General features: G+C 39.4%; 15 protein-coding genes and 1 long non-coding RNA gene across 29 annotated transcripts; 6 read left to right on the top strand and 10 right to left on the bottom strand.

The window, feature by feature from the left end:
- Positions 1-617: 617 nt before the first annotated feature.
- Positions 618-10,126, bottom strand: LOC134870251 (receptor-type tyrosine-protein phosphatase C-like). Of its 3 annotated transcripts, XM_063892355.1 has the most exons (15): positions 10,048-10,126; positions 9,301-9,398; positions 8,266-8,289; positions 5,376-5,408; positions 4,877-5,155; positions 4,545-4,781; positions 4,344-4,457; positions 3,898-4,029; positions 3,656-3,808; positions 3,245-3,397; positions 2,189-2,403; positions 2,023-2,083; positions 1,815-1,920; positions 1,499-1,542; positions 618-1,245 (listed from the first exon to the last, which is right to left on the bottom strand). In XM_063892355.1, the coding sequence occupies exons 2-15, from the start codon at positions 9,362-9,364 to the stop codon at positions 1,196-1,198; spliced, it is 1,665 nt and encodes a 554-aa protein (XP_063748425.1). In that variant the 5' UTR covers positions 9,365-9,398; positions 10,048-10,126; the 3' UTR covers positions 618-1,195. The 3 variants fall into 3 exon arrangements, with proteins under 3 accessions (XP_063748425.1, XP_063748426.1, XP_063748427.1); XM_063892356.1 differs by lacking the exon at positions 8,266-8,289 and having other exon boundaries at positions 1,499-1,557; positions 5,376-5,405; XM_063892357.1 differs by lacking the exons at positions 2,023-2,083; positions 2,189-2,403.
- Positions 10,127-30,364: 20,238 nt separating this feature from the next.
- ptprc (protein tyrosine phosphatase receptor type C) lies at positions 30,365-48,026 on the top strand. 4 transcript variants are annotated; one of them, XM_063890945.1, is made up of 31 exons: positions 30,365-30,678; positions 33,522-33,548; positions 34,596-34,811; positions 34,956-35,087; positions 35,253-35,282; positions 35,503-35,781; positions 35,877-36,113; positions 36,201-36,314; positions 36,630-36,761; positions 36,851-37,003; positions 37,262-37,414; positions 38,256-38,467; positions 38,573-38,633; positions 38,765-38,873; positions 39,134-39,171; positions 39,413-39,522; positions 39,674-39,764; positions 40,190-40,266; positions 40,402-40,438; positions 41,520-41,617; positions 41,859-41,984; positions 42,171-42,328; positions 42,922-43,057; positions 44,182-44,331; positions 44,556-44,646; positions 44,790-44,926; positions 45,389-45,514; positions 45,605-45,730; positions 45,824-45,984; positions 46,336-46,471; positions 47,134-48,026. In XM_063890945.1, the coding sequence occupies exons 1-31, from the start codon at positions 30,615-30,617 to the stop codon at positions 47,449-47,451; spliced, it is 4,035 nt and encodes a 1,344-aa protein (XP_063747015.1). In that variant the 5' UTR covers positions 30,365-30,614; the 3' UTR covers positions 47,452-48,026. The 4 variants fall into 4 exon arrangements, with proteins under 4 accessions (XP_063747015.1, XP_063747016.1, XP_063747017.1 ...); XM_063890946.1 differs by having other exon boundaries at positions 30,366-30,678; positions 45,608-45,730; XM_063890947.1 differs by lacking the exon at positions 34,596-34,811 and having other exon boundaries at positions 30,367-30,678.
- A 57-nt stretch (positions 48,027-48,083) lies between these two features.
- On the bottom strand, positions 48,084-56,624 carry abhd8b (abhydrolase domain containing 8b). Its single transcript, XM_063890950.1, has 5 exons — positions 56,434-56,624; positions 52,244-53,038; positions 51,484-51,654; positions 50,941-51,157; positions 48,084-50,854 (listed from the first exon to the last, which is right to left on the bottom strand). The coding sequence occupies exons 2-5, from the start codon at positions 53,026-53,028 to the stop codon at positions 50,570-50,572; spliced, it is 1,458 nt and encodes a 485-aa protein (XP_063747020.1). The 5' UTR covers positions 53,029-53,038; positions 56,434-56,624; the 3' UTR covers positions 48,084-50,569.
- A 1,221-nt stretch (positions 56,625-57,845) lies between these two features.
- dda1 (DET1 and DDB1 associated 1) lies at positions 57,846-61,438 on the top strand. Its single transcript, XM_063891374.1, has 5 exons — positions 57,846-58,209; positions 58,798-58,878; positions 59,086-59,137; positions 59,318-59,379; positions 59,582-61,438. The coding sequence occupies exons 1-5, from the start codon at positions 58,201-58,203 to the stop codon at positions 59,684-59,686; spliced, it is 309 nt and encodes a 102-aa protein (XP_063747444.1). The 5' UTR covers positions 57,846-58,200; the 3' UTR covers positions 59,687-61,438.
- A 139-nt stretch (positions 61,439-61,577) lies between these two features.
- ano8b (anoctamin 8b) lies at positions 61,578-99,039 on the bottom strand. 3 transcript variants are annotated; one of them, XM_063891371.1, is made up of 19 exons: positions 98,703-99,039; positions 79,703-79,813; positions 78,775-78,907; positions 73,274-73,433; positions 73,091-73,187; positions 72,746-72,862; positions 72,420-72,547; positions 72,176-72,337; positions 71,928-72,080; positions 71,586-71,712; positions 71,401-71,456; positions 71,207-71,281; positions 69,232-69,479; positions 68,694-68,853; positions 68,144-68,533; positions 67,211-67,402; positions 66,752-66,883; positions 65,874-65,984; positions 61,578-65,442 (listed from the first exon to the last, which is right to left on the bottom strand). In XM_063891371.1, the coding sequence occupies exons 1-19, from the start codon at positions 98,863-98,865 to the stop codon at positions 64,708-64,710; spliced, it is 3,450 nt and encodes a 1,149-aa protein (XP_063747441.1). In that variant the 5' UTR covers positions 98,866-99,039; the 3' UTR covers positions 61,578-64,707. The 3 variants fall into 3 exon arrangements, with proteins under 3 accessions (XP_063747441.1, XP_063747442.1, XP_063747443.1); XM_063891372.1 differs by having other exon boundaries at positions 73,274-73,412; XM_063891373.1 differs by lacking the exon at positions 98,703-99,039 and adding an exon at positions 82,847-82,987.
- Positions 99,040-101,446: 2,407 nt separating this feature from the next.
- Positions 101,447-120,647, top strand: gtpbp3 (GTP binding protein 3, mitochondrial). The gene is given in 11 exon segments (XM_063890990.1): positions 101,447-101,770; positions 102,353-102,624; positions 103,107-103,193; positions 103,994-104,076; positions 104,501-104,620; positions 108,616-108,688; positions 109,556-109,699; positions 111,048-111,213; positions 113,314-113,444; positions 115,638-115,824; positions 116,356-120,647. Coding segments are annotated over 11 exon segments (1,554 nt in total). The 5' UTR covers positions 101,447-101,711; the 3' UTR covers positions 116,588-120,647.
- On the bottom strand, positions 120,277-126,053 carry plvapb (plasmalemma vesicle associated protein b). Its single transcript, XM_063890991.1, has 8 exons — positions 125,577-126,053; positions 124,960-125,136; positions 124,429-124,522; positions 123,734-123,935; positions 123,427-123,646; positions 121,856-122,005; positions 121,588-121,716; positions 120,277-120,624 (listed from the first exon to the last, which is right to left on the bottom strand). The coding sequence occupies exons 1-8, from the start codon at positions 125,778-125,780 to the stop codon at positions 120,616-120,618; spliced, it is 1,185 nt and encodes a 394-aa protein (XP_063747061.1). The 5' UTR covers positions 125,781-126,053; the 3' UTR covers positions 120,277-120,615.
- Positions 126,054-127,625: 1,572 nt separating this feature from the next.
- On the bottom strand, positions 127,626-132,587 carry babam1 (BRISC and BRCA1 A complex member 1). 2 transcript variants are annotated; one of them, XM_063892323.1, is made up of 9 exons: positions 132,460-132,587; positions 131,063-131,520; positions 130,354-130,412; positions 130,147-130,267; positions 129,981-130,059; positions 129,835-129,859; positions 129,601-129,730; positions 129,352-129,438; positions 127,626-128,655 (listed from the first exon to the last, which is right to left on the bottom strand). In XM_063892323.1, exons 2-9 carry the CDS (start codon positions 131,504-131,506, stop codon positions 128,455-128,457), a joined length of 1,146 nt encoding a protein of 381 aa, XP_063748393.1. In that variant the 5' UTR covers positions 131,507-131,520; positions 132,460-132,587; the 3' UTR covers positions 127,626-128,454. The 2 variants fall into 2 exon arrangements, with proteins under 2 accessions (XP_063748393.1, XP_063748395.1); XM_063892325.1 differs by having other exon boundaries at positions 129,607-129,730.
- A 720-nt stretch (positions 132,588-133,307) lies between these two features.
- On the top strand, positions 133,308-140,369 carry ushbp1 (Usher syndrome 1C binding protein 1). The gene is made up of 14 exons (XM_063890597.1): positions 133,308-133,449; positions 134,351-134,574; positions 134,811-134,947; positions 135,202-135,365; positions 135,546-135,731; positions 135,877-136,124; positions 136,653-136,793; positions 136,943-137,031; positions 137,179-137,284; positions 137,490-137,724; positions 137,898-138,059; positions 138,855-138,952; positions 139,527-139,649; positions 140,011-140,369. The coding sequence occupies exons 1-14, from the start codon at positions 133,444-133,446 to the stop codon at positions 140,174-140,176; spliced, it is 2,085 nt and encodes a 694-aa protein (XP_063746667.1). The 5' UTR covers positions 133,308-133,443; the 3' UTR covers positions 140,177-140,369.
- A 9,172-nt stretch (positions 140,370-149,541) lies between these two features.
- On the top strand, positions 149,542-158,510 carry nr2f6b (nuclear receptor subfamily 2, group F, member 6b). 2 transcript variants are annotated; one of them, XM_063890654.1, is made up of 5 exons: positions 149,542-151,376; positions 152,462-152,556; positions 154,799-155,130; positions 156,131-156,377; positions 156,602-158,510. In XM_063890654.1, exons 1-5 carry the CDS (start codon positions 151,108-151,110, stop codon positions 156,874-156,876), a joined length of 1,218 nt encoding a protein of 405 aa, XP_063746724.1. In that variant the 5' UTR covers positions 149,542-151,107; the 3' UTR covers positions 156,877-158,510. The 2 variants fall into 2 exon arrangements, with proteins under 2 accessions (XP_063746724.1, XP_063746723.1); XM_063890653.1 differs by having other exon boundaries at positions 154,796-155,130.
- A 911-nt stretch (positions 158,511-159,421) lies between these two features.
- On the bottom strand, positions 159,422-176,351 carry si:ch73-61d6.3 (occludin). 2 transcript variants are annotated; one of them, XM_063890651.1, is made up of 9 exons: positions 176,108-176,351; positions 171,267-171,870; positions 170,225-170,416; positions 169,858-170,025; positions 165,616-165,779; positions 163,043-163,261; positions 161,885-162,056; positions 161,667-161,708; positions 159,422-160,791 (listed from the first exon to the last, which is right to left on the bottom strand). In XM_063890651.1, the coding sequence occupies exons 2-9, from the start codon at positions 171,849-171,851 to the stop codon at positions 160,693-160,695; spliced, it is 1,641 nt and encodes a 546-aa protein (XP_063746721.1). In that variant the 5' UTR covers positions 171,852-171,870; positions 176,108-176,351; the 3' UTR covers positions 159,422-160,692. The 2 variants fall into 2 exon arrangements, with proteins under 2 accessions (XP_063746721.1, XP_063746722.1); XM_063890652.1 differs by lacking the exon at positions 176,108-176,351 and having other exon boundaries at positions 171,267-171,995.
- A 971-nt stretch (positions 176,352-177,322) lies between these two features.
- On the bottom strand, positions 177,323-185,575 carry mfsd12b (major facilitator superfamily domain containing 12b). Of its 3 annotated transcripts, XM_063891094.1 has the most exons (9): positions 183,725-185,575; positions 182,648-182,864; positions 181,220-181,352; positions 180,951-181,136; positions 180,349-180,441; positions 180,173-180,265; positions 179,849-180,022; positions 178,764-178,858; positions 177,323-177,912 (listed from the first exon to the last, which is right to left on the bottom strand). In XM_063891094.1, exons 1-9 carry the CDS (start codon positions 183,987-183,989, stop codon positions 177,777-177,779), a joined length of 1,392 nt encoding a protein of 463 aa, XP_063747164.1. In that variant the 5' UTR covers positions 183,990-185,575; the 3' UTR covers positions 177,323-177,776. The 3 variants fall into 3 exon arrangements, with proteins under 3 accessions (XP_063747164.1, XP_063747163.1, XP_063747162.1); XM_063891093.1 differs by lacking the exons at positions 182,648-182,864; positions 183,725-185,575 and having other exon boundaries at positions 178,764-178,894; positions 180,951-181,069; positions 181,198-181,853; XM_063891092.1 differs by lacking the exons at positions 182,648-182,864; positions 183,725-185,575 and having other exon boundaries at positions 178,764-178,894; positions 181,220-181,853.
- A 236-nt stretch (positions 185,576-185,811) lies between these two features.
- On the bottom strand, positions 185,812-215,534 carry csnk1g2b (casein kinase 1, gamma 2b). Its single transcript, XM_063891091.1, is given in 13 exon segments — positions 185,812-186,954; positions 187,718-187,824; positions 188,958-189,059; positions 190,384-190,467; positions 191,097-191,245; positions 191,344-191,428; positions 192,747-192,832; positions 193,726-193,960; positions 194,285-194,433; positions 200,817-200,886; positions 211,810-211,851; positions 211,853-212,592; positions 215,401-215,534. Coding segments are annotated over 12 exon segments (1,350 nt in total). The 5' UTR covers positions 212,039-212,592; positions 215,401-215,534; the 3' UTR covers positions 185,812-186,899.
- On the top strand, positions 214,367-217,356 carry LOC134869457 (uncharacterized). Its single transcript, XR_010166421.1, has 3 exons — positions 214,367-214,660; positions 215,768-215,830; positions 216,624-217,356. It is a non-coding gene; the product is annotated as an uncharacterized LOC134869457 (long non-coding RNA).
- Positions 217,357-218,475: 1,119 nt separating this feature from the next.
- On the bottom strand, positions 218,476-221,601 carry zgc:101100 (uncharacterized protein LOC445169 homolog). 2 transcript variants are annotated; one of them, XM_063892306.1, is made up of 4 exons: positions 221,447-221,601; positions 220,699-220,877; positions 219,934-220,109; positions 218,476-219,228 (listed from the first exon to the last, which is right to left on the bottom strand). In XM_063892306.1, the coding sequence occupies exons 2-4, from the start codon at positions 220,868-220,870 to the stop codon at positions 218,725-218,727; spliced, it is 852 nt and encodes a 283-aa protein (XP_063748376.1). In that variant the 5' UTR covers positions 220,871-220,877; positions 221,447-221,601; the 3' UTR covers positions 218,476-218,724. The 2 variants fall into 2 exon arrangements, with proteins under 2 accessions (XP_063748376.1, XP_063748377.1); XM_063892307.1 differs by having other exon boundaries at positions 220,699-220,838; positions 221,447-221,574.
- A 6,653-nt stretch (positions 221,602-228,254) lies between these two features.
- Positions 228,255-239,541, bottom strand: rexo1 (REX1, RNA exonuclease 1 homolog). The gene is made up of 16 exons (XM_063892122.1): positions 239,223-239,541; positions 236,623-238,487; positions 236,417-236,512; positions 235,240-235,441; positions 234,988-235,133; positions 234,701-234,838; positions 234,368-234,494; positions 234,002-234,127; positions 233,449-233,589; positions 232,876-232,989; positions 232,638-232,711; positions 231,976-232,086; positions 231,591-231,706; positions 231,301-231,439; positions 230,521-230,641; positions 228,255-229,314 (listed from the first exon to the last, which is right to left on the bottom strand). The coding sequence occupies exons 1-16, from the start codon at positions 239,410-239,412 to the stop codon at positions 229,226-229,228; spliced, it is 3,795 nt and encodes a 1,264-aa protein (XP_063748192.1). The 5' UTR covers positions 239,413-239,541; the 3' UTR covers positions 228,255-229,225.
- Positions 239,542-242,999: the final 3,458 nt, after the last annotated feature.

Below are 242,999 nucleotides of genomic sequence, written 5' to 3'. Positions count from 1 at the left end.
ACCCCTGCCTCAGGTGAACAGGTAATTATAATTAATTCCTATGTGCGCCGCCCATATCCATGTGACCCAAACAAACCAACCCATTGCGATCTCACACACACACACACACACACACACACACACACACACACACACACACACACACACACACACAATTATATCTTATAATAATATAAACCATTAACCAAATACGAACTTGTACAAACCTCATTTGTATTAAAACAAAATACATCAACAGTGTACGTTTCATGGCTCCTACAGAGTTTTTGGATACCAATGGCTACATGGAATAAGCTCGGCATCCCTTCAGATTTGGGCAAACTTGGTTGGAATAAGAAAAGCCTTAACAGCCACCTGTGTCCTGGTTTTCTTTTTTACCTTGTATGTCCTGTTTTTTTTTATAGATGTATAGATCATTTTGAACTCTACTCATTGAATTGTGAAGCACCTTGAGATGACGTTATTTTTTAAAGTGTGCTATGCTAAAATAAAATAAATGTTACTATTATGATATTGGAAGAATTTCCTTATTGTTACCAATACCAAAAATGTATACTGGTCTAATTATTGATTCTTAAATAATTATTATGTCTTAAAGAAAAAGAAAACACTGAATGTGATGTTGCATACAAGCGCACTGCTAATTTATTTTTTGGGCTTTTTTTTTGTATTATTATGAGTGGTTATTGCTCATACAAAGACAAGGAAAGACAATACATCAAATACATACATGTGAAAAACTATATCTGTAACAAAAGACTAAAAACACCAACAATGCCTCATCTGTACACATCAGCTTGAGCTGACATCTTCCTGACTGCGTCTGCAGAACTTAACAACTGTTGCTATTCATTTCCCCCTCTTTAGGTGGTGTCGTTTGGCAAGGGTGTAAATATAAAAGGACAATGTCACATCATATTAACAGAACAATAAAGCAGGTTATAATCTTATGAGATAAACATTTGAATACAAAAATAAAATGTTCCACTTGTTACAGTGCTCACATTAAAACATAACAACCAAAAATAACTACTTAAACACTTGAAGACACCAAGGCATAATTAATCCCTCCCGTCTTCTCTTTAACAGACCATTGCAGGTGAAAGCAGATTACAAATATTTCTGTTGGCTATATACAGCTACGTCATACGGGTTAGAGATGTTTTGGTTGGCAGCTCCATCAGGTCTTTCTTGATCAGGTTGTGTCTCTATAGCGGCATTCAGGTCCAGACACATTCTCATAAACTACAGCAGTGAAATAAACAGGAAATTGTACAACTTAACACATACACTTCACAAAGATATAGTCGAACTACTAGAAGATGGCCTATTAGTTGGAGAATATAGTCAAGTAAAATATGGCACAAATATGTGCTTTGTAATGGCAAATAAAAAGTAACTTAATAGTTTATATGTCTAATTTAATATAAAGTGTTTCAGGGATTGCTGCTACTTTTTTTTTAAAATAGTGAAGTAGAGGGAAAACTATGATACTCACTTTCCGTAAGTTCAATCGCTTCATTTTCATCCACATTTTCATCACTGAGAAGGAAAAAGCTAAAATTAGCTTTATGGGAAAACAGTTATATGGAATGTAATGATTATAATATTCAATGTTGTAATAAATAGTTAAATTTACATATTTAATGTGTAACCTCTGCCCAAAAAGACAAGATAAAACTTAAATATCATCACATCTGTAATACTGTAAATAATAATAATAATACCAAACTTAAACAACTGTAAAACAAACCAGTGACAATGTAAAAGTCACATTAATAGAGGTGGGGTAAGAAGTAAAAAGATATCTTTACTTCCTGGACTTTCTGAGCCTCAGAGTGTAGATCTTATAGAGCACTAAGGCGAAGGCCAGAGATGTCAAGATGAAGAAGACCAAGCGAACAATGAGAGCATTGTCAACTGTAACATAAGAGTTGAATGCAATGAATACAAAGAGATAGTATAAAAAATGTGTCAAAATCACGTGTAATAATTGTTGCCATTTATTAAAACACCCCTTACAGGAAATAGATGTAGATCCTTCGATGATATCGCTCTCGTCACCTCCATAAGAAGCAGTCACCTGGGAACACAGAAAATATCCTCATCAGGAAATATAGCATTTGAAGAAATATGACGAATAAAGTTGTAGTAGTGTTGGGAAACCAAAGGTTTGCCTCATACACACCTCCACACTGTAATTGGTTGAGTAGCTTAAATCTTTGAATTCAAACTTGCATTTGGTTTCATTCAGAGTGTACTTCAGGACACCACCAATATAAAGACGTGCGATATAACGTATTGACTCAACAGGTCCATTCAATGTATGTGGAGCTTTACAGGTTGCCTTAATCACGTTATGCTGTGTAAGATCCAACATCAGATCCTGGATTCTTCCTGGCACTGTAAAACAAAATCATACTTTAAGTGATATTTCAGTTTGTTCAAACAGCATGTTTAACAATGATTAGCATCATGAGTGTGGTGATGTAATGGTTGGATGGTTGTCAGTAGGGATAAAATACAAACTGTGCAAATAGAAGAACGTTGCATTGAAATCATTTATTATTAAACATTCAAAGTAAAAGGTTTTTTATTCTTTAATCGTTTATGTTTTTAAGGATGAATGAATGTTGTTATTTCATATATCTGACACAGCTGTTACAGTATGTGTTGGGGGAAGTCTGCAGGTTGGACTTCACATGCATCAAATTGTAATCATTAAAGGAAATACAAATCTGTTTTGAAATGACATATGATAGGCAGCCACATACAAAGTGACAAGTTAATGTAACATGTACATCCTGATAAAGTTTATTTGTTTGATTCATTATTTGGGTCAGAACAAACTCAAGACGGTAGAGTTATACACTATAAAACAAAGCTGTGCTTCACTAATGACTGTAAATACTGTGTGATGTTCATTATAATGGCCTGAAAAACAATTATGTATAATGATATGTTCTCTGATTCACAGCATTTAATATCATTTGTGAAAAAAGACCAACATGATGATGTATACGATGATGTTAAATAGAATTATTATAATTTAACATTCTAAAAATAATTAAATCATTTATTATATTAAATTGTGAACTGATGTTTCAAATTAAAGTAACATCTTAGTGACTTGATTACGAACCTTTCAACAACAAAGGAAATAAACAACTTAATAAATAAATATTAAATTCTTTATATTACCTTTGATCAAAAATATTATACAAGTTACATTTTAGACACTTACCTCCAATCTTTGTCCTAGTCGTTTTTTTATTAACTCCTGCAACGTTACTTTTATTGTATTTGGGCTGGACTGCACACTCATACTTGGTGTATGGTTCCAGTCTACTAATTGTACATGAGCCTCCTGTATTTCCTGCATTAATTGTTTGATTCACTATAGAGAAAGCAAAGACAGAAAATTGGGATTATACAACAGCACATTGTTTTAACTGTATATATTTGTACAATATTTCATGAACACATTCCTCAGGAAACATTGACTTGATGTCTCATCTCAGGATATTATTGTAACACCGACCTTCAGGCAGCATGCTAAAGAGTTAGCTTGGAGCACTGACTTCAATTTACAAAATGTTTTGCTTATTTTGTTAAATTGAATGATAAAACAGATCATCTAAATATGTTAACTTACTTCTGTATTCCTCAGATCTAGGCTGACAGCTGCACTCATAAGAAAGCTTCGGAAGATTAGAAAGGACATCTCCACATTTCTCACTGTGTGTGTTCCAGCTCAGATGAATGGAATTGTTGGTGACACTTAGCTCTAAGATGCTTATAGTAAGATCTGTAGGAACACATCAGACATTAGTAACTCTTATTTTCTACAGTTTTCTTTATTATCATTGCCCTGAGGTAAGGTCATTATTCACGTACCACAGTCAATCCTGAACTGGATAGCAGTTGTTTTGTTTATGATGACATTGTTGTGCATGATCTGACCGGTACAGTTGTAGTTTGTGTAGGGCTCCAGGTCGGTAAGATTCAATTCATTGGGTTTTCCATCTTCTAAAAACACAAGTTAGACAAAATGTCTTCAATTACAAGTACGTAAATCCCTGTGAGCTCTTACATGTTGGGTTTGGATAGAATGTGGACAGATGTTTACAGAAATCAATAAAAAAAAGATCATGTATTAAAAACTGATTCACAGAGTGCAAAATGCAACACTTTAACTTTGTGTTGAACCAGAAAAAAAGGAAGATTAGTTTGAGATAAAACTGCATGTGTTTCTACAGTGTGGTCATTTCATGTGAATATTTCCATGTAAATCCTGTCACATTGTCTGTGACAGACTCTTTACTTCTAGTCTTTCCACTTACCCAGACAGGTGTAAGTGATGTTGAGATGTTTGCAGTTTGGTGGCAAATTTGTTTTTATTTCTGCAGGAAGTTTAGTTGGGATTGTTTTACTTATTTCACTTGGATTTAAGAAATCTGTTGGAAAAAAGGAAACAGCAAATCCATGAAACATGATGAATGAAGTTTACACCACATGTATTTTAAAGACTCTATTGTACATACCAGCAGTGATGCTTGTGTGGAGGTTAATGTTTTTAGCACAGTTTCCTGAAGTGAACGTTGTAGTCAAATCGGTGCAAATGTCATTGTAACGAGGTTTAAAACAGATCTCCTTTTCGTCCCTTTTGCACGTCACAGCTGAAATATTATTTGGTGTTGATAGTGAAGAGCTGATGTCCCATTCACTATTGTAACAAACATATCCAGGCATGCATTTTTTACCTTTAATGTCACCTTGATCTGAAATACACAAGTACAATTAACACACACATCTGTCTGTGTCTCTTCTCAAATTTAAACAAGTAAGATGATCTTCAACAATTATGTTTACTCACTCATTCCTAATGTCCTGGTTGTATTTATTTGATTGGTGCAGTAACGGGGTGTTTCTTTGCCAGCACCATCAATAAATGCCACATTATGCTCATAGTCAGTGCAGGGCTTCAGGTGTTTGATTGCATGAGCTGAGTTACTCTCGGAGAACTGAATAGAATACTTGTGTCTGGTATCTGGTCGGCCCTTTTCATTAATGTTGATGGTGTAGTTGCCAGTCGTAAAGTTCTTCGTCATGTCTATCTGGAAGCCAAACTGGATGGGTTTGACCGTGTAGGAACCTGCACACAAAATAAAAACAAAACCTGGTGACATCTTTTAATCCCAGACACTTTGTTCATGTAGATGTTGAACGTGCTCCAGAGAATCCAAATTGTACTTTCTGCAATGGCATTCATTGCCAAGGATAACATTATGAAGTACCCAACATAATCACTGAACGTTTTTAGTAAGATGAGTGTGAAGGTGAGCTGCATTTTGAAAACAAAAACTGATACTCACACTTCAGAGGTTGAGGGGCTTGAGTGCTGTCTGGAGAACACATTCAAATCGGATCAGAAAAAGAAACAACAAAAGGTTAATATATGCTTGTGAAAGCTTTCAATACCCATGCAAAAAAATCTAGCAACTCTACAGCTTTCTTTTCCTGATACACCTTCACAATTTATTTCTGCAAAACAAGGATTGTCAAATAAGATACCATTTTTTCAATTTTTCAAAACAACATTTATGTTAAAAATATGTTTTGTTCTTGCTATTCCTATTTCTGTTTAGGAAGAAATTGACAAATAACTGGGAAGTAACAGTATAATATAGAAATGTGTATTGTTGTAACCCTTAGATGCACGAGTGACTGGACCCTACACCCTTCCATAAGTGGGTCAAAAATGACCCATATTAGAATCAATGTGATTTTATGCCATTTTTGTCAATTTGGTTAAGAATAATCACTTGTATAATATTTAGTATTATATTTAGGACCACACAAGAATGATTTCATGTTTGAAATATCTTTATTTTTCACTTTTTAACATTTTTGAAAAAGAAAATTACCCAGAACAGCAATAGAAAAATGTGAACATCCATTGTGTGTGTGTGTGTGTGTGTGTGTGTGTGTGTGTGTGTGTGTGTGTGTGTGTGTGTGTGTGTGTGTGTGTGTGTGTGTGTGTGTGTGTGTGTGTGTGTGTGTGTGTGTGTGTGTGTGTGTGTGTGTGTGTGTGTGTGTGTGTGTGTGTGTGTGTGTGTGTGTGTGTGTGTGTGTTTGTGTGTATGTATGTGTGTAACTGTCCAGTCATTGACAGTTCCTCTCTCTTTTCCCTGTTTTGCCTTCTTGTCTCATCACTGTATGCAGTTTGTTTCTGGCTGTGATCATTGCACACAGGTACATTGCATTTCCCACACCTATTGTTGACTTTGCGATCTTTGTTACTTGGGCAGATCTGACACCTCTTTCTCTTTGGTTGGCCCTGTCTGCTTCTTTCCTGTGGCTGGGTTGTGGCTTTTGTCACCCCACACCTTTCCATTGCTTCAATAATCGGGGTTTGCAGTTGGGGGCAGCCTTCCAGTCGACTCCTCATGTGGTATGTGACAAGCTCTTTTGACAGCTCTTTGAGGAAGAGCCGTCGTGCATTGGTGATGCCGCTCTTGAATTCTGGGTGCTGGTCCTCTTATCATCGAAGCGCAAGGTACGGCGAATGTCTTCAAATCTTCCAACAGCCATAGTGGCCTTGTACATGGGATTATGTAGAGGACTCCCAAACAGCTCACAGACTGATACATCCCAGTTCTTCTCACTTCCTGCAAGCAGGGTCAATCCAATGAAGGCCATGAATTCATCTTTGGTGACATTTTTCCATTCTTTTCCTCTAGCTGTTGCTACTCTCCGTCCTTCCAAGTTTGTGCACTTCATCACCTCTTGTATTATATCATCAGTGATAAAGAGCTCCCATGCATCTTTTGGTGAAACAGTGGTGGTAAGCCCCTGACAGACTTGAGGATATTGTGGCTCTGTGTTCTGCCCTGGGTGGGAGGTAACTCCCTCCAGTATAAGCCCTTCCGACTCATTCTGTTGGACATGATTTGGACACTTTCTTCTTCAGAAGACACAGAAGAGGAATCTTCTGAGTCAGATTGATCCTGTTCAGTTGGATTTCCAGGTGGACGACTGCCACTGCCACCTTGACAATAGTCTGGGTCCTCATTATCAGAAATTTCAGACTCGGAGTACAACCCTGTTACTGCCTCTCCATCATCCAGCATCTGTAGGACCATTTCAGCTGTGTATCTAGCAGCCATGACACCTTGGATGAGGAAACATAAGAGTAATGTTTTCAATAGATCAATATGTAGCTATATAAATGAATACACTCACACACACACACACACACACACACACACACACACACACACACACACACACACACACACACACACACACACACACACACACACACACACGCACACACAATACATATAGTAATGTTAGCTATCTTAGTTAGCTAGCTAGTGTTAGCTAGTTATAAAGTAGGCTAATTTGTTGATACATAATAATAACAACAGTCATGAAAGACACACACACAATATTATATGAAGATAATACTTACACGTATCAGCTCTTGCTGTGTAAAATAATCTTCCTGAGGGGTGACAATTCTGATATAGTCTGTGTGGTCCACAGTTAATGTATTCCTGACAGCCACAGTTGATAAGAATCAAAGGTTCCCATTGGATTCCATAGAAAATGCATGCGGGTCATTTTTGACCCACTTATGGAAGCTTGGGGTAGTAATACAAAAACTACAATTTCTTAAAATGTATAAAAGGTAAGTTAAAAATGTAAATGGCATTATATCAAAAACATGTTTTTTGAGGAATACCTGGAATATGAAATGATAACAATTTTTCATTACGAAGATATTTCAAGAAAACAACCTCACCGGGTCATTTTTGACCCACTTGTGCATCTAAGGGTTAAAATTAAACTCACTATGCAGGCCCTTCAGACAAGGAAGCAAAACATGAATACATGTTATTATGGACTCAAACACGTGATAGATACTGTGTGTAATTGTATAAATATATTATGCAACACTATGTGAATATGTTAGATGCTATGAGGTCAGTTATTGATAGTTTGTTTAAACTCGGCTAATTCAAGACTTAAAAGGTAAAATACCATCACACACAGTAAGACTGAATACTGAGAGTGAATTTAAGGAAACATTTGCACTCGACTTCATCATAAATGTGAATTGCTTTTGCAGATAAGTTGCACACAGTATGTACATATATGTTTCATACATCCTTTGAAAAGCAAAATGTTGTGAGTGAGCTAAAGAAAGAAAACTGTCTGATGTGAGCAATGTTAAATTTTAGATTAGCCCCTTAACTGTTTTATTTGGAGATGTCACTTGACCTGCAGAGAGGAAATAAATGTAAATCAGTGTGGCTTTTTGTCATTAAAAGAGGAAAAAACGAAAATGATGTTTGCGTCAACTTCATCAGACAGATAGAACCCTTCCGGCAGGGCCGAGACATTATCATGTGACCATGCTCATCAAGTTCTGCATGAGACAGCGCTGTGCAACCTGGTTGCCAAGACAATGCGGCAGCAAGCCACATTTGCTATTTCAGAAGGCAAACCGCTAATTCCTGCTTTGCGATGAAACCTACAACCTCCCCTACACACAAGGTTAGTTTCAGTAGACAGAAGACAGGCCAACATATAAGCACCAATGGACTTTCTGTATTCGTCTCCTTTCTTTAGAAAATAATAGTCATTCAAAATAACATTCATGCTTTTTGCTATGTGGACTGATGTCATCAAACATACTTAATATATCTAAAACTGATTTTAATTCATACCTTTCAAACCTTTGTATTCTAACAGTACATCAGTTTTACCAGGTCAATATCAGCACGTGTCATTTACATGTGTTTTACTTGAGATGGCTGTTTCCTCACTACATGCAGTAAGAATAAGTTTACCATTAACACATTTTAGCTGTTTGTCCATTTGCTGCTAATAGTAACAGCAGAGAGCAATGAGGGTGATGTGATGGGGGACAGATGAACAATGAGACTCAGGATGTGGTTTGGCGCACTTTTTTCTACATTGAGCAGAGAGATGCATGCTCTCTGCAATGACATTTACCACCTTTATACTTTGTGGTGAGATTTGCTATTTCAGAAGGCAAACCGCTAATTCCTGCTTTGCGATGAAAATAAATACATAAAAATCTTTGTGGCTTTTTGTCATTAAAAGATGAAAAAATGAAAATAATTGTAACAGCGCACAATTGACCCTGAGTCCATCTACTTGCCTGTAATTTGGTAAAGAAACTGAAACAGTGTCTGGATCTATCTCTTACTTATCAGTTTTCTTTATTGGTAGAGCGGCTTGTTTTTGGTGAAGAGGGTTACTTACACTTGGCCATAATGAGGATCCCAGTCCAGAGCAGCAGGATCTTAAGACCAGAGAGACCTGCCATATCCAGGGGTTAGAATTTTGTCGTATTGTATTTTCTGGATAGAGGATAATCAAAAAGGCCAATAGTAAAAAATCAAGGTTTTTTTTGTTTTTCACTTCTCTTTAATGCAGACAAAGGAATATCTAGTTTTAAAGATACATGCTTTTCAGCGTCTGACAAGTTCTCATAAGTTTTTATTTGATAGTCACTATGTGAATATGGAAATGATGTGTCTGACTTCTAGATCAGCTGTACTGATAGAGGCAAATAATAGACAGTACATCGAAAGTAATAGAGGGAACATACACTGAATCCACTGAACATTATAGACTTCATGCAAGTAGACTTTGTGGCATGTTGTATTAAACCACTTACATCTGACAGGTGTACCTTAAGAGGCAATGTATATATTTAATTAAAAATAGAGGCAGTGTATATATTTAATTATATATAATTACAACTTCTCATTTAAAGTTGTAAGTACGTTTTTATCATATTGTTCAGCCGTACACCTTTTTCCACATCCATTGATCCATTTATAAATCTACTGTAACAGATCAAAAAAATATTAAAATTGCACTAAATACGAACGCTTTGTACCATAGACACTACATTTTCCAAGAATAAGCTTTTATTGTATTACCTATATAGGCCAATCCTCAGCCATTATCATTTTATTTGTAATAATAAATACAGTTACTTACAGTTGGCCATATCGACGATATCAGGTCAGAGTCACAGTTTCTCAACCACTGGTTAGGTTGCATGTGCACTTTGAAGTCGGAACAAAGAGAAGGTCACACGCAGAGAAAAAGTTGTATTTCCTCTTTCTAATTAATAGAGGAGGTGGTAGTTAAAAGTGTAAAAAAACATCTATATATAAGAAACATAACTCAGACAAATACTTTGTGCAATGCTGGTTTAAACTTCAGCACCCTTTCCAAAAGTGTTTGGTGATTTCTTTTTAGACAGACTGAGCCAAATAGTGACCTCTATAAGTACATTGAGTGCAATGAGACACTCTTAACCTCTGCTGCCAGGCTTACAGGCATGCAGTTTTGAAGCCTGCTGATGCTGTCTCTTCTTTCCCAATCTTATTTCTCCCCTTTTTCTTCAACTACAAAAAGAGTGAACATTCTGCCATTTGCTCCCGGAGTGAATTTCTTAATTCGCACAGTTCCATTAATTTCTGCTGTGGTGTTAGTGTGTTTGTGTGTTTGTGGTCATTAGCTGAGTGTTTATGGTTTCTTTCCGTATTGCCTCCCTTGAGTCGCCCCCCTCACCCCATTCTGTAGGTTTCCTCCACTCCACCCACCCCCACTAACCGATCCTTCTGGGTACTCCAAATCCCTCTTGGCCAGGGAGCACTGGCTCTTTCCCTGTAATGAACTCCACAGGGACTGTTATTCAGTTTCATCACAGCAAAGATTGCTCCCATGGTGCCCTGAACACAGTGAAAACAAACAAAAGTAAATATCTGGAGTTAATACGCACGGTTTTTGGCGCTTCCCAGCATCTAGTGCCTTACTCCTCTGCTTCAGAGCAGGGGGAGATACTTATACACAGCTGGAAATTGACTCTGCATTTTGGGTGCAATGATGAAAAAATAAACACTTTTTTAAACCGATCATGCAGTTTTTTCCTGGGGTTTGCCATACATCCAAAACCATGCATCCCTAAGTCCATCTTGTGGTGAAAAGTCTTCATTGCAGTTTACTTTTACTCCTATATCCTATTAAAAAAATATAAAAGTGCTCTGGAGCTTTGTCTATACTCAATCTTATACTCAAATAATTTGGTCATGAGTGACCAAACTTGAAGCCATTTAGTTGAATTGAAACTGAACATTTTTTATATATATATATATATATATATATATACATCCCATTTCATGAGCTATCACCTACTTATAGGTAATAAGCATTCCTAAGTCTCAACCTAGTTTTTTGAGATTCATCCAACCTTATTTTTATTTGTATATTTGAGAACGTTAATTCAAAGAAAATGTGAAAATAACAGGGAACATGGTTTACATACATCAAAGAATTTCAAGTTTTGTACAGATGACAAAGTTAACCAAGTGAAAATGTGAAACCAAACTCTGTTACAGTAAGAGTCTCTCAGCCTCGTTTTCTGAATGTGTTGCTTCTGTAGAGCAAAATTAAAGAAAAAGGCCGGCACTCACTCTTTAAATAGAACATGACTTTAAGTATAAGCATGGTGTATGCGTGTTTGTGTCTAAGTTAAAGAAAGAGCATTGAAGAAGCAGCAGAATAATCATTTGTCCCAGGTGATCTCTGAGTGTTCTGAGGCAGAAAAATGGGGCCGTTCCAGAGGACATTGACTTGGATTTTTTTTGTTTTCGTTTGTTTGTTTTGTTTTTAGAAGCCTGGAATATCAATATTTTTTTGCACATTTGAAATAGCTTGTGGCGCAGGCTTGGCAATGGCAGCCTGAGCTTCAAACATATTAGTTTGCTGGGAGAGAAGAATCACCAGGGACAGTCTCCAAACACAAGCGGGAACAGCAGCACAGTCCTGTTCATCATTTGAAAGCTGCTATTGTTTGAACTTGAATAACTTTAAACAGGTTAAACTCATATTTAGAATGAAACAGTTGTCTTGTAGTCCTTCTCGGTTTTCAGGTTAGAATATTTGTCAGCAGCTGCTCCCCAGGGAAAATGATGTGAGGTTCAGGCAAAGAAAGATGGTCCCTGCAGTCATTTATCAGTTGGAAGCTACACCCAGCATGCAGCGACTGGCGTCACTCTCCAGCACTTTTCCTGAAAGACTAACATACTGTATGTGGAAGCAGGCAAACACACACACACACACACACACACACACACACACACACACACACACACACACACACACACACACACACACACACACACACACACACACACACACACAGTAAACACCACACATAATAAGCATGTGTACGCCGGTGTAATGAGTGTCCCTTGCTCTGCATGTCCTTAATCTGCAACCACCAGGCCAGCACATAGGGGGCACAGTAAAGTACAAGCAGCCTGCAGTGAGCTGAGCCAAAATAAAAAGCCAAGTGGCTCACTAAACCCGTCAGGGGCTCTTATAAGGCACGCACTGCTTCTCCCTAGTCTGTCCTGCAGCCCCACGGGAGGTTCATAAAACCCTGCCCTGCAAAACTAAACTCAGATGCATCGGTCCAGCCTTCCGGAACAGGCGTTTTCACAAACTGTAAACTAGTGGAAACAAATGCTGTCTTAAATGTGTTCAAAAGAAACCTGATCCTCAGAGACTCTTTACAGGTGGCCGGGGGTGTGTCAGATGTGGACCAACACACACGCACGCGCGCGCACGCACGTGCACGCATACACACACACACACACACACACACACACACACACACACAACTGGTTGCTTCCTATGTGAGACTTAAGTCCCCACCTCCTCTCCTATGTTGACCAGATCACTGCCAATAAAAAACGTGTGTGTGTGTGTGTGTGTGTGTGTGTGTGTGTGTGTGTGTGTGTGTGTACGTAGACATACATATTGGAAGAAGGAATATAATGGTCCTAAACAAAACAAGTTTGTTAACATCCAATACAATTGTTTTCTTCCTACACTTAACTGAATAAGTTTAAATATAGAAAAATCCAATAAAGCCATTTGCTACTTTAGATTAATTATTGCATTACTGCTGAGCATGCAAGTGAATCTGCATTATACAAATATGATCATATTAACATTAGAGGATAGTACACATCAAGTATTTGGAGACATGCTGTATTTAAAACAGAATATTTTTTTGGATGAAAACTGTTTGAGTTAAATGTTATCATCTTGTGTTTTGGGACAAAACTCCCTGAGATTTTCTCGGTGATAAACATCAGGCGGGTTTTATGTCCTCTTAAGTCTCTTATATTTCAACCGTATGCCAGACTTCCGAAAGGATTTCCGTCACTGTCACAAGCACATGTGCGCGGCTCCAGTAAAATAAGCACGCTGGCCATAAACTTGCCAATGAGCTGTCCCCAAATAACCACATCTGTCAGCTCAACTTAAACAGGCCCTAAAGAGTCACTTTTAAAGATGAAGAGATTTTGCCGGCTCCAGATAGACGGACAATTCTTACCTTTGGCATGAAATTTAACAAAATAAACAACATGAGAATCTCTCATATGCTCCTCAAGACACTGAAACTGATTCAACTAAGATACTGTAGTTCAGAGGAAATAAAACAATACTTTATTACCATTACCTGGTTATTTAACCAGATATTATTCCTGATAAAAGGTGCTTTCTAAATCAATGTCATATTTTAATTGTTAAACTGTACACTCATACAACATTATGTAATACTGCACATTCTCTCTAATTACGTAGTTCTGTCCTCGGCTTTTTATTACCAGCCAAGTTAAATTCAAGCCATCACAAACTTGCACACAACTTGAGCTCATAGCATCTCACCCCATAACAGTAAAGCCCGGGACAATAAACTGATTGCTGGTCTCAAATTTAGGCCGTGCAGTTTTCATCCCAGCAGAGAATTAAACACAGCTGGAGTGAGATGAGCTAAGAGCCTGTACGCAGGAGAGAAGAGATTTGTATGAGTGTGTGTATTGTGGAAGGAAACAGAACGGATTGTTGTACCTGGCCAAGCTGTGTTTCCTTGTTCCCACGGTCCTCTCTGTGCTGCACCCAACCTCTCCACCCCCTGAACCTACCTCCTCTGAAATTATGGAAACAAAATGTCCTCCTAAAACTAAGATTTAAAGGTTGCTGACAAGGGAGGGGGGGTGGGGGCTGGATGAAAGAGAACAAGGTAGGGGGGGTTGCTGTCAGCATATCCTGGATAAGTTTTGCACGTCAACTTTAACAAGAAGCTTAAACATTTTTAATTTAAGACGAGGCATTGTCTGTTAAAATGACGGGGTTGGTGTATTACTAGCTGCACCTGAAAGACAGGCGAGGAGCCAGACACACTTTTTCACGGTTCAAATAAAAATAAAAAATGAGGATAAAATAAAAACTTGGATCATCGTGAAATGCCGTCTGTTCTGGATATAATCAATAGCAAAAGAAGAATCCAGTTCAGGGTTGTCTCTCATATTTCAATCCCTGCTCTTCTGTGATCAATAAAAGTGAGCTGAAATCAAAGCGAGCCCTCTTTACTATTGTCTATTCAACGTTAGCAGACAAAGACTGAGGAGCCTTTGATCGCCCTGTCTGCAGGGCCCACAGCTAAACACAGACCCCATCCTCCCACACCCACCCACCACCTCCAGGTGAGCCGTGTGTGTGTGTGTGTGTGTGTGTGTGTGTGTGTGTGTGTGTGTGTGTGTGTGTGTGTGTGTGTGTGTGTGTGTGTGTGTGTGTGTGTGTGTTCGTGCGTGCGTGCGTGTATGTATGTGTGTATGGCTCACCAACATGTTTTTCATACACATGCACAAGCACACAAGCATTCCTTTTTATAGGAATCACAGAGAGGGAAGCTATGAGGTTGTGTTTTCAGCTGGCACGTCATAACACAAGTTGCTGATCACTGTTTAACAGTGTGTTGCTCTCTGTGGCATGTGGTTGTACTGTGAGGTTAATGGCTTTACAGTTGTTGTATTTCCTGTTTAAAGTTCTTCTAAACTGTATGTAGAGGACAGTTCTTCCTCCTTTTTGTCTAACGTCTAAGTTTTGTGCTTTTCTGTTTGTCCAGTATTATTTTGTTCCTTCTCAAACAATGGATTTGTTTTCTTTTGTCTTCTACAAATTTGTCGTCTCCTTTTACCCATTTCATCAAATTTGGGTTTGGTCACATCCCGTCCCATCCTCTGCTTTTTCTTCTGGCCTGTCCTGTTCTCTCTTAGTGTCGTCTTCTCTTTCAGGGTTAGGCCAAGAATTTAGAGTTTGTGAATCAAGGCTTTTCCATTTGCTGTTGAGGGGGTGTTAGCGGTGTTTGCGATCTGTTCTGTCTCGTTCCGATTTGTCACCTGTGCTTCATTTTCTTCTTTTGATTTTGTCTCCTTGTTTCTGTCATTCACCAATCTGTTTTGTTTTCTTTTGCCACTTCTTCTTTTAATTTTTCTCTTTGTCTCTTTCCTCCTTTCTTCACTGCCGTCAGCTGGCACAAAGCAGCAGGACCTTTTCGACTAAACGACATACAGCCTGCTGGGGCCTCCCGCGTCAGAGGAGAGGAGCGGAGGATCCGCTTGGGTTATACACAAACAGCTTAATATGAGCTTAATATACCAAGGTACGGCAGAACACGCAGGTGAAAATTAAAACTGATACTCTCTCGATGTAGCCTCATGAATGCAGCACCACAGAGTAAAGGCATGCTGTTGGTATTGATGTGAAGACTCCGAATGAAAGCCCACTTGCTGGGGTTATTTAGGCCGCAATCACACTGAGACGTTTGCCCCAGAAAAAAATATACTCTGTCAAATGTAGCAAGTTAAAAATACTGTATTTAGCTCTGAAATGTGTTGGAATATAAGTACGCTCAAATTTAAAATCCAATCCAATTGTAAAACATATGACATGCATTTACCCAGAACTCCCCTTCCTCTGTGACTGGAAAAGCAACTCTCACCAGCCTTTTCTCACCAGTGTGCCTGCTTGTCTGCTTGTTGCTCTGTATGTTTTTGTATAACCAAATGTGTCAATGTGCGTTTGATCTGTATGCTTGTTAAATGTGCACTCACTGAGGAATGGATAAGACGAATGGACAGGTAGCCAAATTAAAATTGTGTTTGTTTCCTCTCATAACCTGGCTTGGAAAAGGTGGAATTGTTTATCAAAGAAAGTCACAAATAGGAGTGTTTAGAAAGTCACGTCCACAAAGCGAGAGGGGACTGATTTTATTCAATATTCATGAAGTATGCCACCAATTTCTAATAAACACTGAAAATGTATTCAGATGCCTCAAAATTAATAGACGCGGTGAACTTTATTACATTCCTCGGTCACGTTGTTATGTAAGTCAGAATAAGAATCATATGCATTTATGCAAGTGAACAAACATGAGGCTGAAAGTGTGTTTGTGAATCTGTTTAAAGGCCAGTATTAGCATATAGCGACAGACAGGCATGAGTCCTGATTTCCATTCAATATCGCCGGTTCTCCAGTGACAGTCAATCAGTCCACACCTATGAAATTGAACGGCAGGGAGGAGCGAACCTTTCACATCTGGGTGAAAGGTCATGACCTTCAACCAGTAGCTCTTCCTGTATGCCTGTAGCAGAAGGGCCTTTGGTGAGCAACAATAGGAAATAAGAAGATAACAAAAGTTAAGAACTCAGAGGTAGAGCAAGTTTTCCTCTCTCTATATGCCTAACCTTTAAGCCCCCCCCCCCCCCCCCCTGCGACTCCTGGATTCCTGATTAGTTTACAGTATACTCCCAAATCAGCATAATAAAGCGTGTGATGAGGCTGATGAGATCTAACATTCTGCTCTTGTTTACCCCGCCACAGCACCATCTCCTTCTCTGCATGTGTGTGTGTCTGACCCCGAGGCACCGAGTCACTTGATGCGCCTTGCATCTCCCTCTAACAAACATTTACACTCACACACAAACACACACACCCACACAACCCCCCCACTGGTAGAAATCCTAGTTGTGCTGCCGGATCTCAGCGGAGGCCGGGAATCCACATCCCCTTTAGGCTAGTCCTGGGGTGCATTTACTCCGCACACACACACACACACACACACACACACACACACACACACACACACACACACACACACACACACACACACACACACACACACACACACACACACACACACACACACACACACACACATGCACGTCCATAAATACATTCATGTGCACACACCCAGACACACGCGCTATCTTAATGAGAGAAGAAGATGGTACTATGAAGGCGACAGCCGAATGAAACCTACTCACCAAGGACTGACCTGTGGTTCAGGGGCGGCAGCAGCTCGGCAGGGAGCTCCTCTCCCCGCGCTGATCAGAGGGCTGCACCGCCGAGGCTGCTCGCGCTGACGGCGCTGGAAAAACCAACTGATTAAACGCCGCTGTCGCCTCAGCTCAGCTGCTATATGGAAAGAAAGCTTCCTCTCTTTTATATATTTTTTCACTCTCTGTTTGTTTGTCAGTCTCCTTTGTTTTCTTTGTCCTCTGCCGAGACAGCGGTGCCGGTGGATTGGAGCTGTGAGCGTGAGGGATTTGTGCGTAATTAGCTGAAACGCTCACCCAAGCAAGCACAAAAAGTTACATTTTAAACTTTTTGAACTATGCTCCTTTTTTAACGTTATTTCTCTGACACTCAGCTTCACTTCCAAGATCAAAACCTCGCTTCATGGTAGAAATATATTTTATTTGAGTCTTTGGAGTAGATGGACAGCAAAACAGTGCTGCCAACTTACAAGTCCTATTAACAAGTTGTGCGAACTTGAAATTGTGCAAAGTGTGTGCAGGGGAAAAAAGCATGACTTTAAAAAAATATGAAAACATTGGTGAAATGTTAACAGAGTGACAGAGTAATTGGATCCGTTGATCAGTTTCAAAATCATGTTATTGTTCAAATTCTGTTCATTATGTGCAGCTACAGAGGCTTGTTTGACTGAGAAGCTCAGTGTCTCCACTGAAGCACCATATTAAAATGTTCTGTTTTTATGAAGGGTTTGGGCCACATGAAGGTTTTTGAAACATTCTTGCTTACTTTTGCAAAGCAATGCGTTAAAAGAAAAAGTGGATTTCTTCGAAAATATTGAAATTATTGGAACTTGTCCTCTGAACAATAAAAAAAAAACTGTTTACAATTAAATTGCTCTGATAAAAGAGTCACTTTTTAGTGAGGGATGAAAGTTGGGCTAAATGAGAATCAAAAGACAATAAAGCTTTGGGTCAGAGGTTGAGGGCGGCCCTCCCAATCAGCAGTCAATTCACAGTTCTGGACCTCAGAACAGGGATTGTCTGTCTGTGTTTCACCGAATAAGTAGTGGAATGTAACATTGTTGAATGTGGAGACATTCTGGCACAAATGAAGGGTTAGAAGACTCTGCCCATTATCTGTGCCCTGTGGTCGAGTTGGGCAAGTCATCCAAGTATGTGCAGCGACTCTGCCAGCCCGGGGCCAGACCTCGCTGACTGCCAGCCCCCACGTGCCACATGTATGGTGTCAGCAAGTCTTTGTTGGTTGGTTACAACAAAGCTTTGTGCAACCAGATACAAGTTTAAAAAAAACAAACATAACAAATGAAAGCAGTATTATCATGTGATTTGAAAAATTAAAATATTGTAGGAAATAGTAGGACTTAGGTACAATGGTTTGCTGAGTGTTCAGCTGCCCTCCACCTTATTGTACCTCTCGCCCTTGACTGCCACAGTTTGGCCGGGGGCTTCTCTGGCCACAGTTGACAGATCAGGGAAGGGCTCAGGGAGAAAAAGGACAAGGCCAAGCTCACTGCCATGCCCTTGAATGACACAGACGTGCACCAACAGACAGACAATGGTCACCTTGCATATCCAGCCAAGTCAACTTTTCATTCATCTTCCCTAGTTTTGTCTGCCTTTTTTTTTATAATTTGAAAGTTAGCCCCTCTCATTTCAAAGTCACTGTCCACCCTTTGCCCCTGCTGTGACAGCCTGGAAGGAAAGTGAAATATCTTGAGGCACGAGAGAAAGAGAGACCTAGCCTTATCTCATCTGGGCCCACAGGCAGCAGATGGAAGGAAAGGAAGAATAAGGGAGGAAAAGGGAAGGTGAAAAAAAAGGCCGGGCAGGGGCAGCTTCAGCAGGGGTAGGGAAGCAATGGCTGGCAGCACAAAGAATGGTTCTCCTTCTTTTTTTCAGCTCCATTAATATCTGAGCTCCAGCCTGCATATATCCTCATTCATTATTCATGAAGCGACCAGGAAAGAACGCAGGCGGGGAGGAAGGTGGGAAAGCAAAGGCCAGAGATAGTTCCAATCAGTCCTGGTTTAAATGACACTGAGTGGCAGAGCCTGGGGTTTTATGGCTCGCTGTTCAAATGAGACACTGCGCGGTGGTAAAAGGTCCACACTGGCCCACCGTTAATGACCAGCAGGACGTATTAGAGGCAGCACCGCTCGTAAAGCTAGCTGCCACACTTGGTAGCAAATTTGCCCAAACTTACTTATCATGGTTCTACACGGCAGCACACCACACACAACACCTACACTGAAGAGCATTTTGATGCATTTTGAAGGCATGCAAATAGTACCCATTAATGTATGTTGCAGTTTTTACTTATCAGATCATTTTGGCTATTCAACATGTGTTTGCATGCTGTTTTTAAATCTGTCAAAGCAAACTACTGGACATGACTCTCCACCGCACGCTGGATAGATTATTTTAATGATCAATAAATGAATCCATTCATCTTTTGGAGTATAAAAAAAGTTAATATGTATAACTCAAAGGTGATATCTTTGAATGCCTTGTATCATCAGTTTAAATCCCAAAGATATATTTTTTAGGATTTTCAGAATCAGAAAATCTTCTTTAACGAATGATTGTTGTATCATCAAACTAGTAATTTTTTTTCCTGTCACACAGCTAACCCATTAGTCAATTCTTAATGCATCACTAAAGCCACCAATGAATTGATGCCAATTACAAGTTTTATGCCTGATTTCGTCCTGCTTTAAAGAGCAGAATTGTTGTCTTAAAGCTGTTGAACCCATAAATGGGCCACACCGTTGCACTGGGGGATGAATTACAATTACAATTGATTACAGTGAATATGTTATTGCAAAAGATCTTCTGGAAGAACACATCTATCGTAGTGTTGGAATATACTGTAGGTAGGGATTTCTTAACATACTAACTGTTGAACCCATTTGTATGTTTTTGTTGTTGTTATTTGTGAGCACTAGATGGCGCAATGGAGCATTGGGTATTTAGGTGACCTCACTGGCACAGGTGCGGGTGATTGGAACTGGGAAGAGCAATGTTTTTTTGACCGTGTAGCTTTACACGCTGTTTTTCGTTGAAAATAAATGGTATCGAAAGCTAAAAGCTACACGCATCAAATTAGTTTGCACAGTTTAGCCAATCCCTGGTGATCTTGAGTGGCAATAGTCACCACACTAACATACTGGACAAACACATAAAAAAAACTATCAATTGTACAAAATGTAGTGGTTTATTCTTTGGCATGTGAAACATTATCATTTTCTACTGTTCTGTATTAAACAGTGTTACGTTCAGTTAATATTGATACACCTCCTTTTTGCCCTTGTGTGCTTAAACATTCTTGAATTGAACTGAATTTGATGCTCAGTCAGATCAGTGAAACCCCTGTCCCTCTGGCGCTGATGTCACTTTAAAAATGCTACACGCCTTCCAGGATCATTGTTCAGAGATTAGTGAACAAAAATGAAAACAAGCTCTCAATGAATATGTTAAAGTAAAAGGGAATTTTTAAGCAGAATGTACAGTAAGCATTTTGCAAAAGACTCAAAAATATTTTATCATCTCATGGGGCATCTGGTGAGTAGGCCTTCTGTGTGTGTGCCTGTGTGCGTCTCTCTGTGTGTGTGTGTGTGTGTGTGTGTGTGTGTGCTTTCCTGAAGTCTCAGAAATGGTAATGCCCTTAACCCCAATGCAGGGAAGACTTAACAGTTGGTATTGACTTTGTGAGCATTTACCATAGAGGATTCAGACTATTCAATTCTATTTCAACTGAGGGCTGCAGACGGATAGGGAGGAAGTCCCTAGGCTCTATGTTGCTCACACACACACACTCACACGCACGCACACGCGCACGCATGCACACACACCCACACACCCACACACACACACACACACACACACACACACACACACACACACACACACACACACACACACACACACACACACACACACACACACACACACACACACACACATGCGTGTTGAATGTGTTATTCTCCAGTGATATCGACTCAATCGGATTTTAACCCCTCTCTGCTGGAGCCGTACAGAGACAAATGCTCTCAACATAACAAAGGCTGTGTGTGTGTGTGTGTGTGTGTGTGTGTCTGTGTGTGTCTATGTGTGTGTGTCTGTGTGTGTGTGTGTGTGTGTGTGTGTGTGTGTGTGTGTGTGTGTGTGTGTGTGTGTGTGTGTGTGTGTGTGTGTGTGTGTGTGTGAGTGAGTGTGTGCCTTTTGGTGTACTGTTTCAGATGTGTAGTCCTTTGAATAGCCGCCACACAGGGGAGTACAAATGTGCCACTGCCGTCAACATAAATCAAAATAACCGTAAATTAAAATGTTTACAAATTAAATGTTTAACATTTTGGGAAATATGATTATTTGCTTGCTGGCAAAGTGTTTCTTGAAAATATTGATAATTCTTCCATATCTATCTGTTAGGTATATAGTTATAGCCAGCTGCCACCTAGCTTAGCTTGGCACAAAGACTAGAAAACAGAGGAGAGAGCAAGAAAGTCCTGACACAGGACTTTCACCCAGGTCCTTTTGACAGGCAGTGACACATTGGAAACTAAGAGTCAACTCTGTGTTAGTATAATTTCCGTAGTTAGTGAAATGTGACAGTAACGTTTTTTCCTACTCTTTTCCTAAACCTAATTAACCAAGTAGTTTTGTTGCCTAAACCTCATCAAACTGCAACAGTTTCACAACTTTAACCATGTGTTTAAAACTACAATTGTAAAGTTTAGGAATGAAGATGTGTTAAACTCCTTCCAACACTAATTAAGGAAACACCATAGTGTGTCAAAATATGGAGTAGGAACAAAGGACTTATGTGGCTATTTGGGTTGGAGGAATTTTTACATGTTTAATTCTACATTTTTCTCAGAGTACATTTCCTGATTTTCTGTCCTCATCCACTTTTCAGTCTCTGGCCTTTCTCCTAAACCCAACCCATGCTCTCTAAGGATTGATTCCACACAGCCACACATCGTACCAGGACGCCCCCCTTCAACCACCCACCCACCCACATCATTTATACATGTGAGCATTAGGACTTGTCACAGCCTCTCAGTCAGGCCCTTTATCAGTCCAGGCCATAGATTCTCATTAAACGGATGAATCCCATGTCCATGACACTTTGGCCATCACATGTCCACTCTGCCATCCCTCCACCACTGACCATTTGTCCGATCCAACTGGACAGATAGTAGTGCAGCGACTGTGCTATTGCTTGCCTCTCAGAGTGCTAGGGTGGCATTTCTACACTGCTATCATATCATACTGTCAAGCACGCACAAGCATACACAAAAAGAAAATACCTCAAATTCCGCGATTAGTTGAAAATCCCATCCAGAGCCAAAAAAGTGTATTGCATGGTCATCAGTGTATCTCTGCTTACTGTAACTTGACTGGACGATTGGGTAATCAGTTTAACCAGTGGTCAAACACGGTCAGGAGATAGCCAGCGCTGTGTGGTCACTAGATAAGAGGAGCTTCTCCTCGAAAGACGGGCTAGCTGCCTCGTTAGTGCTGGGTCAGTGAACTGCCGTGCAGATTTCTAAATGGCCACTCAAAGCCCAAAGCTGGATTTGTGTGAGTGTGTACGTGTGAGGCCCATGTTACTGCTATCTCTCTGGACTTTCTCACTGAAGGCTCACTGTTTAGCACGGTTAACCACATCCTCTCAGTGTGTCGTTGCAGTGGGGAAATGTTTAATAGGGAAGTTTGTATACCTCTGACTTGAGATATCAGGCGAGATACTGAGTTTTGTTTCCCCTTCTGCTGGGGATTCACACACACACACACACACATGCTCCTGAGGGGCTTTGGTGTAATATTGAAGTGAGTAAATATCAGCGGCATACAGTATTTAGCAGGCCTGAATAAAGGAGTCCTCACACTCTTCGAGCCCCCTGACCCTGTGTCTTTCTCTGTACACACACAAACACACACACGTATCTCTGGCCCCTGACCCCTGAAAACCGAGAGGCAATGAGGTCTATACTGAGCTGCTGCTGGACATGACTGGCAGTTTGTGTGTCTACAGAGATACAGAGTTGTGTGTGTGTGTGTGTGTGTGTGTGTGTGTGTGTGTGTGTGTGTGTGTGTGTGTGTGTGTGTGTGTGTGTGTGTGTGTGTGTGTGTGTGTGTGTGTGTGTGTGCCCGTGCGCACGCTGTTCGGGCCCAGTCTGGCAGCAGAAAGCACAATCTCCTGGGAGGGCCGGTTGTTGGGTCAGGAAGAGAGGAAAACAAGAGCGAAGGAAGAGAAGGGGGGTTGGAGAAAGCGATATACATGGAAGATGTGAATCTCTGAGTGTGTGTGTGTGTGTGTGTGTGTGTGTGTGTGTGTGTGTGTGTGTGTGTGTGTGTGTGTGTGTGTGTGTGTGTGTGTGTGTGTGTGTGTGTGTGTGTGAATTGTAAAAAATGGATGCATCCTCTACCTCCTGCTGCATCAGGTATTTGTTTGGCTTATGGGAATCTCACAGCCACAATCAAACATAAAGCATATGCATGTATGTGGGGTGAATCCATGGTAGATTTTGATTTACACATTCATCCTCATGCCTCGTGTGTGTGTGTATATATATATATATTTGATATTATACATCAACATTTAATGGCAGCAGGAGGGCGGGATCCACCACATTTTTCCACCTTGGTTTGAATGCACCAGATCTGTCACTACGCGGGGGGTGGAGAGAATGTCATGCAGGAGGTATGTCTTTCTTCATCGTATCCATCCACATAGTATTTTAATTGGGTTTTCGCTCCTCTGCAGAAAAAAAGAGAGGGGACAGAGGTGAGAGGTGGAATGAATCATGAAGGGGGTGGAGGGGGGAGAAAACATGCTGCTCTGGGTTTCCATCCTCACCTCCCCAGCTATGCCGTCTCACCATTGTGGCCCTCACAATGACTACACACGAACACACACATCTACGCATGTGCACTTCAGCTAGCCCTCGGTGGTGTTGCGTGGTGTTGTAACGTGTTTGTATTGAGCCTTATTGAACATTGATGCAGCTGACATTCCTTCTGTGTTGGATAAGGCTGCCTCATAGAAACATAATCACACTGCTAAACCTAAACTGTCTCCAAGTGACTGTCAAACACTCTCTGAGCAATGGACAAACTGATTGAGACTTGGAAATAAGACAGAATGTATTCAGATAAAGAGCATGTGCAGATGATGTGTGTGGGGGGGTATGAATATGGGCGTGAGCGTGCATGCGCATGAGGGTGTGCGTGCGTTGTATGTTGATGGTTGATGTACAGGCCTGGAGGGCAAACGCTCGGGGCTGCTCTCGTTAAGAACCTGTCAGTCATCGGCAGAGAGGAACCAAAAGCAGTCCAAATCGCAACACTGAGTGCATGTGTATGTGTGTGTACACGTGTTTGTGTGTGTATAAAATGCATTCAGCCACTTGGCTATTCCTAAAAACAAGTGAGGAGAAAAATGTTTGTGAAAATGGGAACAGCTCTGGTGCAACATGAAGCCACACTGCCCTCCAGTGGTTTTAAGTTGCTTCACGATTTCAGACCCGTTGTGAAACTGGAAGCTGACTTTGTTGATTTATTAACACAACATGATACATACTTGTTTACAGCAGAGATTTCCGATTAATAACAAATATAAACTATGCTCAGACAAAACTGAAGGCTATGGCTTCATGTAAACAGTACACAGTAGAGAGGATTCATACATAACGTTTGAATAATCATAAAGTGGTAGTGTGCAATGACACAGTGCACCAAAGAGTGCAGACAGGAAGGAAAAGGAGGAAGTGTAAAAGAGGTGGTTCAATCTCTAATCTTAAACGCTGTTCACTGCATACATAAAATGCAAAAGTTTTAGTATGTATTTAGTATTTAATTTTCATTTAGTTAAAATGACATTATAGTACAGTAAAGATCAAAGTGTTGTGTCTATGTAATACTGGAGGTTTTGGGTTATTGTGTAATTGACTTACAGTGAGAACTCATAATACAAATAAATTAAAAGCAGTATTTTAAAGACTGTGCTGGGGTGTTGCATCTTGTTCATTTTTAATAGTGATTGTTGAGGCTCAGTGGGAACAGCTGGATATTCAGTCACCCTCTCACCAGTAACCTCTAACATTTATCATCAGATGCTAGTCATATCCTACCAGATTTTTTATTCTGTATGAGATTCTTTATATGTCTTGGTGAATTTGTAAAAAGCATGTAGCACTTTAAAACAGATAAGTGTAATCTTTGTGACTTTTTTCATCTTTTCTCTCTTGTATATCCTCACCTTAGTTTAAGCACTACAGCACAACAATATTTGAGGTTTTTTAAACCTCTATTCAGCAAAAAACAGGCATATGTTGAAAAGGGTGAATCACAAAATGAAACTCTTAACCCACTTATAAAGTGTAGGTGCATTGTGGGAGGAAAGTTGCATGCATCTGGGTGTAGGGCATACAGTACATAGCTTTGCAATCCACTTTTATCACACCTCCCTGTGGTCACAGCTGTGACTACACAGAGGAACTGACTGCACAAACTCAAGTAGATATCCTGCCGCCCCCGCCCCCCCCCCCCCTGCTGTCCTCTCCGCCATTTGTGAGGAGCTATAGACACTTACCATGATTAGGAGAGGAGAGGAGAAGGACAAGAGGAGAGGAAATGGGAGGACAGAAAGGAGACAGTGGAGGAAGGTACTGTAGATTCATCTTTTGAACAACAAATGAAGACTATAAGAATTAAAGAAAGAAAAAAGAAGAAGTTGGGAAAGCTGTGACACATATTCAAACCGCACCCACCTCTTCAGACTGTACAAAAACATGCAGAGCTTAAAATAGAGGCCAGACATTTGCTGTTACGAACTGCTGTTAAGAACATGCCCTGAGTTTACATTTTATATTCACAATATTGAGGACATAGCCGTTATACCTTTAGGCTGGTTACATCTTTTATGACACTCTTGTGATAGCAATGGGAATGCACCTAAGCTAAGGTACAATCAGAAATTCCCCCTGAAATCTTATCAAACATAGAAGTTCTGTAATGTGGGAGGAAAGACCGTTTAGTTTCCCTTCACCTCTCAGGTTTCAATCTGATGGATGTAAAAAAAGAGCTCATCTGTGACTAGCCTGGTTTGATAAAGGTCAAATGGAAAACAGTATAAGGTATAAGCTGTGATTCTGTATGTATAGTCTTTGAGAAGTTTTCACTTCCCAAGAAATACTTACTGTATAATGGTTTTAGGAAATAGTTTATCATGGTGTCACCTTATCTGTGTCCCCCTGTTGCCACTCTTTATGACAATAACCTAACTTTCTCATCTAATTTTCAGCAAGTGTTTTTATTTATCTAAATGACAGACACAATACCAGTCTCTATAAATACATAAATAATATGAATAAACTCTTAGTAAGTAGCATTTTTAGACTACTGTGTATAAACGTACATAGGTTTAAAGTGTTAGCAAACAAAGCTGAAAACTAATCCAACCGAAACACGGAAACAGCAGCAACTTAAAATTATTCACCTGCACATTACTTGTAGCTTTATTAGGTGATTGAAGAAATTAAAAAAGTGGTCTTTCTCTGTCTAAATGAGTTGTAAATGTTAATCGTTTATTTCCCCCGGAAAGTCTGTCTGTGCTCATATTTAGTCTCAGTTTTAGGATTTAAAAAAAGGAGCGCACAGCACACAAAATACCTTTCTGCGCTAGACATGTCGTGTTATGAGTTGAACCTTGGAAATGAATTATATTCACACATTTTTCAATGAGGAAGAACACAAATGTTTTGAGAGCTAACTGGAAATGTTACATTTCTGGTGCAGAACTATATCAGGCACACATTTTGCTCCAGAGAAGAGCCTTTTTATGTGTTATAATTCATGTCTGCAGGGGAACTATAGATGAAAGATCGAGAACAGAGAAAACTGGCCACCAAAACTTGGCATAGTGTGTTCTAACCCAATTCATGAGAGGTGGTGGTCAATCAACCAAAAGGAAGCTAAAAATACCTTGTCATTGTTTTTATATGTTTGAAAATAAAAAAAAGATGATAACATAACCCCCAGCCAATTTCCATGATCGTGTAAAACAATAAAAATAACAAGAGTGACTAATGGTAGGAGACAGAATGTAACCCCATAACGTTAAAGTCAAATGCCTACTCAAGACGCCCTCGCACAACATCCAGCTCTGCTTCTCTAACTGAACATCAAATGGCATTGACATTTAACACAGCTATTGAATGTAATATATAGGAGGCCTGTGTGTTCAGTCAATAATAGCAGGGTTTTTTTCAAAGTTTGATGGTATTGATAAAATGTTAACATGAGGAGATAGGAGATAGAGGCAGATAGACCAATTACTTCCTGATTAAATAGATTCTGATGTTATGTTAGTTCTCTAGCCTATGCGGCATTACAGAAACGGCGGTGTCCACTAACATACTGACAACATGCAAGAGTTTTAGTCGATATTGGCAGATTGTGTCATTCTGTCTTCGGTGGCTCTTCTTTTGTTTTCTGCTTAATGACATACAACTTATGGTCTTTTGAAGCTATTTAAAAAAAACCAAATGATGATATTTTTAAAACATGACGGTGTTGCAGGGAGACACAGTGGTTAACTGACAGGGTCCGGTGACTGACTCACTTGATATGTGACTTCTGTTTTTTAATCTGTGGTTGGTTTGTGAAAGGACAGCGAGAAATTTAAATAGGCAGTTTGTCACAATTTAAACGTTGCATTGAATTGTGAACTTCAGCCCGGAAACTATTAAATTAACTGTGTCATTCTTCAGTTGCTGGGATGATTAGGACACATGTTGTGCCTTAGGTTCTTGGTTGTGTATAGTACTATTGTAGGACAGGCTTCAACATCTTAAAGCAACAACTTTATATAAGGTGGAGAAGAACAGACAAAAACAATTCATTGTGAGTAGTGTGTCATGGGCTGATGACCAGTTTCCCCGTTTGGCAGGGGCACATTAACTTTCAATTTCAGTTAACTTTTTGGGCCTTTTTGACTTTATTGTAGGAAACTCCAGTTGAGAATAATGGCCCATGAAAAAAATATTCACATTTTTCAGTTTATCAGTTGATTAATATAATCACCCAAAAAGATCTGTTATGGATAAAAAGTTTCCTGGGAGAAACACAGGCTAGTGATGGTTTGTATTTTTACCTCAGTGGCATGCAAACGGTTCAGTACTGCTCTCAGCAGCAGTCAGCCTCACATTTTTGTACATAAAATAAAAAAATACAAGACAATATAAGATAAGCCTTTATTCAATTTCCAAAGGGGAATCTAGGTGTTGCAGCAGCACAAAGTAATGATAATAATTTAAGGTTAGAAGTATTGATATTGTTTAACAGAATGTAAGGTTTTGTCAGCTCATAATGTCATAATAATAATCATTTAAAAAACTACAATTCTTAAGTGATGGCACAGTTAAGTGTTGTTAAAGATAAAGTCATTACACCTGTAAAATCATTCAAGTGTGAGAGTTGGAGAGTTTATTTTGGGAAGCATGACATTTAATTTTTATAACAAATCGGGATACATTTATATATTTGATCCATGTATATTTTGTATCTAATAAAAGTGAAAAGGTGGCTGGGTTTTTTTTCAAAGTTGTTCCAACTGCATTTTAAGGCCCTAGTCAAATAAAGGCATCAAGCAAAAGAGCAATCACGCTGCAATGTATCCTCGATTTTTAAATATACTGTCCATCTTTACAGTAAATGTAAATTTCTCTGTGCAATGTGTTTGATGCTCCACTGTCATATGTTTTTTGCAGAGGTAAGGCAAATTGTCTGTTATTTTTTAAACGAATGTCAGAACTGGCAACTGAATTTGAAGACAGCAATATGTTTGCGTGACTGACTTCAGATTAAATTGGTATGCGTTTACCTCATGCTGCTTGCTTAAGAGCTACTTCCTGATAACAAGAATGTATATTCTCAGAAGTGGAAATAACCAAATGGCATGTGTGGAGGAAATCTATATTTAGATTCTTATACAAAAAAAATGGTCAGAAATGCAATTTATTGTGATTCAGATATATATTATTTCTAGGGAAGGGAAGCAGCTATTATGTATACTATTTATTCCCATCAGAATAAACACAAATACACTTTTAAAGGTCTGATGTAATCTAATGTACTTTCTTGTTCTTCTTCTTTACTGTGTATTCTAAATACACCATTGAGATTCATAACACCTCGCCCTGCTATAGAGACTCTAACACCTCCGAATCTAACTGTCTCAATTCTAAAATAGGTTGCATGTATTATTTGCATTTAACTTCATGAACTAGCTGACTGTGTTTCATCCACATTCATATCAGCCCACCACCATGTGTGTGAGTCTCGATCCCCGGAGAGTTTCTCTACTCCTCTCCTTCCTGTTTTATCCCCTATTTTCTTGGGTATGTAAACAGAAGTAAAGCATTTAGAGCTCCAAGGCAGAGAATGATGATCAAACACTGTGCATGATCAATGACTTTGAAGAGATCTAACAGCCATTATACATGTATTTCACACAGAAGGAACAGCAGAAATGTACAAATTTACTTCGGGAGCCAATGGCCACTTGTTTTCTCTCTGAACACAAAAACAGAGAACAAAGTTTGAGAAAGAAAAGGCTGCATCTTTTTTGTCTTGCACAATGTAGTCCTCGCTCCTCGTGTGCTTTTGAATACATGACCGAATGACTGTAGGCCTGTAAGCTTAAGAGCAGGGAGGAGTCAGCAGCAAAGAAGAGGAGCTCTGAGAAGTTGTACTTGTGTATGTCAAATGTTTTAGATGTAAAATTGCTCATTCTGATTTTGAACAGTCAAAGGCCAACTAAACAGAGGACATTAACCTGGGAAGCATACATGTTCATTAACATTTCCATTGTCTTTCTCGCTCTGTCTATTAGTATGTAGTTGTCAAAGGTTGTGTGTTAAGCATGTATTTAAAAAACATCCTAGTCTTAAAGATTAAATTCACTCTTTTGTTTCACAAGTCAGATAGTTTTCACACTTAAACACAAACAAGTGAAGATTAGATGAGAGAACACTTCCTGTTCTCGTGGTTAAGCTGAAATTAAGCTTCCTGTAACTAAGTGTTAAGGTAAAGGCAGTCTCTTTTTTTGTGACATCACTCCCACTTGCTTGACTTGAAACCAGAGGCGAGGTTTAGGGTTTGGGGAACAAGTTCAGGAAGCTGCATCCACTGATAAGACAAAAAACATATGTTGTTTTAAATAACGTCTTTTGACTTATTTCTCTTTTAGAAGTGAGTTTAGAATAGGATAGAAGCTTCTGTTTGACGTGCGACTTCCTGTTGGTCCCTACCAGGACTTTGCTGCATGGTGTGTGTCTGAACACACCCTAACTCCTGGAAATGGCAGGTCGCTGTGGACTGACGACCCTGCTGCTCTGGGCTTGGATCATCGCTTTGGCTAACTGTAAGTACCCATATTCATTTGGTTTATGAAAAAAGTCAAATAAATGGTGTTTTAGAAAGTTGTCCCTTTGTGTGTGTCATCTGAAAGTTGTTCAGAAGGAAATGAATCTATATACGATGCAAAACACAAGTGATGGCCAACTGTTCCTGATGAGGTCTGTTATTCTTTATCCCTGACTTAGCTGTTTTTGAATCATATGGTTGATCAAGGTTATGAGAAAAGGAGAAACGATTTCCATTCCTCAGATAGACACATGAATCTGTCACCACAAATACGCTTGGTAACTTGTTTTTTTAACTGGAGAACATCACCACACAAAATAAAAGCATTTAAATTAAAGCTAAGGTGAAGAAGCTTCACGTTTCTTAAACTTTCCAAACACAAAAACACAAGACATAACCGCGCACACTTGATGTGAGAAGCAGATAAATGACAGGTTTGGGAGCCCCTTTGGCAAAAGAATAAACAAATATGTTCGATCAAAGAGTGCTGTTGATAAGAAAAGCCTTTAAAACACGTTCTTACATTGGTACAAAGCTGTGGGAATTTTTGCAATCATGTTTCTGTTCTGCTTTGATATTGTGTGTGTGTGTGTGTGTGTGTGTGTGTGTGTGTGTGTGTGTGTGTGTGTGTGTGTGTGTGTGTGTGTGTGTGTGTGTGTGTGTGTGTGTGTGTGTGTGTGTGTGTGTGTGTGTGTGTGTGTGTGTGTGTGTGTGTGTGTGTGTGTGTGTGTGTGTGTGTGTGTGTGTGTGTGTGTGTGTGTGTGTGTGTGTGTGTGTGTGTGTGTGTGTGTGTGTGTGTGTGTGTGTGTGTGTGTGTGTGTGTGTGTGTGTGTGTGTGTGTGTGTGTGTGTTAGAGATGACAGGATTTTTCTGGGTGTGTCCCTTCAAGTTCTTCACTTCAACCCTAGTGACTTCAAGTTTTGTATATGATACAAATCTGTGTGTGTGTGTGTGTGTCTGTGTGTGTGTGTGTGTGTTAGCGCGTTGTGAATATGTGCATGTGTTAAGTGAGACCCTCCTTACTGCCTCTTGCATCACTCAGAGTTCTGCTACTGTTACGCACATCAAATTATTTCTGCTATTTTCAGCTCAGATCTCTGTCCATGTGATCTGAAACAACCCCTTTAATCTATTTATCCTACTTAAGTAAAAGTGTACAAGTATTATCAGCTAAATATACTTAAAGCATCAAATCACATCATGCTGTTTCTGCAGAAATGTGGCCTGTGTAAGGCAAGATATTTATTCAAATGGTAAAAACTTTTCACATGCAACACATATTTGTATCACAAGTTTCCACATAATTTTAATTATAGATCACATTCACACCAAATGTATGTATTCAAACCAATTAGATGAAGGCAACAGTGCCCCATTAAGATGCAACGTGCTCACACTTTCTTTAGCTGCTGCGGGACAGAGTTGTGTGAGCAAGATGTTGACCACTTCCGTGTTCCATTCTGAGTCGCCTTCATTTCCTGGCAGAGCATAACAGAGCACAAAGCAGGCTGCAACAAAGCACAAGTAAATGAGTTGAGAACTCATGAAAAAAGGGGAAGTTCAGTGTGTAAAATGAAGAAGTGAGGTCAGAAAAGTTAGACACGATTAAAGCTGTTTCTTGGAGGAGGGGGAGCATTTCTGTAAATCCAAAATATGAAAAGAAAGTAGTAGCATTTTTAAACTATGATGGTGAACCCTTAAAGAAAACTGATAAGTAAGAGATAGATCCAGACCCTGTTTCAGTTTCTTTGCCAAATGACAGGCAAGTAAATGGACTCCGGGTCAAGTGTGTGCTGTTACATTTATTCTTCTGCTTCTTTTTCTCTCAAATGTGGACAAATACTTGTAACCTTGGACAGGGCGGACACTTTTCTTTCCCACTTAACTCTGTAGACGCTGAATAAAACGTAACCAAAGGGCCAAAAAGATTCTCTTAAAACTAGTCTTTAAAACAATTTTTTTTTTTTTAATCTTATGATAAAAATGTACGTTTTAATAAAGTTTTCTCATTTGCTTTTTGAATTACTCATAGAGCACAGTTGACATGTCTCAAACCTATTTCTGAAACTACTCATATCAGTCACCACAAAGTATAAAGGTGGTAAATGTCATTGCAGAGAGCATGCATCTCTCTGCTCAATGTAGAAAAAAGTGCGCCAAACCACATCCTGAGTCTCATTGTTCATCTGTCCCCCATCACATCACCCTCATTGCTCTCTGCTGTTACTATTAGCAGCAAATGGACAAACAGCTAAAATGTGTTAATGGTAAACTTATTCTTACTGCATGTAGTGAGGAAACAGCCATCTCAAGTAAAACACATTTAAATGACACGTGCTGATATTGACCTGGTAAAACTGATGTACTGTTAGAATACAAAGGTTTGAAAGGTATGAATTAAAATCAGTTTTAGATATATTAAGTATGTTTGATGACATCAGTCCACATAGCAAAAAGCATGAATGTTATTTTGAATGACTATTATTTTCTAAAGAAAGGAGACGAATACAGAAAGTCCATTGGTGCTTATATGTTGGCCTGTCTTCTGTCTAAACTGAAACTAACCTTGTGTGTAGGGGAGGTTGTAGGTTTCATTACAAAGCAGGAAGTAGCGGTTTGCCTTCTGAAATAGCAAATGTGGCTTGCTGCCGCATTGTCTTGGCAACCATGTTGCACAGCGCTGTCTCATGCAGAACTTGATGAGCATGGTCACATGATAATGTCTCGGCCCTGCCGGAAGGGTTCTATCTGTCTGATGAAGTTGACGCAAACATCATTTTCGTTTTTTCCTCTTTTAATGACAAAAAGCCACACTGATTTACATTTATTTCCTCTCTGCAGGTCAAGTGACATCTCCAAATAAAACAGGTAAGGGGCTAATCTAAAATTTAACATTGCTCACATCAGACAGTTTTCTTTCTTTAGCTCACTCACAACATTTTGCTTTTCAAAAGATGTATGAAACATATATGTACATACTGTGTGCAACTTATCTGCAAAAGCAATTCACATTTATGATGAAGTCGAGTGCAAATGTTTCCTTAAATTCACTCTCAGTATTCAGTCTTACTGTGTGTGATGGTATTTTACCTTTTAAGTCTTAAATTAGCTGAGTTCAAACATCATCATCACTATCAATAACTGACCTCATAGCATCTAACATATTCACATAGTGTTGCATAATATATTTATACAATTACACACAGTATCTATCACGTGTTTGAGTCCATAATAACATGTATTCATGTTTTGCTTCCTTGTCTGAAGGGCCTGCATAGTGAGTTTAATTTTAAAACAATACACATTTCTATATTATACTGTTACTTCCCAGTTATTTGTCAATTTCTTCCTAAACAGAAATAGGAATAGCAAGAACAAAACATATTTTTAACATAAATGTTGTTTTGAAAAATTGAAAAAATGGTATCTTATTTGACAATCCTTGTTTTGCAGAAATAAATTGTGAAGGTGTATCAGGAAAAGAAAGCTGTAGAAATGTGTCATCATAGTCGTGTTTTATCATCACCTAACTCTGGTTTGATAATAATTTGTTTTTGACCCTGTGAAGAAGCTATGTAACATCACTGTGCCTCTGTTTACACGAGCCTGTTGACGTTGGCTACCTTGCTAGGGTTTTGTCATCCTAAAACAGGGAGCATTTAATCTCACAGCATTTCCACTATTCTAGCTGAATTGTCCTAGTGAGATCTTCCAGCTGTATACAGCCTTTCCTCCTCTGAATATACATGTGGTCCTGCCCTGTGCTACTACTGTATGTGTGTTTCAACTTGTATCCTCTTATTAGGACACATTTATAATATAGCAGAGTGATTTTCTTTTCCTGTAGCACCTTTTGATGAACTAGCATTGTCATATTGTGTTTGGCCTGATTTTTGACATTTTCTTGGAATGCAGAAGTTGCAACCCCCTTACCTCCACGCACCAGCACAAATTCCCTTTCAACTTCAGCAATCAGTTTACCAGACAGCCGCTCAACTCCACGCACCATGGCAGCAACTACTGTCATGTCTCCAACTGCTCCCAAACCTCCACTCACCTCTCCAACACTCACCTCTCCAACACTCACCTCTAACTCACCAATGCCTGCAATAAATTCAACTGGTATTTCCGGTAATGTATTTTGCCTCAGTTTACACTTTTATTGGAAACAGCGTTGAATTCAGCCTGACATTGCTGACATGTGCATGACATCTGGTAGGACTATTGGCAAAAAAGGTTTTTAGGGTGACCTCTAGCATGCTCTCCATCTTACAGCCATTACTGCTCCTCCTACAACCACCACATCCTCACCCACCCTCACCACAGTCTTGCAGACAATCACCTCTCAAAACAAGACTCAACCTCCAAACACCACGTCCAACACATCAGTGACTCCCAACACCAAAGGTTGGAACTTTTTCTCCTAAATAAGCCCACCATTTGTTGTTCTATAAGACCCTGATGGTTTGCTTCAGTTGCTAGATTATTTTGCACAAGTATTGAAAGCTTTCACAAGCATATATTAACCTTTTGTTGTTTCCTTTTCTGATCTGATTTGAATGTGTTCTCCAGACAGCACTCAAGCCCCTCAACCTCTGAAGTGTGAGTATCAGTTTTTGTTTTCAAAATGCAGCTCACCTTCACACTCATCTTACTAAAAACGTTCAGTGATTATGTTGGGTACTTCATAATGTTATCCTTGGCAATGAATGCCATTGCAGAAAGTACAATTTGGATTCTCTGGAGCACGTTCAACATCTACATGAACAAAGTGTCTGGGATTAAAAGATGTCACCAGGTTTTGTTTTTATTTTGTGTGCAGGTTCCTACACAGTCAAACCCATCCAGTTTGGCATCCAGATAGACATGACGAAGAACTTTACGACTGGCAACTACACCATCAACATTAATGAAAAGGGCCGACCAGATACCAGACACAAGTATTCTATTCAGTTCTCCGAGAGTAACTCAGCTCATGCAATCAAACACCTGAAGCCCTGCACTGACTATGAGCATAATGTGGCATTTATTGATGGTGCTGGCAAAGAAACACCCCGTTACTGCACCAATCAAATAAATACAACCAGGACATTAGAAATGAGTGAGTAAACATAATTGTTGAAGATCATCTTACTTGTTTAAATTTGAGAAGAGACACAGACAGATGTGTGTGTTAATTGTACTTGTGTATTTCAGATCAAGGTGACATTAAAGATAAAAAATGCATGCCTGGATATGTTTGTTACAATAGTGAATGGGACATCAGCTCTTCACTATCAACACCAAATAATATTTCAGCTGTGACGTGCAAAAGGGACGAAAAGGAGATCTGTTTTAAACCTCGTTACAATGACATTTGCACCAATTTGACTACAACGTTCACTTCAGGAAACTGTGCTAAAAACATTAACCTCAACACAAGCATCACTGCTGGTATGTACAATAGAGTCTTTAAAATACATGTGGTGTAAACTTCATTCATCATGTTTCATGGATTTGCTGTTTCCTTTTTTCCAACAGATTTCTTAAATCCAAGTGAAATAAGTAAAACAATCCCAACTAAACTTCCTGCAGAAATAAAAACAAATTTGCCACCAAACTGCAAACATCTCAACATCACTTACACCTGTCTGGGTAAGTGGAAAGACTAGAAGTAAAGAGTCTGTCACAGACAATGTGACAGGATTTACATGGAAATATTCACATGAAATGACCACACTGTAGAAACACATGCAGTTTTATCTCAAACTAATCTTCCTTTTTTTCTGGTTCAACACAAAGTTAAAGTGTTGCATTTTGCACTCTGTGAATCAGTTTTTAATACATGATCTTTTTTTTATTGATTTCTGTAAAACATCTGTCCACATTCTATCCAAACCCAACATGTAAGTGCTCACAGGGATTTACGTACTTGTAATTGAAGACATTTTGTCTAACTTGTGTTTTTAGAAGATGGAAAACCCAATGAATTGAATCTTACCGACCTGGAGCCCTACACAAACTACAACTGTACCGGTCAGATCATGCACAACAATGTCATCATAAACAAAACAACTGCTATCCAGTTCAGGATTGACTGTGGTACGTGAATAATGACCTTACCTCAGGGCAATGATAATAAAGAAAACTGTAGAAAATAAGAGTTACTAATGTCTGATGTGTTCCTACAGATCTTATTATAAGCATCTTAGAGCCAAGTGTCACCAACAATTCCATTCATCTGAGCTGGAACACACACAGTGTGAAATGTCGAGATGTCCTTTCTAATCTTCCGAAGCTTTCTTATGAGTGCAGCTGTCAGCCTGGTTTTAAGAAATACATAAGTAAGTTAACATATTTAGATGATCTGTTTTATCATTCAATTTAACAAAATAAGCAAAACATTTTGTTAATTGAAGTCAGTGCTCCAAGCTAACTCTTTAGCATGCTGCCTGAAGGTCGGTGTTACAATAATATCCTGAGATGAGACATCAAGTCAATGTTTCCTGAGGAATGTGTTCATGAAATATTGTACAAATATATACAGTTAAAACAATGTGCTGTTGTATAATCCCAATTTTCTGTCTTTGCTTTCTCTATAGTGAATCAAACAACTAATGCAGGAAATACAGGAGGCTCATGTACAATTAGTAGACTGGAACCATACACCAAGTATGAGTGTGCAGTCCAGCCCAAATACAATATAAGTAACGTTGCAGGAGTTAATAAAAAAACGACTAGGACAAAGATTGGAGGTAAGTGTCTAAAATGTAACTTGTATAATATTTTTGATCAAAGGTAATATAAAGAATTTAATATTTATTTATTAAGTTGTTTATTTCCTTTTTTGTTGAAAGGTTCGTAATCAAGTCACTAAGATGTTACTTTAATTTGAAACATCAGTTCACAATTTAATATAATAAATGATTTAATTATTTTTAGAATGTTAAATTATAATAATTCTATTTAACATCATCGTATACATCATCATGTTGGTCTTTTTTCACAAATGATATTAAATGCTGTGAATCAGAGAACATATCATTATACATAATTGTTTTTCAGGCCATTATAATGAACATCACACAGTATTTACAGTCATTAGTGAAGCACAGCTTTGTTTTATAGTGTATAACTCTACCGTCTTGAGTTTGTTCTGACCCAAATAATGAATCAAACAAATAAACTTTATCAGGATGTACATGTTACATTAACTTGTCACTTTGTATGTGGCTGCCTATCATATGTCATTTCAAAACAGATTTGTATTTCCTTTAATGATTACAATTTGATGCATGTGAAGTCCAACCTGCAGACTTCCCCCAACACATACTGTAACAGCTGTGTCAGATATATGAAATAACAACATTCATTCATCCTTAAAAACATAAACGATTAAAGAATAAAAAACCTTTTACTTTGAATGTTTAATAATAAATGATTTCAATGCAACTTTCTTCTATTTGCACAGTTTGTATTTTATCCCTACTGACAACCATCCAACCATTACATCACCACACTCATGATGCTAATCATTGTTAAACATGCTGTTTGAACAAACTGAAATATCACTTAAAGTATGATTTTGTTTTACAGTGCCAGGAAGAATCCATAATCTGATGTTGGACACACAGCATAACGTGATTAAGGCAACCTGTAAAGCTCCACATACATTGAATGGACCTGTTGAGTCAATACGTTATATCGCACGTCTTTATATTGGTGGTGACCTGAAGTACACTCTGAATGAAACCAAATGCGAGTTTGAATTCAAAGATTTAAGCTACTCAACCAATTACAGTGTGGAGGTGTGTATGAGGCAAACCTTTGGTTTCCCAACACTATTACAACTTTATTCGTCATATTTCTTCAAATGCTATATTTCCTGATGAGGATATTTTCTGTGTTCCCAGGTGACTGCTTCTTATGGAGGTGACGAGAGCGATATCATCAAAGAATCTCAACTTACTTCCTGTATGGGGTGTTTTAATAAATACCATATTGTCTTGCATTGTTCTGTTAAATAAATAAATGTTCTGACCTACGTAACATGTGTCTTTAACATAAATGCCACTGCTTTGATACTATTTCCCATCATTCTACAGATAATGACAAAGCTGTCATTGGGTTTTTGGTCTTCCTCATCATCCTGACGTCTGTGGCCCTGCTTCTGGTCGTCTACAAGATTTATGTTCTGAAGCGCAGACAGTCCCAGTGAGTTTCATTCAGCGTCAGTTTTACCTTTGCGTTAATTCTGGTTGGATTCTGATGGTTTATTTCAGTGAATGCAACTGCAGGTTTTATACTGATGAATCCATTTTGTTGAATTTGCAGTAAATAAATAGGCATATTATTTCGATTGCATTATAGACATAACTAGCATTACTGGTATACAACTCTTCCTCTTTGCTTTCCATTCTGTAAACTGTAAAATAAAAAGTCTTTGAAGCCTATTTTAATTATTTATTTTGCAGTAACCTGGGTGAAAACATGATGCTCATTACTACAGCAAGTGAGTAGACATATTTCCAGTTTTATTTACTTAGTCTTTAATTACATGCTCAAAACAGTCTGTAAGTATGTAATAAATGACTCATAAATCGGCTACTTTTCTCAATGATACTTGATGTTTGAACATGTATTCCTTGTCATATGATGAAGAACATATTTTCATGACAAATGTATAAAGACATGGGAAAGAAACACGTCACGTTGTGTCTGTGTCTTATCTTCTGGCCTGTTTGCTGATGTAGATGACGAGGAGAATCTGCTGGCAGTCGAGCCGATTGCAGCAGAGTTCCTGCTGGAAGCCTACAAGAGGAAGCTGGCTGATGAGGGAAGACTCTTCCTGGCTGAGTTTCAGGTACATTTAAACCTTTTAGGAAATCATTTTTTATATTTATTTGGGGTTTTTTGCATGTCAAGCTAGTACAAGTTGAAGACTGAACCTACAAAGTTGGATTTGCATGATCAGGACAAAGACATAATTTCGGCAATTTTTTTTCTGCTGACAGAGCATGCCCAGAATCTTCACAAGGTACACCGTGAAAGACGCCAAAAAGGCCTGCAATGTCCCTAAGAATCGCTATGTGGACATCCTGCCATGTGAGTCTGTCCAACATCACAAGAAACCATCAGTTAGTTGTAACTGGCTTTGTCTCCACTCTTTTGCCAGAGTGTATAAACTGTGACAGATATTTATTTGTCTTTCAACTGTTATTTGATTCACAGGTTTTAGCTTCAGTTGTTTCGGGTTTTTTTTGGTTTAATAATATGTCCTAATTTAGAAATGCTTTTACTTATTATTACATTTGTTGTTTCTGATTTGTCTTTGTGTGGCTTGAATTGTTTTTAATATATGTTTCCATGTCAATATAAAGAGTACATGTATGAACACCAATGCGACATATGCATGATATATTTTCGTTAACATCACTATAAACTGCTTCTGAATTGAATTTCAAGAATACTGATTCATTAGCTGTTAAGTTGTCTTCTGTGATAATTATTTATTTTCTTTCCTGAACCAGATGATTATAACCGTGTTCAGATGACCACCGGAAATGGGGAGGCAGGCTGTGACTACATCAATGCCAGCTTCATCGATGTATGAACAATCTTATACTACAACAATATTTTTACTACTACTGCTGCTGCCATAAGAATGACCAAACATCACATTACACACTCATGATCTCTTTCTGACAATACACACCATAATGACATTCTTTTCCTGTGGCAGGGGTACAAGGAATCCAAAAAATACATTGCAGCACAAGGTAAAGCAATTCTTCACTCAAACAACTGTGCACTTGTTCATTTATATACATTTAAATATAGTTTCAAGTTTCAAGGTTTTATTGGTCATATGCACAGCATATACAACGTATATGTTGGCAATGAAAATCTTATATCCCATGCTCCTCCAACAACTCAACATACATGGTGCAAATAAGATAAATAAAATAGTGCAAAAAGAGAGAAGAATAATTACAATAACAACAATAAAAATGTGTTGTTATTGTAAATATATACATAAGTGGAATACATTGAGAGTATTTAAATACTTTACACTGTTAAATGAGGAGGTATGGACAGATGCATATGTATAACAGATGTATATGGCAGATATGTATAATATATAGATGTGTGTACTATAAACAGATATGTATGGCAGATTTGTATAATATATATATATATATATATATATATATATATATATATATATATATATGTGTATGTATGTACTATAAACAGATGTGAGTAGACATTCACAGAGCTCAGGAGTTCAGCAGTCTTATAGCCTGTGGTATAAAACTGTCTCTGAGTCTGGTGGTCTTGGTCCGGATGCTGCGGTACCGTCTGCCAGACGGCAGCAGACAGAACAGATTGTTGCTGGGGTGATGGGGGTCCTTTAATATCCTACCGGCCTTCTTCCTACACCGCTGGGTGTAGAGGTCCTCCATGGATGGCAGCTCCGTCCTGATGTGCTGAGCAGTTTTCACCACCCTCTGTAGAGTCTTACGGTTGAGGGCGGTGCAACTGCCATACCAGGCGGTGATGCAGCCAGTCAGGATACTCTCAATGGTGCACCTGTAGAAGTTGCAGAGTATCCTGGAGTCCATGTTGAACTTCCGCAGCCTGCGGAGGAAGAAAAGCCGCTGTCGTGCCGCCTTGGATATGACCCTGGTGTGATGTGTCCATGTCAGGTCCTCACTGATGCTTATAATTATATGTGTGTGTGTGTGTGTGTGTGTGTGTGTGTGTGTGTGTGTGTGTGTGTGTGTGTGTGTGTGTGTGTGTGTGTGTGTGTGTGTGTGTGTGTGTGTGTGTGTGTGTGTGTTTGTTTGTGTGTTGTAGGGCCGAAGGAGGAGACTGTCAGTGACTTTTGGAGGATGGTGTGGGAGCAGCAGTCCTCTATCATCGTTATGGTAACACGGTGTGAAGAAGGAAACCGGGTAAGACTTCATCACTGCATCTCCGCCATATCAACTTTATCAGATATAGTCATTCACACTCTTGCCCACATTATGGTTTTGTGTCTTGGAGAATGCTGCTGATATCTTCTTGTTTTATCTTCAGCAGTCTGCTCGTAAATGTATCAAATGCATATTTGGATAGAAAATGTGCCAATATGTGCTAATGTGTTACTGATATGCCAAATTCTCTCACTCTCTCCTGTCACATGATGTGTCGCAGGTCAAATGTGCGCAGTACTGGCCGTCTCGAGACCGTGAAGCAGAGATCTTTGAAGAGTTTATTGTGAAGCTGAACTCAGAGGACCACTGCCCAGATTACACCATCCGCCATCTCAGCATTACTAATGTGAGTCCACTGGATGAAATAGCACTGAAATGTTTATTGTTACTATTAGCCTATGTGTGTCTGTGTGTAAGTGAAAGCCAGTATATCTGTCAATCTTTATCTCAATAAATTTACATTATAAAATGTAATGGATCTGTGTTTATAAATGTCTTTGTGCATGTTTGCATTACCTCCCTGTGTCTGCAGAAGAGGGAGAAGAACTCAGAGAGGGAGGTGACTCACATCCAGTTCATGAGTTGGCCAGACCACGGCGTCCCCGGGGAGCCACATCTCCTCCTGAAACTGAGACGGCGCGTCAATGCGTTCAAGAACTTCTTCAGTGGCCCCATCGTTGTTCACTGCAGGTAAGAAGCCTACAAGCTTCAGCTAACAATTACTTCAGTTTGATGATTCATCTATGTATAGCTGTGATTGGATGTCATTGTTTCCATTTGTCTTTGAGGCATGATCAGGCCATATCTGATATCTTCTGTGCTTATTTCCCAAGATTGCATTGGGATGCATTACTGATATGCCATACCTGCAATCTTGTGTACTGTTCATGGTGTACATTGTTTTTGTTGTATATATATCACAGTCACATCCCTTACAGAATATCCAATTACCAATAGTGTTCAGTGCATGGGATGCTTAAGTTTGCCAAAGTAATCTTCAATTTCAAAAAGTCTAATGAAATCACATTTCTTTCTACTAATGACCAAAGACCTAATACAATCTAATGTGTACATTTTATAAAGAGAGTTCAGACAGACATGAACTTTCCTGCTTCAATGACTTATGAGTTGAGAAAAGAGGGATGACATTGTGGATCAGGGGGAATTATCCACCCATTTTCCCCCTTTAATTGTTTCTAAACTGATGCTCGACTCCACCTTTACTTGTCACAGATAGACATGTATAGATGTGTATCAGCCTAATGTTATTATCTCATGTGCAGCGCGGGAGTCGGCAGGACAGGAACATACATTGGCATTGATGCCATGATGGAGTGTCTGGAGGCAGAGGGCAGAGTCGACATCTACGGTTACGTAGTCAGACTCCGCAGACAGAGATGTCTAATGGTTCAAGTAGAGGTAAAATATCAACTAGGATCTTATTTTGTGTGTGCGTCGCTGTGTGTCTCATGAGAGTTTAGCTTATTGGTTTAATTTATTAACACATACAAAGAATGTGACTTCAGTTCTCATAACGAGTACTCACAGTGCAAGAACAAACTTACAGGAAGTGAAGTAACATGAACATACAGCTAAACAAAGATGATAAGAGCGACACACACAGGATACACACGCAATATAAAGACAAACACCTGAACATAGAGGTTTCTTTTACACAACAATATAATGGTCTGGTTGCAAAATGATAGCTTTTTATGAAATGTTAATATTGTCAAGGAGATTATGTAGAATATAACACACACACACACACACACACACACACACACACACACACACACACACACACACACACACACACACACACACACACACACACACACACACACACACACACACACACACACACACACACACACACACGCACACAGGTAATTGGTGACAAAGAATCTGATTCTGCCTTTATAAAATGAATATTTAATTTCAGTTTCTACATGTATTATTATTCATTGATTAATACATAATATTGAAAGTAAATAATTATTCAGCATAATTTAAAAAATGCATAATTTTAAAGCAACATTTAATAATTAAAACGTTTTCTCATATTCAATGTTTTTGATTGATTATAACAACAGACCTTGAAAGTCTATAATCATATTCAGCTCTTGGCTAGAATGTATCTTTTATTAATTTGCAGCTAATACATATTAATTGTTCACGACTGCGTTACACTATGATATTGTATAAATATACAATAACATTTTGTGACTTTTTAACTCAGAAGCTGAAATAACTTCCACACAGTATATGTTTGAGCATATGCAATACATTAACAATAATATTAATTTATTTCTATATATTGAGTGCCAATCACAGGGCAAGGAAGGTATACTATTTGATTAATGAACACAGGTAAAGATAAAACACTACTGAAGCAGAATTGTGTATATTAAATCTAAATCATTCACAGAGAAGGAGAAAGAGTTAACAGGTTCTGGATGATTGCTCTCTGTCTTGTGCATTATGGCTCTATCCCCAAACTGTATATTCTTGGTTTATTTAGTGATGTTGTCCTCACGCAGGCCCAGTACATCTTGATACACCAGGCGCTGCTGGAGCACAATCAGTTTGGAGACACTGAGACAACGGTGTCCGAGCTCCACAGCACACTGAGCACGCTCAAACAGAGAAACTCCAGCAATGAACCCACCTTACTGGAGGACGAGTTTGAGGTATGGCACTCCACAACGTTAGTGGTCCCCCCCCCACACAAACAAACACACACACACACACACACACACACACACACACACACACACACACACACACACACACACACACACACACACACACACACACACACACACACACACACACACCTTTTATTCGTTCATATGGAAGGGACTGTAGACCCTTTTTTAGCACTATGATGAAAAGTCTTTATCTTGCAATTCAGAGACTCCCCATCTATAAAAACTGGAGGACATTCAACAAGGGGCTCACAGAAGAGAACAAGAAGAAGAATCGTTTTACTTCTGTCGTCCCATGTGGGTATCAGCTCAACAAAGGGGCAGATTACATTTTACACAATAGAACCACATCTATAATTACATCTGAGTGTATGCAGAGTTGTTATGTATTGTACATGCAATCATTTACCAAAGTACCTTTTATTTCACTTCTGCTTCAGATGACTACAACAGAGTGTTGCTGAAAGTAGATGAAGGACGCAGTCGTGACAGTGTCCCCGATGAGGAAGAAGAGGAAGATTCATCCGATGAAGAGGAAGAGGAGTCAGCTATGTACATCAATGCCTCCCACTTAGATGTAAGATGTTTTACATACACTTTTGACTAATTTAATAACCTCTTTCGGCATACTTCCCTTCACACTTTATTGAAATGGATTTGTTGGACAAAACATTTTCTTTTCTTTTTTTTACTGAAACTTTGACTTTTTTCACTTTCCTGTGGTAGCAGGTTTTATCTCCTTAACTCCGAATGAAATCCAAGCGTTCAAGCAGCCTGGAATTTTTTTAATCTAATATAAATGTACCACATCATGCTTGTTTGAATTTCTTGCAACAATAGCTGTTTGAAATGTATTCAGAATCAGAATCAGAATCAGAAATACTTTATTCATCCCAAACTGGGACATTTTCTACTTACAGCAGCAAAATACAATATAATAAAAACAAGATATATACAGATAAAATAGTGCAATGAAATGGAATATTAAATCAAAATATAATATAAATGTACAATGTTAAGTAAATTTTTGCTCACGCAGGGGTACTGGGGCCCACACAACTTCATTGCAGCGCAGACTCCCCTGCCAGACACCGTGGCTGACTTTTGGATGATGGTTTACCAAAAGAAATCATCTGCAATCGTCTCGCTTTCTGAATCCAGTGAGGTATACACTTAATTATGTTCTGTATGTACCTTGCATAGAAAATAAACCACTTGGACTTTTACATATATGCTAAATAAACTTCGTTGTTAGCAGGAGTCTGACTCTCTCTACTGGGATAAAGATAAGAAAACGTTTGGGGATTTTGAGGTGGAAGTGACAAGCACAGACACCTCCCCGACTTTCATCACCCGGAACATGCTGCTCCGTTATGTCAAGGTAACTCGACAGATGCCTACTAACTAAAATCTGTTCTTTTCCGTTGTTTATCATCTATCATCTGTTAATCCCCCACACTGCTCCTGTCCACAGAGGAAAGAGAGTCGGTCGGTGAAACAGTTCCAGTTCCTGACCTGGTCAAGCAATGAGCTGCCGCAGAAAGCTCAGGATCTCACGGACATGATCAAGGATATCAAGCACAGCTGTGGAGGAGGCAAATCACAGAGGAACTCGCCCGTTGTTGTCCACTGCAAGTAAGAGAACCTTGCAAAAAATGTTCTCTGTAATATTAAAAGAGCAATATACATACACATTATCAGAACATATCAAATGTTCTCATAAGGAGCTTTTAAATATCAATTTTAGACCGTTAAACTATCTCTCGTCAAGCGTTTAAGTTTTCACAGTTAATCTAATTTATGAACAGAACAGAAAAGCCAATATATGTCATAGAGTGTTTAATCAAAAAACAATTCAAGGGGAATCTCAATCTAACTGTGTGTGTGTGTGTGTGTGTGTGTGTGTGTGTGTGTGTGTGTGTGTGTGTGTGTGTGTGTGTGTGTGTGTGTGTGTGTGTGTGTGTGTGTGTGTGTGTGTGTGTCCAGTGATGGCTCATCCCGGTCAGGGATTTTTTGTGCTCTGTGGAACTTGCTGGACAGCGCTGAGACTGAGAAGCTGGTGGATGTTTTCCAGGTGGTCAAAACCCTGCGCAAGGAGAGACAAGGCATGCTCTCTGACCTGGTAAGAAAGAGGAACCAAATATCTGTCAGCCCAAAGTTTCACAACTTAACTTCTAACAGCTTTGAGTGTGAAAAGTATTATATCACTTTGCTGTCAGTAATGGACCTATTTATTTGTAATCTACTGTGCTGGTTTTTAGAAATACAGACTTAAAGAAATATAGCTATAAAGCTTTGGTGTATTGTGAATATATTTCACTTGAACCAGTGCCACAGTTTAATGCTGTAAAGACTAAAAATGTCTCCTCTATGTTTCAGTTCCTTTGCTTGAATGTTCCTTAAAAAAATGAATTGAGAAGTGAGCTTTAGTGAGTACAACAGCAGGAAAGGCGGGTGTGATTGACTCAAAATATAACTACAGTGCCCATGTTCATCACAATAAAGGAACATGCCCAGCAGTGGGAGTGAGCGCCTCATTAATGTGTTTTTAATTGATTAAATTGAAAATCACCTGTAGTATTCCATGCTTTCTAGAAAGATCTATTTACTCTTTTGTTGACACAGTCCCAACTTGCTAAAAAACCTGTTGTCTGGTGTTCTTATTTGCATGCTGTTCAGTAAAATGTGTCAAAGGGTCACCTAAAAGTCCACAATCAAAGGTTATCCTCTACGTCACAGGACCATATCTTGATTTTTATACTCATTTGCCTGTGTTTCTTACAGGAACACTACCAGTTCTTGTACAGCGCCCTTGAGGGGGTCTTCCCTGTGCAGAATGGGGAAGTGAAAGCAGTTCAGGCCTCTGCAGTCGACTCAGTCCAGGTTGTCAATGAAACCAAAGCAGCAGAGCAGCCAGCAGAGGAAAAGCCTGCCAGCACTATCATCAACGACCAGCAGGGGGCAGTAGAGAGCTCTCCTCTTGTGGCTGATGCAGGGAAGGAAGACAAAAAAGAAGAGCCTGAAAAAGTTTCCGGTGTCCCCATAGACACAACCCCTCTGCAGGATACCAGCAATGGAGACACGGTTACTGTGGAGGTCTGAGGGGCTCGCAGGTGGATGATGTGTCTTTTACTTTTAGGAAATAAGCGCTTCAGCTGAATGCTTTCTTTTAATAACTATATGAATGTATAAACGTTGTAAAGCTTTTACAAAGTGATGTTTTTGTTAAGATTTGTTAAAGAATTTGATCAAATATTGTATTGTCAATTTGCAATAATGTGATTTAAATTAAGTTATAAATATTTTTCTTAGAAAAGCTGTAAGGATGCAAATAATATGTGATGGGAGCAAAGTTATAAGTCTACTGCGAATAGAAATGCTGTTGTCAAACTAGGGACTTTGGTAATAGAATAAATACTAGATACCTTATGTAAGTTGTTCCTTTATATCCCTCTTTAAAAGTGCAAGGTGCGTTTATAGTATAAAACTGCCATGCACTTTATTTCCCCTAAACAAAAACAAATGCTTGAATCTACATTTATATATATCTATATCTATATCTAGATATATATATATATATATATGGCGTGTTTGAATAATTGAGTTGTTAATTTCAAAATGTTTTATGTGACATTTCATTAAAGGAGACTTCAAAAAATATAGTATTTTTATCAGGACTTTTGTCAGACTCAAGCTCTTTCTTTTTCACACTTTATATACTACATCATGCTGGATTTACAAATGTGAATACCATTGAACACTTTCATTGGATTGATGTCAGTGGCTTACCAGACTGTCGGACAACTGGTAACCGGGTTTAGCAGTTTCTGAAATAGTGCCACCTCAGCAAACCCACTAAAAAAGACACCTAAAAAGGTTTGAAAAGGGCAGGGAAGCCAATGAAAATATGTAATAAATTTAAATATTATGAAATATGAAAGACAGAGGAAAAAACTGTTGTACTGTACAATAGTTTACTTTGATAAACTGATCAAGTATATGTAATCATTATCTAAGGCAAACAATCAACACGTTTAAGACACAACTCATTCAACAACATTCGGGGAAAATCATACTTTATAAACAAATCACCTTTAATTTAAAAAAAGGTTAGAACTTGATTTTATCAATGATAAACTGTTGTGAGCATGAGTCTCAAAGCAAATCTGATCAGAGCTGTCTCTTCAGTTGATTGCGTGAATTCCTTGCTACAATGTCTTTTCGAGCGCTAAACATTCATCACAATTAGAAAAAGAAAAGTATAAAAAGACAAATCTATGTATAAAAAACTAAAAATACTGTTGAGCCAAAGAAAAAACATCTCTACTCACAGCACTGAGAACATGAGACACTATTTTAAGTCCCATAGAGACTACCTTAATGTCTTGGTAAAAAAAATAATCACAGAGGATCTAATAGCTAAATGGATACATAAGTCAATGTACCGTACTGTACATTAGACTCACAAAATAATGAATCAAAATACTGTTTTCTACTACTAACCTATTGCAGTTTGACTTATCTTCTCGATGTGAAAAACATTGAATAGCATCGTTTTGGTAAGATATAAATGCCTTATATTTATTTATAAGAATTTGAAATCATTATAATTCATTATAAAACAGCTGCACACACAATGGATTACTGAAGGGGAGCGAAGGACAAGTGCTTTCTTGTACCATGTGGAAGTTGATAACACAGTACATAACATATTCTCAGTACCAATCAGTAGCCTGCACGGCAAAAATGATAGTTGAATATCTTGAAATGGGTTTCAACCATAGTTTGATGTAGCTTGTCTGATAAACTTTGGTTTTACGCTTCACTGAAGCATCTAAATACAAGCTGTCTTATTATTGATTAACATCCCATCATGTTCAAGTGATGGGTATAAAGAATTTGGCCTTTTTTCTCCATATAAAGTTATGATTCATTGCTGAGCCTCAACTACTGCTACATTAACAGTATTCACTCGACTGAACACACATTTTAAAGAATTATATTGGGGGCAGCAAATAAAATGTAACTTCTGTCTTTATCAGTACACTTTTCAATTGATAAACTTTCACAACTGAAACATTCACATCACCTTCATTATCTGTTAAGTCAAGAAGCAGCTACTGTAATCATCACTAAGGTGAGTAGTAGGTCAGGGTACTTATAATGCAAATGCAGGGTTAATATCCTGGTTCACCTCTTAAAGATGCAATGGCCAACATCAAAATGCCTTCCCATTTGTTTAATGTTCCATTTTGTGTTTCATAAAACCTTCTGTGCCCTCAGTGCCCTCACCTCTACAAAAGGTGATAGATTTAAATGTATCACTTTGCGGTATGGCATTTCAAGACTCAGACACCCAAAACTAGCTCAGCATGTTTGAAACAATTTGAAATTGAAACTGGGTAGGCAACTTTGGAGAAACCAGCAAGCAACGCCACCCCCATAACATTGTCAAAATTAATGTAAACAACAAACATGGCAGCAGACAACAAGGAAATGTTGTCTGCCTAATGTGTTTATATATTTTTCTATTGTCAGAGCATTGCTTTATTACTTGCTGTTGAGATGTAAAGAGAATATAAACAAAACATTGATAAAAATGCTTCTAAAACTAATTTCTTACCATAGCTTTCAACCTTAAGTAGACTAATACGTTTGGATATTCCATCTAGCTAGTTTCAATAAGGCTTATTGGCTTTGCTGCTGCTTTAGGTAGGGCAGCGTAAGAAGAAGTCAACCAGGAGAATGTTACATTAGATAACATTGCTTTTTCCTTTATTCTCTGAATAATGGCAAAGTCAGACCAGGCAATCAGGTGATATCCTTTCTAATAATATAACTTTCAGCAAGGCATGTGACAGTTTGTCGAATAAAATCAGAAATTATGTTTTTTGTTCATTTTCCCCCTCGCCCTAATCGCTTAATATTTTCCATCTCTTCAAGGCACAGCTATATCTTCTTGATATATGTTAAGGTCAGGGAGCGGTACACTGAAGTGTTGACCTCCGGTATCCATTATGGGGCTCCTTTTTTACTCTGTCCCTCAGCTCATCAGCTGACATAACTGATCAAACTTGAATCCTGGATTCTGTCAAATTTTCACATGTCCAACATTCAGTTGCAACAGCCTAAACTGTCCAAGATATTCAGGATTCACATAGTGCATGGCCAGCCATGACATTGTATAACAACCACTGGAAGCTTCAGCTTAACTTTTCAGTCATTTCTTGGTCTTGCTGTCAGGTTTCTCCACTGTGCCGCTGTTGGACGACGTCTGCCTTGCAGTTGCAGGTCGAACATTGGAAGGGTCAGATGAAGCCTTTGAGTTTTCAGTTCGGGCTTTGGCAGTTTCTGGACGTGTTTTAGAGTCTTTCTTTGGAGGTGGAAGTGTGGCCGGCTCCCACAGGATGAACTCGTGCAGGAGTGTGTTGACAGCCTGGGGACACTCCATCATGATCATGTGACTACCGTCCTCCAGGACTTTCAGGAAGGCCATTAGGAGGATCTGACAGCATAATAAGAAATTCAATTTTGTGATCATCAACAATGCACTGCCGCTTTATGATTGTTTGGTTGACGAGGCCCACTCACCTCCGCCATGCGCTGGTCTTCTTCGATAGGGACAAACTTATCGTGCAGGCCGTGAACCAGCAGGACAGGGACTGTGATTTCAGCATGGTAGACCTCGTCCCCCTCAGGCCAGTACTGTCCACTCATCATAGCGCGCAGCACAAAGGACGACACATTGAAGGCATTGTTGTCTTTCAGAAGCTGCTTCTCCCTGGCACCCTGCCGAGCAAAGCCAGCCCTGTAGGGGGCAGCACAGATTAACAAACATCCTAAAATAAAACAGGATTCTGTTAACATTAGGGAACACAATGCAGTCCCACAAGATGGCAGAACCAGCATAAATACTTCAGATATCTCAAAATGATTCTCCCCCATTATACTAAATGAATGTTAGTTCATTAGAGATTAACCTGCAGCAACTGTAGGCTACATTGTGATTCATTGTATTTCATAACACACTTCAAAAAACAGTTATACCAGCTTGACCTTTTTTTTACGTTTAAAAAATAGCATAAGAAACACACTGTTCATGGTAAAACTATTTATGTTGCTCTGCTGTCTTACTTGAGAAAGCTCCAGGCTAGTAGCGGGGAGAGGCAGTGAAGCACACAGGTGGGCAGGTTGAAGATGGAGCAGAGGCTGGGCTCCAGAGCCGTGGGACCACCTCCATTGATCATCACCATCTTGTGGATCTGGTCAGGATACTCGTGTGCCAGGAAGGTACAGAAGGACACACTAGGAGAGCAGAACAAAAGGCTGATAACACGACAGGCGAGAAGAATCAGGGTACCCATTCTGTTTGTATTGCGGAAGTGGGTGTTTAGTCTGCAATCAAGCATTTGGGGAATACCTGAATGTCATGCATTGAGCAATATGAATTCAACTTTTCATTCATAAAAAGGAAATTGTGTTATTTATCCTTTTACATCTTTAATAGTCTTACTTTAAGAGATACAGCTTGTACACAATTATATTAAACTGAAGAAGCAAATATATTAGATTAGATAGCATATTGCATTAAATGGTTACACATTTGTAAAGAACAAATTTGAACTCGACTAATCTGGCTATTGACTAATTTACTAAACACTTTATCAAGTCAATGTTAAGTTCACTGATACTGAACTCAATGTAGTTGCCTATATTTAAATGAGAAACATGATCACAATGCATGTCTGGGCTTCTAATTGTTGTTAATATTATAGGCACAAAATAGACATATAATCATAATTGCTTCTTGATTTTAATTATGATATGTATGAATTTGTATCTGTCTTTCAATTCAAATGTGTGTGTGTAATGAATGGTGGGATCTTAAATTTACCCATAAGAGTGTCCTATTAGAATATTCCTCTTGCGTGCATATCTCTTGAAGATAAGTCTCATGTCCTCCGCCAGGGCATAGAAAGTGTATGCAGCTGCTATCTTTGGTGCTGAGCTGGCCCCGTGACCTGCAAGGTCCGGGGTGACCACCTCATATCCCAGCTTAGAGAAGAATTCCAACTGGTTTCCCCAGATATCCAGTGAGCCTCCCACTCCATGGATAAAGAACAGAGCCACGTCTGCATGTGTCCCTTTACAGGCTGATATCTTCCTCTCACAGTCAATTATCACAGTTCGCTTGGGCTTCCATCTTCTCTTCCTGGGTTGCTGCAGTTGATCAGTCTGTCCAGCAGCCGGTGCTTTTTCTCTTGCTCCTGTTTCAGCTGTCCCCTCTTTTCCAGCTGTGGGAGACTCAGACTTGGCCTCAGGGAGGCTGACGGTAGGCGAGGAGTTACGACTGTCTCTCAGTTCAACCTCAACTGGGTTGTTTGGTTCTGTCTCTCCATCCTGGCAGTTCTTCTGCTCTTCACCCAAGTTTTCAATGAACAGCTGTCCATTTCGATATACTGTGATCTTCCGCTTGCAGCTGACAATCCCGCCCGTCCCAGTGGGTTCCTCCACCACCGGCCGGTCAGGGATAATATGTCGAACCCGGAGGACACGGCCTGGTTTTACCTCCACAAACTCATAGCCATCAGCTAGTTCTGAAGTTTCTACAGGAACAACCACATTGGTTGACTTTGATGACAGGCAGCAAAGAAGACCCTCTATAAAGCTGGTCAGCATGGCTGCCAGTCTGTAGGGAATACAATCATATAAAAACACACATAAATGAACACACACATGCAAACAGGAATGAAACAGACACAGAGAACCAAAGGAAAAAACATGTTAAAATGAACCATGTCAACAAGCCAGTTTTCCATATAACTTAGCTACAGTACATAAACTATAAGGTCAGTAAACACAGTTTAGTGGTTCAAGTGAAGCCTAGCTTTTCATATGAACTATTGAAATCAACTATAATTACTTTTTATTAAAAAAAACATCAAGAATTGATATACACCTTCAACCCATCAACATCATTCTGTGGTGAACTGTATTTACTGTTTATTGGAACCCGACCGTATACGTAAGGTCTGCTATTATTGGCCATTATTGGACATTTCAAAATGTGCCTATTTAAAAAGTGTGATGTCTGAGCACATTATATCGAAAGAAATCAGAAAACCAAGAGCAAAACATATAAAACAAACACAATACATAAAAACACATCAACAAGATGTTTCACAGTTATCTGAAATGAATGCAGTATAAGAATCTGTCCCAAATATTAGCACACTAGCTGAAGTCCTGCCATTTCTAAGATAACCTCTTCCTGTGTATCTTCAGCAATCTTACATCTTTACATTAAATGAGCATCTGGAAAAATCAAATGTACCATTCAAACAGGTCAGAAATGTATTGTGATTTTACAATATTGCGATTAAATACAACTCACACCCTTGCAACTTTCTCACAGACATAACCTAGCAGCATCTTCCTACAGCCTACAGCGCAGACTTCAGGGGTATAAATAGACAGGACCAGTTATAGCTCCCTGAGTTAAAGTGGCCTGTCATGTGATTACTGCATCATCGCACACTGCCATAGTGTCTGCAAAACTCAAAACAATCCACATGTTCAGTAATTAAAAGTAATATTTTCATATTTTTAGAGTATGGCCCAGTAAGTATGATTCCCAATTTATGAAATGTGGAAACATATTTAAATTTGCCAATTAAAAGTTAAGGATTTATTGCTTACTCCATATTGCAACCACCTAAAACAACTAACTCTTGAATCATCAGACGAGTAAACATTCAAAAAATGGATGAGAATCTGCATGGGTCTTACACACCATGGTACAGTTCATAGTTTGTGTTAGGTTGTCAGTTAATTATCAACCTTGGCAACAGAAAAGGTGACGAGCAGGGTCTGCAAGCCAGTTGCATTATCCAACCTTCCTGTTGCTCTCCTCCCTGCTAGAGAGGATTATACCCTCTCTCTCTGTCTAAGTCTACACAACACAATCTGTCAATCTCCTCTCTCCATGAAAACAGTGACACTGTAAGTCAGCCTTTTTCCCTCTGAGTGACTTGTTGGATCTTTTTTGCACTTGCGACCCATCAGCTGCTGCTTCCATAAGTGGATTACTGACACATTGTAATGTAGCATCCCTGCTTTGCTGGCTATTCTCATGGCCTTTCTGCTTACACTTGCAAATCCTTTACACAAACAGCAGTATTGTACACTGCTGTGGACCGTGCATGCCATTTCTGTTCAGTGACTTCTGTTCTGGTTCTTAGTGTCCATTTACATTAAACACTCATACTAACATAGACTTTCACCCCCTTTGGACATAAGAACTCCTATTCATCCATTGTGACTAACTTTGAAGTTGCAATATTCCACTCACACACTTAGAATAACATTAAAACAATCCATTTTCCTAGTGTTTTTTTTCATTGTAGTCTTCCTTTACTCTTCTAGTTCAGCCTATACTGTATATCAATTCATCAATTTATTATTAAAGGTTAGAGAATAGATGGTGTTGATTTCTTCGCATTAAAAGATGGGCTTGATTGACAACATCAGTGAATGACAAATACATGTGCATAGAATCAATGTGCAAATAAATCTGTCCAATATTCCCTGTGATTAAGGATGTGAGAAAAGCATTGTGCATAATGTAAATGCATTTCAATTCGCACTTTTCTAACATATCCTAACCTATTGAGTTTGTTGGACTTCACCATGTTTAAACATATATTAGATGGGAGATGGACTCGCTAAAAAGGAGGATACTGCTTTGGCTTTCTTTGAGTAAAGTTACAAAATTACATCTGGAAATTCATTCATTAAAGTATCACTGTAGTGGAGCAGTCAGGTGTTTACTGCTGCATTAAACGCCAAATCATAAGGAAAGGGCAAGGGCTACAATTTTACTTTTACACCCCAATTATCAAGCTGGTACAAAGATGAATCCAACCACTCTACTCATTGCTTTCAATGACATACATTGTCTAAGCAAAATGAAGATTTTCCCAGATCATCATACTAAGTAAACATTGCAGGTGTATGGTATGAATAGATCATTTAAATTGTTGTTTTATGTACATGAACACTTTCTTTAATATTAAGTTAGTGCTTCATTATACTATCAGTTTTCCTCCCTGTTCTTAAAGTCTTCCAAAATCGTCCACTGCAGTGGGTTTGATTCCTCTTGTGTTTACAACTGTACGGCCTCTGTTGACAGTGTCTGCAAGAGGCTGTTATGTAACGATTCATGCAGGTCAGACACAATCAATGTACACTGATGCCCAGAAAAGAGCAGACTATCATGGGGATTGAAAACAACTAGGCAGTTCAGTGATGATAGATTGCTAAATAATCTGCAGGAATCACTAATATTGATTCTTGAATTTGCACTTTTTTGATGTTGTATGCCACAATTTCATCAAAAATAATTCAGGTTTTTTTTATATTTCAAAGACTTCTGCAAGACAGTTTCATCATTCAGAAAACAACTGAATTATACTAGCCTACTGTGCATTGCGCACATTAAGATGTAGGCCTACTGTCACTGTCAGCAGTGGAAGAGAAATATCTCTAAAACACAACGATAAATATCCATAACAATGTTTAGTAAATCAGAATTTATTTTGAAATAAATATTTTGATTAATTTTTGCCAAATACAGTTGTTAAAATGAGTTATCGGTTCAGTAAACACTTCATGCTGGCATATTAATATAGGTAATTCATACCGATTTCAGCTAAAAATAAATATATTATCAATAGAAGCTCTTCATTGCATTCTAATGACTTTTAGTTTGGGCAATTTCGGGAGGCTTACTAGCCTATATGTTTATATGGGGAGATGGTCCCCGTTTATTCTCTAATTATAATGAAGCAAGTTGAATAGTGGCAGCCAGGCCATAACATAAAAAACTGTTTCCCTTTTTAAGTTTATTTATAAATGCACAATTGTACAACATTCAATAATAGCCTCGGTTAACTGCAACCCAACTTGATATCCACCGCTGGTATGTTGCCAGTAGGCTTATCTAAAGTATAAAGTAGCATACACCTTAACAAAAAAACAGACATTCTGAAAGGAAAATAGGAGGCCAGAAAGAAAAATGCTTACCTTGGTATTTCCAACAACTCTGCGTGAAATATTATCCGATTGATGTGGTTTTCTTATGAAGCATCGAGGACGTAGAAAGCTATAATCTGTTGCAGTCAATCCAATAATCTAATTTATCTGCTGTCCCCTCGGTAGCCTCCACCTGGCGGCCAGTGTTAGCCTACTGACAGCAGGTGTTCTCCATGTTTCAGCAGTGCACTTCAACGGCAGATCATTGGTGAAGGCGCTTGGATCCCGGAGAGGTTTTTTTTTTATTATTGTTATCAATCCGTCAACTTTCAGTGCGTCTGTACCATTGAAACCTCCCGGTTTACCGTGCGGATGTGAAGAGCTGCCCCCTGCTGCTATGAGAAGACAGACAACAGTACCTTAACTCTTTAAACCCCATGCTACTACGCTACATTCTTAAACAGTAGAGTTTGGTATGTTAATAATAATAATAATAATAATAATAATAATAATAATAATAATAATAATAATAATAATAATAATAATAATAATAATAACAATAATAATAATAATAATAATAATAATAATAATAATGTTGTTAATATAAATGTGTTTATTTAACAATCAGCCGACTTGAATTTTAAATATTGTTTTGTTATATTTCATGGACTAAAATGTTGCCCCATCAACACAATCTTTCTCTGTGTTCTCTGTGCTTCTCGTAGCTTTCTCTTTAAAGTTTTTCTTTAACATTTTATTTATGTAAAACCGAATACACTGCGATGGGGGCAGAGTTTGCGGGATGAAACGCTCACAAAAGATCTCCATTAGTCCAAAACCAGTTTATGAGTCACTTTCTCCCTTTAATTGTGGTTAGTTGTTAATTCTTGAGTCCGTCTAGAAGTGGCACAATAAACATTTGTTTTATGATGCTTGAAAGTTAAATTGAACTTGTAATTTAGTTTTGCAAGATTTGTTTTGGAGTGTTATGAGGTCAAAATAACAAATGAAGGAGTACATTATGATTTTTTAAATACTATTTTCAATGGTTGACGTCTGTTATAAATAAAACATTGAATACTTCCCCTCCATTTTATCCGCATCCAATTCTCAAGCATCATGGGAGTTATTGCCGAGGCCGTTGTATGAATACTTGAAATGTTTAAGGTAACTAATACTACAAGACATTGTTAGTGCAGTCAAAAGTAAGCTCGAGGATTTTACTGTTAAAAGTGGTGGAGTAAAAGTGTAAGTACAATGACATGGACATACTCCAGCAGACACCTCGATTTTGAGTGCAGCGCTGAAGTAATTGTTCTGGTTCTTGATTTTTTTTTTTTTAAGTAAGGTTAATCATGTGGGAAACCAAGTTTTCCCAGTCAGTGTTTTAGGGAGGGGCTAAAACCTGTTTTGTTCAATGATACGCTGTCAGGTCAAGCTCTTACCACGTGGGATCAAGGCTAGACCAATTGGCACTTTCAAGGCGTGACCAATGATGCATCGCTACCATCCAGCCATCATGCTAGCTGAAGAAGTCCTTTGCATCAAGCTTGGCTAACTCATGAAATGGTATACTGGGTTACTTTCTCTGTGTGTTGTTTGCGTTTTTCATGGACACTATGATTTAAGATGGAAACAACAACTGGTGTGTGAAGGTCGTTGTTTTCTTTGCCGAGAGGATCCGTTTTGGAGAGCTGTCTCGGATAACTAGCCTGTAAGCTAGCGCGGCTAATCGTAACACATTCACACTGCCTGCCATCAGACAGCCAGCCAAGACCAAAAGTCGGCGTTTCGACGTTGGGGATTTCTACCATCATCATGGAGAAGGTATTTTGTCCACATATGCCAGCCTTGTTAGATTATCTTAAGCGTATAGCTCTCAAAGGCCATATGGCAATACCGAGCTAGCTAACAGTAGGTAACAGATAGCTGCTAGCTACACCTGATTCTCATGTTGGCATTCATTCACCGAAAGCAGGCCGGCGTAGTTCTGTGCATTGAGCGGCTCAGCTCTGACTTTCTAATTTGAAACCACTTGCTGCACATACTATCTGATACCACCACCTGCAGTTGGGAGGCAGCTGGGCACAGCTAGAGCAGCAGGCCCGTCAGCGTGCATGGGTTCCACAGATGAGGGAACGCCCAACCCCGACTCACTTATAGTTATCCTCTGTCTACATTCATTTGCTCCTCATCTGTGTTTTTGACCGCCCTCCGTCTATCTTACACATGTATTAGCAGCTCTTGACGATAATGCCAACCTATCGTTTGGATTGTTGTTATGAATTGCCGCCTGATTTCTAATTGTAGAATATATTTGGCAAAACACCGAGGCATGCAGTCTTAAGGGTCAAATTAAATGCAAGATGAAGTAACACAGGGTATAATCATAATCACCTCACCCTCTTCCCACAGGCTGATTTCTTGAAAGGACTTCCTGTCTACAATAAGAGCAACTTCAGCAGGTTTCATGCAGACTCCGTTTGTAAAGCATCTGTAAGTAGCCTTTGATAAAATGTATGTCCTCAGTCAATATTAATCTTATGAATGTTTTCTACGAATAAACCGATAGGAATTGTCTAAAAGTGTGCCCATACACTAAACAGATCATTAAAAAACTGTCCAGAACTAAATAATCAACTAAAATTGATAATTTGATCCCACAACTGTACATCTTGAACCTTTTTCTGTTTTGTTCTACAGAATCGAAGGCCCTCTGTGTACCTCCCAACACGAGAATACCCTTCTGAACAGAGTAAGTACGAAACTCAAAGCTAACACTGCTACACTGTAGGGCTGTATATACAGCTTTTGTTTTATAGTAGTTGATCAGTGATGTGGTTTCATTTTATGCAACGTATTGTGGAAACTGCAATCTAAAATAATAATTCACATACATACTTTTTCGGTAACATGCTGACTGTTTGTTCTACAGTTATTGTAACAGAGAAAACCAACATTCTCTTGCGTTACCTCCATCAGCAGTGGGACAAAAAGGTGAGCATGTGTAGTTCGTTGGAGTTCATTTCATGAAATTAGCCTCACTTATTAACAGTCCCTTTTATGACTCAGTTTATCTAAAGCCTCATCATATTTGGTCTTTAGTCTAGTCAGGTAACTGTGTGACAGCTGAAATATCGTATATTTTAAATGGTGGGATTTTGTTATTGACTGCTGTGTATTCCTTTGTGTCACACAGAATGCAGCAAAGAAACGGGAACAGGAACAAGGTGAGGGTGACAGTCCGGCACCCCCAAGAAAAATCGCCAGGACAGATAGTCAAGAGATGAACGAAGACTCATAAGACTGTGTGTGTGCGAGTGTGTGTTTGTATACACAGAGTATAGCCAGTATAAACCCACCAAGACAAGGAGTGTTCCCAGTGAAATTAATTCTTCTGGTCGTTCTGTGTTAGGGACAGGATTTCTTTCCTTGCCTGAATTCAAATCTCCCATCTCTCAACACAACAAAGGAGCCGTTTATGGTGTAAAGATTGCATGTGTGAAAATGAATTAACCAGAGAAGATCAGAAGGCGCCTGTCAGTTGTAAACTTTATACTGGCATTTCTTTTATTTATGTTGGCTATTCTCTGTGTAGGTTATTAAATGTGTAAATGTTTGTATGCATGCTGAGCTGTGAGTGTGTACAGTATGTGTGAAGTGAATGAAAAGCATCTGAGTAGATTTAAGATCAGAGAGGGACTGGACAGATCAAGTCAGACACTACCCTTAACAGTCTCAAAACTGGTACATGACTTGTGTAGCCTTCTGTCACCTGAAGAGTCCTGATTTGTGCAAAGAAAACTTTTTGTTACCATTTTAATTTTGTTATACATATATTTGTTTATGTATGGCAATGAGCTTCCTGCCAGCCACAGTGCCCACCCTCTGTTTCACTGCCCACTCTGCAACCACATGGGGGCATTGCGAGGTTTCTCCACACCGTTTGATTCAACAGAACCAAGACTTCACTGTGAAGATCAGCACAAAGTAGAAGCAACTCTTCCAGAATCCCTGTAGATGTGTGTTAATTGTGAAACATGCATATCTTCAATCTATTCTGGGACATGCTGATAGATGAAAAGTTGTGTTGGTGAAATATTTTTACATCTAGCACCACCTTCTGGCTATTCGAGCTGGGTAGAAATAGGATTTTATGTGAGATTCAAGTTCTCTTTCATCAAAGGATTTAAAATAAAAACTAAATTCAATTCAATCGATCTAAAATATGGAGTTGTACAATTTTTTACGTTTGTTTTTCTTAGTTGCACAATGAGGTAACAGCTCAGACAGTGATAACTATGGAAAGCAATGTCTGGAAAAGAGAAAAAATGATGTGTGTAAATAATTGTCAGTACCAGAACTAGTTGACAGTATCCAATGGAATATGTATGTGTCTGCCTTTTTGTAAAATAAAACATGCATACACAATATTACCATGGGAAAGAGCCCCAGTGCCCAATGGATGTTACCTTGCCTTGCATGTTGATGTTTTCTCAGCTTGGTATTATACTTTTGGATCAGTAATAAAAGGGGCTGTTGTGTGATCTTGTGTGACTGTATAAGGTGTTAGCCTAGAGGCCTTACAACTTTTCAACATGGGATAGCTATACGTTGTCCTGTCTTTGTGACAGCCCTGGAGGTTTTTTGTCTGAGAGCTTGCTTAGATGAAACCGAGGGATGGATTATATTTTCAGCCATAGAATGCACAAAAAGCATGCACAGCAAAGTGCAGTCGCCATCCTGCCTTGTTCCCGAGCTTCAGTTTGTATTGGTGTCATATACTATACAACACTGAATAAAAACACATCACTGCCTGGCAGACTCGCATCAAAGCCTCTTGTCCTTCTATCAGTCAATGCTGCAGTGTTAGTTTAACAGTGTGGTCAGTCATCTTTCTACCTACAGTGTAAAAGCAGTCAGTTTCTGAAGCAAAAACCACATTGTGCTTGTGCTCAATTACTGTCCACAACAACCCTAACCCTGCGTCATTCTCATGTGTTAGATCAGATATGTTATTTTAAACCTTGCTGAAATAAAACTGGATTGAAACTGGGTTGTTCTTGTCATGTGGTACTTTAATAGATGATCAAACATCTTAAATGCTGGTTTTGGGAAGGTTTTGATTCCTAAAGTTGATCGAGTGAAGAATGTGCAGTTGGGATTCAAAAAGAAGTTGGTCACAACAAATTAAATGCATTTTAAATAGTTTTTATTAACTATTGTTCAGGTCTTACAAAAATATGACAAAATAAATTAAAAGAAATAAATAATCCCATTTCCCAGTATTTTTCTTTAAAAGATTTTTTTTGTACAGTGGTTCATTGGAAGAACAAACGGTGTTCAGTAAGTGAGGCTTTCATGAAGATGTTAGGGTCAGGTTTTAATGTTGTGAGAACCACATCCGTCCCCTAGCACAAGAAGTACAATGACTAAACTCAGTCTTTTCCTACTGGTTTCACATTAGACTGTCTACACAAACCCAAGTCCTACAAAAAAAAAAACCGCTGTTGCATTTAAAGTGAATTACAGACAGCTTATAAGTTTCACCTATTTGAGCTAGTGTCTTTATGTAAGGGAAGCATGTGCTTGGCCCAGTGCTGTTTCTTGTAAAGCTTTGAATGCTTATTTAAGAACCTCCATGTTAAAAATGTGCAGAAGTAGTTGCTGCTGTTGAGAATGCAATGAAAGAAGATATAAATGGATAGCGTTAACCAACCTGTATGAAGTATGTGTTGTATGAAGTTGAATTGTAAGATTTCCCTGAATAAGGAGGAACTACATACATCAAGGAAGGACTGAAACTGTTGCTCTTTTCTCCACTTTCTCATTTTAGTCACCTCTGCTTATAAATTGTCTTCTCATCTTCAATATAGACCTTCACAAACTTTGAAACAAGGATAAGTGGACTGTGCTGCATCATCAGCCCTAAAATCCAAGGATAAAGGTTTTGATGAGACTACTCTTACCATCCTATTCTCTATCACGCGTCCCTTTAACAATGACCTGCCTGTCTTTGATAGAAGATCACATAACTCTCAGCCTTGCCCCTCTCATGTTACATCTATAATGAGCAATGACTTCCAAATATAGAAAAGGGAACATGCTGAAGATTGACAACATTGATGCCCTTTCTATTTCCTTATTGCATTGAGAGTCACTAAGCTATGTGGAAGTACATTTTTGTGTTTTCTTTAGGCATTTAACGTAAAGGTTTACTACACTTTTCGTGAAATTACAGACGCATGAAAAGCAGCAACATAAAATATGCAAACTATGTTTGATGTTCAATCTAATTTTTACTCCTAGACTAGACAGATACTTTAACAATGGTTGAAATAATGCTTATTACCTCATTTTGAGTCATGGAGGATTTCTTATGAACTCTTAGAAAGAGCAAAATTGAGAGAGCTGACAGCGGACATTGAAGAGACACAATGAAACAATGCATAGAGTCTGGTAGGGGATAATGCTGTATGTAGGATAATTGCTGTAGGATACAGTATGTGCTTCAGGTGAGGAAGTCTAGACTTGGAGTACAAGTAAGTCTTTTTCAACTCAGTGTTATTGCCAAAATCCTTGCCAGAGGGGATGGTGTGGAAATGCATAGTTAATGTTTCGGTCTCAACCTACAGTCTGATGGTCTCTGAAACTCTTCTCAGTGTGTACCTAATCAAATGAAACCATGACACATTTTCCTTTCAAAGACTTCCCTAATCTGCAGCCTGATACCGTAATGTTGTTGATAGATGTATTCGGATGACTAGACACTGGTGTTAGGGGTCAATAGTACATTGGAAGCTGCCTAACTACAACATTTTTGCAATGAAAATAAACTCTGGCGCCACCTTCTGTTGACCCAGCAGAAATGAAATACCTGTAAATGGTAGATGATGGAACAGTGTTGAGTACATGTTTAACAGAACATACAGTACGCATACAGTTTGGGTTAACCGTATAGGCTGAAAAATACCGCCTTTGTTAAAAAAGAAAAAACTCCCATCATCAGCACTGCAATGCTGAAAGAATGCAGCAAATGGTGTGTATAAAAAGAGATATGTAGCTCTACATAAATAATACAAACAATTGTAGAAATAAATCCCATAGCTTAATGAGAACAGGGCCAGGTGATTAGATAACATGTGCTGTGTGAGAGGAGGAAATCAAAAAATATCCAGCTTTTGCATAATGTTATGAGGCAGGCTGGTGTCAGTCCTCTCTCCTGCAGAACGAGTTGTTTTAATGCAGGGCTTAAGGTTCAGTGCAAAAGTTACTTATTTAACTCTACGCTCGCTTTCCAAGTCTGGGGCTAGACTGACTGCAATGGAGCCCCATCTGTGTTGACAAAGCTCTCCATGGGCTTGGATGGAGAACAGCCCTCAACAGCCATTTTGAACTTTCTTTATTTTCTTTTTCTATTTTCCCAAAGCTCTCATGGTGAAAATACTGGTATCTGACAGCTCGACCAAGTTCCTTTGTTTTTGAAACAAATCTGTTCACTGTCACAGGATGGGAAGAAATGTTCAAAGCTCAGACATCACCTCTGCTTTGAAAATAAAGCTGGTGATGCGTCAGGGATGTAATTAATGGAGGGTTCTGTGATAATTGATGATAATATTTATAACTGACCAATATTGCTTTTCCTTTTCTTTTCACTTCAATATAAAAGTGAAGGGCCCAAAAATTCCTCACAGTTAAAAATTAGACAATAGCTAATGGTCAATTGTGTTGTGGCAGCTACAAACAATCTCAGAAGTAATTTGAAGTACAATCTGTAATCCTTTCGTACCACTGTTGATGTTTTCATATCTTTTTTCCTTCAGTAGGCTATTATGTCTTAGTGAGAGGCCAACAGGATGCTTACAATTCATGACTAGAAGAAATCAAGAAACACAGCTCCTCGCTTTAAAGGCTTAAAAATATTAGAAACGCAGCTCATGCATTTCTTAATGTATTGCAGACAAGGAAGGACTTGTATGTTTGTGTAAAGTATGTTTGTGTGTGTGTGTGTGTGTGTGTGTGTGTGTGTGTGTGTGTGTGTGTGTGTGTGTGTGTGTGTGTGTGTGTGTGTGTGTGTGTGTTTGTATTTAATCATGATAAGAGGGCTTATGTCGTTCTTATAAAGCCTGTCTTTTTTTCCTCAGCAAAAAAGAAAACCAAAACAAGTCACCTATCATCAGATCATTTTCTCATCTCTCTGTTTCAAGTACTTCTATACATAGTGTGTGATAGCATAGAAGGTAGGTCAGGCTTCTCCTCACAGTGAACGCATCACTTCTGCTGTGGAGATGTAACCATCAACCAGGTCTGTTCTCTATGGAGCTACTAGACTTTAGAGCTGGTTGGGTCCAAGTCTGTTGCATGCCCGTTCTCTGACCCTTCGCCTCTAGGCGAGGGGATCTCGTCCGGAACACCGTTCAAGTCAGACCTGGATGCTTGTCTGTCTGACGTCTGTGAGGATGATCCTTCCCCGGGTCTGGGCAGCACAGCTCCGTTTACACATGTCCCCCCCTCAGATTTCCCAAAGTTAAACAGTTTCCCAGGGTTGAAGGCTTTGCTGGGTGACTGAGAACGCTCCTGAGAGCTGCTACCTGATGATGAAGATGAAGATGATGCGGTAGCTGTGGCATTTGCCGCTGTGGTTGCAGCAGCAGAAGCAGCAGCAACTTCCTTTTTACTCTCAGGTGATTTGAGGAATTTGAAACTCAGGAACCCGGGCAGCTTCGGCTCAGTTCCAGTGGGTGACTGAGGTGAGCGGGCGCCACTCGAGGAGAACTTACTCTGCAGCGGGATGATCTGTTTCAGCTTCATCACGTTATTGTTGGCCAACAGAGAGCTGGGCCTCTTGGGTTTGTCCGAGCCGCTGCCCGCCCCTCCTCCAGTGCGTGATTTACTGCTGTGGCTTTTATCGTGGTGGTGATCCCCAGAGGAGTCGCCCTTGCTCTCGTCCCTCTCCCTTTCCCTGCGGGCCATATGTTCCGCCTGCCTTTGCCTCTCCTCCTCCTCCCTCTTCCTCCTCTGCAGCTGCTGGTAATGCTGCTGCGCCTGTCGCTCATGCTTCTGCAGAGGAAGGAAAACAGTCTTTATAATGTATTTACCAGATTCAGCACTAACCTAGCGACACATTACAATACTGCAGTGCTACCATTAGAACAAATCCTTTACTAAGAATCCTGCATTACTACTGTATAGCTCCACTGTATCCTAATCTCTTCTCATTGTTCTACACATAGCTAAAATATCATTATAAAGTAAAAAAAAACATATCCAAAAAGAAAGCTGCAGTGTTGCAGTACAGTAAGGGACGCAGCAGAAAGGTGGGCACCTCCGGTGGTTACTGCAATATATTTGATTAGTACTCTGCACATATTAAAGTAGACGTTGCACATTTGTTCCTACAGCCTTTATTATTACTGGACTCCTTCTATCTTTTGCAACTTTTTCATGAAAAAAAGGAACATTTCTTTTTCTATTGCTATCACATAATTTACCTTAAAGGCCTCCCTGCGCTGATAATCCAGTTTAGCCATCTCTTCTCGGACCCATGTAGGAATGTCAGGGATAGCCACATGGATGACATACTTCAGGAGGATGGCAAAGTGCTGCAGTTAAACAGACAGGTAGAAAGAGGAGGTTTGGAACAAAAAGAATAATCATTGAAAGCTCAATCACAAATCCAATGTAGGGCACAATGCTTTAGAAAAGCCTTCAAGGGTATGTTATTTGAACACATTTTTGCACATCATGAACTAGGCCGTGAAATCCTCTTCCTGATAGGCCTGACTTCTTTATCAGGACAAGACAGAGCTGCAGGCTGTTTACCTTTTTCCAAATATAGGCAGGCACAGAGTGCAGCGCTTACCGAACCAGTGTCTAAATATGTTACAAGTAAGAGGAGAAACATGAAGAGATCCTCAGGACATGTGTTCATGCTTTATATAAAGATTGGAAACCATATTATGCATTACTATTCATAAGTGTGAACATAATTAATGTGGTACTCTGTCAGTCCCTTGGATAGAAAAATAAATAGTTATTGCAAGACACCTTTTGGTTAATATTGAAGCTAAAACTTGACATTGAATTTGTATATGTCCTGGGTCACTAGATGATGACAATCTGTGTGTATTTATCAGAGAGAAACCTGTTTCTGTGAAAGAAAACATCTGTAGTTTCTAAAGAAGCCAGTAGAGTTTCTTAAGGTGGAAATATAAAAAGTAGTAAAACTTTGCACTTTTAATACCTGCAACATTTTGTTATAGCTATACATTTTGTGCTTGCTTACAAAATGCTTGCGCCTTCAAATAAAAGTTTGTAATAACACTGCTCTAAGCATTTCATTCAGACATTCAAGAACAAGCTACGGTACCTCGAGGATGACGATGGAGATTATGGCCATCTCGGGGCTGAGCCACGGAAATAGACGCTGTAGCTGACCACATTGACCAATCAAGTAACAGTTTACTATGATGGCAATCAAGCCCATGGCTTCCATCACAGTCTGTTAACGATAAAGAATAAGTTTAACGATTCGGTTTCCTAAAAGGGACAGTTAACCCCATCTCACTTTAGTTCTGTTCAGTTATTCCAGACCATTATTGACAATTATGGTAATGTTTGATTGCTACACAGTTACACATGTACATTAACATGATCATCAAGTGTTATGTAACTTCATTGTGTATTTCATTTCGGTTGTTAGTTACATAAGACGGCATTACTATAATGAATCGAACTGTCCGTTTGTTTTGGTAACAGTAAATTCATTCATTTAAAACCACAACATTAAAAAATGTGATTGTTAACTCTCAGAGAGTGAGTTTCTGACCTGCCACTGGCCAATGCTTTCCACTCTGAGTCCAAAGGGCCGCTGCAGACCCGTGCAGAGCTTAAAGGCATCACTGCGGATTTCAATGATGTTGTTGATAAGAGCGCACATGGCAGCCAGGGGGAAGGCTGAGGAGAAGAGCACCACATAGCCAAACTGGACAAACATCTCTTGGTAGTCCTGAAAGGTGTCCTGAGAGGGGCAGAGTAGACCATTAAATCACAGTGTACAAGGTTAGTATCATCTTAAAGCTACTGTTTAGCAGGAGGGAGACAAACTAAATCAATGTGCTATGGAAACAAATCATTTAAAAAAAACATTAGCTTTATTTAGCTGTAATATAGTCAGCTATGACCTTTTGGCATATAACCAAATGTTATTCACATCACACTCAAGACATGTGTGAGGAGTGATGTAACTGCTGGGTTCATGTTGCTGTGCTGGTTTACAACATGCTAGCAGTAATCATAAGGAGAATGACAGTGAAGTGTTGACCCAGCTGGGCTGACTTGTTTACTATTGCACAACATGTTGCAGTCTTCTTCAGTCTTTTCTAACAGAAAATAAACAAATTCAAACTGTTAATAATGATAGGTTAGTTTAATTGAGTTTCAAGTTAAACTTTTCAGAGAAATTAATGTAATTTTCATTTTTTATTTATTTTAATTATTGTTAATGTTAATAATACTCTAACGTAGATATTTTGGAAAGAATGATTCCTGCAAAGACGTGTGAGAGGTTTTGGTTAAATAGAATTTTGTTTGGAAGCTGTAGAAGCCTCCTAAAGCTGAACCCTAAGAATTTGTGCTCCCCAAATATCTACAGGAGAGGTGTTGCGTAAACCTCTATCTTGACCATAAGTTATAGTGAGAATAATAAAAACTACAACACCACATCCTTTAAAACTAAAGGTCAGTGTGAAGTCCTTCTTACAGCATAGGTCTGCATGCAGCTCTCCATCTCAGCCTGAGTAAGCGTGTTGCTCTCTCTGTTTTCAGGGGGGTCTATCCATGATTCCCTTTTTGTCTTAGGCTCAAGTCTCTCAGTGCTCCTGCCTCTTCTTCTATGTCGCACTGATGTGCTGCTCTCAGACCCAGAAGGCAGCGGGGCGGCGCTGGCTGCAGCAGCAGCATTATTTCTCTCAGCCACACCTGTAGCTCCGCCACCGGACTCCTTCACATCATGGATGCCATTATCATCGTCGTCGTCACACATCTCAAATACAGAGGAAGGGTCCATTCCTTTCTCCACCATAGTGGGGCTCCCCTCGTCCATGAAACTGTTGTCCATGGGGGGCCCACTGCAGACTGGCCTTCTGTCCACCTTGGCAACAACAACACAGGTTAGCTAACACCGAACATCACTATCATTACAATTAAAAACAGTCATGTACTATATTCTCTTTGCACATTTCTTAACAGATGGTCAAAGTGCCAGAGCATAAACACATCAACACACATTTATTTCATCACATATATTATACCTTCTCTATGAAGCTGACTTTCCTCAGCTTCAAACCGCAGTCGATCAGACTTTCTTCTTCCGTCTCTCCCTCACTGAACCTCCCGCTGTCGGCCTCGTCTTTCTCACCTCTCTCTTCCTCATCAGGCACCCCGCATCCTCCATTTAAACACTTCTTTTCCCTGAGAGAAATTTGAAGGGACACATCAGAAAAAATGTGTGTGTGTTTTAACCACTTACAGCGCTGTCTATGTCCTCAGTGTACAACTGGAGTGACTCATAACTGCAGGCAGCGTGCAGACAATGTCAAGTGCAGATAAAGTGGCAGAGCGGGTCTGTTTCATGGCTAATACTTTGAGTGTGAATCACAACTGTGAACTCTTAATTGTAATCATACTGATCTTATGAGAAAGTGTTCACCTTACTGCATGCTTCAAATTAAATAGTGATGGGTCTGCTTAACATTTTTTGACCCAATGTTAAAACTACATATGCATTTTATTGAAGTGTATGTTTATTGCATTTATTAATCTAATAACATATTAAATATTGTGTTTGACCTTCTATCTAGCTGCCCAAACCCAGGCCTGGTGCCCCTCAGTCCAGGTCCTGGCATGGCGTGATCGCTGGGAGAGGCCTGGGCTTTTCCAGCTGCGAGCCGGGCGTATTTCAGCAGCACTGAGATCAGCAGGTCCCACAGAGCTCGCAGTGTGAGCTCGCCCAGCTTGTGGCGTTCATACAGGTAAGGCTGCAGCACCTCCTTCACATTTTGGAGAAACTGCCGTATTATGAGCAGAGTGGCCAGCATCTGACAAAGACAGTGACATACACAAAATGAGTTGCCACGCTAAGAAAAGCAGCAGGATAAACCCTCATGGAAAAAAGCAAACAAATAAACCACAAAACGAATATGTATGCAGAGATTATCCACAAGCAAACATTTCAATGGCATATAGTGCTTTGAGGCCGATGACATGAACATGGACATTCGATACTTATAAATCCAAATCCCACACAACAGGATGTAAAACCAATCATAACTTGTAGGATAATTCAGGCTTATTACAACTTGAGTAGCTTCATTACTATGTGTATTAAACGTGTACTAATAAACGTGTTAATTAATGATCATATTGACATTACAAAAGAGAAGTCTCAACAAAAAGTAACTCTTCAGACCTTCATACAGGTTTTAAATAAATGTGCATTTTAATAACCCAAGCTCTTATTCCCACCACTTTGAGTGGGCTGAAATGTGACCTTCAAATATAATTAATTTATGTTAAACTGCTAATGTTTATAACCTGGGCCAGAAGCCATGTTGTTATAACCCGGAATTATGCTTTTCCACTCAACACTCAAAACCGAGCAGTGATTACATCTTCAGTCCTTGAATATACACCTAAAAACACAAATACTTAGAATTGCGCTCACTATCAGTTTTTCACTTAAAAAATGCAAAATGCAAACAAAAAACACAATGCTTCCAAAGAACAAAACATGAATACCAGATGTTTTTCCTTTCAGATATGTTAGGGGCTACACTGTGTTTTCCAACGTCTAAGCAAGTAATTTCTTACCATTTGGAAAGCCATAAGTTTCTATTGATTAAACTACAATATGAAATCCTGTTTATTAAAAGTAAATATACTTTGACAAATTGTAGAATTGAATTGGACTGTACTTGTTAATCAAACATGGAGGTTAGGAGATGTTTACAGAATAAGCTCAATGAGGTGACACTTTGAGGTCATATCTAAAACTGACACAAATTATGTTAGGATGAATGGTGTTGTATCTTAAAAACTGCTGTGGCTTATATATGCAGGTGAGGGGAGACAATTATTGACACTACTAGTAAAAAACAAAACGAATCATGGGAAGAAATCAGACACTATTTTCTGACAGATACATATTAAATTCTCCCCCTCATCAAACTGCTCATCCATCATCGTTCTGGCTGGTAAAAATGATTGTTTTATGACGGAAGACAAACACTAACATATTTGATGTGATGAATTTTTCTAATAATAAAACGTTTGGGGAATTTAGCAAGGTTCACAACACAGACACAATAATAAAACACACTTCATAACTCTATGAAAAGCAGTTTTGTAGTTCGAGTTCAAGTTCTGATCGACAAGGAGCATGCAAAGTGGGGGCAGAAATGGTCAGAGAGGGACCTTAGACCTCTAGCCAAGACAGAGGATGTATAGGGAGCATACTTTGGACTTGATAAAAGACTTGAAGAACCAGGGATCAGAAAGCATAAGCATCTGGATCTTGAAGAAGAGGTAAGGCAGCACATTGTAGTAGATCTGCCGCTGCAAACTCTTAATCAGAGACAACACCACCAGCATCTTCCAACGATGGAGAAAAGGGTAGGATATGTGGATGGAAGGTTATAGAAATAAATGAATGTAAGCAGAGAGAGCAAATAATTTAAGGATGGGAGAAGGACAGATGTTGAGGCCAAATGAATTCCCTGAAGCTAATGTGTGACAGAGGAACATTTGAGCTTTGGATGTTTCTTACCTCTTTCAGGCGCTCCATGTCTTTGAGGTAGAATCCAATGTAAAAAAGGCTGAGATAAGAATTTATAAACTGAAACTGTAAGAGAAAAAAATGCCAGTTATCACAAGATGAACGTTATGTGAAAAGGAATTTAAAAATAAAACAGGTTTCTAAATATCATTGGTAGTTTTAGATATGAGATAAAAGTTACTCACAAGAACCATTTTGATGATGAGATTTTTCTCATAGGCACTCTGGAGTCTATAGTTTTCTGGAAAAAAATTAAGTAAAATCAATGAATCTCAGATGAAAGCAATTGTATTGAGATGATTTTCTATAAGAAATTGGTCTGCTATGATGTTTATGTAGATCTGGAGGAATCTGAAAGCTTGTCTCTCACCCATGTCATTGAGCCAGCAGGCGATTTTCCTGTACACCTCATCACATGCAGTCACAGTGATAGCTAGCATGATTTTTGGGATAAAGCGAGCTAGCCGGGGCATTTCCTTGATCCCCATCACAAACTCCTGCAGAGACACAATTGCAGCTTTTTAAACCCGTCACATCCAAGAAAACAGACCTACAGGTGTTTAACATGCTTGCTGCGTCATTACATCAACCCATAAAAAAAACATACCAACGTTAAAAACAGGGACAGATGCAGGCTTAAGCTAAGACATGTATGCTATATTTTAACAAGCAGGACACGTAAAAAACAGATGCTGACAGCAGCATGACCGACCTGCAGCTCAAAGCAGATGAGCATGACCAGGAAGACAAAGCAGAGACAGAGGATACAGATGGGCAGGCTGACCAGCCACCTGAATACACGCCTCCGCCATGGAGGATAGTAGAACTCCTCACATCCTGTTACGGGACTGCAGCGCTTGACTCCCTGAGAGGAAGAGGGAGAGAAAGAATTTAGATTCGGCCTAAGAGCAAAGAGGATATGGAGATGGAAAAAGGAGTCAGAGGTTTTGTTTCTCTCACCCGGAACTGAGGCCGTGGTTCCTCCAGGGATTCGGACGGCGTATCCAGTGTTCCCCACTTGAATGCCAGCTCAGCCCCCCTCCTCTTCCACCGCTCCAGAAACAGAGTGGCCCACACCACGTTGAACAGTGCAAACACCACGCAGCAGATGTCACGGCTCGTCTGAAACAACACAGACACTCTGATGACCTTTTTTTGTTTGGGGATTTCAGTTGTTTTAGGCTATTATAGCTTCTCTTCTCACCTGATCAGACTCAGTGAGCATCCACAACACAAATCCAATCACAGCTGGATACAACATGGAAGTGGTGTAAAATCCCAGCCAGGCAAAATACATGGCAATCTTCACCCCAAAGTAGTCACAGATATCATCTGTAAACACAAATGAAAAATACATATTACAAAGGATGCTATGACACAGTTAAAAATGACTGCTGAAGGATAAAACAAGGAACAAGCAAAGAGAGGGATTCATAATGTGTCCAAAGTAGTTTGTCATGTGTTTTGGTTGTACTAAAGTGTTTTGTACTGTATATGTAAAAGCGTCTAAGTCTTATTTGTTCTCCTGACCTAAAGGCTGTTTCTCACAAACAGCCTGGACCCAGGACTTCATCAGCTGACTGAGGATCCTCTGCTCATGAAGAGGAAATACCTGCTGGATCACACCTCGCGCACTCAGCTCCGGGACTGCAGGGAATAATAAAGTGAGTTAAAATTAATTTTCTAGAGATAGATGCATTGACAGTAGATATGATTAAATATATAAAGATAAAGCTATCAGCTAAAATATATTATGAAATCAATCAAAATGATGCCTCAAACTAATTTTAAACCAAAATCAACTGAGGGACTTATAATCGATATTGATAATCAAAACACATATCACAGAGCTTTGCGATAAAGTAAGAAACTTACTGATTGGCTGACCCTCCAGGAAGTTGATATTATGAAGCACTTCCCCATGTTTGGCACGTAAATTGTCCAACCAGTATTTGATGATGCTCTGCCTCTCCTGCAGCAACCAAGACAAGGAGAGAGTAAAATGTCGGTTTGTATTTGTGTGTGGTGTGATTTGGGTGTGTGCGTGCTGAGACTTACTTGTGAGGTAAAGAAACACAGCTCAGTCTCGATGTTCTCGTAGATGTAGTCCTCCTCACAGGAAAAGTTTCGGCTTCCTCCTCCAAACTCGGGCTTCACAGCTTTCCTCAGTCCCATCTCCTCAGCACCTCGTAACAAACTGCAGGACAACAAGGAGAGACTGATTTACTAGGTTTCTTCTTTTACAGAAATATGTGTTCTGTAATTTTGCTTTGTGCACTGGGATTTGTTTTAACATTTGCAATTAATTTGTGAATTTGTCAAAAATCTGATTTATCAACAATGAAAACAGCTTCAGTCCAGTGGATAGCTGAACAGATTCTAGCTGCGTAGCAGACAGTTTACTGGAAATGACCACAGTGTACTGGGCCAGTATTTTAATGGGATTATCAAACCAACAGCAAACAATACCATTAGCAGAGATGGATTGTCCTTCATTGTGGAAAAGTCATTTGAACTCTCCTCTTAATGATTTAACCTCATCACTCTCTCTCATCATCTGATTTCCCATCAGCCCTTCCTCTATGTTTCTCATCTCTTCCTCCCTCCTCCTCTCTTATATAGCCGCTACTCTCCCCCTCTCTTTATCCTTTTATTTGTCAGAGTCCCGTCCTTTGTGTCCTTCTCCCCCTCCTCTTTCTTTATCCCATCAGCCCTTTCTCCTCTCCTTCTGTCCTTGCCACATGCTTTGTGCTGAAATTGCACTAATAATGCAGCACCACGCCCTCAGTTCCCACCAGGCAAACTGCTCACCTTTCTCTGTCACATGTATATATAGCTTATACAAACACATGCAGGAGCAAAGCCTAGGTGGGCCTGTAACATCCATCCATCATGCAGCTTCAGGCAGTACAGTGAAGTACGTCTAGCACCATGATTGATTATAGCAGAAATGTGAGGTGTAAGCTTTGTATCACTGCTGAATACTGCTTAGTGTGCAGCATCTCTACAAAGGTCCTTGTCTAAGGGGAGAAAAGGCTGTATCTATTTAAACCAACTGTTTAGTAATTTAAGCCAAAAACTGCAAGGCTTTTCAGAGGTGCGCAGCTCCTGCTGCTGCCAGGAATGAGTTATTTAGTTAAAAACTCCCTTATTACATTCTCTTTCCCCCAATACTAGGAGTCTTAACTTGGAGACACAGTCAAAGGGAATTTGTGGACAAAGCTAACCTTATAAAAGAGCAGAATACTGTTTAAGAAGAGCACTGCACGTAAGGTTATGCTAATACAGCAAATATCTCTCAGACATATTGTAGAACATCAGCAGAAACAGGATGCTGCCCAGTCAGAGCTGCAAAGGAGTAATGTATGATATGTCATCTAGGATAAAATGAGGAAGAGGTAGTTTAATACTTGCAATATGAAGTATGGTAATTGCTACAATTAACTTATATAATATACCTTTTACTATAATTGTTTTCAGAGCAATAGCACAGCTTATTTAACTATTACCCTGATTGTCTATACAGGTACACTCTTCCTTAGAAAAAAATAACACATAGGAGAAAATGTACATCATAGTTGGCAACATAACACAAAAAAAGCCAACAGTTAACAGCAAACAAAGCTGGAATCTTCACATTGGAGGGATTGAAATGAAAATTCTGACTTTAAAATTGCTATTCAAATGATTTTTGGAAGGATGAAATACTTTCTGGGTTATCTCTTCGATCAAATGAAATGTAGGTCAACTTTTCCAACAGGAGGTGTTTGTGTTTGCAAAAGAGGAGGCTGTGCTTTTTGTCACATAGCAATCACTTTACTTGAGGATTTCATCTAAAAACCCACTGGCACACTTTCAGAAAGCACTCTCCATCCTCCTACCACATTACCCTCCCTGTTGTTTTTCCCTTTGTCTTTCAGGTTTACTCTATTTGGCTTTCTTTCTTAATTTCTTCCAGCCATCTGTCTATTCCTTGTACAATCATTGGTAAAAGGTTTGTTTGAGGCATTCAGTTTTTTTCAAGAGGCCCATTGTTATATGCACAGTCAGCGAGGAATCTACATTCACCCTGATCCTCTGGATTGTATTTCTCAGTATTTATATATCAAAGTCAATGCTGAGATTAAAATCACCCTGGGCTCATCTCTGATCCTCTTGAGATATTTTCAAAACAAGAGGGAGAGTCTGGGCACTGTAATCAAATAAAATGCAATCCACACTGTTTAGCCTGACTAACCTTCTGCACAGTTTAAATAACCTGCAGCTATAAGCAGTGGTGCTTATACAGTAAAACCAGGCATCCCAGTTGGGGAGCCTTACTAATTATGCACTGTGTATGAGTTTTACAACTGTGCCTGCTATACGGTAGCTTAGCTGCAGACAAATACAATGCCAGAATGAATAAATTACCAATTTGATAAAGGCCTTAAAGCTTAAAAAAGTATCTTTACATATCTTATTTTTAAATTGTCGTAGAATTCTGTCCACTTAAATCAGTACCTGCTGCAACCATAAGGTAAACTCTCCACCAAATTTACAGTGGCAACAATTCATGAATCATGTGTTTTTCCCAGAACCGTTCATAATGACCAAAAACAAATTCTGGCTCTCACGACTGTAACTTCTTGTTTAAGAGCTCCTCTGCTTTCCACATCGTTACCTATTAATGGCACTTCTATGAACTCGTTCAGTATAAAAGACACGTCCACAACCTCACAGTCATACTCCAAACTCCACTGGCCAAGACCAAGCTGTCAAAGGACGACTAATTGTAGACTCACCAGCGAGGAAATGAACTGCATATGGTAACTTGTGTGATAGTATCACTGGGTGGAATATAGAAATGAAGCTTACAAGTACACTGTAATTCCTCGATTGGGGCTTCACGCAATCTCACCCCGTGGGTCAATTTCACCATAAACTGTGATGCAAAATCCAGACCACACGGGGATCCTAGTGATGACCTTCACAAGCTGGACTAGTTACAGTAGGCTACCATATCACACTACGCGCGGACTTAATCTGCAGTGTACCAGACGTGTAACCCTGCTTAAGCATAATTGTCAGCCCTTCTCCAAGTTTGCTAAGCATTTGGATGATCATAGACATTGAAGTCAGGTCAGATGAACAATAGAAGTTTTTGGGTAAACTCACTCGTCGTGCTTTGGAGAGAAAGAATAGCAGAGTTGCATCAAAGCAACATTACCTATGTGAAGCATAGGGTGTGAAACATCATGTTTGGGGCTGTTTTTATTGCAAAGGACTAACACTGATCGTGTAAGAAGAGTAATGGCAAGTATGTGAGATTTTGAGTGAAAACCCTTCCATCAGCAAGGGATGAAATGAAGTGGCTGATTTCCATGACAATGATCCCAAACACACTGCAGCAACGAAGAGTGGCTTCGTTAAGCATTTCAAGTCCTGTATGGCCTAGCCAGTCCAGATCTCAACCCATAGAAAATCTTTGAATGGTTAGAATTGTTTCTGTATTTATCTACTTTCTTGCTTAGATTAAGATGAGATGAACCAAAAAAAGGGAACAAAAACGCTAATTATTTTAATCTTGATTGTATGTACTCTTACAGTGGGGCAAAAAAGTATTTAGTCAGTCACCAATTGTGCAAGTTCTCCCATTTAAAAAGATGAGAGAGGCCTGTAATTTTCATCATAGGTACACTTCAACTATGAGAGACAGAATGGGGGAAACAATTCAGGAAATCACATTGTCTGATTTCTAATGAATTAATTGGTAAATTCCTCGGTAAAATAAGTATTTGGTCACCTACAAACAAGCAAGATTTCTGGCTCTCACAGACCTGTAACTTCTTGTTTAAGAGGCTCCTCTGTCCTCCACTCGTTACCTGTATTAATGGCACCTTTTTGAACTCGTTATCAGTATAAAAGACACCTGTCCACAACCTCAAACAGTCATACTCCAAACTCCACTATGGCCAAGACCAAAGAGCTGTCAAAGGAGACCAGAGACTAAATTGTAGACCTGCACCAGGCTGGGGAAACTGAATCTGCAATAGGTAAGCAGCTTGGTGTGAAGAAATCAACTGTGGGAGCAATTATTAGAAAATGGAAGACATACAAGACCACTGCTAATCTCCCTCGATCTGGGGCTCCACGCAAGATCTCACCCCGTGGGGTCAAAATGATCACAAGAACGGTGAGCAAAAATCCCAGAACCACACGGGGGGACCTAGTGAATGACCTGCAGAGAGCTGGGACCAAAGTAACAGAGGCTACCATCAGTAACACACTACGCCGCCAGGGACTTAAATCCTGCAGTGTTCCAGACGTGTCCCCTTGCTTAAGCCAGTACATGTCCAGGCCCGTCTGAAGTTTGCTAGAGGGCATTTGGATGATCCAGAAGAGGATTGGGAGAATGTCATATGGTCAGATGAAACCAAAATAGAACTTTTTGGTAAAAACTCAACTCGTCGTGTTTGGAGGAGAAAGAATGCAGAGTTGCATCCAAAGAACACCATACCTACTGTGAAGCATGGGGGTGGAAACATCATGCTTTGGGGCTGTTTTTCTGCAAAGGGACCAGGACGACTGATCCGTGTAAAGGAAAGAGTGAATGGGGCCATGTATCGTGAGATTTTGAGTGAAAACCTCCTTCCATCAGCAAGGGCACTGAAGATGAAGTGTGGCTGGGTCTTTCAGCATGACAATGATCCCAAACACACCGCCAGGGCAACGAAGGAGTGGCTTCGTAAGAAGCATTTCAAGGTCCTGGAGTGGCCTAGCCAGTCTCCAGATCTCAACCCCATAGAAAATCTTTGGAGGGAGTTGAAAGTCCGTGTTGCCCAGCGACAGCCCCAAAACATCACTGCTTTAGAGGAGATCTGCATGGAGGAATGGGCCAAAATACCAGCAACAGTGTGTGGAAACCTTGTGAAGACTTACAGAAAAGGTTTGACCTCTGTCATTGCCAACAAAGGGTATATAACAAAGTATTGAGATGAACTTTTGTTATTGACCAAATACTTATTTTCCACAATAATTTGGAAATTAATTCATCAAAAATGTGATTTTCTGGATTTTTTTTTCTCATTTTGTCTCTCATAGTTGAAGTGTACCTATGATTAAAATTACAGGCCTCTCTCATCGTTTTAAATGGGAGAACTTGCACAATTGGTGGCTGACTAAATACTTTTTGGCCCCACTGTATATAGTATACCTTTTTCAGAAGCTTGTTTTAGAATTTCCTATTAGATAGTTATACATTTTGTTTCAAATTAACATAGTTATTCTAATTGTAATCCAATCAAAAAAAGGTATGTACACGATGACCTCCCTTGGATGTCAAGTAGGTCAAATCATATATCAAATAATGAAATAATAATTAACTGGGAAGGATTTTCATCCGTCAATCGACTGACAAACAATACCTTTTTTTACCTTACTCATTCAAGTGAATGTTCTGCTTTTGTTTGTATTGCCATTGTTAATTTGATCAAATCAACATTATGCCATATGATATTCACCAAAAACAACCTTGACAAATGAATTGCTTACAATAGCCAACCTTTGAAGAGAGTGCTTACTTTTCATACGTAGCGGTGACGAAGAACGCGTAGACTTGTGTGTGCTTGTGATGTCGGATTTGGATGATGAGCTCTGGGATTCCCAGCCGGATGTGGTTCAGTAGCCATAGCAACGTGTGGTCATCTATAGTGTCTGTGGCAGGAAATCAAAATGATTATGCACAGGCTTCACTGTAAACACGAGCTGCAGGGAGTACTCCCACAGTCTTATACTATTTATTGCTGAGCAGCAGCTGGAGGTTAAGAGTCGTAATAACAAACACTACAGAATGACTTTTTCTCTGCTTTCTTAGCTGCTTCAGAGATTCAATCTGGCCATAAAAAGCTTCTTCGACCTTCATGCTACGGTGAAGGACATCAAATGAGGAAGTATGATCAATACTGTCATGATCTTATCTTTTTACAGTATAAAACGGTATTGATCCACTGTTCGGTGTTCCTTCAGGCTGTTCTTTAAGGGAAAAATAATAACTTGATATAAATTAAAATTCGAGTTTTAAACAAGTTTCCAGTAACCATTTTAAATTATTGCTTGAGGTTCTAAAAAATAATCTGAATATCCAAACATCTTCACATGAGTGATTTGAAAAATCTGCCTGGCTTGAAAGTAGAGCCCAACTTGTTTTAATACAGAAATGATCATGCAAGAAAGATCTGTAATGACCTTATGATTATTGTCTACCTTATTTAGGATTGTTTCATTATTCTTTTTCACTAAGAAAGATGTTTACTAAAAAAAGTTCTGGGATACAATAGATTGTCTGTTTCTCAACAACATTCAGGGTGAAATAATTCCACTAAGTCTTAAGCATATATTGATTAATATTGAGATAAGGATGTGAATCACAAAATTATTTCAGCCAGGGTTAACAGGATATGAAATTCTTACAAAGAAATACAAATTTGTGAAAATGTGTAAGTGCTTGACCTGCAAATGTCATGAGGACATCACAATTCTCCGTGGGCACAGTTTTCATCCAAGACTTATGAGACATGATGTGTCTCCCAGCATGCAACAGCCGCTTTCCAAACAACTTATCTGAGAGACAAAGGCAGAGAGACGGAAAGGAATATAGACAGAGCCAGAAAGAGACAAAGAGGGGGAAAGAAAAAGAGTCACCTTTTCAAAGTAAAACAGCATAAGAAGCAATGACATTTTTAACATTTTTCTGCAAGCCCCTCTCCAAAACTCTTACCCCTGCTGCTCAAACATACACAAAGAAAGACACACACAGACATACACAAAATCATCCTTCTCAGCGGGACAGATTTAAATGTCACGGTCCTTCGCCTCACAACATGAGACTGACACAGCTTATCCCGCCCTGCCAAGACCGGGGGCCAAACATTGTTCACAGTCTCTGAATTGTCACAAACGCTCTCAGCTCAATTAAATCAACACATCTAAATGCAGCTATTTGTCAGTGTGGCATATGCTAATATGTCAACATATGTATTGTAAAGGTTTTTCTATTCCAAATACAACTCACTATAACCTCATGCTCTTATGTAAAATGACCTCGGCTCTATTCCTGAAGTCAACAGCACACCAATAATAGCTTTAATGTAGCCACACAGTAATGTCACATTATAACAGTGGCAATCTTATTTGCAGCATTCTGAAAGAAAATAAAGCATGGTATATATTTATTCCAGGGTGGATATGATACTACATCATTGAAAGTGGTTGTACAGTATGCAGGCTAAAATTAACTTTCTCTTTGACACCTCATTTATCTGTCATTGACCTACTAGTTTCTTCTACTGATATGTTCTTCAGAAGGGCAGCAGAGCACAGTAAGTCTGTAACAGATTTAACCCCAGACTCAGCTCAGCTGTCAGAGGACAGTTTGTGAAAATAATTTCCCGGGTCCTGAATAATAATGACAGCAGCCTGGAGAGAATGCCCGTCCCACAAAAGCTCTGTGATCACTGAGGCATGGAGCGTCAGAGGAGGCGGAAAGTGGGGCACTTTCCAGAGATCACACACATAGGCACATTTAATATCACAGAATTCAAAGAGTATACAATATTTAAATACAGTCAAGAAAAAAAAGAGACCTTAAAATTAAGAGCAACATATTATCCTCCACATGAAGTGAATGTATATCATACAACTGGTTTATATTGCTTATGAAAGTGAGTGTACACACATGCATTTCAGGGAGAAGGTTCTGCAGCGGGTCAAGCACCACCCGACTGAAAAGCATCTTTTTCCACCAGGCTGTCAGGAGGCTGAACTCTCTCCCCTCCCTCCCACCTCTCCACCCTGCCCCCACTAGACCTGAACTTTAAAACTCCCCACACACACACACAGACACAGAAATCCAGCACCAGACACTTTTTTTTCTACGCTGCTATGCACAATCCTTTGCAACTATGTACATTTCTTAATATATCCGACCTCATACTTTTGAAGGAACTGTTTGTTTTTTGGGGGGTATTTTGTATATATATTGACTGTTCTTTTATTCATGCCCTTTCATGTGTCTATATATATGTAAGTATACATATTCTATATTTATATTGTATATTTTTACTTTTTTTTTTTAGATACCTCGGGACTGTGGGAAACAGTATTTCGAACTTTCTGTACACACTAATGGAAAGTTAGACAATGAAGTTGACTTTGACTTTGGCACACACAAAAAAGACCACGATCATTTCTCATGGCAGGGTTTAAATTCAACCAAAATCTCACCACTACTAGCATGATGCTATTAATCACACAGTATTTCTACGTGTTATGTGGATCCCATAAACACCTGTCACATAAAAACATCATTGTGGTGCTGCTAAGTGTGTCCCTCTACTTCCTGGAAGAAAGGGGCAACAGAGAGGCACACATACCAGCGCTTCCCAGAAATAAGCCAGATGGTCTTTCCAGATAATTTGTTTTCCATGTTTATAGTACTGTACATTATGTGTTTGCATAAGCACTGTGCCAACATGCAATAAAAAGCTGCTGAACAAACCAAGTCATTATGCCATTTTTCACAGCTTGGAGTATGTTAAATGTTTTTTCACTTGGACTCTTCAGAAAGTTGGTCTGTTTTCAGATTGCCTGTTTTTAAAGATGCACTAATTAATCATTTCTACACCATGAGGCATGCTACAAGGTGTCATTGAAAGGGGTTAGTAGTATAGAATATAAAAATAATCATGCAACACTGCAGTAACCTTCAGGTATACGAACACCTTTATTCTATTTTAAGCTATTTTGGGGTTTTCTTATCCCTAATCTCTACTTTCAGTGTACTAAAACCGTTACTTGGCCTGTGTTCGTCTCTGACTTGTGGCCCTTGCTGCATTTTCAATGCTGTACTACTTTACTTTACAAAAATTATCTTTAGAAAAAGCTCTGACAAACCAGCTGCATGCTGTTTGTGGACTTCTCTAAAGATGTGCCAATGTTCTGAAAGACAGTATGCTACCATTGATCACCAACCACAGACTGACAAAGTTAGCGACTAGCGGGTGAACACAGTGGAGCATAATACATTTGCAAAATATACTTATTTAAGTGATAATCAATGCTGGGTTCTACTGTCCTAAAAGTCATTGGTTGCATTTTAAAATCTTGCATCAAAATACTTTTCTATAGATTTGCGTAATTGTTTTTTATTGCTTAGATCTTATTTTTCTCCAGACATCATGAGCAATGAATATTTAATATTTTAGCATCTTCTTAAATGTTCTGTTTATTGGCCAAGTATTATGGTTGAAATTCCTGCTGTTTTAACGTTACTTACTCTCTTATGTTTCTGTATTTGTTTAGATCTTGTACATTTCATATTGTAACATTTTCTATGTCCGCATTCGGTCAACATTATTATTTCCTTTAACATTCTGTTCACTAAATATAATAAATAAAAAGAAAATAGAGGATTTATAGACACAAATGTTTAGTAAATCCAAGGTTGACCTTATCCTAAAATTAATCAAGACATATTTAGGAGATGAAAATCCTTGAAAAGATAAATCAAAACAGTGCAATTCCATTCTTTTAAACACAAACAGACCTTGACTTAGAGTAGCATTACTATTTAAAGGATCCTTCTCAAGTACTTACAAAGAGGTTCTGACAACTTAACGTGGTTCCACACCTCTCTTCCCCTCTGAAGAACATTTTCAAACATCGAAAAGGGCCTAACAGGAAACAGAGCGAGGTATTTTAGACTTTTTAATCTCGATTGGTACTCCGGGATAGTGAAATCTGACTAACCGCTCCACCGGGCTCTAGAAAAAATGCTGCAGGCACTGCTGCGACATGACAGCAATTCTAATGAGTCCTGTATTCATCGCTGAGGGCAACGCACACGCATACACACACACACACACACACTCCTGGACAGCTAGAAGATTGGTTTTACCATTCAACAATGCTTCAGTTCAAAAGCCCCAATACTGAGCATGTATTTCTGATGGTTTGCATGTATTTGTGTGCTAAATACTTGGTTAAACCAGGATTCATGCATACACACATCAAGGGTTCACTGCATGGACATGGCTAGTCTGAATGCGTAAGAGTGTGTTTTCGCACCACACAATCACAACCTCTCAGTGACGTAGCTCCTTCAAAACAGCACACCTGAGATCACAGCCAGCTGAGCAGAGCATTCGTCCATTTATCAACAGATCATCTTCAAAGAGTCACCATTAACTGTTCCTTCTTCAGCTGTGAAATGCGCCATTAGCTAGATTTTCTGTTTAAGAAATGATGCCTCCTATGACTGAAAATTATGCTTGTGAGATAATACTGAACCAAAACTGCAAGATGTGTGTCCAAAACCCCAAAACAATTAGTTAAAAAGGTTTAACAGCTCCATAGAGCTGAACTGCACAACAGACATTGAAATATATCACGGCACTCGCGTTTTTATTGTAGGTCACAGGCCATTATTTACAAGTTGTTGTTTTTTTACTCATTTGATTATTATACCCCTTCCCTGAGTGTATATGAAATCTATTACACATCTTTACGCTGAAAAAGAGATTTAATATTTTAAGTTTTAATGGTTAGGAAGCTTTAAAGGCGTAAATCACTTTTGGAATATCTCCCGTAAGAACAGCCCAGTTAGTTAATCTCTTTAAAATAAAATGTTTGCAATTACATAGAAAAGTCTTCCAAAATGTCATTTACACTGGCAAAATAAAACAGAGTTCGGAGTTTGAGAGACCCATTTGGCCCTGTGTCAGAAACCAGGGCACCATTGAGCAGGTTGGCCCAGGACAAGCAATGATACAGATAAAGCCTATATTACTCGCGGCCTTCACACTGAGACAACTGTTTCGGGGCTAACGCTTATCAGACAGCAGCCAGGCAGGCGCAACAAGCAGAGTTCTGTGATCTGAGTTGCTCTATGAAGCGTTTGTTCGGGGGGGGTGTGTGTGTGTGTGTGTGTGTGTGTGTGTGTGTGTGTGTGTGTGTGTGTGTGCACTCCTGAAATATAAAGTACCAATGTTAATAGGTTGTAAATCTGTTATGAAACTCAGGCTAAGCACTGAGATGAAGGTCACAGACACTAAAGAAAATATGATGCATATACTGCCTGGGCTGGAGGTCATCGTTTAAGACTTTACTCAGTCAAGTATGGGGTATTTGAAAAGGTGGCGTCAATGTTTAAGCAGCTGGAACAAAAAAGTTTGGATCAGAACAAAGGAATATATTATAGTTTGGATCGTTAATTTGAGAGATTTGCTAATCTGACTTGACCTATGGAAAACACCGGTTTCTGATCATTTATGAAATCATTGCAGTGAACATATATTATCCTGTTATGTAAACCAAAATAAAATGATGAACTGTAAATGGATTTTTAATTTGGGAATAGCAAGGCATCTATGGTTAAAGATCAGGTAGTTGAGCAACAATTTTGATAAAAAGGTTAAAGATTAAACGATTAATTTGACTCTCCCATAAAGCAGAAAAGTAGCAGTGGCCTTTCCTTTACATTAAAGATATAAACTTACCACTTCCTTTGTATAATACAGCTAGATTAGAAAATGTACTGCAAACATATGGTAAATGAAGTTAATTCATAAATTCAGTTCATAAATTCACTTCTAATTTCTGAAGAAATTGGTGGAAACACAGGTAGTAAAGTGCCTTACAGAGAGAACATGTGATCTGTCAGAAGAAGTTAAAGTAATAACCTGTAAGATGTTTGTTTTCTTCTGGGAACCACTAAGGCAATAACCTGTAATTGCTTTAAAGTTTTGCATATAGAGGCCCCTCATTTACACTCACTGTGACTTTTCTAATGTGCCTTATTCATTTAACAAGCAGCTGTTTTTCCTTCAGTAGATGTAAAACTTTTAAGAAAAGAGATTTCTCTGGAACAACAAATGGTATTAAATGATGTATTGTACTCTGGAATAACCCTTTTTTCATATTGTTCAACCAAGTATGCAATTGTGAGACTGCACCATGTTTGCTGAGTGACTGCCAATGGTCTATAATTAGAGGTGTGATCAGTAAATCAAAATGCTAAAATGCTTTTCTCAACAGTGGCACCTTAATGCCTTCAAACAGCTAGCATTATTTAGGAGACAAAATGTTTTCCATTCCTAACTTTCTGAGGCCCACAGTGCAGATTTACCACACGTGTTTGATGCTGAGGACTTGTACTTTCAAAAGCACCTCTAGAAAAAAAAAAAAAGTTTTTTAAATATGCCTGGCAACAGTGTGTATTTCCTAAGATGCCTGAGACATAAAGCAGGATTTATCTTCTGAGCGGCGAGTCTTTTTGAAGATCGACTCTTACTCAGTCAGTCTAAGAGAGGCAGATAGACAGACGTAAACACATAGACATAATGTAATAAAAAGGCACAGACACTAACATAACAACCAAGAGACAATGAGAGCAAGCAGCACAAAAATCTGACAAAAAGAAACATTTCAATTGTCACATTTACTGAGTTTGTGAAGGAAACAAATTATCCTATTAGAACGATTACTTAAGTAAGTGGGACAGAGAACCTAATCAGGTTCGAACACACAACCATTTCCATCCCCAACTCTGTATGTCCCTAACCCATACAGTCGAGTTTACACAGCCACACTAAGGAAACACTGACAGAGAGCGCCCTTTAAAACCTGTTCCTAACTCCCTAAACTCACAAACAGACACAAATCACCTCACAGACATGCAGAAAGAATTAACAGTCTCGTATCCCTGCAAATGTACATATAGAGAGGTGCACCAAGGGCATGCGTACTGAGTCATCACTGCTGAAATGTCTGAATTAAATACCAAATCAGACCGTTCCACCTGTGAAGATTATGGGAATCAAGCTGCGGATTCTGCAAATGCAGCCTACATGCCTTGAGGGGAAAAACAAACCATAACCCACCTCTCCTCTTATCTGTCTCTTTCTTTTCCTCCCACTTCTCCCTCCCTCCTTTATTCTTCTACTCTCAAACTCACTTTATTGGTTCTCGCAATGGCCGCCTCAGTGCACCCTCTCAGTGCAAGGTACACAGTCTGCATACATTCTGGCATCAAATCAACAAACACAAACAGTCCCAATTCCACATTGAATCTTTCTTTTCCACTGGCAGCTGCATACACAGATGTGTTTTGGATGATATGAAAGCCCCTTCTTGCAGCAGAGCACTCCACATTTCTCCTTTCACTTTCTTTCACCTTAGTCTATCACCTCAGTTTCTCTCACTCCTGTTTATATATTTTTGTTGCTACCATCCCTGGCGCTTTCTCTCATCCAAATCCTCTCTCTTAGCCCCCCCTGGGCAGAATCTCTCAGTCCTTCGTTCTCTCTGTGCTTTTTTTTTTTTTTAAATCTCTAGCTCTCTCAGCTCTCCTGCCTTCGCTCTCACTCATGCTGTCTCAAGAGGTATTTGTCATCATCGTGTACACAGAGCTCCAACAGATGATGCCTTCAAAGGAGGCAGAGGGAAAGAAGAGGGGCAATACTTAATAGTGATACAAATAAACCTGAATTAACAAAGTGCAGATGCTTAAGTGGCAAAACATCAGTGTTTTTGGAAAAGCTTTATTTCTGACATTGGCAGTAGTTTAACTAAAACCCATGTGTCATTACTGAGTTGAATGTATGTTAAAAAGCTCATTACATGTTTCCATACAAAGACAAGCACCAACCAGCTAGGCCAAAATTAGCAGTGTAATGCATTTTTAATTTGTTTCTCTGATTTGCTATTTGCCTGCAATAATGCCTGCTGCTATTTACCAAACATCTTTCTCCAGCCAGCCATTAATAAATAATGCTGACATAGTCTTAGATTCACCTTGGGCTTACAACAGACATCTGCAATGTAATATTCAGAATAAAACTAAACTATACTTTCAGTTTAGAAACACAATTTAAATTAACAATATTTAGCCGGTATGATGTTTACTACATTTACCATCATGTCATTCATCTTGCAGGGTAGCATGTAATATTTGCTGGTTAGCACAAATGTCGTATTGGTGCAATATTGACATAACAGGAAGAACAGGAAATCTTTCCATAAACTAATAAATATGATTGGCCCCACTACTAGCCTTGGTGACATACTAAATGAATATCCTAAATTACCTGTGAGATTGTTTATGTATTTGTAGTGTTTTGTTAACAAGTTTAACAAAATTCAACCCATAGATCTTCAGCTGAATTATCTGAACGCGGTAACGTCACCAGTGATTTGTCCACATTTTCGAAGTTCTTGTCGCCACAAAGGATATGTCGCAGATGTCGGAAATTTGATGTCTGGCATGAATGTTTTATGCCCTCAAATTCTCGTAATGTAAAATAAATGTCACTGAGTGATTAATAAAGTATGTATTCTTCTTCCTCTAATTCACAAGAGTGATAAAAGTATTGTATATGATGTTATTAAGATTTGCACCGTCTTTGTTCAGGAGGGAGATAAGAGGTGTCTGTTCCACCTTTGTGATACATGCGATGAAAATGTCAGTGCTGGTGGATGTCAGAACTCTCGTTTCCTCATTAACAGGCGCACAGAGGATAATAGGGACTTGTCCTTGGCCTCAAAATAACAATGATTACATGTGATACTGGAGCCGCCATTGGCTGTCTGCCAAGAGAAGGACAAGGAATGACCATGTAGGAAGAATAGAGTCACATTGCTCACAGCAGAATAGTTAGAAGTATCAGTTTTCCACCATCCAACCATATTTCTCTTCTTTACATCACTTTTTGTCTCTGCCTCTAACTTCATCAAGTCTCTCTTTCTGCCAAGTCGGCTAATCAGATGGTCATTATGGGTTACAGTAGCTGGGTAATTTGACTCAGCTAATGTACCTCAGTGGAAAAGCAAAGACCATTGTGCTGTAGGGTTAATGAGAAAATTGATGCAGGCTATTATTCAGTCAGGTAACAATCACGAACGGGAGCCACTGCTGAATTTTTTTCACCCAGACTACTCCTGCAGACAACCACAGACTGGATATCTAACTGGCAGAATTGAGCATTGTCAAGAGGGGGATTACGAATTATGAACAAGCGAGTGGTGATGATGAATATATTGGTGTGAATGGCAGCCTTTGTGGAGCAAACAGACATCCTTGTTGAGAAGTGGTGGGCAACTGCCAAAGTGGAGGAGTGGTTTCTGATAAACACACAGAAGAAAGACACACAGAATACACAGAGAATACACACAACGCAAACACACGCTTGTGGTCATTCCTGTGTTGCATGGTGCAAGTTAAGAGTCAAGGTAGCACTGTGGCATTTTGGATGATACCAGATTAGATACCCAAATAAAGCATGGCACAATACCTTGAGTAAAATGAAGATGGCTTTGATAATGTAAAAAAAAATATGCTTATGTCTTGCTTGCCTAGATCAAAAGACCATAATTGCTCTTGATATCTGTGAATTCAATATGAAGTTGGTTAGCTTAGCTTATTATAAAGACCTGAAACAAGACGGAGCCATGTTAGCATGTATAACTTTGTGTTGTTCTTTAGGCTAAAATAGGCTGTCTGTAGCTTCAATTTGAAAACATAATTAAGCATTGACTTCTTCATTTAATTTAAGTCAAGAAAACAAATAGACAAGTAGCACATTTTCAAAATCTGCTACTATCACTTTACCTGTACGCTATACGTTTACCTAGAAGGCAAAGAGCAAGCGAATCACTATGACTAAAACATTTTCTTTCAGAGCACACAGAGGGTCATATGGAGGACCTCACAACTCAGGCGTTCAAAGAAAACATACTCATACATTTAAAAAAAAAAAAGCTGTAACAGAGGGCATGAGTGTCTAATGTAGGCCAGTTACAGTACACCTGCCTAACTGCCAAACTCAAACCTAGCAACCTTTTTATTGAGAGTTTTTAGTGGAGTTAATTTGAATGGGAAGAATTCGAAATTGAGGGGATTCAGTTTCTGCAAGTATCTCAGGAGGTCAATCATAATTATAATCATTAGACAAAAGCACTCTAGTTAAGTGAGACTGTCCAATAGGTATGAGGCAAACAGGGTATTTCTATGTTTGGAACTGCCGAAATATAAGAACGAAGGGTAATAATAGAAGGAATAAAGAGAAAAGATACTATATACAGTGGTATGCAAAAGTTTGGGCACCCCTTAGGAAAACCACTGCATCAGTTTGTCACTTGCTGAGCTTTTGAAGCAGCAACTTCATTTTAACATATGTTATACCTTATGGTAACAGAAACATCTCAGTAGTGAAATAACTTTTATTGGTCAAACAGAAACATGTTTATGTGCATTCAAACAAAAATAGGCATGTGCATAAATTTGGGCACCCCTAAGAAATAATTCCATTAATATTTAGTATTGCCTCCTTTTGCTGCAATAACGGCCTGTAGACGCCTCCTGTAGCCACAGACAAGTCCCTTAAGCCTGGCAGGTGGTATTTTGGCCCATTCTTCCACACAAAACGTCTCCAGTTCAGTCAGGTTTCTTGGCCTCCGTGCATGGACAGCCTTCTTCAAATAAATCCATACATTTTCAATGATGTTAAGGTCTGGGGACTGGGATGGCCATTCCAGAACATTGTACCTGTGCTTCTGCATGAATTCCTTGGTGGATTTTGATCGGTGCTTAGGATCATTGTCCTGCTGAAAAATCCAACCCCGGCGTAGCTTCAACTTTGTGACTGACTCTAGAACATTCTTGTCAAGAATCTCCTGGTACTGTAAGGAATTCATGTGGCCCTCAACTTTAACAAGTTTTCCAGTACCTGTGCTAGCCACACAGCCCCATAACATGATAGATCCTCCACCAAATTTTACAGTGGGCAACAAGTTCTTTTCATTGAATGCAGTGTGTTTTTTTCGCCATGCATACCTGTTCATGTTATGACCAAATAACTCAATCTTGGTCTCATCTGACCACAGTATTTTGTTCCAAAATGCTTCTGGCTTGTCCAGATGTGCTTTTGCATACCTCATGCGACTCTTCTTGTGATTAACACTCAGGAAAGGCTTTTTGCACATCACCCTTCCAATGAGCTCTTCCTGGTGCAAAGTACGCTGGATTGTGGAACGGTGAACAACTACACCATCAGCAGCCAGATGTTGTTGTAGTTCTCTGGAGGTGGTCTGTGGCTTCTCTGTGACCATTTTCACCATCCTTCGCCTGTGCCTTTCCCCTATTTTTGTCGGCCTACCACATCTTTCCTTCACACGGACTGTTCCTGTGGCCTTCCATTTCACAACTACGTTTCTGACTGTGGAGACAGACAGTTTAAACCTGTCAGATAATTTTTTGTACCCTTCTCCTAATTTATAATGTTGGATTATCTTAGCTTTCAGGTCAGTGGAGAGTTGTTTTGAGGTCCCCATCTTGCCACTCCCTAAGAAAGAACCTAGGCCAGGCACAGCCAGCTATTACCTATGTTAAATAGCCTTTTTCATGATTGGTTCCACCTGTCTTTGTAATTGAAGGTCTAATGAGCTAATCAAAGCAATTTTGTGCAGCAACCTGTCAGCTATAAATCCGTACAGGTGTTGAAATGAATGCTATTTATAAGGGTGCCCAAACTTTTGCACATCCCATTTTTTGCATTTTATTTTATTATAATAAAACTATGTAATGCTACCCTAAGAATTTTGGTCTGGAAAACACTAAAACGTCTACATCTTTGTAGGAAAACAAATGTTGTTGCTGTGATCTTCTATTATAAAGGAAAAGCAAATTGTCATGAAATCTCAGAGGGGTGCCCAAACTTTTGCATACCACTGTATAAGGTAGTATAGTCAGCCTGATTAAGGGGGATTAACTGATCAGTATGATGGTACAATTATCTATTCCTGGACAGGAACGATGTGAAGGGGGCTCCGAGTATGATCAATACCCAGAGGAACCAGTGATTATTGTACATAACTACACCGATCCTCCCATTTCCTTTCTCACTCAATGACAAGCAGGAAGACATCTTTAATGACTTTGCAGGCTTTGATTTCCCGTGCCTTTTGAAAAAAGGAGCCTGAGGAAGATCAATGCAGGATTTCAGTTTTGACTTATCTAGCCATTTACACAAGTTGAACTGCAGAAGCAGCACTGTAGGAAGTAGGACATGGTTGATTCGTAAAAATGTATGACTGAATGGATTGAGCTAATTGAACTGATGGATTGGATTGGAGCACCTGATTTCATGGTTTTTCTTTCATTTGGTCAAGTTTTTAAAATAAATACTCTTTATGTGAATGAGGACAGTCAAGCTCGGACAAATTCACTAAAACAATGCTGTGGTCTCATATGCTTAATATGCAATGGTCAGGAAGAAGGAAAAAATGTATACGGCAGTAGCAATGTGATTTACTTTTCTTGACAGCTATTTTATACTAGCATTATGAGAAACACGGAAAAATCTCAGCCTCCAAAGGAAATGACAGGAGTAAAAGCTGCAGCAAGCAGAACACAAAAAGAATAACAAAAAGGTATGAACCCAACAATACAGGTATCTTTTTGCAGTTGGCACAGAGTGTTTGTTCTTTTATGCGTGATGTTGTTGACTGAATAGTAAACAATATATGCAAGGAGAACAGAAAAGGGTAAAAGGCAAAGAAAATAGATGAGAAAGAATCTGTTCTTTACTGTATACGGTTTTTCCCAGTCAACATCGTCAGTGTGCAAATAAATGAGCTGGAACAGCATGTTACCATCTTAGTTGTGGAAAGACCACATTCAGATTTTTATTAAAAGGCAGGGGCCAGAATGTGACGGGACTTTTCAGACAGGGACAAAAGATCCCAAACTAAACAAAAGGGGGAAGAGTGAAAACTAAGAGTTTTGTTCAACCCCACTGACCCTTCAGGGGACCGATCAGCACAAGCCCATCCCAAGCAGCAAAGCGTTGTTGGAACCAATACAACTTTATTATTATACTCTAACTGAGCTCCCAAAGCTCCTACATAATTATTGTTAACTGTGTATATAATAATATAAATATTTCATTAAGTGTGACTTTCAAGTGGACATCCTGAAAGCTACGTAATGTAAAAAAATCTAATCTTGTTTAAGGGACTTCTTTAATCTTTTAGCAAGTAGGTCAACTTACTAAAACATGTTATATGTAAAACATGTCAATAAGAACTACTTTATTATCCCCAACTGGGATTTTAAAAATAATTTCCCAGTTTGTGAAAGGGTCGGTCTGGTAGTGATGAATCTACAGATAATTATCCCTAAATCTGCAGCTCATTCGGATGTACTGAGCGATATAGCTTGTTTCAGCTCCTTGTTTAGCGTATGGCTGCAACTTTACCATTTGGTTGTCACTACATGCTCTAATTATCTAGTTCAGCTGCATCAGGGACAAAAAAAAACCTCATTGTACTTATAACATTTAGAACCTACTGCAAAAATAATTTGGCACTTAAAAGCTATCCATTCATTTCATCAGGAGCTGATCCAAAACAGCATTTAAAGAGGGTGAATATTAGAATTTGTATGGTATTTTATTCTAGGTTTTATTTGACATTGACGCTTGATGTAATAAATTAAGCTCAAACTAAAGGATACTTGGTCCTTGGCTCCACAGCCATTTTGAAGGTTAATGGCACTGGCATGATTACTGAAAGTTCAACAAGGGCTTACAAAAACAATGCACTGCCCTGATGACAGATGTTGCTTCTGGCTTCTGTTCATAAAAATGAATGTTGTAGGATCCTATACAACAACAAAGAAAATGGATTAAAAAGGAAATTTATCAAGGTGAAATCTCAGGGAAGAGCTCTGTGCCAAGATCTTATCTGTTATCTACAGCTGGGCATTGCTCTATGCTAATGCAAGAGTGTAAAGTGTTGCGTCTCCCTTTACAGAGCTGTGCATAAGTTACTCTCTCTCTCGCTGTACACTTCACTCTGAGATACTGGAAATGGTAAACACGAAGACAAAGTGGAGAATGAAGAGCACTGATTCTGTTAATCATACTATCAAGCTCCTTTCCTGTCTTACACAATTGACAAGCACAGAGCCACACAGGAAAAAGGATGGATATTAGGAATGGAAGAGTGGCTTTGAGTTACAGTGTCTCACCAGAGGAAACCAGTGTGTGCATTTATTTGGAGCAAACATTTCATAAGGGTGAGGTTAAGATGATGAAGATTGATTGCACATCTCCAACTAATGAGAGATTTTAAAAAATATACCCGCTAAATAGAGAAGTCACAGGAGGGACTTAAAAATAATAGAGAGGACAAAACCCTAGACTGACTTTGCCATTGACTGACTCTGGATAACATTTCTAGTTAATAACTGCCTTTCCCCCATGTGTTAGAGTTTATACTACCATACACCAGCTTTCCCTAGAGGCTGCAGGGTGGCTAATGTGCAGCAATTCCCCATGAATAAGGCTAAAAGCTTATTCAATATGGTCGTCATATTTCTACTGGCTTTGCTAACTACCTCAAAAAAGGAATAGAATTCAGACCTATCAGTACAGTCAATGAACATAAAGGACAGGGTGACCAATTCAATACTTTTCCCTTTAGGAATGTAATATCAGTTACAATCAGGAGCGTCTAGTTATTGACACTGCTTTGATCCCAGAGAAGGGAGCGTAAACTCACCGATAATGTCTCTGCGACATATCACTGCTTCCACACAAAACAGGAGAGATGCGACACCAGCAGCATTAAGCTCTGGAGTGTGCATTATCATTTTCCACTTACAGTTTGATATTCTTCATGGCTATGAATAGAAAAGTATAAATTTCCAGAAAGCATGAATGGGGATTTAGAAGTTGGTTGGCTGGAAGCAAAGATGCATTATGGGTGATATGATTAAGCCATTTAATACTTGAGAATCTAGGGCAAGCGAATCACCACTGGCAAGACAAATGATTTCTCACCACTGTGGGACAGAGACTTTCTCAAACACACCCGCATTGAAGGGCTCTGGATACAGGTGTATACATAGCAGTTACAAGGGGAAGCTGTAACCTGAAAGTGTGTAATAGTTGAGGTGGTGCATGTATACTATCATCACTAAATGAAAACCAATCAGGTAACAAAAGGATCACTGAGCTGTTGGTCAGAGGGTGCGGCCACACAGATCCGTTACTAGACGGATATAAAGTCAACAGAGAGTGATGCTCTCGGTTTGTTTAAGAATTTATTTGATGCAATAACCACTTTATTGTTTTAACACATGATGGCAACTGTGAAATATAGCAACCATCTCCAAAACTGGTAGTCCTTCAACATGGGCAAAAATCTGGCAAATAAGTTAGCATGATTGTCCCTTTGCAACAAACAGACCATTATCAGTGAGAAACAATAAAATAACGTAACAGATACTGAGTCTGATACTTTTAACCCGGGTATATGCAGTGTTACTATGCTGTCTTTAAAAAATAAAAATACAACAATGAATAAAAAAAAAAAAAACGTGGTACTCACGGGACTCTTAGTGTTACCTATCATGAAGGCCGAGATTTGTGTGACCCTATAAACTGAGTTAAATGCCCACCATGACGGATTATTTTAACTGATAGCAGTAACACTGAAGTTTTATATTGAAGAAGAAACTGTATTTAAGGTAGAATTATTACTTATCAATGAACTGCTGAATAATGTCAGTGTTGGATTGGTGCAGCGCCCTAATTATCCTGAGGTGCTGAATCTTGTGAGCCTGGAAATAGACAATAAAACAAGTAACAGCAGTACAAATCATCATCAATTGAAATAATAGAAGCACTAACTGCCATATTTGTCTTCTTTTAGCACCCTATCCTGTAATGATCTTAATTATAAGGCAACTGCTCATAATAAATATAATGTGTTATCACTAAAAGGAGCAAGCAAATTCATTTTTATAGTATGTCTGATGGTCTGCTTAATTCTTCATGAAATGTTTTCCTGCACAACAAGAGATGGTCTGCCAACGCAATCTTTTAGTTGTGTTATTGATTGATCAGGTAAATGATATAAAGCTCGAAATATAGTAGCAGCAAGGTCACCCAGCGTAGAGGCGATTTACCACACTGGATAATGCAGCTAATGTGCAGCTCAGTGTATTTTTTCGAAGAGGAGAGGAGAAGGAGGACAGGAAATATATCTCCGTGGAGCAATGAGTGATACAGAGATGGGCAGAGAGAGAGGCATTAGTTTCAGAGTCATTAGGCACAACACACTGCTGTCATTATATCATACTGCATTACATTCCTTGGCTTCTCCATTAATGAATCTGTGGGAGAGCATAAAACCAATGGCTCGGTCTGTCTGCGGTTATGGAAAGCAGTGCTTCTTTTGGGAAGTTCAGCATTAGGCTTTTTCCTCAACACTGCCCTGCCTTACATTGATGTATTTAAAGCAACCTGTGTGACACTGAACCTGACTAAATCTGTCTGAGGCAAAGCTGAAGTATTCTTCCCTCGGCAACGAGAGGGAGAGAGCAGAGTCCTGACTAAGAGTATAGATGAGTGCAGATCCATGCTTAATGAAAGTGTGCATATTAATGCCAAGCATCAAGGATGGTGTTAAAGGTTAACATGGAAGAAAATGGACCCTTCAGATCTCACCACTGCATCAGAGAAGACGCTATCATACCAGAGATGGGGGAAAAAATGGTTTTGAAACAATTTTACAACAACTTTATTTGCTGAACCTGCAAAATGTTTTTTTAAATTCATACAGTGAATTCTATTTTATATAGTGTAGCAGGACTTAGGAAATTAAAATAGATAAAATAAGTTATGGCTATCCTGTTATATTGTAACAATTCCTACGTATTTTTTAAAGTGCAATTAGGAGTGTCACAGCTGTTGTGAAGGATACCCATGCATGCGTCTTCAATTTATTAGGGTATTGTTGTCCTGATGAAAGAAACTACAAAAGTTATCATCTCCATACACTTATTGAATAAAAACAGCCCACAACAGAAAAGGTTAATGTGAATTTATAGTGCCATAAAGGGAGTTCAAATCAATCAGGTATTCAGAGATACATCATCCTTAAAAAATGTTTCCAAAGTGAGAATGAATGTCACTGTAAATCCTAACAAATATCCTTAATCCTGAACTACCGTGCTCACTGATTGGACGACCACAAATTACATGACCTGATTTCCATAACACAGAATCTTATCAACACTGGCCTCAGAGGGAACACAAACTAATTGGTGCGACTTTTACTTCGCATTTTCTAATGATGGTCGCTTAATTAATCCTTGAAATGCCGGCTTGTGAGTGTTTGAGCTACAAAGGGAGATGGCTGACAGGATCAAAGTCATTCCAGTCTACTGTGGAGGGATTAGGAAAATGTGGTGGAGGCATGGAGACAATCGAGCATCCAAGCCTCCAGTGAGGAAAATCCTTCCAGGCAGAAACCAAATCTCAACTGGAGAAATCAGCTCTACTTGCCGCTATGCTAGCTGACTGACACTGACACGTGTGAGGGCGGTTATGTGATATCATGGTAATCCCACTGCAGACCCCTAACCCATTCCATCAGCCTCATGACCCACGTGAGGAAATACAGGAAAGTGGGGGTAAGATGTTTTAAGACGGCAAGACAGTCAACATTTCTGATTCACATCCAACCTTTGATACTTAAACAGCAAACTGTCATTTATTGTGATCTATTGCTATTTATGTTTTCATTGTCAAGGATTCATGTCAGTATTGTTTATTTAACCCTCCGTAATTTATGATTTCACAGTCAGACAAACATTTCCCAAAAACTAAACAAAAACGATTGGAGGCTCTAGTTGCATTTGACAGTATTTAACACGAAGTAGCTGGTCCTACTTATGTGTTCCCAAAGTGTGTTACATAATTTAGTTAATCCTGAAATTATTATATATTAAAAATAAGTTCTAAATCTATTTGTATTCACAATGTTAGCTGTGAGCTATTAGCGCCTATTCATGGACTGATTACAGGGGTAATAAGGGAGCAGCAGGTAGCTGTGAAAATGTTCACATGAGTGTTTGAAGCGTGTGCATTACACTATTCGCTTGCTTGCTTGATTGTTAGAACCTGCATTCAAAGAGCAATGGTCTTTTTTGTAATAAGGCAGCCTCTATAACAGAGGTTGTTTCGACTGTTGTTCTTTAACACAGTACAAATGCCATTATTTTTCAGGGAAATTCCTTCTCTCTCTTTTGGACATATTAATCCCTTTCCTATTAGTGGGCTAAAGCACTGTCTCAGTAGGGTTTAATATCATTTCAAAGCAGGGGCTTTCTAGTATGATCAAACATTGAGACAAGATGACCAAAATGACAAGGCATCCAATGCCAGATTCAAGAACCAAAGTTAACCCCCATTTATTAAGGGTTTGGCACAAGTTAACTCTTACATGAGCAGATGTTTGCTTTTTGTCTTTACCTTATTTGTTAAGACTCCCAGTCAGCCTCTTTACATCGTATTCTGCTTCAATCTAATGAGGTAACTGTGAAATTGAACTAATCATCACTTTTCTGACCCTCCAATCCCCATACAACGCATTCAAGAACCAGTGGCACTGCTGGGTGCATCAGGCTGCTCCAGTCAGCAGCTCAGGTTACCTTGACCAAGTGTAGAAAGGAGCGCTCATCGGCTGACAGCCCACTGCTACACTGCATCACTCTGCAGCAGTACTCGCTGGGCGCACAGAGGAAGGCTCTGCACCCTGGCTGGGCAGTGAGGCTCTCTAGCCAGGCTAATGTTGTGTTTGGTTCCAAAAATAACATCACTTACAATTCTTGCAACCAGACATGATTTGTCCTTTAGATCAACTCTCAGTCATGGAAAGTAAACAGAAAGCTGTTTATTTTAAGCTTTCCTTGTTTTAAATGTACATGATACATATAAGACCTCATAAGAATAAAATTGGCTAATGAAGGGAGAGCACAAACCACACCAAACATATAATCGTACCAAATTGTGGGAATAGTATTATAGTAATGGTAGCCTGTATGGCTGAACCCTCATTAAAATGACAAAACATGCACCTGCCCCATCCAATAGCATGGAGACTGACACTGAGGCAATAACGTAGAAATAGACATTGGTTGTCTCAGGCTACTATAAATCCCTGGATGACATCATTAAGTTAATAAACCTTTGGTTACCTGGCAGATTATACAGAACTGAACAACAATCCAATAAATAGAAAACAACTAGCAGCAAATAATAGCCTAATAGCAGCCTATACAGATTCTGTTGGTAAATAACTTGAGCACAAGGCTTGACAGGAGGTAACCTAGAATAAGGTCATGTAGCCATTTTCCTCAAGAGAAGATACAATATAAATGGCTTATTTTAAAAGTCCCACCTAAAACAAGTTAAAGCCATTATTTATAGGCCTGCAGTACAACAAAGTAGTCATTTTGGGACGCCCTCACCGAGACAAAAGAACGGTGCCGCGAGGTGTTGGTGCGGTGCTCGTCTCGATTCCAAATATCACGTCCACCTGTCCTCTCTTCCTTTATGCGAATCCAAAACCGCATCATTCAAAGCAATACGCACACCCGACTCACCTAGTACTCCGGAGGTGCTTTGTGACGAGGCAGCACCCGGCTCCGGCCTCTCCGCTTCTCCCTGCTGCGCTCGGTGTCGGTGCCGGGAGCTCTCGGAGCCTTCGCCGGAGGCGGCTGCACCACTGGCGGCCGCCGCAGCAGCTGCCGTCCCCGTGTCGGGCATGCTCTCTATCAGCGAGGAGCGACGGAAGAGGAAGATATTCTCCGGGAAATTGTACAATGGTTTCGCATCTCAGGAGGAAGGCAAAGCATGGGTGTAGCGCGGTGGCCGGTTGGTGTCCGAATGAAGGGTTAAAGGAGTGTGAAAGTGAAGTGAAGGTTGTCGAATGTCGGTGCAGCGGCCGATCATCCCGGTGGTACTCTGGAGCAAGATGCGCGGATAGATGGAGAGCGCTTCTCCGACGACTAGAGGAGGGACAAAGAGCGGGGGGCGGGGGAGGGGGCTGGGTGACACACACCTTGAAACAATTTAGTGGACTCATTTATTTTGTCCCAGATTGTAGGAGCAATATTTTGAAAATAATTCCTTAATGAGAAATTAAAATGTGAATATTTATACATATTTTCTCTTTTTATTATATCTTATTTTATCATTTAAAATATTTAACTGGAGTGTAATGCTTGGACAACACAGCTGCTTTGACCAAATAAAAAAGTTAAGTATTTAGCTATAATTTCATCTTTCATGCACATCCTTATTTAAGGTTTTAAGATTTTACGGAAATATTTTGGGAGCATGATAGTTATTTGTTTTTGGTATATGTTCATGTACTCTTACCGTCTCAAAGGACAAATGTATATTTATTGCCTAGTGACCCCTGCCAGCATCCAGACTTTAATTTGGTACCAGAAATAGAATATGCTTGGCTTCAATAAGGCAAAATTCAGACAAACAAAATGCATGTCTGATACGGATAACATTTCTTATTTGATCACCAAATTACTGTTATGTTGTTATGCAAAAACATATCTTTATAGAATACATTTTAAGTGACACTCAGGTGTAGGGACAAGTAACATCTCTTCACTTCATTTTGAGCTGTATGTCATGTTTATTTTTATTGCATCAATTGCATCTTGATCTTCAGTCATTTTTTTGCCATTCACATCAAGGAAATTATAAGCATCACATCCTATTTCACAAAGCATGTCAGGTCTGCTTCCAGATGTCTTCTAAAATTGGAAATCAATAGTCAGCCTATGCCAGAGCAAGCCTACACCCAAACACATAAACAAAAACAAACACTGAGGGTATAATCAGTTGATCATCTGGCACTATCTTTCTTTCATCAATGGCATCAGTGTGCAGTTTTACGACCAGTGAAGGAGTTGTTAGACTGTCTGCATGTGTGTGTTTATGTTTAATGAAGGTGGAAGTAAATTGTGTTTTTATAAGATCCATGGTCTGATTAATGTTATTTTCTTGGTCAGAGATGTTTGTATAGTGATCCTGCAAAACAGCCATGGGGTGGCAGCTGTCATGCTTTGTGCACTAAATGAGCGGCATATAAATTATTGGGACCTCACTTCAAAGATGCTCCCCGGGCCTGAGATCATGACTTTTGAATGTGTGTACACATGTATCTCCTCAGCCAGCCCTCCTGGATGCTGTGTTATGAGCATGCAGGAAGATAGGCAGCCCTCCCCCTCATATGGCTCACAGCTCAGAAGCACCTCGTATACGAGCAGAAATTCTGCTTACTCACCACCCTCTGGAGCTGACAGCTGCAAGGAGCTGTAGTGGCACACACACACACACACACACACACACACACACACACACACATACACACACACACACACACACACACACACACACACACACACACACACACACACACACACACACACACACACACACACACACACAGCGCACATTCTGTGTTTATATTCTGTGATATACACAATTCATGAACACCAGCAATTTTAGTACATAACACAAAAAATAATTCTATCCAATACACAGCTAAACATATGTTTGATAATGAACTCTGAAAATGGCATATGATGAAAGAGAATATGAATTAAGACATGTGTTAGAGGCCTTTAGCAAAGCTAATGTAACCTATTACAACAGCATTGCAATGATTGATATTCCGTCCAAACATAAAGGTCAGAATGTTGAGCTGGAGGTTCTGGGTCTCTTATGGTCATTTCCGATACTGTTCTGTGTTGAATTTTCAGTAAACTGCGAAGTGTTTTCTATTAATCAATTCACCTTATCAATATGTTATGTTAAAAGTTAGAAACGCCAATGAGTCAAGGAGATAAGATAAGGTTAAAAAACAAGAACAACATGTAACAAAAAAATCATAAAATATAAACAATTTAAAGTCCATAAAAAAAAGAAGAGGGGACTTACCAAACAACTCTTCATAATACGTTAGGATGTATGGTCATCCAATTTATAGTCAAATTATTGTATATAAAGGTACTATACTGTAGGTTAAATTATACCAAGCACCTACTTAACTTAGAGGACATTTTTCAGTGTACTTGAACTTTGCAAATTACTGTGAAAGTTCGAGATAAACAAAAAACACCCTTTTCAACAGGCAGATAGACCTATGGATAGCAGCAGATAGCAGTAGGAATGTTACAATGAAGAGCAACTGCAGCTACACGGACCACATTTTATGACGCACAGTAGGCGGGGCTTATTGAAGATTGACGGGTGCTGAACAAATAGGACTCTAGAACGTTCTGATGTTGTGGAAAATGTCGACCAATCACAATCAACAGAGGGCGCAACAGACTCATCGTGGTAAATGTAAACGGTTTATAGGATAGAGGTTGTAAGTGAGCATTTCACAGCGAATGTTACGCTTGATGAATTGTTTTCGTTTACCAGCTAACGTTACATTTACAGGATTAAGCGACACTTTATGACAATAGCATAGGGTAAACACAATGATTTCGTCAAGGACAGAGCATGTTATACTATGTCAGATTCCTAAACCAACCTAATGAAACAGCACATGAAACGTTTAGTATTAGCATCTTAAAGTTATGCTGCCATCCATTTATCGTGGGATATGGGGAGCTGCTGTCCACACACTAAGGACAAGGTTTGTTACAACATGCACCTTACTTTTTTGTATTCTTGCCACTTTGACAGAAGTTGACACTCTGCATGTCTTTTCCTTAAATATTGATATTTAATTTGCTTTAAAAATATTTTATTTACCCTAGAGCCAAGTGAATATATAAAAACAAGAGTAAAAAAGATTGACAGATGAGTCATAAATGTAAGTGAAAACATCAATTAATACTCAAAGCACACATGAATATGAATGTATCCTTTACTTTAAATCCGTTGGTAAAAAAAAAGATAGTATATTCAACTCCTTACTTTTTCATATTTGTTGGTCATTCAATTCCGTCTTTTCCCCACGCAAGATCAAAGTACTTCATTCATTTTTACACTCCATTTAAAGTTTATATATATATGTATTTATGTATGTACAGTACATGTTATCTACCAACATTTTAAAAATGTTTTTGACTTGTCTGAAACCTTTTTTTTGTGCTATGTCATTATTTGCTTCAGAATATACACGTTTAAGGATGTCTGTCTACATAAAAAGCAGATTAAACCACACCATATAGTCTAAATGTACAGTGTATTTAAACCATTTACTTATCTACAGCAGAGGAACTCCACCTTGCAGATTCTTATCCACCTGCGATGAAGTCCCGGTTGGACTGGCAGATGCTGAGAGCATCTTTGCCTTATCATCAGGCCATGGCAGGTGTGGGGTGGCTGTCGTCAGAGCCAGTGGTCCAGCCTCAGCCACAGCTCTGAGATGTATGGTGGGGCTCTCACGCAGCCTTCCTCCTCCACGCACCGCTCTGTTACGCAGCATCAGAGACCCCCAATCAAAAGAAGTTCTGGACCGTGGACTTGTCTTTTGGTTCCCAGGTATGTTCTCCTCGAAATGTAGTCTATTTTACACACCATGGACTGCTTCCCCTCTACTGCCAAATGTTTTATCATCAAAGGACAATATAATACAGTACAATGTAAGATAATGCTAATGCAGAGTGGTATTTTCATAAATTTAACAGTAATGTAAGTAACCAATGATTAGTTACAAATGGGCTAAAATATGGACAAAATGAAAAAAACAGCACTGTGTGAGTGACTGGTCAATACGAATATTTGTGAGATCTTCTGTCCGTCTTGTCTTAAATTAAGTATCTTTTGGTGCAAAGTGATGCTAAACCAACTTGATTGTCAAGTCCGATCAGTTGTTATCACTTTAGAGCATAATTGAGTCTTGTTTATATCAGTATCACCACTTGTACTAGCCAAAGTTCAAATAAAGTGTTCATAACATTTTGTTGATCTTGTATTTCAAAAGGATTAAAGACTGTATTGTTTTCTACTTATTATGTCCTCAGGTCCTCACAGTTTTACAGGAGAGGATAGTGTGGAGTTCCACATCCATGGCGGCCCTGCTGTGATTACTGCTGTCTTACAGGCTCTAGGTAACCCTTATGAGGTTAAAATAATATTATTCAACTTCATATGATGCTTTACAACACATACAGTGCCATATGATGTACTGTTTCTTAGCAATGTGTAAACGATATGGTTGTCCTCATAGTCCTCACTTTCTAAGCAGTGAGTTTTATACGAAGTCTAAACCCAGTAACTGGTTGAGTCATGTGACTGCCCATCACTTTGACTTAAAAGGGAAAATTGAAACATCTTTCCTATTTCTGAGATACTTATAATATGTGTCTTGACAAGTGTGACAATCCCTCTGACTAAAAAGTAATACTTTACTGCAGTTCTCCAAATGGCCTTCAAGGGGGCAGTATTGTATAAATTTGAAATTGAAAAATAAATATTTCACCTTGCAAGATTTGTAGTTGTCAGGAATACCTTAGTGTTGTACATGACGTTGATACCATAACCATTTAAAAAAAAAGGTAGTGACGATGTTGGTCACGATGACCTTGATTCTGACAACTAATTTGTGTTGTACACAGTCTCCTCCTGATGAGATTTGAACAATGGTTGTAAAAACAATGAAAACATGACCTATTTAACCTGCACAGTTGTGCCTGTTTTCATTCCAAGTGAACCCTGAGTGACACATAGACCCTGCAGTTAATTCTCCCCTGTTTGGGCACGTGTGTGTGTGTGTGTGTGTGTGTGTGTGTGTGTGTGTGTGTGTGTGTGTGTGTGTGTGTGTGTGTGTGTGTGTGTGTGTGTGTGTGTGTGTGTGTGTGTGTGTGTGTGTGTGTGTGTGTGTGTGTGTGTGTGTGTGTGTGTTTCTCAGGAAGTGTGCCTGGCATGAGGCCTGCTGAAGCTGGTGAGTTCACTCGGAGGGCCTTTCAAGCAGGGAAACTGGATTTAACAGAGGTAAAAACATACTGACAGGTCTCTGCAGATCGCATACCAAGAGCCTTTCAGAGTGTTTTAAAAGATAAATGTCTAAGACAGAGGGTGAAAAATGAACAGGGATTTCAACTGTAAGCAATATCGACAATGAAACTATTCAGTTTTTCATATTAATTGTTTTTAATTGGGCTGTCTAATAATGGCTTCAGTAGATGGTAATGTTCTAGGCTCTAAGTATACGGCCATACTGTGAGCATTGATAGAGTGCTGTTCAGGACATTACGTTTACAGTTTAATACAGTTTATTAAATATCTGCTTCAATCTATATTTATTGACACTGGCCTTTCAACAATTTCTCTGTTCACTGTTTTCACAGTTAGTCAGAATAAAAACAGTTTTTCAAAAAATGTATAGCAGTTATAACTATTTTAATGCTCTTCGCAGGTGGAGGGGCTTGGAGATCTGATCCATGCTGAGACAGAGGCTCAGAGATGACAGGCTCTGAGGCAGATGTCAGGAGAGCTCGGGTACCTTTATCAGGACTGGACCCACAAACTGAAACGGGTAGGTTGTCCAATGGACAATGCTGGTGGGTTAGATAGCGGTTTCCCACATCCAACTGAGGCAGGGTGGTGTGCAAAATGTCGGGATCTCTGGGTTTAAGGGTGCAGGTGTAGCATTTGTGGCAGTAACTGCAGTTGCGGTTTGCTTTCAAATCAGACTTGAACTATTTTGTTAAACTTTGGATTCCTCTTATTCTCAAATGCTACAAGTAACACTTTGGATTATTCTTAGTTCTTCGTACTACATACTGTATAAAACAAAAATATAGATTTCATTGTTGTTCCGAGTGCTATATGAACTGAATTCATCTTTACTACAGAAACCTGTACATGTAATGACCCCCCAGTTCCCAAACAACGATCAGTTTGGTTGTTTGGAAAAGTCAAAATCTCTGTTTCTCAGACACAGTGCTTTTTTTGTATCTTGGTCTGAATTTTGACTTGATTGAATCCAACCCAACAGTACCTTGTTTTTAAATGACGGATGAACATAGCGTCTTTGGACATTCTGTTGTTGTATCTAATGCTGAGATGTTTTGGCAGCACAAACAAGTTGCCCTGCTTGAGTTCTCCCTTGAGATATTTTGTTCATGTTCATGTCTTACATTTCTTTGAAAACAGTGTCTAGGAAAGAACCTTTGTACCGTGCTGTAGGTCAGGTCGTCGTAGTTTCACACCCAAACAATACGATCTTTCCTTTTTTTTTGTTGCAACAGCTGCTGTTCCAACACACTGTTGATGGATTAATTCATTGGAATCTTGGTCTTCCTGTTTCCATGTTGCTGAACGACGTTATTGAAAACCAAAAGTACTATTTGCACGATGGCATGTATAAATGGATTTTTCATTAAAAACAGGATTGAAAACAAATAGGAAAAATATGTGAATTAAATTAAATAGGATGGATTGGGTGAAGGGTAACTGTACGGAGGGGAAAGCAACCCGTGGAGTTAAGATAACATATTGCTTAACAATTGAAATTGTTTATTTGTAAAACATTTACGAAACAGAAATTATAATAATATTAAATTATTATGTGTGAAGTGCATTAGAATTATGATTAGAAATCAGTTGAACTTGTAATAAAATGTCTAATTGATACTATAATATCCATCACCCTTCCTAGCAAACCTAAGAAAATTATATTTTGTTTTTCTAAGATCATAATATCTGATTCACATAATTACTTAGATCAATTTGTTAACATACTTCATATTCCGTTATTGTTATTCCTAATATATGATTACCAAAGGGTCTGAAGGGATCAGGTCTTCCGGTCTGTTTTGGCCCCAAAACTGAGTCAGATTTCATTACGTTGTTTTCTGTGGAAAGCCACTAATATGAGTCCATTCCAGGTATCTACTTTTTAATGTTGACTTTCTAAGAACAAAACCTCTTTTTTTTTCAAAGAACCCTTGTATATTGTGATATGCTGCAGATCCATCTTCAGTGCCACCTGTTTCCTGTAGTTTCCATCGCAGGAGAAGTGGTTTTGTTTTGGATGGATTAAAGATTAATTATTCCAAACACAGCAGCTCTGTGTCTTTGGATTTCTTATCAATGCAGTATGCTGATGTTTATACTGTGTAGATAAGGGTCAAGACGCCGAGTCAGTCTTGAAGTTAAGATAAATAACAGTAAGACAAGAGTGGAGTAATGAAGGCGGCTGTTAAAATTCACATTAGGGTTTAGTGACCTAGCCAAGGATGAATATTGCATACAGTTTGTGTCTAATGACTTAAATCAGATATGAAGACATGGTTAGTACATGTACAAATGAATGTAAACCATAATTATTTAAATGTACCTTGTTGTTGGTGAGTAGGTAAGTGATGTGTCAGTAAAGTGTTTTGTGAGTCCCGCTACTACACATGGTTGCTCTTCATTGATTTATATTTGAGCCAACAGTCCACAGTCCATATTCTGTGAGAGAATATAGCAACAGTTTTTCTTTCCCGTCGTCTAAAACCTTAGACCTCCTAACTTTTGATTGAATTTTCTTGAAAATAGTTGTTCTGAAACAAACTTGTATTGTAGTGTTTCTAAAAAACAGTCTGCTCCCCTGATAATGTGGCATATACTGTCACGGGAAAAAAATGAAAAGACCACTTCAGCATTATCAGTTTCTCTTGTTTTATAGGTTTGTCTTTTGAGTTAAATGATTTTTTATTGTATTCTATAAACTACTGCCATTTTCTCTCTGTGTTGGAATTCAACAGACACTGGAATGGCTGCCATACATGTAGAGATAAAGATTTAAGAAAAATTTAAGTAGTCTCTTAATTTTTTCCACAGCTGTTCTTATGTCTGTCTTGTTTACTTCTAATCAGAGTGTCAGTTTCCCATACGAGTCCTTCGAGGCAGTTCAGAGCAGCAGGTCACTGACTGCTGATGAACATTTCAAATTAGTGGATGCAGGCCAAACCCTTCTTATTATGTGAACTGTTTTGAAAAATCAGACCAGGGATCTTTTAAGTATTTGGCTCCAGATCTGTCTAACCGGTCCAGGTGGTCTCCCTTGAGAAACTCTGTTAAGTTCCTTATCTCAGGATGTTCCCTAAAAAGCTATTTGAACGTCCCTGTATTTTGGGCTCACATTTCTGAGAATCCTGGTAATGAGACTTATACCATCTGTAGGGTGCGGGGTCAAGCCCTCAATGATACCCAAACAATGCCGTTTTTTAAAAAACTGTTGGCTTCCCACTTTTGTGAATGTATTAAAGAGTGGGAATCTGATGCTTCCTGTTTTTGTGCAGCTATACTGCTATTGTGCTTATTTTCTGCTTGTCAATCAAGATAGTGATCCGTGCTGTGGGCTTAAAATGTTTGTTTACAGGTGCATCTCAATAAATTAGAATACCGTAGAAAAGTTCATTGATTTCATTAAGTCAATTAAGAAAATTAAACTCATATTATATGGAATCATTACACACAAAGTGAAATATTTCAAGCCTTTATTTGTCTTAATCTTGATGACTACGGCTTACAGCTAATAAAAACCCAAAAATCAGTACCTCAGAAAATTAGAATATTACATAAGACCAATAAAAGAACAGATTTTTAATAGAAAAAAGTCGGCCTTCGGAAAAGAATGTGCATATGTATGCACTCAGTACTTGGTTGGGCCTCCTTTTGCATGAATTACTGCATCAATGCGACGTGGCATGGAAGCGGTCAGTCTGTGGCGCTGCTGAGGTGTTATGGAAGCCCAGGTTGCTTTGATAGCGGCCTTCAGCTCGTCTGCATTTTTGGGTGTCGTCTCTCTCCTCTTCCTCTTGACAATACCCCATAGATTCTCTATAGGGTTCAGGTCAGGCGAGTTTGCTGGCCAATCAAGCACAGTAATTCCGTGGTCATTAAACCAGGTCTTAGTACTTTTGGCTGTGTGGGCAGGTGCCAAGTCCTGCTGGAAAAGGGATCAGAATCTCCATAAAGCTTGTCAGAAGAAGGAAGCATGAAGCATATGTTCTAAAACTTCCTGGTAGATGGCTGCATTGTCTGGATTCTGGGATATAAATGGTTGCCAGTTTTTACATTTTAATAATAATTAAACAATAATCTAAAAAATAGACAAAAGATCAATAATTATTTAACATAATTGTTATATGTAACGATTCTCTAATCAAAGTAGCTTTACTTCAACACTGTCCTGGTATCACAGGGGCCCCTCGGATAGATGGGAGCTGTGGCACCAGCAGGATTAATCAAATCAACTTTTCATTGTCATAAATGAATGCAGCACTCACAGTGAAATTTAGTGGCAGTGTGCAGCTCTACATTAAGTGCCTGAGTGGGAGTGTGGGAGCTGCTGCCTTCTGCTGATTAACCGTACTTTGGCTGCCTGTTACCTGTCAGTCACATTCTGGCTGCCCTCTGTTTAACATTTCACCATGCATTTAAAGTAATAATAGAATGATATCATTTTTTGAAGTTGTGTTCATTTATAATCTGATTTAAGCCTCTCCCTCTCTCTCGTCTGCTTTGTGTGTCCCCCAGTGTCTGGCTCATGTTGAGGCCTTCATAGACTTCAGTGAAGATGAATTAATTGAGGATGGGGTCTTAAACCAAGGTATGTGTACACTTAGTTTTTGGAAAACAAATAACAGAACAATCATTCCATAGCCTTTAGAGGGCTCTGTTTCTCTCTAAGGAGATTGGAGTTTGGCTGGCTTTCCTGTTTGGATCTTCAGCTGGCCATCATGTGTGTGTTTGATGCACTGTGGGGAGAAGCCATAGACATCAAACTGTTTAGAAGACGATTTCCTTTGAGGAAGTGTGGAGAGAAAGCCAGAGGGGACAGTAGAGGCATTAGTCTTGCCTTCAAAGCTAACCTGACATGTCACTCACAGGAGTAATGCAGACAGCAGCAACGTGCAGTCCAACTGTGCCCAGGTTTCCCATGCTTATAATGTAGGTGAGGCTGTGTGCGTGTGTATGCTCAAGGGATGTTCCCCTTGAGTCTGTCGCCCACAATAAAGCCTGGGAATGATTGTTTATTCTGGAGGCATGGAATGTGGGCTCACGCCTAAAAAAGTTGTCAATAATAATAATATACTTTTTCCCAAAAATAGAAAACCTAGACAACACTCTCATTGACATCCCAGCAAATGACACATATAATGTTATATCTGATGTTTTCTTATGTTTTATTTCAAGTGAGGCCAAGCTGGATGAGTCATTCTAGATACTCCAGTTTAAAAGCATCTGTTGTTGATAGATTGTTTTGTCAAAAGCATTTTTCCGCTTTAGTCACATGCGGAAAGGGATCGGTCCATGACCCATTTTTATCGTCCAGACGAACGGTGTCAGACACAGGACAGCCTTTCTTTCCTTCAAAAGACAGTTCTCACCTCAAGGCCATGAAAGTGAAATTGTTAAGAAACTTTCGTCACTGGCTGTTCCCTCATTTTTCTTTCTCTCCCTCTCAACCCCACAGTGGACCGATGGGTGTGTGATCTGCAGGCAGAGATGGAGCGCCACCTAAAAGACGAGAGGAGGGGCGAGCGGTTACGCAGCGGAGTCCAGGTGGTCATTGCAGGAGCCACCAATGCAGGGAAAAGTAGCCTTCTTAACACACTCTGTAAGAAAATCTGTACACACACACACACACACACACACACACACACACACACACACATAAACATAGAACTTATGATCGGATTACCATTATATATATATATATATATATATATATATATATATACATACTGTATATATATATATCTTACTATCTTAAAAAAACTGACCTCACTTAGGAATCATACTGCTGTCAGCCATGATTTCAGCCATGTCATACCATAAGCAGTGTGGACTTTCAAAAGGTTTTGAAAAGCTTTAAAATGCAAATACTGTGCTCCATGCACAGGAAGTAATGAAATGCATCAATATGTTATATTAATAAAAACCCCCCATTACCTAAATACCAATGAATGGTGTGGTGTGACAGCAAGGTCAAAGTCTGTCCAATTTGTGGTACATATTACAATATTGTGAATTGTGAACAGTAGACCTTGCTCTTTGCAGAAATGAATTACAGTATAACTTTTGGGAAAACGAATTCAATTGCTTCCGAATTAGATTCTGGCTTTGCATCATGCGTTACCAGAGAACGAGTCTGCTTTAAATGGCAACAGATTGTTTTGCAATGCTCATAATGAGATGTGTACATTAATATATAAGCAAACGTCATTAGTAGTATGCCAGTTTTCTCATTCTAAATCTGTTCTTGGGTTGTTTATCCTCATTTGGTGTCAACCTAATGAGCCCCTTGTTTGTATTCTAAGGTCATGTTAGTTTATGATATCGTATCCTTAAATCATTCAAAATCACTTTACATAAACTATCCAGAGAGGGGGCTTGGCAGGGTCTCCTCACAGCTTCCTATCAGAATAATAGACGTATTTATCAAACTTAAGATAAAATCCTGTCATCATTTCCTCTTCTTATTAGTCTTCCTGTGACCTAGACTTACACCAGTCAGCACAGACAAGTATTGATGAGCTGGCAGCGTTATTTGACGTAGGATACATAGGGCTGGTCAGCCATCTTCTTGAATGAAGAATAAAGAAAGGATTCTTGTTGGCACAGAGCAGAACTTGTGGATGGACTACATAGATTAAGAGATTTTTCACTTAGTCAAAAACCGAAAATGCCATCCAAAATGAACAAGACATGTGTCTTAATACCTACTATTGTCAGCATAGCCAAAGCTCAATAGTCATGGGTGTGGCAAAAAAATAACCACTTTATACTCCAGATGAAATAATGTTCACAAAAGGTGAAAGTGGTTTCAGGGAATTATTTATACTTTTTGAGTATCAACAAATTTACTTTAACCAAATTGTTATTTTCTATGTTCTCGTGGGATTTGTTGACAATTTGAAAATATACAAATTGCCAACCTTATCCTTAAATCTTCTTTTACCCAGGCCAGAGACCTGCAGCAATTGTGTCTCCCATTGCTGGCACCACCAGAGACATAGTAGAGACGGCACTGGACATCGGGGGATTCCCTGTCCTCTTGAGTGACACCGCCGGCCTCAGGGAGAGCCCAGACTTGGTGGAGAGAGAGGGGGTCCGCCGAGCTCGGGAGAGGTAGAGGAGAAAGCCTTTTTTATTTTAAATATCCCAAAAGGTAATTTAACTCAGGGTATGTTGGTTGTTATCTTACAGTAGATTGCTGCTTCAGCCAGTGTTCATGTGTGTATAGTACTCAATCCAAATTGGTCTGGGGTCCAATGGAATATGTCCTTGAAAACAAAGAGAGGAAGAAATAAGTCATTGCTTTTCCTCTGTACATCATGCTATATTTTTGTAATGTGTACCTTTTGTCTACATTTGTCACATCCATAGTTTATATTATTGCCGAGCCACAGATATAAATACATGGTATAAACACTCTCAGGAGGTTGCGTAATGAAGAGGCTCCTTTCGTTCTCGTCTAGGATTCAACATCAACAGGTTCTTTATGCATGGTGTAGGGAATGAACATATGTGGCGTTTTACTAACGGGCGCTTCCACTGTTTACACCAGGGAAGAATAGCAGTACTTACAACACTCGTCATCACTGCTTTATCATAAACTAACACGCAGACGAACGTGACACTTGCACATACAAATATTGTTAATCCAGCTTTTATTCACAAACAAGCTTTATAATAGGATTTTGGTGTCAAAGTGCAAGAAGAAAAAGGGTGGGCCTTCAAACAATCTCCCACATTATTTATCAATTGATTTATATTTAAAGTAAAATATAGAGTTTCTGTATAACCTACATTAGAAAAAGCCTTGCTTTAAATACTATTTTGTGTTTAACCTAAACAGATTTAAATATGAAGAACTACAGAAAGCAAATATTCAGAATACAATATGGCAATACCAAAAAAAAACAAATGTCAAATTGTTTCCCAATGTGCTTGTGTTCTTGGCAGGGGATGAGCTAAATATCAATTCAGTATGTTCCACATTTTAATGGGATTTGCCTCACCTTTTCACAATGAGAAAATGTTCTTAAACATACATTCCATCAAATAATGTATTTTCCAATCATGACTATCTAAAGATTGTTTGGGGACCCAAAGAAAATTCTGATGTTGATGTGACTGCAAAACTAACATTTTCAGGGCAAATATTCCGTTATCACTTTACTGTTTGTTTAAGTTATTTGGGCGAGCTAGTGGCTCGGTAGGAAGGGTGGGCAGTTTGTGTTCAACGGGGAACTTCTTGTGTAAGGAGCAGGTCAGAGGCTCGTGACCTGGGTCACTACAGGAAGGAAGGGGTAAGTACAGCATCCGCTGGTGCGGCTCACCTCACAGTGAGACCAAGGAGCAGGAGCGTCATCCAAATACGATTAAAAATGTTTGTGAATTCACAGTATTTGTGGGACATACTGTAATGTTCTCTTAATCAGAACAACAGAGAGGCAAGCCTCTGCTGGTCAGCAGTGTACAAACCTGAGCTGCAGCAGCTGCCTGGATAGGCTTATTAGTATATTATATAAAAGCTTTCCACAAACTCAAATTAGTTCTACTGAGTACTATGGTTGTGAGGCAGTGCAGCGTCTTCCCATCGAAAAGGTTTGATCACAGACACTGAAGACTTTTTACATTACATTACTTTTACCAAAGCGACTTACATACACTCAATACTGTGGGCAATTCCCACAGGAGCAATTTGGGGAGAAGTGTCTTGACAAGGGACACAACGGCATGCTGACTGAGGTGGGGATTGAACTAGTGCTCTCCTGATCCAAAGATCAGTGTACTAACCCACTAAGCCACATCCTCCTTATCCCTGAGAGACTCTAGATGGCATAGTCAATGGTGTGTTGGCTTCTTCGAGCAGCTCACACCTTGCATGATAGTCCCTTGCTCTTTATGAATGTGTGTTAATGGGTGAATGCTGTATGTTAAAGCGCTTTGAGGAGGCGTAAAGACTGGATAAAGTGCTATTAAAAATGTCAATTTAGTCAATATTAAATGTGTTCTACCCAGAAGAGTCAAACAAGTTTAGAAAACTGTTACTTATCATATATAAGAAAAGTTCATACATACAACAAATGTATGAACTTTTAGACAGAAATAAGAATTTAAGTTATTTGGTCCAATATATCTTGCACATTTCAGTCTCTGCAGAAGTGCAAATACTAGTTATGTTTCCAGGTCAAATGTTTAGGTTGCTTTCTTCTTCACTAGAGTGGAACAGGCAGATCTGACGCTGGTTGTTGCGGACTGTGCTCACCTCCCCTCTGATGCACAGCAGGCTGCAGCCTTCCTTCAGGAGCACCTCAGGAGTGTCCTGCCCACCCAGGAGCAGCCTGAGTCGGGTAAGATATCTGGCCAAATGATCTCCTGCGTGGCACATTTACCCCATCAAACATCATAAGGTGTTTGCTCTTCAACTCAAGAATTCAATTAAAATGTATTGATATAGCCCAATATCACTAATCACATTTGCCTCAGAGGGCTTCACAGATCAGCAAACAGAAATGACAATATAGTAAAGTGACAAGATAAGAATGAAAATACCAATGAATGGTTACATAACACAATGACACAGATACAGTTAGAATACAATTATTAAAATTCCTTAAAATGAAGGGTCCATGAGGATGTTTAAAAAGGAGTTTAAAACCAGTCTTACTGTACGCTGCACCAAAGAGGAAAGTCTTCAGCCTGCTCTTAAATGTGTTCACACTGGCCTCTCTAATCATTTACCTCACTACATCTGATGCGTGTAATATATGTGCAATTGTTATGTATAAGAATGCATTTCTCAATTTCTGAATGAAATCGTTATTAATTTGCCTATTGCAGACAGCCCCTCACTTTTATAAATGAAATAAAAAGAAATTTGAGAACTTAATTTAGCCTCCGTATTGTGTATGGTTGAATGAGGGCCGCGGAATTTTTTTAAATTCTTAAGTGGGCCCTGAGTCGAAAAAGTTTGGGAACCGCTGCCCTAGAGGGACAATAGGGGATTAAAAGATCCTGTAGGTAGGATGGTGCCTGACCATTGAGCACTTTGTATGTAAGTAAAAGTGTTTTAAAATCAACCCTGGACTTAACTGGGAGCCAGTGCAAAGCTGCTAAAACAGGAGTGATGTGTCCATTTTCTTTGTTCCTGTTAAAACCTGTGCTGCAGCATTTTGTATTAACTCTAGGGCCTTTAATGATGAGTTTGGACAGCATGATAAAAGGGAATTGCAATAATTGAGCCTGGAGCTGATAAAAGCATGGATGAGTGTTCCTGCATTGTTATGATCTAGAATGTGCCTGATTTTTGAAATATTCAGTAGATGGAAGTAGGCAGTCCTTGAAATTTGCTTTATGTTTGATTTAAAAGACAAATCTTCGTCAAACATAACACCAAGAGTCTTTACAGTGGTCATGGTAATACCATCCAAAGAAATTATATTGTCGGACAGTTTGTGTAGAGGATTCATTGTTGACAGATACAAACTGAGACCGTTTTGTTAGATATGACCTGAACCAGCTTAGTGCCATTCCCCTTATACCTATCAAAAGTTCTAATCTGTGTAGTAGTATTGTATGGTCAATAGTGTTGAAGGCAGCACTCAGATCCAATAGAACCAGGATAGAGGCAAGTCCATTATCAGATGCAGAAAGAAGGTCATTTGTTACTTTAACCAACGCTGTCTCAGTGCTATGATGTTTTCTAAAACCTGACTGGAATTTCTAAAATAAACAATTCTCATTTAAAAATTCACACAATTGTGATGCGGCTGCTTTCTTGAGGATTTTTGAGAGGAAGGGAATGATATTGGCCTGTAGTTGGCCATAACCTCAGGGTCAATGTTTTGTTTTTTAATACAAGGTTTAATTACAGCTACTTTAAATGACTGTGGAACATAGCCTGACAGTAAAGATATATTTATCATATTTAATACAGGTGTAGTACTTAGGGGTGAAATTTCCTGAACAGCTTCGATGGAATAGGGTCTAAGATACAGGTAGATGCTTCAGAGGATGAAATAATAGAATTTAGGTGGATTATGTCCATAGGAGAGAAGCCGTCTAAGTATATGTTCGGTGTTACGGGTGACTCAGTGCTGGCTAAGGGTGTCTTGTGGTTTATTTTGTCTCTGAGAGTTATAATTGTATCATTAAAGAAGTTCATAAAGTCATTAGTACTGATAGATGTGAGGGCTATTATAGAGCTGTTGCTCTCGGCCAGCCTGGCTACTGTACTGAAAAGAAACCTGGTATTGTTTTTATTTTCTTCTATTAGTGAGGAATAATATGCTGCTCTTGCATTGCATAGCACCTTCTTATATTTTTTGAGGCTTTCAAGCCAGAGTAACCGAAATTCTTCACTCTTGGCTAAATGATACTAGCGGTTGATTCAAGGACTGCCTACAGTAATCCAGAGAGTACTGGCTGGAAAGAGAGTTTTGTGTCATCAACAGTGATCATATATAAATCTCTGTGCCTAAACAATAATAGTTGAGTGAGTGATTATTGATCAACGTTTTTTGTTCCTTAATTTCTTGCCACAGTATTTCCTGCAGACAGGTATGTGCTGGTGCTGAACAAAATTGACCTGCTGCCTGAGGAGCAGAGGCAGAAGCTCGACAGGCAGCTAAGACGAGTCCCTGGATTCCCTCCTGTCTGTCTGATCTCCTGCCAAACTAATGAAGGACTGCATGACTTTCTCACAGTGCTGCACAACAGTGTGAAAGCTTTGTGAGTAGCTTCAATATATAATGTTTTGGCAGAGCAAAGACAGCATTTCTAATGTTAATGTTGTTTCATATTAAGTTATTTTGTGATGCATTTATGCATATCATAATGTACTGTTCCTCGGCATGCATTAATGCATGGACAGAACTTATACATGTTATTGATTTGGACAGTCTTCAAAAGTACCTTTTATTTAACCTGAAACTACTTGTGTCCAGTTGTGAAAAGGGTCGCATCTAACTCACATGTGTTTTGCACTGTTTGTATATTTTAAGCACTGATTGTTTTTAGTTTTAAAGGTGTAATATCAAACTATAACCAGTTTTGTGAAGAATATATAGGTGTATATGCTTCAGCTGCAATGTATTTGGAAACTACCACCAGGGTCACCAGAATCTTTTCAGACATTTATTTGAATCTCCTTTAAGTTAGAAAAAAATGAAACAAAAAATGCTGAGTATTTGTGCTGCAAATGGTTTACACCCTACAAAAAAAATTAGTGTCTGTCATTTGGATGTCTGACTTCCTCTCTAGGTGTGGCGACCCTCTGTCTGGTGCCCCCACCTTGACCCAGGCCCGCCACAGGGCCCACCTGCAGCAGTGTTTTGCGGCCCTGGCTCAGTACCAGCGGTACCGTGACCTCGACCTTGCTCTAGCAGCCGAAGGTGTTCGTTTGGCTCTCACCAGCCTGGGCCGGATCACTGGACGTGTCGGTGCAGAGGAGATCCTAGATATCATCTTCAAAGATTTCTGCATTGGAAAATGACCAAATGAGTGTCTGTGAAAACATGAAGTATGTGCCTGCTCAGAAAGGAAGGCTGCATTCTTGCTTATTCCCAGAGTGTCAGTAAAGAATACAAGACAAAAAGAGCAGCACCTCGGCACCTTGCCAGGCTTCGAGGCAAAGCAAAAGTGTTAAGAGTAAAATAAGCGCTCTTGACTGCAGGGTCATTTTGCTCCCAAGACACAGACATCTTTGTTTTCTGTTAATGCTCTGCAACAGACCGAAATAGTTTGAACTTGATGACAGGTGCCTCTGAGGCCCCGTGTGCTGGCCAAGTGTTTGGCAAGTCTTGAGTAATGTAAAATTAGTTATTGAAAGCCTTTGATAGGTGAACATTGGGCTCTTGGGCCGCAACATTACAGCCAAGATACCTACAGTAAGAACAAGCCAGCTGCAGACCTGTGAAGGACATGGTCTAAAAATGTGGATGTTTACTTAAACTGCAGGACAATGAATTTCCTTTTTTTGGGGGTTGGGGGGGACATTCTAATAATGTTAATGTACCATATGTTGTTTTATTTACTCAATTATCTTCTTTTCATTCTTGTATGGCCTTGATACAGGTTGCAAGTTACTAGAAGGTCAAGTTTATATAATTTACAAAGAAATAGGACATTTGTAAAGCTATTTAAAATTTGGACAGTAGTTATTCCATGCAACATGTCACATCAGGTCTTGATGTGTAGTAAGGGGATAATAACAAATAAAATGTTATGTCATGACTGAATCCAAAAAGAGAAACATAAAAAATCTTATAATCAATAAGTGGTGATCATCTTTAAACCTGCATTCATTTCAGAATTTTGACAAATGTAGTGCAACAACAGTTTGAATTGGTGAGGTCTAAATCCTACATTTCAATTCCAGCTTCAACAATAAAGCACATTATAATGTATACAACGTTTGGATCAGAGTGCTCCGCTCCCCTCTCTGCTCTGTGGGAAGGGGACGTTTTTGGAGGCAATGCTTTTTCGTGCCCTTTGTTCCCCTGTCAATCTGAGCCCGATCAAATATTTATGTTTCCTCGTTGAACTTCTCACCCTTCTTCCCCAGGCGGTTTCTTCTCTGACGACAGTTGCCCTGCTGTACTTCAGCACCGTCTCGCTATCTTTTTCTCTCTCTCCACTTTGTCTCTGCTACCTGACCTTTCCTCTTTCCGCACTGCCCTGTCAGCCTTTTGGTCCTCTTTCATGTCCCCCCTGATTAATCACCACACAGGGGGAGTTTGAAGCTAAAAGCAGGAATTGCTGTCGTACAATTAGTGGCAATAAATTTTGGAGCCTGGTTTGTCTTTGAAGTAGGGCCTGTGACATTTCTTTACCACAGATGTGAAAAGATGTGTTATATAATAATTTCCATTACAATACCTTGATTTTGTACTGTATTTCCATACCAAAACAATATTTATTTCGATAACTTATTTTCAGAAAGTTATTCTGATTGGTCTACAACTTTAAGTTTTGAAATGTTTTAACAATATTATATGGACTGCAAGGAAGTTTGTCAAGGTCCCCAGAGGATGTCTCTCAAATGTGTGTGTATAAGTTGAACGGTTACGGTTTGCCACCAATATTTAATACAGATGATGATATGCACTTCACAACCGTCCAGTTGTCCAATACTACAAACTCGCTTCAACTGTGCTTTCTGTTTCAAGCTTCTTAGAAAATGTCATTAAGGTAACATATAGATATTAAACATCAGCATGTAAGTATCATCCTTAGCAGCCATTTGGCTTGTCATATGTAAAAAGATGTTTAGGGAAGAAATAAAATAAACCTAAAGCAATATAAAAACACATAATTAAAGTAATTAAGATTATTAAAATGTTAACACACAATAGTAAGATTTAACAGCCAGTTTTATCTAAATTTCATCTAATACATGTTAAGGTTTTTTACTTGATTACTGGATGGCGCTACAGGAGAAATCATAGAATCACAAAAGCGATAAGGAATCATGCATGTAACAAATTTCACTTAAATCCACCAATACATGGCATTCCTTGTAATAGTTGTTTGCGATATTTCAATCTGGACCAATGGGGAATAGACAGAAAACAAGGCAAAAGTAAAATAATGACAGTGTAAATAGTTTAATTATAAAACGCAACTGAATGTGTACACTTATAAGTGAGTTAAATAAATGGACAACATTTAAAAGATATTGATGCTAATAACTCATTCCACTTTTTTCTTATTGTGGAAATGTTAGTCATGACTTGGTTCACAGCTCACTCAGTGGCGGTACTGTAAGCTTTCTGTCTGTCTGTTTCCTGTAGTTATGATTAATGGCTGTCCGGAGGAGTGAGGTTGACGTAGCCATGTCGAGTACAGTCAGTTCCACCCTGTACCCATTTGACTTAAAGTCGAGGTCTGTGTGGGTCACTGTGCCTGCGTGTGTGTTCAGGTCTATACACTTGGTGTTAAACAAAGGATTTCCTGAGAACAAGAGGCAGACTGACTTACCTGTAACACTCACATCCATCAGTGGAGTCATTCTCAATGCGCAATTAAAGCTTGCCAGAAAGAAAACAGTAAGGAATTATAAAATAAAACACGAGAATTGCTAATGAATCGCTTCATGAAAGTTTTAGATTTAGATTTGAAAAGAGGTATATAAATGAGTCATCACATTTCATAGTGAAATATTTGTTTAAAATAAAAAAAATGAAACTTTTCAATGGAAAAAAGATTACTTTTCAATTAAATATTCCTATTAAATAACAAAAACTCTGAAATTAAATGAAATTATGTGTGTCCTACTCATCCAGCTTTGGGATACAATGCTTCATCAATTTGGAGTCTTTATGTCACATGACTGAAGATTTTGAAAAGAAATGCAACTTTTTAGTTGGTGAAAAAAAATTATTTACTTTTCAACAAGAAAACAGCTGAATTTTCAAAGTTTATTCATATAATTTAGAAATTCAAAGAAAAATAACAATTCATAGATGGCTTCCCTACATGTCAAGTGTCCTTTCTACTTTGATTTGGAGGCACTGGGTCAAGTAGTCAAGACATTACAGATAATGCCATAAACAAGTCAGAACAAATAGAATGTGATGTGATAGGTTATAGTGTAGTAGTAAAATTCATTAAAAATGTAACTGTTACTCTGGGTTTCAGCATATGAAGCAAATTGTTCATAAGGGAGGATTGAAAGGGGGAAACAGATGCAGAAAAAGCATGGAGTCATGCGGCCCAGGGTCTCACAGCTCATCGTTCTCGGCTTATGAAAGGAAAAGGAAGTAGTAAAGCTTTAGAACAGTTCCTATAACAGCTACCGTAGTAGAGTGTTAAAATGCTGTGTAAAATGGCAATTATTCATTTATTACTCAAATGTACTTTACTTTACTAAGTAATTGAAAACTAACTACCTAAGATATGCTAAATATTTTCCTTCTGATTTCTGGCACCCAAATATTTACGACTGCTAGCGAGTCCAGGGATGTGATGATGTATTTATGACTTTGTCTCTGTATGTATTGTCATCCGGCCTGCGGAAGAAATTCAAACATTAAATTCTGTGTTAGTGGATGCTATTTTAAGAGTATTCTGTTTATAGCAGACAGTAAGCAGCTGCTGGCAGAAGTCCTGTCTGAGTGTTTGTTGAATTTTTAACGATGGAGAGACGAAACAAGACTGAGGGCAATACAGTTCAGGAGTGAGTCAGTTTGTGGTTCATTTTAATTCCAAATAAAAGATTTACAGTATTACAAAAATAACAAGAACAATATTTACACCAGTGTAATTGACATTTTTACATTTACCTTGGATGGTACCAAGGCTTTTCAACCAATGTTTAAACTTAAACACACGTAAATATTCTATTCCAAGCAGAGCTAAACAAAGCATGCGTAGTCCAACAACAGCATGTCATCTATATGGACTCTTTATTATGTACACATTAAAGTTTGTTGTATAAGGAATATATACATGTCTTTCTTTGATTTTTTAAGGGCAAAGTGTTGATCAATGTTTCTTCGGTTATCAGTCTGCAAGTTCATTTCATCTCACCTGTAAGACAAAACATTGATAATTGTAATTAAATATCAATAGCAGCAAAGCATTGTTGTCTTAACATGTTGAAGCAGAGATGTTTAGGCAGTCTACAGAAAGAAATACTTTATAAAACATACATAAACACATAATATAAGTTGCAAGCTATAAGAAATACATCTAACGTTTGTCTATTTGATGCTGTTTTCAGCAGAATTTGCCGCAGCAGCAGGGATCACAACTTCTGTTTGTCATCCAACACTTTGATCCAGACTGAATTATCCAAACAACTACTTGACAGATATTCTTGGCAGTTTATAGAAATGCTCGTAGCCCATAGAGGACGAAATCTACTGAATTTGAATATCCGTAAATGTTATTAAGGATTAATTGTATTCCCAATTCCTTTCACTTTTCATCTACTGCCACCCTCTCATCAAAATGATGCTGATGCTAGGTGCTCCAATAAAGGTCTGTGGGCTTTAAGCTTTGGGAACACCAGACAGAAAAACAAATGAAAATGAACTCAGCATAGTTTACCAATACACAGTTTTATATCTGTGTAGCTTTTACTTACTGTGTATGGACAAATACTTCTCATACTCATAGCTGTGGGCCATTTTGTGAACTTATGACTCCTTAAAAATGGTTTTCCTTTGTTATTTTGCCTCCTCATCCTTCCTGCCGCCCTTAGATTCTTCTTTTCTGCTGAGTTCTCACACATGACCTTAACTCTGCACTGCTGTCCAAATAATAGGTGTAGTGACTCTTATTAAAAAACACAGGGATGCATACGTTCGGAAAGCCAAATACAAATCAGCTTGAGTTTCTTTTGAGCCAGCGAAAGTTAATGCATTACATAATCACAACAAGCTGTGCTGACTGAATGTGGGTTTTAAATCATTGCCTCACAGCTGCCTCCCCCTTTCCTGTCATATGTTTGTACAGAGCAAAATGTCTTGTCCTCTGTATTTGTTTTACCTTGATATTTGGCCGAGCAGGGAGCATTTGCTGGAGGGTCTGAATCTCTCTGTCTCTCAGGGCCAAAGTGTCTTCCTGCAGCTTCTTCTGTTCCCTCAGCCGGTTCTGCTCAATCAGTAACTTCTCCACCTGAAAAAAACATGCAAACATAATTATCATGCATTAAGATGGCAGTCCCACTTTTATAACCAGATACCAAGTGAAACAGCTTGGGATGTTTTCCACTCACACATGCATGCACATATATCTAACCACAAATACAATGTACCTGGTCATCGTGAGTCTTCTGTTTGCGCTGTAGCCCACTGGCTGATTCCGCGGCCGCCTCTTTGCGAGTACGTTCACACTGCTGCAGTTCAGAAGTCGCATGCAAGTTTTGCACCTCCAGACGACTGGAAAGGGCTTGGATCTCAGCCACCTGGAAGAATAAAACAAGTGTACTTTTAATACAAACTATAATATGTTCATCTGATCTCTGATTTCCAGATGGTGCCTTTACATCATTTGTTTTCCATTTGTTTATTCCTATTTGTTTCTTCATGTATAATTTCATCAACGTCACAATGGAGTATGAACAAAATCTCCCCAAGAAACACAACACGTTAATAATGCTCTAAATCAGCCGTTGAGTTGACTGGGACTTTGAGGTATTCTGTATTTACCTTTGTGTTAAATAAAATAAAAAAGCTAATAAGGAATATTTAGGGTCTACAGTATTAAGTGATGGGCTCTGCTTGGGCTAGACATGAGATCAATCAATCATTGAAATACTTGAACTATTCCCAGGGGGAAAATAGGTTTGGTGAAAGTTGCAAGAGAATAAAATAAAATAAATATGAAGTAAAAATATGAAGTAAAAATGTGCAATGAACATCCTTGTAGCTAAATGCTGTGCTACTGTATGTGGCGCCTCTCATTGTAATATGCTCTCATCCCTATAAAAAAACAACCAAAACTGAATAAAATTAGATCAGGATTTTGTTAAAAAAGTAATAAAAATGTTCCAAAAACACAATTACCACCAGACTTCTGATAAAGATGGCGACAGCACATTAAGGAATGGCTGCCCTATAGAATGAAACAGGTATTTTTTTGAGGCTATGTTTTTGTTGTCCTGCACGGTGCTGCTGTATCAGCAGAGACACACTCTTCACCTCTGCTTTGACCCCGAGTTTGCCTCGGAGGACATCTGTCTCTTTAGCTGTAGATTTATCACGAATGACGCAGCGGATAGACTTCCTCCCCAGAGAAACTGGTTTCCTTTGCAATTTGTTGTTTGGAATATTCCATCACAGTTTAGGAAAAGTTTACAGAGAGGTTGGCAAGAAGTCAGAACAAACTCTCTAAACTAACGACTACAATTTTAAGGAACGTTTTTTGATCAGAATCATTTCATGATACTTTATACTTCTAAGTTTTACTCCAGCTCGTTTCCAGTTAATTTTTCAATCTTAACAGCCTACACAAAAAAAATAAGGATGAGTTTACATAAAAATGAATGTTAAGAATAGATCAGTGTCTTCCAACCATTGAAAGATTTACTGTAAACTTATCAGAAACTTTATTTAAATAACTTTGCCAGGACAGAAAAGCAGCAAAAACCGCAATTTGGGAAAGTCTCAAAAAGTAATAAGAGTTTGTGAAACAGGACTTTTTCTTCTCTTCTACCTCATCAATCAGTATGAGCCATCTAAGTTCCTTTGAATGCTTTAATCTCTGATTTACCTCTCATACCGAAGCTGTGAATTTGAACATACACCAAGAGGGGCACACCCTTCTGTCGCTAGAAATGAACATCAAACCATCACACCTTACAGAATTATAAAGTGTTGCACTCACCTTGTTGCCCACATTATCCAAATACAGCTGGAACTTATTCTCCACATCTCTGGACAGGTTTGTGCATTTGTTTCTGATCCTCTCCATCTGCTCCTGCTGGCTCTCGCAGGTTAGGTGAAAAGTCAACTGGTGGGGAAACAGGCTTTTGATCTTGTTCAGAAACTCATTGGTCACCATTTTGATCCCGTCCAAAGAGCTGGTAAAGTCCTCCTTGCACTTCCTGGTTAAAAAAAGAAACCAAGATCTTTAACATGTTTATTGTTCATTATTTTAGATACCCACAGAGCAGATGGGGGGTAGACAGTACCTGGTGTAGGTGGTGAGCTGCTCCTTCAGCATGGTGTTCTCCCTGCGCAGGGAGATGGCATCCTGGTGGTGTGTGTCTCTGTCTTTGAGGGCATTGTCTCTCTCCTGGTTCAGGTACCGGACTGTATAGGTGAAGTTCGACCCAATGAGGTCTATCATGGCTGTCTGCTGAGAGATCAGGGCCTGCAGGGTCTTCATTTCACCTGGAGAGTTCAGTGGAAAACAGTATTATCACAGGAAAGCTGAAAAAGACAGTGAAACTTTTAGCAACAATTTCCTTTATATCAGTTGTTAGAAATAATTAAGATAAACCTTTGGGTCTAAGAGTCTATTGTTTAATTTCTCACTTATAATAAACAACCAAGTCTACTGGTATAAATGTCAATAGGTAATATGGCAGTGAGATATTCCATAACCCTAGAAGCCAGAAGTTGTTTGTAGAAACCATTATTTAAGCCATTAAATACAATGTATGAGGAAGTGGTACCATTATTTGTTTATTTTATTTTTTAACCTATTTAACAACCCAAAAAACGTCCAACCTTTGTGTCTCATATTAACCACTTGAACTTTTATTGTATTGTATATACATATATTCAAAATACTTTTATTATTTTACACATTTTATGCAAATATGTGCCGTTTTATTAAGGAATTAGACAACATATTCAAGAAGTACAGTATATTGTTACATACCGCTGGTAGTGACCACAGGAGGGGGCTGGATCGGAGGGCTTGTACGCCGAGTCATCATGCTGATTGTTACTGCACTCCTTTTCTCACAGTTAGACTATACATAAAAATACATATGTTTATGTACAGCATAAATAATAATGTGTGGGTTTATAGGGGACATTTTTTGCATGTGTACTTTCCCTTTTTATATTTTGGGTACTATTTAATATTTAATATTTAAAGACTTTTACTCAAATGACATATTCAATGCACAATATTTACATAAAATGTAATATTTCTACAGATTAATAATAGTATTTTTTCCCAATGACAGGGTCTGAATACTTTCAGCACCACCACAAAAGGATAACTGGAAAAATGCATAAAGAAATGATTACGTTGTATAACTTGCACATTGTCACATCGTCTTTCTTTTAAGCTTAATCTGCTCTGAGATATTTTTGGAAAATGATTCAAATGTTAAAGCAACTTTACAGCTGCACAAAACAAACTGCTTCCCTTAGCATTACATCAATCAAGTCATGTACTTACTAATTTATTTTTTAGGATAAACTCTGTCACGTTGGTGTCAGTCTTCAGCTTTGCCAACTCTGTCTCCAGAGCAGCTTTCTCTGTGGTGCGAGTTCCCAGCTGAGCTCCCAGCTCACCTTTCTCCTTCCTCAGCTGGATGTTGTTCTCACTCAGCCTGTTGAAGTTTAACTCCAGGTCCTTCAGAATACCAGTCAGTTCACTCAGCATTATCATCATCATCATCATCATCATCATCATCATCATCATCATCATCATCATCATCATCATCACCGTATTTTACAGCCCTGAACATATTATATTGATGAACATAATACAGATTATAATCTCAGAAACATGGCAAGTGATGATTCAAGAAGCCTGCTTAAACTCTAACATTTTGATCAAAAGCTTCTACAAAAATGATTTAATCTCACTAGGTCTCTTTTAGTTATTCCCTCTGTTTTACTCATTGTTACTTAAATTGGAAATACATTTAAGAGTTGTCTGTTGAGATCAAACTCAAAATATTATTAAAATACAATAACTGTATTGTCTATTTTTTGGCTTAAAACACGTTTTAAATTAGATGCTTAATAGCTGACAAAATAAATTGAGGTGAATATGCAAGAATCACTGACCTCGACTCTCTTTTCCTCGGCCGACTTCTCTGGCTGTCCATAGATGAGGAAGAGCACCAGGCTGACGATGATGAGAGACTGGATCAGAGAGGAGAAGAAGAAGATAATTCTCATGTAGTAACCGCAGCTCTTTCCTTTGCGTTTGTGCAGGGACTCCCTTGCCTCCTGGCCAAACTTGGCTCGGGAGTAGTTGGAGCTGTACATGACTGCTGGAGGTGAAATGGTGGCAGCTGGTCTTGGAAGATGTAAATAGGAACTAGTTTTGCAAAAAAATCCACAAGGTTTCCGCTCAGATGTGATCCTTGCAGATCAGGTTCTGAAGCATCAAGTGGACACTATGGAGCAGAACTGGGAGGATGTGGGATGATGGTCCGTCTTCTACAGCTCTGTCACACTGCCAGGGAACAGAAACGTACATGCAGAAATGGCATGTATGGATGGATGTAAACAATGACCCCTAGGTGTGTAAAGGGGCCATGTTTATAAACGCTGCTGGAGACACACTTCCAGTCCATCCTGACCCAGCCCTCCCCTCTCTCTCCTCCCCTCCCCTCTCTCCCCTCCCCTCCCCTCCCCTTCGTCACAGTAGCAACCTCCAGCTGCACCACTGCCCAAATTATTGCACGCCCTGGGTCGTTGAGACAACAGGAGATTAAAGTGGCAGGAAGAATTAATAAAGTTTAAACATACCCTCTACACATGTGTCTAAATAATCTTTCCACTAAAAGTTTGATAAGTTTCTCAAATACATCTGGCTCTTTGAATATGCAAATATTTGTGTTCATTCCAAAGTTTAACAAATGGAAAAAGGATGTTCATTTTGCAGTGTGAGGACTAGCTTTTTAACTTGAAAGTTAGGAGGGGAAGTTGTCACCTTTAACCGTCAGCAAAATGTTCTTAAAGTATAAAAAGTGCTTGTTACGCATATTGACTTAGTAAACTGATTTAGGTAACCAAGATTATGTTGTCATAGTCAAAAAAGAGCTTATTTAACTTACTTATTACTGACTGATTAATTTTTTTTGATAATCAGGTTGTATTTGTAGAATCTTGACCTTAAATCTAAATGTAACATGAACGCACGGAGGTAAAAAGTACAATGTAACCCCCTGAACTGTAGTTAGTAACTTGAGTAAATGCAGTAATTTTCCAACCCATTATTGCCATTTTTAAATATAGCTACAGAATGCCCAATTATTTTCCACTAGTGGTGGATGAACAATGTAGCCATGTAAGGAGTAAAACCAGAATATACCAAACAAAAAAAATCCACCATATCCTGTTCCAAGCACGGAAAGGAGTCATAGCAGTGGAGGAGTGAAAGAATGAAAACAATAGGGACCTGTCATTCTTCAGGGATGAGGGAATAACAAATTCTCCCTGCAGTACAGACAAACTGGAACCCCCCTGCTCTGTTTTCAGCAGTGATGACGTGAGGAACAGTCAACTCTTCTGGGGAAGTGTGTGAAAGGGGAAAGGTCCTCTGAGCCCGGTGTTTTCCTGCTCCCCATTGTCTCCCTGACAACCTGTCCTCACCGGAAAATAACTAATTTATGAAGGTATGTTAGAGTGACAGAAAATGAGTGACTATCAGGAGTCAGGACAGGCCTCGGATCAACTTCTGAAGAAAAACAGGAAACCAACCGGTTGAAGACCGAGATGAAAACACCTCTTAAGATAACTGACCAGACACATTTGGGGTGACAGGAAAATATATATCTTCTATTGAAGGGATATCGGTGCCATAGGTTGGTAACAGATAAGGCTTTTTTTAACAGAATCTGCAAAAATTGCTTAATCATGAATTCATACAGGTCCAGGTTCCGAAATCAGACACAGAAGTAAGGACGTTATTCATACACAAATGAATCAAAAATGCTGGAAAAACACTGATTAAAGCAGGAAAAATATGTATCAAACTGTATCAAAAGTGGTTATACTGTATTCTCTACGCTCAAAAACTCAAGCAGCTTTTTGAAAGTCTTTGAATTTGTTCAGATTAATGAAGGGACTTTGCTGCCATCTCCTGACAAAAACAAAGAAAGCAAATGAAGATGAGACATGATTCAACATGCCATCTTTTAATATCCATAAAGGGCTTATCTGTACAATGTGTTTCACATGCAGCTGCTAGACATTATTGGGGGCCTTTTTTTTAATCAGTCCATCAATGCCAAAGAGATAACTGTCAGAAGAGGAGCTGCTTCAACATTCGCTAATTTTCTTTGTGACAAATCAACTTAAGATTAACAACAACCCTGTATAAAATAGAAAATACATAAAGACAAGCTTCAAACGTGGAAATTAACAAATAAAAAGGGAAGGCAATGTTACAGAAGTTGTGATCTGTGATACAGTACATCCTGTTACAGTTCGTCCAAAAAGTCCAGCTATGAAGAACTGGCACAGGCTCGCACTGATTTCACTCTTTAAGACTTACAGACATATCAGTGTGGTTTGACAAAAGAAAAATCTAATGGTAAAGGAGTTTAATAAAGCCAGATGATTAAACCATCTTCATTTTTATTTTCTTCTTCTACTTGGGGTCCTGCTCCTGGACTCTCTGACATTTTCTTCATCCTGTCATCTTCAGGAGACCTCCAGCAGTTCAAAAGCCACCAACCGAATCATTTTGATACTTCTCCAGCTTAAAACAATGAATAACTCATTGATTCTTATACGAACACACCACAATTGTGTTTATAGTATCCTGCTGCCACCCTTTTGTTTCTGTATAAATACACCTAGCTTCCCAAATATTCTTACAAATCATTGCTCCACAGCAGTGAAGGAAAAAAAACCTCAGTAAAGATACCCAATTCTTATGAACTACAGTGTGTGAATTTTACACAGAAACAGGGCGTTAGTGTGTTCAGTTTTAGACCGTTGCCTCAATGTCCTGGGGGTCTTCCCCCTCCAGCAGGCTGTAAGACGCGTGGCTCTGGAAAGGCCTTTGTAGAGGGTGAGCCAGAAGTTTGGCCATGCAGTTGTGCAGCTCGATGGCGGGTCCACTCAGGGAAACCTCGAAGCGATAGCACATTCCCTTTGAGTCCAGGTTGCAGAAGGAGGTGTAGTTGTCCTTGAGAGAAAAAAAATACCACTTATTTGAAATGCAGAACATATCCCAATAACATCATCATGTGAAAATCAGTTTTATTTAGGTTGGTTTTTGGTCCAATCGCTTCACACTGTTCGGACTGAGTAAGATGGACAAAAGTATCTAAATGAATTCATTTAAAAAACAGGACGGATCAGAGTCCTTGAATGGGTCTTGTGGGATTTATTTTATTTTAGATCTATTTTTAAGTTCCCTCACTATCGGTTTTTGTTCCCCAGTTCAGTAAGAAAAGTCCAGTTATAGCACACTGCCTTCAAAGGGATACATTCTGCAGATATTAGAAAAGAAGACAAGGTGTAGTAAGGAAGTAATCATTCTTCTATGATGAAAATGTTCATGGTGCTGTAGGTTTTTACAGTGTTTGCCGTCGCTGACTACTTTGCTTTGCCCTTTGCTGAATAATACAGTTTAGGTTGACAATACAGATTAGCCTTTCTCTATGAATCAGAGGGAATGCAAAATGCATTGTGGGTTAATGTTCAATATTGCACTTAAATTTAATCGTGAGATAATGTGAAAGAAAAAGAGTCCCACCCTTTTTGGATTTGTGATATTTGGCTGTAAAAATAAAAAGAACTTGACAAACGAACTGAACAAAACTATGACTTATGTTCTGGTAAAAAAATCTAAATGGATAATTGTCTCTTCATCACTCACCTTCCAGCTGGTCTCATCCCCCTGCTCGTCCACCCCGTTGTGGAGGTACACCACATCAAAGAAAAAATATGGAGACAGCAGCATTTTCTGTGGCAGGACACAAGAAAAAGCAAGTCTTTTACTTCAATTCTACTAAAATAACTGCAACCATCAAGAAAATAGGAGACAAAAGATATTGTCAATTTCACAAGCAAAAATATTACTCAATTACAGTCTGGATATTTCAGTGGGTGTCATACTTATACTTACACTTACAGCCTCCGATGGGTTAAACTGTAGCTGTCCTGCATGACGACTGTAGATGAGCACAGTCCGCACCACGTAAGGAGGAGGGACGGTCTGAACATTGTCCATCGATGGCAACTCGATCTTCTGACGTCTAGAAGGACAACGGAAGAAGAATTTAACCTCAGTTAACTGTTATATGGAGAACTGGGTGTGTTTTTAGAAAAACAAAAAGGTTTATAGTCAGAAAGAACTTACATTACATTAAGAAGATCTTCAAGGTCTACAGAGGACAGTTAAGGTTAAAATTAACAACTGGAATCTATTTAAATGCTATAGCGTTATAGTTTAACATTTATTGTAATTAGTAAAGAGTCTAAATCGAGTTTTGAATAAAAGGATACTGAAGGACTCGCACACATTGGTGTCAAGGTCGTACAGACAGCTGCACAGCTCTCTGGGGTCCGAGGTGAAGCCTGACAGCTGAGGCACATACACAAGTACATCAAATCAGAAAGTGTTCTAGAAAACTGGATGTTATATTTGGAGCACATTAAAACCAGTACTCACCCACAGAGCGTCATCATTCACCACTACCAGAGCAAACTCATGGCGTTTATCGATCTTGTGTTTAGTTCGGACAAACATCTCTATCATCTTCTGGGATATGTTCAGGGCATTTGTTTTAGACCTAAAGAGAAAGGCAGTCATAATAGGGGTTGGCGACAAATGAAATATAAGCACTGAAGAATAAATGTTTAAGTTGCTGTAGCTTACCCATTAAAAGACTCCAACTTTGGCAGAGACATCTCCTCCGAAAGGTCTAAGCAGATGATCTGTCATAAGGAAGACAACATCAGATAGTATAGGACTCAGGTGGATCATTTGCAGGTGTTCTTAAGTGTGATCGGAAGAGGTACTTTTCCATTTAAGTCTCCAAAAATAGGCCGACTGTTGAAATTGTTTTATTTTCATCCCTTTCACTTGCCGTCAGACAGCCACTCCTGACGGAGAACTGGAGCTGTTATCTTGCTGGTCTACATCTGGTAGTTGGCTTTTAAATGGTTATTATGTGTAAGAGCCTTTTTAATGATGTTAAAAGTGTTGCTGTCTGATTCCATACGGCACAGGTATTTAAGGTGTGTGTTGTCACAGGACTGGGTGTGTCGGACCCAGGAAGGGCAATCATTTTTGACCACAGTACCGCCAGTTGGATTCACTAAAGTCACGCGAGAAACATAAACAAGCTAGCCGAACGATGCAGTGGTAAATCATCAGACTGTATTCTGCAAAGTTAAATTATACATTTTGACAAAAAGAGTCTGGTGGCTTTGAAAAGTGCATATCACTATAGATATGCCAAATTCTTTACAAAAACAGCCAGTGGATCGAGGAGTACTTCGTAAAACCCTACTTTAAAATCTAAAACTCTACTGTTAAGGTGACACTTGAAAGTAAGGTTTTTTTTTTTAACTGTGATGCTTACCACTTTCTCTGGACAGTTGACACGGGGAACTTTGAGCTGGTACTCTGCTGGGGGAGGGATGGGGGTCGTCAATGTGGGCTGATGCAGTGTGGGCTTCGGCCTCTCTTTAGCAGTCACAGCAGCTGTGGACAGAGGCACTGTGGCACCAGCTGCAGCCACTGCTGCTGCTGCTACTGAAACTGCAACAGGAGCTGCAGTCTGAGCTATAGCAGCTGACACGGTCGTGGTGGTGGAACTGGGAGGACTGTCGCTTGTTGAAGCCTCGCCCTCGCCCTCAACTCGACTCCCCACAGCGGGCTGAGGTATGTTGGGGTTATTGTTTCCTCCCAGGCTGCCTGTGCTGCTGCGACGGTCCTCAGCACCTTCTGGGTTGGAGCGTGTCCGAGGTCGTAGCTCCACCACGTGCTCTTCTCCATCAGCTGGGCCCGGCTCTGGCGTCTCCATGGATACACAGGTTGCTACGGAATGCAAATGATGACTTGATTGATTGGCAAGTTTGATCAGTCATGACAAGGAAACTATTATTTCACCCAATATGCAAGGTCAAGTCACGCACACTAGAAGAACTCAACCACCCAGTTCAACACTGGACTGTGTTCTGTTCATATCTGTACACTGTCCCATTTTCATGTGTTTCTAGGTAGGAGTTTTATTGCTATGTCTGTTTGTTAAGTTGTAACAACAAGGACTGTATCAGTCAAGCGACATTAAAATGTTAATATATGTAAATAAACATGAAAAAAACATATATTTAAACAATAGCAAGATGTATTTTTTAAGCAGTAATAGTTCAAATATAGTCCAAAGAATGTGCAAAAATTCACAGTGCAATATTATCATAACATTCGCAATTATTTACCAAGATAATAATCCAAAATGTGCTTAAAGCAAATCTAACTAGGAATGAAATGCACGGTCCACATTATACGTGCTTCCCAAAGAAATACAACCAATATCGAAAGTCCAATCTATAAATGTCTATAAATGCTAAAGGATGAAACAAGAGCTTTATAAAGTTCAACACATGCCGTACACGGGGTAGAAGAAAGCTGGATGAAACTCAAGTGTTCCCCCCACTGTCAATAATAACTTTAAAGTCGTCTGTCTACTCTCACAATCACGCCGTTATTTGTGAGTCTGATGGTATCAACGAAAAGTGCAAGTGTGCAGCTAACCGGAATAATAAATATTGACGTTTCATCTGTAAGAGATGGATGGATTATTTATAAATGCATCAATGAATGCGTCCAGACAGAATGAGTCTATTCAGCTAACGCAGGAGTGTTTGGTGACAGAGCAATGTAAGCTTTTAGCATTAGCTTAAGGAGAAACGAAGGTAAATCTGACGAGTCGGGACAAATCAAATGTTACATGCTAAAATGTTCAGATAGACTTACGTGATAAGTAACTGTGAAAGTTTCAGGCTTCAGATAGAGTGACAGTCATTGAACATTTTACAATATTTCAACGCCTAGCTATCGTCTGTTTTGATCGGACTACTTCCTTACCGGAAATGATCAAATCCGGAACCGCGAAGTGGTAAAGAAATATGGGTAATGTAGTTTATTGTGGAAGGTTATAGTTTTCTGCCTCTTATATTCCTCTTTTCCTTTTTCTTTGAGATTAAAGTGGTAATTTAAGTCAAAAACAAATCATTTCAGCAGAACTGAATCAGTAAAAAAAATAGCAAAAAAATGATTAATGATAATCCATTGTGTAGAGTCAGAAATTATTAATTTACACTTATGTATTCTGTAGATTGCTTTTGTATTATATTTCACTGATTTGCATGATGCGCAATGACTCACCAGGAGGAAAACAATGGTGTGTGGTATCACTGGAATAAAAACTTCTCTACAATAATAGAAAAGTGATACTGAATATATGATATTGTTTCAATCATGTTCTGTTTTAGTTGTTCACTTTTGGCACAATCTGTCAAAAAACATTGAATCACACTAGAAACTGTCTTTCCTGCAGAGATAAAACATTTTTTTAAAAACACTATTTAACACCCACTTAAGTTTGTGTGATGGTCGAAATTTAAATAAAATATTTTTTTAATTGCACAACATCATAGTACATACTCCATTCTTCAGAACCGTTACAGCATTTATCCAGAATTTATTCACTGATGAATATAAAAGAAGCATTGAAGCTAAATGTGGACATAACAGGAAAGGACACAAAGTGACGGGGAATGGGTGGGGATGACTTTCCGAGTGTTTTCCACTTACTTCATTCATCACACTAAACGCTGTTAGGCAGACACACAGGGCAGCCTCCAGCAGTGACTGACTCACTACTGGAAAATAAACACACAGGCTTTGAACAAATTCATCAGGAACAAAATCCCTGCTGCAAACATCAGGCTTACCACAATGGAGGTAAGTTATGATGAAGTTTGTCTCAACTATAGGTCACTAATGATAAGAGGTTTTTGACTTTGAGTTTTGTATGTTAACTTGGTCAATTTAACAATAGGATGTAGAGAACCTTAAACCAGTCTTCTGTAAAATGGCCTGCTAAGATGGTGCACTTTGTCTTCAAACAAGATCTCCAAAACAGAATAATTACCGAGAATTGCAGGAGCTTACGTTGGCCCTCTACCATTGTGTTTCAGGAGCAGTATAGTATTTCTGAGTGGCATCAATTTATCATATACACATACATTATGAATATTAGCCTCTGAATTGCCAAAATTGTAAATGTGAGTGTTTCTCTGGACGCCTATCCCAAGTGCTTCTTTGCTGTTTGCCCAGTGCATGCATGGATATCCTTCCTGTGACTGTGAATAGGAAGAGGTGGGTAAAGGATGGATGGATGTATTACTGGCTGGATAAGGAATTTAAAGTATGTTGCCAACAACCACTTGCACAATATATATATCACACATTCAAAACAAGTGTTACAAAGCCTACCATGTTGACACATGTATAGGCATCACATATATTTAAAGCAGATTCATTTAGCCAACATTCTTTGTGCAAAACAAAATATGGTTTAGTCTTCAAATATTTGCTAGACAGGAAGTTTGATCTCAGGATGTTTTAGTTTCCTCCTTTTCCGCTGCTCGAAACAATAGTCGCTAAATAGCACAGCAACAATGTCTGGTTCAATAACATAACACATGATGATTTTCGACCTGCAGCAAGAACAAACACATGGTGTGTTTTATATTGGAACACATAGCTGTACAACTGCAGGGGAAAAGGAAGCCAAATGAATGCCTCGAATAAGGCAAGTTGTTTTATTTTACAATCGAAATACAACTTCATGTGTCTGCAGGATTCCTGCCTACGCCGATGTTACAGCCTGGATGCTGGGTCAGTGTGTGATAGGGAGGTGTTGAACCTAAACCAACATGTGACCTTTGACCCTGAGGGCACTGACCCTACAGCAAACCTGGAGCCTTCCCCAGCTGAACTGGCTCAGTGTGAGGTTGAAGTCGGCATGCTGCTCAGCATCATTGCTGATCTGAACAAGAAGATGGGGTCATTAAAGGCACCAAGGTCAGTGAAGAGAGTAATTACATATGCAATTTCTGAAAGCTTGTCACGTATGAGAGCCACAACATCGATCTTAGTAAATGGATTTGGTTTCACTCCCAATAAATGTTTTGTTGGAACCATGTTTTTTCTTTACATATTTTCCCATCAATAAATAATATATTGGTCTGCTCGATTGTCTCAAAATAAACACTAGGGTATTTATTAGTAGAAACGTTAATTCTGATGGTATTCTTCAGTGAACCAGGAGACCTGAGACCATCAGGACCCTCCAGGCCTCTGGTTCCAGACCTCCTGTCCCACAGGCTGTCCAGTGGCTTCTCAGAGAGGAACATCACCTCTGCTTCCACATCTAAACCTCCACTGACCGACCGAGGTAGCACCGACACAGCGAACATAACTTCGGGTTTATTCAGGCACAGATAACATTTGACTAAATGTGCAATTACATTTTTTGTTGAATTTGCATGATTACTTGATTACATTTTGGATTACATCTAGGATAGGGCAATTTTATATATTTTTATATTTTATATTTAATACTTAGATTTTTAACTATCAAAATAATACAGTTACCGCCTCTCACTTTTACTACCATTATTAATTGCACCTATTCTTTGAATTCACTAGGGGGAGGTGGTGTAGTGTGGACTAAACTGGAGGAGGTTTTAACATCAGTGGAGGACTCCATCAGCTGTAAAAGGTCCTGGGCTGCCCCCATCACAGCTGCTGACCAGAACAAACAAAGGGAGCATTTGAGAGCCGCCCAGGAGAGCTGGGTGAAGTCCACCCAGGTATATAACTGCAACAAACTCTCTGGGTTCTGCATTCAAATATCTGTTATTAAAGGTGCAAATGTAAGGTGACACTTTTACCAAAATGAACTTGTCATACATTTTATGGATTAATTCAGCAGAAAGATATGTCTTTGTTCAGACTACTATCAACCACTTAATTTGTCTCACTGCTTGCAGATGTTAGAGGAGATGGAACTAGAGTTTGGGATCTCATGCCCACCAGGTTTGCCTAACGAGCAGTATCAGGAGGACATCCTGGATCTGGAGAAGCGGGACACTGATCTGGGTTGCAGCATGCAGAGTCAGGAGGAGCTAAAGAGGGCACACAGCACCATCAGCCAGATGGAGGAGGAGAAGAACAAGGTAGGGTTTGACTGATAAAGAGGTTCAAGAGAAATATAAAATACCAAAAACATAAACCAATTAAGAAGTGTCAGTATTATACAAGCCTGGTTTTCAACACAATTTGGAATTTAAAAAATGAAGCACCTGTTCTCTTATCATTAAGCTGGTTGGTCTCCATAAGTCCTGGAGGTCAGGCTGCCACTCTCCTTCCTATCGGCCCACAGCTGGTACTCTCAGTCCAGACTGGAGCTCTCCTCCCTTCCCTGGTTCACCCTTACTCCAGAGACGGACATCCAGAGCTGTGACGCCTCTGTCTGTGGGCGGGGATGGTTCTCCAGGGGGCTCTATGAAGTCATGCAGTCCTTGTCCAAGCCCTATACGCCTGGAATCTGAGACAGAGCGACTGAACAGGTGATAATCAGTCAAAGTAACAAACATCAGCCACAGCACACTGTCAACGCTTATAACAACTGAATGAGGTGTTCCAAGAAACATATGGAAATGCTTAATGAATTTAAGTTAGGACAGGGTTTAACAACAGCGGAACTGTCAGATATCAAACATCTGTTTACAAGTTGGGTAATATAATTCACTTTATCCAGTTGTACTGTATACTCACATACACAACAGTTCTCACCCGAGGATTAACGTTTCTCGAAACCGTGAGACTATAAATAAGTATTTTAAATAGTAAGGTTCAGCGAACATGCAATATCCAATTTACTTCAATTCATCAACATTTTCACCAGTTTTCTGCTTTCAGTTTCAGTTTTATGAATTCAAAGTAATACGGTTTGAGTAATTGTTGCACAAATTGTCCTTTTGTAAAACACAGGTAAAAACAGTTAATTCCTCGATGGAGGTTTTATTTTCTGTTCAATAAAACTCTTTGTGTTTTTTTATTCGTTTTTAACCTCATCTTCTCCTTTATCATTACAGGTGCATTGAGAGGCTGAGGGCCAGAAATGAACGTTTGACTGCAGCTCTTGAGCGAAGGAAGGGAGAGTCAGATCAGATCAGTATTAAACTAAACAGACTGGAGGCGGACTGCTCTGCCCTGCAGATGGCTCTCAGATACTGGTACACACATAAAACACACCTGACTCACAAGTGCCAAGGACATTCAAGGACAGTCAAATATTAAATGTGCACAGGTCAGCAATCTGACCGTAAACTACATTCTTATGTGGTAAAGGTCGTATTTGTTTTTGTGGTTGTGTGATTGACAGTGAGGAGTGTGAGGATGCCTACAGCGAGCTCCTGTCACTTTATGACGCCAAGAAGCAGCAAAGCATTCCTCGGCAGACAGACTCAGCAGGTGATGAATACCGTGTTTTAATACTACTTACAACTCAAGGCACACATTCACTTATATACACAGTAGGTATGCGTGTCATTTACACGCACACGCAGACACACATACATGCACACACAGTTGTGCTCACAGTTTTTTTTATCTCATCAGAGGCGGTCAGTGACAGGCAGCAGCCCGACACTGAAGAGCTGTCCACCTCCTTCTCAACAGCAGGAGTCCCCGAGGAAACAGAAACACAGAGTCACACAGGGCAGAGGTGATGTCATAATGGGAAATTACAAAAAGAAAAAATATTGCATATAGCTTTATATTTCACCACTCAAGATGTATACTATTAACTAAATGATTCAGAAGCTACAGGTATCTGGTATGCCTAATGTGACACATTAATAAAGAGCTTTGTAATAAAAGGATTGACATATTTTAGATCACATTTTCACTGACTATATGTAACCCTACAGGACCCCTGATTTTGGGGTGCGAGAGGCTGTTCTCCGTCAGCAAATCGAGCGCCTGAAAACGGATCGGGCTGCCATTTGTCTACCTAAGCCAAGCCCAGGAGTTCAGAGCAAAATGAGCCATGAATCTGGTCACCCGGCTGGATCAAGAGGAGGACATGTGACTAAAGATGTGGCCAAACCTCCTGATACCAAGAAAGAGAAAGCTTCCCTTTTCTATGAACTCATCTCTGTCAGGGTAGGAGATGTGTGTCCTAATTTATGAAAGAACAAAAAAAATATTATAACCCTGAAAAGAAACCCTACCACAACAACCTCAGAAGGGGAGTGGATAAAATATGTACTTCTTGTGCGTCTGCCACTATTTCATCTGTGTTCAACTCTTTGTATACTATGGTTAAAATACTTCAGGAGGAGATGTCAGATTTGCGCGCTCTAATCCGCCTGAAGGAGAAAGAGCTAAGGTGTCTGGAGTGGGGTTTAATGGCCCAAAAGGCCCAGGATGCAGCTGGAGCTTTCATCCCAGAGAGCTTCAGAGAGGAGGCGGTGGAGGATCCTGAGACCAAACAACAGGTGTGACAGACTCCTACAGCAGCACCAGAGATTTTTTTGTGTTCAAATAATTCAAAGTCAAGGTGAAATGAGCAAGAGGGAGCAGGACGTTGGTCTACTGTGGCAGACCCGATTCAAATCTGGGTGTCCCACATGGGAAATCAAACATCTACCAAAGCAGAATCCCTCCAGGCCAGGAGAGATATTTTGGTTCCACAAGGTCTTCTACGGGCTGTCCTGGTGCTACAGCAAAGATTCATAACGTTTCTTATTGTTAGAGATGAGAAAAGCTACTCTAGATTTCTTCTTTCTGTCAATTACTGCAGACACAGAACATCAGAAACAACAGACAGTGCCTCGAAGGTTAACATAGCCTCCAAAACTGTTCCTTTTTTTCCTAAATATTTATTTTACGGCTTAAAATAACATGGCTTTTCTAGATGCACATTATCAGACTCAATAACCGATCTTATATCCTTGAAACTATTTTAACCGTAATAACAATGACTTCTGATTGCAGCATTGTACATATTATTCTGTTCTGCACTGTTCTGTTCAAACCAAGATATCCCCAAAAAGGTAAATAAATATTACGGGTTGCAAGGTGGATGGGATGTAAAACAAAAACATTTCTGCTCCCAAGCAGATCTTATCTTTATGCAACATATTGGACATAAACAGCTTCAAGCCTCTAAACCCCATTTTGTGAGGAGAAAAATGCTACTTGGAATTGATCACAGCTATATGGCCCTGCTTCATTAATACATAATTGATTTTGAGCTTTGAAAATAATAATATTTTAATGTTATGTTTCAGAGGCTCTGTGAAAATACAGCTCAACTAGGGAGTGATGTGGAAATTGCTGATCCTCGAACCAGACCCATTTTGAAAGAGCTGCAGGCCGTCCTGCAAAGGTGAGACATTTCTCTGCAGTCCAATGTTTAAAGCAATAACACTGTTAGTATGAAAAAACATACTTATGAGTAATAGCACATGTAAGATTTGTTTTATTCTCTGTGTATCAAAAGGAAACCTGGTAAATTATTAAATGTAATGTGTTGAATTCAGGGTATTCATCAAGTTATTTATGTTATCATAAGGAGATATATGTGAAGAGGGAAGTTTCTGTGGAAAATGAATCATTCAGACATTTGTTGCCTGGTTTCATCTGTTGCTTGGGAACACTATGAGCAGAAATACAGACTTTGATATAAAGGGCTCCTTGTTCTCTCCATCAGGTGCTTCAGAGAGCATCCTTTTCTCTTCTGACCTCGAATACTGAATACTTTTTAACAAAACTCCGCTGTTTGCATCGCACACTCGATCACATTCACTCTTGTGATTGAGTGAGTTTCGGACCCATAAAGACATTCATGATTCTTAACATGATTTTAAAATTGGTTTGTGTACAGTAAGGATCTTTAAGCTAAATGAACAGGCAGGCATTATGTTTTCCCTTCTTTGACCTGATCTTATTTTTGTTTCCAGGGAACAAGCCCTGAAGAAGAGATTGGCTTTAGTCCAAGACTCTCTAAACTCAGCTCTGTCAGACAGCACCTCGCACAGGAAAGACAATGGAGAGCAGACTGCTCGACTAACACAAGCTCACAGGTAAGTATCACAGGAAAAGTGTTTTATAGCCTGCATGTTTTCACGAAGAAGCTCAAGGGAATTTTAAAAAACAACATATTGAATGACTATAATATGGATGATCTGTGTGGGAAATCGGCAAAGTAGGACCCATTTTATACAATCAGTGAGTAAGACAGGAGGAGGTGGTTTTATTCTGATTCAATTGCTCTGTTTCAGTTTTCATAGCATCACTATCATTTCATTTTCTACATTGAGTTTTTTCTACAGTTATTATAAACAGGGCTGTGTGTTCAGGTTTGCTTCGCTACACTCATATTTTTGTATATGTTCAAACTATTATCTAAAATAAACAATTCTGCATGTGCAACTTCCATTCCAGTAAAGCGTTGAGTTCGTACCGGCAGATTCGCAGGAAGTACCGGGAGCAGGTGTGGAGGCTGGAGCAGAAAGTGGCAGCCATGACGGAGAGTCACCATCATCAGAGTGGAGCGCCAAAAGCGGCAGGGGAGGCCCTGGAGTCGAGAAGGGAAGAGACAGTTTTATGATTCCTCGGTATATAATGGACTACCCTGCTAATTTCAAGCTAATCATATGTATTTTTATAGTCTGTAAAGTAAGTCCCATTTGATGTAGATATATATGTTATATAGGGCAGTAGAACATGGAGCACATGGTCAGTTCTGCCATTTCAACGCTTGCAAGAGTCACCAATAAACTGAATTGGAATCCAAAGCTTAACTTGTCTAACAGGACTCACACATCACAAGACACATTCCTTATTTCAGAGAAACAGCTGTCATGCAGTCATGACTGTGTGAGGCTGATTCAAGGACTGAACCCTCTTAGGGCCTCGGGACTGACCTCGAGAGCACACATGTCCTTTTTCCCGTACAAGCCGACTGGATCAAGCAAGCCCCGGCTGGCCGTGCTGTCACAAAGCTCAGAGAAGGGGGATGGGGGGCTAGGACAATGGCTGATGTGCACACAAAATGTACGACCAGCCCATTTGTCTTCTTAGCACTTTCATAGTTCTGCCCATCTTGCTCTCTCTTTCACTATTTCCATTTTACTTAAACAGTCAAATTAATTACACTGAAAGCATATTTTCATACTTATTTATAGAAGCCATGCAAATACTTTAAAATTCTGCCAACACCAACATATTCTTGTTGGGGTGTTTCTTCATTGCAAATAACATGAGCACATTTTTGTGTCAATCCAATATATATTCTCGTGGTCAATAAATATCATCTAGAAATCAAAATGTGCTTTTATTTGAGTGCTTGAGTACCCAGCACTTTTAGAAAAAAGGAAAGCTGTATTAGGGAATTGTTTTTAAAGAGCTTGATGGTGCCATAACGTCATTCTCTGTTAACGTTAGCCATTAGGCAGGTTATTTAGCCTGCGTTAATGCGTTGTAAATAATAATGATGTTCAAACCAAAGTGAGTTCCTGCCTTATTCTTGCATCATTTTTGAGAGGACTTATATTATACTTGATACGTTTTTTGGCCCATATTTAGTTGTAATTGTGCTACTGCCACTGCTATTGTTTCAAGATTTGAATTTGTAAGGATTTAAAAAGTAGTTTTAAGACTTGGTTTGGCTTAGTGCATTTCATTAGAATTGTTTCCCAAATCAAACACAAATATTCTGCATATTTACAAGTTAAACAGGAAGGTCATTTGGGGAGAAAATGGACTTGCTATTATATTCTCTTCATAACCATCCTTTGCTCTTTACCTTTCACTCATATCTCCAGTAGTCTATTTTTTACCCTCCATTTCCTCTTCCTCCGTCTTCTCTCCTCACTTATTTCTCTATCATCTCCATCCCCTCTCCTCCCTCCCGCCAACCCCCCTGCCCTGACCTACCCGGGTCAGTCAGCTACAGCTGTGACCGGCGGTCAGGAGGTTAAGGCAAAGGTTGAGTGTCACACCCACAGGGTCACAGTGATGCCTGCCTGTTGTGTTAGCCTGTGAATGGAGGGTTCAGTGTGCCAGACGAGGTGGCGAGCCCCTGACGCTCTGACTCCTGCCTGAGCTTGCCCTCTCCCGGGCAGAGGTCACTGCAGAGGGCCTGTTCTCGACGCTCCCCCCAAACCTCCAGGTCACCATAGCTATTGTTGTAAAAGCTGCCATTACAGCAGATGATACAATTATCACTGCATCCTATGTCCGCTCTCCCTAAGATCTATGTTAAGCTTCTGAGATCATCAAAGGTATTTTATACGACATGAGTGTTGTAACCCCAAGGTGACAAAGACCCCACTTTATGCCCAAAAGTCCCCTGGTTAGTGATGCATTATAACATACTACAATATAGGATTTATTCATACTGGAGTTCATTTTGACCACTTTATATATTGCAAAATTATGCATTGTATTGATTAATTGTATGATGTTGTTTATATAGATTCATATTAAGCAAAATATAGATGTCAAATAAATGGAAGTCTTTGAAAGAGTAAATGAACAATACAAAGCATGTGAATAGAAAGAAAAAAAACTCACAATGTTACTGAAGTATTAGTGTGTGTGCTTCTGCATCTATCTCAGTGTAACTTTTTCTTGAAGTTGAAATATTTAAGTGAAGCACATCAAAATATTATACTCAAAACCCTTATTGAGTATATAATAGTCTCCCACTTGAACATATTAAACTGATGGAGGTTTTTACTTTTGATATAATGTTATTGAAACATACTTCAAACTGTTGAAACACTAAAACCTTGTTTTAACCTTGACCCAACATGAAAGGTCTAATCTTATCTTGACCACGATAAAAAAAAGATTGCTGGTGTACATGTCTGGTGTAATATGCATTGAAATAAAAAAAAATGAAAGTGCACTAAAGAACAACTGAGATAAGGAAGTCAAATAAGGAATATGAGAACCAACTGATTAAAACATATTTTCTCTAACCGAATAAAGCTTGTATCTCTGGACACATTTTTAAACCCCCACATAACAGCCAGCATTCAAGACTTTATGGGAGTTTTTTCAGTGCCTGGGAAAAATACTCGCACCATTATAAAACAACAACAGAGGCTGTCAATCAGTGTGGGGGGTTGACACACACATACACACATCTAGAAGAAAGGGAGGGGCAGTGACCTAGGGGTTTTAGGTCAACTCATTTACTTCGTGCATCCGTTCCTCATTTTAATAAGTTGTCCCGCTGTAAGCTGTATAAAGAGATCACCGCCTGTGCCCTCTCTTTCTGAAAGCCATTAGCTCACCTGTCACAACCACTTCATATCCCCTCTTATCCCCTCCTCCCCGTTTCATCTCTCTGTTTTCTGCTGTGTGCCACGCTGACCTGATGCCTCTCTCCTGAGCTTTCTGACACCCATCCGCCCGTGGGGAGGTCAGGAGGATGGAAGGCCCAATTGGCATCGAGGAGCGCGAAAGAGATTTGACCTCAATCAAATGGCCGATCACATCCGCTTTGTATTCTTAACACACATCACATCTTGTTGCCAGTGTAACTGAGTCCAATCATGGAGGATTTTCATGCTCGAGCTCCTGCTAAAGGATTACGAGCCTGCTTGTCTAGAGGTCAAGAAAGTTGTTTGTTCAATGTCTGAAATTCATCCTGGATCCTCGGGTCAATTTAATGAGCACCTGGCACACCTACTGGTAAACTAAAGAAGATAGTGTTTAAAAACAATTAAAAGACTGCCTTCTATTGGAATAAGCTCTATTACAAGTACAAACATGGAACAATGGATGAGGTTGTCCTTTAAAAAATCCAAGCTAACTCTTTTAAATAATGGACTCATAATGGACCTTTTTTATATAATTGTAAAACACAAAAGACATCTTTTCATTCAAACCTTTGGGTTAATATAAATAAGGAATACCTCAGTGGAGAAACTTATCAAAAAAAGATGCTTTCTTATCCAATGCAATGACTTTCGAAGTCACTAGATCTGAAGTATGAATTACTTTTTGTAAAGTTACTGTGAGTGAACTATCTACAACATGCAAAACATTGGTTTGCTGTACTGAACCTGATAGCCTGGCAGCTGAATGTAGCTTAGCACATTTCTGTGATGCACCTGACACGACAAGGGCATTGTATGGAGGTCCCAGTTGAGCAGAATATCACAGGCCAACAACAGTCCAGATGATCTAATGAGGTCAGTTTGTGAGCGGTAGATTACAGCTATAAGGTGTTTAGAGGGGAAAGAGGGCCCGGAGGAGTGGCCTCGCCCTAATCCTTTTAAAGCATTTGAGACGTCTTCAGTGAGCTGATTAGGGCTCATTTTCTGCCATCCTAAGCACCTTAGAGGACCTTTAGGCAGTGTCTGCCTTAAACAGAGCAGTGGGCACTAGCAGGGAGCAACAGATTGGACTCAGATTTTTAAGAGATTGAACTTGGTGATCGGGAACAGGACCAACTTGTTATGGCTGCGCAGAGCGTTAGGTTAATACCTGTCTGAAAATATCAGACTTCTTTGTAAATAGCAACAAAGTTTATCTTTTAAATGGGCAATCCGCTGACAACCTATTGATGGTCTGTCAATGGTAATCACTTTAGTCCTGAAGCAATACATTTAGCTAAATGATTGTTACTATTTGATACACATCAGGCTCTTCAACCACTTTCCGCCCATCATTACAAACTATTTGCTGCTCAATCATAGTTCAAGCCATCAGTTTTATTTCAAAATCAAGTTAAGATCCATCATATGTCATGTTGGATATCCATAAAGCTAAGATGGTCATCATGTGAGTAATTATTTTTCAATAAAAAAAAAAAAAGGAATGATGCTCCATTAAATTCCAGGAAAATCTGGAGGTTACAAGTGACCTCAAAGCCGCCCAAAACAAATCAATATTTGGAATATTTAGTATTCAAATTTGAAACAACATTATCAAAGTTGATAGAAGTTCAGTATTTGCAACTGGACTCTGTTGATCTTTCAGTGACACTAGCACACAGTAAACAAGAATGCACTGCCTACATTACTGGTAAAAAAAAAGATGCAGTAATTTATATAGAGAAACGGCACAGGTAGTGGTAAAGGTTCCTTGAAGAGAATGATCTTCCCCTCAGCTCTACTGAGTGTTTCAGCATCTATGAGTTCACTCTCATCCCTCATCAGCCTTGTTTCGTGCTACAGCAGCAAAACAGTATGTGAAGGCAAAACCAAAGCTTACAATCATCAGGTGGCAAGAACATGACTTTAGAAAGATGCTTATGTTGCTCTGTATCTGTTTGAGTAAAGTCTGTTTGCATATTTAAAGTAACACCGTGATACAGCGATGTTTCTCTGTTGCTTTGAAAGTTAACATCTTATAACAAGGTGTCTTCGTGGCAAAGAGCTTTGAGTGTGCCATTTAATTAAGATATTTCTGGTTTGATTTTGGATGTATATCGCATGATGGATAAGCATTCAGAAAGGAAGAAAAGGGGAAAAGGTTGATTATTGAAAAATCGAACAGAATTATTAACATCAGAGTTCAAGCGGATGAGCCAGAGTCCAAACCCATTCAACAATGTGTCTTATCTTTAAAGAAAAAATGTACAGAAAAAGCTCCACTGCCGTAAACATTTGTATTGATTCCTTTACAAGCAATGGGTGGATATCTTTTTGAGAGCAAACAAATGATAGCTGATTTGAATAACAACAACACACACCAAATGAGAAGTTTCCCACAATCCCCAGCAGGTCCTGGGAGGGTACAGGGGAGGGCAGGTATTGATTGGATGCCGTGTGTTGCTCTGGAGTCACCACAGCAGATGTTTTTCTTTGGCATGTTCCACTGCTGTGTGTATTTAAATTGCTCTGTCATTGGCTCGAGGTCAAAGGCCCAAAGATGGAGAGAGTGTTGGGAGTAGGGAGAGCGGGAGAAAGAAGGGGGAGAGGTTGATTTTTTTGTGGCCTCTGGGCCAAAGGGCAGCAGGGGCTAATTAGGAAGGAGTGTGCTCTTACTTGTTCACTCAGAGTTAAAGTTTAACCCCAGTTTTCAAATTCCTATGCACTTCAACTAATGGAGCTCACACTCTCCCAGACCAATAATAAAGCCACCATTTTCATACTCTAACTCATTTTAACGAACTATGGTCACACTAAGTATATGTAGAAAAAAAACGCACAAAATGTCAATGTCAGATTGTACTGTGTGCTTCTGGTATGTATTGGCATGTTCTCTAAAAAGAAGTACAGCAATAAGGGAGTCGTTGCAACAGTCTATTAAATAATGTGTGAACAACTTTTGATACACTGAAACAAGTGTCTTTTGTTCCTCAGGTGAGAAGACAAAAGTGAGTCTTTGTTTACGAGGTCACAGCTGGTTTAACCTGTATGTACATATCCTGTGTGTGTGTGTGTGTGTGTGTGTGTGTGTGTGTGTGTGTGTGTGTGTGTGTGTGTGTGTGTGTGTGTGCGTGTGCGTGTGCGTGTGCGTGCGTGTGCGCGTGTGTGTGTGTGTGTCAGAATAACTTTTATCATCCCGAAGCGGGGAAATTTTCATTTGTACAGCAGAAAGAGCCAAAGACAGCTTAATGTTACACCCAAGATACTAAAATATATATATATATATACAAGAATAACACAGATTACAAAATACACAAAAGTTAAAGTATAGCAGCCAGATATGTATTGCACAGTTGTTAACAGGGCGTGTTATAGCCAGTGTTGTTATATGTGTGGGGGTCTACCGGGGGCCATGATTTTATATGGTTATAGAGTCTGACCTCTGCAGGAAGGAAGGACTTGCGGTATCTCCCCGTGAGACACCGCGGGTGCAGCAGCCTGTCGCTGAAGGAGCTGCACAGGGCGGACAGGGTGTCCTGGAGGGGGTTGGACACATTGTCCAGCAGGGAGGACAGTGTATATATGTGTGTGTGTGTGTGTGTGTGTGTGTGTGTGTGTGTGTGTGTGTGTGTGTGTGTGTGTGTGTGTGTGTGTGTGTGTGTGTGTGTGTGTTAGTGTGTGTATTAGTGTGTTTAGGTGAGTGTGCTGAAGGTTTGGCTGCTTCACTCTGATGGCTCTGGACTCCTGACTGTGTTGAGAATGCACCTTCTGCGCCACAGTCGACTTCACACTGAGAGCCGCTGCATTCCTGACCTGCAGTTCAAAGAGCAAAGAATACACACCCACACACACACACACACACACACACACACACACACACACACACACACGCAAACATTTCAGCACACTTCTATAACTGCTACATCTCAAACATATATAACCGCATTGTTTGTGTACACAAACAGAGGCCTTGCAAACATGTTACACTTCAGTCACACATTTACGCTGCAGAGGATCCGGTGATGAAAGTGTGTGGGGTCAAAAATCTATTATTTATTATTTAGTTTCTTATTTGTTTTCCTTGTTATTGCTTGAATTTTGTTTGTTCGGCTATATTGTAAGTTTCAGATTTAAAATACTGGTTGAAATACTCACTAAATGAATGAAAATGCAAAGTGTTTCTTTAGTAAGTTTTCTTTGAATTACTATTAACCTTAAAATGTTTATATTCCTGTTCTCAGAGAGTTCTTTGTGATTCACTAAGTTGGACAGCACTTTATAAAAACAACAGACTGCAATTAGAATTAGGCTATTGTGAAGTTGTTCTCTTTGAATATGTTGTAGGAGCACATCTTATATTCAAATCTTCACTGCTTTATTAGTGAATATTATCCCCCAAGGTCCGAGCCTTTTCTAATAGACAAGCACAGAGGCTTAAAGGGAAAAACTAATTCAACTTACTGCAGCTTAGTTTGGCCCCGATAACCTCTTAACCAAACAAAAGAACTATCCATGCACAATGAGTCTCGCTGTGACGGATGTGGGTTAAAGTTAGCCTACCTTATGCTCACATTCAGAAAGGCTGAATTAACGTCACTGGCAGGAAATTGCATAAGATAAATCCCTCCCATTCCTGTCAGCCTTGATATAAATGTTTACCTTTCTGTTTTTCGGATATTCATACATCTTCTGAGAGACAAAATGTTTCTTTCAAGAACACTAAGACAAGGTGTCTTGTCACTCTGGGGGAATTTATGTGAAATCATGTGATGAGCAAACACTTTTGGGTGCATAGAAGTTCTTTTAACCAGGCATGCTTGGAAGTGAATACCTCCTCTGTTGTTGTTGTTTTTTCTCCTGCCTCCTGCGCTGTTATTGGAAACCTGCTTACAGGTTGTTTACTTTATCCTCCCTTCACATGTCAATTGAATGACAGACAAGCAAGCCAGAAATTCCACAGGAGCATTGCAAAGACAAAAGATGTTAGGTCTGTAAAACAGGAGCATCATGTGTATGTGACGGTGGCTTTGTTTGAGCCATCTTAAAGGGGTATTTCACCCTATTTTACATTTGCACATCAGTTTGCTCGTCATGACCAGAAAGATAATGTCTTTGAAAACAGCAACCCTGTGTCTTAAGTTAAATACCCAGGCCTATGTACTACTTGTGTGAAAGAACTAACTGTAGTGATGCCAAGATAAAGTGTTATCAACATATTGAAGAAACATCATTTTACATATCTAGCCAGGCCCAAAATATTCATATAAGTAAAATATTTACTGACAATGTATTTCATTAGGTTTCCCACAATATCCACTTGTGGCGACCTAAAGTTTTGGTTTCAAAGAAATCTTGATGTGATTCTGATAAAGCAGCTAGTGTTAGCAGGAGTTAGCTGTCGTTTAGGAAACTGTGAATCACAGATCCAGGCAGAGCAGCTGGAGTTGATCAGAGGAAAAAACAGAAAACATTTTCTCCCAAAATATGATCTAGTATCACTAAGACCAAGCGCTTTACACACTTCCCCAGAGAGCTTGAACTACCCGCTTAACGTTACATAATGAAAGAACAGGTGTTCAGGGCTGGACTGAGACACCATCCCCCTATTTGGAGCCCAGTGTAATACCAAAATGATTTTAAAACTGTTTTTTTAAGGTAACATTAATGTTCTAACAGATAACGCAGTTACAACAGATGATTATGGTTTGAACATCTATATGATTATGGTTTTTAGTTCTGAAAACACAATAATGAGTTGAGAGTCTGTGGTGGGTGGTGAACTCTGGTCTTATTCATGACGGTTGGGTGTGCTGCATGCTCATCCAGTACCCTGAACTCTGCAGCCACACCTCCCACCTCACTGAATAAGGTACACTACTGTACTTCCTGAGCTCCCTTTGAACATTGGCATTGGACATAAATTGTGAAATGCAAAATAGTCCAGAATGGTTGTAGATCCGAAAGTGACACTGAAATCCATGTCAGAATATTTCCTTTTCTGTCTCATCACACTTTCTGGAGATGATTTTCATTTTCTTTTAATATAAACATGATAACTCAACCAGGGCCATCCAGGATGCAGCCGTTCACCAGGATCTCTGGCATCCTTCACGCAGACCTGTGAGTGTGTGTAGCAGGTGTGAAAAGGAGCTGCTGGTGTATCAAATAACCTTTTGACAAGTTGCTCACCAACAACAGGCCTGCCCTCCCTGTTATTATTGGGTCAACAAAGTTGGAGGAATTCTTTGGGATTAGAGTGAAGTGGAGAACATGAGTTTGAGTGCCATGAGCTCGCTGTGTGTCGACCAGAGGCCCCCTCTTTGTTTTACGGCGGTGTTGGGGTTAACTCCCCCTTTGCTCCCAGGATGGCCCGGGGTCAGGGGGGAAACAGGCAGCCAGTGAGGCAGCCAGGCATTCTTTCTGTGTGTGTGTGTGTGTGTGTGTGTGTGTGTGTGTGTGTGTGTGTGTGTGTGTGTGTGTGTGTGTGTGTGTGTGTGTGTGTGTGTGTGTGTGTGTGTGTGTGTGTGTGTGTGTGGCTGCAGCCCACTCTGTGCTCTTTGACACCGCTGGCCTTATAAGGCATCCAGTGCCATGGCAACGGCAGGGCTTGAATAGCAGTGTCAAATCCCTCAGCACACAGACACACGTTCACTCTCCCTAAAGGAGGGAGCGAGGCAGAGACACAGAGAGGGGATTGAGAGGAGCAGGAGAGGAAGCTATCTCTGGACTGCTCTCCACTGCAGCGTCTGGCTTTCACTAAAAGGTCTATGACTGAGTTTTTCCTGCACTTGTTTGCCTAATTTATTCCTGCCGGGACCAGCAGAGAGAAGGCGGAACAGAAGAAAAAAGGGAAAAGGGACCGGCAGAACAGAACGGAGTGCAACAGTACACCCCAACTTGCTGACAGGGAAAGCAGAGAGGTCCTGGCCTCTGTTACTGCTGGATGGACAAGCACGAACAAAACGGGAGAAAACACTCAGCAGCTTTGAGAGGAGGAGATTTCTCAACTCTGCTTTGTTTTGGCTTTTTGTGTGACATTTGAGCCCCAGACACCGCAGACTCTGAAGAGTTGGATGAGCCACAGGAAAACATAATTTCACCACAGAAACAGAAGAGGACTTATTTGGTGCACTTATCCGCTGCAAAGATCACATATTCCAGGAGGGAAAGGGGTGTATTGTCACTTCCTAATGTTGAGGCAGTCTGAGTTGGATCTTTTAGGCTTTTTGTCGGACACACCAAACCAAAATACTTATTACATTTAAAAGCTGAACTGGCTCTGTGTTTATATCCTCTCTTAATACCAAAGAAAGAACCATTACCAATTCTAAAACTCCCCACAATTCATTTTTTTAGATATATGATTGAGCATTTCCAAAGAAAAACACTATCCTATTTTTCCTTTTCATCAGTAGGCTATCACCTCTGCCTCTATAACAGCCCTGACAAGTCAAGAGTGAGTCTGGACTAGAACTGCCTCAGATCAGCAGATAACACCTCTGCAAGGCAGGAACTGGTTGGACTCGTTTATAAGTTGGAGGAGAGGGCAGGGCAGTTCAACCCTGCCTGAAGGAAAGCTGTATTTTATTTTCCTCCCACTTGCTTGTCCTTCTGGGAGAAAGTCGAGCACTGAGAGGGGCAGAGCTTCTTTTTCACTTTGAGAGCGACTCTTGTTTTGTCCCTTGTCACTATGATTAGGAGGTGAGGTGTTTTTCTTTTTACTTCTTCCAGGGGGGGAGACGGAGAGAAAAAGTGGGAGGGAGGAAGAAAGAGAGAAGGAGTCAAAGTGTAATTTATTGTTTTCAGTGAAAAGAGCAAGGCTGCACCCTTTTCTCCTGCCTGAACTCTGAACCACTCAATGTGTGTCTGAAGTTTCTCAGAGTTCGGGAGCCATTGATCGGAGGTCAGGGCAGAGAACACAAGGGTGAAAGACAAGAACAGAGAGCAGAGGGATTAAAGAAGAGAGAGAGAGAAAACCGCACAGGGAAGGACTTCCAGGTCGTAACAACCAGACGGCAAAGGGGGGAAAGGTCAACACAAGAGCGGCCGGGACAATATTTTTATCCCTTTCCTCGATTTTCTTTGGTCAAAACATTCCTGGAGACCTTTTCCTCTGGAATCACTCTTTAGACTTTGAGGCGAGTTGGAAGCCGGGCGACAGGGTGGGTTTGTGTATGATCCACTCACAGGGCGGCGTGTCTCAGAGAATATGGCCATGGTGAGCGGGGGATGGGGCAACCCCAACGGGGACACTAATGGACTGGGGGAGAAGACTTACCTGAGGAGGGAGGAAGAGGAGGGCTCGCCCCAGGCCGGGAGCAGCGATGTGGACGTCGGGGACGAGGACAAGGCCTGCGTAGTGGACTGTGTGGTGTGTGGGGACAAGTCCAGCGGGAAGCATTACGGCGTGTTCACCTGTGAGGGCTGCAAGAGTTTCTTTAAGAGGAGCATCAGACGAAACCTCAACTACTCCTGCAGGTAAGGGCTGCTGAAACAGTTTACATTTAACTTTACATTGATACATGGTCTATAACACACTATAGGGTAGTAAGCAGATATTAATGTTAATGTATGAGTGGTAGTAATATAAAATATAATAAAGTAGTAATAATATAAAATGCGTTTTTATTGAAGGAGTTCTAATGGTTGACATTAGATATTGTACTAACAGGTAACTTATTTTAATATCTGCTTTGTCTTAATGTGTTGGAAATCATTTATTAAATATTTATTTGGAGCTTCTCAAAGGCTAAATGTGTTTTTGTCAAAAGACACAGCAGATTAGTCCATTTCTACTCCAGAGTGATATGCTCCAACCTTGGATATGTCTCACGAAGAGCCTCCGGAGAGAAAAAAATAATAGAAATGAAAGCCCTGAAGGTCAGTCATGTGAGGATGGATTGCCTCAGAAGGTTAACATTCTCATAATTCTCAACAACAGGAACACAATGTTGCAACTCAATTTTCTGCTCTCACTAAGACTACTCTCAGCCACATGTTCCTTCAACATAATATTGCACTAACCCTGAATGAACGGTGTGTTTTTGCCACGTTCAGGACTAAAAAGGTCTTTCTGTGAAATGTTGGCAGACCTCATTCCTGCTGTAAAAGGTAACACAAGGGCGTGTAAGGCCGATGATTTACAAAGGTCACAGCCTTGCTATCTTTTCAGCCAAGCCAGCTCACACTGCACTCACCGGTGGTCAGTGAGGGGGAGAAATGGGGAGATAATGATGTAAATGCAAATGTATTTCCCTTTTAGCTTTTTGAAGTATTTGTGGGAAAAAAACCCTGAACATATACTGCTCTGAAAAAAATTAAGAGACCACTCTCATAAACATGTATGGCAGCCATTCCAGTGTCTGTTGAATTTCAACACAGAGAAATGTTGTCAGTAGTTTATAGAATACAATAACAAATTAAATAAAAATGTAACTCAAAGACATGCCTATAAATAGTAAAACCGGAGACACTGATAATGGTGGTCTCTTAATTTTTTCCGGGTGTTTGTTTTGATCTACTCATTAAGGGTTTCATGTTTTGCTGTTGTTTCCTTTGTTCAGATCAAATCGAGAATGCCAAATTGACCAGCATCACCGCAACCAGTGCCAATACTGTCGTCTGAAGAAATGCTTCCGCGTGGGAATGCGCAAAGAAGGTATCAAAGCGTTGTTATACATGTTCACAGCATGGTGTTGTTGTTTTTTTAACAGACACATGAACTCGTTTTTTCACCCCTAGAGGAGAACATTTTAAGACTCATAGGGTCATTATCACATCTGTCAGCTCATGGTTTTGGTTTTACGGCCTACAAATGAACTGTTTTGGTTCGCTCCTATTAGCCATGTTTTCACAAGCACTGGCAGAAAGAGCAAAGAGAGGGATCTGGTAAACCCTCTATACAGCACCTGGAAAACAGCAGACAGAAACGGTTTGAGATAAGCTGGTGAACAGAGTGGAGCATTTAACAGCTAGGAGATAAATAGGAGTAGATGGAGACCCAAACAGAGCTAAACATTGTGAAGACTAGTTACACTAATGTTGTTTCATAACTGCTGGATGGGTAAATAAGCAACTGTTGCTAGGCCATTTACTATATCAATTCAAAGTTAATAACACTGTAGGTCATTTGATTTGTTAGCAGCTTGTTGTTCTGCCCCAAAGTGGCCCAAAAAGTTACATAAGTTCAAAAGTGCAAATATAAAGTAATTATTATTAAAATAAACTCTTTTTTTGTAGAATGGTCCATGGTCCAAAGTTATTATAATTAATCAATTTAATTTTGTAGTTGTGCAAGGTAGAACACATTTCATTTATTATTGCATGTTATGTGATTAGTTTTTTCTTTGACAATGTATTATATTTACTTTATTATTAATATATTATTATTAATATATAATATATTGATCTTCAAAGCAACTGCAGCTGTCAAGCAAATGTAGTGCAAAGCAAAAATAAAAGTATCAATTTTCCACTGAAATTAAAATATAAAGGTGCCTTAAATAGGAACACACAAGTGCTGTACAAGTATCTCAAATTATACCTGCTTTTAATACATTACTTTGATTAAATGTATGTCGTTACTTTCCAGCACTGAGGTTTAAACTATTCATATCCTGTCCTTTAAAACCAACAAACCTGATTAATGTAAAAACACCCCTCAGCGAAGCACGCATACATAAATATCAGAATGGGTCATCTGCAGAGAAAACGCTAACTTCAACAGAAACAGCATCTGACATTTACCAGCGATCCAAGCACAATATTTATACTGTCAACCGAAGCATGTTTTCACCCCAGAGCTCGACTCCCTGCAGCTGTTGAGCTTCAGTGAGGGGGAGGTAACCCTGTTTGATTTGCATAACAGAACAAACCATCAGTTAACACGTTCACACTGCTCCAGCCTCTGTGATGTCTGTGTGTGTCTTTATATTTATACACTCATTTAATTACAGAAATGATTTGCTTAATTTCTCTCAGTTGATTAGTTGTAATAAGAGATGATTCCCAGTTCCCTTGGAGTAATTATTTTCATTCCAGCAATCCTACCCTCATTATCACATCACAAACTATTTTAAAAGCATTTGTAATTGTATTCTACTCGCCTATAACCACACTTGTATTTCAATCAGCGTCAGAGGACACCACGAGACACTGTCCCATACATCCCTGCACTGAGGGTGACACTGTGCCAGGGGTTATATTGAGCCTGGTTATTAATGAACCGTGCTGACCGCGGCCGTGACGCAGGCTGCACTGTTTCCACATTACCTTGAAACGTCTGTTTTACCTTTAGCCCAGTAAAGGAAGCTCATGCTCATTGCTTTAAAGGCACAATGATAAATATTTTCTTTAACCATAATGTATATCCCTCTCAATCATCATTTATGACCCACTAGAAGTGCCTTTGTCTCTGCACTCACTCTGGTTTTTCTTATTTTGATGTGTTCATTTTCTGGGTGTCTATAAAAGCACCCAGGTGCCAGATGATTAACATGAATCTCAGATTAAGATTTTCAGAAAATTTGATATAGGTTTTTTTTTAATTGGTTGAGAATGCTAAATTGAGCTAAATTAATTACATAAAAACCTTGTTTGACTGCTGAATAGAGAGCTTTGACTGATGAATAAACCTTTTGGTTATGTTATTTTAGAAACATAAGTCAATTTGTTACAACCTTGAAACAACCATTGAAACATAAAACTGTAATTTACTGAGTGATTGAATCAAAAGAGAACCACAAAACACTTTAAAGATGGGGGCTTTTTGCTCAGAGAGCACACATACATCCACCAAAGCTGCACACTCCATTACATCTAATATTTATTTATAATAAAGGATTCAGAACCTGGAGCTAACCTTAATTGTGTTGCTTCTCCTCCCTCTCTTTTTGCAGCAGTCCAGAGGGGTCGAATCCCTCCATCTCACTCAGGTATCAGTCCCAACTCCCTGGCAGGTGGGGCTGGAGGAGCAGGGCCGGGTCACATTGGGGCGGACTATTTCAACGGACAGCAGGTGTCAGAGCTCATCTCCCAGCTCCTCCGGGCTGAGCCGTACCCCAGCAGTCGATACGTGACACCGTACGGTCAGCCACAGATGCAGGCATCTGCGAGCGGAGCCTCCGTCATGGGCATTGACAGCATCTGTGAGCTGGCCGCCCGGCTCCTCTTCAGCACCATCGAGTGGGCCAGAAACATCCCATACTTCCCAGAACTACCGGTCTCAGAGCAGGTGAGTCAGCAGCACATAAAGTACATAGGGACTTCCTCTTTTTCTTTATTTGCTTTGTTTTGTAAAACAGGTTTTAGTTTAAGTCAAGAGTAGGCCTACAGATTCAGGAGCAAATGTTAAAGCTTGAACATCAGAACCCAACATTTTAATATAAAACTAGCCAATCTTTTCAGCCTGACATTAAACCATAAAACTAGCCCAAAGTTCAAATGTCATACCCACCCATGTGATCTTTATAGACTTCTCTATTTTCCCTTATATGAAGTCAGAAGCCTTTTTCTTTTTTTACATAAATATTGTTTACTCACTTCTGTGGTCTAGTGTCTCAACTTTATACAAACTGCTGTCAATGGTTTGGTGCATTATTGTTATTTAACTCATAAGGGCGGAAAGCTTGACTAACTATCCAAACCGTTAGCTAGCTTTGTTTACATCACCAATGTAAATGCATACATTGATGCAAACCAGAGTTCAATGTATTTCACATGTAATATACACATATTACATATCTGTCAAGAAGGAAGATCAGTGAATCATTTCAAATCTCTCTCCAGCTGGTAAACGGCCAACCAGTTGTGGACTGTTAAGTGCCATATTTAGTGCATAAAATAGTGGCATTGTCTCCTCTTACTGCAGAATGTCAATTTGAAAACAGTACTGTAGGATACCACTCACAACAATGATTTCCCTGTATGTAAATACAAATGTTAACATATGGTTTTCTGGTTTGCGTCCCATAAATACTGCTTTCCAGTCAAAGTTTGAGGTTGGACCGTCCAAGATGTTCCTTTAAGTGCATACATCTCAGCAGTCTAATACAAGTATAATACTTTTTTGAATGAATTTGTCCTCATTTCATAAGTAGGAACCCTGGCTTTGAGCAGCCTTCCATTACCCTTTTTCAATTTAAAGTTCAAAAGTGTTTTGGTTTCTAGTTATCTTAAAGTTGTCCTATCTTGTCACCTTACTCACCATGACTGTATTTCAACCAACTCTGCAGGTGGCTCTGCTGAGGTTGAGCTGGAGCGAGCTCTTCATCCTGAACGCAGCTCAGTCTGCTCTGCCTCTACATATGGCTCCTCTACTGGCAGCTGCCGGGTTCCACTCCTCTCCCATGTCTGCTGAGCGCGTGGTGTCCTTCATGGATCAGGTCAGGGTTTTCCAGGACCAGGTGGATAAGCTGAACCGACTGCAAGTGGACTCCGCCGAGTACAGCTGCCTCAAAGCCATTGCACTCTTTTCACCTGGTAAGTCAATTTTTGTGACAAGGTTATCTGAGGGATGTTAGCTGATGTAACTGGATGTCTTTGCTGTAATCGGATCCCAGGTGTCTTTTTAAAAGGCCAAAACATATAACATATTTAAATGTACAGACAGGTAAATAAGCCATATGTCTACTTAATGTGAGAACAGAGCAAACAGACAATAGTGCTAATAAAAGTGTGCTAATCTTTCCTTCTCTGCCTCACAGACGCATGTGGGCTGACTGACCCAGCCCATGTGGAGTCCCTGCAGGAGAAGGCCCAGGTTGCCCTAACAGAGTACGAGAGGTTGCAGTACCCAAACCAGCCCCAGCGCTTTGGCCGATTACTGCTGCGCCTTCCAGCTCTGCGTGCCGTGCCTGCAAACCTCATCTCCCAGCTCTTCTTCATGCGGCTGGTGGGCAAGACCCCCATCGAGACGCTGATCCGAGACATGCAGCTATCAGGGAGCTCCATCAGCTGGCCCTACATACCGGGACAGTGAGCCCTTGTGACTCCAGAATGAGACAGACTGAGATGAGATTGGGAGGATTCAGAGTTCACAAAGATTACATACAAAGGACAAACTGAATGTTATGAATACAAACTTTTAAGGTCTTTGCTTGTGAATGTAAAGGTCAGCTTTTTCCACATTATCTCTGTAAAGTTTGGTGAAAGTCAAACCAAAAAGCTGCTTACAGAGAACAAAAAATGTGTAATTATCCTTTACCACATATTTTATATATCTATACATATATATATATATATGTTTGCAGCACTTGTCAGTTTTGATCTGGCCTCCGTCTGATCTCTCTGTTTTATTCTGGATAAAAACACAAGGCTTTTAGTGAAATGCAGACTCTAACATGAGGCCATGTGCCTGTACTACCTCATCCGATATCACCCCTAAGGAGAGACTCAGTTTGAATCCAGGCTCTGTTGGCCCTCTGCTCTGTTTAATAAAAGCCAAGATGAAACCATAGTGACTTTTACAGGCAGAGCTTCATATCTGAGACATGTCACACAGTTCAAGTTGTGTCAGGTTTTTTTTTTAAGTGGGCAGACTTTGTTACCAAATGTGTTTGTAAAAACCGCAGTTTCGACTTTCTACAGCATTAAAATAAAGAAGAGGCACGGGCATTGTTTTGTATATTTTACTATACTTTAAAATATTGTATATACTTAAAGAAATAGTTCAACATTTTGAGAAAATGATTTAATTTCTTGCAGAATTAGAGAGGATCGATTGCACTTACGTATCTCTATGATAAATATTATGCTACAGCCAGAAGCTAGATAGCTTATGATATATCTGGTACAGTTAGCCTGGCTCTGTTGGTAACAAATGAACCCCTCCAACCCCCTGAAGCTCTGTAATTAACATGTTAGAAAAATGATAATGAGAATTGGTGAGTTAAGTCATTATTCTTTGAGGAGATTCAACAAATGATCGTTAACTGAATTAGTGAGCTTACCATTTGTTGACTTTAGCTCCATGTTTACCTTTCTCTCTGCAAGAAAGTAAATAACCATGTTTTACCTAAATGTTGACCTATTCCTCTATTATAATTTATTATACCTTAATGTTGTATGTCGCCACAAGAAGTGGAGGTGAATGTATTCATACACACCCTGGCTCCTGACACAGTCACGTCTCTCTTTATTACATTACCTCATGTTTCATACAGCAAAGACAAATATTATATATTCATGTGCTAAAGATAAATAGAAAGGGATCAATGCATCTTCATCACAGAGATTATAAACACAAATAACCCCCTACTTGTCTGTCCTTCAGACTTGGCCAACATATATTTGAAAATGTTCTGAGATGTTATGCTTAACGTAAGAAGAAAGCCAGTTTTACAAAAGTCTTTTTCATTTCTTTCTAAGTTGTGGTCTACTTTGAAAGCAGTGTTTTTAAAGATGGCTAAAGTGGACAGAGGTTACTTCAGTTAATTATTATGCTTGTACAAGGTACTTGTTTCGTAAGTGTTGTAAAGGTTATGGTGTTTGTTGGTACTGATATAAAGGGTACTAAGTAGTCACATTCATGGGAGTTGTTGGCATGAAGTGCAGCTCAATGTGACAATTGTTTTGCCAAATTAATGACTGAAATAAAAGAGTTTTTGGTATGAATTTTTGTATTACACCTCGAAAAAAGGTATGAGGGGGTATGAGGGATCAGGATCCCTGATGCTGTCAAACCTCATTAACAGCTCCTCCTGCTGTCCTTGAAACACTTTGTGTTATTTACACCTTGTGTGGAAGACTCGAGTATCTGAGACACGAAAAAAACTGAACACATTGGTTAAAATCAGATACGATTTTTTAAAAAGTGATTATTTGATTTGTCTAATCGAGTATTAAAGCTAAATTTTGGCTCCAAACTTTCAATATGGGGAGCTTATGCTTTTCTGTTTTTTTTAATAATTAAAATAATTATCAATTAAAACTCAAAAACCAACAAAAGATTACATTTATTATTAGTTGAAGCTCCATTTTCTGATTTTACAAGGGAATTGTGATTTTAGAATCCAATATCACAAATCAAAAATGGTTTTAAGGGGCTTTCCAATCTGTACAGCACACCACACCCTCTGCCCTCCTACCCTCGATTGGGATAAGGACAGTGATACCAGCCTGCCAGGTGGATTAAAAAAAAAAGTGAACAGAGGAGCCAGCTGATCAAAATGTTAAGAAATTACAGATGAAAGTGAAACAGCTACAAAAAGTAAAAGGATATAAAGTCATAGAAGTCTTCCATTCCACTTTCTCTTGTGTATGTGAACAGTTAGCAGCATTCCATAGATAAGCACCATTTTTGTTTTACAAAGAAATAAGTAGAGTGAGGAAAGAATACAGCATTTGCTTGTTCTGAACAGCTCTGGTAGAAGTTTTTCTAAGTAGTCTACCAAAAGAGGGCAGCAGCAGCTCACCTTAAGCTATGTGTGATTGGATCATTGTTGTTTCCTGAAGTCTTCCTGCTCTCCCTGCTGGACGCGCGCTGCAGATGCACAAAGCTGCGGGGTCAGCAAAAAATGAATGAATTGTTGTAAAAATAAGGGACAAGTTTATTTAATTTCCAGAGAATTAGAAATGTTTATTATTGAGCGCAATCGTTTTAAGACATCATACCTTTTGGAAGTACACAGTTACAACAATTGGTCTTATGATAGCATCAAAGAAAACAAATTCATACAAAAATAAATGGTTTGCAAATGGTTTGTAAAATAACAACAATGTTCTTCGTAAAAATACACATGCATGACAAATCAAAAGTGTGTCTGAACAATTTTATAACGCACACAAGATCCAAACACTTTGCACATGAAGTGGATTAATACAAAAATGACCAACAAATGGAATCAGCAGATGAACATTTTTCATTTTGGTAAGTGTAGCTTATAAACAGAAACAGTGTTTTTCTAGTTTGTTGAGGAACATGATAAGGAATGTAATAAAAACAGTCTGGATTTTTTAACTCTTTTGCATAGCTTAAGCACAATTTGTTTGATTCAACAAAAAAAAAGCCACTATGGGTCTTCAGTATTTACAAATTACACATAACCTCATCACAAATGCTAGAATATCTCCTAGATCTAATATCTGTAAATTTGTTCTTGATATGTGGTATAAACATGATTAATTTTAAGTATATACAATACAACAAGTCTCACTGGCCAGTTGGTGCCCTTTTTGGTCTCAGTGCATCTATGATAATCAGTATAAAAATCGTAGTTTTAGAAAATACAGTGAAAACACAAGGTCCCGGCAGATAGCAAGTAACTTCACTGACGTTAAAATTAGTTACACTGACAAAGAAGATGAGAAAAAAGCACGATTTTAGTTCATTTTTGACGAAGATAACGCCATGCCAAGGGTGAAAGACACTTTTCGCAAAACAACCAAGCTGCCCGTCTCAGCCTTCATTACGTTCTCTAGAATACTTTTCCACAAGTTGGAGAGCAAACATAGCCTGAGCAAAGTGTTATCGCAGGTGTCTGAAGGTCAGCTGACTTTCATATGACCACACCCTCTGATCCTGAACACTGAAAGCATTGAGCTGTATCTTTGGAAAAGGCAGTGTTTGCTTTGGAAGTGGCAACAGTTAAGCACCCTGCTTCCATTTCTTCATTTTTTTAATACATAACTGATCATGATCATCACTATTTACACACAGTATGTTCCCTATGTGTATATGTCGGTTCTGTACAGGTAACTTTGGTCTCGGCATGTCTCAGGAGTCTTTCTTTTGGAGTGTATGTTGGCCCGTGTGTCTGTGGCTGTCAGAGCTGAGTGTCAGGACTCAGGGGCTTCATCAGTGGTTCTTGTCGTAGTCCTTCACCATGCCTTTGATGTGGAACAGCTTGTGTCTCAGGCTGCGACACGCTTTCTTCTTAGTCTGGTAATCTGTAGTCTACAGGGGAGGAAGGGCAGCAGAAAAGTCATAAATAATACAAAGCAAACAATACAAGTACAAGTATTTTAATAATACTAGGCAGTGAAAATGTAAGCTGTACTGCTCCCATTTTTTTTTGATATTAGTGCTGTGATAGACATTCTGGGAAAAAGGTAAGGAAATAAGTTTTATGTTAAAAGAATACTATAGAAACTAAATGAGATTTCATTTAGATTAAAGTTCATTAAACTAATCAAGTCAGATGATAGAAAAATAACCCAAAACTAGTTTGATTAACAATTTCCGGACTATTGAGCGCACCTGAATATAAACCGCACCAACTCAAAAACAAACGTTGTACATGAATAGGCCGCAACTGTCTATTAGCCGCAGGTTTCCAGGTGTTGTAACACGAGATATTTACACAGAAAGATTTTTAACATTTTTAATTACCGCTTTTTTCCAAACAGTGTCGGAATTGAACAGCCTCAGAATGGCTTCATCACACACTTTCTCAGTCTCTCTTTCGTTGTCTCGGTCTTGAGCTTTTTGCTAGAGCGCCCCCTGGTAGCCATTAGCCCGTAAAAATATATAGATTAGCCGCATCGCTGTTTAAGCCGCAGGGTTCAAAGCGTGTGAAAAAGTAGCGGTTTATAGTCCGGAAATTACGGTAATAGTAATTCTTCATGTAAAAATGTTGTTTTTAGAAGCTGATGATATTTAAAAACATCGCCTTGAGAAAACGGGATGGCTTTTTTGACTATTGTCTGACAAATTATAGATCACACCACAAAAAATAATCATCTAATTAAACGATGAAGAAAATAAAAATGAGCTGCAGCGCTATAATGGAGGTTAGTTTATATAATGTATCATCAGAGAACTCTCCCCACCTGCTTCAGATCCTTCAACTGATTATATTGCTCTGCTGCAACCTGTGGAAGAAATAGGAAAACCATTTGTTATGAGTCTGTATCTTTCAAAAACAATCTAAAGTTGAAAAACTAAATAAATCCTGTATTTCTGTGTATCATTTTGATGCTAACCGAGACTCAGTTTAGGCTCATACATGCCTGTCTCGTTTGGGAGGTGAGCACTGTGTGTATCTGACCTGGTATTTGGCAGAGGTCTCATCCAGCGTGTCCAGCTGCCGGCTGACTTTGTTCATCTGATCGTTGATGTCGTCCATCTCGGCACAGAGGCGCTTGTATTCCCTGAGGTCGGCGTCAAACTCTCTCTTATACTCATGACGCTGAGCATCAGAAGTTATCACTGGGTACGCGCTGGAGGAGAAGGAGGGGTGAGAGGGTAAAAAAGATGACGAAATAAGACCAGCATCAGAGATAGACCTGCATCGGTTACTACACAATGAAGGTGCTAACTAGAACCAATCTGGGTTCTACAGCTTGTCCCATATGAGAACCCATTTTGGTTCCTGATAGGATCTTATATATAGATCCCAGCTGGTTTTACTTAACCCACCAACATTAAAGGGATATACCGAAATCTTAGGTATAGCTTCTAAGGGTGCTAACAAATAAATAGAACCCTTTAATATTTCAAGGGCCTATTATAAGGCTACATAACCCTCTTTCCCTGATTAACCATATTGTATTCTGTATATAAGGCAAACAAATAGTTCAATTCCGTATATTGTATATTTAAACTAACTTCCAATGGATCAATTTAACCATTAGTCTCTGAAATAACAGTTTTCAGAAGCAAATCAGCCTTTCAGGAAGAACACTTTTTGAACCCTTATTTCTAAGAGTGTAGACAGACTTATAAACGTTGACTGCTGAAACACAGAAACGCAGTGTTCAGGTCAAGGAGAAATACATTGAGTGAATTGAACTGCAGCTAAACATAACAGCTTTCTCATAAACTAGATTGACTCCCATGTGTTGTACCTTTGGCCCAATTCTCTCATTACTCCTGAGTACAGCCCATGTGAACTGGCATGCCTCAGAGGATTAACTCTCCTGGACAGACTGCAGCCTTTTCCATGCTATGCTGTTCAAGCATCTGTTTATTTACTGTTCTGTTCTTCTATCCAAAAGATGTTCTTCTGCATGTTTCTGTTAATCATGTCACTATGTTTGTGAGCTTGATTTTCTAAGCTTACGGTAATTCATTTTAATCAACAATCTAGGTCTGGTCCTGCGGGAACAGCTGCAATCTACGTTGAGTGTTCTTAAATAAAGACATTTTCATCGTTAATCCGGACAAAGGATGAGCTGCTCAGAAACAAAAGTACAATCATTCTCACTTCTCCCACTCCTCTTCGTCCAGTTCATTGCCCGTTTCTCCTCCTGTGGTGTACTCTGTCTCATACTGGGACTCATCCACTTCGGGGTTACGCCTGTGTCTCTTGCCCCGGTTGGCAGAGGGTTTGCGGCCCCCGCTGGTCTCCTCTGAGGGGCTGGAGCTGACTCTTCCACCGTGGGAGTACGCTTCTGATGGTCTGCTGATGGTCCTCTCTGAGTACCTGCAGGAAAGCAACATACACATGGAAACTTTAGAATAAAAAATAATGAGAACGTGTTGTTAACGGGAAAGGAACAGGATTTTGTTGGAGAGACATGATTCAAAATAAAACCTTAAAAGGGTTAGCTTTGTGACTGAAAACAACGTGCTTTACTGTTCCCTGGTTTTGGGAGTCACCAGAGGCCCCACAATATCACATTTTCACAATCTTATCTCAATCTTTTACATTTTGGGAATATTGCAGTAACATATTGCAATATTTGGAGTTGGATTCCATCTTTCATTCTAATAATTATTCATTTAGTTATTTCTGAAATACAATATTGATTCTGTTTATCATGTAACAATGTAATATTGCCAAGCATATCTTCCCCCTGCAAACTGTTCCCCTTACCGTCTACTAGTATGTGTGTGTGTGTGTGTGTGGGGGGGGGGGGGGGGAGGTTGGGGAATATTTCCCCATCCCCAGTGGAAATGATGCCCTTGACCATATAAACCAATTCATGCTTAAAGAACATCATGACCCAAATAACAACTTAAAGGACGGTCTGATGTGAGACAGAGCCAGAGTAAACAAATATTAACTGATATGACAGACAGAAGGTAAACACTTTGAACCACTAATCATTATTGTTGCTCACACCCTACAATTTGACTCTGTGCCATGCAGAGGGCCCTCAGTGACCAGGAGGCAGGAACAGCTCTTTAATAATGTAAGGAGGAAACACGCTCAATTTTGAAGGTCTGAGGGGATTTGTAGAGGAATCCAAATCCAGCAGTGCAGATATTACAAGTTCTTACTGAAAAGGCTGCATAATTTCAACAACAGAGCACCCTGACATTCTTTTGCTTATGGAAACGCCAGCTAGGTTTACTCTTTAAGAAAAGGAAATGATTTAAAATAATATTCAGGAGGTTCTGATATGTTAGGAAACTATGAAGAGCTTTTTACTTTTCGTTACACACACTGCAGACTTTAGGACAATAATGCAAACAAAACACGGTGCTTGAGAAATCCTTTCTACCTTTGGAAAGTAGCAAATACATTTGTTCACAAACATCCTGCTTTCTCCCTTTCCTCAGAGATTTGAATGAACAGAAGAAAAAAAAACAGGGAAAGTTAATCCAACAAGGGCTCAAAGGTCACAAACAGAGCTCATTTTGTGGGCAGGGCAATGTTTTTCATGGGCTTTAAACCAGAGCAGTGATTAGATATTGCTTGTGTGAGTCACATGTTGGGAGGTTGGTTGTTTGTGTGGTATCTATACAGCATACTGAGTCAAATGTGCAGTTGCCTCCTTTTTACTATTGGACTGTCCACACATCTGTGCAATTGGAAAGAGATTTACAGCCTAAGTATCTCTTAAAGACACAGTAAAATAATACAATAACATGTCAAATCTCTGCATTTTTGGTTACACTATAAAATCGTATGCTTGTGAGCACTCGTCTTATTAAACCTCTATTTTGTCTTATTGTAAAACCTCAGGGGACTCATCTTAAACTCAGGGGCGTCTATGTATGTATATACTGTATATATATCCAATCAAGTGCGATTGGGGGCCACTCACTATCTTCACTTATCATATTGATCCATGCTTATTGGTCTTAGTAGCTAGCCGAGTGATAGCAAAGGTCAATCTGTCTCAGGAAAGTGTCTGAACTACAGGTCAGCCGGAGCCTGAATACAAAGTCCAATCAATTAGTATTGAGTCTGAGCTCAAGTATCTGCTGGTATCATCAAGGTCAAATGTACTCAATAAGCTGGTTAATGTCCGTAGCAAAATCTCTGGTCCTGCACAAGAACATTCTTAGGATATAAGAAAGCATCCTGTCTGAATGTTCCCTTCTAAAGTTTCAGTTTCTGCCACAAGAAATCCAACTCAAACACACACTAGTTAAAACCGATACATTTAAACACAGTTATATACACTCTGTCATCTCCCCGTTTAAATAGACCAAATATTTTGACCCTATTAATTCGTTTTTATTGGTGAATGTATTGCATTTATGTGCCCTGGATGTTATTAGTGCTAAAAATTGTTTGTATCCCTTTGCCACCATACCAAAAACCCAAATAGGGATAAACAAAGTTATTGACTGATGAACTTTTGAAAAAGAGCGTGTTTTTCCATCATTTGTTTCTTTTCTCTCTGATGGGTGGGAGCAGTGTAGCTGGAAGACACTCATTTCTCTCTACAGCTCGATATCATGGTGTGTTTGCACCATTTAACGATCCAACCAACAAATCTGATTTTAATTCCTATACGTCACAGTGCAGAAGATGAATGCAATCTAGCCTCTGTTTCACTGTGACTGAGCATTTGTCAATACTGAGAAAAAAGTTTCACCCACACGTTGTTGTCGAGGGTGTCCTCATTATAGGAGCTGCTGTCCACTTTGGCGGGGGTGTAGGAGATGACACTGTTTGCTGAGGCGTTGAGCAGCCCGGCCCCCTTCTCTGACACTAGCAGCGTTGGGGCGTCTTGAACACTGCGGCTTTCCTCCACATTGTTCACCTTCAGCAGGCAGGAAAAAGCAAAAGGAACAGAGTTAGCAAACAAAAACAAACAACTTAACCCCTCACAAAGATCAGGTCAGGCTTTAGCCTCCTTTTATGACTAACATCCTGTTAAATCTACTATTAATATTGTCCTCTTTTCCTTACTTCTTAACACGTAAAGAAAAGAAGAGGGTATTTATTGCTTAAAGTTTGAATGAGCCATCAGGCATGTAATTGCCTCAGCAGAATGGAAGTTATCTATTTGGTTCACTCAGCCTGAAAAGGTTGAGAGAAAGATTAAAAAGAATGAATTGCGGCTAATTAGGAAATAAAACCAATTATATAATACATTGTTTTCTCTATCATTTAAAAAATGGATAGATATAGAGTCTTTTTACAGTAACTTGTCTTAATATTTTAAGATTGTTATGATAGTCTTATAACCTTACAAGATAAGTCATTAGGATATCATTCATACACCGAAATATCTGACAATTATTCCAGCTTTTCTCGTATGTCATCGTGAACACCTGGACCGGATGTGCTCCTCCTTTCTTTCTTCTAACAAAAGTAAACTGCGTCTGTCATGTAAATAGGTTCGCCTTAATCTGTATTTTCAAGACCTTCCTGTGAGCTCAAACGTCCTGCATGAGGGAATTCCTCACAATGAGGGCCTCAGGGGTGGACACTGTTTCTCCCCCTACCACTGGGTCCAGTGAATGGATCAATCATTAGTCTCCTTTTACACAACCACTCTACAGATCAGTAAAGTCTAAACTGTAAACGGGTTTTTCTGCTACATGGAAGGCTAACTGGGAGTATTTAAGGAGAAAAACCCATGGGTTGTTTCTCAAATGTAGCACACGTTGTGAAAAGGATGTGAGGTCCCACAAGAAAATGCAAAGGATAAAACTAAGATTAGTAAAATGTAATAAGGCAGGTTTTAAATCAGGCACAACAGTTCTGCATTTGTACATAAAAGAACACTGAGCATTTTGGGGTGATGTTACTTTCAAATACTTCTGGAAAGATCTCAAACTCTGTGGCGCAACGTGCATCGGCACAAGAAGACACTCTATTTTAGCTTAGAGGTGAAAATTCCCTATTCCTGTTATCCTGTTATATATATATATATATATATATATATATATAAACCCTCCTGCTTACAGGGGTGGAACATTACTGAGCAGTCTCTTAAATTCCTCACAGTGTGGGAGCATTTGCCTAGCCCTGAAAAAACAATAATCATAATGGGTGGAGTCAGTGCCAGTGTGGGGGAAAGCTGCCCTCATTTCAACTGCAGGAGAAGCCTGAATAGATTTGAAGACTTTACTTCCTCTAAGAGTTTTAACGATGTCCTCTCAGTGTGCAACACAGCAGCGGCTGAGTGTGTAAGCAAAATAATACACTCTTAATTGCAGGAATGTGCTTCACCAAAGACGATACACTTGTGCTTTGAAAGCCTGGTGAGAATGTTTTGACAGCATGTTATCCTGAGCAGCAGTGCTTGACATTATCACCATTATTTAAAACAGAGAGAACATATATGCCAAAGAGACACATGCCGACTTGGACTGCAACATCTGTATTTACAACTCTAGCTGGCTAATTAAGTCAGCTGTAGATACGCAGGTTAACTACAGAGGTTTACCTTTAATTTGTCTTTTCACTTGATCACACTTAATGTAAAGCAAAGTAAAAACAGATCAACATTTCAATCGACTTAATATGGTATATATTGGTCAAACTGATCACAATAAGAGATTTCTACACCACTCCTCCCAGAAAGAGATCACAACTCGTCACAAACTATCCCAGGATGCTTTCACTCAGCATCTGTGCAGCACTTCAGTGTTTCCAGCATACAAGACTGCCCTGCAGAAACCGCTGTGATGACCTCATGCTGCAGACACAATGCCAACCCCCCCCCCCCGAGCTGAATGAGGCCAGTGTGTGAGGTCATCAGAGCATGCCAGGCCTGCCCGGGCTCAGCAGCAGAGATGGGTCCAGTCTCAGAGCAACCACAACCTTAGCCTGTCACTGGCCTTGTGTTTAAAGGGGCCAAACAAGCCTGATGACTCATTCTGTGGCACAGATACAGCTCGAGGTAGCAGAGGAGTACAATTTAAAAATGCATTGGAAATATGAAGGAAATAAGGACAGGGGGTTTATTGAGGCTTAATATAAAATATGGAAATAATATACAGAAAAGGCTCATGTTGTCTGACCTGTTTTGGAAAAAGTGGAGTCTATAGAGAGTCAAATTCTAATATTTTCCTACTTAAATACATTTATTTAACTTTAAATTAAAAATGATCTGTTATTATTGAAAGCCCTGAACTTTTCAAAGATGGATCTTCTTGGAAACGCTTTGCCTTTTCACTAACCTTTATATTGCAAACATCTCTTTATCACAGTTGTATTAAGTTTTTTTTACATTTACAAGAATACCATTTCTTTTTTGAAATGATGTGCATGTGTACACATCATTACTGTACCTACAATATGTCGGATGACATCAGTGAGCTCGGCTCTATTATCCAACACTTGAGTGAGTCATAGGATTCACTCCAGGCTGCCCTTGTCTGCTCTGCTTGTACACCTCTGGGTGCATGATGCCATGTTCTAGGCAATGACAAGCACTCAAAAACAAACAGCTCTATATAATCAAATATAACAGCATGTCTGTTTGGTGCTTCTTCTGCGATAAAGAGATCAAGTGAGACTCGACGCACGCTCTGCATCCTTCATTGAGTAAATGATTAGATTATAGAGCTAAGCTTGTACAAGTGATTCCTTTAAGTGTACTACTTATTAAAGCTAAATAAATTGTATCCCCCTTCAAATGTATGCAAGCTGTTGTGTCATGTGTTTCTTATGTCAGGGAATTTTGATTCTGTATTATTTATCTCCATACATTTCGCTTGTTTGTTTGCCATGTGTCTGCATGTATTGATTTGTCTTCTTTACACTCAGTGCCTTGCAGCATTTTTAAACAAACATTGAATGCGGACATAATGTGTTGGAGAGGATGCCAACAGTATGTAGAAAACAGAAAGGAAATATACATACAAATATACAGTGCACGGGTGTGTGAGGGTTTTAAACCTGGTTCACAGAAAGTCAAACACTGAAAAAGAGAGCCGTTTCCTGTAACTCATTGCCATTCACTGCATGGAACAGGCATCATTTGAAAAGTGGCAGGTCAAATCAATAATCAACCCATATCACAGGTGACAGTCTCACGTGACTAGCTATGTTGATTAGAAAACCATAAAAGGGAGGCTCTCTAGAAACCTCCTGCCCGCTTACTATCTTCTCCGGTGGTTAATAATTACTCAGAGTGAAACCAGGTAGTGCAGCATGAGCAAACAGTCACTGACTGCTATCAGCTATGACCCTGAACAAAGTGACTCAGTCGGAGGAAACACTGTGACGGTAATGTGACCGTCTCCCTGCTGGAACCTGTAAACTCATAAAGATCAGGTTAGGATGCTAATTTCTGGACATTCAACCATAAAGAAATTGAAACAATGAGAGTTTTGAGCTGGTAAACAACATCTGGTCACATTTAGTCCGAAACAGTAACAACTTTGGGAATGTGCCGTTTATCTTATCATCTAACCTATCTTTATAACTGATGAGGACCCAAGCAGGATCACTGTCTCACTGATGGCCTGACTTCTTTCCGACTTTGCAGTGAAACATTTATGTAAAATGGTTGGAAACACATTTCTGTCAGGTACAGATAGGGAAAAGCACATGTCAATTGGTTTTGGTGGTAAAACCTCTGATGCAGAAAAAACACAGATCTTTTGAGCAAATCCGTGGGAGAACATTGTATTACATCAACTTTTCTTAGGCTGGATTAAAACTCTATGTGACGCAGTTGATTTGACTGCACAAACTCAAGGTCAGTTAAGGTTTTTAATCCCATGTTAACCCAGGAAACTGGGACTTTGTTTTGTTCAGTCTCGTTTTGTCTATATTCCAGTTTCTGTCTACTCCTATGTATTGTACGTCACAGATTTTGTACCAATAAAAAAAAATATATATAAGTAAGTGATGCTACCACCATCCTGTTTTTCTCTTACCCATTCCTCTACGTCTCTGCCCTCTGAAGCTTTTCCGCCGACGAGAGGCTCTTCCCAGTAAATGTTTGGTTTCCCATATCGCCAGATCTTCCCTCTTGTTTTATGTGCAAAAAATGCTGCAACACCAAAGGCGATGACAACCAGAAATCCACACACCATGGCAACTCCCTAGAAAAGCAAGAACATAAAAATAAACGTAATGTGATTTACTCAAAGATTAGTGAACACAGGACTGATAATATAGGAGATATTATTTCATATTTCCCACGTGTGAAACAGCAACGTTTCTCCAAAAGTTGGTGTATGATACACAAGCTAACCCAAAGCATTTTGTAACATTCATTGTAGGGAATCTATATCTACACACCTCCTGGGGGTCCACAAAGCAGTAATGGTAGAGATACTGGTTGTACATGGGGAAGCCTCCCACTCCTCCCATCTGTGAGTAGCTGGTCTGGTAGAGGTTCTGGCACATCATCAGCATGGGATTGTACATCATGCTGGAGGTGCCCTGGGCCATAGGGTTCACCCCGACGATGTAGACAATGCTTATGATGCCCTGGAAAAAACATTGACAGTCACTGATATTAACAATGAGACAGTGTATCCTTCAGATTGACCTATAGTTGGGTACCTCACTCCCTGCCTCATCAAATATAAGCCAGGCAACACAGAAAGATCATCACAAAGCCTTCATTCAGCAACAATCATATCAGTGCAGTCATTTTCTGAACATCCTGTAAGTGATGAATGGTACGGTGCAACAAGTTTTGTTCAAAGACTATCTAGCATTTTTTTGTCTGTTTGTCTGTTTTATCAGCTAGACACTCTCAACTTTATTATAAAGCACCTTAGAGAATGAATTTGCCGAGCACAAAACAGGGTGTAACAAACAAAAGTATGTAAACTTAGCATAAATATAGTTTATTGTTTACTCAGCAAGTAGAGCACTGGGATCTGAATGGAGTGAAACTGTGCTCATAGAGTCTTATTTCATATCAGACTTCTGGTATTCAGGGTTTTTCAAAATCATGCACATAAAAACACAGTCATAACAGAAATAGGAGTTTCACAGTTTGCTGTTGCTCGGGATGATACATTTTGAGATGTTTCATCAGGAAAATGCTTGTGTAATTCACATATCACTTTAATGTACCTTGGCCTACAATAAAGAACTAGTTATAAGACGGCAGAATTTAAACAAACATATCTGTGTGCGCTGTAGGTGATTTCACAGTATTTCATGTTTGGTGTTTTTAGGCCTGTGTGGACTTGCCACTGGTGTGTATAATATGGATATAAACAAAACATGGTATGCATCCTCCAGAAAAAGTGATTGGACACCCTAAATAACAGAGAGGTGAAATGGCAACAACATGAGGAAACTATAGCATGTGGATGAGTCTCACCTGCAGGAAAGCCATGATGACGCTGGCTATCAGGAGGATCAGAAAGAACTTCCTAGTGCGGACCGTGTTGGATTTAGAGAAGCTGGTGATGAAGAAAGACAGTGCCCCTATAAAATTAATGGCTGCCATGGCAATCATGGCGGTTTTGGCTGAGTAAGGTTGGATGTAGGAGCCATAGCTACTGCCGTAGCCTCCTCCATAGCCACCTCCATAACCAGAGTATCCCGAGCCGTAGCTGCCCCCGCTGTATCCACTGCCGTACCCCATACCCATTCCCATTCCCATTCCCATTCCCATTCCATATTGCATGTCCCACATGAGCGTGGAGGCCACGCAGGCAAATATCGCCACACAGAGCACGATCACCGTAGCCAGCATGGCTTTGATGATCCCCGGAGGTGAAAGCCATTTGTAGAAGTGCTGCGGTCTGTCCTCAATGTAGTACGATCCTGGTGGCGGAGGGTATGCGTTGTAATCACTCTGAGGGCCTTGGAAGCTGCCTGGAGGGCCAAAGCCATTGTTGGATGGCGAACTGAAGGGAGGACTGTAGACAGGAGGACTCTCGTAGTGCTGCTTGTCAAACATTGCTCAAAGATGCCCAAAACTGAAAACCAAAAACAACAAAACAAAATAAGTTTGCGGGTAGTCGAGAGAGCAAAGTGTACTCCACAGAGCAGGAAAGAACTAAGCCGCTCAGTTTTTCAGCAGCACTGATATGAGCTATGCTACTTGGAGATATGGGAAAGTTAGGCGTGACAGTCTTCGGTAATGACATGTAGTAACAGAGCAGTGTAAATGTTTTACTAATTTCAAGCGAGTGTGATTTATGAGGGCGCGAGTTAGGCTTGTTTGTGCATATTTTTATTTCAGTCAGGTTGCGTAAATTACAAAGAACAGAATGGTTATCACTTATCATATCATAAACTAAATCAGACCTGCTCTCCTACATAAACATAACATAAAATAGAAATATTAGAGGAACGACAAAAGTAAAGAGGTCTCTGACCCAGCAAAGTCAGAGTGGAGATGTCGGCACCAGGACGGCGAGGGCAGCAAAACAACAATACATTCCTTTTTGCCTCTTCACAGGCAGCAGGAGTCCCTCTCAGCCCCCACCATGTCCAACCAGACTTTGAACATTTCACATCCCGCCTCTGGCTACTTTTTTGTTTTCTTTCTCACTACAAATCTTACTGAGAGATATCCAAGGACACAGTTTACACAACATAACAATGCCCATTCTTCTACATGGAGTCTTACAGCGAGGGGGCGGGGTGGTTGCTAGCATGTTTGAGTAAAAAGGCATGTAAACAGCAAAGCAAAGTTAAAGGAGAGGATAAACAATTAGATAAGGAACATTAATGCCTCTTTTTCTTTCTATGCCAACTGTAATCTCAACCTGATACAAACACAATGCCGAGTCCTTGTGGCAGACTGTGACATCTATCCTACTAAGTATTACTTTTGAAGCGAGCTATTTCTTTAAGCTGCAACAATTGTTTGTGCATAAATGGCAGAAAATGCAGTTTTTTGCCTCTCTAACCCCATCATTTCCTGATTTTCTCAGTTTTTTCCTATAATATAGTGAATATCTTTGGGGTTTAGTATGAAAAGGAATCATGTAAAGACATTTGAGGAACTGGGATGGACATTGTTTATTATTGTTACATTATATAGAGCTATTAATTAATTAATTAATCTACCAAAAATTAAAGGGTCAGAGTTTGATAGCTCAATCTCAAACGATGTTTAGATTTGTATTTAAAGCTATTATTTGCAGCACTTGGTTCATTTATCATCAAGAAATACATTTGCAGGTGCTCTATCTTTCTGACCCACAGCACAACAAAAAGAAACCTTCTTTCATTTTCATCTTGCTCCTGTTGAGCAACCCTGTTGGGATTTTGAGGGAGGTAAGGGCCATTCAGAGAGGAAGACATACAGATGGACGGACAGACACAGTCCTTGGCCACAGTCTCCAGTCTGTGGTGATAACTCTCCTCCCTTTAAGGGTCTCTGGCACTCACAGCAGAAGAGGTCTCGCCTCAGAGCCTCCATCCCAGACACCTTCCCATTATTCCTTCCCTCATTCCTCCTTATCCTTCATCCCCCTGTCCCACTACTCTCATTCCCCCCCCCCCTTTTTCTCTCTCCCTCCCTCTATAACTTCTTGCTTTTGTTTCGGGAGCAGGAGGGGCAAAAGTCAAGGCTGCTTGTCACGGGAACAGTGTTGCCATGGAGTTTGGTTTGAAAAAAAAAAGCTAAGAAAATTGGGGCACTGTCTGTGGAGGATCAAACAAGGGCTCCTCTGTGCTGCTGTGGAGAGGGGCAGGAGAGAGGAACCAAGAGAGGGGACGACAGGTGGATGCATACAGCGGTGTCTTGTGTCCTTTATTGTTGATCAACAGTCTGTCTCTAAAGCCAGGGGGTCTTAGTCTGATTTCTACTGCTAGTATTTGATTATACCAACAACTTGCTGGAAATAATGAGGCACAGGCTCTTTCTGAGAAACCAAAAAACAGCGAGGACCAAACAACTGTTAATTCTACCTCCCATGGCCTCACAACACCATTAGGCGAAGTCCCCTATCAATGGATTATGTTTGGAAAACCACAACTTTTGGAACCCCAACTGGATTTTGGCCAGTCTACTTTGTCAATGGAATAAAGTAGGAGTTTTTAAAGGTCGCGTTTAAGAGGGGTTCTATTCTTTAGGATGCAAAAATGACATGTACAGCTACTTTTACTCTGATAGAGCAGCAATGGCTAAACATGTTATGTTTTGTCAGGTTTTATTGTAATAGTTAGGGGAAAAGGATTTGGTTTTGAACTTTATGTCAGATAAAACAAAGCTTTTGGTGACAATAACCTGGGCACTATGGCAGTTCCCATCATATTTAGACATGTTATAGACCAAGTGATTACAACATCTTGTTCTGGAAATTAGCTTTGTTGTAAAGGCAAAGCTTAATGATTGTTTTACAGCAAATTCCCTACAAAAAGTGAAGTGTACTTAAAAGCAAAGCCATTTTTCTGAAGCAGCAGCATCGCAGCGATAGTAGGAGAAACAGTAGTAGTAGTACTAATGTGTTGTTTGTCTAAAACTGGATAACACATCTTATTTTCATGCTGGGCAGAAAGCAGAGTGTTTTGGACCAGAGTCGCAGGTCAGGTCACACACCCACCAGCCACAGCCTGAGCTCCTCTACAACACAGAGACTCTATCATCTGCTGCTGATAATGGAATTCCAGCCATACAGTCACATGTCTCACATCTGTCAAAAACAATTAGGCCCCTGCCTGATGTAGGTTGGGACCCACTGGCATACACACAGGAGTCAGCCAAGACTTCCTGCCCAAACACACCCCCCTGAAAAATCTCCTGGGCCGTAAAAAAAGTCAGTAAAAATTGTGGAAAATAACAAGCTGTGCAATCGGTTGCAAAAATTCAGAAAATGTTTTGTAGAGATGTTGATTCAACTTCATTGACATTTAAGAGACTGTGGTGTTGTCAGTATGCAATATGAAGTACTCAAGAGCGTTTTCTAATATGTTGTCAACCCAATAATATCAATGAAGGTAAATGATGTCAAATAAAAATGAACCTGAATAAAAAGTAAGTATTGGGTGGATGTATTTTTTTAACTTTGAACTGCGTTTTATGCTCAGTGATATCTTTTACAGGGCTATTTATAACTTTAGGCAAGCTGAAGACAATTTTCTTCTGCTATATTTATACGTATTCGATTCTGCTACTTCATATAGTATTTATTGCAGGGCTGCTGTAGTGGAACACCGTGTACCTAAACAAGACCTGAGCGTTATCACAAGACTCTCATTATTCGTCACTGTGCTATAAACTACAGTTTATACAGTCAATCGTGGAATTGTAGTTATGGAAAAAGCCTCTTAGGTGTTCAATTTGTCTTTACAAAGATATAAACACACTCATCTTCTTCAGAATCATCACAATAAAGGATTACTAGTTGTGAACCTGCAGTGATTATTGATTTTATTTACAACTGTTAGGTTACTTTGTGTTATTGATACGTATGGCTAGTAATAGAAACAAGGTACATTACCTCAAGTACTGTACTTAAATACAATTTTGAGAGACTTGTACTTTACTGGAGTATTTCAATTTTTTCTACTACAATTCAAAGGTAAATTGTGTACTTTTACTCCACTACATATATTTAATACCTTTAAACATTTGGATTATTGTGTGAAATACAAATGAATAAGACTTTGATTATACCAGGAGTCCCATACACAAGTCATTAAAACTAGCTGCACCTTTGTATTCAGAACATACAATATATTATTCTGCCATTTGCATTTTAGGTGTTTGATTTTTGGTTTAATTTGATGCTAATACTTTTGTACTTTTACTTGAGTAACATTTTGATTGCAGGACTTTTACTTGTAACAGAGTATTCCTGCACTGGTACTTCTCCCACCTCTGTACTTAGCTTAAATCAAAAAGCCATCAGATTTTCTATTAGCTACAGTAGACTATAGCGTTGCTGTTAAGGGACAGGTTTACTCGATAGGATGTCTTTGAATTGTTCCGGGAGATCGTTCGTTCTAACCGAGTTCCCTATCCCCAGTAACAACCTGTAGCTAACTGACTCGCTAACTCAATAACGGTGTTAGCTAACTGTCGTTTACTTAGAAACAAGAGGAGGGGTCCCACCTGTTCACCCTTACTTCTTTCACTCAGATACTCTTACGGCAAATACTTTAAATCGCTTGATAAAAACATATGAATGCTTGTTTATTCATGTGTAATAACTATAAAAAATGATTTTAAAATCACTTTGAAACTGTATGTTGTCTTACCTGAGAATCACTGAAGGGGAATAGCAGTCAGAGCGTTTCTTGGTCAAGGGTCTCCTTCTTCATAAAGTTTTCAACAGTTGAGAAAATAATAAAACTGTCGTCCGGAAATTAACGTGACTCAGGTGATATATTAACAATAAAGTGAGCCTATATAGTGTAACCTTAAAACCGCGACTTTAGGCTGCTGTCCCGGGCGGACGGAGAGACAACGGTTTCCTTCACAGCTTCTGAACAAGTGCTTTGTCCCGCCTGTCCGCGGTGATGAGGCCTGCCGTCCCACCGCAGCACCACTACACCGCCGAGGCTCATCCGCCAGAGGTCGGGCTATCTGCGGTTTACAGAGACTATAAAAGTACACCGAGACACTGGAGAAAAGTAACTTTCAATATTAGAGAAATGATTACCAAATATAAGTGTGTAGTATATATATCATCGTAGTCTACCGCCAGACCAAGTAGTTATTGAACAGCGGTGTTCCAAAGTAAGTGTACTTAAATACAAACCTGAGGTACTTGTACTTTAAAAAGTATTTTCTTATAAAACTCTACAGTTCAAAAAACAACTTGTTACTCAACAACAGCAAAACTAGCGTTATTAACTTTGCAGATATTGCTACAAATATAAATCAACTCATGAATTACTTATATTTTAGGTTAAGATACCCAGCACAGTAATTTAAAAGCTGCAACATTACAGGACAATTAGTCCGTCCGTAATTATAATAACTATAAGTATGATTCATTTCTGCAGATGAGTATTTTCGATTATGATATGTTACCTTTGTTCTGATTGTGAAACCTTAAACGTGTAACACAGTATTACTTTTTTACTGAATTTCACTTTCAATGAAAATTGGCTTTATTCAAAGTAAACAATTGAGGCAGAGATCTTATATACATACGTCTAATCACTTTTACTTTTCTTTAATTCCAACATTTATTCTAGACATCTAAATATATTTAAAGAATATTTTCTAGTCAAAAATGTACCCAGTGATGGAGAGCTTTCATAAAGTAGGTAATAGTCAGTTTGAAGAAAAGAATCCAAAACTTAATCAGGTCAAACATCCTTAAATATATCACCATATATATACCTGTTAATTGCCATGTTATGTTTAAATATGCAAATAAGGAGTTGTCTAACGTTTAGTGAGATTAGGAGACATCTATCAAACAAACAAACAAAGTTACAAAAATAGACATCAAGACATTGACGTGTATTTTGGATGTTTATTTTTTCACTAGTCTGAAAGAGATGCTGTGGGAACAATATAGCACGAAATCTCAAATTTGATCAGTGCATGAAAGACACTAGGTTTCAGCCTGTAGTATTTCTCCTTAAAAACCTACACGCCCCTCCAGGAAAAGCACTGTGGTTACAGATTCATACACTAGGTGGTAGCATAGTACTAGCCACCAAACCATTTAACCTGTGTAGCAACAAAGGCTCTATCCAAGCTTCAAAATAATTTGAAAAAAAATGATAAAGTACTGTAGCTACATGATAAAATATTGTAAGAGCTCTCAAATTGTAAGAACTTAAATACAATTGTACTCTGTATCCAGCTGAATAATACCGGATTTAAATGCTAAATCTGAAGAAAAATCTAGGATAAAACACACCGACCTCTACGATCATATTATAATAGGTTATGTGTAGATTTTGAGCCCTAACTTTTCCGTATCCTGATTGGCCAGAATACAACGGTGCACAGACACAGTGCTGCAGCCACGGCCACGCCCCCGGTTACTGACACCATGATGCCACGATAAAACCAAATGCAGTCTTGGCAGCAGTCCTCTGTGCTGTAAGAGAGAAAGAAGAACACAATGGGTAAAGCTTTTGTAAAACGGCTCAGAAGCTGCTTGAATCTTTTCGCATTTAAAAAAATATGGTATTGACTGAGCCAAGGAGGTTATGGAATATGTTTAGTGTTGATTCATTTCCATCTGGCCAGACGTTCATGAATCTTGGTGGAAGTATGAAAAACGGGTCAAGAAATAACCAATTACATATTGGAGTGGAGAGGATACTGTGATTGAAACATCATCATTCACAAGTAACAAACTGTTATTCCTTACTGAAATTTCACAGACAATGATATCAATGATGTCCCTAATTACTCAGCTGTGTTGTGGAGATACTGTTCTGTACTAGCTTAGGCCAGATAAGGACCAAGGAACTTTTTTTTCCTGACCCTGTAATATCAGTGACTGAGCTTGCTTGCGACTTTTCAAATTAACTTAAAAATCTGTGTTGACTTCTGCCTTAAAATACAGACATGTTTACCACAATACATACATTATGTTTCACTTGTGGAAACAGCCTTGAAAAGAAGTCTGCGCTCTCCAAGTGCCTTTTTTGGTTTGGTACTGTATGTTGCAAGGCTTAAGAAAAAAACAAAATTCCGCTACACAAAGGCATATTTATGAACTACAAGGAGTTATTGCTTCAACTTAAGTTGAGTAGTGAGAAAAAAAAAAGGTGAATAACTTAACTTAAAGAGGCTTTAAGGGACTGTGAGAACATATTTGGGAAGTAAAAACAGGCAGGTGAATTGTGGTTTATCAGTCTGTGGTAAATGCCCTTGTCCTTTACTGCAAACATGTTCATAGAATCAGTTGAAAGGACTTTTAAAGGCAGAGGAAAGACTCACCCGCATGGCCGTATGCTCTGGATGAGAATGATACTCTGACCATTAGCCACCTTTTCTGTGAAGCTCATTGATCCATAAACAAAGGCTGCACTTCCCTGCCAAACAAGACAGAAATGGAGACTATTATATATCTGTGAATGAAACATACATTACATTATTTTCAGAGAGTGGGTGAAAAAGGACAAGATGCAGTAAAAATCTCTCTGATGCAAACCAACCTCAAACCCACCCACAGCTTTCCAAAAGCTACCTAAAACAGGACTGTGATCCAGTGACACCAGAATGAACAGACTAGTTAAATATTCTTAGTATAACAACACATATTTATCACACTGAATATCTTCAGTTAACTCTCCTGTGACTGCATGGTGGGCTGATTATGATGTGGCATTTTAAAGAAGAGGGTAGCTGTTTGTTTCAGACATGTGATGAGATTTATCAAGAAATCATTTGACTTGAACCTAAACCTCAAAGTAAAACAAACTTTTGTATTAACTTCTGAAGTGGCACGTGATTTTAAATATTTGTTGTCTGATAGGTTTCACTTTTTCAAAGAATATGTTGTCGTCTGCCGTGGCGCTTCGCTGTAGCCCAATTTCTTATAAATTTGAAAGATTCTATTTTCTTTGGCCAACAAATTCCAAGAAATGAACAACACTAACAATGTCTCCCTCTCACTACCTTTCAACTGTCCAATCCTGTGTATGTCTCTCAATCACAAGCCCCTTTGTTTCTGTAAATCGTTAAAACTATGTCACAAATATATAATTTAACTTAAAAACAAATACAGATAAATAAAGTGCTGTCTAATTTCCTTAATCATCTGGCTGTTGTAGTTTTAAGCTAATGTTACTCGATCAGAAGTCACACAGCACACATTGCATTTACTACTACATGTACAGACGGTTTATGAACAATCAGTACATTTACACAAGCTAATACACCAACCATTGCTCTATGACAGTGGAATAACAAATATCAGCCTTTGGACAACGACAATATATTGTTGATAGGAGGAATTCATTATTTTTGGACCTTGTAGATTCTCCTTCAAAGCTATAAAGTGCTGTAGGCTGTTTCCTTACCGTCTGCTCCCCGATGAGTTTGGCTGTCATGGACAAGGCCATGACCAGGATTGAGGCTGTACCTGCTCCCAGCAGCACAGCAGCTCCGTAGATCTTCTCAGCTCCCATGCTCTTGTCCACAAGCACCCAGACGGCGAATCCAACTACCAACAACAGGCCGACCAAATAGGTAATCTGACAAAAAACACATTAATAATTTCCACACAACCTTTCTCTCAAATCACTAATTTATAATGCAACAGACATAAGTTAATAAAACAAAAGAGTGTTCTGGCTAACATGTTAACTGAGTTGTTAAATATAATTTGTTAGGTAGAGACTGACACTGATTCCCATGAGCTTGCTGACTGGTTTCATAACCAGAGTGCAAACGAAGCCACTGATGTACATCACCAGAGGTATAATGGCAATGTAGTTCTGAAGAGAGAGGAAATTTGTTTTGTTTTTTACTACACAGAAGTTGTGCAGATTAGTTCATATAATTAGTTGTGTAATCTTACCTTTGGTAACATTAGTGAGTTGGTGAGGTAAACTGAGATGTAGGTCTGCGATAAATTGGCTATTAATCTGGTGCACATGTACAGGAAAGCCACCTGGTGCAAAATCCAACAAAGAAAACCGTATTTACATTATTGTTAACCATTTTGAATGTATGCTACACAGCTTTACATCTTTATATTCATTGAGCTTTTGGAACATAAAGTTCATTAAAATGGAGATTACAATTAATAAAACTAGTTATAAGAGTAAATATGTAATCAAAAATAAATGAACAAGACAAAACATGTCCCATCGCATTCAGTGGTTTTTTGCATTAGACATGTTGAACTAATTTGCTGCTCATACTATTTTGAGATTTCACATCCAGCCAAAACCCCAGTCACGCTCAATCAAGTTTAGATTTGCTAATGTTATATCATTATTATTGGAGCTAATGCAGCTTCATTTGAAAATTGCAACTGCATACCTGCTAATGCAAGTGTAACTTTGACCAACATGATTGCAGACTTCACAACATAGAGAAATAAATGCAAGCTAATGGTTTCAGGGTATGACATTCACACACAACAAAAAAAATCAGCAGATCAGATTTAGGACTCACCTGGTAGAAGGAAGGCTCCTTCAGCCAATGCTTCCACTGAAACACAAGATCAGGCCACGCTTCCTGCGAGGGGGATGGTAGAATCATCTGATTTTCGCTCCTTGAATCGGTCACTTCCTCTTTAGTACCAACGTGGAAAAGCATAGAGAATAAAGCTCCTGTACCCAGCATAACCAGGGCCAGAGTCTACAGACAGTGAGAGGTACATCAGGTCAAAGTAGTTACCTAATAATTGCACAAGTGTTACCTCTGTGGCTGCATCTTCTTACTCTGAAAAGGGGGATGTCCACCTTGCCAAGGTTATCTGTGATGGAGGTGTCCCCATTGTGCTGAGCCTGGAAGTGAAAGAGCAGCCAGGCCACAGTGTACACAGTGATATTGGCCACCACAGAGAAGGCATACCTATACAATAAGGAAATAATTATAAGGCTGTTACAGCCGATCTTATAGTTTGGACAGAATTTGAGGAAGTTGTCACAACTTTTTAGATCAGGGCTGCACAGAAGAAATAGGAGAGATTGGGCAGGAAGCAAGAGAAAAGATTTTATGGAATAATTGATCCTCATGATTTCAGATACAGAACAAGAAAATATTCCAGTCTCATAACTGTTGTTCATGTGATGACTATGACAAAAGGTAATTTTGCTGACATCATTACCACATAATAGGCTACTGTCTATTTTCTCCTTTTACTGTTGCTGAACTGTTAAAGCTTACTGTGAACTGCAAATGTTGTTGCTCTATCATAAAGAACATAATGATAGGAAGTTTCATTTTGCTCCACTGTTAACCAACTGATCAGAGAGGAACTTGGTTAAAAATTGTTTGCAAAACAGTGCAGTCACACAAGCTTTGATGCCTGAATAGATAAAATGTGACTGCATGGTTCAACAAAAGGGCGATTCCTCGCTAAGGAGAAACTGCGGCTCTCAGAATTTAGATGGGACAGCAACAGTGTTTAGTAAATCCTCAAATAATTTCTGTGTTGAAATTGATTGTGGTTGTTTGTTTGCGCCCTTCTGCAATAAAAAAATATTTGTTGAGTCAAAATTCCTTAGCACCTGCTATGAAAATCCAGCCCCTAGTAGCTCCTGTGCTTTGAGTTATTGTTGATCAGTCTGTGCATATAAACCTAAACACAGTTACTCTTCTGTGGTGCTTCCAACAAGTATGATAGTTGGTCCCTATCCTGAGCATTACCTGCCGCCTATGACTTCATGGTTGTTTTGGCACTTTTAGTAGTTTTGTAAGTCTCTTTGCAGCTGTTTTATCTCTGTGTAGTTGTTTTGTGTCTTTTAAGTCACTTTAAGTCTCTCGGTGATATTCTGTAAGTGAAAGCCAGGGGGGCACAGGCCATTGTCTGTTAGGTCTGCCAGTAATCCATCCATGCTAGCCTGGCACTGTCTGAAGGTAAAACAATCTGCATTCCAGCACATCTGAGCTATTATTTGTTTTATTCATACCAAACCGAAGTTTAGTTGTTTTTGATGTTAAGCGATGTCAGAAATGTCTTCGGGAGGAGCAGTAGCTTAACTTTAGTTTTTCAAAAATAAAAGTCAAATCGACTTCCCTTAAAATATAAGAAATATAAACATACTAAAATGTGCCATGTAACGATTTTATCTTTCCATTAAATAAAACGACGGTATTTTTTGTTTATATTTAATCCGGACAGTCTACGTGATGACGTCACCCACCTGTACGAGGTGAGCTCCACCCTGTCGCTCTCGCTGGACACGAGATGCGGGATGAGAGAGAGGTGTGAGATCTGCGTGGCTGCCCAGCCGATCTGGAAGATGATAATGAAGGGAGAGAAGTAAAGTGTCTGAGCCCACTGAGGAGTGCTGTCGTTACAGGCCAGGCATGTGTTGAAAATGAATGGAAAAGATACAAGGACACAAAGCGTTCCTGGAAAACAAAAATATGATTTTATCATTTTTAAGAATGATTAGACTCCACAACATTTTGAGAATAACAAATTTACCTTTACCCCACCACATTAATTTCAAACGTTTATTTTCTTTGCAGATTGACACTTTTGATAGAAAATATAAACTAATACATTATTATGCTATTCGCCGCAAAATCTAAGTGATGTCACCATGCATGATTTCTTACTTCCAGATCCAGAGGTGGAAGATGTACTTGAGTAAAAGTAAAAGTCTCAGATTCTAAGAATTCTCTGTTACAAGTCCTGCAATCAAAATGTTACTCAAGTATTAGCATCTGAATCAACTTAAAGTCACAAAAGTAAAAGGACTCACTGTGCAGATTGGTCCATTTCAGAATAATATTCATGTTTTGGGTATAATTATTGAAGCATTAAAGTATTATGAAAGCTGGTAAAGGTGCAGCTAGTTTTAATGACATTGTATACTGCAGGGGTAGCTTGTGAATTTACTCCAGGTGTAACAAAGGTCTTATTTAAGTGTTGATTAAATGTCACATCATTAATTAAAATCTAAGTAACTAAAAATATCAAATAAATGTAGTGGAGTAAAATTCATTTACCTCTGAATTGTAGTGGCAAAACATGTAAAGTACCTAAAAAATTGTACTTAAGTACACTTCGTTACCCTACACAACTGCTAACATTGCGTTATGGTGAAAAGTAGTTGTAGCCTACTTGCAGCATTAGACTTTAGGCCTACTTGATCAAGATCTGAATACTGATTATAAGTCATTTTCTGTATGATATGTTGTGCTCTTTTTGCTGGAAATACTTCTGTACTTTTATTTGAGTCAACATACTTTCTCTGGTACTTACCTAGGAAGGTGCCAGGTTTTTCTCTTGCCGTAGATGCACGATGTTTTGTCGGATTGATATCCAACCAAAGGCGTAGATACTCCGTCAGCTATCTGCCCGATCAGCAGCAACACACCTGCATAGGTGCTCCTGAAGCCGAGCACGGAGTGGAGGTAGACCAGCAGGTATGTGAACCACATGGAGGAGCACAGGTCGCTGAGAAAATGTCCTGCAGCGAAACAAACCCGCCTGCAGACTGACAGAGAGCGACTAGCAGGCACAAACTGCTCCATGATTGATTTGACTCCTGTGATAAAACTTCCTTTATTCACAATAAGAGATCTGTCGTTGTCATATTTACAAATACATAATGCAAATAGTTACACTAACAGAGCAAAACAGAGTTCAACCTTGTTCTGAGCATCTCCAAAAATATCCTTAATTGTTAAACATATAATAAAACGCAATGTAATGGATTAGGTCAAACTGGGTCCCCATGCTGGTCAGCTGAACCGGTTAATGCGCCAACAAAAGCTTTTCTCAGCTATGAGCAGCACCTAAATCAACGTTAACACCTACGAGTTCACGCGTAAAGGCGCGCTGCTTGTGCGCGTCCCTTGCAGCATCCGAAAATGTGTCGTGTCTCTAAAGGTTACATTAAACCAATAACAAAGCCGTGGTTATGAGCTGTGAAAACTCGTGAGTTACAACACCGTTACCAAACACAGTTGGTTCCTCTTTCTGTTCTTCACATGGCGACTGGTTCAAACCCACTTTAGTCCTCTTAATCATGCTTACACAAACAGATCCCCTTCATAACTTAAAAAATATATATTTGAAGACACCTTAAAAGAGTATGAGATTAAATGCAAGCAAAATGTGTAAATATTTCTTTTTTTACATGGCAGTTGTGTTTGGGTTTGTAAGTGGAAAAACACCGTAACTTCCTTTTCTTTACACACATTATAGTGATCATGGTATGGGTTAGTTTAATTTGAATGCTCTTGAGGCTCAGGCGGTGTTTTTAAAAGGACACTCATTTCACAAAATTGAGTAATTCAGTCCTGGGGGGTGGGGGGGCTTTGTAAAGGCTGACAAACATCTGGGTTTGACACACCACATTTTTAACTAAAAGCCTGCATTATAAACTGGCAAAGTTGTGTTTAAAGTGGCAGGAAAAGTGTAATGAAAGACACACCATGCACCATCTGCATTGTGGGAAATGTAGGATCAAGTGTTTTTGGACCCGTTTGTAAGAATAACTTGCTGCTGCTTTGATTTGAACCGGTTTAAGAAAATAAATGTCAATAGTGTTATTTATTATAATAGCAGTATATTTATCTTTTTGAGTTCCCCATTTTTATGAAAGTGCAATATTAATATAGCTTGAGTACTCAATCTCTCATGAGTTAGAAACTTCAGGAGGGATTTAAAACAATCCTGAACAAAGGCAGAGACAGACATACCTGTTACTAAAGCTTCATTAGTCGATTAAAAATAAATTCAAATCAAAAACATTCTATAAGTCAATTAATCTTTTTCTTTTTTAAGAAAAATGACGAGCATTCAATGGTTTAAGGTTTTCAAATGTGAGAATGTGCAGCTCATTATTTGCAGCTCTATGAGGAACTACAGCAGCAGCAAGGAACTCAAAAGGGCAAATGTTTTTTTGATTATTCTTACAGTTCAGTGCATTTTGAATTTTGGAAAGGTTCCTTTGTTATCAGTCTCAGAAACAAACAGCAGCCCATCAACTTCAGAGACACGATGGAGCCACTTAGTCTATGGATGTACCTCCCAAACAAGAAACCTCATTAAGGCCATGTCTGACTGTGACCTCCTGACAAAAAGAAACAATGGTTCAAACATACCAGACAACACTCTGACACACATACTCACACAATTCAAATATATCTCCAAACCCAACAACACAACTGTACAGATGTGTACATTTTACATATGTCAGGATGAAGGGAAGGGATGTATACTGCTTATATGTTAGAGCAAATGGTGTGCACACAGCCATTAAAAACACTCACAAAATCTCTCAGACACACACACACACACACACACAATTTGGGACAGATTACATAAATCTCATTGCGGGACACTCACTTGAGCTTTAAACATTTTACTTAGAAAGGCACAAACTATGATTTCCTGGTAAATTATTTTTGAAGTAAGAAATAAAAATGGAAAGACATATCCTTTTTTTTCTTCATGTAAATCGACAACATTTTTCCATAACTCAGATATAAGCGTTGTGAAGGACTCTTCCTAGATCAGTCTTTATTAGGTTGTTTTCGTAATTGTTAATTTCAAACCCTTGAGTTTTCCACTGTAATTGTTTTCTTTTTTCCAAAAGTGCAATAATAATAAGAGAGCTTAATATCTGTTTCTCTCGATCTTCCACAGTACCTGAGGCCAGTGACTGTGCTACAAAGTCCACGTTGACAGACAGAAAGAAAGCCAGAGTGAAGAACAAAATTTAACTCCAGAACACTACAACATAAAAATAAGTTTTCAATGCAGGGATTTGATTTCGAAAACTGAGGATTCAATAACAAAAAAAGAAAAAAACAAAAACATAATAATCCTCCAAATTCAGTTTTAGAGATGAAATGCTTCCTGTGTCGCTCAGATTTAACATCAGCATAGTTCACCTTTTCCTCTTTACCTTGATCCCAAAACACACACCAAAGGAAGAAAAGAAAAAAAAATCCTAAAAAGGAGCAGATTTCATTCACGTGAACCACTCGAATGGTTCCCCTGATCAACAGCTGACAACACGCGCTCTTATGGAATCTAGAATACACAACTGTTTCAAACAGTATCTTTTTTCATATTCACGCCACGGTATTCGAGTTTCATTGTTACAGCTTTTTTTTTTTTTACTTTTTCTCAAGCCCCCGTTGTAATGCATGTACGTTTATTTTTCGTCGATAAAGGAATCAAGAGTCTGTTGTGGAGTCAGTAGAACTGCAACATTCCTTAAACTCGCCCGTAGCAGGGAGCACTGAGAACGACAGAGACAGCGCGAGGGGGGGGGGGGTACAGAGTGACAGTGGGAATAAGGTGAGAGGGATAAAGAGGTGAGGGGGAAGCTGGAAAGAGATAAGGGACAGAGGGGGAGTCTGTGTAGTTGCTTCCATTTAAAACTTGACAGTGACCACAATGTTTCAAGTTCTCTCCGTGCGCTTCTTTCACTTGTGCCTCTGGAGGGCTTTCCTCTTTCTCCTTTTGAAGAAACAACAGCACCTATAGGACAACAAAGGGGCACTTTTAGTTAAGAAATTATACATTTTGAGACACATCCATACAAATTATAAATTTTAAAAAACGTTTAACATACTGCTGGTTAGGGTTGGGTTTCAATAGCTCATGAACTGAAATCAACTCTGATCAACCTTTACCTTATTATAAGCAAACAGCAATGTAGAAAACATTCAGTGTGTTTACATGCTTTCTCCAATAAGCTTGTTATTTATTGTCATGTCAAACAAGAAACCTAGTTGCCGTAGTTGAGCTAGTGGATAAAACATTCCTACATTTCCTTAAATACATTTATTCTAGAGAACGAGTCTTGGCCATGTAAACCCCATTTCTAATTAGCTTTTTACAAAGAAACATGGCCCGACAAAGAGGGGACATAATAGAGATACGTTTTCATAATTAAATAATTAAATCCAGCATCTGACTAAAAAAAATGTAGACTCCGGCTGAATGGATTGGTTTCAGAGGCTGGCTGCACAGCTGTTTTTTTAAAGTGTAGATCAGGAAGCAACATGACTTTTATCACAAAGTGAGTTAAGTGAGTAGTGCTCCCTAGATAATGTCTGGGAAGGAGAGTCATCAAATCTAGATTTGACAAAAAAGAAATATTTTATAGATTTATTTTTTTATATATATTAGATTATATAAATAAAATTGAGCCCGGTATTTAGAATCTTTAAATTGCTATTAAACCCCAACCCTACTGCTGGCAATAAGTATTCTGAGCATCTGGACAGCTGTTCCATACTTGGTTTCGTCAGCCACTTCAACCTCGGTGGGAGCAGTGATGGGAGCGTTGGAGTGTCCGGCTGTGGGATCATCAGTGTTCAGCTCGCCATTTGTTGAACTCATGACCTGCACAAGGGCAAAGAGGAGACCAGAAAAATCAAACAAATATACTGAGAAGCACTGACTGCAGGGTGGGAATGAACGTTCACATAAAAATATGTAACCTTGTTTAACTCTATTGATGTTTCCTCTCAGATAAGGAGAGCTTCAGCATTAGACCTTCAGAGAAACTTCACATAAATTTGAAGCTTAGGCTCATATTTTTTCATGTTTGTTTTATAACTGAAGTAAAGTGCCCACATGGACATTGAAACAGGCTTGCTGTTATCAGTCCTCCTGGTTCCAAAAACCTCTAAGATACACAGCGATAAGCCCAATGTTTTAAAGTTGAAGCACTTAGTGAATGTCAGCTGTAGACTGTTGAACTCAAATGTGATTAAACTCAAACTGAAATGAGGGAAGTTTGAAAACCCCTGATCGAACAAACTCTGACTGCTGAAGCGTCAAACATATTTTAAGATGAATGAGGACTAGTATTGCAACAGGAGGAATGGTAACAACTGTTTCGGTGTGTATAAGGGCACGTAAATAATGTCTTAAAAAACATGTGAACATTTTGAACATATCCCTTTAAAGCTGCAATTCCATAAGCCAACACTAGGTAGCATATTTGTGCCGCAATTACAGAAGCCTCTGCTTTTCAAAAAGGCATACAACTGGCCTTTTTCAGTTAACATTGATCATATTTGGATTTTTTTATTTAGATGACTATACCAGAATTTTATTTAGGGAATTTCAGAAGAAAAAGATATCTAATCTGCTTTTAGCCTATCAATTAATAATTTGTTTTTCTAAGGACTTAAGATTCTTCAATTTATGAGGTTTGCATGTCAGTCACTTTTTAAATGCCATCTTTGTATGGCCCTTCCTGTGGGCTGCCTGTAGAGCAGATGAGACGAATGAAGCAGTGAGTGCGAACAGAACAAGCAAAGCACTGACACGCGGGGATTCAAACAGTGGAATGCAGATAGAGAGATAGAGAGAGAGAGAGAGAGAGAGAGAGACAGATAGAGAGAGAGCGAGAGAGAGAGAGCACCTGACAGGCAGGCAGTGCAGAGTCAGTGTGGGGGGGTCAGACACATACAGAACAATGTGGCTTCATGCATTAGCCACCAGAGCAGCAGCAGCAGCAGCAGTACCTGAACAGAGCCCCCCAGCCGCTCAGCTGTGAGGTGCGACCCCAGAGTCTCCTTATTGGTCACTGGAGTGGGCTGAGACTCACTTCCTTTGGGCTCAGGCGACTTGACGCAAAGAGCAAAAAGGGTTGAGGCAGGCGTTCGTGAGGTGGTAAGAAGGAGGAAGAGTGGGGGAAGGTTGTGGGGTGAGGAGTTGGGGGCGAGACGAATTTGTGTGTGTGGGGGGTGGGGGGGAGGTAGAGGTGTTGAGGGAGGAGGGACAAGGAGGAATGGGAGTGAATGAAAACAAAAACAAAAAAATTAAAGAAGACATCTTCCAAGCAGAAGCAGGCTTGTTAAGACAAACTATGTTAATAGAGGAGTAGAGGGAAGCTAAATTTAATGCGAAGCACAGAATAAACACACTGTTAAAGTCATGCAGGAGTAAAACAAAACAGCCTTGATCACCTCAACTAGCTCTGCATATTTAATTCATCACAGACACACTACTACTGTATTGAGTATTCGAGTAACAGCATCACAGGTTTAATTAAACAAATTGACTGTATACTTTAATAATCAATAAATATAACCTGAAACTACAGACACGTGTTTTTTTTTTAATGCAGCTAACTGTTTAACCAGGATGTTACAGGGTTTTACAGTCACGGGAAATGAGCTTTGAACTGGAGGCGGTGCTGTGCAAGGTTCAAAAGCGTGGCAAGACGTTGCCCAGCCAATTTTGTAATATGAAAAGCCGTAAAAAGAGGTTAGAGTCCAATCATAAAATCTAATGCACTCCCTTTCTGGCTGTACAGGAAACAATGAGTCAGACTCATCAAGTAATACAACCTGATTTCCGTGTTTTGTGTCTATCAGAAGGATTTCTTTAAAATGTTCTACCCTGTTACTAAACAAAAAAAGAACAAGGCTCGGATAGCATGCTAACAAAAGATAACAAAATAAATATCAATTCAACACTTTGTCACACACTAAGCATATATCTGGTCATTACTGGTATGAACAATGCAAATTGCATTTTCAACTCGTGCATGCAATGACTGGAGCTTAGAGTGGCACGGTGTGAAGAATAAATCGAAGCTGGAAACGGTGCTTTGTTTCCCAGCTGGAGGAGAACCTGCCTCATGATCGTCCATGTCGACTCATTTACTGGTAAAGCATCAATATTGTACAAGTCTTATTGTCTGAATGAGACTTTCAGGAAAGGTGATGTCACTGCTGAGCAGTCGGACTGTAGAAAGGAACATGAATTATGGAGAACTGAACGACAGCCATTTTCTCCAGAAAATTGATTACACTTGGACACAACAAAAGAAGCCTCACAGAGGAACCTGAATGACCAGACTAGCTTGTTGGTTGGTCAGATGGCTGGTTGCTAGATTGGTTGGTGGGTGTGATGTTTGTTGTGTTTTACTGCTAGTGGCCTCACCTGGTTTTTGGTCTGCTGTTGTGCTTTGTCTCTGCTGCTGGGCGGCAGGGGCGTGTCACTGGGGATAGGGCCTATTGGTGTGGGCTGTAGGTAAGACAAAGAAACAAACAGTGTCACAATTAAGACCATTTAAAAAAGGGACAGTTTAACCCAAAATCATATTGTGTCACTATTACCTTAGTGATTTCAATTTTTTTAAATGTGAATTGTAAAGGGTTTGAGCACTTCTGTAGAAATGCCTGCAGTCTCTCGAATATACACTCAAGAGTAATGTCTCTTTCCGAGATCATGACCTATTTGTTAACAGTTTCCTCAAGGAACAATTTTCTTTCTATAGATTTATACCTCCCAGCCGTATGAAAAGAAAGAAGGAAGGATTAGGGGCTAACGTTTACTTGTTGGCACTTTTATCAATGTAGGTTAATAAAAAGTACTACAGGTAAGAGGAACAACTTGCATTTTTTATTCAGTGGAGAACTGTCCCTTCTAAAGAGAAATAAAGACAAAAACTAGTGTCAAAAATTACAAAATGAAAATATCGAGCAACCATAACGTGAGCAATTTTACATGAGGCGGTTTGCTAAATGAATTGGTTATGATTTAATTGACAAACTATTTCAGTGAGATCAATAAATCAACTACAGCCTGAGGACTTGGTGGTCTAATCAAAGGAAGAGGGTAGGGTTTGAGTTGTTTCGGTAAGTGGCACTCACAAGTGATTTGCCGACCCAGTCATATTCATAGTCAAAGATATAGCTGTTCCTGTCGAACAGATCCGTGAAGAGCTTCCTCAAGTAGTCATAATCAGGCTTCTCAAAGAAGTCCAGCCTCCTCACATAGCGCAGGTAGGTGGCCATCTCTTCTGTAGCAAAAGAGAAAAACGTTAACTTGAAATCTAATTGAATAAGACAGAAACAAAATTAAATGTAAGAAAAAAGGAAGCTGTTGGTGTCTACTGACCAGGGAAGCTTTCACAAAGCACTTCAATCGGTGTCGCTCGTTTGGTGTCCCCAATTTTCTGATACCTCTCCTTCAAAGTGTCCGCCTGAAAGGGAGACAAGAAAAAGGAATATTACACACAAAATAAACACAAATACATAGTGGTGGGCAGTTTAAACAAATGGGTGAAATATTCAAATGTGTTTTATATTAGGCACTTGACTCGCAGGCAGATGCAATTCCTGGCTGGTCATTCTGAATTCTTGAGACAAATACAGATATGAATAGCACACAGGGCTGGTGCTTGTGCTTGTTTTTCTTCCAAGACTTTCACCATGTTACCAGTAAACACAGGAACCCCCGTTCAGCACAATCCTAGACCACTTTTACCGGAAGCTACAGCTACTCAAAAATAGATGTTTAGATCTGATACTGTAAACGTCAGTATCTGTCCCAAAAACAAAAAGGCAGTTTAAGTCAGGAGATTGTGTTGTCAGATAATGTTTATCATGTTCCTTCAATGTTTCTCTAACCATGTTAAACTTTTGTATCACTGTGTCAATCTATAGCCTCACTTTACACCAGTCCAATGCGTCTAAAATGGTCGCACTTCAGTACATTTACAAATATGCATGATCATCAGACGTTAAACGTGAGTCATCAGCACTCTAGTGTTGCCCATGTAAACCCACTATCCTCATATCTATGAGCCTGTAGCATTGTGCTGTATACTTCATCTGGTCACTCTACTCCTCATTGTATTTTGATGCCAACGGCTCATGAGTGTGTTGGTGAAAACTTGTTTTGGCTCGAGCCACCAGACATCCCCCACATTCATCTAGCAGGAGCTTCCTCCCACATAGCAAATGTTCAGATGAGGCGTCGTGTCTTCCAGTCCTTTCTTTGTACACCTTTGATTCTGACGCCTGCAGGCAGCCCATAAACTGCAGCTGTAACCTGCCCTCCTTGCACCTGTCGTCATACCGGTGTTTCTTAGTGCTTTAATCTCTCTCAGTGCACTGCGCAAAGCATGCATGGAGTTGGATTTCTTTGTTGAAAATGAACGAGCGAGCCCTCATCTACAGTAGTTTTAAGTTTGCATCCGGTTTTTTTAAGCAATACCACATGAAACATTCCCAGAGGTCTAAATAGTTTTTGTGTGGGTGACAAAGAGGGTCTTTAAGGTTCAACAAACAATCAGCTGGATGTGGGGAGACCTTGAGATGTCCCCAGTGTTAGATGATGATGTTGTTAGCTCCTTGTCCCTGAGGTCTTGATGATGATAGGTATAGAAGAGATAATGTAGTAAAGAGTGCTGCAGGCAAAGATGCATCTCTATTCTAAGCATTAAGAGGATTACAGGAGACTAATATAAATCAGTATGTCCCCACATTTGGATGATGTCAAATAGAACGCAAAAGTACCTTTAGGCCCTGCCAGGGTAGGCTTCCTCGGAGGAAGTACATGAACATGTGACCCAGCGCCTCCAGATCATCCCTTCTGCTTTGCTCTAGAAGAAGAAAGAGAAAATGGTGTTACCTGCATGAAATACATTCATTTTGTAGCCAGCTGGTAAGGTTAGTGGGAGACTGAGCAGTATGAAATGCAACATAATTATCCAGGACTTCAATTAATGACGTACATTATAAAAAGGCCATGATTAAGCTGGGAGGCGGGGGGCAAATCCTGCAACTCTAACAGTCTGAAGGCTTCCTCCCACTGATTAGCACTCTTACAAGAAGAGGGGAAGAACTAATCAGTGAAATCACCTCTTGAGCTGATTGGTTGGACTTAAAAAGGTCCAGTGTGTGAGATTTAGGAAGATCTTTTCACAGAAGTTGAAGACATTATCCATAACGGATTTTTTACTATGATGTATAATCACCTGAAACTAAGATCCAATGTTTTGATTATTATAAAATGAGCACATAATTTATAGAAAGTGGACAGACTTCCCTCGAATCCAACATGTTGCACTTGGCCTGTAACTACAGTAGCCCAGAGCAGAGAAACAACAATGAGAAGGCCTTTTATGTGTTTGTGATACCCAAAAGGTATGGCTGGGATATATTGACTAAAAACAAATCAAGTATTGTTTTACACCACACCTGATCAGGTTTTTTTCTCTCTCTTACATCCAAACTATATAAAAATGATTAACAACAGCAAAAAATACAAAGATGAATTCTACTATAGAACAGTAACTTTAAACAAATAACTGTGATAAACAAAAACTGCTTTAAAAAGCTCAGTTTTTAGAATGCCGAGTGAATGTTGTTGATGTATCTGTACACAGAACCGTTAGGACTTCCCCAATAAACTAAATGTAAATGTGGGCAAATCTTGTCTATGCAAATCTAAAGGGTGCATCAAACTACAGGCCTGCTCCAGAAACATTCTTACCCTTTCCCAAGTGTGTGTTGATGCTCATGTAGCGTGCCGTCCCAGTCAGACTCTTGTGCTCCCGGTAGGGGATGTGTTTTTTGGTCTCGGGGTCTATGTACTCTTTGGCCAGACCAAAGTCAATGATGTGGATGGTGTGTTGCCTCTTGCTTCCTGGCCGCCCAACCAGGAAGTTTTCTGGCTTTACGTCTCTGTATATCAGACTCTTGGTGTGGACGTACTCCATCCGCGTAATCTAGACACGCAATAAGCATGTATAGATTAGTCATTGAAATGTTAAACACTCAGTTATCCAAACAGATTTAAGTAACATTTAAAAACAAGATTTTACCTTAGGCTTAACTGAAGACAGAGCTTAATTACACTATTACTTTCAACTTACGTGCAAAATATTTTCAGATATTTATTCAATACATCAATGTCAGCAATGCTACAATACCTACCCTAGCATTCCCTCCCTAAAGTAGTCAGGGTGGCACTTTATTTTCAGTAAAGCTTAAAATAACAAAAGCTAGCTCATCTAATTATACACCTCCAGCACTCCTCCCTGGGGCCTTACCAGCTGTATGGCTATCATGAGGACGGTCTTGAGGGAGAAGGTTCGGTCACAGAGGTCAAACAGGTCCTCTAGACTGGGCCCGAGCAGCTCCAGCACCATGGCATTGTATTTCCCGCAAGGACCAAAGTAGTACACCTGAGGGATTCCCTCTGTGGAGACACAAATACACACAATAAAGTGAGTGGACTTCTGAAACGATAACATATTCTCCTCTGACAAGATTTTGTTCGTAGGTTGAGAGTGGACGGCGCATGCGGAGAAAAGCACCAGAAACCACTGAACCATGGCTCTCTTGGTGATAAGGGTGCAGAGAGCAGCATGAAAAATCTGCTGAGGTCATCACAGTGTTGTAGCATAAAAATGTGGTCGGTGCACTGTGTCTTTCTTCTTTTGTATTTCTCAAGCAATCATTTATTCTGTGTCATCCTTGCGTCATATGAACCGTGGATAGAATTGATTACTCACGGTTTTCCAAATATGGTGACCTGGTTCAATACTTGCACTGGTACAATACATATAATTATTAGTGAGGAGAATATGCAAGTACAGTGAAAGGCACTTTATGAATCATCACCCTGGTTTCTGATAAGAACGTTAATGAGAAGGCTCTTCATCATCCAAACTGCAGCAATGACAAAGTGCACTTAAGTTGGCTTTCCTCAACAGGTTTGTCAGAAACAGGCATGGCCTACAGTTGCTTTAACTTCAAAGTAGGATTAAAGGGTAAGGTGTCCAAAAAAACACCAGTGACAGTTAACAGCACACTGCCAACAACTGTAAATAGCCTTTGCGACGAGAAACCACCACACCCATTTTGTGGTAATCTGTATGACTTCGGAAGAATGTGGATGGATCAACATGGCAGTATGTGCTGTCTTAAAGTATTTCGATGTTTGCCAGTGGGAAAGGTGGGGCGTGGGTATATATTTTTTAAATCTGAAAATCACCATGGCAAACTCCAATTTTTTACTAATTGGGTGCAATGTTTGGTAATAAAACCCCTCAAAAACAAAGAGTCTCAATGAACTAATGATGCTGTTTCCCAATGTCTGCCTGACTCAGACTTTAAAGCTTTGTCACAATAAAATGAATTACTGGAGCCTGTAAGGAACCAACATCGTATTAAACAAACACTCTTGAATAACATTCAACAGCTCACTGGATAAAGATATGTTATGCCACGTACGTAGACACAAAAAAACAACTCATTGATCAAACAGTTTACAGCCCTGATCCATGGAAATGTCAGAGGCATTTTAGAACTCTCAAGCGCATATTTGCCTGTGTTCTGATACACGGTCAGAAAAGTTGGAGCCTATCAATACATACAGCTTCAAATGCTAAAACGGGTATCAGCACGAGATATCACGTTATCATTTCCTTTATCAGCTATTTAAACCTACACTTGCTGCCTGATTCGTACTGTGGATTTTGTTTTTAACCCACAGGTATCAGACTGGTCCTCTGATCTTTCCACAATCAAAACCACCAGTTATCTCCCTGAAAGCTCACTAACAATAAGACACCACATCAGTGCCACTTCAAGAGCAGGCGGAGCAGTGAGGACTGAGACAGTTACACAGAAAGATAAAGAGAATCAATGAGATAAAGATCCAGAAACGGAGACAGAGATCGAAACAATCGGCAAGCACATTTCTACTCGTCTGTAAGAGAAATTAATAAAAATTTGACAGAGATAAATGAGAGTTAGGAATTGTACGTATTCAATTTTGATTGTGTCAACTCCTCGCCAGGGGGAGAGTTTACAGTCAGATTTATCTGATTTACCTCTCAACATCAGTCCAACAAGACAGACCGCACATACAGATGCAAACTGACGCACACACTCCCATGCATGCACATACATAGGCACACACAACACCTGTTTGCTCTTTAGTCTGTGACTTTCCCAGTAATGAAGCCCATGACAGATGAGGCAGTGATAAGAGATCATTGGGATGGCTGATTCATCAAAGCCTGGCCCAAATCTAGAGGGCATTCAAAGCACAGTCATCACGAGAGGAAAAGCACACGTGTAATATAATCTTCAGCTGGTGGATGTGAGCAAAGTCTAGAGGTTTACAGCAGCTGTAAGCACCGCTCTTGTTGGAAAAAGCACACAGCACAATTTAGGGGTTATTTCGGTCTAAACCTTAATATATATCGTGATATAACTCGCATAGAATAGCTCTGCAAAATAGTTTATACGTGATGGTTAACAAAAAAAATCAACCACAATATCAAAACACTGAAATAAATATCCAATGCAGCAAATAGTCTCTAACAGGAAGCAGTAAGCACTTCAAAATCAGAATGATAAAGCATGAGTGCCAAACATTATTTTGATCAGACAACAATGGTGATGTCTTCATAAGCTCTAAGCCAATAACCCTTTCAGCAGGAGGCTTGTCTCCATGATGAACAATAGGAATACTCAATCAAATCTGTATCAATAAATGTCTATAATTTTTTTGCATAACATCAAAACTACATCCAACTATGTTCAGCATTATGGGATATGTTCTGCCTTTCATTGTAGCCAATGTCAGCTGTGCTCTGACCCCCGCTGTCTTGAAAATACGAGACAATCCAACCTATTGTATCTGCGAGCAGGCCTTCTGAGGCGACACAGTAAGAGGGGAGGCTGCATCATAGCAGCTGAAGACAATGTTGCCCTACAATGAAATGCCAGAGTTAAGGGCCAGAGCGGAGAGGGCTGGAATAGAGAGGAGGAGAGGAGGACAGGGGATGCGTATTAAAGATTTAGATCATGGAGTCGAGTGCACTGAGAGGAGAAGAAGACGTGACTTCCATTAGGCCCAGTGCTCTGGAGATGTTCTCACAAGGCTGAAATGTGATCAGCAGTGGAGCTTGCACAGACCTGGACCTGTTAATGCAACAGAGCTCGTGAACAGAACTATCCAACAAAATGCCATTTGGCTGAAAATCTAGTGAGGGAATTTACAACAGCAATACCCTATTTTGTAAACAATTCTATTTACCTAATATTTAAAGCTTCTAAAGTCAGATTTAAAATTTTAACTGGGGCAGTTTCCCTCTAAGGCGAGACCCTCTTCATTCATTGGGAGCATAATGATAAGGTTCCCTGTAAGCTGGACTAGACCTTTTGTCTTTGAAATTATTCATGAGCAAGTTGTCCGTTTTTATATAAACCATTGTAACGCTGCATAATGTTCTAGTTGGCCTAATTTGATGTCATACATTGCATCCTTTCCACTATGACTGCTGTTCAAATGAGATGCTGAAATGACTCATCATCAAGCCCTACAAATAGATATTTGGTCAAGCCACCATTAGAAAAATGAAATACTGGGAAACAATAATAATGTCACAATAAAAGGAATCAATTTTAGAAACTATTACATGCTTTGACATGGCATGCATAAGAATCCATGATTTACATAATATAACCTCATCATAGACCCTTCGTCACTGACGAGGCATATCCCTCCCTTAAAAGCCTTGATGGCGCTCATAAATATTCACAGGCATGCTGATGATTATCATCACTGAATGATTTTCAAGAGGAAATCCCTCCTTATGTGACACTCATTACAGTGACAGACACGCAATAGTGTATCCATGACTGCATGAAGTAAATTAGACACCGACAAATGGTTAGACAGTTGCTCCATAAAAACTGCAAATCGATCCATTTTCTGGGGCCACATTTAAAATGTGTAAACTTAACAGAATATGACACCCATCTGTCCTTAGACCCTCAAACCATCTCTGCAGCCATTCCACTGATGACAAGTAGCTACAACACAAAATTCTCTACTATAATCAGCACGTTTATCAAAATAAATACAACTTTGTGAATAGATCTGCCCTTTCCTTGTTGTTCAGAGTTTCATTCTCTATGTTTTTTGCACTTATTGTCGCTTTGGAGAAAAGCGTCAGCCAAATTAATTGTAATGTAATTTGTTGGTATTACTTATGCAACAAAAAAATGACGGGTCAATTATACATTTTCGCAAATATCAGTGACCTGGGAGGTTGATCCGGCAGGGATCTGTTCAGGACAGGAGAGAATTAACAGTGTGCAGATAAGCTCCTCCTGGGCGATAAGCGCTGAGTCGTCCATGCTGTGACATATTTGAGGCTCTTGGGTGCAGGACTAACAGGGTCACATGTCCCCATTTAGCAAAGTTGACAACATAAGTACTTTTAATCTGTTGCCTTGACTCCTCCCATGCTAGACAGACAAGCCAGCCTTTTTGCCATATCATCATGGAGCTAGCCAGTCCTCAGCAGATGACCTGCTCAAAAGTCTGGTAATATTGTAGCCCATAATTCTGTTCAGAAGGAGAAACACACCATCTTCTAAACATTATGAACATTTGGATATCAACAGGTTTTTGGATAGGATATGCGCAAATATCCCAAGACGTGCAGCAGGAACTAGAATCACTGAGTCAAGTCACTAATAGTGTAATTATGTTCAGCACACATCAAACAGCGTCATGTCAGCTTGTTCTATTATTCACCTGTGCCTGTGACTTGTGTATAAGGGCTAGGAATATGTGGTAATGTTGCACAACCCCAGTCTTGCGTCAATAAGAGTGAGGCTGAAGGTCTGCAGTGGTTATATTAGAAGAGAAGATTGTGAGGAAGCGTTTAATGCACCAGAGGGAACAACCAAAGGCAGATAGAGACATGTGCCTGTACGATAGGAATCCTCCCGTCAGGTAAATGGTAGAGGAAATGACAATTACGGTTACTTTTGAGTTTATGTGGAGGCATGCTTTGAGGAAAAATTTGCTCAGAGATCAGAATGACGGCCATAAAAGAAGGGGCCACACCCTGCTAGCAATGCACGCGAGAGAATTTCCCTGCCATCTGCAAGCAGCACACAGTCAATCAGGGAGGCAGAGGATACTGTGGGAAGCTATCCAAGTAGACACACCATAATGGCCTGGCTGCTTTTAGAGGGCCATCTAAAAATAGTCAAGGACTGCCCCAATGCCCCACCTCCTTATCAACAGAGGAGGGCTTTGCTCCGGCATAAGGAGCCAGGAAGCTGGCATGTGTCACCAAATTAGAGCACAACACATTTGTGATACCGGGGAGGATCACTGGAACAACAGTCGGGGATATTTGATTTTTCCAATCTAATTCTTATACAGTGATCACCATGACCAGTCACACTGATGATTTAACAAAGCCTATGTTTTACTCAACGTTAAAAAGTATTTAATGCCAGAATACACAGCATGGCTACAGCTATGTACTGATACGCACACTAGTAGTAGAGCCAAAAGCCCAGCTACAAAACATATACCCACACAGAAACTCTCCGAACAGGGGAGTATAATGCTTCCAGTGACTGTCACTAGACTCCTGGTCTGTCCAGCAGAAAAACTGAGAATCTGACAGTAGCTTCCCATAGCTCCTAGGTCTGACTGCCAGCTCTACATCGCTCTCCATGCTACACTGAAAGAATCTTCAGTCTTCCCCATGTTGCCGGACCATATGTGCTTTCTACCAACATCGGTCCTGACTATATTTTTATTTTTAAAAAATGGGTGGGAAGGTTGGAGCAGAATTTGAGTGAGAAGTTACCCCTTTAATAGACTAAGTTAGCATACTATAATTTAAGCTAAAACATGTAATAAAATGTGATTTGGGACATGTATTTACTTAATTACAAAGGACAAAAAAAGAACTAATTGCGCATTAAGATTTAGTTTGTTGCAGAATAAGAGACTGCAGACCTTTCTATCTAAGTAGTAGGGACATGTTTGCAATCTGTGTCTGCATTTAAGACTGAGCTTGAGTGTTCGACTCATGCATAGACACAAACATGACAGGTGAGCTTTTCCAAAAACAGCCAGCCAGGCCGTGATGTGGAAATAAATCTAGTCCCAGTTCCTCCCAAACATCTGACTCTGCCTTCTCTCTCTCACTCTCTGTAACTAACTGACCAGCCAGACCAGATCAAAGAGCTGCTGCCCTGGAGCCACTGCAGCTATGCATCATAGCACATTAACATGTTCGGCAGGGCTGTAGGAGAAAACACTCGGGTACTATAGAGGTGGGATTAGAAGCGAGAAAGCAGGCTCTCCTTGCAGCGACAGAGACACCACAGATGTAGAGACACAGGATGTGAAATTTGCCCTGAAGTAGAATGGTTGTTGTTGTTGTTGTTGTTGTTGTTGTTGTTGTTGTTGTTGTTTTCTTTTCCACTTTGCCTTACTTAGCTGGCAATTTCCAAATGAATAAAAAGGTTATTTTCCTGAATAGATTATGTAAATCTGAAAACAGTGGTCTCACATAGTAGCGCAAATTGGAAAACCGAGCTTTTACAACAAAAAAAACATGACCTGTGCTAATTGAATGACAACAGAAGGCCAATCCTTTTTTAGATGCAAAATAAAAAACTAAGGTATTCAAACGTGAAAATGTCTTTCTGCTGAGCCAAATGCTGTGTGAAAAGGCCCATTTACATTCAAGTCAGTATGGTGCTGTCTATCAGAGACTTATAGTAAACTGTCTGCATCTCTCTTACCTGAATTTCCCAACTGTTTGTAAAATCTATACTCCAAGTGGAGCTGAGGCGCCCTGGACTTTATAGGTTCCTGAATGAGAGAAGAGAAGAGAAAGCCAAATTAGTGTTAAATATTACATAACATTAGGTAATGTCCAACACAGTATACTTGTACAATGACATGTAGGCCTTTTGGCTAAATTCAAAGTGAAGAGGGGAAAAAACATCGTTATATATACTGTATTTCTATATATAAATTTAAAGTAAGGAAAAAAACATGAATACTTGAACAGCTTTCAGTTCACACAATGAGGAGGAGTTATAGATTCATTAAACACCACAGAAGTTAAGAGCTTCACCGCCAGGGAAGTGACAGCATACAAATCAACATGATTAACCCGGCCTGCAATTAACTTAAATACCTACAGTACAATGTTGTTCGAATTTCGATGCCTAATAATATTTAAATTAAGTCTGAGGTCTGACTTATGGGATGTGAGAAGATAAAGAGCATTTCCAGCCGGTGAACAGCAGGCTTTTGTGATGACATGGCGATAATCAACCCACTTTGACATATTGTTCATGATATCGCTAGCTCCAGCTTTACAACCTAAAACGTAATCTGATTAACGGCCACTCCTATGATGACAAGGGCATTATGGACAAACGTGGAGAGGATAGAAAAAAACACCCAACTTAATTCCTTTCCTTAATCTTCAATAGCTGTGACACAGACAGGGCTAAAGCCTATGTCCACAATAGCAGAATGCAGTTCCCCTTTTCACACACTGTCAACCAGCTGGCTGTACATGAAACATCCATACTCAACATTTACCTCCAAGTCAGGTAAATGGGAATGTTTCTACCGTTTGAGTTGAATTATACAAAGTAAATACAGTTAGTAATAAAGACTAAAGGATGGACATGACTAGTGGTGCACGGTGCACCGATACTAGAAAGGTATCGCGACACCCTGCCGTTAAAAATGCAACGATTCCCCCATTTCATTAGTATCGCTACATTAAGAATGACATTGTTTTAAAAATGTCTTGTGTGTGTTAAGCGCTCTGCTTCCACTCCCTGCAGCCGTGCCTGCAGTGCCTCCCCTCTCTCATGCACGCTCTAGCTGTTGTATCATGTGACAAAACGAGAGCATGGCTGCAAGTGCGAGTGCTATTGCCGATGCGACTCGGCTTGTTGACAAAAAAAGACGCAGGAAACGAAATTTGGAAGTATTGTGTTTACATCTCTGCTGACGGAGAACACGCAGCTCTACATGGTCACCGCTGCAGCTCCGCCCGTTGTGACAGGACCCGTGCACCGAGCAAAACACGTACTTCAAGTTAAAGACCTAACATACTTAACTACATCTCGAACTAGCTAAACTAGTTATAAATATGTTTATTCTTCACTGTCGAGTCACTCATTACTGGATCATTCAGCTGCATGAGACGGATACGACTGGCTGTCAGGAGAGGGAGAGAGGGAGAGGGGAAAAGAGAGAACTCCATTTATTTCTCCTGTGTTATTACCCAAAGTTAATGTAAACTTTTGAATAATGTAGTTCATCTACTATAAGTAGTTTGTTTGACTGATTTTTTTCCCCAGGTTTGAAATAAAGCACAATGACATTTCAGACGGTTTCCCCTTTTATAAGAAACGTATCGAAATCGCAATTCTTGACTTGGTATCGGTATCGAAACAAAAATATTGGCATCTTGACAACACTAGACGTGACTTGTAACCTTACAACTCCACATTTATAAAAAAGTGCCCAAACATTTAGCCAAGCAACTTCTCAAGCGGTGCTTAAAGTAAGATTTAATCTTGAAAAGTGTTTCCCTAGAGCATCTAATTCCACGGCACTTCTATTTTGGATTATATGAAATAAAAGCTGTTAAGCTCCCACAGTCACTCCATTAAGCCTTTATTAAATCAGGAGCATTTTCTCCTCTGCTGCCCTGCTACCACGTAGGAGTGCAAACACAAAGTATGCGCCTTGTTCAACACGATAAAATACTTCCTTTTCTATGCTTTTGTGTTGGAGAATCTCAGTCCAATATTTTAGACAATGGTAAGATATTTGCAGATATTACCAGTGGTTAATTCAATTAGGTAAGAATTCATTTTGAAACGCTTTGATAAAAGGGAAAGAATTGACGATAAAAAGGAGAAACAAACATCTGGCAAACACTGCAGGAACTATGGAGTCTTACAGCTTGATTTTGGTAATAAAACTAAAAAGCAGCCATACATGGGTATGTTGAGAATATACGTTAGCTTTTAACAATTTGACTAAAAGCTTCCAACATGCAATAGAGATGATTGATGTCAACATGGAAAACTTTACATTGCTACAAAAACCCATGCTTAATCCTGCTAACACAGGAGAAGTAAGCAGCTAGTGTGCATGCTGGGGGAAGAAATTAAGAGTGGAAACAGGATGGTAATACAGAGGAGGAGAGGCCTGTAGGAGGAAGACACGTGACGAGTTTGGGAGGCAGAGCGGGGAACTGCTGTAGCGCCATCCACCTCCCACATCAACATGAACAGCAAGCAAGTCTCTCACAAGTCAGGCTATGCCAACGAGGAAAGAAAACATAACAAATATATAAATAATGAGTAAAAACAGATGGCATAAAACCACAGGACCCTTTAAAACAGCTTACAATAGGAAACAGAGGCTTATGGCAGCTTTACGTACTTAGTAGTCAACTGTATTCCTAGCAGATGGACTAAGCTACGGTTGTGTAAATGACCAAGCTGCAAATGACTTATGTAACATCTTGCATATGACCAGAGATGTTCACAGAGCTAACCTGATCAAATAACCTTTGATCTGCGTGCTGACATGTTCCTAGGACCCAGCAGCGCTGCACCTCTGGTAATGTTTTGGGACGATGGGTGTTGCTTTTTAAGGGTTCTGACAATTACCATGATATTTAAAAATGTAATATCATTTTAGTGATACACCAAAATACTGTGGAAATGATCTGGCCTGTTTTAAGACAAAACTAACAATAACCCAAGTTGAAGATACATTTGACTGCATTGTATTTCTATCTAGATGATGACAATGAAAGAGTGAATTCTTTCGGCAAAGATGGTGTCATGCAGTGAGCAGCTTTATGCCAGGTGTGCTGTCCTGTGTCGAGGGCAGCTGACCTGCAAACTAGAAGGGCCCTTCCCTTCTGCTGCAGTAACATCTCCACCTCAGCTGTTACACACTACAATTATGTTGAAATGTATTTGGAGAAATATGATTTTTACCGGTTATCTCATCTGTTGTGCCTTCATGTTAATAGTTCTGTTTTGATTGATTACATGTGTTACATCCACCTACTTAAGTTTCTACCTAAATCTGCATTATGTATAGTAAAGTAAGCGTAAATGCTACTGGAATTGTAGTTTCTGGCTTTTTTTATACGTACATGTCTGTGCCTGTTAACAGACCACCTCACATGTTACAATGTAAGACCAAAACAACCAATCAGATACCATCATTTCTACAGCCACCCTCATTGGCTGGCTTCCCAGTGAAATCTCAACGAGGATTGCAGGGAAGTTGGACATGAGCACATATACTGACCTACACTATCTACTGCTCACAGCTGAAAGCTTAGATATTTGTCGATATCAGTGCTACGAGCTAACGCTGCCTTAGTAGGATCAAATCCTGTAATTACAGCAGCCGGTGGACGGGTGCGAGAAGAAATGTTACGTGCCATTTCAAGGATCCCTCTTAGAGTGAAATACTTGAAGCCTCTACCAATATATGGTTATGTCATGACGGATTAGATGGTGATTTCTGTGTTTTAACCTGTGGTAGCCTCAGTACAGTGCTGTGGATGGAGCGAGCCATCAGTCCCACACAGAGTCCTCTTACTGGGATTAACCAACTCTGCATATGATGTCATCTGGGCTAAATCTGATCTCTGCTCCAACACAGCTGAGAAAGATCAGATTTGACCTCAGTGACAGCATGGAGTTATGACCACCAAATGAAGGGAGGAACGGGAAAACTATCAATGATAAAAGCAAGAGTGAACCAAAACATGTTTTTGTGAGGATTAAGTTTTCGGTCAAAACTTAAAATGAGCAGTCAAAGCTAAAAAGACATTGTGGAGATTAATCGTATTAACTATTTTAAAGCTAAAATTGTATAAATACACTTGTTACAGCTTTGCAAATGGGAACATGGTTTTGGCCTTGTTCGGACACGTTATAACCAAACGATTTACCTATAAATCAAGAAAAAATGGTCAAACTACATATTGAAAACAGGTGGTTACCATACAGCCAACTGTCTACTGATTGGGACTTATACGGCAATATTCTAAAATTATTGATTTCATAATTCAGTTGAGAGGATGTACAATAGAGACACGGTGCAGTAAAATAGAGACAAACTAAATCCTGCTTTTTAAAACATTGTATAAGCTTGGAGTAAAACAGACAGCTGCAATGATGTAATGTAAAGCATTAAAAAAAACATCTGTGTCGTTTATCAACTGTAAAGCCAGTGTGACATTCAACGCGTTCATGCATAGGTCTATGTGTGTGCCATGTTCAGGGGAACAGAACCAGCATTATGCATAAGGCCCAGAATAGACCCTGACCTTTGCCTGACACCCAGTAAACAATTTCACAATATGCAACTGGCATACGACTCCCCACATCTTAGACCGCAAAACTCAAATGTCAACATAGTGTATCTCTACTCAGCAGCCTCTACAGAAGCATCAATGATTCTAACTGCTCACTGTGAGGCTAAAACAAATGGAGAAGATTGAGGTGTGTGTGTGTATCTCTTTATGATTGGAGGTGTCTATGTTTGGGAGGTGGTGTTAAGGAGCGAGTGGTGTCAGAAAGCAACAGCTGGCCGGTATCCAGCACTTCTCCTGTTTCAGCTCAGGTTTAACACACCCAGATGGATCCATCAGCTGCCCCCCCCCCCCCAAATAACGACAATCTGGCACTGCTTGATATCAGACATAATTAGACATCAATTGCATGTTAGAGAGAAGATTACTAGAGTGGGGTGCCCATGACCTTTGACCTATGCTCACTCCATGTGCTTCTGACAATCATCATGATTAAGAAGTGCTTACATTGTTTTGAAATGCTTACACTTTGGAACCACATTTGTTGTAGGAGAGGTGTGGTACAGCCAAATTAAAAAGGAGTGACAATTAACGTATAAAGCTATCTTACGGACAACTAAAAACGGCTTCAGACGTCTGTATAATTTTCCTTGGGCGAGTCTAAGGGAGCTGCCTCAAAATTGGTGTGAATGTTAAAAAAAACAGCAAGGGTTCAGATTGTGTTGACTTTTATAATGGAAACAGTGTTTGACTCAGGAAACCCGCATTTGTTTTGTTGAGTTATGCTGGTTCTTTTACAGCACGCTTTATAGTCAGAGGAAGGCAAACAAAGCTTATAATGTTGCCAGGGATCTACAAAGTCGGGGGAAGTTCCACTCAAGTGAACCCAAGAGGCAAGTCTCCTTTGTCATTTAACGGAGGAGTGAGGCGTGGTATAAGTACAATGAATTGTATTGTATTGTATACTTCCTCATTTGTTTAACTTTGAGCCTATACTCAATATAAAAAGGTTTTCTATTGACCTAACACAACAGTAGCTTCCCATCTCTCATGGTGTGCACTACAGATCCTGTCAGACAAATCCCATTCAGATTTTTTTATCCTAACCTCAAACTTTGCCTTTTTGTCTTGCTAAGCAAACTTTTAAAAATAGAGATGTGGTCAATTTGGCTTCAGCTCTTTTCAAATTACCGTCATCTGATTCTGGTTGGGTTATTTTGGTTTCCTACTTTAATTATGATGCTTTAAAGAAAGCTAAGACAGGAAAGTGCAGTGTAAACTCATAGCAGTCATACCATAATCACAATGAAGAAGTTGTGAGAAACTTGGTTAACTATTGCTATAGCCTTGAACATATCATTTAGTAAACGCAAGAATACAGTTTGAGCGTACCTTGAAAAAAACTCTTAAATGGGAAATGTGATGTGCTATGCTAGGAACAACGACACACACTCACACGGTACAATTACATAGAACACAATGCTGACACACACCCTACACCATATTCAAACCTATGTTTTTGTACGGTCACACTTTTCACACTGTAACCTGTTGCTACTCTGAAGTCAGCATGTATACACACTCCAGTAAAGGTTTATGACTGATACTAAATCAGCCTTAAAGCAACAATGTGTCTGTGTAAATGTACTGTGTTGCTGCAAGCTACTGGTTCATTAGAGGATTAGCTAGTTGAATGAGGGTAGGCTTTTAGATGCTGTTGACATCCAACGATTTATTCATACAGGCCTGCCTGGCCTGCTCTCTGGAGAGCCTGGGCAGGGAAGGGAAGAACTTAAATCGTCAAAATGTCACTTTAATTCCAGCCAAACATGCTGATAGAGCTTTTGTGCCTTCACAGTTCTTTGACAACTGCCTCATGGCGAGCTGGTGTAAGCTGCTGAGCTAGTCTGCAACAGGAGTTGCTTATCATGCTTCAGTGGGCGGCAGACAGGAGACAGAAGAACAACACCTCAGATTTCCTGCAGAGTATCACGACTGACCAGCACAGAGAAGCACCTTTACTTGCATAAAAACACCTTACTCCTGTGCCTCTGCATCACTGACTTTCCACCCTTCACTATACATACAGTACAAGTAAATGCCATTCAGTTTGTAGGTCCTATTTGGAAGCAATACACAACTTTTTATAAAATACTTAAGGCATCTTTCATTTTTATTGCATTTACTTTGAAGCAGAATCTCACTACAAGCTGAACAACACAAAGTGTTTGACATATTGCATTAAAGAAAGGTCATGTTTTAAATGATAACATGTTATTTGCTTACACATCCGGCAAACACACAGATATAAGCATTCATTTGGAGTCAGGAATCTGGCCGCATTGGAAACCCAATATTTTGTCTCTATTGCAGTCTTTTTGCCATGGCTTTTTCTTTGAGTTAGAAACAACCAAATGTGTTGCCAAGATGAAAACAACATCGGTGAAAGAGTACACTTTCAGATGAAAACCAAACACTCATAGAACTGAAGGGAACTGCAGAGTCAGGCGATTATTGTCTGAGGATGTATCAATACGGGTGAAGCCTCTCCTTTTACAAACTTTCATTTAACCTGATGCAGCTATAAAAATATCACTTAGTGCAGCTTTAAGGAGTGAAACTGAGATTCTGGTTACTTATGGGTTATTCACAAAAAACCTAGCTAGCCAATAAATTGGCCAACTTACGTGACGCACTTTTTATTTTCCGAGATAACACCCTTAGCAGTCTTGTTTTTCTAAACAGAACTAACAGTCTCGTATCCTATTGAATACCAGGAAACAGAAAGGTGATGTTTATCTAGGTTAATGTCTTTACCAGTCAGATAACTGCCAGCAGTTTAATTTTGTGTTTTGGCCAACTCATGGAATTAACCTTAATTAGCTCCATCTGATAAAGTCCACAGGCAACACTTTAGCCTAAGCCATTAAGTTCACAGACTTAAATTAAGAAGCACTGAAGACCAATGTATATTTTGGAGGGGGGCCATTTCATAATGAAGTGCAAAAATCATCTGTGCTTTGAACAAGCAGGCCCAACCTAGGGTCAAACACTGTACAATGTGCATGGCTGGAACACAATGCACAGTAAGTCTCTGTGTTTACTGCGTTGTCTCCCTACATGGTGTCTCCAATATCAGCCCCCTCTCTCTGAGCTATGAGAAGTGCGCTGTGCCGTACAATAAGTCCCAACACTAGCAGTCCCTTATTACACTGCTCATGCGTTGGGCAGATATTACAGCCACTTGTCATTGTCAAAAGTGTTTGTCACCACAGAAAGGCCTCCAACTGTTTTATTACTGATAATACCTCAGGGGCACCTACTATCTGTCAATAGATGACCAAACACATGAAAAGTTACTATAATAAATTACGAGTTGATTTGCAAAGTAGACTGGTAGAAATGTCAGTGAACAAACATTGGCCAAAAGAATGGATTACGTAGGTGTGGGCAGTGCAGGTGTCCTGCACCCAGGCGAGACACAATGTTGGGGTCAGATGGGCGTGATGACCTCGATAAAAGAAATCCCCCTCAAGTCAAGATAATGGCAGAGAGAGAAACACTCCAAGTCAAATACAAAATATTATAACCCATTTTAAGATGGTTACTTTCTTAGTGGACAGTTATGTCACCATGCCAGGGGAGTGTATCGATGGTGTCCGTTTACCCTTTAAACGGGCTGATGGGTGCTAGTTTTTACAGTAGGCCTCGACAGCCAGCAGGCATTACATGCTGCTGTTACTTTAAGGCACTGGGATCTCCCCTTGGGAGTGAAGCCGGCAGTGTACTTACAGCAGTGGCTATATGGTCCTGCCTCCATCACACAAGCGTTTGTCAGTGTGAGAAAGCATCCAGCTGAACCAAAGACTGAACCACTGTGTGTGTCGACAAGGCCCACTAACAAAGACGACCTTTCAGCACTCAGCAGTTTCCCCCTTCTCTCTTGATTTTTGCAGCCGCATTCACAGCAGATCCAGATCCACTGACAGAGAATCTTGTGCACACTGGCCTGCCATACATCTCTGCTATCACGTGGTGGAGCAGGGTGACACTGGCATTCACCTTTGTCCCAGGTGCATGCAGGCACCACCCACATGCCCGACTCTGCAAGTTAGTACACTCAGCACATTAAGGCACCAGGTCAACACTGAATAATCACTATGGGCTGTCCTGCAGGGGCAGGCAACTACAATTTATTATGCTGCATCAAAAAGAGATTAAACTAGTTTAAACCTGCCAGATCACAAATCACACTATCTATCTAAACAAAGCTTCCTTATTGGTTTCCTGGTAGATCAACAACACTTTATCCGACCACTCACAGCAATAATTCACATACTTCCTTAGAGGCTCATTGGGGCCAAAAGTTGATTAGTTAAGAAATCTCCTTAATTTGAATGAGTACGGAAGAAATAGAAGGAGTGTATTATATAATAAGTGATAAGTAAACAAAAATGAATGAAGTAACCACTCACCAAAAGTAACGAACAGGATCCAGCTTGACAAATGTAAGAATTTCTCTTTCAAATAAAACTTTGAAATAAAATGTATTCATAAAATGTAATAAATAATCAACAAATTAATGATGATTAAACTATTTTTGTATTAAGCCCTATGCAATATTACCTTTCTTATCCATTCAACATTAGTAGCTCTGTAAAGCACACTTTATAAAAAAACATGTGCACAGTGCATATTCATTGCCAAAAATAGTTTTAGATTATATCTTTAAGTGAGCAGCTCCCACTAAAGTGACAAAGACAACAGCTAAACTCATGTTGAGCATGTGTTAGCAAGTGCTCATAGATACAAGGGCTGTTATTTGTGTACGTCCATAAGAAGAGCTCAGAAACACCCTCGAACAAAACACAAGCCCTTAGCCCTACTGGACAGGCAGCAACATCCACTGGGTTACCCTGGGGAGCTGTCAGAGACAGAAACTGTGTGAGAGTATGAGTTAGTCCGAGAATTGACGAGGGAGAAGCTCCATGATAGGCATAAAAACAGTGTTTCAAGGGTGGAAAACTACTTTAACAATAAGAGGCCAATTTTTTTTGTTTGTGTTGGATCTGTAAGCCTCAAAGAGAAAGCTATTGTGGAGAGCAATTAGAGTCATCATTGAAGAAAAACAATCATTATACAAACAAAACATGAATCACCATCTAAAATGAGTCTTCAAAATCGTATATAAACCCAGAAGACTCACTATTGGCCGGGCGATGTCGTGCTTTTTTAAACCATTAGCACACTACTTCCTCCGACCAATATACACACTGATAAAGACATGATGATACATGCTGGGTCCAGAAGATCTATGGAGGAGTGTTATTGCCCCAATGCCAGATCCAGATATAGCTGGACACCATGGGGTTAAAAATACCCAAACAGATGGGAGGGTTCACAGGCATGGGGGTCAGCCAGCACAACTACAGATTTCAAAGGAGAGGAGAACTGCAATTACAGCTGTTTGCTAACCTCTGCCTTCTACGTGGTTAGCAAAGCCTTCAGTGGATGCCCGTTCAGAGATAATGACCTCGCTGGAGATACGATGTGGTGGAGATGATGCCAAGCCCACACAACAGCTCCAGTAGGACTACTTAACTGGAGTTTGAGTTAGGCCTTGCTTACATCAAGACATTGCCAGAGAGAGGAAAAAAAACTGCCAGTGATCAAACTGCCAGCTACTACAAGTGGCAACACATTTACAGCAGGGAAAAGATGCGAAGAGGAAAGTTGATGCAAAGGAAATGGCTGAGCAGTCACCTGCTGGCCTAGAATCCAAAAAACACACAGGCCCTGACATTTCATGTGGTTTCTCACAGCCTGTTTAAATGCTTTGTAAAACAGTGGCTTTCAAAAAAAAGGGGGTTCATGCTGACTCAAAACAAAACACACAGTAAATTATTGATTGCACATGGGGCCTGATGTGAGCTTAGTAGAAGGAGAGCTTGTACAAGAATTAAAATCAACTCCTCTGACTGAGCGAAATGTAGTATATGTAGATTAGAATTTTAAAATGTTTTTTTTATTTCAGTTTGCCCTATTTAACATACTGCTATAGTCAAGGTTTAAGATATTATTTAGTCCAGTCTTCTTCATCTCTTGGATAAACACAAGCAGAGAATGGTTGACTCATTAACAGCACATGGGGTCTAGCTGGGAGGAGATGTTCTTTATACTTCCTGTGTCTGGCTCTCTTAGGTCAAAGAGTCAACTGCATAGGAGTCTGCTCCACATTTAAAATGAACTTTTGACTGCTAGAAAATAAAAATAAAAAAGGCAAGTAGGAGTCTTTACTACAGGATGAAGACTGACATTGGAGATATACCAGAACAATTCTGTGGTGCATACATGGAAGATAGAGCTCATAGATATTTCTGTTGGTTCACCAACCCTGAGGATGCACTTACCAATTTGATGGCGACATATTCGTTAGTATAGAGATTTTTTCCCCAACCGCAGCTCTCCAAAGTTCCCGCAGCCAATTTTTTTACCCACGCGGAAGTTTGGGCCAACCATAAGAACTCCAGAATTGGTCCCTGAACTTCGGCCCCCATGTCCAGTCCTGCTACCTGCTGTCTTAGACATCTTTTTCCCTTCCTCTGTCTCTCCCTTGCCCCCTCTCTTTTCAAAATCCATAAGCTTGTGATACCCTGGCCTCTCCACGGTTATTCTCCAGCCATGCAAACCATAGAAACTCCAATGACAACGACAGAAAACGCTTTAGGGAGGTGGAGGGAGACAAACTCTCACAGGACAGAGGAAAGGTGTCGCTGTTAAAATTTGCAATGATTCAGAAGACACCGTGCCACACGTGTCTATCAGTCGGGTCTCCCGCTTCCCTTTTTTCTTTGTGTTCCTAGTTTAGCAGAGGGGCTTCGTCCTTGTGTGTTTCTCCAGCTCCAGTCTCAGAGTAGCATGTCCCTGCCTGAAGAATAGGCAGGTTCTCCTAGGATGTGCCCACAGACGCACATACAATACTAGTCATAAAAAAGCACTCCGAATCCCAGCTACTGCATCCACAAGGCCACTTGGGAACATCTTCTAGAGTGCCTCATTCCTTCTGGTCAGCCTTCAGTGACACAATGGACGCTCTCCATGATGCAGGGCCACAGCAGACAAGGCAACCCTGAGGCAGAGAAATCAGCGGCAAGAAAGACCGGTAACTGTTGGGTCTGATGATAGCTGGATATCTGAAAAATCAAAAACAAAGAGATATCAGTCAGTATTCTGTATAGCCTGCAACTACAAAAAGGATCATCAAATAAACTCCTTCATTACAATATATTTTTTCTATTAATTGACTTAAAAGAAACTCTTTCCTGTAGCTAAACCATCAGCTCTTATACGTCTGGCCATGTGGAGATTAACAATATTTAAAATAAAACTTTAACCTTTTGCTTGAAGATCAATGCATGTCTACTGTGGCTGTTCCTTTCTACAGCTGAAATGAGATCTTGCTTCAGACCGGCACAAGGCTAATTCAATAAGGCAATCAATAGGAGCGGACATATTCCACAGTGGACCTCAGGTATGAGAGGAAAACACATGAGTTTTCGATTCAACTCAATTTTTGATCGCCCAACTCACAGAGCCTAACATGGATTCTGTAGATAGCAAAGGGAAATTATTGTAAGCACAATCCTCAAAAGCTTTTGCAAAGATCCAAAATGTTTTACTTGCTAAAAAAAATAAAAGGTAAAGGAAGTATCAGGATATGACTCTAAGCCATACTGTAGGAGCAATGCAGGGTACAAACAAAAGCAATCAAAGCATGATTTCAGTTTTCATTAGCAGTGTAACTTGACCTTCTCTCTGCAGCTTTTCCCTAACAATCACATGCAGACAGCTCTGTCCGGAGCTGCTCTCCTAACTCCCCTATGTCCATGGTCGTTTGGTGGTGATGAACAGAGCAGGTAATGCAAGCACTAGTACTGGGCAGCTACTCTTTCTTATGGAAAGGCACTTACACGGATCAATGACTGCTGTAATGCCTCATCTCATCATAACATTTTCATCATTGGGAAGCATATTATTGGAAGGCTTTGGATACAGTCAGGGCTACAGTTAGCAATGCTGTAACTGAATGACTCAGAACTGATATAGCCAACACAGGTCAAACCTACAGTATGATGAGATGATTGCAAGTTGGCACTTTTCAACAGAAACAAAACTACATAAATAAAAAAAGGTACTCAAGTCTGACGTTTAAGTGAACACAGGCAGGAGTACAAAAGATCATTTCACACGCTGCATACAAAACATTCTACCATTTGTCAGCCACTTCTGACATGTATATAAATACTGAGTCAGTTGTTCCAGACAGTAGAACAATTTAACATATCCATATATAACCCTAATCCCTGCCTTAATTTAGGATTTACTCTTAAAGAAAAATGCTTCTAAATATAAGAAAAACCTATTCGACATGGTGGCAGGTGTCCTATTTTTACCCCGCCACAGCCAACATTTCCCCTTTATTTGGCAGGTGGCAGGATCATTCCCTAGGTGCGAGTTAATAAACAATGACACAACGATTAAAAATACACTGAAACGTTGAGTATGTCTGTACTCTCTCACTACTGCAGTCAGCACCCCTGATAAAAAAACAAAACATTTATAAACCAAGTTTGAAGTCAATCATTACACTGTCATGTCTTCCTTGAAGCATGACATATGGCGATACTTACTGTAGGAAATGGGAAGAAACTAGCCTACCTGGTCACAAGATTTGGAAGTAGAATGAATGAGGTGGGGAACAGCAAAGACAAATGATCACAACAACTGTGCAATAAGATAATGACCTAATGTGTCAGGGTGACCCAAAAAATAATGCAATTCTTTTAAAAACAAGGAGGATAAGGTTTAAATACAAGAAAGAATAGTGATAGCCCTTGAAAAAAAGTTAGAATTTCTCAGTCTCAGTTTAGAAATGTTAGCCAATTTAGCCAACAAAGTATCTGGCTAATTTCAGGAAGTTGGATATTGTTTTTCATGTCAGCTGTTTGATATAGATACAATGTTATTTAAAACATAGTGAGATGTTTTAAATTCTTAGTTTTGGGGTGTCACACCAACTAACTGAGAGAAAACCTGTGAATAATGCCTCACCAAACGAGATCGGTTCTTTTCTCACATTATCTTGCAATAACGTTGTAGTCGATGCAGTTAGCTAGTAATAAAACGACACAAGACGAATTCAAACGTTATAGATATAGATCCAACAACCATCAGAGCTCTTATTGACAATAAACAGTCGTGGTGAGTACATTTTCATTTCCGTGGTACAGAAGATCTGCCCTTTGAGCTTAAATTAAGCTACTAGTAGCTAACCAAATAACGTCGGGTTTGGCAGCTGTCATTTTGCGCGTAACGTCAGTTTCAAGTGTTTAAATACAGCAATGTTCTCACTAAAGCCTTAGATTACTCTTCCATTGTGAGATAAGATCTTTAAAAAACGAGTTCACATCTAATGCGTGTGTTGAGAAGGGTTAAGTTAAAATAGCCATTTCGGCGGACAAGGCCAGATACTCTTAAATTAGCCAACTGCAGTTAGCTTGATATCGTTCAGTCGCTTGCTTCCGTTGAAACGTATACTTGTGGTAGCTAAATAAAACAACACTATCGGCACATTCACCTAAAATAGACCTTTATTCTATCGTTGACGCTTAATCGAAATGTCACATTAGCAGTGATAAGCTAACCGAGCTAGCATCTACCACAAACACCGTTCTTCTTGGCCCAACGCCTTATAAAAAACGATGTGCCCTCGGCTAATCTGTTAACAACACATTGCCTTTTAAAATACAAACTAACTAACCGTAAGCGTACTGGTGCAAAGGGAACAAGTCGAAGCAGGAACGGTCATAAAATATTCATTGATTGACATTCGCTTTGCTACATTAACATGGTCAGTTAGTAAACGCTTAATAACTGAGAAATAACAACGTCGCAACTACTTAATGTCACAGATTGTATGATAAAAGGGTTAGTTGTTTCACCTGAGTATTGGTGTTTTTGATTCAGCTCCCAGCTGTAGGCATTAACCTGACCACTGCCTGCCGGGCAACTCCTTAATCCAGAACAACCGACTGCACACCATCGGCAGCCCGGATCTCTTACCGTTTAGCTTACTAGCTAGCCATTTAGCAAGCTAGCCACTGAAACATTAGCAAGAACGCTAACGAACGGCGGGACGGTGTCTTCAATAAACAACAACACATTTCTGTCGCTAAAGGAAAGCGTTTTACCTGTAAATGTCAGCTACCAGAAGGCATTCGAAGTCATGGTTCTTCGTATGTGGTTGTCTTTTTCATTTCGTTTCTGTTGCCTCTCAAGTTGCTATGATTTTGCTGTTGTCTCTTTAAGCCTCCCTCAGCTGCCCGATACCCAGGCACAACGTCACGCCGGCTCACAGCTCACACCACCACGGTACGTTGAAAAACTGACGCAACTGGTTTGGTGAATAAAGCAAAACATCAGGCGTGTGTAGCTCATTGATTAGCTGCTGTGAGCTGGTCCATTTGCTGGACACATTTACACTCTTTATAGAACTTCAACTCACCCACTCTTCAGATTTTGTGATTGTACTTTTACTTCACTACATGTATGTAGTACCTTTAGTGACATTGCAGATATAGATTAATGATAAACAATATGATCAATTTATAGTTACTGAGGTTACACCTGGATTAAATTCACATGCTACACAGCAGAAAATAAAGCAATTAAAATGATTTACCAGCTTGATAAACACAACAATTCATCAATAAGTATAACCAAAATATATAATATAGAATTTTGAAATGGGCCAATCTGCATAATGAGTACTTTCACTCTTGGTACTTTAAGTATAGATGCCAATACTATTAGTACTATTTGTATTTCACTTGAGTAATATTTTGAATAAATTGCTTTTACTTGGTACAGAGTATTGTTACATATTGGTATTTCTATTTTTACCTAAGTACAATATTTGAGTACTTCTTCTACGTGCTACTATGACTAAAATAATGGATTTTTGTTCTGCGTATAATCCTCGTCAAACATGTTTTTGCAACAGGTGTATTAAAACTTTGACCAGTGGTTGAAGGGCTGGAAGATTTACTTATATCTTGTATTTAAAGTGCCAATACTACAGTGTAGAAATAAAATGTTGCATGTAAAAGTTATCCATTCATTTGTTTAACTATAAAGGTAACCTATTATACTGTTTGTCCAGCAGTGGCTCAGTCAGTAGGGGCTTGGACTGGGAACCGTAGGGTCGCCGGTTCAAGTCCCCAACAGACTTGAAATATGGAAAGTGGACTGCTACTTGGAGAGGTCCCAGTTCACCTCCTAGGCCCTGCTGTGGTGCCCTTGAGCAAGGCACCGGACACCTCCAATCCCCCCTCCCCATTGCTCCCCGGGCGCTGCACGATAGCTGCCCACTGCTCCTAGTACTAGGATGGGTTAAATGCAGAGGACTAATTTCACTGTGTGTGCTCTGCTGTGTGCATGTATGTGACTAATAAAGAGGATTTCATCCTCCGATTCTATCTTCTATCTCTATCAATCATATGTTGTAGGTCTCAGATATATGCAAAACATGTCTCTGAAGTGTTTGGCTCGAAATACCTTAACAGATCATGCATTTTAGTATGACAAATAACTGCCAGCCCCTCTGCAAGATATTTGGTTTTAAAAAACACAATGGTTCTCTAGGAGGAAATTCAGGTGATAAGGGGTTACCTTGGTTGGTTATTGGCTAGTGGTTGCACAACCAAAAAAACATTGTGACATCACACTGTGGCCAAAATCTGATCAGCCCATTTTCATACAGGTTTTTATATAGATGGATCAGGAAAAAAAGAAAGAAAATCTATTTAAAAAGAAGGGACACATTTGTACGTATAAAAGTCATGAAAAAGTGGATTTTGCACTATAGGTGACCTCAAGAATAAAAGTTAAGGATTAACATCAAGATAAATGTAAAGTACCACAAGTAAATGTAGCATATCCGCTTAACTTGGCAATCCAGAATAATGTTTATAATAACAATACTTTAATGTTGTAACTTGTAAAGGTTTGGATCATTGTAACTTCTGGTAATAAAGTTTAATCTGAATCTATAAAGTTATATTTTGGTTGTTGATTTCATTATGTTATCCGCAAAATAACTCATACCTACAGTGAATGAAGCGAAGTAAAAGGGTACATTTGCCTCTGAATTGTAGTATAGTAATATAAGTCGTATGAAATTAAAATAATCATGTGAAATACAAGTTAAATTGTATTTATGTAAATTGCTTGATTTAACTCTAAGTAAATACTTAATTCTGTTACTTCTGCTATAATTTCATTTAGTTCCTACTTTGTCATATTTTTAATCCCTTTTTTTGTATAACTGCAAATAATGTCATATTGGCAGAGGACCCACATCTGGAATTCTGATGCTTAATTTTAACCAGATTCATTCAACAACTATTACTTTGTTTTTCCTTTCTATCAATTCAACAAACAGAGGATGTGCAGACTGGAGATCTCACCCTTACAACAGTTTGACAAAACCACATTTAGAGCTCAAATTATTTAAGTCTGCAACATTGTCGAAATCATTTAAATGTTTAATTCATCTTTTCAGCAGAATGCTTGTCAAATGGTAATATTTGCTGCTTTATTTGTAAATTGAAAACTGAGTTGGGCTATTCATCAAACTTAATGTAAAATGTGACTATATGAATCAGTCCTTGTTGTCAGTGCTTAAAAGTTAAAACGTTTCTTTATATCCGCAATAAGATCAGGTATCGGATTTATGCTTTGCAATGTGGTTCAAATCAAAATGTTGATACAAATTGCAGTCTAGTAAATGTGTATTAAAATATGTTAATTTTGTAAAACCCATCATTATGTCAGTGCTGCTAAAACAAAAATGAACCCCCAGAGAATTAAGGTACAAATAACTTTATTTCACATTTGTATGATGCTGTGTCTAATTACAATAAGGAGCTTTTCTGAAATGCTTTTATAAGGATTATAACTGGCAGTGTAACCAGCTAAATAATAACATGACTGGTATCTTTAAATGTGATCTTTATGCTGCTTGTGATGATTAAAGAACAGTTTTGTTGATGCAAATTCACATCACAGTTGATACTGATAAAAGCAGACTTAACTAAGACCTGGAAATAGGTGACTGTATTCCCTTTAAACAGATTCAATAAAACTCTCTAAAAAAAAATAACTATTCTGTCAGGCTTACAGTAACAAGGCAGTAAGTGCTTCTCCACCATGGCTCTCCCCACACAGGAGCAGAGATGTCAGGCTGCAGGTGAACAGGTGTACATTTACAGCCCCAGGTGAGGGTGAGGAGCTTTAGTAGAGCATGCAGTCTGAAGGGATAGGCTACAGTTTTTAGTAACTGAGGGTGGATGGACCCCGAGGGCAGAGCTGTGCTGCTGTAAGATGGGCCAGAACACCGGGGGGAGGGCCAGCTCCGTGGACAGCACTCCTACAAGCGGCTGGTGAGGAGGCTGGCTATAGCACTCCCTGAAGGGGAAGAGTGGAGGGGAGTGAAGGTGGCGGGAGCACCGTGAAATATCAGAGTCTGTAGGAGTGAGAGGCGGACAAACATCCCTGCTTTTATCCACACAAGGAGGAGGAAGACAGCAATGAAGAGCAGGATTGTTTCTGTCAGTGTGTGATGTGGAAGTGTCCTGTTTGTCTCCGGTCCTCGCTTCCTCCTGTCCCATCATGCTGCAGTGTGGTGCCTCCTCCACATTCTGGTCTCTGGAGAGCGGGGAGCACCTGTGACCTTTACGGTACTTTGCCCTCCTGTTCTTGAACCACACCTGGGTGAAAGAGAGTAAAACATCCACGGTAAATGTATTTTTATGGCACACTTAATACAAAAGGCAGTTGTAAAATGCTTTACACCTTTACATGTTAAAAAGAAACAAACTTTAAAAGACTCAAAATGGGAATGTCTAGAAATGTAGAGGCCACCTTGAAGATAAAATCCATGATAACTTTAAAAGGGAGTCAGAAATAACATGGTTTTAATGCTTTTGAGCAACATTTCACAGTTAGCATTCATACCTTTCTTTTTCCACTTTGAAATTGTGAAAGATATTGAAAATGGACTCAAATGGTCTATATTACACCAAATGGCCTATATTAGAATATAATTGTATTACAATTATCGATGCAGTAATGTGTTCATCTCTTTAATGTTACTGCTGGTACATCATCATTTATCACCCAATAACTTGTACTCATAACACGCTTTCTTTGCATACATGTAGTGAATTGCAGTTGCTATTTGAGTAGCAAAAAACAGAATACAAATACCTCAATGTACTTTATGTAAATGTCACAACTACAATTATGTCCAAATATGTTACTGTATCATTCCATAAAATAAGTGTTCATTAATAACATCACAGTTGTTTTTCCCATTAAAGTTACACTTGAATGTCAATATCAAATGGTAAGATTCAAACAAATGTGCATTATGCTGGGGTATAGTCAGGTGTGATGGGGGATCATGCTGTCACCTGAATGCGAGCCTCTGGCAGGTTGATGCAGACAGCCAGTCTCTCCCTCATGCTCACGTCAGGGTACTGTGTCTGCTGGAAGGCTTTCTCCAGAGCCTGCAGCTGCGATACTGTGAAGGCTGTGCGGCTGCGGCGCTGCTTCTGTTGGTTTCCATACCGAGCCTCCAGAATAAGCTCTGGGCAGGACAGAGAGAAACACAAGGTTATTAACAGAATCACTCAGCAGCAAGTCCTCTCCCAAAACACTATAATAGGGAGCATGAAGTGATTTCATATTTTTTGTCCACAATTGTATGTTGTTTTTCTTTGAAATCAGGGCAGTAGAACTTTGACATTATTTGAAAAATGTAATGAAAGTCGCTTATTTTGTAGGTTGACATAAAAGATAAACCCAATGTAGGCTGGACATTAGTTTGGATGGATTCTAACAATGAACAGTGGTGGAAGAAGATTTACATTTATGTGTTCATCATCTTAATTTTGCAGGTTAAGGTTTGAATTACTCTTTTCTTTCATATTACGTCTTTTAAAATCATATTTCGTGTTATTATGCAAAAATGGTCAAGTAAGTCCTCAATTAAATATAATGAATAAAAAAGGATAATATGTACATGTAATGTATGCATTTAATTATCAATTCTACCACAACCCTTTATCAACACATCACTTTGTATTAATTAGTTTCATATGTTGTATATTACAACAAAATTCTAGGCAAGAGAAAAACATTTTTAAACTGTAAACTAACATTTTAGGAAGGCCCACCTGCCAGTCTCTCGGCCACAGATAGGGTGTGTACTGCGGGGCTCGCGGCAGAGTACATGCGGTACTGCTCCGCCATCTGGTGGCGCAGGTCGAACAGCATGGAGTTCACTCCGTGGAAGGGAAACACACCACCACCGCTGCTGGACGTCCCGCAGAAATTCAAGGGGTTCATTTCAAATCTAAAGAACAGGAATACTTATTTTACCGACTGAAGGGTTCGTCAGCATTATAATAAGCGGAAGAAGGCCTGCTCACGAAGTCATTAAAACGTTTGAAATACAATAGCTATCGGCTAAATGTAGGCTATGGGAGCATTGACTGTAAAATTATAAAAGGAAGAAAATAAGATAGAGTTATTGTTAGAGGAGCCAACTTAAAGTTCAGTGCACCCTAAAATATAATTGTTAACTATTTTTGATCTTCCTTCACTTTTCTTTTGTGGCTGTTGGTGTGATTTGGTCAAATTCGAGATTCCAAATGAAGTAAAACATGTACCGTAATTATTAGGATATTTCTTACGGATTTGCTCTTTGACAAGATCAGCCAATTTGACACATATTTTAGAAGCTATATGAGGAGAGGAGGCATTTAGAATCCACATATTTCAGCTTCCGCATATAATAGCTTAAAATCGGTTACATTTGACATCATGCATTTGAGACCTTCTTTCAAATATATTTTTTAATTAGAACACATATTAGAAACGCTTTCTTATCCGCGTATGTTTGTTATTGCCAGGGCTGTTTACCTGAGCTCGGACGGTGCAGGTGCGCTTTGACGCACAGAGGTCCGGACCGGTGAGCTGTGTAGTCCAGTTTCTCCTAGTCCAGTTTGGGCCTTAAATCCTCACACAGAAGCGCTCTTTGTCGTGGTACGGATCTATTTCTCCGAAACCATTCTCACCCACCACTATTTAAGACGCATTTACCCAGGCTCCCCTCAGCCATTAGCCAATAGAAAGAAAGGTATTAGCCGGGATTATGTGGGATGAGGGAAAAGAGGGGGGTTGCAAGGAGCTCAAGTTTTTGAAACTATTGAACTTGAGAGATTAATGCAAGGATCCCCCTATAAGCGAGCGTTTCATTCCCTCCCGTTAAAACAATTAAAACAATGTGGTAGGCTAATCTCTGAGGCAGGACAGATTAAAATAACAGCCTTTGATTGTGCTCTGCTTCTCAGCCCCTTTCTCTCAGGCCGCTGCCTTTGACAGTCTCCCCTCAGTGGGGGTTTCTCTGAGGGTTTATTTAGCTAACAGGCACCATATTTTGCCCATAAACTGTCACCATGTGAAGTTAATCTCAACCTCCTCAATGAGAACTATTTCTTTATAAATCCTGCTGAGATAATTAGAAGTCTTCCCAGGAACAGAAAACAGGACAAACATTAAATCTTCAACAACATGAAGTCCTCTAAAGGGCATTTTATCCTCAACATTTTCAGTTACATCGATTCAATTTTCACTTAGCATTTAGCATTTACTTGTATCATAAATAATCCATTTATACAACAGCCTCCACTGCATTTATTGATGATTTCATTAACTTGTTATTGTCTGATTCTGAATGGTAATGCAAAAATAAAATCAACAAATAAATAAACTGTCTTATTGTAGATAAAGAAAATACTAACGTTTACCAGGTGCAACATTAAAGCAATGAACTTTTACAAATGTACACTGTAATGAGCCATTCTGTAAATTGAAAACCTTTGCTACTTAAAGAGTATTTCTACACTGCGGCGTTGTCAATTTCAGCTAAGTAAAATATCTTGGCACACTTCTTCCACCATTGATTTTACCATCCGTCCAAGTATATTCAATGTAGTCTAACATCAAAATGTGTACGACATACATCGCTGTCTATCCCAATAACCTCCCTTTGTAAAAGAAAAAAACACTGCAACCAAAAAACCTCTTTAAAATCTGACATTTGACAATCTGAGATTGTTTAAATGAAGGCAAGCAGAATTTAATTGTTAAGTTTTCTTTAAGTGTTATTGTATTCACACAACATAGAAATGGAAAGTAAACTTTACATGGGTAGACAGATGCTCTGCAGTGAGTAAAACTTAGATGGGGATAAATAAGATGTTACAGGTACATTCCTCCATCCCATTCCACTGCATAAAGAAGTCGCTTATTTTTGGTATTATTCATCACAGATAAACATGTGAGTCGTCTTGACAGTTGTGTACTTCGAGGCTGCGCTCAAATATTTGTGCTTCACTTCTTCCTCTTTCAAAATCAACTGCTCAGACTTCGAAATATGTGAAAATGTTTGTGCTCTTTATTCCCCTTGCTTTTTTTTCTCTTTCCTCCTCTTTTGGTCGTTCTTGGCTGTCAAGCTATATTAGTGTCCGATAGAAATAAGTCATTTAGAAGAGGCTCTGTCGGCCAGCCCCTCAGCCCCACTAAAAGCTCCAGGATTAGGTCCCAGAGGCCTTTGTCTCCACAGCCCGTAGGATTAGGGGAGATTTACTGCAAGCAGAGAAAAAAAGTAGTTATTTCATGGCACTTTCATGATGAAACCTGGCCAAAGCTGTGTTGGCTGGGGGGATTAAAGGCACACAAAGAGTGTGGTTGTGTGTGACCCTCCCCACTGCAGAGCTGCCACCACTGACTCACTCAACGCCCCCTCCTCCTCCCTGGATCATTTCCCTTTCTGCAGGGCATCACCTCCAACCCTTCAAGACGACCAGGGTTCACTCTAAATGAGAAATGGCCTCTTAAAACAGCCCTGTCATCCAACACTTTCTGACTAAATGCAGCTATAGCTCAGAACAATCTCATTTATAATTAAGGTAATCAGCAGTTTTGTGAATTCAAAGCAAAGAAAAAGGCCTCGGTCTAATCAACAGGATGTGAGTGTTTTGCATTAGAGCCTTAAAGGTGCAGAGGTAAATGAGAAGTTACTGGCTTTAAGTCCCTCCTGTAGTGTTTAAAACAGCTTAAAAGGGAGTTATCCTGCTCTTAGAGGATCTACTTACACATGCATGGATTATAGTGAATAAAAGACAAAAGGCCAAGTCACATCACTGACAACAGTCTCACTGCAGAGCAGGTGGAAACTCACGCAGGTTTAATAACTGTTGTCACATAGCAAGAGGGAATTACAGTGAGAAAATGACAACATGAATAGTGACCGTCAAAACTTTATCCTGCTTGACGGAAAATAACATGAAGTTATTCAAGTTCAGCCTTATAAAGCCCTTTCTTGTATATTTCTGAACTGTTGCAGTCACAGTCTGAATGTATTGCCAAACATTTGATACCATGCAAGGCCTTTATTGGTTAATGAAACCTTTACTTCAGTTATAACTACTTTTAGGTTGGCAGGTTTTAAAAAATCTCTTTGAATGGTTTGACCTAATTTTTCTGATAACAATACAACTGCAGACTTGATTATTAAACCTCTCTCTCTTTGTTACTGAATTGTTAACACTTAAACAAATGTAGCCTTAATAACTTACTAGAATTGAGAAACTAACAAACGGTCATTAAAGGGTGAACAACATTATTTTGTAAAATTTTACAAAAATTATATGATGTTAAATTCCTGATACTGTAAGAGCCAAAACAACAAATTAAACCAATCAGGGCTGCATCTAATGGATATTTTCATCATTAATTCATCATATAAATATATTTGTTTATTATCAGAGGAAGCTAAAAACACCAGCAAATGTTGTCAGTTTATAAGATGGAAGAGGTGATTTTTAGCATTTTAAAAATGGCTGGATGCTTTTCAATGATCTATAATCAACTTTTTATTTAATATGTTTTAGCTATAAAATTGTTTATAACGCATTTGTATTTCAGTGGGGGATACACCTTTATCTTAAAGAAAAGACAACTTGAATAGTTGTCCAACAAATCTGAATCTCCCATCAGGATTTCAGCTTTGGGTCATTTGGCAACAAGCAACATTGAGCCGTGACACAGTCAGTTTGTGGCGTAAAGTGAAGTCCAAACTACTGTCACATATGTGTATCTTGGACAGTGTTTTTCAATATTTATAGTTATAGTTTAAGATCACATCAAACAAGGAAAAGCTTTAAAACCTCACATCGAGAACCTGGAAGAAAAAAATAAATCTATATTTGCCTGAAAAAGGACTAAAACCACCTGCTGATTGTCCAAGCTGCCATTCTCTCCATAAACTGACACAATCAAGTACTGATATTGTAATGTTATATTGTTAAAGTGTATTTAATAATGTCCTTTGCATTGGATGAAAGTGAGAGGCAGTTGAGGTAAACGAAGCTGGGGGGGCAGTTACGTTTCTTTTCTTCTTTTTTTCTGTCACTTAGAGGTTTTTGTTAATGTCTCCTGTTTAACAGCTGTTTCAGAAAGCAATCCTCCCCTTATGTTAAGGCTTTCTTTAATTACTTATCAATAGTGGACATTTGTATTGACAAGGGCCTGTCAGGAGGGGACCTTTGTAGTTGTCAGTTATCTCAAAGTAAGCCCCCCCCTCCCTGACACCAACTGGATCGATTGGCATGCAAAACACAATTGAGAGGCCTTCAGGGGTGGCGGTGATAGTCCGGGAGCATGTGGGCCGAGGAGTGGAGGGCTAGAGTTTTTCATCGGGGGGAATCGATAGGGCCGGCTGGCCTTTGACCTGTGGGAGGCAGGGGGAGCGGGTGGCGGGTCACTCGCTCCTCTTAAGCCCCAGGATCACGCTGTGAGGCCTGACACTGGCTTTGACACACTCAGGGCTTAGAGTGACATTGACCCGGCTGCAAACACAGCAAGTACACACAGAAAAAATCTCAAAAACCCACACAAATGGTGCTGGCACAGAGAGCCGAGTTTAGACAGCATGATCATTTTTAAAACTAGTCCAATAATGTTGTTCTAAATTGACTGTGAGAAATACATTAGACTTCCTCAAGGCATTATTACTTTCTAATTAGCATCTTATGATCTCCTGCTCAGCCCCTAGGAGCCCTGCTGCAGCAGAAGATCAATATGATGGACTCAGTTAATATCAGTCTCTTAATTGGAGAGAGTGCTATAGATTAAAGACGGAGAGACAGGGGGAAAGGCAGCTGCCAGTGTCCCGAGGGTCAAGGGCACCCACAGTGAGTCGGACTGAGGTGTTAGGGGTGAGCTTGGACCAACAGACCCTGACCTCTTTAAGCTTCTTCTCTTTCAGCACCACCATTAAGACCCAGTTATAATCAATTTAAACAAATATTTAGGATTGAGCTTCATCCAAACAGAGGAGGAACAAGGTAACACAGGAAAAAGGAGAGGAGCCATCACGTGCAGAAGGGTGAGAACACTTATAGGATAAATATTTGACCAAATACTGCTGCGGGATGACAAACAGCAGCACTCAAGCACATATTTAGCATAAATGTTCTCACGTTTCTGAATGTAATGCCTCACATTCCTCTTTTTTTTTTATTATGACTGACCTATTTACCTTTTTGGACAAGTTTACATGTAAATGCTGCCATTAAGTTATTTAAGCATGCAACAGATTGAGAATCTTTTCATAAAAGAACTACTAAAACTCTGAAATGATTACACAAATATCCGTTATTGGCCGACAATGCATCGCCAACCCTTCGATAATGAACTGTTTTTTAACATTTTTAAGGCAAAAATTGATATCTGCAGGTTCCAGCGCAATTGCGGTTTCTGTTTGAATAATGTGAAAGAAAGAAAATTATCTTGACTTTGGAGCAGATGGTCAGAAAATAAAGACATGTGAATACAACCCCTTAGAATTCTGGTTAATTGCAACATTTTTGATTTATTTTTATTTTAGACAATTTGAATTAATAGCTGGAAATAAATGGAAATGTATAAAAGATTAAAATAAAAGTCTTCAGTAGGCGTCGGATAAATTAATTTTATGATTACTTTTCATTCTTACTTTCTAGATTAATGGTCCAAATGAAAAGGTCAGGTCTGTGTCCTAGATGAAGTCTTCAAATGTCCTAAAATCATATTAATAGAAGATTAAGAAGCCAAGCAAATATTTGCATGAGGATCCAGAATATAGCCAGTAAACTTCGGGCATTTTTGCTTAGTTGATTTGAGGGTTAATCAATGATCAAAAGAGTTGTGGGTTTATTTTCTGTTGATCTACTGATCAATTAAGGGACTAATTGTTTTGGTCTGCAGCCAGTAGGACGTTTGTGTGCTCCTGCTCTCACTGAGATAATGCAGCTCTTCATCTCTCAGCATGGGGTCAGTTTAGGAGGCCCCTGCCTGCAGATTTCCCCCTTGTGACCCCCCCGCTAGTTAAAAGGTGATCACGGGGGAGAGAGAGAAAGAGAGGCGCTGATCGAATTTGATAATGAAGACGACCCCTCTAAGCTGCTTTGCTCCACATGTTCAAAATCCCTGCAACACTCAATAAACACTAGGAAGCCCCCCTCCCTGTCACTGGAACATTGTGTAGGTATTGATCCCTAACTGGCTCTTTTAATACCTGGGGACTGTGGCCCGGCCGGGGGAAATACATACTGACATGTGACGGGAGGAGCTTAACAGGCAAACACACTGAAGAAAAGATGGGCCTCTCAGTTTAGCATTTCTCTCCCATTTTTTCTCAATTTACACATCTGCTGAAGAAAGGAGAATTACAGCCACTGCACCTGCTGTTAAAAAAGGGACATATAGACCACAAGAGGCCCGGCACTGTACCGAGAAAAAAGCTGTCACACTGTCAAAAACTATTTGTGCAGCAGGTGGAGGAAGGATTCGGATCTTTTACTCAAGCATTAAGTAGCAATACAACTGTGTAAACAAGTGAAGGTTCAAAAACAAAAGGTATAATCAAATAGATGTACATTAAGTGATTTTAGAGCACTCCATGCTAAGAAACAGTCATTTTTCTGACCAAAAGGCTTTGAACCCCTCAAAATGAAACAGTAATATGATCTGCATGTTAGTGCACTTCCCAGAATGCAAAGTTAAACTTCTCCAGAGTATTTTTTTGTAGTTTGAAGAAAACATATGATGGATACCTGCTGTCTTTAACGCCTACAGATGAGTCATGGCTTATGTCTTTTCAGAATTCTAACAACAAAGATAACCACATTAAAGTTTGCATTAAATCCAAGCCTTTATCTTTTTTTTTTAAATCACCTGAAGATGATAACTTAACATCTTTATTGTTTTGTATGATCTATTGTTGTGTTCTCAAGTCTAGCAGCCTTTCCTAGTTAGTTGTACATTATAACAACTCATATTTTTGACTAAAAATAATAAATTAACTCCAAACAGTAGGGGAAATTACATTAGTCTGATACATCTTTAAATTATTTACAGTGAGTACATGCCATCGGTTTCTTAATCTGCAACCGATAAACTGGTCACAGTTTGTATGTCAAATCTTACTGAGTCAAATAACCAGTACCTATAGCTCTCAGATAAATGCAGTGCTATAAAAAGTCTTTATTTTATTTGGAAGTGTAGTGGAGAAGAAATAGAGAGGCAAAATGTGAAATGTTTGTAATAAATTACAAATAACTCAAACTTGTCCAGTACTGTAGAACATCAACTTGCTGTTGAAATGTAGAGACAGGGTAACATCTTCTTTGAACTAATACCTTTTAATAGAAAAGGATAAACAACCAAAAATGAACAAATACAAAAAGGAAACGTAGCGTATTTACAGCATTCGAGTATTTTTCAGTCATTTTCAACATAAAACAGCACAGGTTAGCTGGTACTCGCTAAATGAAAGTATCTGCGTGAAATAACCCACGCCAGATTCAACAATCCTGAACCTAATATATGTCTCCATGGAGGAATAAACAGTTTATACCTGCTACCACATGATTCCTGTGGCTTTGTTTCATGCAGTGCACAAGACTGAGAATATAGTATTGATGAAATTCGGCAACTATACCAAGTAGGTAGTAAGCAGATATTTTACCTTTCTGCTGAGGGTTTATATTATCAAGTATTATAGGACTAGTTTCAGAGCCATCCAACAAAATAAGCTTGATAAACAGAGCGTCAGTGACGAGAAAACGTGTGAGTAACAAGTGCATTTACATGGCAATGTTGGACAGACTCGGACATGAACGCATTTAAGTGTAACTAAGAACAGGTAACTTGTTATTCATTAGAAGTGAATGCTTTTATAAACACAGATGAGGTACTCATAGACTTGGGCCCTAAACAAAAAGAGCATTTCTATAGTGCAATTTAGGCTGAAGACACAGCCTGGCATAATATTATATTAATATATAATATTATATATAATATATATTATTGTTGTTCAGCTCAAAATAAAACAGCAATGCATTTTAATTAACATTATTTAGAATTGAAATTCCAATAAGCATTTCATTTTGGTTCCTATTGCTTTGAACGGACTGGCAGTTCTCTTATTCAGTACAATGAGCAGCAACAACAAACGTGTGCTGAAAGTCCCCCCCCACCGACACTCTGACCTCTCCGAGAGCAGGTGCAGGCCTCCTGAACTTCTCTGTTTCGCCGACACCTACATGAAGGCAGGAATTGGAACTGAGGACTGTGGAGCAGAGGGGTCAAAGGTCATCTTTTGAGCTTGGCATCCTCCTTGATCCTCCACAGCATCAGCTCCAAGCAGGCAGACGCATCTTCACTCGAGTCATGGCCGTCAACTAGAAATACATCAAACAAAATGTTCACTTGTTTTGTACATGTTTGGCGGCCCCTGTGCTAACGGCAGGTGTGATTTTGGATCTCACTTCTCAAAGCATGATGCTTGTGATTTCTCCTGGGAATGATGCCACAGCCACCCAGTCAGACCGCAAATGTAAGGGCTTTGGTAAGGGGGGTATTGACTTAATAACCATTTAATTAACTTATTTGAAGATGGACAGTGACTAAACATATATTTATTTAGAGGAAAAGTCCGGAGTTGAAAGTCATTCGGACATAATAGAAATATCATCCCACAGCCATGAATATCTGTGACATATTTTAGTCTTGAGAGACCTAACACACATTTTATCCCCGGGGATATAGAGAGGAAGAAATGGTAACACAATTGTTTCTCTAGGAATCTTTCTCTCTGAAACTGGGTAAATTAGTCCCCAAAAGGATGACACGTGTGACATCTGCTGGTGAAAAGGATGTAGTGCACCTAAGGTTAGTGGGCTGCACTGCCTTAATATCAGCACCAAAAGTAACAAATATTCATTAAATACAGCCAGGGGACTTATTGTATTTGACCCCCAGCCACTCAATTGAGAAAACTCTATTTGAATTTCCTTTACTAAGGTTTATTAAAAATGCTTTGTTGTGTCAAAAGGTGTTTGGGTTTTTTTTTCCTGTGGCAGCTGCCGAGGAAGCACATTCCACATTGGGCCGTACAAATAAGACTGTAATCTTGGAAAACATATATTTATCAACTTGGCAGTTCTGATTGTTTGTATATGTACTGATGAAGAATTATCATGGGTTAATCTTTGATCTTTGTTTGGAATTTGACACAAGTCGGCTGCAAACGGAGATTATGTGATTATGCTGCTCAGATGTCTGTTAGTGCAACTGGGGCCATGTTGATGCGACAGTGGATTATGCATGATGTGCGTAATGGGGATGATTGCTGTAAGACTTTCATCCACAAAACAGAAATTCAATATTTCTACGTAGTGTTGGATCTCAAATGGATGAGATTTGCAGTTTATAAGAGTTCATAGTATTTTTGAAAACACGTGAATTCATGAGTTTCACTAGTCAGAACAACATTTAATTTATGCTCGGATGTAAATCAACCTGTGAGGCATATTCATTTAATAAAATAACACGTAAAAGGTGTTTGCAGTGGAAAAACCAAAAAGAAAGAAACTTCATTTTCCCACCGTTGTCCTGGATGATGCGTTTGAGGTGGTCAGCCATGAGGTTCCTCAGGGCACGTTTGTAGGGCAAGCCGAGGCGGTGAGGGAACACAATGGCCGTGTCTACTACTGTACTGTGGATCAGCTGCAATCAAGAGAGACAGAGAGAGACAAACAGAACAAGACAAAAAGGCGATGAGTCTCCCTTTAAAGCAAACATTTTCTAGAGTTGCCTCCCGATTGTACCTGAATAACCCTGCTCTGCCGCTAGAATTATGGCGGATTTAATACATAATCAAGTCAAACCTGGAAGTTCTTCTTTTGCCATTTCACAGGAGAGTATGGTCTTTGTCTAATTAGTTTTTTTGTTAAGTTAATGATAACATATTGAAACCACACCAGGGACCTTTACTAGTTTACAGGTTGGCACTAAAAGCAACATTTTGTCCTCTTTTTACTTCAGGCCATACTGTTAATCAGTAATAATTGTTGAGATTTGTATTTTAGATAATTATTCCCTCTGGGGAATGTTTTTGGGCTAACAGTAAATGTTAGTAAGACTAGAAACCCCACTTTTTTGCTGCACTTTTGGAATTTTTACTAAATTACTATGTGCCTATTACTTGTATGTATCAATCATGCATTTTTTGCAGTTTTATGTGAGGTAAAGTGAAAAGTAGGGTGTGATGGAATCTGACTGATGGGGGGACCCTTCTTTCTAATTCGGGACAATAACAGCATTGTAGGAAATACTATGATTGCATTAATCTTTTAATAAAGGCAGCTTAATGATGAGGCGTGCACCTTCAGAGCAAGCAGGTCGCTCTCCAGAGAGTGTCCGATGAGGATGGACTCTGCACTGAACATACTGAGCAGCACAGCCTGGACATCCCTCAGAGTGATGGTGGTGTTCTCCAAGTCCTCCTCCGTCACACCTGAAAATCTGTGAAACACACAAATATATAATTAGTTTAAAGCACTGCGACTGTTTCAGGGTCACGTTTATTCACAACTGACAATCACCAGTAAACACTTTACCAGTACAATTAGCAAACGCGACCCATGTAATGTGTAGTTGTAGGATACAAACTCACCGCGTGTTGTAGTCTACCACTTTGCTCTCAGGTTTGACAAATGTATCGTAGATGACCTTCATCTCAGAGTCGATGACAGTCACCCTCGTTAGATCCAAGCCCTGCCTTGTGTAACACTGTTTCAGAGGAAGGAAAATAAGGGAAATGGTTTTGAATAAACTATCTTACACATTTCAGCAAAAAGTGAGAAATGATTTATATATCTTCATTTTACTAATGCTGGGACCAAATATTATGCACTGTGTTTCTCTACAAGTCTTATTGGTATCAAAATGGCATTAAATAAATCAATTCTAAAATAAAATGCTCAAGATTGCAGTGTGAGGCCGGTGGTGCATTTAGGTAACAGTTCTTCAGTAGGTTAATCACACTCTGCCTGACTCACCATCTCACAGTCCAAAGCAAACACTCCTCCATTGCCGTCTGGTGGCAGCGCTTTACTAAACGTTGTGACGAAGCCGTCGAATGACTCTTTACGCCCGTCCTGAACGTGTTGCTGTGGGAATATGAAATGTCTTAAGTCAGGGGGAAAGGCTTTCAAATGTGCAGAAATTTACTCGAAAACTAGAATAAGGTTATTTTAAGTGTCCTGGCAGAACTTGATTGCTTGAAAGCTTAGCAACATATCCATCCATCCTATGAAGGTTACACAAAACACTATATCAAAGCAAATCTAAAAACATAAAGTCTTGAAGGGGAAAGAACTAAAAATATTTTCAAGAATCCTGAGGAACACATCAAAGGTTATTTATTATAGAGCAACAAGAGATTTAACATCCGAGACAGTTTTATCAAAAACCTAACATTACGGGTCTCACTAAACTGGTTGAGCTGTGGTTCTGTGATTTAAGATACTAAAAATTGGTAAAAGGTAAACATAGTTTCTTTCTCTATTAGTGTCATATATAACATTGTTCAACAACATGTTTGAGAGCAGTTTTTCTTACAAAATGCCCCCATTGTATGACTACGTTATCCTGCTGAGCCATGACAGCCCAACTGAATTCTTAACAATGCAAAGAAATAATTGCTGTTGAGGAAAGATACCTTGCAAACTTGGCAACCTGGAGCACCGACACCTGCAGCACAGCAGCTGTAGTTTGTCTCCCAGCCTCCAGAGACTGACGGAGGAGACGGAAAGAGTGAGTCAGAACAACAGAGGTCCATAACGGTAAATGAACAGAGGTGGTGAGTTAGATAAGACAGTAAGAATAACAACCTAAAAAAAGAGCACATTACTTTCATTTATATAAGATTTACACAAAATAAATAGATGCAAATGTACCTTTGTGCCTGCGCAGTCGTCCCCAGTGAAAGCAACATTCCTCTTTCCGTACACAGTTGCCGTTGGCATTGATCTTATACTCCGCTCCACATCGACAGCATATCTTGTTGAAGGCTGGAAACACATTACAGGATCAATTAAGGGTAAATAATTGCAAGACAACATGTTTTGATATCTTTTAATATGGATCATTAGAAGAGAATGAACCAATTGAATTTCCTTGGCCAACTTTTTCGCTGTTTATAATTTTCTTTCATTCGTAAAAACTAGAATGGAGGGTATATTGAAGCATATTTCTAACCCGTTTTAATTAAATTGTATCATAATACTTAAGTCTTTTAAATTACTTGCCTTATATAAAACTGCACCAAGTTACATGGCGTTCAATTTGTATGAACCCAGTTTAAAGATGTTCCTCCATACCTAAGTTTGTATTTTCATGTGTTTAAAATCGCAAGCTTCGTCCTCCCTTCTCACTTTTACACCGACCGATGATGCGTCAGTTGACAACTGGCTGTTTTTCGACAGGTGTCTTTATCTATTTATGGGTGAGAGGGCTGTGGGGCTACTCACGGTCTGTAACAGCCTTCTTCTCTGGGAGGTTGCAGATGATGGCTTTGCCAGAAGTCTCTGTGTTGGTCCTGGGGTATCCGTTCTCCTGGAGCTGCTCCTCGGTCATCAAGTACGCTTTCAGCTTCCTGTACAGTGTGGCCCCTAAAGTGAGACACCGCAACAAGTTCAACAAATGTTACCTTTGTAAAAATATATTTTTTAAAAGCTATATTGTACGGTCAACGGGTAGACAGTTTTCTGTAAACAGGAGCCTGGAGGTTCTCACATGGTTATTCAAACAGTTTCCCTGTACTCTGAACTCTTTCAACACTTCACAAACAACAAGTCTTTCAGTTTCCTCTAATTATTTTCTTTCTTTTCTTTTTCTCAATCTTTTTATCAGGATGTATAAACTGCTTTTTTGTTGGCAAGGATGGGATCACAAGATTGAAAAAAACTGAATGACATGAAGAAACATATTCAAAAGAATTCTGGAGAAAGTTGCGGCTTAGAACAACACAATGAAAACATGTTTCCGCTTATCCTCTTTACCAGGAAAACAAATCGGACTTACCAATGAGTTTCTCTTCCTGCTGTTTACCCATCCTGTTGACAGTGAAGCTGGTTGTAGCAGCAAGACGGCCTCCGAGAACTTCCTCGTGGGACTGAACCCTCCTATAGCTAACTGACCCTTGGCTCTCTGCAGAAAAACACACAGAAAAAATAAAGCTACCACTGATATGTTGTCTGACCACCAGATAAACCCATATTATTCTGTTCAACTGCTCAAGAACATTTCCAACTCATTACGTTTGTAATTATCCCAACATACTGCATTTGGCCCATCTGATCGAATCCCTCACTTAAAAAAAGCATTGTGTACTCGCTGACGAAGGATAAATACTGTACGTTATACTGGACAGGCAGTGAGGTGGCTTACTGGTGATCACCGGGGATGGACCAGAGCTGATCTTGCTGCGTAGCTTCTTCAGAGTGTTGACAGCTACGTTGAGGTAGATGCTTTTACTGCTGCTACGACCATACACCAGCTTCTCCTCATCAAGCGCCTGAAACAGTCCAAACTTGTTTATATGAAGCCCTTACTGAATCTCCTTTGCATTCAAAACAGTGTATGGTTAAAGCCAATAAAGAACCATCTTTTTTGGGACCACCTTAAAAATGTACCTACGGTTTATAAAATGTTTTGTGTGTTTGAGGACAGTATACAAAACATCATACTCTGGCTGTAAATAGTGGAGGCTGATATTCATACCATTTGGAAAGCAGCATCCTTTGATCTGCAAAATTTGACACATTCGTCTATGAAAGTGTTGAGGTAGCGCTGCCGGACGTTGTTGGGAACTTTGGCCCCAAACTCAATGGGGATGACGGGGCGCTTCATTGAACTACTCTGAAATATGAAAACAGAAAGACAACATTGATGAGTAAAACACATCTTACAGACCAAGCAAATAAATCTCCTTAAAGAATCAGCCATAACACAAAAACAAGTATTCTGAAAAACAACCGGCAGCATTTCATCTGCCAGCCTGTGGATACCTTCATGGTGGGTGTGTGTGCCACCCTCTTCTGCGAGATGGTGGATGTGGTCTTGGGCAAAATGCCTGCCGTGGTTTGGGGCTTGACTTGATACGTCTGGCTGGGGGATAACACTTGACTGGCAGCTGGTTTAACATCTGCAGGTCCTGGTCAGACAAACACATGTGAATTTCTACATGAAACACTGAAAACAATACTTGCTAGAACTAAATCCAACAACAATATACAGTACAATAGTGGAGGCATTCATACTTGCTCTGGAGGACGTTGTCTGTGGGCCAGGACGGTGCGCTATTCTCTTCCTCTCTCCAGAGGAGCCGGGGCTGGAGCTCTGTCGGGCAGCTTTCACTGAAGCAGAGAGCTGAGCGGCTTGCTGCTGCGCCATCTGCATACGCTTGTAGCAAACCTCCTGGGCTGAGAGTCTCTTGTAGGGCCGGGGAATAGGTGCATCAGTCTGATGAAAAAAAGGAGCATATTTAATAAAGAGTGACTGCTTTGGCTCAGAGACAAAGTGTCATGTCTTAGCATGGAAAAGATTGGCTTCTCTGGAATTGGCTCTGAAAGAATACTTTCATAGCACCCACAGGATATAGCAGGACATACACTCTAACTCCAGCCTAACAGTATTGCTGTTATTCATTTATACCTTTCACTGTAGGTAATTGTACATGATACAACATCAGTGTATGCTTAATAAACATTTAGAATATATTGGCCCAAACCTGGGATTGCTGCTGAAAAACTGAAAAAAGAATATTGAAAAGACAAGCTGACTGCTTCTTTTTTTTTAATACAGAGTGTATGATGCTGAAAAGTCAAGTTATTCTTTGGTTTTGGAATTGAAGTCTTTCTGTTAAGAACCATACTGTGGTGTGCTGTAATGTAATGTTACCTCTTCGTGGAATATCTGAGTCTGGTAATGAAGTTGTGAATGCAAATCAGTTTTGATTCGAGAGACTTCTCCTTTACCAAAAGGACTTAAGGAATCTCCCTTTCCTTAAACTTATTTCATACGTTTGTACATTCCCTCTATGATAAAGTTGAAAACAATTACTTATGAAACATTATAAAATCACGTTTTAAACTGCTGTTTCCTGTGATAAAGTTATATATTTCACTAGTAAACATAATGTGTGTCCACTGGTGCTAACCAAATGCTATTTTTACACTTGAAAGCTTATTTTGGGGACAAGGACAGACCCTCTATCGCATGTAAGAGCATTAAAGAGAGAGAAAGAAAGACAGGGATGAGATGGGGGTTTCTGTTTCTGTGTTGAATAATAATAACAAGTCAAATGTTTACGTTATGAATTAAGTCTCAAACTATTCACTACAGCACTAGCGTTTACCCCACCTGACAGACTTGAAGTGCCTTGTGCAGTATTGTGGGACAGAAAAAGACGAGCTGAAATAAATGAGACAAACTTACTTTGGCACCGAAATGGGAGACTCTCTTCTTTTGACCGGGAAAGAGAGTGGTTAAAGTGCTCTCTGAGTCCCTCTCCTCGTCTGAATCCCTAGAGGGCTGAGAGAGGGCACAACATAGCATTAGCAAAATATATTTATGAATGAACATAAAAAACAGTTTGTGGTTAATGCAAAAGACAACAAATGCAACAGAATGGAAAGAAATACCTGTTTCGACTGCCTTCCCTTGTCTTCCGTCTTCACATCCTTGGATTCATTAAAAATCTGCAAACACTCCTCCATGGGATCCGAGTCAAAGTCCAGATCCTCCTGGAAACTAGAGAAATCAATTCCAACATCGTCCACCTCGTCGTTGCCGGCTCCTCTGTCCTCTACACCCTGGTCCCTCTCATCTTCAGAGGAAGATGGCGTCAAGTCTGATGCTTTTCTCTTGTTCAGACGTCCCCTTTTTAAAGCGTCGACTGATTTTCTCACAAGCACTTCCTCATCGTCGTCAGAATCATCATCGTCGTCGTCCATTACAATTGTTTCAACCTCATCTGGGCTCTCATCTCCGAACAGATCAGCGTGGCTAAGACTCGGCAGTTTCTCCTTGGGTTTTTTCCCATTTGATGAGCTGCTGTTCTGCTTCACCCTATCTTTACTGTTTGCTGTAGGGACTTTACTGTAACTACTACTGCTCCCGCCAATATAACTGCTTTTACTAATTTTCTTTGTATCATTTTCTGTTTTACTGCTATCAAGTTTACCATTTTGGACTTGGCGGTCCTTATACTTGCCGTGTTCCCTTTCCTTGTCTGATATCTTGGGTTTCTTACTTTCTCTTGCACCATTTTCTGTATCTTTATCCCGTTTGTAGGAATCTGTTTTTACTTTTTCCGCAGCTTTAATCTTACCATCGCTTCTCTTTTCCTCTTTCCCTTCCTTCGGTACTTTATTAGGTGTTTGAACCGTAACTATGTTTTTCCTATCATCTCTTTTTTCCTGACTCTTGTTTTCCTTCTTTGCAGAGTCCTGGTTTGAGTTCTTTATTGACCCTTTTTCTTTACTGCTGGTACTGCTACTCTTACTACCAATGTTTTTGTTAGCTTCCTTTACGAGTGTATGCCCTTTCTCAGATTTGCCAATTTTCTCATGACTGGTTTTACTAGCCACCTTCTTTTTTTCTAAACTGTCTTTTTGTTTAATAACTTCCTGGACATCTGAGTCCGAGTCCTCTTTGTTCCTCTGTGTCAATGCATTTACCATACTTTCAGTTCTGTCTTTTCTCTCCTTCCCAGCAGCGTCACAAAGTGACCCACTGTGGCCTTTTCTCTGCTGGAGATTGCTAAGTGACGTGGGTCGATACTCTGTGCCAGAGCTCTCCTCATCAGAGTCAGAGAAAGTGTACTTTTTAGAGTCTATACTTGGCCGGGAATTTTTGACAGCTACAACATACTCGTCTGACATTTCTGATACTTTGTGTGTCTTTCTTTGCCTCATTTTAACATCTTGTGTTTTCTCATGCCTTTTGCTTTTCGCTGCAATTCCTGCCGAATAGTTGGACATTGGGTCATACTCCATATCTGTAGATGGTTTTGAATTGTCCACAGTGTATTTACACTTTGAGGACAATGTGCTGGTTGTGTACTTTGGGCTATGGGGAGGAGAGGGGAGTTGGTATGTGTGTGTCCGAGATGAAGGCTTTTTCACTAAAGCAGGAACATATTCCATAGAGTTGCTATTGTTCCCCAGGTTGTCTGAATCCAAAGTATACTTGCTGCAGCCAGGGCTGGGATTATAACCCCCTGATGTCATCTGATAACTCCCAGGGTCATAAGCCATGTGTGAAGGCGGTGTTTTTCTTTTAACACCAGCAGAAGAAGACAACTTTTTACTCTTGCTTGGTTGATATGGTTCATCCCCAATGCGAGAGAGCTTCCTCTTCTCCTTCTCCACCTCACTGCGGGCCTCCTCGATGGCCTTGTTGACGAGCTCCAGCTCCCCATTGAGGTCTCCTGAAGGAGCCGGCTCTCCATTCTGCTGCTCCTTGGGCCTCACGAGTTCTGGGTTAAAGGGATCATAACCTTGTTCTGCAAGATGCAAGACAGACAGGCTTAATAACATTGATCAAAAATAAAGTAAAAGGGTCTAGGCTACTCATTAGTTTTAACTAGAGATGCACCGTTCTGGGCTGGTCTAATTTGTACCTTCTTAATTCATTACTCATTGTGTTGATCGGCAGACAATGAGTCTAGGTGTTAGAATCAGGAGATACAAATGTATGTAACAATGCTTCCCTACTTTCCACCACATCTGAAGAGTATCCTATGAAGATGGCAATAGCCAGAGAGAGTTAAATATATAACACAATTGTTCTCATTTGAGATGATAATCAAGTATTGACACTTAATGTTAAAAAAATACACCTACAACTATAACGCGCTCAGACCAACTCATCAAAAAAGGACCTATATCTAACAGAAAATGTGGTGGAGTACAAGTATAAAGATATACAATAAATTAAAACTTAATTAAACTCAATTCAAGTACCTAAAAGTGTAGTCTGTATTGTTGAGGAACAACTGTGTCAGATCATTAGTTCCTTTGACACATCCTTGTACTTTACATCATTTTACAGCAACCAGTGGAGGGTATATTAGAAAAGGTGCTATGAATTGTGCTTAATTGCACAGAAATACACTTTTACATTGTTATCAGTTCTGGCATATCCAACACTGTGGTCAAGTTCTCCTAGCTGCCGGCTCCGAAAGAAGTCGTTTAGGTATTCAAGTAAATTCTGCATTTAGTAAAACAATACTCAGCACCTTTCTGTGCGGAGTGGACGTCTCTTTGCTTTTTAACATCTGCCGGAGCTCCGTAGGACGCCCGTCGCTGCTGGCTGTGTCTGAAATGACAGTACGGTCTGTTACACCCATTTCTGATGCCTTTTTCCTCGCTGTATTCTGCATAAAACGGGCAGTCAAGCCCCCGGAAGAAGCCGGTGGATCTTAGCATTATTGCAAGACGTTGCTTTCATGCCAGCATGAACACGCTAGGCCTTGTATCTGCTCAGCTTTTGTCGTACTGAGAGAGGAGGAAGAAGCGACGGAACAATAACAACGTTCCTACGACGCCATGTTGGATTGCTCGGTGAGATGAAATCTCGCGTGAATTCAGAAGAGTCGCGGTGTTTGACGTCACAGTTTGATCACAAACCGAATAAGTAGGATGCCAGCCACAATTGAACATACTCTGGAGCCCAAATATTTGCACTCAACCCTGAGATGGCTGTTCTTCATTTATTGTAACAGTATTCCTCAATAGCTGACTAGTTGATCTCCTTTCAACGTTAGTCAGTTCCATTACTGGCCTCCTGCTAACCACTAGCTTAGTGTTTATTTGCATTTAGAAACACCTGTGTGTGCGCTCCTCATTGTTAAACTAGCTCAATCAGATTTGTAAAATAAATGAGTCAAGTGTTTCAACATTTTATTTTACAGGATTTCGGTAGGGTCTTCAAAGTCTCCAGTTGAAATGGCCTGGAAAGAGGAAAACAGTATATATAGCCTACATCTTGATATTTTCTGACAGATGCTGACCAGCAAGAAAATAACTGGTGTATTCAATAACCATCATGATGGCTAATGGGAAGTTAGTGATAGTGTGCACAGTTAAACTTCATTTTATTATTTACTTACAAACAAATATGTATTATTCATTTCTGTAAATGTGCCAGTGTTAGCCGGCTGGCTAATCTTCAACTGCAGTAGGCCTACTTTGGAGAGTTGTTCCGAAACTTGAGGTGACATTTAAATGAATAGACAAAGAGGCCATAAAGATAACATTTTCTCAGGACCTTGCAGACACCCTGCAGAGAGACAGGCAGAAGCAAAAATAAATATTTGTACTACAATTAAATCAACCATGTACATTTTTTCATAAGGAAACCATACAAGCAACACAGTTAGGCAATACTGAGAATAGACAAAGCAGCAATGAAATACATGAACCCAACCCAACAATCATGATTGAGATAAAAAAAATTAAAATAAAACATTTAAGAAGATTAAAAGGGAAAAATACTGATATGACAAAACATTGTTGTTCCTACTACATTACATCCAAATGTCTGCTGTTAAAAGGCCTATACATAAAACGAATACAACATGTTGGGTCAATATCTTGCATCTTATTGCTGAGAATATATATATAAAAAAGAAGAAATTATTGGAAATCCTTAAATGTCAAACAACTCCTTTTAAATTGTTTAATACATTTGAATCCGACATCAAATTTGCCAGACCAAATGTTAAAGCTCACAAGTAATCACATTAGTACTTTTTAAAGCTTTAACTTGAAAAAATAAATCATTAAAAACACATACATTTGCTTATTTACTTAAGGTCAGTTACGTAGATAGGGAGGGTGAATAAACATGTAAACGTTTTGCTGTACAGTTCATGTTTAAGTATGTTTTCATTTAACCAAAGACAGACAGGTAGTTAAAAAAATATATATATTGACGCTAGCCTAGAATTGCTTCCTAAAATGCTCCCTGACACCTACCTCCAACTCAGCTCTCAAACATTAAACTAAGGAATGATCAGGCTCTTTGTGCACTACAGACAGAGCATGTGAGCCAATCATAGTCCTGATCATCATGACACTCAGGTGTGCTGGGCAGGTGGGCTGGGTGATGTAAAAATGGTCTCTCCCCTTTTGTTTTGTTTAGTTATTAAAATAAAAGTGCTGAAGGGTTTGCCAAATTGCATAGAAACAATAAATGAAAAAGGTTGTTGCACTCATCACTATATTTGTATTAACTTCTGATGGAGGTCCTTAAGTAATATGTTTTTACCTATGCTTTTTATCTGATGTTATAGCAATTGAATTATGCTTTTTTGAGTTTCATGTTAAGCTTTTGCTGGCACGAAACAAAGGCGTGTTTTCATACAATTTAGAAAGTATTAGGTGTTTAAAATATTGATTAAACACACAGATTTGGAAAGTCACAGTCTCAAATGTAAAAGCAGCTACAATTTTGAACAAAATAATAAGAAAACGTAAAACACAAACTGGTAATTGGTCATGGGTCAATCGAAACATGTCATTTTCCTGTATCCTAGCTAACAAAATGCGTTACATGATCTTGTCATTATAATCAACAAATATGCCTCAAATTCTTCAAATTGCACTAAAACTTTTTTGATTTATTTAACCTTAAAACATATTTGTATTGCATCACTGATAGGAGACATCTTGTAAGGAAATCATAAGGACATAAACCTAGAGTTCATTTAATTAAAGATCTTACTATTTTGACACGTCACGCAGTAAAGCACATGAATTTAAAAAAAAAACATATGTTCTCACACAATGCAGAAATAGATTTCACTCATCACATTTCAAGTTTTCAATTGAATCTCATGACTTAAAAGTTAAAACTCATCATCTGTTTCTCCCTTTTTTTAATGTTTGATGGAATTGCTTGAAAAAGCTTCATCCTAGTCAATTGGTTAGGATATAATCTACATCTTTATGCAATTGTTAATCATACCTTTAAAGCCAGAGGATACTCTCTGTGTTATCCTGTCAGTGTAAGGCAGTTTTCCCAAGTCTCCACTGGAGGGAGACAAACACCTAACTGATCTTCACACATGCTCTCTGCAGGTTGTACAGAAAACACTCTGCTGTTGCATCATTTCATTCCCTCCTGCCTTGTGACGTGTCCAATGTTTAAATAGAAGTTATGCCATGGACCGTTTTTGTGTTATTTTTTTAATGATTTCATTTAAAGTGCAACAAATAACATTTGAATCGAAGAATTGGGAAACCCTCATGAAACCCTCATGAAACCTGAAATATAAAAAACATTGATCATAAAACTGAAACAATTGAGTTGATGATAGGTTAAGTATGTCAATTGATTAATAAAACAAAAATAACAAATATAAATTGGTGACAGTTACAAAATGTGTCACAAAATGGCTCCTCTATGGTTTCAGATAATTAGTAAGAAAGTACTTTCGAGTTTTGGACTGCTGTTAAGACCGAGGGCTCTAACATGCGATTTATACATTAATAAATCAAACAATGGACAGTAATGAAAATAATAAATCAAAGTATTGATGTCGTTTCTTTTGCTGGTGGTATTTTTTTTTCTTTGTCTTTGTTCATCACTTAAATGTATTACTAAACCCAGCTTCTGTAAGTAATACCAGTAGGCTACTGTCTCTTCACAGACATTTTAGTCAATACAGCTGATTTAAAACACAGGAAGACAAATCCTGACTTGCAGCGGTGTTGAAACGACACACTGGCATTTAGCTAATTCAGCAAAAGTAATTTTGTATTTCCAGGCCCAGGCGATTCATGAGGTGGCACATGGGAGCTGCAGCTCTTGCCGCAGGTTGCATCAGTCTGGTCAGATCAGGCACATTACCCACTGTAGCTCTAAGCAGGACTAAATACCCCGTCTCATTTAAGTGAGACAACTAGGTCCTATTTACCAACCAACATTTTACAGCCAAGGACACAGTGGGTTCAGATATCAGGGAGTGCTGCTGATTAGAGCATTTACAGCACCGAGTCAGAGGAAACAG

This window comes from Eleginops maclovinus, chromosome 9, assembly GCF_036324505.1.
Source record: "Eleginops maclovinus isolate JMC-PN-2008 ecotype Puerto Natales chromosome 9, JC_Emac_rtc_rv5, whole genome shotgun sequence".
In the NCBI taxonomy this organism is placed as follows: Eukaryota; Metazoa; Chordata; class Actinopteri; order Perciformes; family Eleginopidae; genus Eleginops; species Eleginops maclovinus.
This window is presented reverse-complemented; position numbering and strand designations above follow the sequence as displayed.

Excerpts from the sequence above, each read along its gene's own strand:
- zgc:101100 (XM_063892306.1), bottom strand. The coding sequence starts at position 220,870 with ATGAACCCCTTGAATTTCTGCGGGACGTCCAGCAGCGGTGGTGGTGTG. Across the intron at positions 220,110-220,698 it reads TGTGGCCGAGAGACTGGCAG|AGCTTATTCTGGAGGCTCGG; the intron begins GTGGGCCTTCCT and ends TGTCCTGCCCAG. Across the intron at positions 219,229-219,933 it reads TGCCAGAGGCTCGCATTCAG|GTGTGGTTCAAGAACAGGAG; the intron begins GTGACAGCATGA and ends TCTTTCACCCAG.
- plvapb (XM_063890991.1), bottom strand. The coding sequence starts at position 125,780 with ATGTACAGCTCCAACTACTCCCGAGCCAAGTTTGGCCAGGAGGCAAGG. Across the intron at positions 123,936-124,428 it reads TCCTGTGGTCACTACCAGCG|GTGAAATGAAGACCCTGCAG; the intron begins GTATGTAACAAT and ends TGAACTCTCCAG. Across the intron at positions 122,006-123,426 it reads TGGATAATGTGGGCAACAAG|GTGGCTGAGATCCAAGCCCT; the intron begins GTGAGTGCAACA and ends TTATTCTTCCAG.
- si:ch73-61d6.3 (XM_063890651.1), bottom strand. The coding sequence starts at position 171,851 with ATGTTTGACAAGCAGCACTACGAGAGTCCTCCTGTCTACAGTCCTCCC. Across the intron at positions 170,026-170,224 it reads GCTTTGTGGACCCCCAGGAG|GGAGTTGCCATGGTGTGTGG; the intron begins GTGTGTAGATAT and ends TTGCTTTTCTAG. Across the intron at positions 165,780-169,857 it reads GCAGAGACGTAGAGGAATGG|GTGAACAATGTGGAGGAAAG; the intron begins GTAAGAGAAAAA and ends TGCCTGCTGAAG.
- abhd8b (XM_063890950.1), bottom strand. The coding sequence starts at position 53,028 with ATGCTGACCAGCTTTATAGAGGGTCTTCTTTGCTGCCTGTCATCAAAG. Across the intron at positions 51,655-52,243 it reads CTAATAGGACACTCTTATGG|TGTGTCCTTCTGTACCTTCC; the intron begins GTAAATTTAAGA and ends CTGCTCTCCTAG. Across the intron at positions 51,158-51,483 it reads CTAGCCTGGAGCTTTCTCAA|GGCTGGCTTTGCTCGGCAGG; the intron begins GTAAGACAGCAG and ends TGCCCCCTACAG.
- nr2f6b (XM_063890653.1), top strand. The coding sequence starts at position 151,108 with ATGGCCATGGTGAGCGGGGGATGGGGCAACCCCAACGGGGACACTAAT. Across the intron at positions 152,557-154,795 it reads CGTGGGAATGCGCAAAGAAG|CAGTCCAGAGGGGTCGAATC; the intron begins GTATCAAAGCGT and ends CTCTTTTTGCAG. Across the intron at positions 156,378-156,601 it reads CATTGCACTCTTTTCACCTG|ACGCATGTGGGCTGACTGAC; the intron begins GTAAGTCAATTT and ends TCTGCCTCACAG.
- ptprc (XM_063890945.1), top strand. The coding sequence starts at position 30,615 with ATGGCAGGTCGCTGTGGACTGACGACCCTGCTGCTCTGGGCTTGGATC. Across the intron at positions 38,634-38,764 it reads AGAATCTCAACTTACTTCCT|ATAATGACAAAGCTGTCATT; the intron begins GTATGGGGTGTT and ends ATCATTCTACAG. Across the intron at positions 41,985-42,170 it reads GCCATCTCAGCATTACTAAT|AAGAGGGAGAAGAACTCAGA; the intron begins GTGAGTCCACTG and ends CTGTGTCTGCAG.
- mfsd12b (XM_063891094.1), bottom strand. The coding sequence starts at position 183,989 with ATGGAGCAGTTTGTGCCTGCTAGTCGCTCTCTGTCAGTCTGCAGGCGG. Across the intron at positions 181,353-182,647 it reads GTGGAGCTCACCTCGTACAG|GTATGCCTTCTCTGTGGTGG; the intron begins GTGGGTGACGTC and ends CTTATTGTATAG. Across the intron at positions 180,266-180,348 it reads ACTCACTAATGTTACCAAAG|AACTACATTGCCATTATACC; the intron begins GTAAGATTACAC and ends CTCTCTCTTCAG.
- ushbp1 (XM_063890597.1), top strand. Across the intron at positions 134,575-134,810 it reads GGGTCATTAAAGGCACCAAG|TGAACCAGGAGACCTGAGAC; the intron begins GTCAGTGAAGAG and ends GGTATTCTTCAG. Across the intron at positions 137,032-137,178 it reads TCGGCAGACAGACTCAGCAG|AGGCGGTCAGTGACAGGCAG; the intron begins GTGATGAATACC and ends TTATCTCATCAG.
- LOC134870251 (XM_063892355.1), bottom strand. The coding sequence starts at position 9,364 with ATGGCAGGTCTCTCTGGTCTTAAGATCCTGCTGCTCTGGACTGGGATC. Across the intron at positions 2,404-3,244 it reads GACTAGGACAAAGATTGGAG|TGCCAGGAAGAATCCAGGAT; the intron begins GTAAGTGTCTAA and ends TTTGTTTTACAG. Across the intron at positions 1,921-2,022 it reads AGGATCTACATCTATTTCCT|TTGACAATGCTCTCATTGTT; the intron begins GTAAGGGGTGTT and ends CTTATGTTACAG.
- dda1 (XM_063891374.1), top strand. Across the intron at positions 58,879-59,085 it reads ACTCCGTTTGTAAAGCATCT|AATCGAAGGCCCTCTGTGTA; the intron begins GTAAGTAGCCTT and ends TTTGTTCTACAG. Across the intron at positions 59,380-59,581 it reads ATCAGCAGTGGGACAAAAAG|AATGCAGCAAAGAAACGGGA; the intron begins GTGAGCATGTGT and ends TGTGTCACACAG.
- rexo1 (XM_063892122.1), bottom strand. The coding sequence starts at position 239,412 with ATGCTAAGATCCACCGGCTTCTTCCGGGGGCTTGACTGCCCGTTTTAT. Across the intron at positions 234,495-234,700 it reads AGGATGCTGCTTTCCAAATG|GCGCTTGATGAGGAGAAGCT; the intron begins GTATGAATATCA and ends GGACTGTTTCAG. Across the intron at positions 232,990-233,448 it reads GAAGAAGGCTGTTACAGACC|CCTTCAACAAGATATGCTGT; the intron begins GTGAGTAGCCCC and ends ATGTGTTTCCAG.
- ano8b (XM_063891371.1), bottom strand. The coding sequence starts at position 98,865 with ATGCCCGACACGGGGACGGCAGCTGCTGCGGCGGCCGCCAGTGGTGCA. Across the intron at positions 78,908-79,702 it reads TGTCCTCATGACATTTGCAG|ACACTATAGATGACCACACG; the intron begins GTCAAGCACTTA and ends TTCCTGCCACAG. Across the intron at positions 67,403-68,143 it reads GCTGCATGCAGACCTATGCT|GACACCTTTCAGGACTACCA; the intron begins GTAAGAAGGACT and ends TGCCCCTCTCAG.
- babam1 (XM_063892323.1), bottom strand. The coding sequence starts at position 131,506 with ATGGAGACGCCAGAGCCGGGCCCAGCTGATGGAGAAGAGCACGTGGTG. Across the intron at positions 129,860-129,980 it reads CAATGTGTGCGAGTCCTTCA|ACCTTGAAGATCTTCTTAAT; the intron begins GTATCCTTTTAT and ends TGTCCTCTGTAG. Across the intron at positions 128,656-129,351 it reads GGGATGAGACCAGCTGGAAG|GACAACTACACCTCCTTCTG; the intron begins GTGAGTGATGAA and ends TTTTCTCTCAAG.